The sequence below is a fragment of the Sander lucioperca genome, chromosome 23 (assembly GCF_008315115.2).
Source record: "Sander lucioperca isolate FBNREF2018 chromosome 23, SLUC_FBN_1.2, whole genome shotgun sequence".
Lineage (NCBI taxonomy): Eukaryota > Metazoa > Chordata > Actinopteri > Perciformes > Percidae > Sander > Sander lucioperca.
Genome location: NC_050195.1, coordinates 12,647,570 through 12,915,761, shown reverse-complemented (window position 1 = coordinate 12,915,761; position 268,192 = coordinate 12,647,570). Strand labels below are relative to the sequence as shown.

The 268,192-nt window shown below is 40.9% G+C and overlaps 4 protein-coding genes and 1 long non-coding RNA gene across 8 annotated transcripts in view; 3 read left to right on the top strand and 2 right to left on the bottom strand.

Annotated features, from left to right (window-relative positions):
• The window catches only part of zcchc2 (zinc finger, CCHC domain containing 2), a 49,429-nt gene extending 28,910 nt beyond the window's left edge, over window positions 1-20,519 (bottom strand). For 2 of the 4 annotated variants that reach the window (XM_031300954.2, XM_031300957.2), the window contains exons 1-4: window positions 19,497-20,519; window positions 13,923-14,043; window positions 13,318-13,388; window positions 7,895-7,966 (exon numbers count right to left, since the gene is read on the bottom strand). In XM_031300954.2, coding sequence (XP_031156814.1) covers window positions 7,895-7,966; window positions 13,318-13,388; window positions 13,923-14,043; window positions 19,497-20,294 — 1,062 coding nt within the window. In that variant the 5' untranslated portion in view covers window positions 20,295-20,519. The remainder of the gene's footprint in view (window positions 1-7,894; window positions 7,967-13,317; window positions 13,389-13,922; window positions 14,044-19,496) is intronic. The other 2 variants (XM_031300955.2, XM_031300956.2) reach the window with 2 other exon arrangements.
• A 7,857-nt stretch (window positions 20,520-28,376) lies between these two features.
• si:dkey-225n22.4 (collagen alpha-1(XXI) chain) lies at window positions 28,377-152,529 on the top strand. The gene is made up of 32 exons (XM_031300959.2): window positions 28,377-28,559; window positions 60,416-60,537; window positions 67,816-67,952; window positions 68,130-68,249; window positions 71,628-71,744; window positions 73,551-73,737; window positions 74,052-74,217; window positions 74,311-74,536; window positions 78,117-78,290; window positions 85,435-85,512; window positions 85,627-85,638; window positions 86,039-86,128; window positions 88,826-88,879; window positions 89,004-89,057; window positions 90,120-90,173; window positions 90,267-90,320; window positions 91,008-91,061; window positions 91,465-91,518; window positions 106,329-106,382; window positions 113,057-113,101; window positions 113,201-113,254; window positions 118,783-118,836; window positions 122,394-122,447; window positions 131,060-131,131; window positions 131,963-131,998; window positions 133,959-134,003; window positions 143,848-143,880; window positions 145,481-145,627; window positions 145,897-145,951; window positions 147,414-147,608; window positions 151,171-151,248; window positions 151,736-152,529. The coding sequence occupies exons 2-32, from the start codon at window positions 60,459-60,461 to the stop codon at window positions 151,921-151,923; spliced, it is 2,820 nt and encodes a 939-aa protein (XP_031156819.1). The 5' UTR covers window positions 28,377-28,559; window positions 60,416-60,458; the 3' UTR covers window positions 151,924-152,529.
• A 27,557-nt stretch (window positions 152,530-180,086) lies between these two features.
• Window positions 180,087-186,526, top strand: LOC116050736 (probable C-C chemokine receptor type 3). Its single transcript, XM_031300963.2, has 3 exons — window positions 180,087-180,206; window positions 180,470-180,666; window positions 185,629-186,526. Exons 2-3 carry the CDS (start codon window positions 180,497-180,499, stop codon window positions 186,482-186,484), a joined length of 1,026 nt encoding a protein of 341 aa, XP_031156823.1. The 5' UTR covers window positions 180,087-180,206; window positions 180,470-180,496; the 3' UTR covers window positions 186,485-186,526.
• Window positions 186,527-209,986: 23,460 nt separating this feature from the next.
• LOC116050719 lies at window positions 209,987-211,438 on the bottom strand. Its single transcript, XM_035998311.1, has 3 exons — window positions 211,046-211,438; window positions 210,616-210,898; window positions 209,987-210,497 (listed from the first exon to the last, which is right to left on the bottom strand). The coding sequence occupies exons 1-3, from the start codon at window positions 211,399-211,401 to the stop codon at window positions 210,486-210,488; spliced, it is 651 nt and encodes a 216-aa protein (XP_035854204.1). The 5' UTR covers window positions 211,402-211,438; the 3' UTR covers window positions 209,987-210,485.
• Window positions 211,439-242,189: 30,751 nt separating this feature from the next.
• On the top strand, window positions 242,190-245,444 carry LOC116050741. Its single transcript, XR_004105160.2, has 3 exons — window positions 242,190-242,262; window positions 242,405-242,473; window positions 245,292-245,444. It is a non-coding gene; the product is annotated as an uncharacterized LOC116050741 (long non-coding RNA).
• Window positions 245,445-268,192: the final 22,748 nt, after the last annotated feature.

The following is a 268,192-nucleotide window of genomic DNA, read 5'->3' as shown; positions in this document are numbered from 1 at the left end:
GCAACAAGTATATCATTTATCACTTTTGTAGCAGCTGTGATGGTGCTATGTTTTTTCCTGAAGCCGGATTGCAGTTTAGAGAGTAGGTCACTAGAGTACAGGAACTCTTTAAGTTGATCACAAACAAGAGATTCAAGAAGTTTTGACAAAACACACAAGTTTGATATTGGTCTGTAGTTAGTCATAACAGCTGGATCACCTCCTTTTAATAAAGGGGTAACAAAAGCAGACTTCCAAACAAGTGGTATTTCTTTGTTTTGGATTGAAAGATTAAAGAGGACCGTAAGAGGTTGAGCTACATAATCAGCTGCTATTTTCAAGAAGTAGGGCTCTATCAAGTCCGGTCCGTTTGATTTCCTGTGATCTAATGCTTTAAGAGCTTTATGCACTTCCTGCACAGTAAAAGGAACAAAATTAAAATACTCTCCAGAAGACATTTGAGGTTCTGTGCAGGGAGTCACGGGGGCCACTCCTGTGGAGTCAAACAAAGAACCAGAAGCTATGAAATGATTGTTAAAGATATTTAAGACCTCGGTCCTATCGTAGACAGGGACAGAGTCTTTTAAGACATATTTTGGAAGAGCCTGAGGTCTTCTATTTACAGATAGAGACTTTATCACTTTCCAAAATTTCTGTGGATTGTTGAGGTTTTCTGTTGTGACAGATAAGTAATAATCTGATTTAGCCTTCTTAATAAGAGAAGTACATTTATTTCTTAAATGCCTAAAAGTAGACCAATCAGAGGGAGAATTGCCTTTTCTGGCTTTGGCCCATACCACATTGCGCTGATGGATGGACTCTGACAATTCTGGAGAAAACCAAGGGTTCTCTCGACCCTTGACTCTAAATTTCCTAATAGGAGCATGTTTATTTACAATCTTCATAAAACTCTCCTTGAAATAGGCCCAAGCCAGTTCCACATCTGGCAACAAACTCAAATGCCCCCAATTAACCAAAGCTAGGTCATGATGATAGGCTTGCTCGTTAAATATTTTTAAATTTCTCTTGCAAATAATACGGGGATTGCATTTGGGGATTTTAGTGTTCCTGCATGTAGCAACAACACAATGATCACTCAAATCATTGCAGAACACACCCACTGATGAGAACTTATGAGGGACATTTGTTAGGATTAAGTCAATCAAGGTAGACTTATTTGGACTCTTTACATGTGGCCTTGTAGGTAGGTTGACCAACTGGCTTAGATTAATAGAGTCACAGAAGGATTTAAATTCACCAGAAACTGCATTTAGCCAATCCCAATTAAAATCTCCAGCCAATAAGAGTTCCTTGTAATTTAATTTTGACAAAAGATACTGTAAGGATGGTAATGCTTCCTTGATGGCAGATGGAGGCCTGTAACACCCCGCAACAGTTATAGACAGGGACTTAACTATTTCTACGTTCAAAGCCAAAAACTCCATTTGTTTAGAAATAGATTCAGATAGAACAATTGATACACCAAATCTTGATTTTACATAAATGGCTACGCCACCACCTTTTTTGGGCCTATCTGTACGATGAACGTTGTATCCAAGTATGGCGATGTCATCATTAGAAATAGATTTGGATAACCAGGTTTCAGAAATGATCACAATATCTGCATCTGTCGATTTCACCCAAATTCTGACCATGTCCATCTTGGGTAATAAACTGCGCACATTAAGATGAACAAATTTTAACCCAGGCATTGATTTGAAATCAGCAGGGGTCTGGGCGCATTTCAGCTCAGGTCCAGGATTTGGTTGCACATTTCCAGATATAAGTAAAAGTAGAACAATCATCAATCTTCGTTTCACACTACATTTTGGAACAGACTCACGCGTGTCAAATGTTGAAGCCAAGCATTGCTTTTCATCAAGTGAAAGAGAAAGATTGTACAAGGCAAGGAAGGCCTGAAGTTTAGGTACAACCACAGGCAGCTTGAAGTTGAGGACCAGAACCAAATGAGACAGTGGAGGGTCAGGGTGCCCTGCTGCACCAGATTTAGTGCCACTATAGGAGATACCACACATGCTCTGCTTATTATTAGCAGTACTTACCCAAGGAGCACTACTTAGTCCCAAGTCCCAAAGGGTCATCACACATAATAAAACTATTAAAAGTGCCATAATCTTCATGTTAAAAAACATCAGCAGAAACAGTTTGTGAGTAGCACAACCGTAGCTATTTTCCAGGAGGTGAATGTGACAGGCTCGGGCCTGTTAGCCCAGACCCCAGGTGGAGGTGGATGAAACAGGCTCAGGCCAGATAACCCAGGCTCCGGGTGGAGGTGGATATGGCAAGCTTCGGGCCTGTTAATCCAGGCTCCAGATGAAGGTGGATGTAGCAGACTCGGGCCTGTTAGCCCAGGCTCCAGGCGAAAGGTGAATGTTGCAGGCTCCGGCCTATTGGCCCAGGCTCCAGATGGAAATGGATGAGGCAGGCTCAAGCCTGTTAACCCAGCCTCCAGGCGTAGGTAAATGTGCCTCAGGCTTATTAGCCCAGGCTCCAGATGGAGATGGATGAGGCAGGCTCAGGCCTGTTAGCCCAGGCTCTAGATGGAGGAGGATGAGGCAGGCTCAGGCCTATTGGCCCAGGCTCCAGATGGAAATGGATGAGGCAGGCTCAAGCCTGTTAACCCAGCCTCCAGGCGGAAGTAAATGTGGCTCAGGCTTATTAGCCCAGGCTCCAGATGTATATATATATATACACACACATATATATATACATACATATATACATACATACACACACACACACACACACACATATACATATATATATATATATATATATATATATATACAGTGCTGCTCATAAGTATTCATACCCATGCTAAAGTTGACTAAAAAAAGGAATAAATAAGCTAACTGAGATAAGATCCATATCAATGCAAATCAAACCAGCTATTAGGCTAACTGAAATAAAACCATGCCAATCTCTAGGTATGGTGAAGGGTATGTGACGATGTGGGGCTATTTTAATTCCAAAGGCCAAGGGAACTTTATCATTCTGATATCCATAGTATCCTGGATCCATGAAATAACTGGCCTTTCAAAATAAATATCTGCCTTCCTCTATGGGAATTTAACATAGGGGTATGTATAATTATGGCCCCTGTATTTTAAGGAAGAACATTTATTTATTTACAATACATTATTAATTCACAAAAAAAATTGGTGTCCTTAAAAGGTCGGATTTTTCCTCATTTTTTTAATTAAGGCATTAAGATCAATTTCCAAAAGATGATTTTTTTATTCCTCTTTTTAGTCAACTTGACCATGGGTATGAATACTTATGAGCAGCACTGTATATACACATACATATACCGGTCAAAAGTTTGGGGTCACTTAGAAATTTCCATTCCACTCCATTATAGACAGAATACCAGCTGAAATCAGTTGCATTGTTTTTTTAACCAGGGCAGCAGTTTTCAGATTACATTATGTACTTACATAATTGCAAAAGGGTTCTCCACTGTTGTAGAAAGAGGTGGCTGATCTTTAATGCAATATCTGCATTGCCCATTATCAGCAACCATTCATCCAATGTTCCAAAGGCACATTCTGTTTACTAATCTAATATTATTTTAAAAGGCTAACTGAGAAAACATTGGAGAACCCTTTTGCAATTATGTAAGCACATAATGTAATCTGAAAACTGCTGCCTTGGTTAAAAAAAAACAATGCAACTGATCTCAGCTGGTATTCTGTCTGTAATGGAGTGGAATGGAAATGTCTAAGTGACCCCAAACCTTTGACCGGTAGTGTATATAATCGCCAAATGGGCTTTTTTCCAGCATACAGCAGACATTTTACCTTGGAAAAGCACAGGTGTTGTGTTCCATAAAAAGGCCTAACAGGTTCACACTCTGACATTGCTATGATACTGCCCATGGCACTAATACACTCGTCCTAGGGCTGGGCAATATATCAATATTATATCAATATTGCGATTTGAGACTAGATATCGTCTTAGATTTTGGATATCGTAATATCGTAATATGGCATAAGTGTTGTCTTTTCCTGGTTTTAAAGTAGGGGTGGAACGGTACACTGAAGTCACGGTTCGGTTCATACTTCGGTTCAGACATCACGGTTCGGTTCAATGGAGGGAAAAGCAAAACAAAAATGCAGAAGGCAATTTTTTTTATTGTGCATGTCTCAGGCTGCAACAGCCTGAAGTGTATAAAATAAGATGTAAACAGTAAACAATAAGTAGGCTACCCCACATCATCTCCAGACTCCATCTGGAACTTGTAAACAAAATAAGACAATCAGCTAGTAGTGTGATATGGGAGACAAGCGCTGCTCTCATATGTGAATGCACAGAGCAGGGGAGTTAAAAGAGCAGCTTCGGTTACACAGAGCAGTTGGCGAATTGTGGCGTTAGCTTCACACGCTAACAGCAGAGCTAGCAGCAAACAGCGAAGCTAACGGCGGAGGTAACAGCTAACGGCGGAGCTAAAAGCGGAGCTAACAGCGGAGCTAACAGTGAAGCAAATGGGACTGGAAGCCTTTTTTGGTCGAGGCGAGAAGGGATCCAGCTACAGTACGTCCGTGTTTGGTTGTATATGGAAGGAACTATTTTGCTTCGTGTGGACTCACTGGACCGACTGACTCGACGTGTAGGCGGAGCTCAGGAGCTTCAGAGCTAAGGCGGGGCTACAGATTAGGTGTCCTTAAGAAACGCGTATGTAATAGTAGTTCCACATTACATTAATTCATTTGCACACAAGTTTTATTTATTTTAATACCGTGTATTCTCCGTGTAAATTCATGTACCGAACCGAGATGCCCGTACTGTTTCGGTTCAATACGAATACATCTACCATTCCACCCCTATTTTAAAGGCTGCATTACAGTAAAGTGATGTCATTTTCTGAACTTACCAGACTGTTGTAACTGTTCTATTATTTGCCTTTACCCACTTAGTCATTATAGCCACATTACTGATGATTATTTATCTAAAATCTCATTGTGTAAATATTTTGTGAAAGCACCAATAGTCAACCCTACAATTAACACATCACCATTTGTTTAAAAATCTTATGTAAGATTAAATTCAAAGGAAATACAAACTGAACAATCGTGACATCTCGCTAACACAAAGTGTTGTAAATACTCCCGTGTTGACAAATGGCAGTTGATTTGAATTGTGGAGTTTTGGGTGATTTAATTTTTTTTTTTGTCTGTAGCCCAACAGGTAAATTAGATCTCCACCCTAACATTAGTGGAAGTGTTGAAACATGAAAGCATCAAAATGTCATTCTAGATGTGTGAGTATCCAAGTGTTCCTTGTCCCCCGTTTGTTCAGAGCCATTAAATTGTAAGCAAGGGTTTTCTAACAGGAAGTTATTGTAAACAAATATTGTGATTGGGTCTACAGTAAAATGATTTTCTAGACTTGTTGGCATGCAGTCACATTATTTGCCTTGGTCATTTTCATAAATGAAGATGCAGCTTTGTAACTATGGAGCCCCCAGAGTGTTCATGTACCAAATAAATAAATAATAAATTGTGAAATAATCACATAAATTGTGTAAAATATACAGTATAAATGAAACAATATTTTTTTGAAATAATTTAAGAAATTATTAAAACTCAACTCATTACTGTGGAATACTATTTCATTATTCATTTTCATAATAATCTAAGCCCACATTCTGACCTAGCTAGTTAGCCAGATAGGTAGGAGCATGTTAAACTTATGGTGTTTTTCCACTACATGGTGCCTGCTTGACTCACCTCGACTCTACTCGTCTTTTTTGGTTTTCCAATATGAAAGAAGTCCCGGGTACCTGCTAACAGGTACAGGTACTTTATTTAGTATCACCTCCGTCTAGGTTCCAAGCGAGCTGAGGCGATACCAAAAGGTGACGTGAAAACCTGCAGACTCCTGATTGGTCGGAGAGAATCGTCACTAATCACTGCGTCATCGTTGCTATAGCGACAGACGGGGGTGTCCTGAACAAACCCGCCATTTTTTAATCGTTTTTTCTGCCTCCGGCTTCTTTAGAAACTAAATGTGTCTTCTGGCAAACAGCCACATGATATATATATTAGGGCTGTCAAAATAACGTGTTAATTTCGATTAATGAATCTGAGAAAAAATAACGCGTTAAAAAAAATAACGCAGATTAATCCAATCCATATTGACGTTTGACCCGGAGCCGTTCTAGCCACCATTGGACTGTAAAATGAAGGAGGGAGACGAGAATGTGCTGCCTGGATCATTAACTGGAACATTTACTTGTAAAAATCTTCTTCCTGCCAACCCTGGCTACCGAAATCTGGTGCCACTGATATGTCTGCTCTTCTCTCTGGTGCTCTGAAGACGATACAGGCAACACAAACACTGCTGCACGGGACGTTAGTTAACACTATACTCGACAGCAGCTAACGTTAGCCTACCGCTAGCTAGTTAACACTATACTCAACAGCAGCTAACGTTAGCCTACCGCTAGCTAGTTAACACTATACTCGACAGCAGCTAACGTTAGCCTACCGCTAGCTAGTTAACACTATACTCGACAGCAGCTAACGTTAGCCTACCGCTAGCTAGTAGCTGGATTAAACACGGTTACAATGCTGACAGCTAACGCTGAACGGTGTAAAGTGTGACTGTGTTTTACTGTAGAGGACTGTGACTCAACAGCGGGATGTAACAATCTGCAGCTGCCGAGCTGCCGTCGGAAAAACAACACAGACGGTGCGTTCAATTAAACTGGTAAACTACAGCTTCGTGGTGCATTTGAAGTTATTGTAAATGTCCTTGGTGGTTGTTTTTGTCGTTCAACAGCAATTTACTAGTGAAATAAGTTATTGTTATTGTTATACATTATTATTAAATCATTTAATTTTGACCATATGGCCTTAGCAATAAACAAGCCGTTCTTTAATGTCACCAACTGTTGTTTAGTACCCTTTGTTTTCTTTTCTTTTTTTACTTTCTTAAAAAGTATTGGTTCAGGCACCGTTAATTATGTATGCGATTAATTTAGATTAATTAATCACAGCGTCTGTAATTAATTAGATTAATTTTTTTAATCGATTGACAGCCCTAATATATATATTTATATATACATATTTTTACGCTTCAAGCCTATTTATTTTTTCCAGTGTACGCTTGTGACTACAGTGATTGTGTGTTGGGCTCTGAGTGAAAGGTAAAATGAAGGTACAAGTTAAAGACATTATGAAATAATGTGTGGAATTATGAAAAGTGACATCAAATAAAACTTGATGTGAAATAAAAGTTTGAAAAATGTAATTACGGAAAAAAATGACTTTTGAAAAAGGACATGCTGACATTATGTTTATATAAAATAAAATAAAAAAAACTCTTATGGAAATGAACATACCGTATTATTTAAAACAATGCTTTAAAAAAATTACTTTATCATAATGCGCGGAGTTTCAATAATTTCTTTAATTTTTCCCCAATAAAAGTTTATTTATATATTTGACACAATGTATTTTTTATTAATTTAATATTTAACACTTTGGAACTGCAAATGTAACACAACTGCACCATCAATCCTGAATTATTTGTTTTTTAAAGATAATTGTTTTGGCATTTTAGGCCTTTATTTATATACTGTAGGACAGCTGAAGACATGAAAGGGGAGAGAGAGAGGGGGAATGACAGCAAAGGGCCGCAGGGCGGAATGACAGCAAAGGGCCGCAGGGCGGAGTCGAACCTACGGCCACTGCGTCGAGGAGTAAACCTCTATATATGGGCGCCTGCTCTACCAGGTGAGCTACCCAGGAGCCCATGAATCCAGAATTTAAGTCCTAGTTAAAGTGGTAAAGTTGACATGAAAGGAACTGTGTTTTTTCTTCTGTGTGACTGGTTAAATTTGTGTCATTGCACTGGATGGATGAAAAATGACAATAACAAAAGTGGGTACCTTAAGAAGGAAATTCTCCAGTTCCAGATGGGTTTTGGTCACACTACTAGAAGAAGAGTCTGACCATTTCACCTGAAACACAGCAGAGGACATTCTCTATCACTGCACAGACTGAAATGAGAAATCTGACAACAGCAACGCCAAAAAGGAAATGGGGTTATGCTAGAACTGCATGGTACAATGTCGTAAAAGTAAACACACATACACCCAAGTACACACCCAAATAGAGGTGTTGAAATTAATCAAATAATCGATGCATCGAATCGTGGACATGGACGATGCTGCATCGATAATCAATTATTTCTGTTTACAATTTAATGTAGGCCTAACAACCTTTCTGTTTACAGATTCTGTTATGTTTTTCACATTCTGGAAGTCCTGTAGTTTTATGTATCCAATTTATTTAGTATTAGAGCACTGCAGAATGTTTTGTTTTTGAAGCTTGAAAACCTATGAATTAAATATCCTATATGGCTTTAATAGAAAAATGTTTTTGACGCATCGTGATGCATCGAGATATCGAATCGAATCGAATCGGGAGATCAGTGAAGATTCACACCTCTACACCCAAACAGACAAGATTACACCATATTGATTTAGGGGATCTATTTTTGGTGATCAAGTGTTTTTGGTGTTCAAGGACAGGCATGGAAGACAACTGACATTCAACTTACACAGCACCAAAATGACTCAACTAAAATAAAGCCTATGAGAAACGAAAAAAGTAGGAGCAGGTCAAAGTCTACACAAACATGCATCCCTTCTAATCTCTCTCTATAATCATGTAGATATGGCATTATTTATTCCCATTCAGAAGCCACATATGCTTAAGTTATGTAATAGCTGAGACGTTAAAACTTTTTATATTTATTAATAGGCATGTGTCATTTCATCCTAAAGCATAATTTATACACGATATCCATCTATAGATATGAATACTTTCTATTCTGGTCTTTATACGAAATACATGCTATTACACAGAATCTTATTTATTTTGTATCATAAAAATACTATCACTATGACTCAGTCAAAATGCAACTGTGGGGATGCATAACACCAGATGAATTTATAAACACTATCATAAGTGAGATGATGCAGGCTGTATTTATAGCAAAGCTATGCTCAGTTAGGCTTTAGTAAGCACACCGTATCTTATCAAACTGAATTGGTTTTGGCCCTTTTAATGTGGGACTTTGTTACAGTATTAGACTTAGACTAAAGACTAAGTACCGTGTAGCGCAATTACATAGGAAACCATGAATATTGGATCAAGAGTGTCTGGGCGATATGGACAAAAAAAAAAAAAAAAAAAAAAAAAATCACATCTCTGTATTTTTTTCATCTGACAATTCTTATTGTTGGACCCTGTTGTGAGTGAGTGAGGCGGGCAGACCAAGCGAGAGAGAGTGGTGTTACGTGGAGTGTGTGAGAGAGATGCACTGGCACGGTTTTACGGAAGAAATAGGTCAAGTAACGCAACATCAAACTATATCGATATGAATGGAAAATATGTCTTTATACCAGCCAGCCCTAGTTGGCAGACACTGATCACTGGTAGGAGGGGTAAGGGAGTGATGCAGGCATGGCAACGGTCTTCATAGCGTTAAAATCAGAAAACAAATACACCAAAAAAAGTATGAACTAAATACTAAATCTAATGCATGTAGCATATTTGTCATAATTTAAACAAGTCTCCCGAAGAGAAACGTATCTCTCTCTCCCCCGCCTCTGCCTGCTGCGCTGTGGATGTGTGTGTGTGTGTGTGTGTGTGACTGTGTGTGACTGTGTGTGTGTGTGTGATGGCCAGCGAGCCGCAGGACACGCTTGTGGAGTTTAACTCTGAAAAGACCACAGGTTCTCGTTAATCTTATGATGGACATGTGTTGTGATATTTAAACAAACTGTCAAAGGAGAAATAAAAGCCTTTTATTTACGAGAGCGGTCTGAGAGACCTGCAGTTTACAGCGGGGTCTCTGAGCATGACTGGCCGAGCGACAAGCTAGCGGCCGGGGCAGGCGCCTGCTGGCTGTCGCCTGCTGGCTGTCGCCTCACTTCATGGAGCTTCTCAACTCCGAAAACTTTGAAGCAAATTGTCAATTCGGCATCAATTTTCGCAAGACTGCCTATATTCGAAATCTAAACAGCTAATTTCTCGCCTAAAACGTTGTCAGAAGTGAAATTAGTGATGAATAAGATGGCGAAAATTGTTAAAATTGTCCCGTTGTTGGTCTGTCTGTAGCGGAAAACCGACCCTCGTTGACCTGGGTTCATATGCTGAAAAGGGAAAAGAGAAAAGAGCCTAGAGAGAAGTAGGAGCTGAAAGAGTTACAGGAACTGCAGCCAGTGGAACTTAAAAATCCCCAAATTGGTCCAGTTGGAACACGAGAAAAAAAGGGTTCTAGGAATTTTATGTTCTAGGAACTGCAAAAATCCCTCCGATCGGAAAGCGGCTATAGACTCAAATAATAATAATATAAACAATTTAGTTGGTGATCAGTATTGGTCCCAAAATGTCTGACCTGAACATCCCTATAGTAGTGTGAGCAGCAGGAAACAACATTTTAAAGCCATCCATGCACTTAATGGGCACACAAAGACCACAGAGGCATTTACTCCCTCCCAGTAGTACCAGCAGCCTAATTTGGCTGCTATAATCTTTCATAAACAGTATTCATATCTATAGATACTAGGTATCATATATCAATCAGTGTTTCCCACAGGTTGAGAATTTACTTGTGGTGGTGGGTGGCGCAGGATGTGACGGCACAGTGTGTGATGGCTGGGTTCAGTAATAAACTAGTCAAACAAAGGTTGAATGAACTGTTTATTATATAAAATATAATTTAGAAAGAAATAACTATTTACATATTAAACAAACTAGACTAAAAGATGATACAGATACAGATTAAGTGTAGCCTTTGTGTTGTGCTTAGTCAATTAAATCTGGTTGGTTTGTCAAATGTTATGGTTCAGATTGACAACCTTAAAACTATACTATGATCCATACAGAAAGTTATGTTATTATTAATTTCAACATTGTCTCCTCCTAACTCCTGTTAAATCATATAAGACTAACACTATCTAAAGTTCATTCTTGTTCATTTTGTTGGTTAGATCTTTGTTCATTTTTTTAAGTGTTTTAATCTGTGTTTTGGGGATCCTAAACATGCTGTTCTGTACTATACACGTCCTGTTGCAGTCATTAAGATCTCATCTGAACAGATTTCTGTCATTCAAACAACTCTGAGTTGTAGTTTAAAACTTCTACAGCCAACTTAATAAAATTAGGTTTTAGTTGTACTTGAGTCCATAAATACAGTTAATGGATATGGGCACGGAGAACGGGAACTGAAGACTCGGTTAGCAACGATAAGCTCCGGTTAGCTCCCGTCAGCTCTAGTTACCTCCATTATAACGATATGGAGCGGAGCAGACTGCAGCAGAGAGGGGTAACAACCAGACTCTGATAAATGACGTTCAGGGAGCTTTCACAGCGGAGTGGCCGCGGCGTTTCTACGGTTTTATTAGTACAGTTAATCCCACAGCAAGACCACCGGCAGCATGATACTACTAATGACAGCCTCTGAGCCTGAAGTGAATTGTTGACACACGACTTCACGAGGGGGGAGGGGCTGGAGGCCGTTGGTCTGTGTGCGCTGTAGCAAATACATCGTTGATTGGAAAAAATGTATCTACCTGGGTGGGTCTCAATCTACCTGGGCAGGGCGCCCAAGTAGAACCTATGTATGGGAAACACTGTTAATTATGCTTTATGATGAAATGTAACATGCCTATTAAGCTCATGGGTGCAGTATGAATACATGTGTTACTATCTGTGCGTGTCTTTGTGTGTTAACTGGTGGTTTGGTCCAGTATAAACAGATGGAGAGTCGGAGGCTCACTGTTGTGAGTGCTGTTGGCTTGACTGACGAAGCTCAGTCAAGCCAACAGGACAGTCTCTCCTCGCCATCTGTTTTGCTGATTTTTCTTTCTGTAATTGAGCACTAAATACTCCTATTTGTTAATGTGAATCTCTGTTTGGAAAACATTAATTTATTGAAGTGATAAGCATTAGCAATGATAAGCAGCCTCACTCTGACGGACTATGGAATTTGAGTTTGGGATTAGCATAGTGCAATGGTCAACTGGGGCATTTGCCCCAGATTTGCCCATTACAACTAACCCACAGACTCACACTTGCGCCTGTAACAATATGGACACATGTAGAACCTGCAGTTTGGAAAGTCCATGATGCAATTTGATCCGATAGTGAGAGGATGTTGTTTAGTATATAAGCAATCATCACTTGCTCTGTTTAGATGGTAAAAATGGACCGATACCACCAATTTTATAGTAAGGGCAGGAGCAGGTATGGAAATGTCCATCTGTTTGTTGTAAAGAAGGGTCTTTACGTATATAGTTGACCAGTGTGTCTGAACACTAAAAGAGACCATGTGGAAATCCCAATGTCTCCCTGTGTGTCTGTGCCAGAGAGCCATGTTAAAAAGCCACTAATGTGGGTTGTTTGAAAGCAGTTTTTTTCCTGCATAGAGAAAGTTTTGGCGCTCCTCAACGAGGTTTTTAGCTGGCCAAAACGTCTGATTTTCACCAGCCAGCCTCCCTTCCATCCACAGCCGCTATATTTTTTACGCAAGCGGCTGGCGCTGGATCTGACTCCGCTGTGAAGCCAGCGCTAATGGGATCTCCTCTGTCCCCGGGGGACCGGCGGTGCAGCGAGAAGCCGCTGCTGACAGGTCTGTCCGCTCGGCGGGCTGCGCTGCTGTCTCTCAGTATTTAATTGAGACAGTTGCATAACCTGTGAAAACGTCTCGTAGTCGCGTTAAATAGTTGTCCAGTCCCGTGTTTTGGTGCAGTTGGTTTTAACACCTGGTGCGAACCATACAGGAGTACGCATTGCCTCCATGAACAAGCTGCAGAGGCGGCGGCCGTCTCTCAGTTAAACTGTATTTCACACTATGATGGTTCAATCAGCACTTAATCCGCGGTTCACCTGCATGCCGAACAGTAGGGGCAATCCGTTACACTACTGTATATTCAACATCACTGACAATTTATTGATCAATAGAATGCATTTCAAAATAGAAAACATTACACTTCATAACGTTTCGTATTCACAACACTATTGTATTATTGTACAAATTAGCTACAACAGTAATAGCAGTTACCCTATGTAATTCACTCCTACATTTTTCAACTTAGGAGCAAAATGCGCTCCTTGGGAAAAAAGTTACCGTTATGCCCTGTCCATACTAATCAAATGAACTGGACTTTGTGGTCAAGTGTAGTCGAATGACAAAAAGCCCCGTTACTGCATTATATTCAGACACACAGAAGCAGAGCTGTGTGTGTGTGTGTGTGTGTGTGTGTGTGTGTGTGTGTCTGTATGCAGTGTTGTTACCTACCTCAAAGTTGTATTCCTTGTCTATCCTGGTCCGAGAGATGCCCCTGAGCACAATTCCCTCTATATGCACTGCTGCAACAACAGAGAGCAGTAATAAACTATTATGACTCAGTCTCTCCGACAAGTTTAACAAAACAAGAGTAATGTAGCTATTAGGACTTAGGAAATATCAACTTCACAAACACAACAAGCCTATACAATTAGAGTTATCATAGCACTTACTAGGAATCAATTAGTTGTGTGTCCAGACAATTTATCAATTAAAAGATTATTAAGGAAACACTTAAATTGGAGGGGGCTCTATTGTATATGTTGCTGTGGCAACTATCAACATTAAAAAAAGCATAAAAATCATCGAAGGGCCAAGTAAATGAGTAAGAACAAAACAAAACATAAGAATGTAATGTAAAAACAAATTCTAGCTATAGTAACACAACAAGCTTAATGGATGAAACATGTTAGTGTGGCAGGCGTTTTTCCTCTGCAGTGTTTATTCTAAGACTGCTTTGGTGGAGTAAATCAAACAAAGACTGAAGAAATCCCCAAATCAAAATGCTCTACGGTTCCCTGTTGTACCTGCAGCAAATGAATGGTTATTATAATCACCTTCTCTTTGTGTTGCCCAGCGGCTGGAGTGGCGGCTCTGGCAAGGAGAATGGGAGGCTGTACATTCCCCCAAATCCAGTGCTGGGGAAGGCAGGTAATCTGTCTCCTGACCCGTCAGCTCCTGAAGACCAACAATACACTAAGTAAGGTACTGGCTCACACTGGTTCGTTACAATTTTGACCTTCAATTACAGGGTGAATATAATGCATTTCACATGTTTCATACTTATCTAACCATGAAACACACTGATAGAATGCACCATCCCTTTATGTTTTGCAGAATCATACCCGCAGTAACCAAGATATCATGTTTAAGTTGAATTATTTGATGTTTTAATAGTCTATATCCTTGACGTTCCACTTCCGGGACTGCTCCGTTGCCGCCGGATGCACCTCTTTTAAGCCGGATGTCCGGTACCTTCCTCTGTCTCTGTGTTGGCGTTCTAACCTCCGGTGGATTTGTGAGGACTATGGTTAACTGCTCCTCAGATCTCTGCAGGGTAAATCCAGACAGCTAGCAAGACTATCTGTCCAATCTGAGTTTTCTGTTGCACGACTAAAACTACTTTTGAACATACACACGTTGCGCCAAAACAAGTTCCTTCCCGAGGCTATTCTGCAGAGGCGCCGTTGCTCCGTCTGATGCTTAGTGCCGCCCATGACGATTGTGATTGGTGTAAAGAAATGCCAATAACCCAGAGCATGTTTTTCTCCCATCCCGGAATGCTGTGTGGACTAGCCAGACCCTCCTCCGCAGCGCTGTGGAGGAAGGCCTGGCAATGCGAGACTAATGTTTTAATAACAAACCCCTGTTTGATAAGTCAAAAGCGAAGTGCTAATGCTTGAGCACAGCGCAAGCATTAGCATTAGTTTGTTTTGTTGTCTGACAACAACTGAGCTACACCAGTTGTGGTGTGCGATTAGAAGGGATGAAACTAAGATTATGAAACACAAAGAAACACCAGGAACCACTGTTAGTTTTCAACCATGCCCCATTTCACTGTTCCTCTCTCATTTCATTTCATTTATCTGTTTATTTGACAGGGACAGTGCCCATTTATCAACAGCAAAGTAACTGTAATGGCGCTTTTCCATTACACGGTACCTGCTCGACTCGCCTTTTTTGGTTTTCCATTACGAAAAAAAGTACCTGGTACCTGCTAACAGGTACTTTTTTTAGTACCTCCTCAGTCGAGGTTCCAAGCGAGCTGAGGCGAGCCGAAAAGGTGACGTGAAAGCGACAGACGGGGGTGTCCTGAACAAACCCGCTATTTTTAAACAGTTTAGCCAGCTGTGTTTTTGTTGCTGCCTCCAGCTTCTTCTGAAACAAAATGTGTCTTGTGGCTGTGGCAACAACACACCTTCCACGTTCTGTGTTAGGTCACGGCAGTTTACTGCGGCGCCGCTTGTTTCAGTTCTGCGGAGGCTCCAGGCAGAGCTTTCGCTGTATCCTACATACACACACACATGCTGGCTCGACGCACACACCAGCTGACAAATGTATACATCAGGCCACATATTACATAGGCTACGGCGAAAGCTCTGCGTGGAGCCTCCACAGAACTGTAAAACAAGCTCAAGTGGCCTGATGTTTATACTTGTGCGCTGTTGTGTGCGTCGAGCCGGCATACGACCAGCCACGCTGAGGCGGTACTAAAATCTGCAATGGAAAACGGACGCACAGTGTGCCGAGTCGAGTCGAGGCGAGTAGAGTCGAGGCGAGTCGAGCAGGTACCATGTAATGGAAAAACGCCATTAATGAGCCAGAGTTAGCTCAACAGGCTAATTTTCATCCGTCATCCCTGGCCAGTTTGAAATAGTAACCTAAAAAAATGAAATTCAATGAAATTACTTAATGCAGTCAGCACGTAAAAGCACCATACACAGACCCTCCCTCTGTCTTTTACCACATTTGACAGCGCCACAGTGCACAAACAGTACAGCACTCTAAAAATGGCATGTGTGATTTTATTAAGAGCAGTGCATCTTCACCAGGCCAGGCCCTGACTCCCAATGATGTCAACCTCCTGGATTTATTTAGAACAGAGACCGCCTTGCAGAGTGTTGGACCAACTGGATGTCTGTATAAAAAGGTACAAGTACAGTGCCCGTTCAAAATGTGCCTGTTCGGAACGGGCCGATTGTTTGGCCCTTGATGTATGGCTTCTTGTAGCATTCTCCAGAACCAAATTGTTCCCCAAAATTACTTAGAGAAGGACCGCAAAGCTCTTAATATGCATCTCCACTGTAGCCTACTGATTGATTGACTTACAGTGGACTTCAACTTCAGAGGAGGATTCAGAATTTAATTAATAATAATAATAATAATAAATTTTATTTATAATGCCCTTTTCATCAAAAGATCTCAATGTGCTACATTATGTATTTTACAATATCACAATGAAAATGTGGAGTAATCAGACATTTGCCTCATGGAATAATGGCAGTGTGCCATCCATACGGCCCGTTATGAGAGCCAATCAGCAAAAAGCTGCGTTAATCAACCACCAGAACCGGACCGAGTCCAGAGACGGACTCACAGAGACGGACTCACAGAGACGGAACGTGTCCCCAGAGAGAGAGAGAGAGAGAGAGAGAGAGAGAGAGAGAGAGAGAGAGAGAGAGAGAGAGAGAGAAAGGAAAGGTTGAAGGCAATAGAAATAAAGAGAGTTTTTGTTCAACTACGTTTTAGTGTCGTCTTTTTCATCAACGATATTGCATGTTGATATCGCCACAGTCAGCGTTTAATGACAGCGGTCCGGTCTCGTCTCGTCATTATTATCCTTAATGAATAAAACACTTCAGCAGAGGTGTTCACTTCCATGCAGGCTTAGTGGCTTGTCGGTTAAAGTTGAAGCGTGGATTTGAGTTGCCGTTTTTTTTGCCGACGGTAATGTTATTAGTGTTATAAGTTAGCAGCACACTTAACACAACTTTGGTACGCTTTGCAATATGCGATACGGCAGAGCCTATTTCATTCATTCTATAGACAGATCATGCAAACTGTAGCAGCTTGCACTGTTTCCCTCACAGAAATACACTGTGGTCAAGCTTGCTGTCACTCGCATCTCCATGGTCAATCCAGCTGCTGCTAAAGTTGGAGACAGACACCGGCGGAGCATAGCGATGTCTCGGTGAGCAGACGTAGTAACGTCGCCGGCGAAACAATGTCTGTTATTTAAATTAAATGAGCTGGCTTGACCATGGAGATGTGAGAAATATGCAGTACTCCAGAACACAGGACCGTCTTCCTGTGTTTACTTTGCTGCTACCGCCCCAGACACGTCTGACCAATAATCAGAGTGAAGCTTCTTGCGTGGTTTGTAGTGATGCATTTTGGTTTCGCTTGGATTTTTCCCCACATGAAAGCAAACCAAACCATGGGGAAAACGCTCTAAGTTTAAAAAAACATCAGCTGATTCGGACCAGAACAAACAAACTATAGGTGGGAAAGGCCTTTAGAGTATTTTCACACCAGAGCAGTCTGGTCCGTCCGTTTTGAGGCAGTGCGAGAGTCCGGTACAGTAAAGAGTAAACATCACTGTCTCTATTGCTGCTACAGAAAAGTTTGAAAAACGTATAGAGGGTAAAAAACAAAACTGAGCTTTAACTGCCCAGGAGTTTGTGTAACAGCTAGTCTATATCCACGACGTTCCACTTTTGGGATTGTTCAGGTGCCCCCGGAAATTCCAAGGATGTCTTTCATTTAGGCCGGATGTCCGTTACCTTCCTCTTCCTTTGTGTTGGCATTTTAAACTCTGGTGGATTCGTGAGGACTATGGTTAACTGCTCCTCAGATCTCTGCAGGGTAAATCCAGACAGCTAGCTAGACTATCTGTCCAATCTGAGTTTTCTGTTGTACTAAAACTACTTTTGAACGTCCACCAAAACAAGTTCCTTCCCAAGGCTATTTAGCAGCGACGCTGTTGATCCGTGCGGTGACGATTGTGATTGGTTTAAAGAAATGCCAATAACCCAGAGCATGTTTTTCTCCCATCCAGGAATGCCGTGTGGACTAGCCAGACCCTCCTCCGCAGAGCTGTGGAGGAAGTTCTGGCAATGTGAGACTATGTAACAGCTGACTGTTTTCTGCAACAAGCTCCAGCACAAAGCACAATCGCCTGTCTCTTTTCTTTCTCTCTTTCTCCGTGAAATGAAATCGGAAATGTCGACGGAAAGCGAATCGCCTGATCGCTTGATCTGGTTTGAACAGGAGCTAAGGCAGGAAGACACCCACGCAAGTTGAAATTCGTTTTCAGCGGTTGACTCTAAAGGGTGAGGGGGTTTTCATTTGCTGGTAGGAAGCTCTGACACTTGAGAGTCTGCTGCAGAACAGCTTTGCATTCCTAACATGACTTCAGATTAGGTAAGTGATTTTTCCATTTCTATGTGTACATACTAGGGCTGTCAAAATGAACGCGATAATATCGACTTCACTCAAATTCCTTTTCACGCCGCTATTTTTTTTGACACGCGATTTGTAATATAGAGGTACGATTGGAATAATGTTTGCTTGATTGGCAGGTGTCTCCCACTCAACTCGGTTGCCACTTGGTCTGCCTACCCAGGCTTCATCCTCCTTGGCAAAATTTGGATTTTCTGGCTTCAGTAACTGACAAGCATTGCTGCAGGCACTAAACCCAGACTCCCGGGGCCTGTTACACAAACAATGTTTACGGAATTATCTGGAGCTGGAAAGCTGGAACATGGACTGGCTTGGAAAGTGTTGGGAGTTTAGTTATGAAATTCGGTTCATATTTTACAGTAAGCTATCATGTTAAAAAGTTTGCTTCCTAATTTTAACTAACAAAGAGGCTAAACCCATGCTTATCTACAATCTATGTTGTTGTTTTTTTTTACCCAACAGGTTTATACATTCAAACATAAGCTCCAATTTTCAAGCAACTGAAAAGTAACAGGTGCAAAATGTTCCTCCAATGTACCAACATGGTCCACATCTGTGTGGATTTGCAGGCTGTTGAGTAATTAGACAATACTGCCAGAATAGCGCTTGGCAATTCATGGATGTAACGTTAGATTTAATAGGGGCACCGCTTAGAATCCAGTAAGCTTGTTAATGAGTTTCCCTGTACTGAGCATTTAGAAAGATGACGGTAGCCAGTATAGATCCACAGCACCAACAAATAAGACAGTTTGTCATGGAACCAAAGCAACAAGTCATAAATACCCCAAACATTTGAACATTTCTCGTGCAACTGGTTGAAACCACCTAGCTACCGAACTTTAGCTGCTGGCAGATTACCAACTAGCTTAACGTGTTAGCTAACGTTAACTCTGTTAGCGTTAGCTAGTTGTCCTGCCATGGATGACAGCTCATGATAGGGAAATGAAGTTTCCTGCTAGTAACGTTACACAATTGGCCAATGTAACGTTACGTATTATTGTCTTATTACCTATAACGTACCGTTACATATTTTAATTGACTTGTAACTTTAGCCAGCTAACGTTATGCTACAGGCATGAACTCCCTCCTAAAGAACACAAGTTGAAGTTGAGCAAGTTTTGAGCTAGCTTAATATTTAATGGAACTAAGGTTGGTTTATTGCTCATTACCGTTATCTGGGCGTTTATTCTAAGCTGACTTTGACGTCTCTCCTCCTTTATGGCAAGTTCTATTTTGTCAAGCTGCCCCCGGACCATCTCCCGTTGGTGGAAATGGAAAGCTGGGTGGAGAGAGGCCATGGCAAAAAGCAGCGACAACTGCTCCAGAGGTCCTGCCGCTGTTTCGTCAGTGGAGAAGCCGCAGGTCTGCTCAGACCGGCCGTACACATTGTCAGGGCATGGTGGATGAAACGAGTGTTGGTGAGGGTCCATGAATGGAGGAAGGGTGTAATTATATTTTTTGCAGAACAAGGCCGGATCTACATGGCTCAGTATCCGAAATAGTATTCCAGCACATTCCCTGCTTTCAGACCCGAGGAGGGACAGGCAGACCAGGAGTTTGGACCTAACCACTGGATCAATGACGTCCGTTAAAACTCCCAAATCACTCGGACTATTTGCCCGAAACTCAAAGTCTCTTAAAACATGGTAATCTTTCCTAGCGAGATCCTCTAAGTAAGATCCTAAAAAGCGGAGCTCCAGTGGCTGGCACATATGTAACAGCCCGCACATGAACTCAATTCGCTTAGCGGGGTTTAGATGTAGGCCAAACCACTCGAAAACAGTCTCCTTGTCCAGCTGGGATGGATACACACTAGGTGTGGGCGAGTCAGCCAGTCCGCCGAACACTGAAGAAGGAGGTACCACCCGGGGAATATGTTGGTGCTCCGACTGATCCAATGAACCGTCCTCGGCCGTTTCGTCGCCTCCTTCCTCGCCCGTTTTCATCGGTAGCTTCATTTTCAGCATTATCAGCGCTGCGAGAGAGGCTTCAAAGTGTAAATAACGGACAGATATACATTGCTGACAACGTCCACCGTTTCGTAACGCTGAAAAGAGAGATGGACTGTCAGTCGTTTTACAGTGTTTTACTATATTAGCTAATCATCTGACGAGACGATACTACTGTAGCTTTTCTCCCTACGTTACATTCTTCTTCTACGCCGCTTCTTCTTCTTCTTCTTCTCCTGGTTCTATGGCGGGTTGCTTACAGGTGCATACCGCCACCTGCTGTTGTGCCAAGAGAAATCTCAATCATTCCCAATCTAGCAGAGACGGAGAGCGTAGGTATATGTAAGGAGATAACATAGACACAGGCTAATTATTGATCACTAAAATGATAGTTAACATTAGTAATTAAACTTAAACAGCTAATGGAAGTCCAAACTGCCTGAGAGCTTCTCCTGTACTATACGGTAATTCCTCTACTATGCGACAGTAAGTCTCGTGGTTATGACACAATCGTTAGCCTATTTTTATAAAAACGTCTGCTACGGAGCCATAACGTGAGCTACAAGGTAATGGAGCCTTTTATACATTGTCGTGTTTCTTTAGAAATAAAGAATGGACAAATAGAGTCTTTAAACTCTTCAGATGTAAAGTTATTCTCTGTCAAAGTGACGTCAAAATGAATGGCAGTCAATGGGATGCTAACGGGGGGTGATGGCTTTGTAGCATTAAAATGGCGCCATAGGAGGTTCGCGGTCCGAGGAGAGGCTTACCCCCTTGGCGCCATCTACGTCGTCTCAGTTGGAGGCTGCTCAGTAACGCTCAGCCATCATCGGAAAAGAGCTTCTAATATCCTTCACTGGTCTCCGTCCAGAGACACGGGATCTGTTGGTCCATTCTTATATACAGTCTATGTACGGCGCCCCTGCGTATCCATAATGACATTTTTACTAGTCAGAATGTATTTTGGATAGTCAAAATTACAATATAGATATCTGGAATGTTTGTTTCATTTTGGATATCTGTCATTAGAGTTTTGACTAGTAACAGTTGTATTGTAGATATCTAAAATGGGAGTTCTTCCTTTTTTACTGTCTATGGTAATTACCAGCATTATTTGGGTCCATGCCAAGGTAGTATTAACACACTTTTCCAGTTTTTTGGCATTCTTCCATCTTTTTTCCATATCTTATTAAATAGGTGCAATATTAGCCTTCACCTTTTTTCTTTCGTTTGTGGATATCATCTATTCGCAAAGTTTTTTCAAGGCTGTCCTCTGAAAAACAACCCCATAAGTTGTTTGTTCAAGTAGCAATTATGACCCATTTTTTATGTTTATAGTGGTGGCGCCCTCTAGTGGCCGTAGTAATTATGAAGGGAGCAAAGCATGAAGGACATTGTTGGAAAAAGTTGTTGATGTTTCTAAAGTGAAATCATACACATGTGGGGGAGTTTGGGTATCATGGATAATGTTGCCACGGCCAGTTTTGTCACAGGCCACACCAATGTGCTATTTCATTGTAATTAGAGCATGGGTCATGAATGTTCTGTGTTATCAAGCTATAATATTACAAGAGTTGCACTCAAAACGAAAATCAAACAAAACAGCATTTTAAAACTTTTAATTCTATACTTTATTATGTGACAATGATGATGATAATAATAATAATAATAATAATAATAATAATAACTGTAGATTTAAAGCACCCTTTATACACAAAATGAAGTTGAAATTGCTTTACAGTTAAAATGAGAAAAAGTAAAACAGTAATAATGAATATATTTGTATAAATATAACAGCAACACCATGCATTTGCCTTAGTTTTTGGTACAGTTAGAGAAGAGTGTGTAGATCTGAGGGCTCTACCAGGGACATATCTATGCATTATATCAACTTAGAAGTCAGGGCTGTTTCACTGACTTTTATTTAGCCAACACTGCCCTCTAGAGGAAAACGGTGACACTTACAAAGAAAAGGACAGCAGAATTGGTCAAATGTGGCTGCTTGGTGCAGCTTTACTTTCTCTGTGTAGACGTGTTGGTCAGTGGAACTGGCCACTGGCGTGTTTGCATAGTCTCGATCTGAATATTTAAACAACTGCCTCCTTTTTCCTGACTACATTTCCTGCAGCTCGCCAAAAACACGAGGTCAGATATAAGGAGATAAGAAAAGACAATCAGGGTGCTGAGAGACATAAAAGCTGCTATAAATAAACTGTAACCCAAAAGTCATTTATAGACTGGATGGTCATAGAGATCACTTATATATATTTATATGATTTTCATTCATTTGAATGATTCCAGCTAACGCTGTATAGCTAAAAACGTAATAGTTTTAATTGTTTAACTTAATAGTAGCTTTCTTGAAGTCCTTCCAATTTATTTCCTGCATGAAAAGGAGAAAACAACACTGTCCTCGCATCCCAAACTGAACTGTATTGACACTCATCCTCACCTTCCTCTTGGAGCTTATCATAGTCCTGTGTGTTGTCCAGCCTGGTGGTCCAGTTGGAGAGAAAGTGAAGACACTTATTTTTATTTATTTTTTTAAATGCAGTGTTATGGTTTTGCTCTCTTTTTTATTTATTTATTCACAGAGCTCAGACAGGCCTTGTCAACGGCAAAGCCTTAAAGCACAGAGGGAACAGCAACCTTAATCATAAGAGCCTCTGAGAACAACTCCACTCTGCTGCTCCAACAGGGGGCAACGGCAGTTCAGAGTCCCTTGTCCTTGTATGACAGACAGTGCCAGTCTCACTAATGGGCAACTTGGTGGAATGTAATGATATAATGAGTACATTTAAGCTAATATTTGAGGTACTTGTACTTTACATGAGTATTTCCATTTTATACTATTTATACTTCTCTTCACTTCAAGTTAAGAGAATGCATTGTTATAAATTAAACTACAGTATGGAAAATAGTTCAAAATAGCTCCACCTCGACCAACTAAAACAGTGAAATGCTACCCATTAATGCATCAGTAATAATACTCTAATAATATAATAGCATAACAGTCATAGGTGTATTTTTCTGTTCTGAGTTATATTTTGCTGTTAATACTTTTGTACTTTTGCTTCAGTAACATTTTCAATACAGGACTGTTACTTGTAAAGGAGTATTTTGTTACAGTGTGGTAGTGCTACTTTTAATCTGAGTACTTCCTCCACCACTGGTTTTTCAGGGATTGGGTTTTATCTTCTTTGTACATACATAACTGAATTAGCTTGGTTTGAAACAAGCCAGGATGTTTTGCAGTTCTTCAAAGCTTGCTTTAGAGCAACAAGTTTTGCAGCTCCAACCTGGGCAAAATGTCATTACAAGTGCCTACCCATGTGAAGTGATTCCTTCCAAGTGAACACAGTGACTCTGACTGCAGTAGATGTGAAAGAAATGCATGAAAGTTCTGCTAATTCAGCTCTGTTTAGTTCTGGTGTTGAGACAGCCATTGAGTGCTTAGGGACCGTCTACAAACTACAACACCGAAAAGAGATACAACAAACATATGTAGGCTATTCATTTAATGACTAAATAAGGTAGTGTCTCCAAACTTACCTCAATTATAACTTGTCTCCTGCTAGTTGTACTACAGCACTTACTTTTAAAAAATAAGCATATGCCTATTTTTGAAAATATGTTTGCATCTCTTTTCGGTGTTGTAGTTTGTAGACGGTCCTGAAGCACTCATTGTAGTATCAACACCGGAACTAAACAGAGCTGAATTAGCAGAACTTTTATGCATTTCTTTCACATCTACTGCAGTCAGAGTCACTGTGTTCACTCGGAAGGAGTCTCTTTACATGGGTAGGCACTTTTAATGATATTTTGAATATGTTAAGAGGCTAAAAACACATTTAAAACTTGCCCTGTTTAAGCCTGTTGGATGCTATTGCTAGAAGGAGGATAACACGGTGTAGGCAGCACCGATTGGTTTAGTTTTTCTTGCTACTGACAGCACTCCAAATTTACAAACAACAGAGCTACGGGTTGAAATCGACCGGAATTCTCCTTTAAGACTAGGGTTGGGTACCGAAACCTGGTTCCACTATGGAACTGGTTCCTACGCAACCAGTAGGAATCAGACTGGATTAGAACGAAATTTTGGTTCCTCATTTAGTTCTTCCACTTAATGTGTCGACTGAAATATTTTCCCTCTGTCGCTCCAAAACGGACGTAAAAATATCCCCCTTTCTCTGTAGTCTACCGTTAGCTAGCTACCGTAAATGTAGGCTACTTTTAAAACGGACGTAAAAGCATATTACCCATTCACTGCACGTGATCGCTTAGCATACCAACTCAACATTTATTTTGTTGTTACTTGTTAATAGTGTAACTGTTATTTATTGTTACATTATTGTAGTTGTGTGTTAGGTGACTTAGGTTTACTTATTATATATTTAAGTACTTTAAAACGTTAATATATTGTTAAATTTAAATCATTTTCAATTAAAAAAAACTCTATAAAAGAGCCTTTCTTTGATGTCATTTTTCAGTTTTTCAAGAATCGGTTTAGGAATCGGAATCTTTTAAAAGTACCGGTTCGGCATGGGAATCGTAAAAATCCAAACGATACCCAACCCTCCTTAAGACGTACATTTAAAAAAAAAAAAATAGTCACTTTCCAAGTTCAGTAATATCCCAAACTGTTGGGCACTGTAGTTTGTTAGTAAATGTTATTAAAAAAGATGTAAATAGTGCATTTGTTGGGGACTATTTTTAGCGGTGGATTAATACACATTTGCTGTTGTAGTGAGTATTTACAACAGTAGGACAGAGTGTGTGAGTCAACAAGCACGAGCGGCTATCCTACAGCAACACCATTGCAACTCAAATTGTGTTTGTCATACTAACTTATAACACTAGTAACGTTACCTCCGTGGAAAGACTACGTTTTGGTAAGTGGTGAGCATTCGGTTACAGGGTAACCTTGGTTCTCTGAGTGAAGAGCCTATTTCTCCAGAGCAAGGCCGCTCGGATACCGCTCCAATCAATGTTAATCAGGGAACCCATGCACACCTGGGCCTTTTATGCACTGGCATGGGCCACGTAGTGGTGTGTCTTATATTGATATCCACATCAACTGCCCCCAGAGGGTCAGTCCCCGTACATATGGAATATGTAACTGTTGAGAGATATGCTGCATTCCAGACATAATTTTTAGCCCGTAAGTTACGACTTCAAGTCACGACTCATGAATTGGTAGCGTTCCAGGCAAAGTCATGACAAACCCTTCTGCGGCTCTGGTCTGATGATCTTTGCGTCAGCAAGCCAAGCTCTGCTCGCACAAGTGGCTGCTCACTTCACTTGCACTCTAGAAAGCACTAGCTGATACTAGTGATTTCTAGTCAGCGACATATTTTGGGCTTCATTTAATAATCATAACCTGTAGTAGTACACAATCGCATGTGTATTTTTTTATTACAATGTGCGGAATTAATTTAAGTTGCCTATTTATGTTTATTTATTTCTATTTCTCACCATTAACCACCGGCGTCTGTACAGCATCAACAGGGGGTCACCATTGTTGTTTATGTGTTTGTTACGTCAAAAACTGTAACTGGGAGTACAACGATCTGGTACGAGTTCACAGGTAGTAAGTTACGGGGTCGACTGCCGTTCCAGGGCACTTTCATGGGTAGAAGGTTGTGAAAACACGGGCTAAGGGTTACCTGGATTAGCAGCATTAGTCTCGATACAATAGAGGTCTCGCATCTCCCAGCTGACGGAGGAGAGGGGGTAGTCGCGGCAGCCACCACTGCACACACACCTGAGCGTATATATTGGCAGTTTGGAACATTTTAACATATCGCTAAACCCTACCTGTGGTCTCCCTGCAGCTGGCAGACTACTTTGCTGGGAGAAGAGCGGAAGGCAGCTTTTCCGGAGATGGATAAGCTAGGGCTGGCTGGTTAGCTAGCTAGCAAGCTTTTCTGTTTATAAAGCCGGCTTGCCACTGGCCACAGGTCGGCTGTTCGACTCATTTTCTGTTCCCAGTGTAGAATTAAAGCATGGTGGAATTAGCAAGCTAGCTAACTAGCCAGCCATCCATCCGTGATAAACAGTAAATTCACTATTGTTGCGGCTGTTTTTCTGCCACCATAATGCGTGCAGTGACGTAACCGTGACGTCCACCCCAAATTGGTCCATAAGCCGGTTTGGAAAATAATACTGTAGCAAGACTTGGCATCTCTCTGCTGAGTTCTCTCTGCACAAACACAGACACGACAGTCCGCTCACAGACAAAGGCACTTTTTATTCTCACATCTGCTCACACACACACACTTCCAACATGAATACACAGTTTCACCGTACGCCTCTGGTCGCCTGGCTTTTCTGGCGCACGTAGTCCGGCTGCTCTAAAACTCCCGACAGTTCGGTAAACATTTCAACAGTAAACGAAATACAACAGCCAGCGTGGCTATTTGTCTCTGGTGTGTGCCAGACATCCCAGGTTCCAGTATAATTATTCAATGAGCACCAGCTGTGTCAATCATCTCACCTGGCACTGCTCTCATGAGCCATACCCAGACCTCTCTCCCCTGGCGCTCAATGCAAACCATGTCCACATCCACAAACAGCCTAGGCTACCTCTGCTGAGGACTCAGAGTAACTGGAAAGCTCCATTCATAATAATTCAGCCAGGGGTAAAGTTGGCGGAACTGTTCATACGTCAGTGTTTCAATCATGCACCGCCGTTAGTCCATGAAGGAGGCAAATATCTGTCATTAGTTCACATGTCTGTATTACAGCAGAACAGTTGGGTGTCAGTTAGTCTCGCATTGCCAGACCTTCCTCCACAGCTCTGTGGAGGAAGGTCTGGCTAGTCTACTCAGCACAGGATGGGAGAAAAACGTGCTCTGGTTTATTGGCATTTCTTTAAACCAATCACAATCGTTGTGGGCAGCGCTGGGTGCCACACGGAGCCCCGGTGCCGCTGCAAAATAGTCTCGGGAAGGAACTTGTTTTGGTGGAACGTGTGTATGTTCAAAAGTAGTTTTAGTCGTGCAACAGAAAACTCAGATTGGACAGATAGTCTAGCTAGCTGTCTGGATTTACCCTGCAGAGATCTGAGGAGCAGTTAACCATAGTCCTCAGAAATCCACCGGAGTTTAAAACTCCAACACAAAGAAAGAGGAAGGTAACAGACATCTGGCTGAAAAGAAGGACATAACGCGGAATTTCCGGCAGCAATGGAGCAATCCTGGAAGTGGAAGGGCGTGGATATAGACTAGGGGTCTGTTATCTAAACTGCAAAAGTCAGTTGCACAGGTAAAGTGTCAGTAGGCACCTGTGTTTTTCATCAGATAATAAGATATATCAGATAAAATCTTAACTGAAATCACTTTGACTAAAATGATAAAAAAAATAGCTGACAAAATTCAGGGAGAAAATATTTTTAGTAAAAGTAATGACTAACGTAGAAGTACTCAAAACATTTTTTTCTGATGTAACTATTATTTGTAGGCTAAAACTGTTAATACTGCACAGTACACGTCCTGCTTTCAAATGTTTACTAAAAGTGAAGAGTAAAAAAGAGAGACTTTATCAGCACAATGTACATGCATTTACTTGTTTACTGTTGTCTGTTCAAGGAGGAGCTTTCAACTCTTATAAAATGCTGGATGGTTTAATAAATAATAATACATATTTTAATTGTATTTTGTGAGTATAATCTGAATCTGCGACGTAGCCAGTAACATTTCATTTCAGGTAAATGTAGTAGTAGTACAGTGTTTTCCTCTGAAGTAGGAATACACAGTAAGTATAGTATACAGTTGGGTTGCATATTATGTGCTTTGGGGTCCTTCTGTAAGTTATTTTGGGGTAAAATGCTGTACCACAGGCCAAGCAACCAGCCTATTCCAAACAGTTACATGTTGAACAGGCACTGCACTACTATTGAATAAATGGAAGGTGTTAGCTATGATTTAATATGATGATTATTAGACACTTTTACACACAAACACTAATGCATTTTCACACTGTGGTCAGCCTACACATCGGATGTGTGTGTGTGTGTGTGTGTGTGTGTGTGTGTGTGTGTGTGTGTGTGTGTGTGTGTGTGTGTGTAAATCCACATTAGGTCCACATTGGTCTCCATAGTGTCACATTCTGTGGTGAAGTCAGTGAAGCTAGCCAGGATTTATAAAGGCTGCCCTGACACTCCCACCACTCCCTCTGCCAACCAGTGGGAGGACTGTCACTACCAAGTCAGGACTTCACTCTCTTCACTTTCTCCCAGCAAAGTGGCATTCATCATTGCCTACTAGCAGCTGAAAGAGAAAGGTAAGAGCCTGTCATCACTTCTTCACTGCATGTGCTGTTAATGTAGATGGCTAATCAAAATGCCAACTATGTGATATAACTGTTCAGGCTCAGATCATATTTTGTGATGTACATGTATCACAATCAATATCAAAGTAGTGTTAAGTCATAGGGAGAAATGATCTGTGTTCTTGTTGGTGGTTGCTTGTTTCCTTGGTGGTTGTGGATTAATTTACCTCTTAGTCTACACAGCTGTATATATGATATCTATGCATGCTTGTATCATCACTGTTTTTTTTAGTAGCCTTTTCTAAATTTGATGTTACCATGGCATTGGTTTGGTTTGGCCACAAGTGGCCGGCCATCAGGACGAGAAGACAAGCTAAATATACAGTATAACTGCATACATCAACCTCTGTGATTATGGGTCAGCGATGTTGTCTGCCTTAGCGCACGGCACCAGTCTTGTTTCTGTGTGTCTCTTGGCATTTCAAAGTTATGCTGTTAGTTCAGTCTGTAGTCTAACTTGGTCTTCCATCCTAATTACTATATGTTCAACTACTGAATGATTTGGAAAAGATGGAGAAGCTGTAGGATGGTGTTTAAGATAGTCAGGGGATAAGACAGCTATTTTTGGTTTGGGAAACATAGTTTCATCATGTCATGATAATTTCATTGCTAAAAGGCAGAAAAGTATAGACTTCAGAAGTAGTCCCCTGGGGCGGCCTCTATCTCACCCAGTAAGAGTGTGCGCCCCATGTAGGCTGAGTCCTTTGCAGCGGCCCGGGTTAGAATCCGACTTGCTGCCCTTTGCTGCGTTTCATCCCCCATCTCTCTCCCACCTTTCCTGTCTATCCACTGTCACTCTGAAATAAAGGGAAAGAAAGCCCCAAAAACTTATCTTTATATGACAGCTAAAATACTTTAGTCACCGTAGCTGCAGTATTTTTGCTTTGACTGGGAGTTATTCATGCCATTAAAGCAAGACTATGTATGTAGAAAGAGGAATTAACACAACAATTCATAAGCAATAAAACATACACTTGTTTAATTCAGACACAACCTGTCTTGGTCTGGTATGACCAGTAACTTATGGTGTTTAATGTTAGCATAGATATTACTGTGTGTCTTACATTACTGAGTTCTCTGACTTTGACTTTAAAGTGTTTTTTTACCTGTTATTCAGCAGATGACTGCTCTTTTAGGGATCTAAATCACCCCAATAACCTCATAACTTTAAAATGTTTCACCTCCCCTTTGCTCTTCTTCTCTGCTGCACTAGCTATGGCAGGCCAGGCAAGTCTGTAGAAATATTAAAGTGCTCATATCATGCTCATGTTCAGGTTCATAATTGTATTTAGATGTTATATCAGTGAGTGAGGCATCTCACGTCTGTTCCATCTTTGATGGGAGTCGCACATGCGCAGTACCTAGGTCAGCACAAATAATATTCTAAGCCATCAGTCAGAAATGTAGTGGATCATGTCCGGAATATATGGCAGTGCTATGTTCCCTGCAGTCATCTTTATTTTGTAAACCAACCTAAGGCGCTGAGCAATCCCAGCAACATCTGTGCACAAGGAATGCTCTGTATTACTGAAGCCAGCGGGGGCGCTTGATGTGGTTGGTATACTGCACTTCTGGTTTGCCAAATGTAGAGTGAGGTTTGGAGAAATTCCGGTTCACTACCCACCTATCCTCACTGTATGTTTGTAATGACTAGGGAGCTTTGAAATGAAAGAGTGAGGCACAGAGGAGAGGATGTATAGATGGATCCAAGGAAGGGAAGAAATGAAGTGTCTTTTTGAGGATCCTGGCAGAGACACTTTTTGAAATAGTGAAACATTCTCCACTGGCATGCTGTCTCTGTGTTATTCACTGTGGCCTTACAGCCATACGGTTTGGCTCCTGGACCTTCTCCCCATGTTCTCCTGGGGTTTTTCTTGTACTGTGACCTCTGTCCTCAAACAAACACCTGTACACTCGGAGGCACAAGACATTAATGAGTGGACACATATTTTCAGAAGTAGGGATATAGTTTTCCTGGTCTTCATCCGATACCTGAAGATAACTGTACTGGCATAGAGACCTGGCTGGATTGATTTATGACATCCACAGAATTAAATGTAGAGTATGTTTGGAGCTGGCGTAGGGCTGACCATTGGAGACAGTTGGCTAGAAAAAAGTTTGTCTTATGTTTAGTCAAGTTTCAATCCAAATTTAGAGCACATTTTAACTGAATTTTCAGAAGAAGAAAAAAAAGGAATTAATGCGCTTTTTCATTCACTGCTGTTATGTCAATATTAGGAGTTGGACACATGGGTGGAGGTAATTCTCCAGTCAGGTGCCATTAGACCATTGCAGAAGAAGACAGTGCAAGGAGATGATCATTAAAAGTTTTATATCAACAATTTCTTCTAAACTAAAAAACAAAATATTGTATTATATTTTCCTATTAGTTGTATTAATACAGTGCCCGTTCAAAATGTGCCTGTTTGGAACGGACCGATTGCTTGGCCTGTGGTATTGCTGCTTGTAGCATTCTCCAGAACCAAATAATACCCCAAAATGAATTAGAGAAGGACCCCGAACCACTTAATATGCAACTCCACCAGATCGCCTACTACTGACTTACTGTGTACTTCTGCATCAGAGGAAGACATTGTACTGCTATGTTTACCTGACAGAGAACGCTGCAGATTCAGAATTTAATCACAAAATATCAGTTAAAATGTGGAGTAATCAGACATTTGCCTCATGGACTAATGGCAGTGTGCCATCCATACGGCCCGTTATGAGTAGGGTTGGGTACCGTTTGGATTTTTACGATTCTGATGCCAAACCGGTACTTTTAAAACGATTCCGATTCCTAAACCGATTCTTGAAAAACTGAAAAATGACATCAAAGAAAGGCTCTTTTATGGAGTTTTTTTAAATTGAAAATTATTTAAATTTAACAATATATTAACGTTTTAAAGTACTTAAATATATATATAAGTAAACCTAAGTCACCTAATAATAATAATGTATACTTTATTAATCCCACAAGGGGAAATTACAATACCTAACACATAACTACAATAATTTAAGAAATAACAGTTACACTATTAACAAGTAACAATAAAATAAATGTTGTTAAGTTGGTATGCCAAACTTCAAACTTTAGCAGTTCTTTTGCAGAAAAATGACCATATTTGCCTTCTCTGGTAATACTACACCTCTCCTGACTTATGGCATGTCCTGCACAGAAGAAACCACTCAGGTGGTGTCCAAGAGGCCTGTACACACAGGGAGGAGTGTGAAAGGGCAGACAATACCACCAGGCTACAGGGTCTTGTCCTGAACGATAGACTAGCAGAGCGTAATATGTTTACTAGTGATCACGTGCAGTGAATGGTAAATATGCCTTTACGTCCGTTTTGGTGAGCCCAGAGGGAAAATACGGCATTTTAAAAGTAGCCTACATTTACGATAGCTTGCTAACGGTAGACTACAGAGAAAGTGTGATATTTTCACGTCCGTTTCGGAGCGTGTACAAAAAGCCGTCTATCAGCAGTGATAGTAGAGTGCATGTCGGGGGAATAGCGCGGACACGCGCTTCACACCGCGAGCGGGCACGTGCGCCACTCGGCATAAAAGGGAGAAAGAAAAAAGAGTGTGCCGCTGTCTGGAGCGACAGAGAGAAAATATTTCAGTCGGAACCGAAATTTGCGTTCTAATCCAGTCCGAATACTACCGTTTGCGTAGGAACCGTAGTTATAGGTTTTGGTACCCAACCATAGTTATGAGAGCCAATCAGCAAAAAGCTGCGTTAATCAACCACCATAACCTGACCGAGTCCAGAGATGGACTCACAGAGACGGAATGTGAGTGTGTGTGAGAGAGAGAGAGAGAAAGGGGCGCAAGAAAAGGTGGAGGGCAATGCAAATAAAGAGAGTTTTAGTGTTGTCTTTTTCATCAACGATATTGCATGTTGATATCGCCACAGTCAGCGTTTAATGACTGCCGTGGCTTCTCATCTCCAATTATTGTTAACGAATTTCACACTTCAGCAGAGGTGTTCATTTCCAAACATTGCCTGACGAATCGGCACACTGCTGTGAAGGAAGCTCCGAGATTACGTTATATCCTGCCGTTTGTTTAGAAGTGGTGAATTTACAGCTCACAGCATCTTAATATGATATAGTGTCTGGATTTTGTTTGATATTTAGTGTCGGCAAAATGGCTTTTTATTGAGTTTCCTCTTAGCGAAATGCTCAGTGAATTTAAGCTGGGCTTTTATTGGGAAGTGTAGACATGGAAGAGCCAGTTATGGTATCACTGTTACGGAACGGCACAGGAGGTGGAACCCAAAAGCAGACGAGAAGTGTTTTAATGAGTGAAATATATACAATAATTGTGCTGGTGGCAAAAAGGAGGGTTGTGTCGAGGGAATCCAGTGGTGAGTGGTGGGTGCTGTGCGCTCTCCAGAGCGTACCCAGTGAAGTGGTGGCGTTGACCATGTACTAAGGCCTCCTCCAGAGTCCAACAAACAATTGAGTTTGAATCCAATTCTTACAGAGAGAGAGAGGAGCAGGCGGGTTGAACAAGCAGGCAGGCAGGCAGGCAGGCACACGAGCAAGCAAGGCAGGCTGCAACAAGAGATAAACACAGAAAATACTTTAGCTACACAAGCTAAAACACCAGGATAACAGATAACACAGGGAGCCAGGAGTGCACCTATACCACACTGGTAGACGGTACAATCTGACAACGAGTGGATCACAGAGCCAGCCTTAAATACTGCAGGAGGGTGATAAGGGAATGAGCTTCACCTGGAGCCACCTGCCAGCTAAGCCACGCCCACAGCTCACAGTAATCGGCACAGGAGGGAGGAACATGAGGGAAAACAAACAAAAACACACAGAACAAAAAAGAAGCACGGGCTGCCATGATGACATCATGACAATCACCTTTTTTTTCTCAACCTTTTTCAGCACAACAGGTGTGATGTTCCTGTCAGCTATCTGCTCGTGCTCCAGGAAAGTGAAACGTTAGCTTGGTAGCCTATATCCAGCAATCATGTAATGTTGGAAGCAGCAAAAAGTTACCTGGAGCTGCTTTACAGAGCATGTCAACAGCCTGCTGCGTCAGTATATATATATATATATATATATACATATACATATACTAGGGGTGTAACGGTACTCAAAAATCACGGTTCGGTACGTACCTCGGTTTTAAAGTCACGGTTCGGTTCATTTTCGGTACAGTAAGGGAAAGAAATGCAAACATTAAACTGCAGGTTGTTTATTACTATAAACTTTTTTTTAACAATTTGTTTACACTTTTTAAAACACTTTTTAATAAAATATATATAAAATAAAAAAAGAATAAGAAAACTACTGCTGCAAAGTTCTCCACTAAACAAAATACTCTCAGTCTCAAACCAATATCACATAATAAAATATAATGAAAAATATAAATAAATAACTATGGATTACAGTGCAGCATTATCAATCCCAGCTTGTCAATAACCGAGTATGGTCGTAGATCAGCTGCTATAAAAACACCAATTGCTTTCTTTATTGCGTTGGCCCGATCGGAATTACCAGCAAAGGTCTGTTTAAATGCCAATGGGAGCTGCGTTTGAATTACGGTAATTTTTTTCCTTGTAGTAGTGATGTTCACACTCACGTGATGCCTTTTCAAGTGCGTTAACAAGTTTGAAGTGTTGGCAACGTCGGCACACTGCTTTCGTCTTATCGACTAGTCTTTGTCCGTTGACGTATTTCACTGGGAAACCGAAGTGTTCCCAAACAGGAGACCTTAATGATATGGGTGGCTCTTCAAGCTCCGGCTTGTCCATACTGTCTATGGGCTTGTCTGCATTGGCCATGATGCTAGCTAGCGAGAGGCTGGGCTAAAGCATGCCGTGTATGTTGTTGTACAGCACGTGGTGTGTGATTTTAATTTTTTTCCCCAAACCACTTCCCGCCCTGCAGTCGATTTAATTGGTTTAGGTTACAGTGACAGCGGGTAGGTTTAGAGATCAGTGTTTGGTGTAGGCAATCTGTACAGTGATTGACATATTGACATGACCAATGAAAACTTTAGAATCAGCTGCAGGGCGGGATTTGCGCTGAACGCGGAGACTTCCACCACTTAATATGTTCGTGTGGAAACACGAAAATTGACCTATGTTCTGCACACAAAAGATTGCGTTTGTACGGTGGCCCTGAAGTGCAAATCACAACAGCAATAAGAAAAACGCGACGACAAATATGAAAACACGACAGTGAATATGAAAACACGACGGCAAATAGGAAAACACGACGGCAAATAGGAAAACACGACGGCAAATATGAAAACACGACAGCAAATAGGAAAACACGACAGCAAATAGAAAAACACGACAGCAAATAGGAAAACACGACAGCAAATAGGAAAACACGACTGCAAATAGAAAAACACGACTGCAAATAGAAAAACACGACGGCAAATAGGAAAACACGACGGCAAATAGAAAAACACGTCGGCAAATAGGAAAACACGACAGCTAATAGGAAAACACGACGGCAAATATGAAAACACGACGGCAAATAGGAAAACACGACAGCAAATAGAAAACACGACGGCAAATAGGAAAACACGACGGCAAATAGAAAAACACGTCGGCAAATAGGAAAACACGACGGCTAATAGGAAAACACGACGGCGAATATGAAAACACGACGGCAAATAGGAAAACACGACAGCAAATAGGAAAACACGACGGCAAATAGGAAAACACGACGGCAAATAGGAAAACACGACGGCAAATATGAAAACACGACTGCAAATAGAAAAACACGACGACAAATAGGAAAACACGACAGCAAATATGAAAACACGACAGCAAATATGAAAACACAACAGCAAATATGAAAACACGACAGCAAATAGGAAAACACTTCAATAAATCACAAAACACAACGGCATTAACTTCTACCGGAAAGGTAGGGCCTATCTAGTAGTGGACGGACCCTCCTGATTGGACAGACGCACTGTCTGTCTTTCGCGCTCCCAAATCACCCACAATCCTATGAGCGCGGCTTTGCCGGCTCGTTAAAAAAACAACAACAATGGCGGACCTAAGTGGGAGTTGGAGCGGCATCGCTGATGGCACAATTAACATTTAAATGTAAGTATATTTAGTGTTTGCCGTACATTTGTTATCACCGTTAATGTGTTACATCAATGTCAAGTGTTACGCATTAATGCTGGTACAAATTGCTATTATAATTAGGTAGATACACCCGAGCTAACGTTAAGCTAACTGAACCTATCATTTAACATTAGGCTGTTAGCTAGCTAGCTGTGTTGCTGTCTTTTATGCCATTTGTGTTCGTAAAGTTTAATGTCTGGTGGCATTTTCATCTCTTTTTGTAAGCCGTTACTGTATATGTGTAATGTTAGCAGAGATTTAGAAATTGGTGTGTTTATCAGTTGTAGCTGCAGGATTGGAGGTAAAGCTGCACCTTGTTAACTTCACTAGCAACGTTAAATGAAAGCTAAAATTTATGAGTAGTTTCCCATGTAACAAGTATAACATTCCGTTATAGCATTTATAATGGTAAAGATCTTTTTCTTGTGTTTGCTGTCTTTTAACAGGGACTAAGGAACAAATGGAGGCTGCACTACAACGCTGAAGTTGGCATCCGATTCGCAGCTTCCGATTCGGCAGTTAAGGGGAAATTTAAGGGGAACTTAAAACTGTCCGATTCAGCAGGGAAACATAATTTACATCGCTAAGTGACTGATCCTCCGTTTTTTGAACCTCTTACTGTATTGAATGAGTGTTAGTCATTAAGGTAAATTATTAATTATGTCTAAAACACACTTTTAGATTTGTGAAAGCTTTATTGTCTTTATGAGAACACAATAAAGGGAGATTTCACCGTTTTTCTAAACTTGTCAAATCAGGACTAAATTATCCCAGAGAGTCTAAGCAGTCTTAAAAACACAGTTTGAGATTTGTGAAAGCTTTATTCTATTTGTGAAAATGCAATAAAGGGAGATTTTACTGTATTTTTCACATATAGACTACATTGGACCAGGTCCAGATCCAAAACCACAATACTTAAGACTTGTCAAATCAGGACTAAATTATCCCAGAGAGGCTAAATAAACTGTTTTATTTTATTGCCACAGCATGGCCTTTGCTAATTGACATTCAACGTACAAGTCCACGTCTCTCCATGTCATTTCTTATATCCATGAGCAGGTCTTCCTTCTCACTTCAAAAGAAAAGTAGAAAAAGTTATTTTTACCTTTTGGAAATCAATCCAAATATCGTCATAGATTAGCCAGTGGTTTAATTTACTCTTCAAATCCTTCTCCTTCAACATAAGTGTTGTTTTCTCACCTTTCCTCAGAAAAAGAGGCAGGACTGAGTATTTATTAAGATTTTTTTTAATTCATACTTCATAGGCCATTGTCTCAGGTGAGGAGCAACCCCACTTCTGGGGAACGCTGGGTCCCGATCTTCTTGGATGATGAAACCCAGCTGGACAGGATTGTGAAATACATGTCAAACTTCCTCGACAGCTGTGACACACTCTCTGATAAAGTGTGCACCATGGTGTCTTCTGACAGGATCAAATACATCCTAAATGTGTTGCTGTCAGAGATAGGTCCACAGCAGTTCCACATTATATTCATGAAGACATTTTTTTCTATGACTTAAAGTGGCTATATGTAACTTTCAGTTTGTGTTAATTCTAGCGGCCACTTTGGACAAAAGTGGTAATATTTTCACCACACCTGCTGTCGTAAAGGTCTTTTCTTTACGGTGCTGTATTGCCCACTGTAGATTACCAAGTTTGCGTTACCGTGTTTACACAAGTACAGGGGAAGACCTGCTCATGGATATAATAAATGACATCGAGAGAGTGAGTTAATTCTTGTCCAGTTTTGACAAGTTTAGGTATTGTGGTTTTGGATGTGGACTTGGTCCAATGTGGTCTACATATGCAAAAAACAGTAAAATCTCCCTTTATGGCATTTTCACAAATAGAATAAAGCTTTCACAAATCCCAAACTGTGTTTTTAAGACTCCTTAGCCTCTCTGGGATAATGTAGTCCAGATTTGACAAGTCTAGGTGGATCTAGACCTAGTCTAATGTGGTTTATATGTGAAAAAAAACTTATTTTCTCATAAAGACAATAAAGCTTTCACAAATCTAAAAGTGTGTTTTAGACATAATTATAAATTTACCTTAATGACTAACACTCATTCAATACAGTAAGAGGTTAAAAAAACAGTTTTAAGTTCCCCTTAACTGCCAAATCAGAAGCTGCGAATCGGATGCCAACTTCAGCGTCGTGGCTGCACTAGCGTCACCAGAAGGGAGAGATGAGGAGGAGAGGGAAAGCAAAAGACAAGCAGGGAGACAGAGGCCAAAAAGAGATGTTGAATAGATTATTTGCTATATTAGAGATTGCCATTCAAAAAATAAATGCATTAAATTAACTAGTTTGTCTGTGTCTTTTAAGTTTTTGGGTGTGTATATAATATAAACTGTTTTTCAATGTTTATTTTTCCATCAAATTATGACCTGGACACAGGAAACTTCTAACTGAGTAATTATATTCAGATGCTACCTGTTTTAATAACTAGTTAGGTATACAAGCTCTAAAAAGACATTAATGAAACATGTATCTTTATTATAACATTTATTCAAACATTACTATATACTGTACACAAGTATATTCAACATGAAGCGGCGATCAGACTCAGCTCCCGATGATGGTGTTGCTTCCGGACTGCAGACAGAAGGAGAAAGATTAGGTTAGTCCAGTAGTTATCCAACCTGTCCTGGTAAGATTAGGTTAGTCCAGTAGTTATCCAACCTGTCCTGGTAAGATTAGAATTATATCACAAGTATATTTAAGCATACTGAAACATGAAGGTACTTCATGTAACTGTGTAGTGGTGTAGTTTCTTCATCATGGTCTTAACTGACAACTGTTGACCATTTAACACACTTACACCTACCTTTACTGTGTTAGTGGGTGTTTATCAATGGAGGTATTATGACTTTTCATATGTTGGTTGTAGCCTTGTAGCTTGTGTGTTTACAGTACTATTTACCCTTTCTCACTTGCAGTTTAATGCATATCATACTGCCTGTGGTAGCTCATTAGCTGGTAGCGTTTACCTTGTAGTTGCTGATCATATTTTGCACTGCATTTGTCTGAAAGCTAGAAGCTACTGGACAATGAGCTAATGTTGCATACATGCAGTAAACTACAAGCTAATGTAAACAGTTAGCTACTGCAATTCTCCTTACCGGTAAGTGTTATGACTACTGTACAAACATGAACTCCCACGAGTTTTTAATTTATTGACATGGGATAAATAAGACAAAACGACTATTGCTTACATTAAAGCCTATCGGTGTCGGTAACGTTACCTACCTTTGCACGTTGCGAGCAAAGTTCCTGACAGAATATTCTCCTCCTGCAAGCAGACTGACGCCGATTCACCAACAGCACAGTTCATAGTTCCACATCCATTTCGTCCAGTGTTTTGAAATGAGAAACGGCTACTCCGTCTGTTAAAAGCATAGACAGTGAGGCACTTTTATTTTTTCACCTCTCCTTCCTGTCAAAAGACAGACAGTGCGTCTGTCCAATCAGGAGGGTCCGTCCTCTACTAGATAGGCCCTACCTTTTCCGGTAGAAGTTAATGCCGTTGTGTTTTGTGATTTGTTGAAGTGTTTTCATATTTGCTGTCGTGTTTTCATATTTGCTGTCGTGTTTTCCTATTTGCCGTCGTGTTTTCCTATTTGCTGTCGTGTTTTCCTATTTGCTGTCGTGTTTTCATATTTGCTGTCGTGTTTTCCTATTTGCTGTCGTGTTTTCCTATTTGCCGTCGTGTTTTCATATTTTCTGTCGTGTTTTCCTATTTGCTGTCGTGTTTTCCTATTTGCCGTCGTGTTTTCATATTTTCTGTCGTGTTTTCATATTTGCTGTCGTGTTTTCCTATTTGCTGTCGTGTTTTCATATTTGCTGTCGTGTTTTCATATTTGCCGTCGTGTTTTCCTATTTGCCGTCGTGTTTTCATATTTGCTGTCGTGTTTTCCTATTTGCCGTCGTGTTTTCATATTTGCTGTCGTGTTTTCCTATTTGCCGTCGTGTTTTTCTATTTGCCGTCGTGTTTTCCTATTTGCTGTCGTGTTTTCCTATTTGCTGTCGTGTTTTCATATTTGCTGTCGTGTTTTCCTATTTGCTGTCGTGTTTTCATATTTTCTGTCGTGTTTTCCTATTTGCTGTCGTGTTTTCCTATTTGCCGTCGTGTTTTCATATTTTCTGTCGTGTTTTCATATTTGCTGTCGTGTTTTCCTATTTGCTGTCGTGTTTTCATATTTGCTGTCGTGTTTTCATATTTGCCGTTGTGTTTTATGATTTGTTGTTGCGTTTCTCTAATTGCTGTGGTGCTTTGCACTTCAGGGCCACCGTACATTTGGCCGTTCGGTGCACATGTGCACCGTACCGAAAGCCCTGTACCGAAACGGTCCGGTACAAATACACGTACCGTTACACCCCTAACATATACATATATATATTGGGGCTGTCAAAATTTTCGAGTTAACACAAAGTCCTTTTAATGCCACTAATTTGTTTTTAGGCGCGTTCTGTGATTTGGGCCTCGTGCCGCTCCAGTTTGGGAAATCAGGAAGCGATGCAGCACTGCTACACTCACCGGAGACTACAGTTACCTCGCGGTCAAAGCACATTATTTTGACCCACAGTGGGAACTTCGGTCGCATGCTTTGACTTTTATGAAGATAGGGGAGAGGCATTTTGCTGACGTGGGCGCCAAGCACTTTATGCAAGTAACTAAACAGTGGGACGTTGAACATAAAGCCAGCACACAGACCACTTGGCATGGAACATGATTGCAACGGCCAGGCAACTCCCGTTGGAGCATATGCCTTATGTTGCACATAGCCACCGAGCCATCACAGTTTCTCTCACGCTTTAATTATTGTCTGTTTGAATTTATTTTTGTATCAGCCTGTTTTGATCCCACTTAAAAGATGTTTATGTGAGCCTTTTATTTTCCCACATGTGGGGTTAAACACAATTACACTATTACATTACATTGTTACATTTAGCTGGCCAATGTACTTGTACAATGTGTCTGTTGCTGTAAAGCACAAAGTATATTGTTATGTGTTAAACTGCTTAAAAAAAAGGGATGTTTAGTTCACCTTTACAAGTGTAAAATGGGCAGAGATGGGGACTCGAGTCTGAGACTCGGACTTGAGTCGCACTTAAGTCACACAAACAACTGACTTCAGACTTGACTCGGACTCGACCCAAAAGACTTCAGACTTGACTCGGACTCGAGCTTCGAGACTCGTCAACAACCTGTTTTAATGCAATTATTGCTTTTTCAATCTAAATGTATTCATGTATTTCTATTTTCTTTTATTGGCGCATATATGGGGAAACATATGACGAGCTGTATGTCCCCTGCCCTTTGCCATAATGTGCAACATAACGCATGTGCTATGCCTATGTGCGTGCACTCACATATCAAAAAATGCATTGATGATGGCGACACCAAGTCCTCCCGGAGTTGTGCCCTTTGTCATTAGTTTTGCTTTCAATAACTTGGTAAACAGTGGCAGTAAGCCAACAGCTACATGCAAGCTGTGTGACACCAAGATAAATGATGCCATCAACAACGTCAATCTTCATCAGGCATCTCAAAACGCACCAGATAGGTCAGTCACTTGCTAATGTGAAAGAGACGTTACATTTAGCATATATCGTCACAGGTAACAAGCTAACCATCGCAAAGTGTTGTGCTAATGCTGGGAACAGGCAAATTGTATATTTATAGTTGTATCCATATGATGTGACAGACTTAGGTTAATATTTCACCAGGTCCGGGCTAGAGGGATGTGTTAAGTAACAGAAGATTAGACTATACAATGTCCTAAATTGGAGACCCAATGTAAGTTCTGGATTTAACAAAATTAAGCTAGCTCAGATCAGATAGCCAAAGACTTGAGACTTGACTTGGACTTGCCCCTCAAAGACTTGAGACTTGACTTGGACTCAAGCTCAAAGACTTGAGACTTGACTTGGATTCAAGCTCAAAGACTTGAGACTCGACTTGGACTTCCAAAAAATGACTTGTGAACATCTCTGAAAGTGGGACACAATTGTGTTAGTATTACCAAGTAATGATACATTCAGGTCAATATTCCCATCTGTTGTTGCTTGATGGGCTTGAGTTTGCAATATTATGCTTTCAGTTCTTACAAGAAACAACCTGTGTTGCTGGCAGCCCTCTACCACTCTGCAATTGAGAGCATCATAACATACTGCCTCACAGTGTGGTATGCTGGCTTCTCAGCAGCTGACAAAAAAGCACTGCAGAGGGTCATCAACACCGCACAGAAAATCATCGGCTGCCCTCTCCCCTCCCCTCAGGACATTGCACACACCCACTACCTTTCCAGAGCAAAGAACATTGTTAAAGCAACACCAAAGATTCTTTTGTACCTTAAAATAATGTTTCCAAAACCGTTTCAGTGGTTCATCAACTTGTAACAGGGTGAACGGAACGTCTGCATTCGCTTTGCGGCCCTCTATCGGCTATTACCGCACTATGCAAGTTTGCCAGATCGGGTAACGGATATGTAGTTTGAATGAGACATAATGGACGCAATTCCACTTCCAACCTGGAGGGGGACCGAAGAGGAAAAGTGCTTTAGTGTTGCTTTAAATACAGTTCTCACCCATAGACAGTATATAATGGACCAACTGTCTCTGGACGGAGACCAGTGAAGGCCGTTAGAAGCACTTTTCCGGTGAGTGCTGAGCGTTAATGCGCAGCCTCCAACTGAGAGAGACGATGTAAATGTGCCGTGAGCAACCTGTCTGAAAGTCTTCTGGTAGCTGTGCCAAGAGAAATCTCAATCATTCCCAATCTTGCAGAGACGGAGAGCGTAGGTATATGTAAGGAGATAACATAGGCACAGGCTAATTATTGCTAACTAAAATGCTAGTTAACATTAGTAATTAAACTTAAACAGCTAATGGAAGTCCAAACTGCCTGCAAGCTTCTCCTGTACTATACAGTAATTCCTCTACTATGCGTCAGTAAGTCGCGTGGTTATGACCCAATCGTTAGCCTATTTTTACAAAAAACGTATACTACGGAGCCATAACGTGAGGTACAAGGTAATGGAGCCTTTTATACATTGTCGTGTTTCTTTAGAAATAAACAATGGACAAATAGAGTCTTTAAACGCTTCAGATGTAAAGTTATTCTCTGTCAAAGTGACGTTAAAATGAATGGCAGTCAATGGGATGCTAACGGGGGGTGATGGCTTTGTAGCATCAAAATGGCGCCATAGGAGGTTCGAGCTCTGAAGCAAAGCTTACCCCCTTGTTCTCACCCTGGCCACCATTTCTTTGATCTCCTGCCCTCGGGGAGACGCTGCTGGTCAATCAGAACATCAACCATCAGACTAGTAAAAGCTTTCTTTCCAAAAGTCATCCAGACTCTAAATCTACACACATAACGTCTCTGCACCCATATTCACATTTCTTATTAGTGTTTTTACAATCCATTTCATTGATCTGCGCAATATTAAATTATTATTTCTATTAATAATAGAAATAATATACAATATATTTATTATCGCAACTACCTGCCCTTGTTTTATGATGAATTTTGAATGAATGTTGTTGATTGTCTTATGTTATACGTGGATGTGTGCAATATAGTTTTATTTTAAGCACCGCTGGGAGGGGCACTTGTAATTTTGTTGTATTCATTGTAATATAATAACAATAAAGGCTTCCTATCTTTTCTTATCTTTCAGTAAATTTTTTGAGCATACAGTACCTTTGAGGTTATTCTGGGGAATATTTTAGACAATATTTGTCATTGTTTTGGATTGTTGCAATAGTAATAAACATTTTCATAAAGCAAGCATAACATATTTGTTATATTCATATACATATTATATATATATAATAAAGTTAGCTATTGGTCCACTTTAAATCAATGGCTATGAAAACATACCCTTTCAAAAATCTCACTTTTCCTACATTAAACCAAGTAGAGGCCCATACAATCACCCCATGTAACTGAACACATAAGGGTCTTGTATAGTGCATACAGTCCACATTTAGCCCTTGAGGGGCCCTTACAGTTCGCCCATTTCAAGCCCATGTTGCCCACATTCAATTCATATTAGAGCCTGGATCGGGCCGAATTTTTCCGTCCGAACCCGGCCCGAGCCCGTCAGGGATTATGATATTTATGTCCGAGCCCGACACAGTTAAAATCTCGTTGTTTTTTTTTCTCTCATACTAATGACACATGTACGTTTATTTGTGTGGAAAGCTTTTATTAAGCAACTGGGAGGCATTCGGAAATGTCAACAGATGAGCGCATCAGCGCACACGGGGGAACAAGCGCACGTTAATAAGCTGTTTAATTTAAAATGTTCAATGTGTTAACCTTTCCTGCTTGCTTCGATTCCGACTGTGATCAGAAAACCAGGGGAGACTCCAGGGCTGACGTTATATAACGTTGGGGTTAAAATCCCGTTTCTGGTGAGACGATGAATGAACTTGGTTTTCAGTCTGGGGTTTATCTCGGACACCACACACACTGTGTACAAAACTTAAACTTATTCCACCAACTCTGCTCCGGTCGCATCTACACGTCTGCTTCCTCTTTCTCTATCTCTCTTCTGCCCACTTTACACACACACTGAGCTCTCTTAAAGGAGCCGCAGCACCATTTTACAACAAATGCCTTATCACGCTGATGTGACCGAGCCCGTCCCGAACCCGACCATCATTTCTAAATATCTGTCCGAACCCGGCCCGGGTACCGTCGGTACGAGCTAATGGTTGCGGTTAGCCTGCTCGTTTCGGCTTGTGACGTCACAAGCCGTGCCGATTTTGAACAGCTCACCCAGAGACTGAAGGCAGGACACATTCAGAAACTGTATCTCACTCTAAACAGCATGGATGGATTTTTTTCAAAATTTGTATGTGTGTGGAAGCACCAGAGACACAACATAACACCCCAAATCCCAGAAAAAGTGATTTTTTCATAATATGGGCACTTTAATTCATATGGGGGGGGGCACGTGTGCATGTTGACTGGGCATTTATACATTAATGATGACTATATTAGTAAATGTTGTAGATTAATTATTCACATGTAGGCAGCAATGCAAAAATATTAGCTATTAGTTATATAAGTTTTGTTATATTGATATTGATACTTTCTATAAGCTCGGAACTGTACTGAACAGATGAAGTTTTACTGATTTTTTAATCATAGTTTTTGCATAATGCAATGTTAATTTTATACTGTTAAACAATTGTTTCCTGGTTAAAAACTGCAAACTAATTTGAACTCACAAGTGGAAGCACCTTGCCGTAATATCAACATACCTACACGACAGACTTGTTTGCTAATGACTCCAAAGCAACATATATAACCGTTCTGTTAGGATATCAGTTTAGTGTATTTTGATTAATTAGCTGGGTAAATGCTGACATGTGACATGAGGGGGGCGTGTGTGTGTGACGCTGATACCTTAGTCATTGGCAGGTGTGTGGATGAGAGATTGGGAAGATTGTTTCTGGCTGGAAGCAGTGGCAAACACGCTCCAGTGGACTGCCACACACCAGACGCTTGTACACAGAGAACACTACTGAAAACAAAGACGCTGAAAAGACTATTCTTGTTTTCCCACATCACAAACTTTTGTAAATACAACTTTTATAACCTGAACTACAACAACAAGGAAGAGCGGGGCTGGCTTGGCAAAGACGCCGACAGAGCGGACCCGAAGCTACATCATAGTCACTGGAGCAAGCAGCCATCTTTAGACGCGAAAACATGCAGATTCTGGGTGAGTCAGTTTAACACAGCCCAAACCCCTCTAGAAGTAGGAAAGACATGCACTCATCCAGGCAAGTTAGTTTTATTCTCATGTTGAACGCAACACATAGGGAGAACAAGACATGGGGATTGATGTTACCGGCTAGCTTAACCTTTAGCAGCTGTGTTTTATGGTTTAACGAGTCCAGGTTAGCTGTAGCTGTTTGTAACAGTTCTATTTAAAGTGGCTATTTGTACCTTTCAGTTTGTGTTGATTCCAGCGGCCCCTTTGGACAACAGCAGTAGTGTTTTTACCAACCCTGATGTCGTAAAGGTATTTTCTTTACCGTGCTGTACTGCCCACTGTAGATTACTGAGTTATTTTTAACCGTGGTAAAGTTGGTTTTATATTGGACATTGGATAGTCGACACATTCGAAAAATCTATTATGCGGCTTGCCATTTTGACCTATTCATGTCAAAATACTTCTGATGAACTCAGCTAACCCCCCTACACATAACACAAAGCTTATTTTTTCAAAAAAAAAAATCCTTTGATTTTTAAAATGTTTTAATATTAAAAAATGCTATAAATCTATTATGTGGCCTGACCTTTTGACCTGTTCATGTCAAACCACTGTTGATGAACTCAGCTAACTCCCCTACACATAACACAAAGCTTCTTTTCTCAAAAAACCCATCCTTTGATTTTATAAATATTTTTTAATGTAAAAATTTTTTATAAATCTATTATGCGGATTGAGCTTTTGACCTATTCATGTCAAACCACTTTTGGTGAACTCAGCTAACCCCCCTACACATTGCACAAATCTTCTTTTCTCAAAAAACCCATCCTTCAATTTTATAGAATTTTTATTAGACAAAAATTGCGCAAATTATGCACAAACACATTTTTGTAGGTAACTATGAAAACGCCAACTTTGACATATCTCAACCAAAATAAATGCTACCAACACGAAACTTTAGGTCCTAGTTTGCCATGACCCTCTGGGGGTCCCCCACACATTTTAAGAAGATCGGCCATTAAGGGGCGCTGTAGCCAACGTAGACCATTTTCGGCCCTTCTACTCAATCAATGTTAATGGGATATTTGCAACGGCAACGTACCACAGACCTTGCGGCTCACACGACGATATTTACTGACGTTGGCCTCCTCACCGTTACGCTTTGGGTCCCACTTTCGCACGCCCCCCTGGTCGTTGGGGGCTACTCACGACCCTGTCATAACTGCTTGCAGTTCTAGTTATTTATTGTTTTTCACACAGTGTACATTGAAACAATTCTTCTGGAACATGTACCATTCCGGTTGCTGGAGTGCAGAGATCTTGGAACCATCTTCTGCGTGAGTCAAATTGGGTCTACAAAGATAAAATTAAATAATAAAAATAATGAAAAAATATTTAAAAAAATCAAAGGATGTTTTTTTGAGAGAAGCTTTGTGCAATGTGTAGGGGAGTTAGCTGAGTTCACCAAAAGTAGTTTGACATGAATAGGTCAAAAGGTCAAGCTGCATAATAGATTTATAGCATTTATTTACATTAAAAAATATTTTTAAAATGAACGGATGGATTTTTTGAGAAAAGAAGCTTTGTGTTGTGTGTAGGGGGGTTAGCTGAGTTCATCAGAAGTATTTTGACATGAATGGGTCAAAATGGCAAGCCGCATAATAGATTTTTTGAATGTGTCGAATAGCCAATGTCCAATATAAAACCAACTTTACCACGGTTTATTTTTACCGGGAGTAAAAAATATAGTTGCGATGAATATTTTGCTCAGACAGAAAGTCAATAATTTACAATAAGAGAATACGTTACAGATGCATTGTTTTCCGGTGTTACGCCAAAATCTGTGACCCGTCACAATGTGTTACTGTAGCGCCGTCTTCCTGCCGTAAATCATTTTGTGACTTTGCAGGAAAAACCAGACCCGGGCAAAGGCATTAAAAAACTATATAAAAATAGTGTTCGTTTCTAAGAAACCCCAGAAGAATCACAGATAGAAAAAAAAATGATATTGCCACGAGATACAATTTGTTCCCATGTTATAAATAACTCGTGGCCACGAGATACTAATTTGTTTGCACGTTTTATTAACTTGTGGCCACGAGATAAGTGTATAAAAAAGAGCCAGCATGGAAAGCTTTTCTTACCAAAGCATAGTGTGCTCCACCCGCCACCTGCTTAAGGAGCTCCACCTTGGTGATTGACTGATAGATAGATAGATAGATAGATAGGCTACTATTTGATTTTATTTTAAATTAGGGATGAGTTATCAAGACGTAGCCTATATGTAAGCACACATAGGCTACGCCTCCACAATGCATTGGCTCTGTAATCAATACGGGTTCGGAAAGATGTTGTATAACAATTGTTTGCTGAATGGGCCAACGTCCCCCTAAACATGCAGCCGCTCTCTGGGACTCACGTCATGCTGAATTTCTGCAGATGCCAGGCAGATATTTCCATGGATGTATTAGGAGAACGGGATAATCCCGATCGATGTTTGCTACACCTCCTGCAGAAATGCTAATAGACAAGTGCTACGACCCGTATCCGGTGCCATGTCATTTCTCTGACGCTCCATTGTTCCGACCTCTCAATAAACTGAAAAATTCCCTTTGGTCCTACAGCCCACTAGTCCAACATCCCTTTGTTTCGAAAAAAAATAAACCCTCTGCTCCGACTTTCCATTGTTCCGACCATATAGGGTTAGGGCTTTTGTGGATCACCTCCCATAATCATGAGATCAATGAATCAAAAATAACAAGCAAAATTACATTTCTCTAGCTTATTAACACATTTAAATGTTTAGCCTATCTTTGAAACACTGAAATAAAAATGTAGGCTGAATCCAAAGTCCAACAGGGTAAAGTTAGTTTTGGATTGGATATGTATTTATAGTTCCATAAGCCTGTAATGATAATGAATAGGAATGGGGCATATCCTTGCAATAACCAATGTGAAACTAACTTGATCAGTGAGAAGACGCCTCATCTTGGCTGTTTCAAACAGGAAACTTCGGGATTCACGACATGTTAAACAAGGCAAAAATCCTAAAGAGATATTATAAATAATTGTCCCTAACCCTAACCTTAACCATAACCATAACCCTAACCCTAAATGGTCGAAACAATGGGATGTCGGAGTAGAGGGTTTATTTTTTCGAAACAAAGGGACATCGGACTAGTGGGCTGTAGGACCAAAGTGAATTTTTCCGGTTATTGAGAGGTCGGAACAATGGAGCGTCTGAGAAATGGGCAGTCCCCCCATATCCAGAGCCCTGCATTTTGTATGTTGTACCCTTGCAACACAACTTTTCTGGTAACAGTTTTGGTCACTAGGGCTGTCAAGATTACTCCTTTTTGTTGTGCGATATATTGTCCCAAAATTAATTGCGATAAACAATATTATTGTCATTTTAGGACCATTTTATGCCACCGGTTACATAATGAGAATATGACAATATTATAGCATAATAATGCAAGCACACTCTTTCAAAGATCAAAGAGCATTTAATTTCTTAAGAATATTTAGACATTGGAATCGGAATGTCAAAAAATATATCCTAAATAAATCAAACATGAATAAATAATAAATACACCTTTGTTAACAGAAAGTGCTGTAGTGGCAGAGTAAAAGGAGATGTCTTTTATCTCCTTCAGAATGTCATCTTTTACTTTGTTGTACCAAGATGGAATGGCAGTTTGGGAGATGTATGTTTTCTTTGGCAATTCCTACTGTTTTGTCAAAAGTTTGCAGTAAATTCATAAATGCTGGTTTTTCGACCATGTTTAATGGCTGCATGTCTTTACCTATATATGAAGTTACGCAATCTGTGAGCATGCGCCATTTCGTGCTGTTACGTTTATATTTGCATTGCCGGGAAAAAGCATCAGTAACAGATAACTGTCTGGAAGACCCCTCTCCACCTCCAGCTGCGGTTGCTGTTCCCAGGTTGAAAACTGGGTGGGATGGTTATGTTTTAGGTGAGATTTTAGGTTAGTTGTGTTGCCTCTTTTTGCTGCCACATACCGGCTCGTCCACGTTAATTGGCTCTCCTCTCTCATACGGCCTAAAGTCAAAATGTTCCCACACCAGAGCTGAAGATTGTGGCTTTGAAACCAAGTCCATTGGGACTTATTCCTCCTAACTGGCTGTAGATGTCATGAAACATTATAGGGCCTATAAGGCAGTGAGTTCACGTCTTCGCTATCTGCTCTCTCTCTGCTCTCTCTCTGTGTGTGTGTGTGTGTGTGTGTGTGTGTGTGGAGACACTGCCTGAGCCTTGCCTCTGCCTCCGACACAGAAAGCAGATGAGATGACAGAGGCGGCGAGATCAACTAAAATGTTGGTAACATTCATTCGTATATCAAAACGAATATACTCTTTATTTTCAATTATAAAAATTATCAATTGCAATATATTGCGCCACCAACAGCTACCCAGCTCATTTCCATGTATCGTACGCTAAATCCATATATTGACTATCGCCACAGGCCTATTGGTCACGCCAAATTATAGCTTTATATTACTTAAAAGGCTTACATTAGATAGACAATTCATTACACGACTACGTATACATTTAGTTTATAGAGTGCTTTTCATGATACTACTGAAAGACAATTTACACAGGTTCTAATTATTGTAGAAAACAGCACACTATAAGACACATTAAAAGCTATTCTGAAATTAAACTCAATCACGTAGATTTTTAGATAATTAGCCTACCGTGGCACTATAGGCTACTGTACAACCATACTATAGATAAACCAGAGATTTTCAAAGTCTGAGACTGTAGGCCTCCCCTCAGACAAAGCTGGTAAACATGCACCCCCTCACAACTTTACCTCCTGAGTTTTTCTCAATTCTTGGATGCCTATGGGAAAATCATTATTTGAAGTCAGAGACACTCAACAATTGGGCCAAGACAGCCTATTATTGCTGTTTGACACTTGAGACTAGAGCTGAAGATCTTCGGTCGGGTTTGGTCTTAATTTCTATCATTTTACACGGGCTCAGGCCGGGCTTGGGCTTGCGCTCCGGTTGCGCGATAAATGAGTGGTCAGGTGATGCATTTCGATTAGCGCATAAATGGATGCTGAGGAGGTGAAACGGAGTGTGAATGGGCGGGCCAAACCATGACCAATGACAAACAAACTCTCTGCTGAGTTCATTGACACCTCACACAAGACTCTACATCAAATGGGGCAATAGTTGAAATAGAGATAGAGATGAAAAGGGGCATGGCTAACACATAGGGGGCGGGCCAAACCATGACCAATGAAAATGGAACTCTCTGTTGAGTTCAATGATACCTCACACAATGGTGTACAAGAAACGGGTCATTACTTATTAAAGGGGGCGTGGTTTAAGCATATGGAGCGGGGCAAATTGTCACCAATGACAAACGAACTCTGCTGAGTTCAATGATACCTCACACAAGGGTCTAAAACGATTCAAATGTTATGAAAGGGGCGTGGCTAAAGCTTAGGGGGCGGGCCAAACCATCACCAACGAAGAAGGACCTCTGCTGAGTTCAATGACACCTCACACAAGACTCTACCTTAAACGGTTAAAATGGTATGAAAGGGGGCGTGGCCTGAGTAAGTGGGCGTGGTTAAACTTTAGGGGGCGGCTCAGTATCACATGAAGACCACACATTCTAAGTTTCATGTAAATCGGATGATTTCCTGTTGCCAGCGGGCAATGCACATGCATTCATTCTCCCTTGTGGGGGGGAGGGGCTTAGGAGACCGTTTTAGCAGAAAGGGGGGAGGGACTGAGAAGTTGTTGATGTTCAAATTTTTTGGCTAAGTCCTGGATCTTCACAATCCTACCTACAGCACCTGTAAAGGCCGTAAAAGCCCCCAAAAAGAGGAAAATGTGGTTGTTAGAGCAGTACAAGAGAAATAAACTAAAATAGAAACAAGACTTCTATGTGCGTTCATGAATATTGTAAGCAATGCTTTTATTATCTTTACTTCAATGATAATTTAACCAGGTTTCCTTACACTGTCAACATCTCATTGTACATTTACATGGTTACCAGCTTTTAAACTTACCACAGAATATCTGGCAAAGCAGAGACACATTTCCCCATTAAATACATCTCGAGCATCATGGCATTCAAGAGAGTTCTGAAAATTAAAAATATTTAAGTTTAAAAATAAGATAATCCTTTACTAGTCCCACAGTGGGGACATTTTGAGCGATACTGCAGCAAAGGGATAGTGCAATAACAAAAGCATGAGTAAAAATGCAAGATATAATGAATACATAAATTGATAAAAAGAAAAGAAGAAAGGAACATAGCAGTAAAACGGTATCAAAGTAAGCAGTAAACAAGCAAGCTAACAGTTTATTAGGTTAACAGACCGAAAGGTTGGATACACTGGGATATTGAACAGTTAGGTGTGCATTGGTGTTGCACATATGTGGGTTGTCAGTTATGATTGGTGTGGTCTACTCAGAGCAGTGTTGATTATAACTTCTGACAGCAACAGGAAGGTCTTATGGTACCTCTGCTTCACATACTGCACTTAGGGTTAACTAGAGTCAGTACTAGTACAACTTACAAAGGGTTCAACATATTTAATTGGGTGATAGATGGATGTGATTTCATGGGAATATATTTCTGATTAAAAATACAACAAGGCATGGCAAACAAGTTACTTACTCAGGCCTGTTTTTAAACCATGTCCACACACCTCTCCCAGTCTTTTCAAATGGGCTCGCTGAATAGGGGTAAAACACAAAGCATTTAAACAGTCTGTAAGATAAACTCTGCAAGTTTGACACAGTAGCAATGTTTAAAGAACATGTTACTTTTCTCTCATGGGATCATACTTGACCACTTGGGGATCTAGCATTATCTGAAATGTTAATTGTAAACTCAAGATTTTAATGTTTATTCTGTCCGACAACGGATGCAAAGTCCTTCTCCTCACTTACAAATCCCTCCATAACCAGGCCCTCTCCTCATAGGCGCAGGAAGTGGGGGTGGCGAAGCTTTAGAACTGCGATGATCTGATATTCAGGGTCTCATGGCAGAGTTTATCAGCCGAACTCCAGAGCGCAAATCTACGTTTGGTGTACCATAATCGTAAGGTAGAGACACGGTGTCTTACATCTCTGCGTCTTTTTCCTGCCGCCGTGCAGGCCCAGATGGTAGCCTATCTTTAACCTAGTATGATTGTGATTTATGTATGCCTATTATAAAGAACCAAATAGTCTGTAACTTTTTAGAATTTGCTACATACTGTCGGGAAAGAAAGATTTTGCATAGTCTGTTACTTTGTGGCACTTAGGCCTCTTTTTGGCCGTTATGCAGTTTATGAACACTTAATCTACTTGTGGTTGTTTTAAAATAAACATACATTGTCATCTAGAAAACCGATCCTGGTGCGTCAAGCTCCTTGTTTTAACAGACATTTTGATTATGCATGTATTGCTAATATATAATTTACATTGGTTGCACTATATTAATGACATTTTAGTTTATATGCACGTATTCACACAGATATTTAGATAGGCCTACTCTTTTTCTTGCTGGTTTTTGGAGTTTGCTGTGCAGTAGGCCCTATGTTGGGATATAGTTTGTAAGCACCGTCAGCTCAGCTGTACTTCATGGAGGGGAGGGGAAAGTGAGTTTTTAAAAGGAGACAGAGGTAGACAGGTCTGCAGAATACAGAGCCTGTGTAACATAGTATCTTTAGACTCAGGTCTGCAGAATACAGAGCCTGTGTAACATAGTATCTTTAGACTCTACGTGGACCGTGGACCCCCCCAGCACCCCAGCATCCCCTGCCAAAAATATCTTCCCACGCCTCTGCCTCTCCTACCCCACCAACACATGCCCTTCAGCAGCCTCCGCTCTCTGCTGCCAGCCACTCAGCACTCCACTGGCACTAGGGCTGTCAACGAATATTCTAAATTTGAATATATATTTGAATAATTTTTAAAAAACGAATTTCGAAGGTGAAAATTAATATTCAAATTAAAAAAAAAAAAATGTGGAAAAAAACGCTCATGGTAGCAGAGGCTGTCTGGCTGTCTGCTTTGCGAGGGTTCAGGGACAGATCACAGGAGTCGCACTGTCTGGCACAGCGTCACTGCTGAAAGTTGACTTATCTTGCATGGAAGATGGCAGAAAGTGCAGAGCCCAACTTGACCGCATCAGAGAAAGCGATTTTAACCCCCCAAAATCTAAAAAGCCATGTCTGGAAGTACTTTGGATTTTGGTCGGTAGGAGGTAAAATAGTTGAGCTGCGAGATAAAGTTGTATGCAAGCTATGTAAAATACAGTTAGCATACCATTCGACCACTAACAACATGAGGTCACATCTCGAAAATGTGCACCCAAATGAGCATGGCATAATGTGTGGAACTCCAGCTAAACAGTCACGTCTTGACACGTATTTTGCACCGCCTGCCACAAGCTCTTTGTCTGCAACACGACAAGAGGCCATAACGGAGAAATTAATTTTGTTCATTTGTAAGGACATGAGACCAATCAGTGTCGTGGATGGGGCAGGCTTCAGGGAGTTCTGTCAAGCAATGGAACCGAGGTACCGTATCCCTATGCTACGACTGAATAGATATGCATGAATAAAGGTTAAATGCACTGCTTCCACTGGTTTGATTATTTACCGTTTCATGTCAAGGAAAAGCTCCATGTTTACCACAGCACAGCTCGCTCGGAGCGTTCAATGTCGGTTCTATATCGGCTACTGTGAAACTTCAATTAATGTTAATAATATTTGTTTCAATCACTGAATGAAGCCTGCTATATTTGGGACAATAGTTGCGACCTTAAATTGCTTGCACAAAACTCTTGATCAGCACTCAAAATGTGTTTATTGTTGTTCATTTTACACCGTTATGCGCACAGCCGCACATTGGCAGAGAGCGTGAGGGCGAGAGAGAGAAAGTGCTCGAGTGAGCGAGCGAGCGTGAGGTCTGCGGTCTTGGCCATCATTTCATTTACTTGTTTTTGTGTAGGTAATACGTTGTCAGATATGTTTAAACTTAAATAGACTACCTATACAAGTAGTTATGTCTCTTTGTATTAACTTGTCCTGTTATTGACGTAATGCGCGTCATTGACAAAATGCGCATGCGCAACCAGATGTTCGAATAGTTCGAATATTATGTGTTTTTTTAGAGGGAATATTCGAACGTCATTTTTGAGCAATTTTGACAGCCCTAACTGGCACCAAAAACTACTGTTGACACCATCAGTTACCCTAGCTTATTGTTGTAACCCACAATAGAACAATACCACGTGAACTGCCGGGGTTTGCCTAGTTACTAGCTACTCATTTTACAGACTTTACTGATGCTAAATAACCGCTAATGACAGCCGTTACCGTTTAACTAGACTGCTTTTGCTAACACCAATCGCTAATTCCAGCACATAAAGTAACCCTCTTGCAGTAGCGTTGAGGTTAACTCACTTATTTGCCACCCAAGCAAATGTTCACCGTCCTGATGCAAGTATTGTTTTTTACACAATAACTTTTTGCAACGTAAGAAAGCTTTTTTGCACACCTCTTTTGTCGGGCATGTGCGTAGGATATGATCAAAAGTAGCAGATCAAAAGCTTAAATTTACCTGATGAAGGTCTGAGACCGAAACGTTGTATTTTTCTAAATAAATTATTGCTTGCGTAATGGTCAGTGTGCGGGACTGTTCTCTAAGCTACACAATAACTTTTACAGCACTCCTACCTCTCTAAACATGTCACAAAGTATTATTTAATACAATGTATAGTTCATATCATTGTCTGCTATTAGAACTGCTAATGCTACGGGTCCTTGGCGTGGACTGGGAAATAACTTAACTTAGCTAGCTAACGTTAAGCCTAGAATTCCCTCTGCTGACTTTTCGTAGGCTAGCTAGTACGGCCACGGATAGCCTACATGCTTCTGTTACATTCACACTTACCAAATGTATTTCACTTTCTCTTAATTTCGAAACACATCAAGACTTAATAAACCATGTCTTTTAAGATTATTGACCAATTCATGTATTATGTACTTAAATAATGCGATTACACTAGGCTAGTGACCAAAGTTACATTGCTAGCTAATAATAATAATATGAATACACTTGTCCTATACACTGGCCCTTTGTGCTGGCTCTTTTTATATACACTTATCTCGTGGCCACGAGTTAATAAAACATACTAACAAATTAGTATCTTGTGGCCACAAATTAATTATGATGTGCGAACGAATAAGTATCTTGTGGCCGCGAGTTATTTATAACATGGGAATGAATTGTATCTTGTGGCCACGCATTTCATGGCCTCAATATTATTAATTTTTTATTTATTTTTCTCTATCTGTGATCCTTCCGGGGCTCCGTACTTTTCACTGTTAGTCTCGTTTGCTCTTACAGGTCATTTATGATCATAAGATGGAAAATTACAGTTTCAGAAACATTTAAAAGTTACATAACGTTGTGTAACAGTAGCAGTTTTAAACGTGGTTAATGTTGTGATACGGAAACTATTTGATAAAGTTTAGGCAACAAAACTACTTGGTTAGGTTTAGGAAAAGATCATGTTTTGGGTTAAAATGAGTAAGTTTGTTAACAACGCAAGTCTGTGACATAGTTACGTCCATGATGTGGTTACGTTCTAACGTAGTTACGTTCGTTAACTTAAAAAAAAAAATCAACGTTGACTTTTAGTTTTGCATGGGACACAAGCAGCAGATTTTGTTGCTCTTTATACTACGTTACCTGACTTCCTTCTTTTCTACCGCTCAACAACAAACGTAAATATGTGTCCTAATAAGCTGCTTGCACAATCGACCTATACGGACATTTTTTGGTGAGGACAGTCTGTGCAATATGGTTCTATAATAGCAAACAAGTGAGACAGAGAAAAAGACAGAGTTACGGGAGCTGGGAGGAGACTTGTTGAAGAACTATTGTGGTAGCTGTACTCTCTTCAGCTGACTGATCCTCCCATGTCTTTAAACCCTCTGCCAGCACACTGCAGCCCTCTCTGCCATGTTTATATTTCTGTTTTCCCATCCCAGCATAAGGCTCACGTTGTTATTTTCTCCGGCCCAGCCTTGTGGTCGGTGGTACCATGTTTGCGCTGCAAAATGAACACAGGGAGAGCTCCACAGAAAACACACTACTAGACCATATGTTGCATGGCACAACATGAAAACTCACAAAAGCATTTTACAGGAAAGAGGAGGAAAGAAGAACAGTGGGGACAGTAGAGATGTGGTGATTTCACAAGGCAGTCATTTATCAAATATGTGACAACTCCACATTACAACACAGTCTATTCATGGGACTTTTTATGGACTGTTGGAAAGAGTCTTTCAAATTCTTTGAAACACATACACATATACCAGTCCTTCCAGGAAAATGCGTGAGTTTTTTTGTGATTGTTGCGGGCAAAAATCCTTGATTATACGGCATGTTTTCTTAAAAAATGCGATGGAATATGGGGGATATTTATGCAATTTTATGCAATGAAATTGCGGGAACTTGCAAAAATTGCGGGAACTTGCAAAAACTGCGGTTTCATCATGGCTTCATCGCAGGGTTTGCAGCTTTTCGATGATGTTCACGTCGCGTAATTACGTCACTTCATAACGTCACTTCATAACGTCACTTCATAACGTCACTTCATAACGTCACTTCATAACGTCCCCATGTAAACAGGGGAAAATGGCTGCTCTTGTGTGAAGTAAATGCAACATTTTTCAACTTTCTGCTAAGATATATGTGACTTCTATGCAGCGAAAGTGCGGCATATTTGAAAAAATGTGGCCCCCGCATAAATATGCGGACTTTGGCTGATTATGCATTGAATTATGCGATCCCATAATCGCATTTTTCTGGAGGGACTGATATACTACTACTGTATGTATTTTTGGACATGATATGGTTTACCCCTTGTGTTGTCTTCCCCTTGACCATGCAACTTTTAGTTTTTTTGGGTCAAAATTTAAAACTTTTTTTTCAACATTTTGGTCACTTTTCCTGATGTTTTTTTCTGTTTTTTTTTCCTACACTTTTGTTGGACATTTTTGTTCTTTTTTGGTCAATTTTTTTCAACGTTCTTTTACCATTTTTTTTTTCAAATGCTATAAAATTGAATAAAACACTCAAATTCAATGAAATTAGGGAATTGATCATTTGTTTTACTTGTGAAAAGCGTATGGAACCTACGTACGAAATCTACGTTATTTATTTTTTGACAAGTTGGTTGAAAGAAACCCAAATTTGTGATATAGAAACTTTTTGAAAATGGGTCAAATTTGACCCGAGGACAACAGGAGGGTTAACACACACACAAAGACAATTGAACAGTAAACAGTGAGCTACAATGTGACTGCTGTAATTTGTATCTAAGTAAGTCACATTGTTATTGTAACTAAATGTAAAGAGTAAGATAAAGGTTTTCTTTTCAACCTGAGCACTATGTTCCTATGTTTTTGTGTCTAAGTGACTGATGGGAACAACAATCTTTGACATTGGTCCACTATAGGGATGGCCCGATTGATCGACCGCCGAGCATTATCGGTCAAAATTTACCAAAAACAAGTGATTGGGCGCTCGGCATTAATCTCTTCTAACCTCAGATTAACTACTTACTACACACACATGTAGTTAAACACTCCACCAAGAGCAACAACCCCATGTCTGTGACTGCCTGTTCATGTGAAGTCAAGTCCTGCTGCTGCTACCTCCCACCCACCTTATCGGCCAGGAGCTGCACGTGGTCGCTCAAGTGTGCGCACGCTACTACAAACAAAACAATAGTTCTAACAGCTGTTGCTAAAACACGTCGGCAGTGTGGAACTTCTACAAAGTGTGAGACTGATAATACACATGCCATATCGTGACTTTTAAAGACTACAATTTTGCTTAATAGTTTAGCTTCCACTGGGCCATATTGTCTTAATATAATGTGCTCGTTATGGAACCCACTTCTCTGGCATAATTAAGCATACGAAGGATTAAAGGTGCCAGTAATGAGCTGGATGCCTTATAAAACAATTTATTTCCCCTTTCCTGGGTCTGTAAGTATCTCTCCAGTTTTGTTCTTTATTTGGGGTATGGCCTTTGATGCCTGAGACTGTATCAGATGCCTCGCTAATAACTTATGTGGCCTGTCCCCTATTTCAAATAGTCTTTGTTTTGAACTAGCCAATTGGGAACACACACACACACACACACACACACACACACACAGAGCATAGTATTATAGTCATACTTCGCATAATGTTATAGTCATACTTCAATTTAGTGATCTTTCCTAATACATCTATTGTCGGGGAAGACTGGTATGACTGTTCTGCAATTTAGCCTCTATATCCTTAAGGGCTGCCTCTTCTTGTTTACTCTTACCTGATGTGTGAAAAAATATGTTTTCTCCTTTAAGCTTTCCCATAAAACCAAATCATCTACATCACCCTTGTCATTAGATTGAAGAGAAAATGAAATGCGTTCTTCCGTCTGTCTGAAAAAAAAAAAATCTTTCAACCAGGCAGGATCAAAACACCAAGTTCCATGGCCTCTCGTGTCCAAGTTGGCAAATTGCAAGGTTAGTGAGACAGGACTATGGTCTGAAATTAGAATAGGATGATAGACAGCATCTGTCGCTGCAGAGGTTAGTTTAGAATCGAGGAATTAAAGTCAATGCAAGAGTAGGATTTATGTACTAGGAAAAAATAGCAATACTCTCTGCCTGTGGGAAACAACAATCTCTAGATGTCCACAATGGTCTAGTTTTTAAAAAATTGCATTTAGACACTGTCCTGACTTTGATTGCTGCAGTGAGATTACATAATTTTTTATCTAAGCTCGCTTTAAGAACAAAGTTCATATCTCCAGCAATTATGACATTTGTTTGATCTATAATTAAGATTAGAATAGGTTTATTTGGTTACATTTTCAAAAAACATAATATTTTTGTTGTACTGCACATTGCTGCTGTTTTAGCTACAGAGTGAGACATCTCACTTCTGTTCCATCTTTGTTGGGAGTCGCACATGCTCAGTAGCTAGGTAAGGACTACTAGCCAGTCAGAAGCAGAGTATGAGGGCGTGTCCTGACAGTACCTAGGTAAGGACTACTAGCCAGTCAGAAACAGAGTATGAGGGCGTGCCCTGACAGCAGCTAGGTAAGCACTACTAGCCAGTCAGAAGCAGAGTATGAGGGCGTGCCCTGACAGTACCTAGGTAAGGACTACTAGCCAGTCAGAAACAGAGTATGAGGGCGTGCCACGCTAGCAGCTAGGTGAGCATTATAACGTGTGTTCCAAAGTGACCACGTTTGTCTCTGAAGTAAAGGCTGGACTACAATAGAGCTGTTTGGAGCAGTTTGTGAACAGTGTTTTCTGTTGGAGATGGTAAGTCCCTTTGGGGTGGACTTTGGGCTTTTTCACTTTGTAAACCTATAACATGCACAAAAAAGATATATAACACAATAAAGGAAAGGGAAGGGGTGACCTCTAGCTCACCCACTAAGAGCGTTCGCCCCACGTTGACTGAGTCCTGTAGCGGTGCGGGTTCGAATCCGACCTGCTGCCCTTTGCTGCGTGTCATCCCCCATCTCTCTCCCCCTTTCATATCTCTACACAATAAAGGGAAAAGCCCCCCAAAAAAATAAAGGGAAAAAGCCAAACAGCATAATATGAGCACTTTAAGCTAAATAGAGCTGTCTGCTTGTCATTTTTGCATTGTGAACTGCGGTAAACTTTGTCTTATTTACCAGGGTTTGTAGGTGTGACTTTTTGCAGTGGCATCACCATTCATATCTATACAACCAATGTGTTTATGATTAAATTGTTTACTAGGGCACAACACTGTTTACAAAAGCACACAATTCTTCATATATCTAGCCTCCTAATTTTGCTCTCAAAGTGCACAAAATTGATGCATTTAGCTTAAAATGTACAAAATATTCTAATTTGTAATTTAGCCAGGTTGGACTGGACCAAGGTAGACCGCTCTCCTACGGAGCCATGTTGCTGTGGTCATTATGGAGTGCAATATTGCTACTGACCCCCCTGAAGGCTGCAGAAGATGAAGATGTCCGTGCAGGTAGGGATGACTCTTGTTATTTAGACCCCTTTTCTGTTAGTAAACACTTTTAATGTTTTTTGTCGGTAGAGTGTAGGTGGAGGCAAAATTATAGCACATACTGCATTGGCTGCTGCTGTTTTTTGGAGCGATACCTCAAAACGGCATACCATATTGGTACAGGGGAGCCGTGCCTCCTAATGTGTAGGAGGTCTACCTACAATTAAAGGAACATGCCAACTTATTGGGACTTTGTCTTATTCCCCGTATCCCCCAGAGTTAGATAAGTTCATACATACCCTTCTCATCTCCGTGCGTGTTGTAACTCTGTCTGACGCACCCACCGCTAGCCTAGCTTAGCACAGATCCTGGAGGTAACCTGCTCCATTTAGCTTACTGCTCCCAATAAGCAACAAAATAACGCCAACATGTTCCTATTTACATGTTGTGATTTGTATAATCACAGAGTGTACAAATAACAAGATCACATGAGACACAGCCATCTTCTAACCGTATACATACTGGGAACTATCTTCTCAGAAGGCGAAGCACTGCTACTTCTGCTACTTGGGCGGAGTGATTTGCTCGCAGCACCTGAGAAGCCCTGTGGTGAGGAGCAGAGAGTAACAACGGTGCTTTTCAGGTGTTGCGCTAATCACTCCACCCAAGTAGCAGTGCTTTGCCTTTCTGAGAATATAGTTCCCAGTATGTATACAGTTAGAAGATAGCTGTGTCTCATGTGATCTTGTTTTTTGTACACACTGTGACTATACAAATCACAACATGTAAATAGGAAAATGTTGGCATTTGGCACTTATTGGGAGCAGTAGGCTAGATGGAGCCGGTTGCCTCTAAACCTGTTTGAGTCGTGATTCACTCGGATCTTTCACCCGTGTCTTTAAATTAACCCATAAGTCGCGAGCCTCTAGTATCATTAACTCGGATCAGTTGAGTCCTACTACAATTCAATCTAAAATGATAACAGCGCCACACACAAACCTCTTGCAACATTAGCTACTACTAGTCCTAGCCATCTTAGCTGCCAAAAGCTTTATAACTTACAATTTCCTAGGCAACCACAACTCCACAAGTCAACTCAAGCGACTGAGTAAACAGAGACAGTCTGAGACAGGTTATGGGAACTTCCCGACCCGCAGACTCTGAGCCGGAAACATTGAGTGGGACTCACTCGAGAACTCATGAGTCCTCGATGACACATGAGTTGTCGATGACTAATGAGTGAGTCAGTCATTAGCGCGAATCAGCCAGCAATGAGTGGATCTGTAGTAGACGAGCGAGTTTTCCCCTCGAGCTCAGGATAAAGCAAATCAACAACAAAAGTCACGTAGCCATTCTGCACGTAGCCTAGGCCTACTGTAGTATGTTAAAATGCAATTAGGTCGAGCAGACAGTCCGAAACATTGCAAGCTAGCAATACTGACTCAAGTGGCTCGCACAACCCGGATCAGTTTAGTGAGTGAGATGAGAAGGGTATGTATGGACTTATCTAATTCTGGGGGATACGGGGAATAAGCTAAAGTCCCAATAAGTCGGTGTGTTCCTTTAATAGGCAAGGTGGCAAGGCCACTTTATTTGTATAGCACATTTCAGCAACAAGGTAATTTTAAAACATTAAAGAGCAGTTAAAAAACAATTAAAAACATTTTTTTAAGAGAATATAAAAACAGCTACAGGTATGGTAGCTTACTTTATTGTTTTCCATAATCTGAGCCAGTGGAAGTATGCTAAACAGAAGAGGCCCCAGAATGGAGCCTCTGGGAACTCTGCATATCATTTTTATCCACTCAGACATGTGTCCTGTACAGGACCTATAGACACAAAGTAGTCCCTGTTCTTTAAGTAGGATTCAAACCGGTTTAGTACTGTGCCAGAAAGTCCAACCTAGTTTTCCAGTCAGTCTAGTAATATCAGAAACGTGTGTAATATCAACACACTGTTCTGATTCTATTGGCTCACCCCTGCACCAAAGAGCACCTTGTTTTTGTTCACCCACCACCAAAAAGTAGCGCTTCTAATTTATTTCCAGTCTAGTAAGATGTTGTGGTTGACAAATGCAGTACTTAGATCAAGTAATACTAAGGTTGAAATTTTGACACTCTCTGTATTTAAGTGGATGTCATTAAAGACTTTAACAAGAGCTGTCTCAGTGCTGTGGTGTGGTCGAAAAAACCTGACCGGAAGACATCAAAACAGTATAGCGGTTGAAAAAAAAACCTTTTTCAATGATTTTACTTAAAAATGGAAGGTTTGATATGGACCTATAATTGCTTATTAGTGACATGTCTAGATTGTTCTTTTTTTTTACAGTGGCTTGATGACCGCAGTTTTCAGGGCCCATGGAAAGATACCTGAAAGAAGAGACATGTTTTACAATCTGTAGATCTGAAACCAAACATTTTTGAAAAAGCGCTTTGGCAGAATATCAAGGCAACAGGAGGAGGATTTCAGACGTTGTAAAATGCCCTTTAGATTTTTAATGGTTGATCGCATTTAATTGCGTCATGGTATTTTAATTGATTTTACGTGGGCACAGGGACATCACAAATCTTGTACCAGATATGGAGCCAACGACTGCTTGTCTACAGTGTTAGGAACGTTATTTTAAAAAAGTAATTAGTTATAGTTACTCACTACTTGTTCAAAAAAGTATCTGAGTTAGTAACTGAATTACTCTATGATAAAAGTAACTCGTTACCAGGGAAAGTAACTATTTGCGTTACTGTTAAAAAAAAAAGTTGCTATATGTCAAAGAATTTGGATTTTTTTGAGCAGTTTTTTTGTTGTGAGGCAGAAAGATCTAGCGTTTGCTGCTTGGAGGACTTTGCACCGAGTCCTTCTTTGCTAGTGGATGGCGAGCTATCATCTGTGGTGGAGGTATCTGTGTTTTTGGCCACTAGCTTTGTAGATGCGTGTGTCGTTGTGAGATGCTTCATTAAATTAGAGTTGCTTACAACAGATGTTGACAAAGTCTTCGCTCCTGGACATAATGTACACATTACATGCACGTTCTTGCCTTTGACCACAATGAATTTGAAGTAGTGCTTATATCTCCACCTTGAAAATGCCAACTTTTTATTGGATTGCTCCTGACTCGCCATCTCTACTGCTTCTTCGAATCTCTGTTTAGCTGTTGTGTGTGTGTGTGTGTGTGTGTGTGTGTGTGTGTGGCGCGTGTGCTGGCATGTGTGTAAAAACACTGGCTCTGATTGGCTACCATGAAACAACAAGACTCTGCCTTAGCCAATCATAATCGCTTACCTCGTTATTAACCCACCTCCTCACTAGCTGTGAGCCAGGGGTGCGTTCGGATTACACAGTTTATTCAATCAACGCATAGTAACGCACCGCATTTAACGTCCAGTAACGTTAACGGCGTTGTAATGACGGGAAAAGTAATTAGTTAGATTACCCCGTTACTGAAAAAATAACGTTGTTACCTAACGCCGTTCTTTTAAACGGCGTTATTCCAAACACTGCTTGTCTAATTTTCTGAATTTTGTCAGTAAAGAAGGAGGCAAATTCATTGCAGGCCCTAGTGGATAAAAGCTCAGATGCTACTGACACTGGAGGGTTTGTGAACTTATCGACAGAAGCAAACAAGACACGTGCATTATTGTTGTTTTTGGCGATAAGGTCAGAGAACAAGGACCGCCTTGCATTTCTCAGTTACAAATTATAAATACAAACTCTCTTTATAGGTGTCATAATGAACATGGAGAAAAAAAATTCTGCCACCTGCGTTCAGCTTTTCAACACTTTTTTTTTCTGTTCTTACCAGTGTGGCATTTCTCATTAGAGATCTTTTCTTACCGGAGACAGCTTTCACCCTAGTGGGAGCAATGGCATCAAAAACATTTGTTATTTTACTAGTGAACTGATCCACAAGCTCACTGACTGAGAACCAAGAGGGGGCGGGTGTAGAGGAGAAGAGCTGAATGAATGTTTCACTGGTGTTTTCAGTTATATACCATTTCTGATAACCTCTGTTTGAACATTTGGAGATGCACGAAGATCGTGTTGTCAAAGAAAACACAGGAATGATCAGAGAGAGCAACATCAGTCACCATAACCTTGAAAATGTTCAGACCCTTGGAGATAATCAAGTCCAGAGTGTGCGTCTTGTTGTGTGTGTGGGCTCTGTCACATGCTGAGTCAGTCCATAGTTCTCAAAAACACAACATAATTTGCCACATGGGTGGCAGTGAAGGTCAGGGGCCTCGACGGACCAGACCCGGGCAGCAGACGCTGGCTCTGGGGACGTGGAACGTCACCTCTCTGTGGGGGAAGGAGCCGGAACTTGTGCGGGAGGTGGAGCGCTACCAGTTGGATCTGGTGGGGCTTACCTCTACGCACAGTCTCGGTTCTGGAACCATACTCCTGGATAGGGGTTGGACTCTTTTCTTCTCCGGAGTTGCCCAGGGTGTGAGGCGCCGGGCGGGTGTGGGGATACTCACAAGCCCCCGGCTGAGCGCCGCTACGTTGGAGTTTACCCCGGTGGACGAGAGGGTCGCCTCCCTACGCCTGCAGGTTGTGGGGGGGAAAACTCTGACTGTTGTTTGTGCGTATGCACCAAACAAGAGCTCGGAGTATTCGGCCTTCTTGGAGACCTTGAATGGAGTCCTGTATGGGGCTCCAGTGGGGGACTCCATAGTTCTGCTGGGGGACTTCAACGCGCACGTGGGAAATGATGGAGACACATGGAGAGGCGTGATTGGGAGGAACAGCCTCCCTGATCTAAACCAGAGTGGTTGTTTGTTGTTGGACTTCTGTGCTAGTCATGGATTGTCTATAACGAACACCATGTTCGAACATAGGGATGCTCATAAGTGTACTTGGTACCAGAGCACCCTAGGCCAAAGGTCAATGATCGATTTTATAATCGTTTCATCTGATCTGAGGCCGTATGTTTTGGACACTCGGGTGAAGAGAGGGGCAGAACTGTCAACTCATCACCATCTGGTGGTGAGTTGGGTCAGAGGGTGTGGGAAGACTCTGGACAGACCTGGTAAGCCCAAACGGGTAGTGCGGGTAAATTGGGAACGTCTGGAGGAGGCCCCTGTCCGACAGACTTTCAACTCACACCTCCGGCGGAGCTTTTCGTGCATCCCTGTGGAGGCTGGGGGCATTGAACCTGAGTGGACAATGTTCAAAGTTTCCATTGCTGAAGCTGCGGCGGGGAGCTGTGGTCTTAGGGTCTTAGGTGCCTCAAGGGGCGGTAACCCACGAACACCGTGGTGGACACCGGTGGTCAGGGAAGCCGTCCGACTGAAGAAGGAGTCTTTCCGGGATATGTTATCCCAGAGGACTCCGGAGGCAGTTGCAAGGTACCGAAGGGCCCGAAGGGCTGCAGCCTCTGCCGTGAAAGAGGCAAAGCAGCGGGTGTGGGAGAAGTTCGGAGAAGACATGGAGAAGGACTTTCGGTCGGCACCAAGGTGCTTCTGGAAAACCGTTCGCCACCTCAGGAGGGGGAAGCGGGGAATCATCCAAGCTGTGTACAGTAAGGATGGGACGCTGTTGACCTCAACTGAGGAGGTAATAGGGCGGTGGAAGGAGCACTTTGAGGAACTCCTAAATCCGACTAATACGCCCTCTATGGTAGAGGCAGAGCTGGAGGATGATGGGGGATTGTCGTCAATTTCCCTGGTGGAAGTTGCTGAGGTAGTTAAACAACTCCACAGTGGCAAAGCCCCAGGGATTGATGAGATCCGTCCAGAAATGCTTAAAGCTCTGGGTGTGGAGGGGTTGTCTTGGTTGACACGCCTCTTCAACATTGCGTGGAAGTCGGGGACGGTGCCTAAGGAGTGGCAGACCGGGGTGGTGGTTCCCCTTTTCAAAAAGGGGGACCAGAGGGTGTGTGCCAATTACAGGGGTATCACACTTCTCAGCCTCCCCGGTAAAGTCTACTCCAAGGTGCTGGAAAGGAGGGTTCGGTCGATAGTCGAACCTCAGGTTGAAGAGGAACAATGCGGATTCCGTCCTGGTCGTGGAACAACGGACCAGATCTTTACTCTCGCAAGGATCCTGGAGGGAGCCTGGGAGTATGCCCAACCGGTCTACATGTGCTTTGTGGATCTGGAGAAGGCGTATGACCGGGTCCCCCGGGAGATACTGTGGGAGGTACTGCGGGAGTATGGGGTGAGGGGGTCCCTTCTCAGGGCCATCCAATCTCTGTACGACCAAAGCGAGAGCTGTGTCCGGGTTCTCGGCAGTAAGTCGGACTCGTTTCAGGTGAGAGTTGGCCTCCGCCAGGGCTGCGCTTTGTCACCAATCCCGTTTGTAGTATTTATGGACAGGATATCGAGGCGTAGTCGGGGTGGAGAGGGGTTGCAGTTTGATGAGCTGGGGATCTCATCGCTGCTTTTTGCGGATGATGTGGTCCTGATGGCATCGTCGGCCTGTGACCTTCAGCACTCACTGGATCGGTTCGCAGCCGAGTGTGAAGCGGCTGGGATGAGGATCAGCACCTCTAAATCTGAGGCCATGGTTCTCAGCAGGAAACCGATGGAGTGCCTTCTCCAGGTAGGGAATGAGTCTTTACCCCAAGTGAAGGAGTTCAAGTACCTTGGGGTATTGTTCGCGAGTGAGGGGACAATGGAGCGGGAGATTGGTCGGAGAATCGGCGCAGCGGGTGCGGTATTACACTCAATCTATCGCACCGTTGTGACAAAAAGAGAGCTGAGCCAGAAGGCAAAGCTCTCAATCTACCGGTCAGTTTTCGTTCCTACCCTCACCTATGGTCATGAAGGCTGGGTCATGACCAAAAGAACGAGATCAGGGTACAAGCGGCCGAAATGGGTTTCCTCAGGAGGGTGGCTGGCGTCTCCCTTAGAGATAGGGTGAGAAGCTCAGTCATCCGTGAGGAGCTCGGAGTAGAGCCGCTGCTCCTTCGCGTCGAAAGGAGCCAGTTGAGGTGGTTCGGGCATCTGGTAAGGATGCCCCCTGGGCGCCTCCCAAGGGAGGTGTTCCAGGCACGTCCAGCTGGGAGGAGGCCTCGGGGAAGACCCAGGACTAGGTGGAGGGATTATATCTCCAACCTGGCCTGGGAACGCCTTGGGATCCCCCAGTCGGAGCTGGTTAATGTGGCTCGGGAAAGGGAAGTTTGGGGTCCCCTGCTGGAGCTGCTACCCCCGCGACCCGTTACCGGATAAGCGGAAGAAGATGGATGGATGGATGGACAACATAATTTAAATTATAGTGACCTCTTGAGTCTAAAATGTAGATTTTCAGTTTATATGTGATTTGATTACTGTGCGTGTGTGTGTGTATCTATGTGTGTAGGCTGCAGCACAGCTGTAAATGACCTGGTCTATATTGTTGATGGCTCATGGAGTGTTGGCTTCTCTGACTTTGACACGGCCAAGCAGTGGCTTATCAACATCACCAGCCAATTTGACATCAGTTCCCACTACACACAGGTAATATCAACCACATTATATTGTTTGTGCTGAGCATGAATTGAGTTTCTGAGATGTTGTCTCATAACTATCATCTGATTATTTTCTGTCTTCTGTCTTTTTGTGTCAGTTGCCTGCTTTGATAAAACACACATAATTGCACTACACCTACATTGGTTTTGTTTGTACCTGCTGTAGGTGGCTGTGATTCAGTACAGTGACACTCCTCGTCTGGAGATTCCTCTGGGGAAACACCAGGGTGGAGGGGAGCTCATCCAGGCCATACAGAGCATCACCTACCTGGGAGGAAACACACAGGCAGGACAGCATTTTTTCTGTTTACAACTCCAACTATCTGTCCTAATTTGCATGCCTGTATTATGAGAATATGTAATAATTCCAAACTGTTGGTGTGTTGCTTGCCCTGGTCATTGCTCCACCACGAAAATAGAGTCCCTGCTCTGGGAAGAAAGATGTGAGTGATCCCCAATTCATCAATTAAATGAATCAATAAATCACATTAGAAACACACTAGAAATTAAAAAATAAGGAGAAAACAGCGTGGCAGTGTCCTCGGGTTGGAAGCCAATAAAGGTGTATGACCATGGAACCCAAAGCATTCAATATTAAATAAAAAAGTATGAACTAGATAATCATTTGAATAAATTGAGTAAAATATATAAATGAAACAATAATCTGCGAAACAACTTAAGAAATGATTAAAACCCAACTCATAATTCAAATCAATTTCAATTTTATTTATAGTGTCAAATCATAATAGACGTGATCTCAGGACACTTTACAGATAGAATAATGTACAGAGACCTAACAATTCCACCAAGAGCAAGCATTTCGTGCGACAGCGGTGAGGAAAGACTTCCTTATAACGGGCAGAAATCTTGATCAGACCCTGGCTCTAAGTGGGTGGCCATCTGCCTCGACCAGTTGGGGGAAACAGAGAGAGAGAGAGAGAGAATTACGTATTATAGTAACATTAAAGATAATATAACTATGACTAATAATAATAGTAGTAGCAGTGGGCGTCGAGCAGGACGATGGCATCAGTCACAGTCACAATCCAGGGCTGCGGTCGAAAAGTCAAAAAAATACCTCCTAAGTCCTTTTCCTAACCACTTTTCCTTAACCCCAGTGGTAAACGTCATGAGGTCAAGGAAAGGTGTGAAGGAGAATTCAAAAGGAATTAGGATAAGACAACCATGGTGCGAGGAGAATCCGACTGTCCTTACACTCAGCTGTAATCATGTGAGGGCGATGTTATTGACGTGGGTCTGCTGGTGAAACAAGCGCATCTGGAATACTTTGCCCCGAGCGTTCTAAATGTGATGTTTAATGCAGGCTCCATCGATTATTTCATAAGCTAAAAGTCGAGTTATGTTTTCTCTGTCAAGTCTATAACTACAGATTTTAGTTTAGCTGTTTAAATATCCCATGATATCAGCTACAGTGACATTACTGCGCGCATGGAAACATTGACAGTTACTGAAAAACAGCCTTACTCATCACTACAGTAAATCTTTGAAGAAAACACTTATACATCACTACAATGCATCATTTAAAAGCAATAGCCTACAGAGACTGCAGAGAGGGTGCTAATAACTTATTTGGGCTGGTGTGGGTGGGAGATTTCAGGTAATTGATTTGAATGCCATCAATGCCGATCTGCGCATTCTCACATAATATTCCTACTTTTACACATGGTCATAATAATGTAGTCATATCTGTAGTGACTTTTTAACAAAACAGATACATTGAAATAAGCCAGGGGGGGCGAACAGGTGAACTTGTTTCAGACGCTGCACTGAGCTCTAGATAAACCGCTGTCCGGTGCGCTGTGTAACTTTGGATTCAGCGATCCATTCAGTCACAGTTCTGTTAACACCTGCTCACTGTCATGGAAAGGAGAGTAACGTTCTCATATTAACCGGTTTATTAAACCATTCAAACAGTACCATAAAGTTCATTATCATTATTAGGCCTATTAGATGTGTTGCAATGTCTCCGAAAATAAAATGTACGCACGGTGCATACAGGATTACGTTGCTATTGCACACTTTATAGATTATGAACAGCAAATGGTGATGCGTCACTTTAAATTTTGCTGCCGCAAGGACTTGTGGGACGTCATTATCTCCTCGCCTTTCGTAAAGGATGGTCCAATGTATCTTATGCTAAAGGAGGTAACAAAGGAAGCAATGAACCACCTTTCCTTATGACTTACACAATTCCAACGGCTCTTATCATGGCAGCCACTTAACTACGTCCGAGTCATTTCACTCCGTTAGGAACCTTCCTAAGAAAATTTGACTATTTGACCGCAGCCCAGGTGTCACCACAATCAAGCAGGCCGACTAGGTAGGTAACGAGCAGCCTTGTCAAACTGCTGATTGGTAATAGGGTGCTGATAACCCCACTGTCATGAATAACGACAGCATGAAATAAAATGTGGCATTATGAAAAGGTTAGGAATAGGAATTAGGAATAAAACTTGACATAAAATGTTGTGTAATTGAGAGTAATGCAAATATAAGAAACAAAAACAATCTTAAAAAAGGAGCATTTTAATATAAAAATGTCCATCATTAAATGAATATGAAATAAAAATGCAATAATAATGACTTGAGTTGTATTCATATTTTGCCCTATCTATTCATATGATTATTTATATCATAATATATTTTTATTTTAGTATTTAACGCACACAGGTAGATGGACCCACAGAAGCACAACTCTCAGGTGATAAAATCCAAACAGGTTTATTTGGAGTAAAGCAACTCACAAGCAACGGTGTCCAGAGTAAAAAAAAGGTAAACAGAGTAATCCACAAACAGGCAGAGGTCAAAACACAGGAAGTCAGGAAACTAGAAATGCTTGGAATCAGGGATAACACTCAAAAGCTAACACAGAGGAAGGACAATCTCGCAATGAGGTAAGTGACAGGTGGGGTTATATACACAAGGATGGGGGGGATGACGAGACATTGGGGGGGAAGGTAATCCTACACGACGGGAAGGCAGACTAAGACCAGGAAGTAAACAGACCTGACGCGAGACGAGAAGGTGAGAATCAAAATAAAACAGGAAGTGGTAAGAACAAAATGAACTAATAAAACAAATAGAAAACATGAACTTGACACAGGACCTAGGCATGACACTGGTTGCTGCACTAAGGACTCCAACTGGTAGATCAGGGCACCTGCATGCTGAGGAATTAAACAGACCTCACATTTACTATAAAATGGCCTATAAAAATCTTCACTACTTCCAGTACTCCATCCAAAAACGAGAAACTAATAAAGTGGAGCAGGCTGGTTATGGAGAGGCAGACTGCACTTAGGCAGGTCCAAGGGTGCCAACATTCAGTTACCACAGGTGCATCTCCAGCAACATGACCACACAGCACCACAAGCACAAAAATGGTCAATAAACATACAGGCACGCTAGGTTTGGTTGCTTTGATTTGGAAAAAAAAGAAATACATGTTTTAATCAGCTGTTATTTACTTTTGCTGCTTTTTATGTTGTTATATAATTTAATTTGTACTCTTGTACACTGATGTGATCCAGCTGTCGATATCTGGAAGCTGGTGAACATACAAGTTTACATACATGATCCCTCACAGCATCATGGCATGTATCAATGTACTCCAGGTCATCACTGTTTTCTGACTGTCTTGCAGACTGGCAGGGCCATCAAGTTTGCCGTGGACCACGTCTTCTCTTCCTCCCAAAGATCCAGCCAGGTCAAGAACCGCATCGCTGTGGTGGTTACTGATGGCAAATCTCAGGATGACGTGGTAAATGTCACTCTGCCGGGTTCAAGTACTTGGGTTGAAACCAAGTTAATATGTTTATTTGGGTGGCAGACTCATGGGGCTTCAGATGTATTACAGTGGGAAAAAAGAATGACAGGATCTCCCCATCCATAGAACCTCAACAAGGCAACACTATCTTACAAGGGGTTATCCACACTAGAGCTGTCAGTCTTCCTCTATAATAACATTTGAATTTCATTTTTTTTTTTTTTTATATTTGAATAATATTCTAATATTTAATGCTCAAATGCAGCCTGTTATTAATATGTACTACACTACTCAGGCTTATGCATTGTCAATGCCACTATAAGCATGTGGTTGGTGTTACACGTTCTGTCCACTAGAGGGACTTCTAACATTAGCCTGGCCTTGAAGGGGACCTACGTCATGGCGCATTGCATTTCTGGCACGCCGCTCTCTGTTTACATTATTTTCCACCACACACACAGCAACAAACACAAATGAACAGAGAACTATGTAATGAAACATTATCTAACAAGTGTAGTGAAGCAGCTCTGTTGTAAAGGCTAACGTTGCTCGGTTAGCACAATGTCATCATATTAGAAAGCAGAGCCGAAACGATTTGTCAAAAAATAAAGTAACAAGTGTTAGGCATGATGCTAACAGCATTGATAACTAAGCCAAACGGTGCTGTTAGAAGGTAATATATGAAGTCAAAGCTAACTCTGACAGCTGTAGGGCAGCTAACATTAACTTTAGCTTTCTCCATGAAGCTCCCAGCTAAGCTCCTATAACTCGCAACACAGTTAGGAAACCAGAACAAGCTAACTATTGGTAACATAGGCATTTTGGCTCGGTGGATGTCGATTTTAAAGTCATGTTAAAACTATTTTCCACCCTTCTTCCGATTTCCAGCCGCAGCTTGTCACTCCCCCCTGTACTAACGTTACTCGGTACATAACGTTAGCTCCATGATGTTGTACTAACATTACTCGATACGTAACGTTAGCTGACAATGCCTTGTGTTTCTCAGTCCCGTAACTTATAGTTCATCAGACATGAGAAGAGGGAGATTAGCTAACGTTAGCCAACCTATTTATATTTTTAAAAAATCACATTTGAATAGTAATTTCAGCATTCGAATAGTATTGATTTTTTTACTATTCAAATTATATTCGACTTTCAGAATTCGTTCCAACAGCCCTAATCCACACTATAGTCTCGCTTTGCCAGACCCTCCTCCAAAGCGCGCTGGAGGAGAGTCTGGCTACTCCATAGAGCATTCGGGGATGGGAGGAAAACATGCTCTGGTTTATTGGCATTTCTTTAAACCAATCACAATCGTCTTGGACGGTGCTAAGCACCGGAGAAAAGCAGCGGTGCCGCTGCAAAATAGGCTCGGAAGGAACTTGTTTTGGTGGAACATGTACGTTTAAAAGTAGTTTTAGTCGTGCAACAGAAAACTCAGATTGAACAGATAGTCTAGCTAGCTGTCTGGATTTACCCTGCAGAGATCTGAGAAAAGATTAACCATAGTCCTCATATACTGACCAGAGTTTAAAATGCCAACACAAAGGATGCCCAAGGCAACGGATATCTGGCCTAAATGAGTGAAATCTGGTGGATTTTCTGGCGGCAACAGAGCAATCCGGGAAGTGGAACATCAAGGATATAGACTATGTATGACATTTATGTGAAAGCTGTTGGCTGTAATATTGTTAATTGTATTTTTGTCATACTGTTTTTTCATAAACTCCTCTGTCAAGGATCTAAATGGAAAGCCTCTTTGGGGCTAATTTTCACCGGAGAAAGCCTATGTTTCTTTAGGTGGATGCCAGTATGGAGGCACGAGCTCAGGGCATTACAGTATTCGCTGTTGGAGTTGGCAGTGAGATCACCACATCGGAGCTTGTATCCATCGCCAATAGACCATCATCCACCTATGTCCTGTATGCCGAAGATTACACCACCATTGACCGTATTCGAGACTCCATGGAGCAAAAGCTCTGTGAAGGTCAGGATATCTAGTTCATCTATCTCTTTTGGCATGTTTAGAAAACATAGAAACATGACTCTCAACTAGACAGACTTGAAGGAAAAGCAGTGTAACTGCAGACATTACGGCATGTGGTAGTGAAAAAAAGATAGGCGTAATTAATAACATTATTAATGGCTGCATCTGTAGTTTCTCTGTAGTTTTTCATGTTCCAGTGCTTGTTCCATTTTTGCATTATGGGTACACAGTTGACCCAACAATGAATGATTGCATAAATATTTAGAGGTTAGCTGTTATTTAGCTGCCTGAATAAATGACCCTTTTCCTTCTAGAGTCTGTGTGTCCAACACGAATCCCGGTGGCATCTCGTGATGAGAAAGGCTTTGAGCTGATGCTGGGCATGAACATTCAGAAGAAGGCCAAGGAGATCCCTGGCTCTCTGATTTCTGAGGCAGCCTACGCACTGACTGTCTCCACAGACATTACTGAGAATACCAGGTAGAATGTTGTCTAAAGAGTGTAATGTTTTTAAAAAATCTATCATTCATTTCACCGTTTATATTTAGGTATTTCACTTAATCCTTGTACTAGGGATATTTTCCCAGAAGGCCTCCCTCCATCCTATGTGTTCGTAGCAACCCTGCGTCTAAAGGGGTCTTCGAGCATGCTGACTTTTGACCTTTGGAGGGTGCTGTCTAAAGATAAGGAGATCCAGGCTGCAGTGACACTAAATGGGAAGGACAAAACTGTCATCTTCACCACCACCACCAGTATTACAGAAAAGGAGCAGAGAGTCACCTTTAAATCCGGCTTTCAGGTTGGTATTAGTATTGAGTTTCACGTCCTTCCCAGATCAATATGGCTTTTGGCTGGGCTTTGATTTCCAATGATTGACAAATGCTCCTTTCCCAAGATGACCAAGTGTGAAAATGCCTGATAGCTCTCTGTCAACTGGTTGATCCAATTTAGTTCAGACAAAGACTGGCTATTGTATCACTTTAGGTTTAGCTCTGTTGGTCAGCCTTGGTTTGCTGCAGATTCTTGGGTGACTCACAGATTATTACAAATAATAGAAATGGATTTACTTTAAAAATATGGGATAGGTTAAGAAAAGGGTCAAATATATATATATATATATATATATTTATATATATATATATTATTTATATATATATATATTTATATTATTTAATTAATTGAATACTGTGATGATTTGACGCTGTCAAATTTCCATTAAATGGCTTGAAAAAACCCTGAAATATTCTGGTATATACAGTAGATGATCAAACATACTAATATGTTTAAGTTCCCACAAAAGTATTTATTATAATTTCTCAGATATTATACAGTATGTGGTTTGTTTAGGAATTTATGAGTTTTGTAGTAGAAAACCAAAGACTGAATATCACATTTTCAAAATTATTCAATTTGGTTTTATTTACTTTGGACATTTTTTAGTCTTGTTTGAAAATGTATACACAGCATTCTGAATCTGTATACATGTGTAGGGTCTTGTAAAGCGGTATCTTATAGTGAGCATATGATGTCTCAGCTTGTCAATAACAAGTTGGGACAGTTTAACCAGGCTTATTGCAGTGAGAATATAACTCAGTCAATGCAGCTGCTTAAAGTTGCACCATTAATAATATCTTTGCAATGGTAGAAAGAAAGTTGTTTCATAAAGTAAATGAATATGAGGAAAACATAAATGTCACAGTTTATATTGATTAATACAAAGAGTCTACTGTGCGGTTCTACCGTTATTTTCCTGCCCCTGAAAGAACATATTGTGTTATTAGGGTGTATTCGGTCTCTTCCAATGTCGGATTTCCCTTCATGTTGCTTTCTGTGAATGAACCTGACTGGGATGACTTGCAGAGAGCCAAACTAGCAGTTATTTAAACAGCATTCCCTGTTCAGTTCAATACACAGCTGAACTGTTGAAGATGTAATGTGATGGAGTCCATGGATGAGGCTCAAAGAAAACGTTTCCTACTCTGAACCCCCGGATTTCTCCAGTGGAAACTAGTTGGTTGGATGTGTAGTTCTTGGAGCACATGTCTCTGTTTTTATGGCAGCACAAGGTAATAATACATCCTGTTGAACACGCCAGGCTGTTTTTTCCAAAGGGCACCCACTACCCTCCATCCTAACACATAGCATACAGGGTTGTAATTATGTTCAATTTGTGTTTGCACATGTTTGATTTGATGTGGTTTGACGTGGCCCAAGGTAGACGCCTGTGATTTGTCATTTGGAAATGATGGCTGTGGCTCAGTCCCAGTGAAACAATAGCTGCTCTGTTTCTCTCTCTCTATTTCTGGATGGTTTGAGCTTTTAAGAAAAAAAGATTGTGATGGAAAAATTAGTTCTTGGTCTTAATACCTTGCTGGTCTTAACTATTTGTGCAGCATTTAGGGAACACACTTTCTTTTTTTTTGGGGCATTTCCACCTTTAATGGACAGGACAGCTAGGTGAGAAAGGGAAGAGAGAGGGGGAAGACATGCAGGAAATCATCACAGGTCGGATCCGAACCCCGGACCTTCTGCATCGAGGAACAAACTCTATATATGTGCGCCTGCTCTACCAACTGAACCAACCCAGCCACAAGGGAACACACATTTTTGGCCTTCATGACAATATTAGATTAGATGAAACGCATGCACAAATAGGACTACCAACAGAAATGGAAGGCTGAGTGAAATTGTTTTCACATCCAACTTTGCTTGAACAAAGATATGTTTCAGTCTCATAAGGGACCGTTCGGTATTTATGGAATGGACCACCGGAGGAAAATAGGGGAGGGTCATGTCTTTTTATATTTTGCTGAGGGGAGGGTCATCCAACATTTTTTAGTCTGGGTGGGGGGGTCACCCAACTTTTTTATTCATGAAAAGAGCAAAATTTCAAAGTGGCTTGTTTGGTGCATATTTATCCATGTAGCTCTCAGTCTCGGCCCCCTAGCAGATGGTTCTGACCGCATACGCGGAGTTTGCTGGGGGGGCAGGAGGAGCACTGCCCCCCTGGTGACTCAAACGGGTAATTGAATTGTTTAAAAAATTAGTGGAATAATTACATCTGGCATGACCAGATATTTTATAAATATCTTAAATAACACAAAACAACTAAATGGTGATAGGTAATACATCTGATTTCATATACTGCTTTAGTAAAAACAATTATTACCTGGCTGATGATGGGAGCAGCAGGACGCAAAAAACAAAAATTACTGTTGCACTAGTCTGGACATCTTGCCGTGCCAACCTTGCAATAAAGGTTTCCTAAATGCCATGTATATAATAATATAATATAATATAATGTGATGTCAGCTTACTAATTGATTGCGGGTTTTGTGTAGATTTGGACTTTTATACGTTTATTCCACTTTGTTTAAACAGCGAAGTGGAGAGGCCTCGTATGTGACGCTCATATCGGCCTTGCTGGATACACCGTGTAATTTACCTTTTTGTGGATCTACTGATCACTGTGGATTACTTTTTTTTTTGTGTCATTGGATTACGGCAAAATACGGATCTTTTTTCTCAACGTGTCTTAATGTTTTATGGTGTGACTGCGCTTGGTTTCTGCGTTTGGAGAGGCATCTCAACAGACTGGAGGTCCAACACTGATTGTTCACTGTTACATTTTAGTTGAATTTAAGCGTCTGTCTATTGCGTTCCAAAACAGCCGTGCCACGATTGGATTTCATAAGGGCGAATTGTTAAATTGTTACAATGTAACTTAAAAACTTAAAAAATTAAACATATGTGTTTTGGAATATAATGTTCAGCTTCGGCAGCTTTACCTATGTGCTAAAATATACAATGACGATAGTGACAAGTCCATAGCAACCAGTGTTGAATTTGTTATTTCCCAGTGTCCTTTGCTGAATGGTCTCAATGTTTTATTGTTTTATTTCATATGAATACTAGTTTACTAGAGGAGTAACTTAGTATTTGAAGTAATGCAGTAATGCATGAAGTGTGCATTTAGTTTCCATGCTTATTGTGTTTCCACAACAATGTTAGTGAGTAAATCTACTGAAATGGCCCCCACACCATAACAGAGGAGTGGGATGTGTAAGATGTGAATGCAGAGGTTAACTCCTGTACGTCATGGCTGTAAAAATCAAATGGTATCTGTACTTCTTTGCTAAGTGCAAACTTGCACGCAAGGGGAGGGTCATTTTTTTTTTTCAAATCGTTTTGGAGGGTCATAGGAAAAGTATTATTGACAAGGGGAGGGTCACGTCTTTTTAGGTTAGAGGCCACAAAACTCCTCTGGTGGCCCCTTAATTAAATAACAAACAGTCCCTAAATGAACCAATTCTCAGGAAATGTATCTATAACCCCGAAAAACAACGGTATTTATGAAATTCATGTGTTCCTTCTCACAGACTCTGTATGATGGAAAGTGGCATCAGCTCAAACTCCTGGTAAGACCACATCAGGTCTCCAGTTTCCTTGACGATCAGCCTCTCCAGGATATAATGCTGAAACCGGTGGAGCCTATTTACATCAACGGGGAGACACAGGTTGCTAAAAGGCGAGGAACAGACATCACTGTGCCTGTGAGTAATGACACTGAAACTGAGAGGAGGAAAAAAAAGAAATGATTTTAATATATTTTGACACCAAGTGCAGGTGATCTCTTTGTCTGGCTTATGAAGCAACACATTTGAATTGATTTGAGAAACAGTTTTAAAGGCCCAGTGTGTAACATGTTTAGTTGTTCATTATCAAAATCTGTGTTGCCTGTTCACAAACGTGTCCTTTTTCATGAATATTTACCACCACCATCAATTCCAAGTATTCCTATTGGCTTGAAATTTTACATTTGCGTTTGCATGAACTGGGGTAGACGCTCCATATTTATGCTCCATCTTGAAATACGTTAGCCGGTAAGGGACATACAGGACATACTGCTCCACCTTTCACGTTTTCACTGTCACATGATAAAGTCACAGGTGCTGCTAATGCTGCTAATGGATATCGTAGCTTCCCAGCCCCGGCAAGTTTGAAGAAGGAAAGATGGAGGACCACACGTATTCAAAATCCAAATTTGAGGAACAGGAGTCTTCTTCTTCGCCCAGAAAAAGAAAAAGGAGATTGAAAAGAGCAAGAGACCGGCTTTTTGAAGCATGAAGGCTACCGTAGCTGTAATACGTACTTTGAACTGCGTGGCGTGAGAGAGTTGATTGCGATATATGATGTCAACGCTAGATAGGAGAAATTCCTACACATTGGACCTTTAAATGTAGGCTATAGTAAAAGCAGCCACAAATAATGAATGTTTTATTTCCAAATAGGCTTTTGTTCTAACACTTGAAACGTATTGGAAACTAGTATATGTAGCATAAATATGCACAAATGGTAATAAAAAGGAAGTCAAATAATAAACAGTTAAACAAATAATTCCAGTATCTTTCCAAAACCCCATAAACCAGATCCTCATCCTGATATACTTTAGGCAGGACATACAGTGATATATTTGCATTTATTTTAGATATTCATATTTATTTTACTTAATTTCTCTCTTTGTTTCTCTTTATTCTTCGATGTCAACATCACATACTTTTATATGGTATATTTCCATACCAAGGCAATGGCATGTATGGAGACAAATAAAAAAATATAACTTTATAACTGACCTTTGACAGCAGTCAAACAAATGAAAATGCAGTTTTTTTTCAATAGCTCATCATTTCATTTTTCTACTTCTTGTGGGGGGCTTGACACACATTTTAAAGATCCCGTGGCATGACAATTTCACTTTATGAGGTTTTTTAACATTTGATAATATTTAACATTTAAATTAACATTTATTAATATGAGTTCCCCCAGCCTGCCTATGGTCCCTCAGTGGCTAGAAATGGTGATAGGTGTAAACCGAGCCCTGGGTATCCTGCTCTGCCTTTGAGAAAATGAAAGCTCAGATGGGCCGATCTGGAATCTCCTTCTTATGACGTCATAAGGGGAAAGGTTACCTCCCCTTTCTCTGCTTTGCCCGCCCAGAGAATTTGCCCCGCCCATGAGAAGTGCTCCAGTGTTCACAGACATTTTTAACACCTCACTGGAGACATGCCACATGCCATCCTGCTTCAAGACCTCAACCATTATCCCTGTCCCCAAGAAGCCAAGGACCACAGGACTTAATGACTTCAGACCCGTCGCCCTGACCTCTGTGGTTATGAAGTCCTTTGAGCGCCTTGTGCTTTCACACCTCAAAGACATCACCGACCCCCTCCTGGACCCCCTGCAGTTTGCTTACAGAGCCAATAGGTCTGTAGACGATGCAGTCAATTTGGCCCTCCACTACATCCTCCGGCACCTGGACTCCACAGGAACCTATGCCAGGATCCTGTTTGTGGACTTCAGCTCTGCCTTCGAAACCATCATCCCGGCTCTGCTTCAGGAGAAACTCTCCCAGCTTGGTGTGCCTGACTCCACCTGGAGTCAGGCACACTGCCAATGTTCTCCCCCTTCACAAAGGTGGTGATCCTGCAAACATAAATAACTATAGGCCTATTTCTAAATTGTCAGTATTAGCTAAATTAATGGAATCAGTCATCAGCATGCAATTAAAAGACTATTTAATTAATAAAAATATTCTGAATGAATTCCAATCTGGATTTAGGAAACAACATAGTACAATAACAGCTGTTTCAAAAGTTGTAAATGATCTGGTCAAAATCTTAGACAATAAACAGCACTGTGCAGCACTGTTTATTGATTTGTCAAAAGCTTTTGACACAGTGGACCATAAAATACTTCTTCAAAGACTTACCTCTATTGGACTGTCAGAACAAGCAGTAGGATGGTTCAACAGTTATCTATCAGGGAGAACACAATGTGTGCGAGTAGATGGTTTCACTTCTGCCTCCCTAAATATTTCAAAAGGGGTGCCTCAAGACTCAATCCTTGGGCCGCTTCTTTTTAGCATTTATATGAACAACCTCTGCAATAATATAAATAATACAAACTATCATTAATATGCTGATGATACTGTTCTCTACTGTTCTGGGTCCACTTTAGGTCAAGCAATCACAAATTTACAATCCGCTTTTAACATCTTGTAACATAATCTGGCTACTTTAAAACTGGTTCTAAACTCTAAAAAAACTAAAGTCATGACTTTCACTAGGGGAAAATTATCTAAAAACAATGTCCCTTCCATTTGTACACTTTCAGGCACAGAAATCGAAGAAGTGTCACATTACACATACTTGGGCATTATCATTGATCAATCACTGTCTTTTACATTGCATGTCAAAGGTTTGGTTAAAAAACTGAAGTTGAAGTTAGGTTTTTTCTTTAGAATCAAGTCCTGTTGGTCCTTTGAAGCAAAAAAACAACTTGTAAATGCAGCATTCTTGTCTGTTTTGGACTATGGTGACATTTTATATATGTATTCAACCTCCCAGTGTCTTCATGCTTTGGACACGGTGTTTCATGGAACCTTAAGATTCATCACAAACTTAAAATCTCATACTCATCACTGTTTGCTGTACTCTCGGGTCGAGTGGTTCTCCCTCTCAATCAAGCGTTGGATGCACTGGCATCTTTTTATTTATAAAGCAGTATTAGGACTACTTCCGCCTTATCTGAACGCTTACATCCTCCCGAGGTCTGCAGGGACATATCACTTGCGTTCACAGGATCTGTTTTTATTGTCAGTCTCTAAAGCCTGCACTGACTTTGGTAAAAAGGCTTTTAATTCTGCAGCACCATCTGCATGGAATCAGCTTCAGAATGAACTACAGTTGAAAGAGTTAGTCTCATTTTATTCTTTTAAAGGCTTTTTAAAGGATATTGCAGAAAGGCAGTCTGTCTGTCATTGTTTTTAAGTCGATTTAAGACCCAGAATTTTTTTTGATGGCATTGTGGTTTGAATATGATGAGTGAAAGTGTCTATGTTTTTACTTATTGTCTTTGTATTTATTTGAAACCACGCTGCTGCCACTTGCCAGGACACTCTTGTAAAAGAGATTTGTAATCTCAAGGAGTTTTTTATCCTGGTTAAATAAAGGTTTGAATGAATGAATGAACCTGCAGGTGGATCACTGACTTCCTGTCTGACAGGAAGCAGCATGTGAAGCTGGGGAAACACGTCTCTGACTCACAGACCATCAGCACCGGATCGCCCCAGGGCTGTGTTCTTTCTCCTCTGCTCTTCTCCCTGTACACCAACAGCTGCACCTCCAGTCACCAGTCCGTCAAGCTTCTGAAGTTTGCGGACGACACCTCCCTCATCGGACTCATCTCTGATGGTGACGAGTCTGCCTACAGGTGGGAGGCTGACCACATGGTGACCTGGTGCAACCAAAACAATCTAGAGCTCAATGCTCTAAAGACAGTGGAGATGGTTGTGGACTTCAGGAAGAACCCAGCCTCACCTGCCCCCATCACCCTCTGTGGCTCCACAATTGACACTGTGGAGTATTTCCGCTTCCTGGGAACTATCATCTCCCAGGACCTCAAGTGGGAGCTGAACATCAGCTCCCTCGTCAAGAAAGCACAACAGAGGATGTACTTCCTGCGGCAGCTGAAGAAATTCAACCTGCCAAAGACAATGATGGTGCACTTCTACACAGCCATCATTGAGTCCATCCTCACATCCTCCATCACCATCTGGTACGCTGCTAGCACAGCCAAGGACAAGGGCAGGCTGCAGCGTGTCATTCGGTCAGCTGAGAAGGTGATTGGCTGCAATCTGCTGCCGCTCCAGGGAGGAGCTTCTCGCTGCAGTCTGCGGGACATGCTTGACATCAAGCCCCGCCCACATCCAAGTCAGTCATTTTTTTTTTGCCTACGTCGTCTCCCCAAGACGGTAGCAAAGCTGATATCCTCTTGTTTCACATTAGCTAGATGACAGAAACTGATGTAAGCTAAACACAAACGACATTTCATGCAACAACAGTGAACTGTAATTGGGCCCGTGTATTTTTTCGTTCATTTGATTTCCGATTTTGAAACGAAAAGAGTGGTTCGGAAATAATGTAAGACTGCTCCGGTGAAAGCCTTGTTTTCATGAGGTTCTGGGGCTAGCTGCTAGCTAGCTCGGAAGCTACATCTGATGGCAGGCAGGTTGCTAATTAGCCAATGCTAAAAAGTATGGAAGTACAAGTTTCCCTGCTTTCTATCAATATTCCTCAGTATTTGTCTCTTGGTGTAGTTTGCTAACATGCTCATAGACATGTAAATGAACTGTTTGCGTGCTAGCTAAGTCAACGTCAACACCACTTTATATTGTAACGTGAAAGCTCAGGCTGTGTTAGCTTCAGCTAAACCACAGCAGCAACTTGCACTGCCCCGTTAAAATGCAACTTCAACCCTCGGATATAACGGTAATCATGTAGCGATTTTACTGTATCTAAACATCTGTATGTGTGTTCGACCTTTTGAAATACTTAGATTAGGTGTGTTACTGTGCAGGTAATATCCGAGGAGCATCTCACATGATTGTGAATTCTACTGAACCAGACTGAGAGACTATTTAAAGACTCAGGAACCCTTTGCAGGTGTTTTGGATTAATTAGCTGATTAGAGTGGGACACTTTGAGCCTAAAATATTGAACCTTTTCACAATATTCTAATTTTCTGAGGGTTTTCATAAACTGTAAGCCATAGTCATCAAAATTATAACAAATACAGGCTTGAAATATCTCGCTTTACATGTAATAAGTCTATATAATTTGTTTTACATTTTAAGTTGAATTACTGAAATAAATGAACTTTTGCACAATATTCAAATTTTTCGAGTTTCACCTGTATGCTTCTGGTTCACCTGTTAATTGTTAAAGCAAAATCGCCCCTTTGTACATTTGGTTGTAACTGAATTCTTGCTGTTAATATGAAAGTCCATAACGAAACAACACACCATTCTACTTTTGAGGGCTAAATTAAATGAAATATGGCTCGTTTTCCGTTTAAACACATTATCATCAATATTAACAAGGTTTAAAATGACCCATTTTTCAAATTTGGATATCATTTCAAAATCAGAAATCAGTAGTAACTACATGAAAACTTCACTGTTGCATGAAATGTCGTTTGTTTAGCCTACATCATCAGTTTCTATCTAATGTGAATCAAGAGGCTATATCAGCTTCACTACCAGGCTGTCTTTTTTTTTTTTGTCTTCAAAAAACTTTATGATTCGAGTACAGATCCATAAACACATTGAAAACATTAAATGCATACACATGCATGAAATTTACATTAAAGAGGTTGTAAGGCATTGTAAATGTTCAGAGTCGGGATGGCTTTCTTATTTGTTAGTCCTTTTTTAAAGTTTCAAAATATAATTTCATGTCATTTTTAAATTGGTGAACAGCCTATTCGGTTTTCTTTCAGATCATTTACATTTATAGATATAAAATTTTCAAATAAAATTCAAAGATTCAAAATAAAAAACATAGCATTTATCCAAATAATTTTCTTCATAGTAAAAAATTCTACCAGTCTGTCTTGGTCCGTTCAAGCGTATGGGGAGTGACGTAAGCAAAGAAAAATGGCTGACTTGGATGTGGGCGGGGCTTGATGTCAAGACTGCAGCGAGATACACTTGGCTCCAGGACCTTTACGCCACCAGGACTCTGAAGCATGCTGGAAAGATTGTGGCTGACCCCTCCCACCCCGGGCACAAACTCTTTGAGCCATTCCCCTCTGGCAGGAGGCTGAGGTCCATCAGGACCAAAACCTCACGTCACATGAACAGCTTTTTCCCCTCCGCCACTAGCCTTATTAACAAGGCCCGGAAACCACCCTGACTCTCCACCCCTGGCTCTTCATGCCACTGTTCTCTCTCTGCTGTAATGCCACTAAGGTCTATATAAAAGATACTTCAGATACAGTATTAGGGGACCACTAACGCCTATATAAAAGACTTCAGATACAGTATTAGGGGACCACTAAGGCCTATATAAAAGAGACTTCAGATACAGTATCAGGGGACCACTAAGGTCTATATAAAAGATACTTCAGATACAGTATTAGGGGACCACTAAGGCCTATATAAAAGACTTCAGATACAGTATCAGGGGACCACTAAGGTCTATATAAAAGATACTTCAGATACAGTATCAGGGGACCACTAACGCCTCTATAAAAGACTTCAGATACAGTATCAGGGGACCACTAAGGTCTATATAAAAGAGACTTCAGATACAGTATCAGGGGACCACTAACGCCTATATAAAAGATACTTCAGATACAGTATTAGGGGACCACTAAGGCCTATATAAAAGACTTCAGATACAGTATTAGGGGACCACTAAGGCCTATATAAAAGAGACTTCAGATACAGTATTAGGGGACTACTGAGGCCTATATAAAAGACTTCAGATACAGTATTAGGGGACCACTAAGGCCTATATAAAAGAGACTTCAGATACAGTATCAGGGGACCACTAAGGTCTATATAAAAGATACTTCAGATACAGTATTAGGGGACCACTAAGGCCTATATAAAAGACTTCAGATACAGTATTAGGGGACCACTAAGGCCTATATAAAAGAGACTTCAGATACAGTATTAGGGGACTACTGAGGCCTATATAAAAGACTTCAGATACAGTATTATGGGACTACTGAGGCCTATATAAAAGCATCCAAAAAGTAGCACGTCATAGGACCTTTAATAATAATAATCAATCTATTACGTTTTCCCATTTTCCGCACCACTTTTTCATTTTTAATTGTCTTTGTATTCAGGTGGAGATTCAGAAGCTGCGTCTGTACTGTGATCCTCATCAGAGTGAGAGAGAGACAGCTTGTGAGATTTACTCTGTGGTAAGACCTCCTGTTGCCTGTATCTACTGGAAGCTCCACTGCAAAGGTCACATTCTGTACTTGTACGATGATAACCATTGTTTTTTCTTTTGTCCTCTCTCGCTTACGCTACAGGATGATGAAAGGGTAAGTGCGGTCTCTATCCAGTTTTTTTACACGCTTCAAAAGTTTGGCTTTAAAGTATTTACTGATGTAGTGCAAAGGTAATGATATCACACCGAATTAGATATTGCAGAGTCAAAATCACTGGCAATGTTCATAGCTTATGCTAAGAAGTCTTCTATAGGGACTGAAGTTTGCCCTTTCAGAGGAAAGTCTTTTTTTTTTTAAACAGTAACAAAAAAATCCTAGGATTGTAGGAAACATAATATGTTTAAGACACATTAATATAGCTTATATTAATGACAAAATATTTTTTTATCCTTACTGTAATATAGGCTATATCAATGTGTGTTACATCTACCTAATGAGGAAGCTTTGAGTGTGTTATGTATTGCAGACATTTTGTGTGTTTGTGTTTCCTCAGTGTCCTCTGAATCGAACAGCCACAGTGGAGGAAGAAGACTGCAACTGTGCCGTCAGTCCACAAGGGCCGCGCGGCCTGCCAGGACCCATGGTAACACACACACAAACACACACACATGCACACACACACACACACACACACACACACGCAAGCCCACACGCACGCACGCATGCATGCATTGCCTCCTATAAGACTCAAAGGACATTTGATATATGACTCTTGTCCCTCTAGTGGCTTTTACACCATGGCCTTGAAGCACCAATCTATTGGTGTACAGCACCCCGTTGCCCAACTTTGATGTAATTGTGTGTGTGTGTGTGTGTGTGTGTGTGTGTGCGTGTGTTTACGTGTGTGTGGTGTGGGTGATCAAATTAGCTACTTTATTATTTGAGGTGTTCAGAAACAAATTGGGATCTACAAATAGAAGAATATAGAATGCATTGCTTGCTTACATACACATTTTTTTCTTGTATTTTTTCTTGTTGTTCCAATAATAAATGTGCTCCAACTGGAGTCAACACTATACAGTATATTGGATGTTATTACACACACTGGTAGTTATATACACACTGATCCACAGTGATATATGCGTCTGTATTTAGAAAGCGAGGGGCAACTACAACAGGCAAATTGGAAACTAGAAAACTAATTTGTGTGTATTTAATGTGAAATTGTTGCATTTTACCAAAACTATATATTATAGTATATATATATATATATAGTATGTCCTCTACTAATGACCTTGAATGAAATGTAGTTGTAGTGACTCACTTCTAATGATTCACAGTAGTATTTATTTCTTTTACCCAGAGAGGTTTTTAGAATCTCCAAGTTTTGTTTTTGGAGCGCTGCTTAAATATGCAGACTTCTATTGCTCAGTGGTATGTTCTTCAAATTAGTTTGGCTTTGAATAAATGAGCAGTCTTACAGATAATCTTTTACTCATCTGTCCCTGGTAGATGGTTTGGTCTGGTGCTCCATCTGAACTTTTTTGAGTCATAGTTTATAGGCAAGAGTCAAGGCACAGCAGTGCTTTGACCTTTATAATAACTAACATGGTGACATGCTCATGATGACAATGCTGATTTTTTAATATGTTTACATGTTTACCATGTTCACCATCTTAGTTTAGCATGTTAGCATGCTAACATTTAATTATTAGCAGTTAACAGAACGTATAGCTGAAGCTGCTGGAAATTGCATTGCTTTTCAGATATGTGGTCATAAACCAGCATTGGACAAATGCTTGATTTTTTTGATTTGATTGAATTGATCTGACAATCACCAAAATGATAACGTTTATTGTGAAAGTTTCATGGCAGTCCATCCAATCAAATGGAGACATTTCACTTAAAACTTGAAAAAGGTGGAAAAAGGAAAAGTCAGGGCATCTACAAAGTCAATATGATATACCGTCTGGAAATCAAACCCGTTCTCACTCCAAACTCGTAAAATACTGACGCTTGGTCAGTGGCTCTCAACGTCAGATACCAACGCAAAAATCACCCTTTATGGTGTGTGTCCATTTTCAGCGTCATTTCAACGCTTCCCATTCATTTCTATGGGAGCAGCCGTGCAATGCATTCTGGTTGCGTCGCGGGGACTTTGGAGAAGTGGTGCATTAGAGTCACCCACTCCTCATTTGCATAAAGTTGAATCCAACAAACTTTATGCAAATGAGAAGCAGCCAGCTCAGCTCAAGCCCACTTGTGCATGCTGGGAAGCGGGGTGATCCCATCTGTGAAAATAATGCGTATATGGACTGGTATTATTAGCGTCTGTACGGGATGCACCGGGCAGAGCAGCGTTGTAAGATGACGTAGTATTAAGAGTGACAACAGTAGCGAGTAGTATGAAAGACCTAAAATTGCTGGGTTTGTGTCCCGTTCTTGTCCTGCGTGTCATTGAAATGTACATTTTGTAACCCCACCCATGATTTTTTCATAAACCTAACTGTCCCGTTCTCGTGCTGCATGTCAGTTAAACGTATGTCCTGACCCAGAGCATCACAAAGTGCACCAAAATGTCGACCAAACGTATCTAAATATGATGCCGAAGGGCTTGACGCGAGTCCTGAGAGCAACAAAAAGTGACGCCAAGAGTCCTGACCAAGCGCGTCTCAATATGATGCTAAAGGAGACGTTTTGCTTCATTAACAAACACCAAAGGCACCTGACCAAGCATCGCGTTTTGACGCGATGGGAGTGAGAATGTGTTGCAATCGGAAACCATGACTTTCATGGTAATAGTTGTTTTTTGTCTGGACCAAAGTGTTGGACTGAACAACAGACATACATACAGTATATATAATCAGCAGCACATCACCCCAACCCTCATCCACCTTCACTGGCTTCCAATTAAGTCCCGCATCACATATAAAATCCTCCTTCTCACACTACAAATCCCTCCATGCCCTGGCCCCACAGTACCTCTCCGACCTCCTCCATCCATACACACCACCCCGAAACCTGCGGTCCTCAGACGCTGGCCTGCTCTCCATTCCCCACATCAGACTCTGTACCCTCGGAGACAGAGCCTTTAGTGTTGCAGCCCCATCCCTCTGGAACACCCTCCCTGCAGATATCCGCAATGCTACATCCCTGGACATTTTAAAAACAACCTCCCTTAGCTTAGCCACAGTAATTCTGTAAAGTGTCCTTGGGTTTCATGAAAGGCGCTATATAAATACAAGTTATTATTATTATCATTAATTATTAACATTGCCAGCCATAGCAGGGCTAAAATAATGTGCATTTATTAAAGTCTTTGTATGTGTTAATACTACAGGGTTTCCGAGGCGAGAAAGGGATGGAAGGACCACCGGGACCTGATGGTAAGCCTGTAAGTGCTAATCAGTTTCTCCATCAGTTTCTTTCTTATCACCACTTCATACTGTGGTCACCAGTCTTTAGGATACATGTTGTCTGCAAATGCTAGATTCAGCCTATGTTGTCTCTGTCCCCAGGGTAAAGATGGGAAACCTGGGGAATCTGGCCCTCCTGGATTACCAGGGATGAAGGTAAAGCATCTGTTGCATTATAACGTCTTCGAAGAGGATTAGGGCCACATGTAAAAAATTTTATTGAGTTCGGAGTTTTAAGTCAGAAATCAGAGAATAAAGTCAGAATCTCAGAATTCTGAATTTATTCTCAGAATTCTGACTTCTTTTTTTAAAACTTAAAAACAATTTTTTTTTAGACTTCAAAAAAAGTCAGAATTCTGAGATTAAAGTGAGAATGCTGGGATTAAGCTCAGAAACTCAGAACCCAAATACATTTTTCACATGTCGCCCCAATCCTCTTCCGTACAAATCGCCACAATGCAAGTCACAATTTTTACTTTGATTTTACTGCACTGCTGCTACACCAAAGAAATGTCAACTCCAGTCAAGACCCAGAACTACAGGTCCATCTCTACGTTTCTTTTCATTTCTAAAGTCTAGAAAAAGTTGAATGCAACCAACATTTGGAATTTTTAGCAGAAAAAGTATTTGATAAATGCTGTCTGTTTCCCTTAAAGTGACAGCACACAGACAGTTCTCCATAGTGTCACAAATTATATCAAGTTGCAGTCTGATCATGGTAGAAATACAATTTTAGTTCTTGATTTATGCACAGGTTTTTTTTTGGGCTTTTCTGCCTTTAATTTGGACAGGACAGCTAGGTGAGAGAGGGGGAGAAGGAGAAGACATGCAGGAAATTGTCACAGGTCAGACTCGAACCCTGGACCTCTGCGTCGAGGCATAAACCTCTATGTATATGTGCGCCTGCTCTACCCACTGAGCCAACCCGGCAATGTTATGCACAGCTTTTAATACCATCAACCATAATATTTTATTAAATCAGCCGAGGACCAACATATTCTTACTCCCAAGTCATCACATATGGCAGGTTCAGGTCACCTTGGTGTCACATTTTTAACGCTCCCCCATTTTAGGTCTCCCTCTCGGAGTTTGGTCAACAAATGACAATACTCTATAGATCATAATGGACTTTTAAAATGTATGATAACATTTATTCATTAAATTACTTTCATACTTTGATTACATGCTCTTACCTTCTGTTTTCCCTTGGCTGGGCAGGGTGAAGGTGGCCCCGAAGGACTAAGAGGGGAGCCCGGTCTAAAAGGTAACAAGGTAAGTCTTTAAAGAAGCAGTTGTATCAGTGTTGTGGCTTTTTTTTAATCCGCTGCCAGTACTAATAGTTCCTGATTCTGCTGACACGTCCAGGGAGACAGAGGGGAACCAGGCTTATCAGGAGAACCAGGACCCCCAGGACCCAAGGTGAGACTATCTTAATAAAGCCATGTTTAAAGTTTAGCGCGTAACTATTTTATATTAATGAACGTCCGTTACATTCAAGCTGTTGCCAAATGAGTTGCTACAAAGCTAATTAAGACAATCAGCTCCACACAACTCTCTCTGGATTTCTCAGTATGACTATGTTCAGAAGATTGTGGCGTCCGGTGACTTTCCCGCGCAGAAACTTGAGTGAAGATAATGACCTCTTCTGAAGAGTCCATCATGTTTTTTTAATCCTCCATGTCCTCCTTGGCTACTAGCAACTGCGTGGAGGAGGGGTGGGGGGGGGTGCACGATCACGGAAGGCTTGTATCAAAAAGTGTTTCTGAACATCAATGACATTCAAAACTGTGATAACTGAAACAGATATACAACACACCATGCAGTGTGTATACAAATATTTATTGCAAACAGACCTAAGTATGTATGATGAGATAACCAAGTGGCGTCTCATTTCATAGGGGTATGTTTTCACCCCTACCCCTTACCACTCGGTTTCGAGGGACAAGGGCTAGGGGTAAGATGAGAAATGAGATTCAGCCTTAGTGTCCTGATGAATTAAAAGGATAAAAACATAAATAAACAATGAATTAGATATAAAAAAGAGAGATTTTGAACGTATTAAATGTCACTACAAAATACAGTATAAGCAGATTTCTTTGTATACAGGGTCTTCCTGGTGAGAGAGGCGAGCTAGGGCCTCCAGGACAAGCTGGACCAATGGTAAGATCCTGTTCTGTTCAACAGTCATGTGTCCACAACATGAATTAAGCCAGCGTACCTGACCATTCCAGGATGTGAAAGCATGAAATCTGAGGTGTCAGTTCATGAAAATAAAATATTATTATTATTATTATATATAAATGTAACAACCTAACCACTTCAAGCCAGATGCACAGTAAGTAACCCTACTATAAATATAAGGAAAGAGAACCGTTCTCTTATTCTGGAGGTTTGGCTTCCTCTGTGCATGGGTGTGTGTGTTTAGGATTTCCTCCTGTCACAGCAGTCTCTGCAGTCGTACCAGCGCAGTGTTTGAAGTGGGACAGATAATTACTGTAATAGTGTTGAATTTAGCTGCTGCTGCTCCACTTTGCCTCTCAGATTATGTTTATTGTCCAACCAGGGGGAGCCAGGACTACCAGGCACCGGCGGACAAATTGGGCCACCAGGACCAAAGGTCAGTGCAGACTGTAGCTACTCGCAGATCAGGTGGGAGACACATAGACACACTACATTGCCTAAAATATGTGGAGATCCAGACATGACACTCCTTGACTGTTGAACATCTCATTCCAAAACCGTAGGGATTGTTACTATATGCTGCTACAACAGCCTCCACTCCTCTGTGAAAACCTCCAACCAGATGTTGGAACCTGGCTGCAGGGATTTGCTCCCTTTCAGCCACAAGAACATTAGTAAGGTCCTACACTGACGTTTGGTGATAAAGCTTGGAAGCACACTATTGTCTAAAGGTGTGTTCAGACAGAAGTTTTTTATCGAACAAATTTGACTGCTGGACTAGGGATGTGCATCTCTAGTCTCAGGCCGATGCGATAAACATCTTGGTGCATTGCCAATGATCCGATACATTAAAGGTCCCATGGCATGAAAATTTCACTTTATGAGGTTTTTTAACATTAATATGAGTTCCCCCAGTCTGCCTATGGTCCCCCAGTGGCTAGAAATGGTGATAGGTGTAAACCGAGCCCTGGGTATCCTGCTCTGCCTTTGAGAAAATGAAAGTTCAGATGGGCCGATCTGGAATCTTGCTCCTTATGAGGTCATAAGGAGGAGGGTTACCTCCCCTTTCTCTGCTTTGCCCACCCAGAGAATTTGGCCCACCCATGAGAAAGAGAGAGACATCATGGCTTTCAAACGAGCAAAGTGGCAGTTGGTCAAGGCCACACCCCACCCTCCACCTTGCAAAATGATTTGATGATACGCAATTTAATATGGTACAGAGAGTTTGATTTTATTTCTTTGGTTCCTTTTAAACAAACAACAAATTGTGTTGGAAAGCAGCCTGCATAGTGTTTTTACAGTTTTTTCATAGAGCTACTTTAACTTCCATTATCAGAATCCTTTCAACTTTTACTTGAGTTTGTTTCTTAAATGGTACTCTCCTAACCACTGCATATAGGCTGTCTCACTTTGACTCAGGCTCATGCATTGCCAAAAGTGGACCTTCCCTTAGTTGTCCTTCTAATAAAGACTTTCATCAGGATGACAACCAAATTGTCACTGTAACCTGAGCAGCACTTCGTCTCAGTCTGTCCCGCTCCATCTCCCTCTCCTCTCTCGCCGTGCGCACGCATGCCAAATGAATTGGCGTTGGCAGGTCAGACTCATTTTGTCGTAAATGTGAACGTGCGATGGCAACCCAGTCTCACGGCAGGTGGTGAAATGGTCATGTTATGTAATATATTGATTCGTGTACAGGACACGATTATGTCGTTTTTTTCTTGGTGGTGAGCACGAATTTTAATGTAATGTATTTAAATGGGATGCATATTTCGTTATCACAGCACGACTACGGTAGGGAGTAGTTTGAAAAGCTGAAAAACCGCGTAGGGAGGTTGGTCGCGGTGGTGGATGGGTCAAACAATACAGGACTTTCACCCCGGAGACTGGGGATGCGTGTGGCTTTTTATTTCCCCGTTGTTGACGGTTGATGGTTCCTTTCCCCGTTCTTCTTTTCATAAGCACAACTGTCCCGTTGTTGTTGCGTGTCCCCCAGAGACGCGGGTCGTGTCCCGGCATGTGACGTGTCCTTTCCCCGTTCTTCTAAACCCAACCTCCGTATAGATGCTTCCCATTATGCTTCCCATTCTCATTTCATGCTGAGCACCACGAAAAAAACAACATAATCGTGTCCGGTACACGAATCAATAGATTAAAAAAAAGTGACCATTTCACGAACTGCCGTGAGACTGGGCTGGCGATGGTCAGTAAATGGTCTACAACATGTGAATGTCATGTTATAGAACTTTTTGACAACATTTTGACTTGTCATATCAGGAAAAGCACAGGTGAAACAAATTTCATAAATGATGGCTCAGTTCCATCAAGTGTCCCAGTCTTACTTCTTACAGTGTACTTATACCATTGCTTTTCCTGCTATGACAAGCCCAAATGTCTGCTTTGAAAAAGGTCTATTGGCCTTTATAACTTAAGCTTTTTGTCTTGTGACATGTCTGAATTTAAATGTGTGCATTCAAGACAATAAAACAATGAAATGCCACAAATTATTCGAAATGATGGAACAGGTTCTGGCCTCGATGCAGCAACATCTCATTGCCTGGCTTTACTGTATAATGTAGCCTTTAAACCAGGGGTCACCAACACGGTGCCCGCGGGCACCAGGTAGCCCCCAAGGACCACATGAGTAGCCCTCAGGCCTGTTCTAAAAATGAAAATTGAATATTGATATTATCTGTTTCCCACCTTGTTAAGTCATTGTTGATAATTATTGATAATGAGAAATCATTAACGTGATCAGTGTCTTCACATAAATGACTATCATTAATCATTAATAATAATATATAACTAAAGGCAAACTGAGAAAATTTGTTATTTTAGAAGAGTATCAAACTGGTAGCCCTTCCTATGACTCAGTACCCATGAAGTAGCTCTTAGTTTCAAAAAGGTTGGTGACCCCTGCTTTAAACCTTTTCTGTAGCCACACTGAACTATCTTAAAGTCATAGTGCTAAGTACAAACTGTAACACATTGAGTAACTGTGATATCCAACTTTTTATTCTTTTTTTTTTACCTCAAAGGAAAAGCAAGTAGCTTCCTTTGTGAAAGTAAAACAAACAATCTCTCAGTCACATCTTTTCCCATGTTGGGCTTAAAATCATTATGTAGCAACAGAGAGATTATCAAACAGACTTACATGCATCCATGTAAAGTCATACAGTAAATCTGAAAACACTCTCCACTTCCCTCAGTCATTGAAATTAACACCACTGCAGGAGTGCAGGCTACATTCATATTGTAAATGGGATGTTCCCTTGTGGTTACTTAAACAGAACAAGTGGCTAAATGAAAGAGCACATGCACACATCTGCAAGCATGTGAGCACACCCACCAGCTACAAGTGTGCAATGCTATTTTGAGTCTTCTCTGAACTCCTCTGGTTGTTCTACCAGTTTGACTTGCAGCCACCCTGCTCAGTAATTTGGGACTCTTCCTGTTATCATAATAAACTACTTTCCCCCCCAAGAATCTGGAAGTGCTTTACACCAACTGAAGGGTGGTGGTACACAGGGAGCTGAAAACAGCAGTTTTCCACACAGTGCCCATGTGTGTGTGTTGGGGGGGGGGGGGGGGGTAAATGTGTTTAGGAAAGACTAAACTGTTGAGTTACTTTTGAAGAACACAAACTCCATCCAACTGCTAACCAATGGGTTCTCTGTGTTTCCCATTCAACCAATCCTCCTAAGAATTACTTTGCATTGGCTGTATACATTTTAGGGAAAACTTAATGGCGCCCATATTGTACATATTTAACATATCTACAAATCTTTATTTTGAACATATCTGCAGTAGGTTCACCGTGTATGTTTGTTTTTGTGATCAATTGTTTATTTAGATAATGCAATAAAAAAAATTGTAGATCACCAAGCACGTATGGAACTCCACTCAAAAGTTAGTAGCAGAGATGAAAAAGTTAAATTAAAAATAAAATATAGTAATGATAACTATAAATAAATAAATACAGAATGCAAGAAAAAAGGAAATTATAATACACAAATAAATAAAACCAATAATAGGTCAATAAACAAAACACACATACAGCCTAAATAGTACTTGTATAGGATATGTGTACATACATGTACATGAGCATGTCATAACTAATTGAATAATGACTCAGCACCATCTGTATTAGAGAAAAGAATCACGTCATCTGATGTGAATAAAATAGCCTTGTTGGATTGCATTTCATTATGCAATTCTGTCATCGGACTTGATTCTGGAAAAAGATGGCTCGCTAGTGCGCAAACGTCAGAAACAAACATCTATGATCCAATATCTTTTTGATAATCTACACGTTTTTCTTGCGGTGGCCTAAGCTGTGGTAAAAGTTACTATAATCCGTTCAAGGAGTTGATAAGCAGACAGGATAACCTAGTTGATAAGTTGTCAACTTCCACTTTATAAACAGAGTTACGTTCCGGAGCTGTCGGCTACTTTAGCGATGTTTAGCTACATAAAGTTAGCAATATATATTGTGTAGAATCCAGGACCGGCAGAGCAGAGGGAATTGTCAGGGAGCAGAGTAAAAGTATTTAAATGAAATGAGCTGTTTGGCCACAAAGATGGGAGATATGGTTAGCTTGACCACAGTTGTTAGTTGCATTAGTGTCAGTTGTCAGTGTAACGTTAATGTTAGTCCACTAGTGCGGCACGTATAAATTGTACAAATCCACAACATCCACCTCTCTGTGTTTTTGTTCTGAGATGTGATTTTGTAGAAACACAACCCAGGCTTGTCTGTCTTTGGTTTGTGCGTCCAATTGAACAACTATCTGATATTTTGGCTACAGTGTGGTAAAAGTTGAGCTGACTCATCACGGTCAGTGGAGGGCATCTTCTTTTTGCCCTCCAGGTGGGCGTTCTTATAGTGCTGTGACGTCACGTGAAAACTATGAATTGCACCATACACTATAGTATTGACCCTCATACTGAAATAAGTCAGCTAGTACAAGTTTGTACATGTACAACTATATGTGGTCAACATTTGACCACCAAAGGTTTGGTTCAGTGTTGATATCATGTTTACAGTAGGCTGTTTCTAGATCATTGCTTCTATTGCATCTTCTTTCATGAATGCATTATGTTAAGATAAAATACGTAAGACATCCATTAGACTACATAAGACTGGCTAGACTGCCAGATGGTTAACTTATCACACATTCCTGGAACAAGCTAGTCTTGACCTGACCTGGGTTCCATAAAACAGGCCACAAGACTAACAAACAGACAGAATTTCTTCCTGCAACGTCAGGGAACATTGAGCGCCCTAATGATCAACAGGAAACAGCCTGCCTTTAAGAACACAGCAATGTGTGCTGTAAAGAGGACTAATTGCTTGTTGAGTGTAATTTTGCGGTTAAAAGGTCAGAGTTTAAATGCAGACCTCAGATTATCTGTGAGATGAAGTGGCTCTAACTTCCAGCTAATAGAGAATACTGGGTTTATGTGTCCAAGTGTGTTGTTATTGACTGAGATTTAGTTTTAGATTAACAGCAGACACTTCATAACATGTTGGATGAGACATTAAAATCAGTGATATATTTATTCTCGCACTGATCACTCTCATGCTTTTCCCGTTATGACACAACGCAAATCATATGGCACGAGATCCAATATGTTTGAATGAATCAAATTTCCCCCTGTTTTGACCAAACTGGCCAGTTATGAATCACTGAAGTAAACATATAAGGTATTTTGGCTGCACTTATTTGAAGTACTTTGGGTGCACATGTTAGCTTTTCTCTAATATTTGTTGAAGACTGACAAGGACATTTATTTTGGAGCAGTCTGAATATAAATACTCCACAGCTGAGCTGAGAGCGTCACAGGTCTAACAAGGTTTCGATTCAGCTCGAGCACAAGAAATCATGTTGAGTAATTACGTCTTCCTGAAGTCACAGTGAGGTACATTTGGAGTCTTTTAGGCTGATTTCACAGAGGCAGAAACTCATCATCACAGGGCTCGATCAAAGAGCAACATGCCGAACAATTAGCTGCGGTAAAAGACTTCCACAGCTGTGTTAGTAAATAAATGTGAGTATGTGTCTGTTGATGATGCTGATCTGGCTCCGGGCTGGACATGGATTTCTTTGACTGTTCTCAGTATTGACTTTTTTAAACAACAGGGTCCCACAAAAGTGAATTCAGGTTTGTGTTGCCCTCTGTTAATTGCCCATTAGAATTATTTCAGCTTATAACAGTCCCATGTAAAATTAATTTGTTTTGTGTTGCAACTGATTTCTGTTTTTTTACTGTTTTTTGTAAGTTTAAAGGCACTTGAACAAGTTTTTTTATCAATATAAATCTAAAACCACTTGATACTTTCAGGGCCAATACTAAGATTTTGTAGATACTTAGGTCTATGTCCCTTTAATAAAAAAATATTGTGTTTTCACATTTTTTATTATCAAACTGTTAAATGACATTGTCTATAAACTTTAAACACTATTTCTAAGTGTGACATGGTCTTTTATAGTCTTTATCATGGAATGAATGGAGCTGCATACAACCACTTGTTGTCAAGTGACTTAAGTTTCACGCTAAGATCACATGACAACAAGTACTTTCCCTACCAGGTCGATGTTGTTTCTATATCCACGACGTTCTACTTCCGCGATTGCTCAGTTGCAACTGGAAATTCCGACGGATGTCCTTTTCAGCCGGATGTCCTTTTCAGCCGGATGTCCTTTTCAGCCGGATGTCCGTTACCTTCCTCTTTCTTTGTGTTGGAATTTTAACCCCCGGTGGATTTCTGAGGACTATGGTTAACTTTTATTTATTTATTTATTTATTTGACAGGGACAATGCAAACAGACATAGTGACAAAAACAAAGCTTGTCACTGAAGTGCTGCATAAAAAGTTTATAGCAAATGCTAATTTTCAACTCCAGTCCCTGGTTGGGCTTTTATACAAAATAAAATTTACATACTTAACTATTTCAATTCAAAAAATCAAAACATGATATAAAAACAACTCCAGTCCTAATAAATAGAATAATAAACATAGTATTAAAACATGCATCTCAAATACAAATCTGACCTACTTACAATAATTAAAAATGAGTACACTTTTGGTTTGTTTTTAACCAGTTTTTGAGCCTGAAGGTAAACACTCTAAAGTCAGTTATAGTCTTGATGTCAGATGGTAATGAGTTCCAGAGTTTAGCGCTCTTCACAGAGAAGGTAGTCTGACCTAAGCTGGTCCTGCAGTATGGTATTTTGCAGTCATGATTTGAGGAACTTCTAGTGACTCTGGTGCTGCTCAGTCTCTCAACAAATGAACTTAGTGGCTTAGGTGCTAAATAATTAATGCACAAAATTGCTAAAGCTCTCAAAATTCATTAAATTATATTTCTTAATGATGATACAATAATGGTAATGTGTTGGTTTTTTATCCATGATTTTTATAGCTCTGTTGTATACGGAACCTATGCATTTGGTTGCAGTGGGAGCAGCTTGTGCCCATGCTGTCATGCAGTACGATACATGAGTAAAGATCATAGCATGCATGTATAGCAGGGCTGCCTGTTTTGGGATGTAGCTTCTAATTAGTTTGAAACAGTTGAGATTACTTTTTATTGTTTTTAAGATTTTCTTTATGTGCTTGTCAAATTTTAGTTGAGGATCTAGAACCAATCCTAGATATTTAAATTCTGTAACTGGATGAATTTCTTTATTTTGTATATTAATATTAAATCTACCTTTCAAATCAAGTTTTTTAATGGAAAAGCACATGGAAACTGTTTTTGAGAGATTTAGAACTAACTGATTTTGAATGAGCCATTGTTGGATGTCAGACATAGTAGTTCTGACATCCAACTGCTCCTCAGATCTCTGCAGAGTAAATCCAGACAGCTAGCTAGACTATCTGTCCAATCTGAGTTTTCTGTTGCACCACTAAAACTACTTTTGAACGTACACGTTCCACCAAAACAAGTTCCTTCCCGAGGCTATATTGAAGCGGCACCGGGGCTCCGTCCGGCACTTAGCACCACCCATGACGATTGTGATTGGTTTAAAGATGCCAATAATTCTCCCATCCCGGAATGCTGTGTGGACTAGCCAGACCCTCCTTTGCAGCGCTGTGGTGGAAGGTCTGGCAATGCGAGACTAATGTTTTGATAAAACCACAGGTTTTATTGGCATGAAGTCCAATGTGACATCAAAAGTCTCATGTTTTCCATATTATTTTACGACAATAAGGTTTAAATGCTGTTGCAAAGCCTTCCCTCTCCAGCCAAGGAAACAGTTACGGTCTTTATTCATATATTAATTGTTGGCTTAAAAGAAATTAGAATTTAGGTCATGTCCTCAGTATTGTTTTTGGGAATTTGGGGATTTTAATGACCTGAGGAGGAGTTTACATTATCCAGTCACCACATAATGGATTTTTTAAAGGCTGATTATTTGAAACAGCATTTAGACCACCATGCAGGGATAGAGAATATAATCGGAAAATTCTATGAATTAATTTCTCAGAGAAAAGTTTTTTGGTGTCTAGTCAAACATTTTTTAGGGAGGATTTGGACTCAACTTCAGTATTTGCAAAATCCTGGCTACAGCAGTGCCATTAATGCGTTATTTTTAATATCACAGATGTCTTGTGACAGTATTGTAAAAGTGTCACATTGGAATATGGCTTGTAAATACTGCTGTGTAAGCCCAGCATTAAGCCAGTTCCCATACAACTGCCAGGTGGAGAACACCCTTTCATAGTAAGGTACAGAGGGGGAAAATCCAGATGTTATCCGCGGAGAACCAAATTAGCTCGCAGTGTGGTCACCGCCTGAGGAAACATCTTTCATGGACTGTAAATAATTTATGTCCACCCATCCACGACAGCTCCATTGAACGTTAATGAGGCCTAAACTTAGATATACTGTATAAGGCTTAAGGCTGTCAGCATGGTCTTTAATCACACACTCCCACACACATAAAGTTTTCTTTCAGCAACATACTATACATCAACTTTCAGTTTCAATTTTGGATTTGATGTTTCACACTCAAGTGAAACAAGTTGAAGATGATCAGCCTTGTGGTAGGTGTAGGTCTCTTATTATCATGCACTGAGTTTTCTACACCCAAAATTATGGATTTTCAGATGCAGCTGTGTGAGGTTTCAATGTCACAGAGGGATACAGATATTCCTTCCCTTTAATTACTAGTAGTATAACTGTTACCTGTAACAAGACCTTTGGAAAGATGTTTTAGTGTTTAAAATGGGAATATTATACAAATCATAGGGCAGCCACTGTGTTTATTTTTAACCCTGTGCTTGTAATTTAGTTAAGTTTCGAGACCTCCTAACTACATATGTAAGGTACAGCTCTCCAGCCTGCAGGCTGTTAGAACCCCAAATCATCAGTTGTACAGAACAAATACAGATGTACCCCTGGGGGTCACAGGGTTAGAGAAAAATACTGATTTGGTAAACAGGTCAATAAACAGACGCTCACTTTAGCAACAGATGAGAACATTGTGAGGTAAAAACATTAATTTGTGAGGATGGAGCACTTAGTCAATATGCGTTTTTTTAAATTTATAAGATCTACAATCAATCAATAAAATAATTTAATTTGTATTTAATGATTACAAATGAAAGCAAAAGATTGACTTGAAAAATAAGACGATTTTCCATCAATCCATCCATCCATCGTCATTCGCTTATCCGGGGTCGGGTCGCGGGGGCAGCAGCTCCAGCAGGGGAGGCACTCAGATGCCCAAACCACCTCAACTGGCTCCTTTCAACGCAAAGGAGCAGCAGCTCTACTCCAAGCCCCTCACGGATGACTGAGCTTCTCACCCTATCTCTAAGGGAGACGCCAGCCACCCTCCTGAGGAAACCCATTTTGGCCGCTTGTACCCTGGATCTCGTTCTTTTAGGAATGACCCAGCCTTCATGACCATAGGTGATCGGTTGATCGAGAGCTTTGCCTTCTGGCTCAGCTCTCTTTTCATCACAATAGTGCGATAAAGTGAATGAAATACCGCCCCCGCTGTGTTGATTCTCTGGCCAATCTGCCACCCCATTGTCCCATCACTCGCGAACAAGACCCCAAGGTACTTGGACTCCTTCACTTGGGGTAAAGACTCATTCCCTACCTGGAGTAGGCACTATTTTGGTTTCCTGCTGAGAACCATGGCCTCAGATTTAGGGGTGCTGATCCTCATCCCAGCTGCTTCACACTCGGCTGCGAACCGATCCAGTGAGTGCTGAAGGTCACAGGCCGATGATGCCATCAGGACCACATCATCTGCAAAAAGCAGCGATGAGATCCCCAGCCCACAGCAGAGTCCGACTTACTGACGAGAACCCGGACACAGCTTTCACTTTAGGCCCTGAGAAGGGACCCCCTCACCCCATACTCCCGCAGCACCTCCCACAGTATGACCAAAATAAAATCTATTTCCAGAACAATACATTATACTGAAGACATGTAATAGCTGTACCATCACCCATCAGGCTATTTAATGAGGTGATTAATCATAGTGATAAGGAGGTGCTGTGCTACTTATGTACTGTAAACTGTAAATGTGTAGAGTGAGGGAAATGAGGCACATCCCACCACACATACCGACCCCCTACCCCTAAACACACACACACACACACACACACACACACACACACACACACACACACACACACACTCTCACACACACACACACACAGGATACATTATTTATAATGGCAGAGTGCACAGACATGCTTTCTGAGGTAGTGACATAATGTCAGGTTAGAATTAATCAGCCTAGCTGCCAGTCTGCTTTTTTTTGTTATGGAGGGTGGACAGTCGGACCTGTAGCAGTTGGCAGGTCTTCTAAAGGTTCTATAGGACAGTAAAGAAGCATGGTATAACAAGTATGGGGGTAAGAAATATATGGTCTATATAATCGGTTGATATTTGCTTTTATCATCAACAAATTGATTGCAAATGGTTATATAGTTATCTAGATTTGGTGGAGGAGGCTCTGGTCTTTGAGCAGTTATTAGTTAAATTAACAATACCAAAAGATTAGCACACAAGGAGGTAGGGGTGGTGGAGGAAGCTGCAGAAGGCTGTGTAATTTGTGGTTGTGGTTTTCCTAAAGATGATTTTCTGGTCAGACAGTGCATTGTTACCAACAAAAGGTTTGAGACCAAGGATTTTAGGTAGAAACTTGACAATTTTCTCAGTGCCACATTTGTCAGTCATGGGTACCTGGTACCCTGTATGCACACAACCCTACACATGTACAATAAATATCACTATGTTTGAAGAGGGACACATTTCTCAGAAACATCTCCCAAGCCACAGCTTCCAGCTCTTCCAGGACCCAGAACCCAAGGTGTTCCCAGGTCAGATGGGAAAGGTAATCCCTACTGAGCATGTTCTAAGTCTGCCCTGGGGTCTCATACCAATTGGACGCCTGTAAAAACCTCTTAAGAGGGGTGGCCTGGTTGCTCGCCCGGTAGCATATGACCCCATGTACTAAGGCTCTCTCCTTACCACAGTGGCCCAGGGTTCCAACTTTACTAAAAAAATTATCTTTAAAAAAAACAATCTCTAAAGGGAGGTGTCCTGGAGGAATTCTTGTCAGATGCTACCTCAGCTGTATTCTTTTTGTCTCTTTCTTTCCTTGTTTCCTCTCTGTCTTTATATCTCTATTCCTGCTAATGCTGCGCCAATTGAACCTATCGATTTTGTGTTCCATCGTACGCTCACTCGTGAACAATCCCCCTGACATACTTGAACTACTTTACTTGGGGCAGTAACTGAGCAATTGACACTGTTTAGTTTGATCCTCTGTTATAAAGAATATACTCTATTTTGATATTGTATTGTTCTGCTAGCTGTCTTTATATTTTATTGACTTTTCTTTTAGATCCCCTACCAGAATTCATTCAAGTATAGTTAAGCTCAGAGATGTCAAGCAGTCTCTTTAGTCTTTAACAATATGTGGCAGAGGGAAGTAGCAGGTTAGTCTGCTCACAGAATCAACTGATCTCTGTGCACTTGTCTATTTTCTCTTGTTCTAGGCATCCAGAAATGTATGTCATCTTGTCATTTATTGGGACGCGGTGGGCGTCTTGGCTGTGTAATTATGAGGTCTATGGGTTTATGTGCGTAGTGCGGCGAGACACTTCAAAAGAAAACAGACGCAGTGGAGAGCTAATTCAGTTGTTTCCTTACTGCCAACATGCAGACCTATGCACTTAAAATATATGTTGGTGGGATCGGGTAACCTCTGTGTCTGCAGAGAACACAAAGAAAGTGCTTTAAACCTCATGGTGTCATATTAGAAGGCCTGCAGAGCACTGACGTTTGTTTTAGATTAACCAATTAAAAAACATTTCAAGACTATACACGCAGACAAAGGCAGATCTTAGTTATTTTGCCTACTTGTCTAAAAATGTTTGGACATGGTCATGTTTTTATCCATACTGGGAATTTTCAGGATTGTTTTTAATTAAATAATCAAGTTTAATTTAATTCAATTGTAAGTGGCCCCCAGTGGTTAGAAAGCATGTCTATCATAATGTTGAAGCAAATTAACATCTGGCGCTCTATTTTCCGAATCAAGGACAGATCACAGTCATGTGCAATCTGCCCAGTGTGTCGGGGCCAGTGCCAAATACACTTTTGGTAGTTTCATGGCCAGGCACCTGTGGTGCACTTGGATGGGGTGGTATCAAAAAGAATACTACTACTATACTACTATATACTATACAATAATAGCTGGCTGTGCTAGAGGCTTTGACTATCATTTCCAGTCACATTCACTACATTTGTTCTCTCTCCGTCATAATGCACAATGACAGTTTGGGAATCCTGTGGAGAGTTTTCCTCAGAGGAGACTTATGGTTGTGTGGGACCTGCAGAGTTTCACATAAGAACATACATAAATATACATGACTACATTTAAGTTGAATTCACAAGATGTTTTCTGTGCTGTCTGTTTCATTACCATGAACACACACACTGTAGTTTATTTTGACTCAATCCCACATGCACCGTCCCGCTGCCAGAAATACTCAAATGAGCACCAATAGGAACCAGTAGAGTAGTATCATTAGGAGCCAGTAGGCTTGGGGGTTATTGGGGCAATAAAAAAATATTATGCATATTATAAGAGCTATTTGCGATCATTAATTCCATTTTTCAATAACCAAATTGTATTTTAAATGCATCAATAAAGTCCCCACCTGGTTAGGAATGTGTCTCACGAACCAGGTGTGTGGTGTAACATGTAACAAAATGTCAGCAGGTACTGAGGTCTAGGATGAGTCATGGTTTGGCATCACTTATACCATGCATACAAGTGTGAATCATAGCCATTTAAAAAAGGCCACGAGTCCAAGTCAAGTCTCAAGTCTCTGGCCGTCTGATCTGTCCCTAACACTGTATTGTTAAATCTTATTAATTCAAAGCATGTCCTGTAGCTACCATCCATACAGTACAGTATCAAAATCAGTTGTAGGATAACTTTATGGGGTCTACTTAACACATCCCTCTAGCCGTGACCTGGTGAAATATTAACCCTGTCCAATGTTTTCTCAGTTAGCCTTTTAAAATGATATCAGATTAGTAAACAGAATGTGCCTTTGGAACATAGGATGAATGGTTGCTGATAATGGGCAATGCAGATATTGCATTAAAGATCAGCCACTTCTTTCTACAACAGTCGAGAACCCTTTTGCAATTATGTAAGTACATAATGTAATCTGAAAACTGCTGCCCTTGTTAAAAAAACAATGCAACTGATCTCAGCTGGTATTCTGTCTGGAATGGAGTGGAATGGAAATTTCTAAGTAACCCCAAACTTTTGACCGGTAGTGTGTGTGTGTGTGTGTATATATATATATATATATATACTGGGAATATCATGTAACTTAACAAATGAATGGCTTGCAGTACCAGAATATATTTTACAGCTTGTTATACATGTTCATCGCCAGTGGCAGTGTATTACTGCGGTACACACTGGAACATGTTCACATACCACTTGCGTCATAATTCTTTCAACAAACATAGATAACCAGTAAAGAGAGGTCTTAGAGGAAAACCAAGCAGTGGATTTTGGTGTCTTGTGTGTTGTGTTGTGGCTTAAAATGTGTTTGTTTGCTGCTGTTCATTTTTGATTTAACAAGCTCCCGCCTCACTGCAAGATCTCTGACCACAGGCCTCGCCTGGTGTTCATGCGTCAGTATCACTGCCACAGATAAACTCAAGACACGCCATATCCAAACAATTCCCTTATATGCTAGTAGCACAGATAAATTAAGTTTTCCTGTGCGACTTACATACAGTATGATAACGATAAGAAGGATTTCCAGGTAAACGAGCAAAAGTACCAAACTTTGTAATAAAGTGTATGAATCCAAACCATTACAGTCCACTGTACAAGTATGTTTTTGCATAGTGTACACTTGTTAAAACCACCGCCTTTAACAATAGTAAAGACAAATATTGCATTATGTTTTAAATTTAAAATTAGTCTGTCTCTGTTGAGCAATGTTCACAATTAGAGACTGCAGACGCTTCAAAAAGCTGGTAATTGGAGCCATCCCAGGTGTCCCTCACATGATCTTTACTGACCCAATGTCTATAAAAAATGGTTGCCCATATTTCAAATTTGCAAATGCAAAATAATCAAATTAACAATTATGTTCTCTCATTGCAACTGACTGACTTTTGTTTATATTACATCAGATTAGCTACCCCTATTGATTAATGATACAAGCTTTTTCACAGATGTGAGTTAAACTGGACGTTCATTAAGTTTTACACAATTTATAAAAGTAGGCAAAAACTAACACTTTTAGTTACTTGTATTTTTCATGGTGTCCCTGTAACTTTGGGGGGGGAGGGGGGGGGGGGGGGTGGGTGCTACATCTATGATTTATGGGCCATTCCAAATGTTTTGCAACTAAAGAAAAGACTAACTTTTTTAATTTCAATGATTACACGTGTTTTTCACTATGTACAAAATATGATTATCATAGAAACTTATATTATACAGATCATAAATAAATACTGGCTTATCAGTTGGTTATCGGTATTGGCTGACATTTTCATATCGGTGCATCCCTAGTTTTAATCTTATGCTCTATTCAGTTGTGTCTTCTTTCACAGGAATATGTGAATAAGTGATAATGATCAGATACTGTTAGACCAACGCTATCCTGCGGAACTCATCACAACACCACTTGTAAGGTAAAGGGTACCCACATGTGTTTTGTGTCCTCAGGGGGAGAAAGGATTCAGTGGTACTGCTGGAGCTGCTGGAGCTCAAGGCGCCCCGGTGAGTTGATACTGATTACAGAATGCTGCATGAAGTGATTTTACAATGTAAACGTGTGATATCTGTCAATTATTGAAGGCTTCAGTTTTTCGATATATTGAAGCTAAAACACTTCTGTGTAATGAATATGCAGCGATTACAAGTCAGAAACAAATTGTGATGACAGATCAATGTATTAATATAGGCTGTTAGAGCATAATTCACAAAGTGCTCAGTGTTATAGCTCCTGATGAATGCAGAGGCAGACTGCTTACAAGACACAATTCCTGTTAACTCAGCATTCTGTAGATATAACAAGCAACTCGTTTTTAAATGGTCCCATAAAGATTTCAAGGACAGAGTAATCAGGACGTAAACATGAGAGCTCGGATTCATTGTCACTTTTACACAGTGTTGTGTGCTAGTAAACTCACTGCCCACACACACACACACACACACACACACACACACACACACATGCAAGGGCAACGAGCAGTCAGGCTCGATTAACTGCTGAAAGAAATTAATTAATGTATGGCAAAATGTTCTATTTTTTGCAGTCCATGCTTTCTTACTAGGTCGTTATGACTAACTAACTATCCATACTGGAAGCAGAATGGTTTGCAAAAAAATCAGTTAAACCTAACAGAAAAAAATCTTTGACCTTATTTTTTCATAGAACAAGAACGTATCTGGATATCCTGTGATGTTTGTTTTAAAATCCACATGTATCATAACTGTGGCCATGAGAGGCCATTGGAAATGCTGTCATATTAAAGGGGCTGTACAACTATTTTAAATCATAACTGAATGAATGTTATGCCATGTTTATGTACTCTAAATGTTCACACTTTTACATGCTGTGTCTGTAAGTGTCAGACTGGTTAACTCATTGCTGTCGCACACCCCAACCACACACTTTATAGGAGGTAGTGTCTCAAGCAAAGCACACGTACAGATGTGCATAAACACACAAACTAGGGGACTTGTTTTTTCTGTCTTTTCTAATTACACAGCTTTCAGTACTGATATCCAAACACCCAGTTTGTCTGGATGTAGGTTGCACACGCTGTACAAAATACAGTGGACACCCATGTTTACATGTGCATGTGAACACACACAGACCTTCATAGGTCCACAGTAGCAGACAGCATCGCGTGCAGAGCAGCTCCCCACTGCATCCCAAAACCCAACCCTCCCTTCCCAATCAAGCTGATGTTTGCATGGAATGCTGGGAAACAAAAGCTGTGAATGCAGGTTTTATGATTGTAAATAGTTTTACTATATGACATTGTCCCACTTGTTATTGCCTTGCAACAGAGGCTGCATTAAACTGTCTCTATGTACAGTGTGTTTGATCATCAAACGTAGACACAACCAGGCAAACAATGCCTTTATGTATGTAGTCACAAATGCATCCCTGAATGAAGGATGATGAGCAAAGCTGAAATCATCTAAACAAATGTTGTAATACTATATTATAATATGGATTTGTTGCCTCTCTACAAGCTAGGTTAGAGCTGACGTCCCTAAGTATCTGAGGATGGCCAGACACATTTAATGTCTGGTATACTATATGGAATGATATGATGGCAAGGGATGCTCAGATGTTTTGTACCTATACCAATCACACATTTTAAAAACAAAACTTTTTTAGAAACAAAACTAGGGGCTTTTTGTGTGCTACATTTTGTGCTAAACTAGGCTTAACATGTTCTGGTCCTGTCTTTGTCCTTAATGCACAGAGAAATTGATAGATGACAGCTATAAGCCCAGTCATCCCTCATTGTGCCAGGCTGAGGGAGGAACAAAGCAGCAATATAGGCACAAGAGCTCCAGTGCACACCTGTAATGTCCAGATTGATTCAATCTTGTTCTTCTTTGGGCAAACAAGGTGTGCCCCGCCGCTACGGGTCTTCTAATCTGATTTTGGATTAGATGAAAAAAAGGTGCAGGCAATTTATTGAAACGTCAGACTAGAGGCCCAGTCACATTAGCATTTAACAGTCGCTGTGTTTGAAATCACTCCCTTGTTCACTCATTCACTCCCTATAAGTTAGACAATCAAAAGTTTACTTTAAATCCAGCAGTGCATTGAGGGCACTACTTTTTTCATTCCATTTGGGTGTTTTTTGAAGACACTATATACAGTAGCCTTCAAAAATCCACACTCAGAATTCATACATTAAAATAAAATGCTGTCCAGTAAAAACAATGCACTATATAATAAATAGGGAGTGGCTTCATCACTGTGACACTGTAAGTGAAGGTTTGAGACAATATTCATTAATTTTGATAGCATCGTGAAAATCTGTGGATCCGCTCGTAGAGGTGAAGTAAACGTACATTGCCCAATTTCAAACTGTCTTGACAGTGCTGCCCTTTGAAGGAATAAGACCGACAGTGGTGGAAGAAGTATTCAGATCTTTTACTTAAGTAAAAGTAACAATACTTACAATACACTGTGAAAAAAATACTCTGTTACAAGTAAGTCCTGCATTCAAAGTTATACTGAAGTAAAAGTACAAAAGTGTTGGCATCAAAATATACTCAAAGTACCGAAAATAAAAGTACTCATAATGCAGAATGGCCCATTGCACAATCATGTAGGTCTATATTATATTACTAAATTATAATTATTGATGCATTTATGTTTTCATCACTTTAATGGTGTAGCTGATATAGGTGGGACTTATTTGTTTATGTACTTTTTTGTTTTATGTAGCTTAATCTATAATATTACATCATAATGTATTAGTTGGCTTATATTTTGTATTAATATTCTACTTTATAAATCTACAAAGTAACTAGAGCTGTCAACGTGGAGTAGAGTAAAAAGTACAATATTTGTCTCTGAGATGATGTCAAGTAGAATTATAAAGTAGCATAAAATAGAAATACTCTAATATAGTAAATGTACTTAGTTACATTCCACCACTAGAGACCCAGACAGTCCCAATAGAAGGAAGATATATTGATTTTATACAACCCAGCAGTTGATACAACTGGTAAACTTACTCTCTGGTTAGCGACAGCTACCTCATCTGTCGTCCTACCCTCTCCTGTTCTGCCCTCTGCTCACCTCAGGGTGAAGGTATGACGCTGTCTCGATAACCGGGATCTGCTAAAGACAGATCATATATCCCCATCCATCCACAGACTTGCGGGTATGCTGATGAGAGACGGATGAGTAAGATGAATGTTACGATGCAGGGCCAACGTCACTCTAATGTGAATTATTTGCTATCACCCTGATCGGTGCTCATGTTTTCTCCAGAGAAACGGATGCATCTCATATTTCAATCTCTATCACCATCACCACTAGGGCTGAACGATTTTTGAAAATAATCTAATTGCGATTTTTTTCCCAAATATTGCGATTGCGATTCGATATTCGATTATTTTTTTAAGCTCTTTGTCTTCTGTATTATTCAACAAAGACAAACAATAAATCATTTTATAGTATGAACAACACACAATTACACACTAGACAGTTAAATAAGTAAAAAAAAAAAAAAAAAAAATAAATAAATAAATATATATATATATATATATATATATATGCACAGAGAGGAGCTGCCTCCAGCCCCTCCCCCTCGTGAAGTTGCGTGCCGTGTGCATGACACCGAACGTTGCACTTGTTCAGAGAGGCTATCGTTACGTTGGCATGTTGCTGGTGTTCTTGCCGTGGGATTAACTGTACTAATAAAACTGTTGAAACACCGCGGCCACGCTGCTGTGAAAGCTCCCCGAACGTCATTTATCAGTCTGATTGTTACCCCTCTCAGTAGCAGCTCCTCCACTCATATCTTTATATGCTAACCGCTAACCGGAGCTAACCGCTAATCAGAGCTAATCGTTGCCAACCGAGCCTTCAGTTCTGCGTGCCTGTATCCATTAACTGCATGTATGGACTCAAGCCCGAATAAAACCCTTCATTTTATTAAAATGGCTGTAAAAGTTTTAAACTACAACTCAGAGTTGTTTGAATGACAGAAATCAGCTCAAGGTACGGCGTAGCATTAGCGTGCTAGGTTATGCTTTTTCTGCGGAGTGCAGACTGATTAGCTCTTGCAAGTCACGTGACCAAATCGCAGCCTTTGCGATTAGGAAATCGCGTTTTAACATATCGCGATATTATCGCAGATGCAATTAATCGTTCAGCCCTAATCACCACCAAATACCTTCTCTTTGGAACCTAAAAAGCCACAGAACTTGAATCAGTGTTAATAGTTTAGTTTGAATCCCAGTCAATCCACCATGATCTGACAAACCATTTGGATTGAATTAAAATTGTCTATTTGGCTTTTCTGAGATTAAAATGTGACATTGACTGATATCTTTGACAAACAGACACAGAGAGGAAGACAGAGTACACAGGAAGTTGTCGTGATGTTGTTACTGAGGTAAAGCCACCATGTCAGACACCCACTGATATCCAGATCTATCAGACTACTTTAAACCCAGAGCATATCACTTATTTTACTTTATCGCACATACCCACACAGCAAGCTTATCTGTAGTGGAATCATCAGTGCAGGTTCACATAGTCTGAACCCAAAGCACTTTGATCCTCCAGTAGGATCCATTTGGATTTGTATGACAGGGAGGGAGACTTTAACAGAGCCACTTTTCCAAAGCCTTTAACTGTTCCTAGATCATAGTCTAACATCTGTTAACTGATGCATTACATGACAGGACATGGCATAATGTAACCCCTATTCATATTTACTTAATTCACTTATATCAGTATTATTTCCTGTGTTTAAAGACAGTTTCCAAATTGTGGGGATCTACTTGCCAAGACACCAAAATAGTAACGGACACTTCTCTTACATTAGTGCACATAATTGGATATTTCCATCAATCTGTTTGAGGAGGATTTCAAATTTGAAAAGAAATATATTAAAAGAAACACCAGCAATTTAAAAAAAGCATTTAGATATTTTAATCATTAAAAAGCACATGCAATAAACAGTGACATAAACTGTTTTTTCTTCAAATTTCAAATAAATGAATTGTGGAACCTGCTTTTCATCCATTATATCCTGCAGCAGAAAGCACAAAAACCTGTACTGCCACACAACGCCACACTGTATGCTTCCATGTCTGTCTATCAGCCTTGTTTTACAGCCCACTCAGTTGCCTTTAGTTTTCAGCAGTGTGTAACCTCTAATAGCATGTCTTGAAATAGGGCATGTGCATATCAATTGTCTGTTGGCTAGACAATGGTAACTGTAAGACGATGGACCTTTAACTGACAGTTAATTCTTTGGCTAGTTGATATGCCAAACGTGTTAGCAAACAGCTTATTTACACATACAAAAGACACAGAGCAACATTAGTATTCATTTGGAGTCGTGTTTCCGGCCACCTGGCAAATACAACGGCCAACAATATTCAACCTCCTTTTTTGCTCGGTTTTGGGTTCCACCAACTCCTGAGGGAAATATCTGTCTCTTTAGCTGCTAAACGCTCCGCTATGTTCACCAGCTAGTCTAGCGCTCTTTAATTGAAAACAGCTGCAGTTTAGTTTAATGAGAGAATAGATAACAGTAGAGTCTTCATTAGTAAGTCGATCTTGAGGTGAGATTGTTTTGTCTGCTGTTTCCGAGGTTAAAGTGGCTATTTGTAACTTTCAATTTGTGTTGATTCCAGCGGCTCCTTTGGACAACCACATTGCGCAATCTGAAGTTAGTTTATGAATGAAATAGACATATTACATACCTGAGGGCCAATTCAGAGTCGGTGTTAAATCATTTACAATCCCATAATTGTCTCCATGTGTTGAAAGCCCAACCGAGTGTGACACGGGTTTTGCCAGTCGTCTTTCATTTTTAGCTTTTAGTTGTTCTTCGTTTATTTCCTTTTTTTGTGATGGTCCTGCCCCAGTATCAGCCATAACTACAACAGATAACTTCTAAAATTAAATTAAAATACAATTAGGTCTATATAAAGAAATCTCCTGCTACCTTTTACCTGCATACTCATTAACACAGGCTTTTCCGGTGTTAAGCCGAAATCTGTGACCCATCAGAATGTGTGCTCTGTAGCGCCATCTACCTGCTGAAAATCATTTTGTGACTTCGCAGGAAAAATCAGACCTGGGCAGAGGCATTAATAAAAACTATATAAAACTAGCGTTCCTTTCACTGTTAGTCTCGTTTGCTGTTACAGGTCATTTATGATGATCGGATGGAACATTACACAGTTTCAGAAACATTTAAAAGTTACATATAGTCAGTTTAAGAATAAGATGGCAAGCTTACTTAAGGCCAGCATTGATGAAAAGACCAAAAAGAGGTCAGCATAATGAAAAGTTTGTAAATCTACAGTACAGTTTCAAGGCAACTGAGCAAACATGATTATGAAGACTGTGTTAAATGTTTGAACGCTCCAGAACAGGGACCTTGGTGGACCTTGGGTATGATGGCAATCATAGCTATATGCTTCCAGTGTAGACACAGTGTGCATCCAGCAGAGGTTCAATGACTGGACTTAGGTGTGAACACACATGGTCACAGAGACCACTGAATATTTAATGGTCTATCAATGTTGTATTCGAATGAGGAATGTTGCATACCACAGCATTTTACAGCATCTTACAGTGCATTCAAATATTCAGAATAAAGATAAAATACATCAATTATGCTATACATATAATTTTTGTCAAACCCTCACTGTGTCGTCCACAGGGTGTCCAGGGACCTCCTGGCGAAGCTGGCCCAAAGGGACATCAGGTAAAATGTGATCTGACTGAAAATAATTTGTCAGAATCGTTGGTGAATTAAATTCATTCCCTTCAGTTGTTTATTTTCTGTTCTTGAATGTATTTTTAGGGAGAGAGAGGCTTGCCTGGGCCACAAGGACCACCTGGACTAAATGGAACTCTGGTTGGTACAACATCATCACTCTTCAGTTTTTTTCAACATGCTGAAATGATTCAGTGATGATTCCCAGTATTGGTACCTCATTTGTTTCAGCAAACAATTGCTGCATGGGTTCACGTCACCTGTTACTGCACTAGTGAGTGTCGAGGCACTTTAGGGACAGCATGTACATTCCATGCATTAAGGTCTCAGTATGCTTCAAACAAAGTGCTTTTCAGATCATCAAGCAGCATCTGAAGGAGGAATACATAGTTTTTGTAACTCTATGAAAGTCCACTTAGTGCAGCAAGTGGCCATGTGTGCAAAGGTCTTAAAATGAAGCACGGCTTGAACTTTTCTTTCAATGTCTCTCTTTAAAAAAAAAATTGTACGGTTACTTCCGTCACATTTTGTGTATACAACCAAATGAACACCTTGAAATAGGGAAAAGTTGTCAGAAAGTTTTTGCCATTATCTCCATTTGCACAATTCTTTGTTTAACACTAAAAATATGTAGATGTGTGCAAGACACAGAACGCTTGAAAAGAGAGATTGGGGAGGCAGTGGAATGCAGTCAGAAGAAGGCTATGATGGCAGGCTTTTTGCCTCACCTTCACGTGTGAGCATTTGGAACAGCTATCAACACTTTGGCTCTTGGACACGGCCTATTAAGTCTATTAAGGACATCCTACGACCTAATTTGTTGGAAGCATATTGAGGCCTTTACTCCTGCACAGTAAAGCTCTTTGCTGGAAGGTGAAAAGAAGCAGCTGGCCACATGGAGGTAGCACATGTCTCTCAGTAGTGCAGTACATAGGGAATTTGGTATTCCAAATTGGGAGAAAACCGTAAAGGAATCCCCTGCCCAAAACAAATCTTGAGTAATTAAAGGCTATTGACTATTGTCCCAATTGGCAGTGGAAGAGGGACATTTGGTCAAATGTTACCTTGTCCAAGAAATCTAGAAGGGGCTCATACAGTCAGCTCACAAAGGCTTGCCACGACTGATCATGGTACTGATCCTGCATGCCTACTTGGCCCACATTTAATCCTTATGGGAGTGAAACATATAAAGCATATTCCAAATTGTCACCTATAAGTAAGTAACAGGGTCCACCTGTTTTCACATTTGTCTTTGAGCAATGTAGTCTTATCTCCAAGTCTACAATTCACATTACTGTCTCTGCAGTGGGCTCATAATGAGATCATTAATTCAGCCCAGACGCCATATGAGTCCATTTGATTTACTTTGCAATGCCATTAAGGCGGTGAGTGGCTGTTAATTTAGAACTAGAAGTCAGATGAGTGTGTGTGGTTTTACGGCTGTACACACAGTCAGGGCACCCCCCTCTGGTAAACAAGATTACACACAGCCAGATGCAATTACAGCCGAGCACTGTGAATACACAGACCTCCATGGTGATCATTGGACAATATGTCTGTATCTCTGCCGCCCTCTCGTGGTCAAAGTGTGACATTACAGAGAGATGAGAGGACACTGAATAGAAAGGCATTTACTTTAACATACGTAAAGGAAACATTTGGATGACCATGGATCACCATGTAAAACAGAAACTGATTTTGTATATTTTCTGTATCCTGATTCAACACGAATATGATCCTTATTTGGATTGATAAGGGACCGTTCGGTATTTATGGAATGGACCACCGGAGGAAAATAAGGGAGGGTCATGTCTTTTTATTCTTTGTTGAGGGGAGGGTCACCCAACAATTTCAAAGTGGCTTGTTTGGTGCATATTTTTCCATGTAGCTCTTAGTCTCGGCCCTCCTTCGCTACCAGATAGGTCTGACCCATGAGTTTGCTGGGGGGGCAGGGGAAGCACTGGTGCCACCCTGGTGGCTGAAACAGGTAATTGCATTGTTTAATATATGAGAATAATTACGTCTGGCATGATGAGATATTTTATAAATATCTTAAATGACACAACTAAATGGTGGTAGGTAATGCATCAGATTTCATATACTGCTTTAGTAAAAAAAAAATATTACCTGGCTGACGATGGGAGCAGCAGGACACAAAAAACGAAAATAACTGTTGCACTAGTCTGGACATCTTACCGTGCCAACCTTACAATAAAGGTTTCCTAAATGCCATGTATATAATAATATAATATAATATAATGTGATGTCAGCTTACTAATTGATTGTGGGTTTTGTGTAGATTTGGACTTTTATACGTTTATTCCACTTTGTTTAAACGGCGAAGTGGAGAGGCCTCGTTCACCTGTTTGGAGCTGGCTGGTGAATGTGACGCTCCTATAGGCCTTGCTGGATACACCGTGTCATTTACCTTTTTGTGGCTCTCCTGAATGCTGTGGATTACTTTTTTTTCGTGTCATTGGATTACGGCAAAATACAGATCTTTTTTCTCAACGTGTCTTAACGTTTTATGGTGTGACTGCGCTTTGTTTCTGCGTTTGGAGAGGCATCTCAACAGAATGTAGGTCCAACACTGATTGTTCACTGTTACATTTTAGTTGAATTTAAGTGTCGGGGCATTCCGCCACCGTCTGTCTATTGCGATTGGATTTCATAAGGGCGAATTGTTAAATTGTTACAATGTAATTTAAAATCTGCTTTAAAAATAAACGTATATGTTTTGGAATATAATGTTCAGCTTCGGCAGCTTTACCTATGTGCTAAAATATACAGTGACTGAGGAAGCCTAGTGAGTCCATAGCAGCCAGTGTTGAATTGGTTATATCCCAGTGTCCTTTGCTGAATGGTCTCAATGTTTTATTGTTTTATTTCATATGAATACTAGTTGACTAGAGGAGTAACTTAGTATTTGAAGTAATGCAGTAATGCATGAAGTGTGCAATTAGTTTCCATGCTTATTGTGTTTCCACAACAATGTTAGTGAGTAAATCTACTGAAATGGCCCCCACACCATAACAGAGGAGTGTGATGTGTAAGATGAGAATGCAGAGGTTAACTCATCTACATCATGGCTGTAAAACAATCAAAGGGCATCAGGGGGAGGGTCATGCCTCTTTTTCAAATCATTTTGGAGGGTCATAGAAAAATTATTACTGGCGAGGGGAGGGTCAAGTCTTTTTAGCCTAAAGGTCCCAAAACTCCTCCGGTGGCCCCTGAAATAAATAACGAACAGTCCCTAATTGGTTCAAATTTGATATTTTTTAGAGTGCAATTGGCTCATACTTTCTGTGCATTTGGCACATAAAGCCTTGATAAAAAAACAGCTAAAAGCTGGTGTAGCCTGCTGCAAAAATCTAAGTGCACAGAGGACACCTTTCCACTAGTCTATATCCTTCGCGTTCCACTTCCAGGATTGCTCCGGTGCTGCAGGAAATTCCACCGGATGCATGTATTTTCTGTTTCCTTCCGCTTTCTTTGTGTTGGAATTTTAAACTCCAGTGGATTCATGAGGACTATGGTTAACTGCTCCTCAGATCTCTGCAGGGTAAATCCAGACAGCTAGCTAGACTATCTGTCCAATCTGAGTTTTTGCAGCGGCTCTGTGCGGAGTTTATCACTGCCCATGACAATTCTGATTGGTTTAAAGAAATGCCATTAAACCAGAGCACGTTTTCCTCCCATCCCCGAATGCTATGTGGAGTAGCCAGACCCTCCTTCAGCGCGCTTTGGAGAAGGGTCTGGCAAAGTGAGACTACCTTTCCACAACCACAAGCTTCATATTTTTGTCTTGAACCCTCTCTTTCTATTCCTGTCATTAGAACAGAACACAGCTATGACATTATGCCTGCAGTGGGTGGGTCTCGGACTTATCTGACACCCATAAGACACAGACACATATAGAGTCAGGAGGAGGAAGTAGGATGAGTCACCCCTTGTATCTAGGCAACCACAATTAATAACCATACATAGATGTCAAAGTAATTGTTAGCTGACCCAGCCAACACCAATCAAATTTGTACATACTCATGGTTAACAGACATTACATTGTATTGTATGTATTGTAAATTGTTTCTTATTGCTTTAACTTGTGTATTTTATTTCCCTGTATTGTTACAATCACTGTGTTTCCACAGCAAACTATTAAGTTTAAAAATGGATTGTGTTAACGTACAAACTGAAAGGGCGTAAAATGTTCAGATGCAAATGTCTACGCATATATTTCAACCCTTAATCTTTGAAGCCTTTCATGTCTAACTTATATATGTACTATTAAATATGTAACATGTGACCAAGAAGGTCTATATACACCTGGTTCGACCCAATTGTGAACCCCAGGTTGAGCCATCATTTACGTCAACGTGTACAAATTATTTACAATATTTACAACACAAACCTCCATATCAATTCGATATCAGTTACATGTACATCAATAGAGTGCAATCAAATACCTCAAAGAAACAAGACCCTCTGAATACATTGATCACAGGAAAAACCATAGCAAAATACTATGAACCCATATTTCAAATGATAAAGTAGCAAATAAACAAACATTACACTAAAATTAAGGATTAAGCAGACACAAAACATTTTTTTTGTAATTTTGGGAACAGGGCCTACTGAAAAGGGAGAAAGGCAGCCTTTTCACAAGTGGTTATCCAATCTTAGCATAGCAACCGTACCTTGACACAGCACTCCTGTCAGGCTTTCGACTTCTCCACGTTGAATCTGTGTACATGTGGATTAGGGTAAGAGAGATACTCTGTATCCAAAGAGAACAAAGGGCGATGCCTTTTTTTGCCTTTGAAAATTACTAAGAACTTGGAGTGTTACATTTGCCACCTTTATAATGTGGTCATGTGGTGTGGCATGTGAGAATGGAAAGCCTGACAGGTTCAGCTAATGGTAGGTTGATGAAAGGCCTTCAGCTGAGATTCACACGTGGTTTAAATTAGGTGAAGTCTATATAAAGAAGACCTCTATTCAGTGTGTGGGTGCCTTTTTTTTGCCAAGGTTTTGCAGACGATCCTGATATAATATTGGGATGTGCATACACCTACACTACTCAAATAAATATTTTTGTATGTGAAATTTAGAATTGGGATTGATTGGTATTCATATTACGTGCATTCTAGGAGCTGAATCAACAAAACAAACAACAAATATACCGATTTGGGCAACAATAATGCATTGATAATGATACTCAGATTTTTATGGTTTGGCTTTTTTTATTGAAAATAGGGTCATGTTACCTTTTTTCTTTCACAGTCAAACAGATTACTGGAAAGTATATTTATTTGTGTGTGTGTTTCTCTGGTGAAGGCATGTGGGAAGATAGAGCTGGGCTCTTGATACAGCAGAATGCACTGTTGAATATGCAAACTGGTGTGTGTTTGCGCGCACAAAGTGTGGATGTGCATGAATTTGTATATGTGTGTGTGTGTGTGTGTGTGTGTGTGTGTGCCTGAGCCATCTCATTTCTCCCTCAGTGCCTCCTGACTAAGCCGTCACGCACTCTGTCACATTCAGCCCAAAGCACCGTTCCTGTCTCTTTCATCTCATTCTCTCTCTCCCTCTCATTCCTCTCCTCCCTTGTCCCTTTCCTGCCCTCCCTCTCCTTTCCCTTCTCTCCCCCAATATCTCTCTCCATCCAGGGAATCCAGGGCCCCCGGGGGCCGCCCGGAGAGATTGGCCAAGATGGTCCCAAGGTCTGTGCGTTGAACGTTATAATTAGTTATTATGCTAATGGCCTGCTGCTCCCCAGCCGCTCGGCTGTTCTCAGCCTGTTCTAACGCTTACCCTCCCTCCCTGTTATGTTGATGTTCCCGTAGAGAAAACTGCATTTTGCTGAGAGGGAGGCAAATTGTAGGTGTTTCTAAATACGTGATATATGCTATTATGCCAAGGACGGTTCATATTTGGACTGTTGATGTGTGTACACTTGTATTTCTCTCGTTCAAAGAACAAGTTTAAGTTTTACTCTTTTAGACATTTATGCAAAATGAGGTTAACAGTATTTTACATAATTAGGGGGTTAGTTAGAGATTTAAAGGGTATTCCAATGATTCGTTATTGCCATCTTTTGTAAAGTTGGGGGATTTGCAAGAGACAAGTGAACAAGAATGGTCAAAATCAAAGAAGCAGAGACTGTAATATCCTGACTTTTAGCCCCCGAAACTGCAAAAATACCAAGTAAACTAATCCTTATCTGTAAAGTCAGTGGAGTGCCCCTTTTTGCAAAGACTAGCACAAGGGACATTTTCATATTTCCCTGACCTTGAAATGCAGATTTCCTGTCCCTTTGGAATTTGTATAATCAGGGCACAGCATGCACGACATGCAGATGGCAGGAGAGTGAGTGAATGATCAGAGTTTCATGCATATAAAGGTGAACATGTGGTCTTTGAGGAAATGGCACCTGACAATTCAGTAAATCGATCAAAGCAAACATAAATAGATAAATAAACATACAACCTAAATAAACACTTCTGATTTTACACACCCTAACACATGTTTGGGAACCTCCCTATCAGGCAGTGCCTAAAGCTCATATTATGCTTTTTGGCTTTTTCACTTTCTTTTATTGTGTTATAAATCTTTTTGTGCATGTTATTAAGGTTTAAAAAGTGAAAAAGCCCAAAGTCCACCCCAAAGGGACTTACCATCTCCAACAGAAAACACTGTTCACAAACTGCTCCAAACAGCTCTATTGTAGTCCAGCCTTTACTTCAGAGACAAACGTGGTCACTTTGGAACACACGTTATAATGCTCACCTAGCTGCTAGCATGGCACGCCCTCATACTCTGCTTCTGACTGGCTAGTAGTCCTTACCTAGGTACTGAGCATGTGTGACTCCCAACAAAGATGGAACAGAAGTGAGATGTCTCACCGGCAATTTCCACTGGATACGGAACGTCTGAGGAACGTCTGAGGAACGTCTGCGGAACATCTGCGGAACGTCGACAGAGTCATTAGGTTTCCATTAAAGTCAATGTGTGTATTTCCACTGACTGCAGAACGTCTGCGTCCCGACTCCGTCCCAGTTCCGTCAGTCCGCAGCCCTCCGGAGCAGATACGCAGAGCTTCTCCGCAGAGCTTCTCCGCAGCAATTCAGCACAATTCAGATTGTGCGGGACAGGAAGTCGAGCACAAAAACAAAATAAAACATCCGGTTACTTTTTAACATAAAATACACCGTGCTCACGGCAGGTCATATTTCCCTGCACTACACCTTGAAAACACAGCTCAGAGTAGTTTCCCCTCTACTCCTCTGGATGGAAACAAACTGTTGTTGGTTTTGTGGTTCTGTTTATAGAAACTACATCCTGTTATATCGCGCAAACATACGTGAATTCGCGAGATCTCGTGGTTGGCTGGCCACAGCCGTTAGGCAACAAATCCGGACCTGGTGGGTATTGACGGACGGCGGAGCACGCAGACGTTACGCAGCGGAGCCGTTCCGCATCCTGTGGAAATCCACGGTAACTCTGTAGCTAAAACAGAGAGCTCAACACACAGGGTGAAAAGAGGAGCTTCAGCAATGTGCAGTACAACAAAAATATGGTGTTTTTTGTATTTTGTATGTTTATATTTTTGTCTCGTACATTTGTGCTTTGTCTTGGCCAGGTCATCGTTGCAAATGACAATTTGTTCTCAATCGGACTTACCTGGTTAAATAAAGGTGTAATACTAAATAAATAAATAAGTAACAATTTTGCTTTATCAATGGTGCGATTGATTGATTTTGCGAGTGCTATTGAAGGCGCACACTAGCCTGGGAACCAGACGAATCTGTAAGCTCATGTTTTATTTGTTCTGGCAGATACGTCAGGTCCCCCTCTCGTTCAGACAGATTTTGAGCCAGCCAGGCCCTGGTGACGATGACTGTCAACTTGCAGAGCCTTCTAGACTGGGTAAACCCAGCCCGATCCGCCGGCAATTTGATTTCTCCCTGCAGCTCAGGCTGGAAACCTGTACGTTTATCTATCCTGCTTCCGTTACAATTTTTGCGGGGACCAATCACAAACTGGCTTATCCACCTGGCGCGCTATTGGCGGGTTTAACACGATGACGATAGAGAAGCGACCAAGCAGCTTGTGGTTTACATTCAACATGGCAGCCACCGAAGCGCAGCAATCCGTTGATGCCGCTGTCGCTGCTAAATCAGGATTACAACAACCGGTGACAACCGGATCGTTGGTCTGATTGGTTGAAGGACTATCCCATTGTGTACAGAGTCATTTGAACTATGCCCGTTGATCACGCCTCTTGTGCAATAGAAAATACAGAGTAGACTCCCCAGACTAATGTTCAATCTTAAAAGCTTGAACTTGGTCTGGTGATAGCCAGACTAAGAGCCTTCGCTACCTAAGCTAAATTTGTGATGACATGATTTTTGCCAGGGACACTATGGCGAGCATTAACCTAGTTTTGTAAAGAGGAGATCGCCGTTGAGGCATTTCCGAAAACAACCAAGATAGCTGCAGCTGATGTAAAACTTTCTGTTTATCATTTTTAAATTCTGACTGCGAAAAACGGCAACACTCGTTTAAAGACATATTGAAGCTACATTATCACAGCTCATGTCTGCACGCTGTAGTCTGTTTACATCATAAATTGTTTCGTTGCTCGGAGGAAGACTACACTGCAACCCTTTAAAAAAAAAAATCTAAAACGGGGTCAGCTGCGTTTACAAACATCTTCATTTTAGGAGCTCTGAAACGCCGGAGTAGTGTGGATGCGAGACATAAACCTTAGAAAAAGATATGCGTTTTGAAACGAAAACATAGTAGTGTGGATGCAGCCTGACTGCACATCACAACTATTTTTGCATGATTTACATAAAAACAAATGCAAATAACGAAATTCTGCTTTTATAATGCCCTTTTGAACCTCTCTGTCTGAATCGCCACAGCAGATCATTTCCATTTTCATGATGCACCACTGTCATACCTTGTGTGATTGGCACAACTGTTTAACAAGGAAGAGACCAGTAATGTGACTGGCTAAGAGCATAGTGATTAATCACCACATGCTGTGATTTATATTCCACTTCAAACATTTTGTGCATGCTGCCCTCTGCACAGCATGCAACCACACTCTGATATGCTCTCACTGATCTGTGTGCTGGTCTTTGTAATGGTTAAAATAGAGCCATATGATTTGTGTTTAGGAATGAGGGTATTTAACAGAAGGCCCTCAGAAGTATTGTCAGACAAATGTGGTGTGTGTGTGTTTTTGTGTCTGTGTGTGTGTTTTATTTAGGGGAAGTGTGGAGACCCAGGGGTCACTGGTCCTATTGGTCCACCAGGCCAGAAGGTGAGTAGAGCCTGAGATTATTGACCAGATTACATTGTTTCCTTTAACCTCCGTCTTCAGTTCAATTTTATTTATAGTATCACATCATAACAAGAGTTATCTCAAGACACTTTACTTTTTAGTAGGTCCAGACCACACTCTATAATTTACAAAGACCCAACAATTCCAGTAATTCCCTGTCTTCACTGCTTTCTAACACAGCATCCTCCTTTGTCTTTCTATCTGCATCTGTAGGCTGTATTGTGTGTAATGCATATTTTATTTATTCTACATTAGATACAGTCATGGCACCCCTGAAATTTTTCCAGAAAATCAAGTATTTCTCACAGAAAAGTATTGCATTAACACATGTTTTGCTATACACATGTTTATTCCCTTTGTGTGTATTGGAACAAAACAAAAAAAAGAAGGAAAAAAAGCAAATTGGACATAAGTGCACACAAAACTCCAAAAATGGGCTGGACAAAATTATTGGCACCCTTTCAAAATTGTGGATAAATAAGATTGTTTCAAGCATGTGATGCTCCTTTAAACTCACCTGGGGCAAGTAACAGGTGTGGGCAATATAAAAATCACCAGTGTTGGGAGTAACACGTTACAAAAGTAACGTAATTACAGTAATGTATTCCTTTTTGCTGTAACGCAGTAATATAACGCATTACTAATTACATTTCGGTAATATTATACTCGTTACAATCTCAGTAACGCGAGTTACAACGCATTTTAACGCAACATTTAGTGGTGCATTGTTTTTTTAAGAATTCACCAACACCGCGACACATTTCTTCACAGGAAAAAAAAAAGCCGTATTATTTTCCTGTCGCTGTATTCGATGGTTGAGATGACTGCAGAGACAGATACATTTGCGAGATGGATATTATTTTCAGGAGTTATTACGCTGCGTTGAAGTGAGCTGTCCTGTTTCTGATCCCGTGGTCAGAACCAGAGACGGTACGGACAGCATGTATGTCCCAACAGGTGACGGTACGTCAGCGGCTGACAGATACAAACATGTCGGGAATTAATGTTGAGGCTTGCTACACGTAAATATCATTGCATTTTATCAGCCGTAGAGAGTAACTATGCCTGTAGTGGAATGGCTTCGAATGACGACCAAAAACGCTTGTCTTTTACTGTGACCATTTACTGTTCAATATGTTGCAGTTTTACAAACAAGAAAGTGAACAACTGGAGCCTGACGGACATGTTGCATCTCAGTAAGCTAGCAAGAGTAGGCTACACAACAGACAACTTCCGTGTAGCATACTTCAAAATAAAAGCACTTCCTGTGACGGTTCGCAGTAAAACTAAATTACTGTTAAATAAGGTTGTGTAGGCTACCTTTTCACAAATCAGCTGTAAATCAAGTACTGTAAATAATGTAAATAGTGAGTTTTAATCACACTATAATTGAACATTTCCTTTAGAGTGTTTTAACCTAAACAACATGAATTTCTTATTCAAGTGCTATAAACAAACATTTTACAACAATGCCGTACTTTTAATTGAGTATTTTCATTTTCTCCTACTTGCCTATTATACGTTTTACTTATCTATTTTGTATAGCTTTAGTTACTTTGCATATTTATATTAATTATACAAAATATGAATAATCTATGATGTATTAAAGTGATCCGGTGGTGAAATTCACAAGCTAGCTGCCAAATCAAACTTCCCCTGTTATTTTGGTGAAAGTAACTCAAAAGTAATGCAAAAGTAGTGTAACGCATTACAATTCAGAGACAGTAATATTGTAATATAACTAATTACTCTCAAATGACAGTAACTAGTAATCTATAATGCATTACATTTTGGAAGTAACTTGCCCAACACTGAAAATCACACCTGAAAGCAGATTAAAAAGGAGACTTAGTCTGTGCATTGTGTGTCTGTGTGTACCACACTAAGCATGGACAACAGAAAGAGGAGAAGAGAACTGTCTGAGGACTTGAGAACCAGAATTGTGGAAAAATATCAACAATCTCAAGGTTACAAGTCCATCTCCAGAGATCTAGATGTTCCTTTGTCCACAGTGCGCAGCATTATCAAGAAGTTTGCAACCCATGGCACTGTAGCTAATCTCCCTGGATGTGGACGGAAGACAAAAATTGAGGAAAGGTTGCAACGCAGGATAGTCCGGATGGTGGATAAGCAGCCCCAAACAAGTTCCAAAGAAATTCAAGCTGTCCTGCAGGCTCAGGGTACATCAGTGTCAGCCCGAACTATCTGTCGATATTTGAATGAAATGGAACGCTATGGCAAGAGACCCAGGAGGACCCCACTGCTGACACAGAGACATAAAAAAGCAAGACTACAGTTTGCCAAAATGTACTTGAGTAAGCCAAAATCCTTCTGGGAAAACATCTTGTGGACAGATGAGACCAAGATAGAGCTTTTTGGTAAAGCACATCATTCTACTGTTTACCGAAAACGGAATGAGGCCTACAAAGAAAAGAACACAGTACCTACAGTCAAATATGGTGGAGGTTCAAAGATGTTTTGGGGTTGTTTTGCTGCCTCTGGCACTGGGTGCCCTGACTGTGTGCAAGGCATCATGAAATCTGAGGATTACCAAAGGATTTTGGGTCGCAATGTAGGGCCCAGTGTCAAAAAGCTGGGTTTGCGTCCGAGATCGTGGGTCTTCCAGCAGGACAATGACCCCAAACATACTTCAAAAAGCACACAGAAATGGATGGCAACAAAGCGCTGGAGAGTTCTGAAGTGGCCAGCAATGAGTCCAGATCTAAATCCCATTGAACACCTGTGGAGAGATCTTAAAATTGCTGTTGGGAAAAGGCGCCCTTCCAATATGAGAGACCTGGAGCAGTTTGCAAAGGAAGAGTGGTCCAAAATTCCGGGTGAGAGGTGTAAGAAGCTTATTGATGGTTATAGGAAGCGATTGATTTCAATTATTTTTTCCAAAGGGTGTGCAACCAAATATTAAGTTATGGGTGCCAATAATTTTGTCCAGCCCATTTTTGGAGTTTTGTGTGCAATTATGTCCAATTTGTTTTTTTTCCTTCTTTTTTTGTTTTGTTCCAATACACACAAAGGGAATAAACATGTGTATAGCAAAACATGTGTTAATGCAATACTTTTCTGTGAGAAATACTTCATTTTCTGGAAAAATTTCAGGGGTGCCAACACTTTTGGCCATGACTGTAATTATAGGCATTTACATCATACCTAGTGTCGCTAGATGATTGTTTTTTGACCAGAATGTCTGGTTTTAAGAGTTAGATTGGGGACAAACAGTAATTAGCCTAGCTACCTAGAAGGGGGAAACGGCTAGCTTGGCTCCATCCAAAGTGAACAAAATCCATCTACAGACACTTCTATAGCTCACTAATTAACTGACACGTATCTGAGAAACAGGGAGGGAGAGCCAGGGTGTCTATTATTATTGTCCACAGTTCCATCCTTCCATCTTCGTCCGCTTATCCGGTCTCGGGTCGCGGGGGTAGCAGCTCCAGCAGGGGACCCCAAACTTCCCTTTCCCGAGCCACATTAACCAGCTCCGACTGGGGGATCCCGAGGCGTTCCCAGGCCAGGTTGGAGATATAATCCCTCCACCTAGTCCTGGGTCTTCCCGATCGGTTTCCTGCTGAGAACCATAGCCTCCGATTTAGAGGTGCTGATCCTCATCCCAGCCGCTTCACACTCGGCTGCGAACCGATCCAGTGAGTGCTGAAGGTCACAGGCCGATGATGCCATCAGGACAACATCATCTGCAAAAAGCAGCGATGAGATCCCCAGCTCACCAAACTGCAACCCCTCTCCACCTCGACTACGCCTCGATATCCTGTCCATAAATACTACAAACAGGATTGGTGACAAAGCGCAGCCCTGGCTCTGGATGAGAGTGGCACTCTCATCCACTCAACTCTCAAAACTCTGTATCGTTCCTCTTCAACCTGAGGTTCGACTATCGACCGAACCCTCCTTTCTAGCACCTTGGAGTAGACTTTACCAGGGAGGCTGAGAAGTGTGATACCCCTATAATTGGCACACACCCTCTGGTCCCCCTTTTTGAAAAGGGGAACCACCACCTCGGTCTGCCACTCCTTAGGCACCGTCCCCGACTTACACGCAATGTTGAAGAGGTGCGTCAACCAAGACAACCCCTCCACACCCAGAGCTTTAAGCATTTCTGGCGGATCTCATCAATCCCTGGGGCTTTGCCACTGTGGAGTTGTTGAACTACCTCAGCAACTTCCACCAGGGAAATTGACGACAATCCCCCATCATCCTCCAGCTCTGCCTCTACCATTGAGGGCGTATTAGTCGGATTTAGGAGTTCCTCAAAGTGCTCCTTCCACCACCCTATTACCTCCTCAGTTGAGGTCAACAGCGTCCCATCCTTACTGTACAAAGCTTGGATGGTTCCCCACTTCCCCCTCCTGAGGTGGCGAACGGTTTTCCAGAAGCACCTTGGTGCCGACCAAAAGTCCTTCTCCATGTCTTCTCCGAACTGCTCCAACACCCGCTGCTTTGCCTCTTTCACGGCAGAGGCTGCAGCCCTTCGGGCCCTTCGGTACCTTGCAACTGCCTCCGGAGTCCTCTGGGATAACATATCCCGGAAAGACTCCTTCTTCAGTCGAACGGCTTCCCTGACCACGGTGTCCACCACGGTGTTCGTGGGTTACCGCCCCTTGAGGCACCTAAGACCACAGCTCCTTGCCGCAGCTTCAGCAATGGAAACTTTGAACATTGTCCACTCGGGTGCAAGTCTGTCGGACAGGGGCCTCCTCCAGAGCCTCACCCGCACTACCCGTTTGGGCTTACCAGGTCTGTCCAGAGTCTTCCCCCACCCCCTGACCCAACTCACCACCAGATGGTGATCGGTTGACAGCTCCGCCCCTCTCTTCACCCGAGTGTCCAAAACGTACGGCCTCAGATCAGATGAAACGATTATAAAATCGATCATTGACCTTTGGCCTAGGGTGCTCTGGTACCAAGTACACTTATGAGCATCCCTATGTTCGAACATGGTGTTCGTTATAGATAATCCATGACTAGCACAGAAGTCCAACAACAAACAACCACTCTGGTTTAGATCAGGGAGGCCGTTCCTCCCAATCACGCCTCTCCATGTGTCTCCATCATTGCCCACGTGCGCGTTGAAGTCCCCCAGCAGAACTATGGAGTCCCCTACTGGAGCCCCATACAGACTCCACTCAAGGTCCCCAAGAAGGCCGAATACTCCGAACTCTTGTTTGGTGCATATGCAAAAACAACAGTCAGAGTTTTCCCCCCCACAACCCGCAGGCGTAGGGAGGCGACCCTCTTGTCCACCGGGGTAAACTCCAACGTAGCGGCGCTCAGCCGGGGACTTGTGAGTATCCCCACACCCGCCCGGCGTCTCACACCCTGGGCAACTCCGGAGAAGAAAAGAGTCCAACCCCTATCCAGGAGTATGGTTCCAGAACCGAGACTGTGCGTAGAGGTAAGCCCCACCAGATCTAACCCCCACCAGATCTAACCGGTAGCGCTCCACCTCCCGCACCAGTTCCGGCTCCTTCCCCCACAGAGAGGTGACATTCCACGTCCCCAGAGCCAGCGTCTGCTGCCCGGGTCTGGTCCGTCGAGGCCCCTGACCTTCACTGCCACCCGTGTGGCAGCGCACCCGACCCCAGCGGTTCCTCCCACAGGTGGTGGGCCCATGGGATGGAGAGATGGATCTCATGTAGCTCCGTGGCAAACCCGGCCACCAGACGCTCGCTGATGAGCCCTCCATCTGGGCCTGGCTCCAGACGGGGGCCCCGGGCTTCCTCCGGGCAGGGTCACTCCATCTCTTCCTCGGTCACTCATAGGGTTTTTGAACCATTCTTTGTCTGGCCCCTCACCTGAGACCACTTTGCCTTGAGAGACCCTACCAGGAGCACAAAGCTCCAGACAACACAGCCCTCAGGTTCATAGGGACACACAAACCTCTCCACCACGATAAGGTGAATGTTCCCGGAGAGGTTGTCCACAGTTAATATAATTAATTACATGCTTTGTAAATAATGAATTTAAATGAATCGCATACATCAATATTTGCCATGAGAACCATTTCAAAATATTCAAATGGATTTTCGTAGATGAGTGAACCAACAATAGACATAGGGCTGAATATCAGCTCAGTGTGAGAGTCTTTGTGTGAGAGTCTGCATTTTGCTGTCATTGTCGGGTTTCTCTGCTTTCCTTTGATTTCTGATCTCTCTCTCTCTCTCACACACACACGCACACACACACACACACACACACACACACACACACAACTCGGCAGTCCGCAAACTTGTCTCACTGCCATGCACTGCATTAGCTGCTCTGTTTCAACAAGTTTAAGCTGAAAAAATGTGCATGCAGACTGAAATTCAGCGTGGTGTTCTGTCTGGATTAGGCTATCCATCTCAGCCGAGAACGAAGAAATGTTGAGTTTTAACCAAGCGTCTGATGTGTCTAGAGGTCTGTATGGCTATTGTAAGAGCTAATTAGTTCCCTTGGTATAAAGGGGAAGCAATCTTTGGTTCCTCGGGTACAACCCGGAAGCACATACAGACTTTAAATGTTGAGGCTAAGCCCAAGCTTTAAGCCCCTGAGGTGCTGTTCCACGGGTAGAGTAATTGACGCACTTTTGACCTTTTTGATCAGTGAAAGTCCAAGTCATATTTGCAGTTAAAACCTTTGGTTCATTTATTTTCATTAGATCTTAGTTGGGTTTCCAGACAAATCACTGCTTGTATGTATGCCATTGTGGTGTTGGTGTGCATGTGTGCGTGTGGTCAAATACTTTATGTGCTTCCGGGTTGCACCCGAGGAACCAAAGATTGGTTCCCATTTATACCAAGGGTACTGATTGGCTCTTACAGCTATACTGTAGCAGCCTGCTGTCACTGGCTGAGTCCTTCCCATGTCATGCTTGCAGTGAATGAATGAGCAACAGTTTTGTCATCTGTTTCCATCATGTTTACAGTGCTATGTACGTACGTGCGGACGGTTGTGTATTCAGTGATATATGGGGTCAAGGGGCATCATAGAGCGTGATTAATCTGCGTTTTTTTTTGTGTTACTTTGACAACAACAAAAGTTTATGATACTTGGAGATTTTGTTTGGCAAGTTAATCTCCACAAAGGAACACCACAGAAGTAAAAAGCAAACGTTTGCGACAGATTTTGCGTGTTTGGCGTAATGTCGTCCCATTTAGCAAGTTGTTAGCAGCCGCCATTTTTTTTTAGTTTTTTTAGTATTTTATGTTGGGAACAAAATGTGGAAATCGCTTAAGCTTGAGTTAACCACAGACTTTATTTCAGGCACCTGACAACAACAACAAAAAACATTCAAAAACACATTGACTTTGAGACGAGGGAACCAGAAGGGCAAAAATGCTAATTCACTTCTGGGTTTTAGGACTGATTCCTGCAGCACTCTATAAGACTTTAGAAATAGTTTCAGCATGTAACTCCACCATCAATTTTAGACCAGTGTTGTAATGTAATAAAGTACAAATACTTTGTTACTGTACTTAAGTAGGATTTTCAAGTATCTGTACTTTACTTTTACTCCACTACATTTCCTAAATAAATTGTATACTTTTACTCCACTACATTTCCCCTAAGCATATTAGTTACTTGTTTCTACAAAATAACATCACAAGAAATGTGTTACAATGGAAAAAAGCAGGTTTGGCGATTCATTGCAACTAGATTGCAAGTTAATGCATGCTCCATTCCAGTTGGTGACCTAATGCCTGTCTGTTGCCAAGCGGCAAAAAAAAAAAAAAAAAAAACATAGGCCAAAACTAAAGAAGAAGAGGAGGAAGCATAATGACTGATAGTGTTATGGAAGCACCTGCTGTAACAGATGACAGTGGTGATGAAGATAACGTTCTACCCCTTTGGCCATAAAGTTCATAACCAAAGTTTTTTTTTACTTTTACTTCTAATAATTAAGTACTATCTAATCTAATGTCAGAAAATTACTTTTGATACTTAATAAAGTAAATATCAGTAGATACTTGTACTTTTACTCAAGTATTGCTTTCAAGTACTTTATACAAAACTGCTTTAGACAAAGCCAGGCTAGTGGTTGCCTCGTCTTTCTGGTCTTTATGCTAAGCTAGTCTAATCGTAGTTGTGCTCTAGCTCCGTAGCTGATGCGCATTGGTTTAAATCTTATTTATCTCTCAGCAAGAAAGCACATAAGTTTCAGTCCCAGTCAGAAACACTCCAGAAACTCCTGAGTCACTTCAGAACAAAGTATAAGGTGTAGGGACCAGTACAGGTTCTCTTTTTTCCTCTCTCTAGCTGTGTCCCCACGTTGCTGTATTTGACACTCCACATCCACTCTCGGCTACCATTGTCTGTTTGTTCTCATTCTACCAACCAGTTCTACTACTACTACCACTACTACCACTACTAGCTACACTTTTGTGTTTGCTAAGTGACAGTGTTAAGTTTTATAAATCCTTTTTCTCTGCTCCCTTGTTGGATTACAAACCAAGACTTTTTTCTAGAGTGAAATAAATGGCCAGTTTTAAGGGAATATTACAACACACTGTATGAACCTTGTCATTTTCTTAAATGCCAGCCATTGATTTCCAGACAACAATAATATTTCACCTCTGCAGGGCTCAGGAGGGGAGTCAGGTTTTCCAGGGCTGCCGGGTGCCATGGGGATGCCGGGGTTCAAAGGTCACAAGGTGAGAGTCAATTCATATAATAGCTTACATGAACCAATTAAAAAAAATGACCTGGATGGTTTTGTTTGGACTTAATGAAGTCTACAATTGGCAACAGAGGCGACGCTTTATGAATGATTTATAGCTTTGGCTGTCAGGATCACATTTACATGTACTAGAAATGTTGACAGCTTAACATAATGCATACATATTAATGTATTATTCATTTTATGATTTTTAGATGACATCATTAACTTGCTAAAGGTTGTCCTTCACACTTCAAAAGCAGCATGCCCATGCTCAGGAATGTAACTAGTACATTTATTCCAGTACTGTACTTAAGTACAAATGTTGAGGTACTTGTACTTTACAAGTGGCATGTCTTTTCTTTTCATGCCACTTTCTACTTCTACTCCGCTACATTTCAGAGAGAAATATTGTACTTTTTACTCCACTACATTCATCTGACAGCTTTAGTTACTAGTTACTGTACAAATCAAACACACAAAATGCATTTGATTTACAAATACAATGTTTTATTCTACATGAAACTACCCAACAATATAAAGGACTACAAGTCCAGCTGAAGTAATTAGACCATTAAACACTTAGTTGATTGACAGAACTGTTTGGATCGTTTCCAGTCTCTAAAATGTGAGTTTTTTTCTGCATTGAGTACTTAACATGCTGCATTTGATTTTCTTTTGTACAGCAGGTCTACTGTATGTTATCAACAGGACAGCGATGCTCATGATGGCTTTTTTGTCATGATGAGGGCAGCATTACTTTTGTCAGAACATAAACCTGACATTACAGTACGTTGTAATGTTCTAATGTTCTGTGTATGTTTAGGGGGAGAGAGGTGAGACGGGCTCTAAAGGACACCAGGTATTGTACTTTTTCTTCACACTATTACTGGAAAGTCATATGCACAGGCAATAGTTAAGTCACACGATACCTGTTTTAAAGATAATTTTTTGGGGGGTTTCAGCCTTTAACAGACAGGACAGCTAGGTGAGAAAGGGGAGAGAGAGGGGGAAGACATGCAGGAAATCATCACAGGTCGGAGTCGAACCCTGGACCTCTGCATCGAGGCATAAACATCTAAATATATGTGCGCCTGCTCTACCTACTGAGCCAACCCAGCCACATGATTCCTGTTTTAAAAGTTAGAAATAGGTCCTTTTTTTAGTAACACTTAATAATAATGGTACATGAATTATCATGATTCCATGCATGACTTTAATCATATCAATGTTGAAGATGGAGCAGGTCAGCACTTTATTTGAAGGGCCACAAACATGATGAAGTAATAAATAAGTTATGTGTAGTTAACAATGATTATAACACTACAATTCTTTTGAATGAAGGTACACTGCTGTGACTGGTCAGCTTTGTGAAGAAGACATGAACATCATTAGTGAATCAGAAATCATGATGATTGAAATACCTTAATTGATGCATTCATTAACGCATTGTTCCTGCATTAAGTCATGCATGATATACTATTAATCCTTGTACATTACTGATAGTTCATGAAGTACTACATGCATGAATTCATGATAATCCATGTACCATTTTAAAAAAAGTCCTATTTTTGAAGCTTTGTCTTTTCTATCTTGGCTGCCTCTTTAAATTTACCCTTCTTAAACCCACTTTTGTGCTTGTATTCCATTCCAATTCCATTGTTCCATTCGCTGTCTTGAAGCCCAGTGTCAATTACAATAAACCAATGGGCCGATCTACCTGTTTTATGGGCCGGTCACACTGGGTTTGGCCCGCTGCGACCCTCCGTTCCTGAGACACATCCATTTTTCCTGTTTTCGTCTTCTATGTCGACACAAAAGACCGTAGCGACTCAAAACCAACGTCCATCTGGGGGGTTTTGGGGACAGTGAACACGCCAGTCTTGGCCCCGTATCGCTATGACCGTCCGTTATATCTTGTAAAACATAGAAAATCCTGCATCAACTTTTCGAATAGTAGGAAAGGAAAGGTCAAGTATGAATTTAGTAAAAAGGTCAACCTGCAAGTTGCTCTTTAAGTAGCACTGATTTACATCATCCTCTGAGTTGGTAATTAGGGTACTTGGCATGTTTGAGTAGGCTCCAATATCTTCTACTAGTGTGAGTGTAAGAAGCCAAACTAATGCAATAATTAATATCAGTGTTAATACAGTCACATATACACAGTTTTTTTTTTATATTTTCTTTTTATTATATGTCTTCTTATTAGCTATACCTGGTGTTTCACTGTCACAAAGGGCTGGGGCCTATTCCAGCATTAACAGCTCAACATTGTAGCAGCAAGAAGACGTCCTGTTGTACTTCTACCACTGTAAACAGTCATCAGTCACAAATTGATAAATGAAAGCGTGTGATTGAGTTGCTTCCCTTTATGTGCACTAATGAAAAAGAGTGTAAGAGCCTAGAGGAGCAGAGTACGGAGAGCACAGCCACACATGAGATAAAAAGTCAGGTTTGTAAAAGGTCACCACTAGCCAATTCCTATCCCCTCTCTCCGTGGGTTTCTCTTATTGGCTGCTAGTGGTAATCATGACCTTTTCTCCACTGTCTCTCTCTCACGCACACACACACAGAGAAACAGAATGAAGACATGGACCAGCACACAGTAACACATACACACACACGCACCTAAATCGCCACACCCGTTGTTGCACACACGTTGTTGCACACACATTTAATCTTACCCTTGGGTGCACGCCTGCACACACACACACACACACACACACACACACACACACACACACACCGCACAAAGTCATACCAGCAGGTATGTAAACGGACTCACACAAACATTCAGTTAATCATGATGTATCTCTTTGCAGGGGGAGCCAGGCAGAGATGGAGATCCAGGGACTCCTGGTGTACCTGTGAGTGAAGGGTCATACTGCTTCCACTGGGTGGCAGTGACGCTTATGTTTCTATAGGTTTAATGGGGATTCTGGGTTTTAATAATGTGTGTTTGTGTGTATGTGTGCAGTTACAAGGAACAAATGTCCCCGCAAGGACACAAGGATAAGGAAGAATATGGTGGCCAGTCCTCACTTACAATGAGCTAATTTGTGGTTAGAACTTGAGTTTTAATTTTTTGTAAAGTCTGTCCGTAGTTAATATCATAAATCCCCTGATACAAGTCACCACAAAGATTTTATCACAAAATAAATATGATAATAATGAACTCTGCCAATATAACACCTCTCTAAAAGTGACTTTACAAGGTACTTCACACGATTAAAATCCGGCAGCATATAAAACACATAAAAATGCAATAAAAGACTGAACAGAAAACAGTGCAAGCAAACAGCAGAGCAGAATTCAATACAATACTAAAACTGACTAAATGAGAAGAGACAAACTAAAAAATGAGGGAATAAAGTATAGCAAGGAAGCTCCAGACAGTAATGTAAAATCATAAAATCAAGTACAGTTATTCTGATCAAGTATACTTGTATTTACTGACTAAACTGAGCTAATCTGTTTAGGAGAGTTGTTCCAGAGTCTCTCTGCCCTCATGGCAAAGCTTCAGCTCGCTTTGGTGTTTAGACTCAACTTCTCAACTACCATATGAGGATCATAGTGTCACAGTACAGATTCTTGGCTCAATGCAAAGACTAGTGGTGTAACGGACCACAGTTGACACTCGCAGTTTGGAAAGCATGTGAACCGCGGATCAATTGCAAAGTTTAACCATAATAAAAGTGTGAAATACCTTTTTACTGATGCTGTTACTTAACGTAGGCTGATAAATCTCTCTCTCTCTCTCTCACCGGTGCCTACACGACCGGTACTTAAATGCCTGCGCTGCTCTCTGATGCTCCGAAACAGACGTTAGAGGCAACAGAAGCATCGCTGCATGTCACGCTAGTTAACACTAACAGTACATTTGGCAGCAGGTAACGTTGATGTAACGTTACCGTTAGCTAATAGCTGGATTAAACACGGTTAAAATGCTGACAGCTAAACGGTGTAAAAGTGTGACAGTATTTCACTGTAGAGGATCCCAACAGCGGGACGTACAACAGTCTGTCGCTAAAGCTATGAGCTAAAAGACACAAACTAGCACTCTGGTCACTGATGTTGTTGGAAAAACAACACAGACGTGAATGTTGCGTTTACTTGAAACTGATAAAACTCGTTTAAAGTTATTGTAAAATACCCTTTTCTCATCTGTTTTTGTCATTTAACAGCAATTTACTGATGAAAGAAGTTATTATTGTTAAAGGTTATTGTTCCATTTTTAATAAACCATTTAAATTCCCCCCTTTTTTGTACTGATCCGAAAATTGATCCGATCCGTGACTCAAACCCGTGAACCGATCCGAACCGTGAGTTTTTTTTATCCATTGCACCCCTGTCAAAGACCCAATGTAAACACTCAGGCATGGCAGGTGGAATTACAGGCATTTAACTAACAATCAATGGTCAGTTTACAGACTTACAGTTGGCAATTATAACATTCTAAATGGGCAAACAAATTTGACAAAGTGAAGGCATAAGGGCAGGTCAGAGACAGGCAGCAGGTCTAAGACTTGTGAAGAATGAAAGGGAATTTCAAAGGAATCACCACTTACCTTTGCCAGAGTATAAACTGCTCTACAAAAGAGCCATGGTTGTTAGATAGTTATTACACAGGTACAAATACATATCTCTCTAATAAATGTGTGAACTTACTGTCCAGTTAGTGACTGTGCTAACATGCTTGATAACTGATAGTTAATGGTGGCTAATAGTTAGCGATATGGCAAGTTCAGAGAGCTATTGTTACCATTTTGTCACAGCTGAGACACAGTAGGAAAAGCACATATGCTATTTATAACATTAACAATGACTCTGTTCTATTCAAATGTCCCAGTAAGCCATGACAGTGTGACGGTTAGCCAGCTTGAACAATACCAGGACCCTGAAACTGAAGCAGCTAAATGGAATTCATCATTGATTTTATTATTTAAATGTGTGCTTTTCCTACTGTGACATTTCAAAATGTTTTCTGACTGACTAGCGCTAGCATGTTCCCAGCTAGTGTTAGAGGGGTAAACTTATAAAAAGATGAAAAAGAAAAATTCTTCATGAATAATTTCACAAGGTTAATAAGGCTTCATAAGGAGAGAGAAGCAGAATTGCAGAATTGATTCAACCTGTTCATCCACGTTGAGATTATCATCCTCATCAATAATTGGTAATGAGCAAACATAATGGCATGAATCGATCTGTGATCTGCAATTTCCAGCTTTCAAGCCAAGCTTTGTAATTTACACGTTTCAATAGGAATGATGCCAAATGAGTAGCATTTAAGAATTGATCAGTAAGTATCGATTACTGAGGCATCGATCTTCACGTCTCTAGATGGGGTTTAGACAATAAATCCAGTGAGGTGTGGGTGTGTGTGTGTGTGTGTGTGTGTGTGTGTGTGTTTGTGTTTTCACACAGCAGTAGCAATATTGCATCATGTGGAGACAGAGTTGTGTAGTCCTGTCTGTGACACTTGAGACAGATAAAACGATTGTATGTCTCAGTATGCAGCTTAATGTTCACACTGTTATTCCATAGGGTTGAGAGCAGCCCATCCTCCTTGTGACACACTCTTAAGGCTAAATACATCAGTGAATCACAAGTTTGTCACTGCTGAAATGTATAAGACATATGTTTGCCTTTAGACAGACTTCCCAATACTTACTGGGAAAAATATATATGACTACACTGCAGTTCAGGAGAGGGTGTGTTCTGTTTTCCTGGTTTCTTTTCTCATTACCACTTGTCTTCTACTGGAAAGTAAAGTGGCGTTCGGATTACAGTGCAGAACTCTGTTTTTTGCAAAGGCCCGTAGGCTACAATGTGAGTGTTGCTTGGAGATAATTACAGATTGAAACAACATTTTTGTAACAAACTTGTTAGCTGCATCTGAGGGCTCATATTTTGCAAAGCAAATGTTAGATGAAAATACAATCTCATCAGCAGATTGAGTTTGCTCAGTTGCAATGGAACTGAAGATATTAGTATTCAAACATATTTCATTACATGGTGGTGGCACGGAATGTGTGAAAAATCTGTGTGGCCACCATGGAAAACAATGCCAATGTAAAGTCAATGAGAAGATGACGTAGCATTAAGAGCGACTACGGTAGCGAGTACTATGTAAGGCCGAAATTCCGTGTAAGGAGGTTAGTTGGGGGGGTGGTTGGGTCAAACACAGGACTTTCACCCAGGAGCACGGGGTTCGTGTCCCGCATGTCAAGTTTCCTAAAGGCACTTTCTTCTTTTCCGTCCTGTTCTTCTCGCGTGTAACGGAACCGTAAGCCCACCCACGACCTTTTCCTCAACCCAACCGTCCCGTTCTTCCCGCATGTCACGGAACCGTAAGCCCACCCATAACTTAAGGGGCCGTGTTTATTTAACGGAATTCTTCCATGGGCCCATCACAGAATTTTTGGCGATCCTTGTTCATTTCACAGAATTCTTCCGTGGGCCCATCACGGAATGTTTTGCGATTCTGTGAAACTGCCACAGATTTTGAGTTAAGGGGCCGTGTTCATTTCATGGAATTCTGGGAGATCAGGTTGGAGCATCTCTAGGATTTATAATTCATGCTGTCAAGTAATGGTTGACAGTTCATTCATCACATACATACTAACATGCATCCTGTGTAGACGGGGGATCGCAGATAGTCACAGGAAAGTGTAACTGAAGGGAGTGTTACTTCTTGAAAATAGTATGACAGAGAAACTAAGGGACTGTTCGTTATTTATTTAAGGGGCCACCGGAGGAGTTTTGGGATCTTTAGTCAAAATAGACATGACCCTCCCCTCGCCAGTATTAATTTTTCTATGACCCTCCAAAACGATTTGGAAAAAAGGCATGACCCTCCCCCTACAATTTATCAATGCCTTCTGTACTGGTTTGCGCTTGGCAAAGATATACAGATTCCCTTTGTTTTTTTACAGCCATGACATACGTGTCTAAACCTCTGCATTCTCATCTTACGCATCGCACTCCTCTGTTATGGTGTGGTGGCCATTTCAGTAGATTTACTCACTAACACTGTTGTGGAAACACAATAAGCATGGAAACTAAATGCACAATTCCTGCATTACTGCATTACTTCAAATACTAAGTTACTCCTCTAGTAAACTAGTATTCATATGAAATAAAACATTGAGACCATTCAACAAAGCACACTAGGTAATAACTGGTTGCTATGGACTCATCACTAGGCTTCCTCCACTTCGCCGTTTAAACAAAGTGGAATAAACGTAAGTCCAAATCTACACAAAACTATTAATTAGTAAGCTGACATCAAATTATATATTATATTATTATATACATGGCATTTAGGAAACCTTTATTGCAATGTTGGCACGGCAAGATGTCCAGACTAGTGCAACAGTAATTTTCGTTTTTTTGCGTCCTGCTGCTCCCATCGTCAGCCAGGTAATATTTTTTTTATTAAAGCAGCATATGAAATCAGATGTATTACCTACCACCATTTAGTTGTTTTGTGTTATTTAAGATATTTATAAAATATCTGGTCATGCCAGACGTAATTATTCCCCTCATTTTTTAAACAATGCAATTATCCGTTTCAGCCACCAGGGGGCAGTGCTCCCCCTGCCCCCCAGCAAACTCATGGGTCAGACCCATCTGGTAGCGAAGAAGGGCCGAGACTGAGAGCTACATGGAAAAATATGCACCAAACAAGCCACTTTGAAATTTTGCTGTTTTCATGAATACAAAAGTTGGGTTACCAACTAGCCCTTTTGTGCTAAAGGCACAAAAGTGGGAATTGGGCCAACAAAGAGATATAAGGCCTCTGGGAACACTTAGGCACTGAAATTGGCTACAATTGCTGCTGTTGGTGATCAGTTTGGATATTCAACTTCACAGTGTGGGTACATGTGACCCAAAGAGGCAGGCCATCTCATCTCTCAAGAGCCTAAAGGCCCTGACACACCAACCCGATTATCAGCCGTCGGACAGTCTGGCGAGGTCGGTGGCTCAAGTCTGTTCAGTGTGTTCCGTGCCGTCGTCAGCTGGAGGAGCCGGCGGCCTTCATTTGAGCCGATTTGACATGTTGAATCGGAAGGCGGGCAGTCGGACTCAATGACCAATATGATTGGTGGAGTGCTAACCTGGAAATGACGAGCGGGATGAGCCTGACGAACGGCTCTCAAAATCTGACAAAAATCTTTTAAACTGACCTTTGTCGATCTGAAATGAAGACAGATTCAGCAACTGCATGACCTATTTCTCGCTTAAAATATTTTCAGAAACACGTTTCAGTGAACTATCTTCGTAAAATATGAGATCGTATTCCGAAAGAGCTGCCATTATGGTGGCCAGACCCAAGTGACGCGTTCGTCCAATCAGCTGCCGGTTTTTTATTTTTTGGGCCACAATACAGATTAGCGCCGCCTGCTGTTATGGAGACGTATTACGTCTCGCACACATGCAACGTGCGAACGTACTCTCAAATCGGTGTCACTTCGGTGTGTTCCAAAGCACTTTTTGGACCAACTCGGGGAGGCAATCCATCCGACTGCCTTTTCTGCCAACGGTCGGCCGTCAGGTTGGTGTGTCAGAGCCTTAAAGCTTGGGAACCTGTTTATGTGGAGCATTGTAGCATGAATAGCTTTAAATGATGTTTGGTGAGTTTCTTAAAGGGGTGGTTCAGAATTTTGGACATAGGACCTCATTTCCAAGTTAGTCAGTATGTTATTTATCAGTGGAGACCGTTTTCAACACTTTTCATCCAGTCCTTCTAGTTGCAGAGTTCGCTGATGCTAGGCTAGAAGAGGACAAGGGATTGTCCGATGGGTGTGGCAGTTGGTATCCATGCAGGTCAGCAGGACCGAGTACGACACGCAGGATGAAGTAAAAGAGAAGAAGAAGAAAGAGCATGCAAGTCTGCTGTCATCTTTTACTTAAAGGTCTTGGTCCGAAGACAGTGTCAAAGATGACCCTGGCCACTCCCTCGTCCTAAATTTTCCTGGCATTCATTTTAAACTAATCATTACCTTTTTGACATTAAATATCCCTAGTTTCAATACCTAACTCTCCCATAATTTAAACCTAGAGATATTTAGCTGCATGTAGAATACAAATATAGCTAACATTATTATTTAGCATTAAAACATAATACAATAGTGTAAACATCAAACCACTTGAAAAGCAATCACATTATCAAGGATGCGGTCACATAAAGCATCAAAGCATTCTTATATGTGTTGGAGCACCCTCTTCTCACAGCAGGATATTGGTGAGACTCTTCTTTCCTGTTGTTTCAGTATCCTTTGATCAGTGTCTTTAGTTGAAGATTAGAATCTCTAGTTGTGTCCACTGGTGCAGTTCCTGACTCTCCAGGACTGTGCCAGTATTAGCAGTCATGAAGTGTAATTCCTGTCCTGGGGTTTCAACTAATGTCAATTAGGAGTCTTACCAGAGTCCAGTTGTGGATGAGTTAAAGGGGTAGTTCAGAATTTTGGACATAGGACCTCATTTTCAAGTTAGCCAGTATGTTATTTATCAGTTGAGACCGTTTTCAACACTTTTCATCCAGTCCTTCTAGTTGCAGAGTTCGCTGGTGCTAGGCTAGCGCAAGTCAACAGTATCTGCTAGCCTGCCACTAAAAACCCACTCCACAGTACACCCGAGGCAAATAAATTATAACGCCAGACTATCGATGTAAATGTCTGTGTTGATAGAATAATGTTAGAAATAAAACTACCCTTGCATCGCATTGCAATAGTTATACTTATTTTTACCTAGGCTACCGAGGAAGCCGGTTTCCATGACAATCACCATCACGCAAGTTTATTTACCTGCTGCTGCAATTTGCATGTAATCTGTCCGAGCTTACATGACTTTTCTGTCAGCAATTATCTAAAGTTAGCGGTCAGCCCAGCCAGGTATCTACCAAGAGTCTAGCTATACCTTTAGCTAACGTTGTCACTCTCCACAATGCATTGAACTGTAACGTTATCTCCACTAACGTTGTCAGTCTCAATCTATCAGTAGCAGCTAGGCTAACATTATGAAAGGGCTTTATTAGCTAGAGTAGCCAACCAAAAGTTATTACCTGTTCACCAGTAGCTGTTGGTGCATCTGGAAAGACGGATGGAACCGCATTCATTGTCCGTGACTTGTGGTCCTTTAGATTTTTCTTTCTTTAGGGTTTTTCAAAGTCGCCTGGTCTAAAATGATCACTACACAATCGCCACTTGAGTAGAGTCTCCACCGGTGTCTTGATGTCCAAGCCAGCAGGAAGCCACAGTTGGTTCCTTTCTGGATCTCCCAATGGAAATTTGTGGAAACTTTGTGGTGCCCATCTGTTTTTTTTGTTGTTTTTTTTACAATTTCTAAATGCACACTGAATCACCATGTTGCCTAGTCCTTAGTTTCCAATCCAATGCTTCAATACCAATGTAGGCTACTAGGTGTCCCGACTGTAGTGCGCTTCTCTGTTTACTTTTCGGCGCAGTACTACTAACAAAGTAAAATTCCGCTGCTGCTGAGAAACTAGTCCCTCAAAATGTAATGCATTATTCTATCAACACAGACATTTACATCGATAGTCTGGCGTTATAATTTATTTGCCTCGGGTGAACTGTGGAGTGGGTAAGACTGTTTTTAGTGGCAGGCTAGCAGATACTGTTGACTTGCGCTAGCCTAGCACCAGCGAACTCTGCAACTAGAAGGACTGGATGAAAAGTGTTGAAAACGGTCTCAACTGATAAATAACATACTGGCTAACTTGAAAATGAGGTCCTATGTCCAAAATTCTGAACTACCCCTTTAACTTATCCACAACTGGACTCTGGTAAGACTCCTAATTGACATTAGTTGAAACCCCAGGACAGGAATTACACTTCATGACTGCTAATACTGGCACAGTCCTGGAGAGTCAGGAACTGCACCAGTGGACACAACTAGAGATTCTAATCTTCAACTAAAGACACTGATCAAAGGATACTGAAACAACAGGAAAGAAGAGTCTCACCAATATCCTGCTGTGAGAAGAGGGTGCTCCAACACATATAAGAATGCTTTGATGCTTTATGTGACCGCATCCTTGATAATGTGATTGCTTTTCAAGTGGTTTGATGTTTACACTATTGTATTATGTTTTAATGCTAAATAATAATGTTAGCTATATTTGTATTCTACATGCAGCTAAATATCTCTAGGTTTAAATTATGGGAGAGTTAGGTATTGAAACTAGGGATATTTAATGTCAAAAAGGTAATGATTAGTTTAAAATGAATGCCAGGAAAATTTAGGACGAGGGAGTGGCCAGGGTCATCTTTGACACTGTCTTCGGACCAAGACCTTTAAGTAAAAGATGACAGCAGACTTGCATGCTCTTTCTTCTTCTTCTCTTTTACTTCATCCTGCGTGTCGTACTCGGTCCTGCTGACCTGCATGGATACCAACTGCCACACCCATCGGACAATCCCTTGTCCTCTTCGTTCTTCTCTAACGCAAGCTGCCCATGGGCCCATGTTAGAACGAACTTAGACCGATCCCTAAGTTTGAAAGAAGCCCTGAAGAAGCTTGCAAAGAACTTGAAAAACTGCTCCAGTTCAACAAAAATCATCTTCTCCATCTCTGTGTTCCGACTCGCCAAAAAAAACAGTTGGTGACCCAAAGTTTCACCTGCTGCTGCAGGAAACGGTCCAGCGGAGCCGCTCTGAGGGAACTAGCCAGATGGGGAAAGCGAGATTCCCTCAAGAACCGCCGCCGCAGCCTCCCACCGTCATCCTCCCGCATGCAGTCTCCATCCATCGCCAAACTTATTCTCTTTTGAATATTGAACAGATTATTGCTGATAGCCAAAATAGAGTTCAAGCATTCTACGATAACTAAATATACATTAATTAACCACCCACCATGTAATTTACCTACTGAGCTCCAAAGGGCCAGTTAGTGTGTGATGTTGCCACTATAGTAGTTTTTCCGTGCGTCGCTTTTGTCATTCAAGCCCTAGTAGCTCCTTAAAATCCTTAGAGAACTTGGAAGCTGATGCCCAAGAAAATCTGCTTTTTTCCCCCTAGCTTTTTCTTTTTGTTTGAACTTCCTTTGCGTAGTTGGATGAAGTAGAAAACTGTGTGCTTCATAGGAAAGTTGCATTACACTGAATGTTTAACTTCCTTGTGTTGCACCGCAAAGCATCTTTTGCATTTTTGACTAGTAATGTGTTGTCAATCATGTTTCAATTCATAATAAATGGCATCGTTTTGTATCTCCAGTGTTTGAGTCTGTATGTGCAATTGGGGCTTTTAAGCATGCTATGGGCAGAGCAGCATGCTGTGGGCATTAACATGCTTTGAAAGTACTCCCAATGATCATGTGTTTCCTTGACAAAACTTCCTTGAAGCAGAATGAGGGAACACTGGTTATTTGTTGCTAAAATAACATACCAGTAAAGAGGAACGTGTGGATGAAAAAGAGGAAGAATTTAAAGGGAAGCAGAACACAGCCAACGCCTTTTTAGCACTTTAGGGAATGCATTACAATAACCAATCTAAAATGTTTTGTAAGCCACCGGTTTTGACAGAAAAGAGAATAGTTCTGCATCAGCAATGCAGAGCAGCAAGCATAGCTCCTCTGACATACTAACTCAGCCTTTGATATGTAAGCTGAAGTTTGTAACTGTATCTCTCTATTTCCCCCTCTTCTCTTTTCCTCCCCACCCTTCCCGTTCTCTTTTCTTTCTTCCATCAGGGTGAAGTGGGACCCATGGGAAGAAAAGGAGAGGTTTGTCGAATTAGACTTGTGTGGTATTAGATATAATCCATTCTGTCTTATTCTGCACCACAGTGAGAAGCCCTGTCAAGCCTGCATGGCTGCTATAGAAAACTTACAGAGCCAATACCTCCAGGCCTGGCCCCCTGGGCAAAAATATACATAACAAAAGCCCTCTTTTCTAAAGGCGCACACATCTGAAATATCAAACACTTACAGTACTGTCTGCAGAATCACAATTCATGGAGATATAGCCTTCCTCAGTTGTGCAAATGCTTTACCATTTGTAGGATATCATTTGACACAAGTTCACACTGTATTAGCATGATTTTTGATCAGTAACAAAAAAAAAACTATGACAGACTACAAAACTTTGGAATGCTGTGTATAGATTTAATTGGTATAATTATATAAATTGATAGTACACCTGTCAACCTAACCATTCTCGCATGGCACGTGCAGTTTGCAAAGATCAGGTGGAAGGTTTACCACTTAAAATACTCAATTTTTAAACAATGGGTGCTTGTTTTTTAGACAGAGGTAGAGAAAGGCAGCTTTTCATTTCTAGCTGGAGACCGTTGATCTTTGCTAACTAAAATGACGACTGCCGCAGGCAGATATTGTCAGCTATAGCTATCTAGCTAATTAAGCTAACTTAGCTTCACACTGTGTTTCAATGTTTCTAGCTGACTTGAAACGAGACCCCTGTAATATGAGTCTTAAACATGCATTTGGTTACCACGGGTACTGTGCTAACAGACTGAGGCTAAAGCTACATGTCTCATACATAAACTCATGAGGATCCATGTAGAAGACATGGAAATAAAGAAACAGCATTTATCTGAACATCATTCTGTGTTGCAGAAGACTTAAAACTAGTGATTGAGACCATAAACTCATTATGAAAATGTTTACTGAGGTAATAAATCAAGTGAGAAGTGGGTCACTTTCTCATAGACTTCTACAGAAACCAAACTCCTTTTGCAACCGCACGTGTCTCCCCCTGCTGGAATTCAGATAGAATGCAGGTTTAAGGCACTTGCGCATTTGCAGCACTTTGCTGAACCGGATGCTTTGTCCATTAATATTATACAGTCTATGACAGAGCCACTAACATTAGCTAACTCTGTTAGCTTGTTGTGAACAATTATTTTTTTCAACACAACCTATAACCCCACTACCTAATGTAAATTACTTATTAATTTGCTCTATGGTAGTAACACAGACCGTAACATTAGCCTACTTCACTGTAGGTACTAAGCTAGTAGCTAGTCATGCTAATGATTGCAATTTACATTGGAGCGGACAAACACACTGCTTCATTCATTCCTTACACTTTTACTCTTGGTTTTGGGAAGTTAAAAAAAGAAGACACAACCCTCTGAACTGTTTAAATACTGAATATTTCTTACTACAGCAAAACTTAACACACCAGCATAGTTATGGTTGGTAAGCAAGTTTGGGCAATGCTGAGGGGCATTGTTCAGAGAACAGTCAATTAATTCTTATGTATGAGATAACATAATGTAGTCAATTATTACAAAATAAGCCTTAATTTCACCTTTTTTCTTTTGTAACCTAATATTTTCTGTCCTCCCTCCTGCTTCTTCAGACAGGAGTGACAGGTGACGTAGGCCACAGGGGGCCTGAAGGAAAGAAAGGGGACATGGGCCACATGGGTGCTGTTGGCCCCAGGGGATTTCCTGGTCATGATGGGATTCCGGGCCAACCAGGCCAACCAGGATATCCTGGGAAACCCGTGAGTGAACCTCCTCCTGACCCTCTCCTCTGGGATATAAAAAAAAAGAAGAAAAAAAAAAGAAATATGGGCTGAAAGAAACAGTCAGTGATTTCCTGCCTGGATTGGGGGAGTTATGTTTGGGAGTAATGGGAGTGTTGCTGTCAGTGTGTGTGGTCTATGTGAAGACAGAGAGTGGAGCGTTGAGAAGGTCCTGGAAATCTCCAGGCACACTCAATCACAGTCCCACAGTGGATTCGGCTGAATCAAAGTGTAATTGTGTGTTGCAGGGCAAGCCTCCCTCAGATGAACATCTTCTAAAGCTCTGCACTGATGTTCTGCGTAGTAAGTATCTGTTTGTTTTTATGTCACTTTGTGAAAACCAGAGTCTGGGATATGAAAGCCCAAAATTCACTCCCAGCACACACCAAATGCTGCACACACCAACAGTTATCTCAGACGTAGAGTTGCACATTTTACATTGATTTGAACTGATTATAACACACTGGGTCAAACTGCGGTATTTGGTGAACAATTTAATTTATTATTCTCTCAGTAAAAAGTAGCACAATGTTAAATACCCAACGTATAATGGGTATTATTATTTTTTACCTTTATTGACAAGAAAGTGAAAGTCATTAAGTGGGTACATTCCACAGTCTTTGACCTCAGCCCAAAACGAATCAAGCAAAGCTATGGGTGCTTTCCATTTCAACATGCCTCCTTGCTTCACTCACCTTTATCCATTAATCATAGCTCCTTCCAACAGTAGCTGCATTTACATAGACCCTAATATTCCACTAATAATCAGAATAATAGCCCACTCAGAATAAAAATGCCTCATGTAACCACTTCAATCGGAAGAGACTGGCCTGATCAGGCCCAATCGAAAAGACTTTTCAAACGTGTTGACAGGGGTGGTGTAAACCTTTGATAATCTGTTCAATAGGAAAATATGAATGCCTAATCATTCTGCGCATGTTTGTCCCACATAGGGGTAACATTAGCTACGTTGCTTCCGGGAAGGACTAAAACTTGGCGGTAGCAAAACAAAATGAGTCTGTGGCTGATGTAACTTTTTGTTGGAGACCCTAATTAAAAAATTTAATTTAAAAACCCTGATTAAATGCTTTGGGGCATGTAAACGCACATCTTATCACTTTATTTAGGGTCCATATAATCAGTTAAGTTGGAATTTATAGTTAGGATGATCTCAATTGGGTTTAAGAAATATCATAGACATTATGATGCAAGAGGCTGGATGGAGCCCACTGGCTGCCCGCTGCTAGTATGCATAGGATGGGTTAAGGATTAGGATAGGATTCTTGTTGTTTGTAAGGTACAAACTTGGTTTAAAGACATGCCAATATACCAGAGCACGTTTTTCTCCCATCCCGGAAGGCTATGTGGAATAGCCAGACCCTCCTCCGTTCTGCAGCGCATGGATGGTCTGGCAAAGTGAGACTAGGTTTACAGTAGTCTCACATTGCCAGACCTCCACAGCGCTGTGTCAGCGTTGAAGTAACGTCAGGCTACACTGCCTATTTATTCATGGATAGGGAAAAAAAAAAAATTCTGGCTTGTTTGTATTTCTGTAAACCAATCCTAACCGTCCTGGGGTGGCGCTAAGCCCAGATAGCGGAGATAACAAGAGGGGAGGGAACAGATATCAGGCTTTATTTCAGCAATGTACATCCGTTGAGCCAGACTAGGCCTACAGTATTATGTGGTCAGACTCTTTTATGAATCAGTTTTGACATAATATTTAATATCCAAATGCTCAGCACGTTCTGGCTGTGCCCTGCAGATCAACTCCCAGCACTGCTCCAGACCCTGGCCCCCCCAGCTAGGTGTGAACCATGCCAGAGCATGAAGGGACCCGCGGGCGAGCCAGGAGCCCCAGGACCCAAAGGCTCCATGGGCACTCCAGGCTACCCTGGCAGGAGTGGCACTCCCGGTTACCCAGGACCTTCTGGAATGCAGGGCCCTGCAGGCCTCAAAGGTGATATGACCCATCCTTTTTTAAGGGAATAATCAACACGTTATGTTATCGGTATTCAGGGTTGGGTCAGATTACTTTGAAATGTAATCCATTACTGACTACAAATTACATAGCAATTTTTGTAATCAGTAACGTAATCAGTTGGATTACCCAAAACATTTAACGTAATCTGATTACTTTAGGATTACTTTTAGTCACTTCAATAAATATGCACCTTAAGTAAAAGACACCGCCACAGAATTGATCAATGAATTCTCATTTTATTTTTCTCTTTATTATTTCATTACATCTAAGAATCTTTTTGCTCTATTAAAGCATTCCTGTGTGAACTAACTAAAAACATTATTAACTAAAAACGTTATATTTATTACTTATATATTATTACTTTCCTTACTCTGTATATGTATATCAGTACATAGCCTCATATCAATCTGTTTAACTCTTTTCTCACATCATATTGAATGTTTAAAACTAAAAACATTCCTAAAACATTTTTTTCATATTTCTCTCTCTGAACATTTCTCATAACATATCCACAACATATCTTTCAAAATCTCAAAATAAATGTATACATATCTTAGAACAGTCTAAAAAGTGAACATGTTCTTTTTCAACATATTAGCATTTTTTTATTATTATTTCCTCAACACATCTAATTTTTCAAAGCACATTAATCAAAGGCCACAGAAACAAGTTTTCTGTTGTATCGCAAAAAGTTGCATTGTTTGCATGATAACATGTAATCAGATAAACCTCAACAATGTAACTGTAATCTGATTACACATTTTTGTATTGTAATCTGGGCTGATTATAGTTACTTGATTTTTGTAATCTTGAGTACCTAATCCAGATTACATGTAATCCGTTACTACCCAACCCTGTCGGTATTCAATGCTCCTTCTTAAACCAGTGGTGTCTGATCCACTGTCTATAGTGGTGACAAATATCTTTCAATCAGTCTCTTTACCCTGATGAAAACAAGGCAATAAATAACAACACAACTTCATGAAGAAGAGCTAGGACAAAATTGACTGTTGCTTTCATCAACGATTAAAATCAAAACAGTGTCAACAACTAACAAATTGGATATGTTGATGTTCACTGTACCCCATAAAACAAGATCATTAAAACAAGCGAACATCAGTGAAAGTCAGCAGAGCAAAAGACAACAAATACTGAATGCAAACCCATCTCAATGAGCTGTCTTTGATGTATTACCCCTTCAAGATGAAGTGGCTAATCAGCTGTGAAAGATGCCAAACTGTACCACTCCACTGCTGTGTACTATTTCCACAGCAACTTCAGGTTCCAGGCTTGGCTGAAAACACTGAGGGATGAGACTGAAAGCTGGACTTGGAGACAAGAGTTTTATTAGAATTCATTTAATCTGATTTTGCAAGTCACCAACTGTATGGAAGTACAACACTAGACCCCGTTAAACTCTTCAGTGCGGTTTGGTTCTTTATGAGCCACTCAGTAAACAAATTTAGTTTCTAGTTTTTGGTTGGCCAACCCCCTAGAAGATAAACCCTACTGACTTTGGTAATCCCCTGATTTTTCCTGTAGTGCCACCAGCAGATCAAGGTTTTCACTTATTCAGTAATATATATCAGCATCTAGTAGATGGATTGGCACACCTTTGTACAAACATGCATGGTTCCCAGATGATGAATCCTTATGACTTTAGGAATCCTCTGACTTTTCATCCAGCACCACAAGGAGGTTGACATTTTCTCATTTTCTGGAATGAACCGTAGTAAGACATCCTCAGCAGGTGGAGTACAGTTTGCTTCAAGTCCACGTTGCGGTTCTATTCATCTGTGCATTGTGAACACAACCCGCTTCAGGTTCGTTTAGCCTTTTGCGTTTGTATTTTAGCCCTGAGGCCCCATCAGAGCTGAAGTAGACCAGAAACCGAACTGATTAATTGTGAGTCCCTTTTCTGTTCGTCCACGTTTTGGTCCACTTTAAGAGGACTGAGTTTGGTTCGTTTAAAGAGGACTAAGGGCCCTATCTTGCACCCGGCGCAATTGACTTTGTACACCAACGCATGTATCATTCCTATTTTGCACCCGACGCACAGCGGACTTTTCCCTCCACAGACTCACGTCGGTAAATTAGGGAATGAACTTGCGCTTCCAGGGGCGGTTCAGCAGAAAAAGGAGCCGTGTTCCAGCGCAAACGTTCCCTAGTGCTATTTTGCAGTTTCAGAAAACAGTTCCGCCACAGACCAGGAAAAACCTAGTCTAATGTCAGTGGTGCGTTATTCAGATGCTATTTTAAGGGAGCATGCTTGGCCGTAATGTAGAGTGTGCACACTGTGCATACACTTTGCTTTTCTCATCTCACGGACCCAGCAGTTCCCATTTTTGCAAAAAATATGACCTTGTTTTACACAACATTTCCATGAATCATGGATGTGTTGAAGACATAAATGAGGAAATATTAGAGGACTTAAGGAGATGTGATGTTGAACTGCATGCGCCGATGCCACTTAACCCAAATGCCCCTGCAGCAGCAGCACGGGAGAGGAGAGACAGAAGAGCTGCATCGTCTATAGTGAGGTCATCTCGGTCTAATGTTAATGTCTAATGTTGAAAGCCTGCATTGCAAAAATATCGCCACGCGTTCATAACCTCGTGATTCAGTGAGAGCGAGCTCAAAACATCGGAAAGTATGTTTTTGTGACATTTCTTTATTTACATTTTGACAAAAAGAAAAATCAATAGCAAACGTTGGTCTCCTCGGCTGTGAACCGCTCCTGGCGTGCGCCCATGGATGTATTAAAGAGCGTGCGCCTAGCAAATCCACCATTATAATAGCAATCCGCCATGGAACAAGCGCGCCTGCTTTTAAAGGGAATGTTAGATAACGCTCTGGCTGATTGGTTTATTGCACGTTACGCCCAAACCACACCTACGAGTAATGTAGCTACTTCAGACCAACCCATTTTAGATTTGCGTCGGCCGCAAGAGTCATTTATCCCGCCGGTATAATAGCAACAGCACCCGAGATCCGCCCACAAAGCTACTTGGGTTTGGCGTTTGATACTTGCGTTTCAGACCGTTAAAATAGGGCCCAAAATGTGAAAACACCCTTAGTCTTTTTACTATATGTCCTGCAGAGAATGTTGTGCCATTTATGGTTTCACACTTCTTAAATCTGCAGCAAAGACTCCCAAAGCTGTAGTTTCATTTAAATGATTTAGATAGCGATGTTAAACTGAACCTGTTGAAATCCTGTCTAATGGTTCATGTATGGACTCTGCACTGAAGCTACTGTGTCCATAATGGATGTAAATGTTACCCAAAACGTCATGCCAGTGCTTTAATTAATATAATTAAATAAATCCAGATTGTCAAAAAAGAAAGATCAGAATTAGCGAGATAAATAGCTGTAGAGTTGCCTTGCAATGAAAGCCTGCGGCCTGTTCAACAGCACAAGACTGGACACAGGTGCTTTAGAGGGAACATAGCCTTTCGGTCCCTGCAGCTCTAAATCCGACAGCTCATTTGTAGAAGCTCTAATGCTATTTTTTAAAGCAGACATATTATGTCCCCAGGTGACACAGGACCGAGAGGGCTCAAAGGCAGCAAAGGAGAAGGTTACCGTGGACCTCCTGGAACCCCTGGACAGCCAGGTATGTAAAAAGCCTATCTATCAGCCTGTTTTTTTTTTGTTTTTTTTTAAATGTCTTCACCCATTAAGCTATTTCAGCACCTAACCACAGTATTCTGACATCGGGCCTTTCAGATCTGTGCATTTTTAACGAAAATGCATCAAGGCTGCTTGTAGTGTTACATTTTTAACAAAAAATATGTGGGTGGACCCTGTTTGTACTTAATTTTCAACGAGTACTTTCAGTGACAGCTCGGTCCGTGGGGTGAGGGAGATGTAAGGGCAAGTAACAGACAGTGAGTGCTGTATTTCTCTGGAAGCTATAATAGCTCATTAATTCATGAGAAGATGTAATTTATGATCCTGCATGTGCTATTTATAGTCCATAGAACAAGAACTATGATCAAATTTAATGGAACATTCTTGCCATAAATGATGCAGAAATACCAGTAACAGCTGTGTTCTAACTTATTTTATTATAATTATTTTGTCTTTCCTTATCACTGCAGGGATTCAGGGTCCTCGTGGCTTCGATGGAATCGGCCATCCAGGAAACCAGGGAATTCCTGGAAAACCAGGACCACCAGGAGATCCTGGTAAACGGGGCAACCCAGGGCTTCCAGGGGTTTGTGATATTTCCATGTGTTATCAGACGTACAACGTCAGGGAACATTACAGCAAAGGACCCAACGTCTGATGACACAGCAGTGTGGGAGAGGCTGCTGTTGAACACCCCAAAGTGTTTTAAGGAAATTTACTGTATCACTGATATACAGAGATGTGTGACTGTTGACTCCTTTATGACAAAGTGTGTGTGGGAACAGCTGCAATGGAGGCAGAAATAACCCTGTTAGTTGAGTTAAATTGAAATAAGTGAAATAGGCAGGGCATTGATTTATGATTATGGATGGATTCATAATCAAAGGCGGTCAGCAGGCTAGTGACCTAGTTTACTAAGATATCAGGCTAACATGGCTACTTTACACTTTAAACTGAGTTGTGTTGTTTTTTGTGGAAATAGCAAGACAACTAGGATTTGAAATAACATAAAAAGAAATAGCTACCTCCTCCTTTACCTGAGCTACTCTATGTTTGAGTCAATATTACTGAAGGCTTTGCTAACAAGACAGGATGTTTACCGGCTAACATCACCAGCAGTCCCATCACATTTTTAACACAACACGCATGGACAGAAAACAGACATATCTTCTCAAGAAAATGAATAAAATATAAATGAATAAAAAAAAGAAGAGGTCTTAATGCATTTCAAAAAGCCTAATAAGACCTCCTATGTGGGCTAATGTGGCAAAAAAGAAATGAGATCTCCTACTGACAACTTCTTTAATTAATTAATACCTATTCATGCGTGATCACGGAACGCTGTATCATGTGGATGCGCAGACAGTGTTGTTGTCATTACTTAGAATTCCTCATGGGGGAGACAGAAACTACACACTATAGCTTTAAGTAAAAGTACTAATACCACACTGTAGAAATACTCTGTTAGAAGTAAAAGTCCTGCATTGAAATTGTTACTTAAGTAAAAGTACTGTATGTAAGTATCATCAGGAAAATGTACTTAAAGTATTAAAAGTAAAAGTACTCAATGCAGAAAAAATCTCACATTTTAGGGACTGGAACCGATCCAAACAGTTCTGTCAATCAACTAAGTGTTTAATGGTCTAATCATTTCAGCTGGACTTGTAGGCCATTATATCGTTGGCTAGTTTAATTTATAATAAATCTTATTTTATAAACTACATGTGTTTTGTGTAAAAAAATCTTAATGTGTAAAGTACCTAGTAACTAAAGCTGTCAGTATATTGCAGTGGAGTAAAAAGTACAATACTCTCTTATTATTTTTATTAAAGCCTCCTTCCACGTAGGGAGGGTGGTTGGGTCAAACAACACAGGACTTTCACCCCGGAGACAGGGGTTCGTGTCCCGCGTGTCACGTTTCCTAAACCCAACCGTCCTGTTGTTCTTTTCCTAAACTCAACCGTCCCGTTCTTCTTTACTTAAACTCAACTGTGCCGTTCTTCTTTACTTAAACCTAACTGCGTCAAAAGTGATGGCAATAGTCCCGACAAAGTGTGCTTACATAAAGCGCGTTTAGATCTGACACTAGAGGAGACTTTTAGTGTCAATAACAACGGCAAAGGCACCTGACCAAGCGTCCGTATTTTACGTCATGGGAGTGAGAATGTGTTGGTAGTGAAGATCTGCCTGAGACAAAGTATTGTGTATACAAATGAAAAACAAACAAACAAAAGTGCAGTACACTCCTTGACAATGAATGGGAATGTGTCACAATAAAAGAACCAGACACACCATTTTCACATGATTATCTTGTGAAAGGTTAGCTAACAGCTAGGTAGGCTGTTTGGTCAAAGATAAGAACCTAAAAAGTTGAATAAATGAGAGAACTCACGGTTAAAATCACTCCAACCACATTGTTAGTTTGCAGTACATTATTTCACTGTCAGTCTGCTTCTAGTGCATCCTACATGTAATCCCTTCTGGTGGGAAAATATATTCTTTCACCTATTGTGTTTGGAGCGCCAGGGGTTATGCTAATCCATCACTGTGGCACCAGGGTTGTAGGAATCCTGTCACTGTCTATTTTCAACCTCATACCATCATATTTGTTTTCTTGTTTGCCAATATTATATAGATTTATTCTGCATTGCTTTTCTGTGTGTGGATTACAGGTAATGCTCAAATAGTGGTCTTTATTTACCTCAACTGCATATTTGAGCAGGCTTATATTATCGACAGGCCTTTATTTCTAGTTTTGTAAGTTTGTCTTAAATTATTTCAGTAAGGAGCTTCCCTGTTTATTAATATGCTTAAATTTTATTTGCTCAAACTCAATATTTTATCCATGTCTACTCTGTCTTGATAAATTCAGTGTAATTAAATTTTACAGCATTAAGTACATCAGTACAACAACACTCACCACACTGCTGTCTCTCCTTTCTAACAAAAAATACTTTTATGCATCAATTATTAGGGATGTCCCGATCAGGTTTTTTCGCGCTCCAAAAATGTTAGATTTCTTGATGTAGTTGGCTTATTCAGTTAAGCAACTGCTTTCCCTACTTGTTTTTTTGTTGGACGCACTGTTTGACTGTTTGTCTGACCATGTTTACTTTTCTGAAGTTTTACACTAGGCCCACAATGTGACTAGATGGATTCATTTTTGCAAATATCTGTCAATGCTTTTAAATGACTCCTGCAGAGCTCATGTTAGCATTTTGATGTTATCATGTTTTAATCTGGTTGATAATTAAAAGTATGGTCTCCATTATATGGTCCATCTGAAGTCAATTTACTCAGCAAAAGGAATCCAGATGAGCCGTGTGTGCAGTCACATCCGTGGAAACAGGTCTATGGAGCCAAATAGATCCAGATCCAGATTTAGCAACAATAAGCTGCTATAGGCATTCACCTACATGAATAAGCAGTGAAACAACGTGTTTGCAAGGAGCACAAAAAGATATGTTTATTTTTTATTTACACAAATGTTTTTCCATCACGTTATGGGAAAATTTTCTTGTCCCAGTTTCCCAGGACAAGAGACTTAACATTCCATGTATGGTTAGGAATGATAAGGCAAACATGTCAAATATTTGGTACTCTCCAAATGCCTTGTAGAGTCATAAATGGTCATAGGTTCCAGACTGTTGTTTGTAGCTCTGACTGTAAATTTGGACTTGTCAAATTAAGCTTGGCTCTCTGCTGTAAAAGTAGCAAATGATGGTGTATGAAGTCATTCAAGTAGGAGTAGGAAGAATTCAGGTGTGCATCAAGAGTGACAGAGAACAGTCCTGCTGGAAGGGTAGGGTTTAGAGTGACTATCCTACTATTTATTATAATTGTAATTTTTGCAGTGCATTTTATTTTAAATCAAATTTATGATAAAATTATGATTTCACTGTATAAAGATATCACACAGGAGTTTTTTCATCTGACTGCTCCTCTCCCCTACTGCCACGGCTCTTTTTGTTTTGTTGTGATGTTGAGAAGCAACATTCATTTCTACATTTCTACATTTCTGGAGCATTTATTCAGAGACAAACGGAAACCTACACTGTACATTTACTACCACTTAACAAGTAAACTGCTGATGTATTCTCAGCTCTGACAGCCGACAGCTGTCTGCTCTGAGCACATTCACCGTCACACTCTCTCATGTAGTCTACACACTAAGCACCGAGCTATTCCTTAAAGGAGCTTCCCCGGTCTTGTAACACGAGGAGAGACTGCCAGAGCTTCTTGTATTTGGTCTGAAAGTCTGTACCATCCAAAAAATGCTTTCACACTATAAACGAACCGGAACATGGTTCAGTTTGGTCCAGACCGAGACCACCTCTTTTTATCGGACCAAAATTTGGTCTTCTGATCCGGACCATGGTCCGGGGGAGGTTTCACACCTGTAATTTTGGTTAGGATCAAACTGAATAGTCTGAAATTCCGGACCAAACAAGGTAGGTGTGAAAATGCCCTAAAGCTATAGCCAGCAGCACAGAGAGGCTGCATTGTTTATCACATCCCACAGTACTAAATAGTTTGATGAAACATTTCATGATTGTGCTATTCGTAGATACTTTCCAGTAGTCTAAATGTGCCCTAGATGCTAGCGTAAAGGCATGGAGTCATCAATACAATAAAGGTTCATCCTCTGGGGACCATGAATGTGCTTAAGAAATGTGATTGCAATATGTATATTATATTGTAACTTATCTTGTTTACAAAGTTGATATTTTGGCCTGAGGGTGGTGGTAGAGAATTTCATGGAGAATGAAATGGGTTGATCCGCAGAGGAGCATGAATTTCATGACAACCTGCCAGTTAGATTTTAGATAATGTTTATGTTAAAATGGAAACAGTGGCCTAGTGGAAATGTTAGCAGGCAACCCTGTCCTAAATAAACCAATGTTCATATACAACTAATTTGCATTGGCATATATACCTGTATAGTAGATTTGCAGGGCGCTCAGGTCACTGTAAAAGTATTTCATTTGTTTTTCCTGTAATAGCTGAAGTATGATTAATGTTTTTTATGGTTATGTTCAGGCAAACTCAAAGAACTTGGCTATGATTATGGACATTTTAGATATTTTTTTAAGTTACGTTTGGTGACATTCAATCCATGCTTTTAAGGATTAATACACATATTTTAAACATACAGTTTTATTTATTCATCACAAGGAGTAATAGTCTGTGAAAGCAGTTGTATAATGTATTTTGTGATGATGTCATTAGGGTTATCTTGACCTTGGTTATAGACTTGACAGAAAGCTTGTGTGAAAAACTGGAGGTGGGCACTTTAAAAGGAGTGAGCATTCAGGAGGCAAAAAGGGTCTAATGAGATGTATTATGGAAAATGTAGGATCCAGCTGGAGCTTGACCTATACCATATCTCAACTTGAAGTAGGAGAATTTATTGCGGAAAACTAGGGGCATGGTGTTTGATAGATGTGAGAGTTTACCAGGTAAGGGTCTAATGAAAGATGTTTTTATGTGGCTCTATGGGAAATCCAGCATTTTTTAAACTTGACCCATACTAGAAGACTAAAAGTCAAGATATGTTGACCATTCTATTTTTAACCGATCTTTTGTGAGTTCCCCAAGTTTATGGAAATATGATACTAAATTGCTAAAATAGCCTTTCAACCCAAATGTTTTACTAGCCTTAAAAACACAGGGGAAACACTGGTGCGAAAATACTAGGATTAAAGCGTGATTTATGCTTCTGTGTTAAATCTACGCCGTGGTTTTGTACATAGGTACGTGGAGGCACGGACAACTACTACTTAGCCCTAGCCTGACCTGCACCTCTCGAAAAATTTAACTACGTGGCTCGGCCGTGGCTTGGTAGCATTTCCCCCGACTCATTTCCTGGTCCTCATTCTCCATAAACAACATGAGATCAAGGAGAGGATTAACTTTTCCTGCTCCAGATTTCCCACCGTGGTCAGAAAGAACAGAAGAGACACTTTGTTTCTCTCAGTATGACTCTAGAGTCGCTACTCACTCTGAAAATAATCACTCTCTCACTCACTATACCACACATTTCCCACGTGCACACACATGCCGGCCCTGCTATTCTCTTAAAATCGGTCGACGCACACACCAATGCACAAGTATAAACTTCAGGCCACTTACGTAGGCTGCAGCGAAAGCTCTGCATGGAGCCTCCGCAGGACCATAAATCACGCTTTAGGCTGAGTAAACCCTGACTGTTGGTAGGAGACAGGACAAGGTCCACAACATCAAAGTCACATGTTTTTTACACCCATCCACCCACTCCACCCTCTGTCTTAAGGCTATTTGCAGCACTATGTCAATGTCGTGCTACTTCTGCTTCTGAGTAAGCTCCAGTTTTTCTGCCGAGTACAGCTTCACATTTAATGCTGTGACTGAGTCTGAAAAGTGTAGCTGTGGTTGGTTTTAACACAGTATCACGGTATCTTGAAAAAGCATTCTGTGTATGATCTGTCTTTCTAAATACTGACCCCTACCACAAAAGGTGTTAGCATACTGTATCGGCAACAATCTTCGCTGCAGAAGTAGTACAGGCTGTGTGAAAGCTGATTTTTTAGTACAGATGGTGACATGATTTGTCACCTTTAGCCTTTTGACTTAAGTGTTATTGTTATTCATTTTATTTAAGATTAAAGTGGTTAAAGGTCTAATGTGTAGGATTTAGGGCGACCTATTGGCAAAAATGTATTACAATATTAATAACTTATGTTTTTATTAGTGTATAATCAATTGAAAATATGAATTGTCATGTCTACATACAAAGTGGGTACTCCGCATCGGCCACCGTAGTTCTCTACTTGCACACAGGAGAAGTTTCAGTTGATTGCAACCTGCAACCTCACCGCAGGATGCCACTAAATCCTACACACGGGTACTTTAAACAAAGACCACTTCATGACTTTGTCTATCCTCTGTATTTGTAATATATTCCAAAATGCATCAATTAATCACCTTTTCAAAGTTACCATTATTTCTAATATCCATAAATGCTGGAAACATGCTTGTTTGAAATGGTATTTTTATACATATATTTTGTACAATTTGCAAATACATTCCATTATTAGTTTGGTGTAAAATTATGTTACAATAAAATCAAACTTAATTATGTAACACTGACCTTTTCTTGTTTGCAGTTTTCATTAATAATATCTGTACATGATTTGGATGGAACATAGGCTACAGCTTTATCCAATGGGAACTCAAATCTCATACAAATCTACCCTTTATTAAATTAATAATAATATATTATATATATTATAATATAAATTATTGATAGTTTCCACGCAGCGCGTCTGCGCCAGAAAAGAGAAGGCATGGAGTTTAATTGCAGGAGTGCTTGGAGTGGAATGTAGATACTAGCTTAATAAACATATGATTGTTCTTTCAAGTACTGCCTCTCAAAAGCTGACGAAAATCTTTTAAACTGACCTTTGTCGATCTGAAATGAAGACAGATTCAGCAACTGCACGGCCTATTTCTCGCTTAAAATGTTTTCAGAAACACGTTTCGCTGAACTATTTTTGTAAAATACGAGATCGTATTCCGAACGAGCCGCCATTATGGTTGGTTTTGAAATTCGGGAGCAGCCAGCCCCATGTGACGCGTTCATCCAATCAGCTGCAGCTATCGCGGTTGTAGGAGGGTGGAGCCTGTTTTTTTTGCTTGTCAGTGGTCAGTGAAGAGAAACTAGTGGCAAGCTCACTAGCGTGCAATGATGGGAAGCGGGGCGATCCCATCCGTGAAAACAACACGTATATGGACATGTACCATCACGTCAGGCTGGAACGCAGCACAGACGCACGCGCCCAGTGGATAACTCACTGACTTTGTGTTCTTTGATCCTGTCAGCATACACACCATAAAGGTTCTGTGCTCTCAAACATAAAAGGTCCATTTGCGTACGCTTTGTTTGGGCTGGTGCAATAAACAACCAGACAGAGACCTTCCAAGCAGACACTGGTGCGGTTTATTTGTGGTCTCAAAAAGCAAACGGATGGATTTCATGATAGTAGATAATGTGATTTTAGAATGAATTCAAAAGATAAACTCATATTTACACACTTGTAAATATAATAAATGGTAGAGACTTCAGCAGGTACCTTCAGGTAACTTTATTCAATTAAGGCGACCGGATCAACAACTGCCTGTCATATGTGTTACTGTATATATGTAATAGGTGTCTATACTGATGTAATTATTAATATTAAACACAATCTGTTTGTGAACTGTTCAGGAAATGATCTTATAATTAATTAGAGTTAATTAGGGTAAAGCACTTTTGCCGAGTACGAGTATTATACGAGTAATACGAGTCAATATCTGTGCTCGGATTGAATAAAAATCCTCATTGGGTAGTTGACTGTGTCTGCGTTCTGTGATAGGCTAGTCGTCACAGCGCCCCTCCCCTACACACATACAGATTTATTGTGTTGCTGTGTCCCGCTCTGCTCACTCACACAGAACAACTCTCTCTCTGTCTCTCCCTCAGTCACTCAGGTTCGCCGGTCTTTTCCGTTAACGTTTAGGTTTTTTCAGCTTCAGGTTTGTTTTTTACTTCGGTTTGTAGTACTTACTTATTAACCAGTAGAGTTCTGGTAAACGTGGGGTTTGTTCAGACGTGGTGCTTGGTAGAATGCGACTCGCGTTGCGTCTCTGCCTGTCGGAGATTTTTTTTCTTTTTTAAACCGTCAGCTGGCTCTAAACAGATCTGAAAAACAGCGTCGGACTATTTGATCCGTAGAACACAGTCCCCCCCGCCCCCCTCTCTCTCTTTCTCTCTCTCTGTCTCTCTGTTACACACACACACACACACACACACACACACACGGTGTGGAAATAAAAAAAATAAAAAAGAACCAAAAAAATAAAAAATCACACTGATCATAAAAAAATTAAAAGTTAAAAAAAGAAAGTTATGTTGAGTATGAAAACTCTTGTTCATTACAATGTACTTCATAATTGCAACCGCATGTGTTGTATTCATTGTTCTTGTTCTGTATATAGTTTGTTATTGTGATCAAAACCATTGATCTGAAGCTCAATGCTGATGCTGTCATGTAAATAGTTTTCTAATCAGCAATAAATATAACAATTTCTGATCAACCCATATCAATTGCATGCTTAAAATAACATACCGGTTAAAGCCCTGCCCATTTCAAGACAAACCGACCCACTTCCGGGTTAAATCCCGCCCACTTCCGGGTTAGGCCCCGCCCAGTCCGAGTACAGATACAGATAGATAATTCATATGGTTAACAGATACAGATACAGATAATGCTGTACTCGCTCATCCCTATAATTAATATATTTAAGTGATTTATATATTTATGCATATCAGTAAATGAATGGTCACACCTATAACTGTCAGCATGTGAGTGCAGAGATTTGATAAATCAAACACAGATCTGGTGCTCTTATCCTACTCTGTGCACTTCATTATGTATCCTACTCTGTGCTCTTCATAAATGTGTGTTCACATGTAAAAAGTCTATATCATGAAAAACTCACAAACTGGGCAATGTGCAAAGGTGCCCTTGTGAGCAATTCATTCAATTCAATAATCTTTTTTGCAATCATTTCATTTTTCTCATTTAGTTATACAGTACACAATTGTATTTGCACGTTCAGTGACACAAATAATCACAAGCCTGCTGTATCATTTCTATAACAAATATTTTTTTAAAGCAAAAAGTAGGCAAAAAAAGATCAGCACATTATTGAATAAAAATGTGGTTTGCATCTTTCCAACATGGTCACCCAATGAGTGTTTACACTATTTTCTAAAAATAGGCCATTCAAATATGTGTTCTTTACTGTTAGGTAAACAGGATATGCTGTAAACTGCGCACAGACACGCATCAATCCACTTTGGAACAGGCAGTAGCCACTTTTTAAAATACTGCTCCCCTTCATTGTGGGACAGTAATGTTGATGAACATGTCATTCAAGAAATTGAACTGTGCATACTGGCATTTTAAAATATACTATATTTTGCCATTTTACACACACACACACACACACACACACACACACACACACACACACACACACACACACACACACACACACACACATGCACACACGCACAAATGCATGCACACAAACACACACACACACACACACACACACAAAAGGGGATGGTATTAAGGCATGGATACCCAACCCGGGCCGAGTTCGGACAGATATTTAGAAATTATGGTCGGGTTCGGGTCGGGCTCGGTCACATCAGCGCAATAAGGCATCTGTTGTAAAATGGTGCTGCGGCTCCTTTAAGAGAGCTCAGTGTCTGTGGAAAGTGGGCAGAAGAGAGATAGAGAAAGAGGAAGCAGACGTGTAGATGCGACCAAGGGGGTAAGCTTCTCCTCGGACCGCGAACCTCCTATGGCGCCATTTTAATGCTACAAAGCGATCACCTCCCGTTAGCATCCCATTGACTGCCATTCATTTTGACGTCACTTTGACAGAGAATAACTTTACATCTGAAGAGTTTAAAGACTCTATTTGTCCATTGTTTATTTCTAAAGAAACACGACAATGTATAAAAGGCTCCATTACCTTGTACCTCACGTTATGGCTCCGTAGCAGACGTTTTTATAAAAATAGGCTAACGATTGGGTCATAACCACGAGACTTACTGTCTCATAGTAGAGGAATTACCGTATAGTACAGGAGAAACGCGCAGGCAGTTTCGTCTCACATTAGCTGTTTAAGTGTAATTACTAATGTTAACTATCATTTTAGTTAGGAAAAATTAGCCTGTGTCTATGTTATCTCCTTACATATACCTACACTCTCCATCTCTGCAAGATTGGGAATGATTGAGATTTCTCTTGGCACAGCTACCAGAAGACTTACAACTTTCAGACACGTTGCTCACAGCACATTTACGTCGTCTCTCTCAGTTGGAGGCTGCGCAGTAACGCTCAGCGCTCACCGGAAAAGTGCTTCTAAAGGCCTTCACTGGTCTCCGTCCAGAGCAATGGGATCTGTTGGTCCATTCTTATATACAGTCTATGGATGCGACTGGAGCAGAGTTGGTGGAATATGTTTAAGTTTTGTACACAGTGTGTGCGGTGTCCGAGATAAACTCCAGACAGAAAGCCAAGTTCATTCATCTGCTCACCAGAAACAGGATTTTAACCCCAACGTTATATAACGTTATCCCTGGAGGTAACGAGTCTCCCCTGGTTTTCTGACCGCAGTCGGAATCGAAGCAAGCAGACATTGAACATCTTAACAGCTTATTAACGTGCACTTGTTGCCCCGTGTGCGCTGATGCGCTCATTAGTATGAGAAAAAAATTTGATTTTAACTGTCGGGCTATGGTCGGGCTCGGACACAAATATCTTAATGCCTGTCGAGCTCGAGCTGGGTTCGGTTACTGCTCTGTCGGATGCGGGTCGGGCTCGGACAGAAAAATTCGGACCGATCCGGACTCTAGATGGTATACGTATTGCAGGGCAGATGAGGGAAAGTGGAAACTGTTGGCCGGTAAGGTTTAGGTGATGGAAAAGGTGGGAAAAGGGTTACTGCAGGGCTGATTGGTGAACATGGAAACATGAGCAGGTGACTGGGAGTCAGGAGAATGGATCTTTTGGGAAGGTCTGAGGGCATCTGGTGGAGAATGGCAGGAGTCCTCAGGCTTGTGACCCAGAAATTGATCTCAGCGTTCCATCTTGAAGGACGTCCCAAGGAGGAGGAGCGAGGAGGCTTTGCTGGAAGAGCTGTAATCGAGGATACCCCGATGTATCCTTTGCGGAAGTCTTCACCCGTAACACTTAAAAGAGGCATTACACAGAAATAGCGAGAGAAAAAGGGGAAAAAACAATATACAGTAGATATACTTTGTATAGATAATAGTAATGCATTAAATCAACGGATCAGGTAGGTTGGGTCATAAAAATTAAGATTCTGATCTGATTAATAGCGGATGGGTTTCAGTGGGGTGAAATAATACATCATTAACGAAAATATTAATAACATTCTCTAAAATGGGTACATGGCAGAGCTGAGCTGCAGAAGCAGCAACTTGAATTGTTCTTAAAATAGCTGTAGTGGAAAAAGGCAAGTTGTATCACTGATCATTGATGCCTCAGTGTTCTAGTATTGACTGAATTCATAAATTACACTACGGATAGTTCTTAATATAACTAATCATTATTATTAGTATTATTATTTTTTACTAGAGAACCGTATGTGAATTAATCCACAGCCTAAAATAACAACAACAAATGCAACATAATTTCCTTCTGTTAGTGTCCAGGAGCCTCATGTATAAAAGATTGCACAGTAGTGGTGTGCGATACTGTCAGGGTTTTGGTATTTTGTGGTGTGTCTTATTTTTGTAGTTTGTTTCTGTTCTGTATTTTGCTTGTTTCCTGTTTTACTTTGATAATCTGTTCTCTGTCTTGTCTTGTCTTGTTTTACTATCGGTTTTCCCGCTCTTGTGATTACCTGATGTTTTCCACCTGTTTCCCAGCCCTTGTGTCACCTGCCTCTTGTTTCCTCGTTACCCTGTGTATTTAGTCTTTGTCTTCCCCTTGTCATTTGTTGGATCATTGTTTGATGTTGCGTGTTTTGTGTCTGTTCCTGTCAGCACGTCGAAGCCTGTTCAGTTAATTCTGCCTGCTCCATTTTTGGACCGCCTTTTGTTTGTTCTGTTTTTGTGTTAAATAAATCCTCGTGCTCATTACTCCTTGCCTGCTCTCTGCACTTGGGTCCACCATTCTCTCTCTACACGTGACAGAATGATCCAACCACCATGGACCCAGCAGAGAGGCGACTCTTCGAAGCAAAAGTAGCGGAGTTCGAGCACACGGTGGAAAGCCTGTTGAAGTCGAGACCCGGTCAGCGTGCTTACGTCTTGGAGAGGATCGCCGCCCAGCAGCGTTGGTTTAAGGAAAGGCCGTGGGTGAGTCATTTTGTTCCCCACCTGGATGACATCAAGAAGAGGCTTGAGTGTTTTCGTCAAAGTCATCTCAACGACTCACCCACCAGCCTGCCTATTCCCCAGCCAGCTAACACCGTGGCTATTGGGGCAGTGTTTGTCGCCCCGTCTGCCTCCTTGCCTGCTTCTCAGAGTCGAGCCACAGCTCCACCCAGAGAGGAGCCTAGGCCCTGCACATCGTTGTTTGGACAGTTTTATTTGTGGCTTGAACGGACTGGGAGAGTCGAGGGAGCCAACCTCCAGGCTGCTATTCGGAGGCCCAGTACATCCACTAGCAGCTCCTCGGATGCAGCCCGGCCAGCGTGCGCCCCCGCCCGCCAACAGTCCTATGAAGGAACCCGCCTGGCTGTGTTTTCTGGGACTCGTGGAGGCCGAAGATGGAGGAGGGGAAGACATGGCTCCCAGCGCCATGCCCTGCATCAACCTCTTGTCGAGCCTAACCTGTGTACCTGAGCCTGAGCTAACCTGTGTACCTGAGCTAACCTGTGTACCTGAGCCTGAGCTGACCTGTGTTCCTGAGCCTGAGCTAACCTGTGTACCTGAGCCTGAGCTAACCTGTGTACCTGAGCTGACCTGTGTACCTGAGCCTGAGCTAACCTGTGTACCTGAGCTAACCTGTGTATCTGAGCCTGAGCTGACCGGTGTCCCCGAGCTGACGTGCAACCCTTCTGTCCCCGAGCTGACGTGCAACCCTTCTGTCCCCGAGCTGACGTGCAACCCTTCTGTCCCCGAGCTGACGTGCAACCCTTCTGTCCCCGAGCTGACGTGCAACCCTTCTGTCCCCGAGCTGACGTGCAACCCTCCTGACCCTGGGTTGACGTGCAGCTCTCCTGACCCTGGGCTGACGTGCAGCTCTCCTGACTCTGGGCTAGCTAGCAACTTTCCTGATTCCTGGCTAGCTAGCAACTTCCCTGAACCCCGGCTAGCTAACAACTTCCCTGAGCCCCGGCTAGCTAGTAGCCTTCCTGAGCCACAGCTAGGTAGCAGCTCCCCTGATAGCTAGCATCTCCCCTGAATCCAGGCTAGCTAGCAGCCTTCCTGAGCCCCGGCTAGCTAGTAGCCTTCCTGAGCCACAGCTAGTGAGCAACTCCCCTGATTCCCTGATAGCTAGCATCTCCCCTGAATCCAGGCTAGCTAGTAGCCTTCCTGAGCCCCGGCTAGCTAGTAGCCTTCCTGAGCCACGGCTAGCTAGTAGCCTTCCTGAGCCACAGCTAGTTAGCAACTCCCCTGATTCTCTGCTAACTAGCATCTCCCTTGAATCCAGGCTAGCTAGTAGCCTTCCTGAGCCCCGGCTAGCTAGCAGCCTTCCTGAATTTAGGATGGCTAGAATCCTCCCTAGTGTCCCCGAGCTCCCTAGTGTCCCCGAGCTCCCTAGTGTCCCCGAGCTGCCCAGTGTCCCTACACTACCCAGCTTCCCCGAGCTTCCTAGTATCCCCGAGCTTCCTAGTATCCCGGAGCTGCCTAGTGTCCCAGCGCTGTCCAGCTTCCCCGAGCTCCCTAGTGTCCCCGAGCTTTTCCCCGAGTTTCCTAGAGTCCCCGAGTTTCCTAGAGTCCCCGAGTTCCCTAGTGTCCCAAGGCGGTCTTTTATCCGGGATCCCCGGCTGGCTAGCAGTAGCCTCCCTGAATCCGAGCTAGCTAACAACCCACCCGAGCCTAGGTTAGCTAGCAGCCTCCCTAGTTCCTGGCTGGTGTCCAGCCCCCCTGAACTGGCTATAGCGGCCCCTGAGACTCCTGCCCCTCGTGCCCTGTTGGCACTCCAGTCAACCCCTGCCCTGGTTGCCGGCCGCCTGACCCCGGCCCAGCTGACCCGTCGCCTGACTCCGGCCCAGCTGACCCGCCGCCTGACTCCGGCCCAGATGCCCCTTCACCTGCGCAGCCTCCCAAGGGGCTCCGCCTCGGCCGACCTGCAAGGCCCCCGGAGGGGCGCTGCCCTCGACGTCCAGTACGGCCACCTGAAAGATTCTGCCTTCGTCGCCGGTGGCCAGAGGGATTCCGCCTTCGTCGCCGGTGGCCAGAAGGTTTCTGCCTCCGCCGCAGGCCGCCAGAGGGATTCTGCCTTCGTCGCCAGTGGCCAGAGGGATTCTGCCTTCGTCGCAGGCCGCCTGAAGGTTTCTGCCTTCGTTGCGCCTCTCAGTTCCCTGTTGCCGAGGCCTCTCAGTTCCCTGTTGCCGAGGCCTCTCAGTTCCCTGTTGCCGAGGCCTCCCAGTGACTCTGTTCCCTGTGCCCCAGAGACGCTCTGTGTTTCCCCCGAGTGGCCCCGCTCTGTGTTTCCCCCTAGTGGCCCCGCTCTGTGTTTCCCCCTAGTGGCCCCTTCTGTTCCCTGTCCTGAGTGGCCCCTTCTGTTCCCTGTCCTGAGTGGCCTCTCCATTCCCTAGCCCCACTTGACTTGGTTGCTGACCTGTTTGGCCCTCCTCCGGTCCCCCTCCGCCCTCCCTGGGTTGTCTTTTTGTTCTGTTTTTGGGACATCTGGGATCTGTCCCTTGTACTGTCAGGGTTTCGGTATTTTGTGGTGTGTCTTATTTTTGTAGTTTGTTTCTGTTCTGTATTTTGCTTGTTTCCTGTTTTACTTTGATAATCTGTTCTCTGTCTTGTCTTGTTTTACTATCGGTTTTCCCGCTCTTGTGATTACCTGATGTTTTCCACCTGTTTCCCAGCCCTTGTGTCACCTGCCTCTTGTTTCCTCGTTACCCTGTGTATTTAGTCTTTGTCTTCCCCTTGTCATTTGTTGGATCATTGTTTGATGTTGTGTCTGGTGTTTGTTCCTGTCAGCACGTCGAAGCCTGTTCAGTTAATTCTGCCTGCTCCATTTTTGGACCGCCTTTTGTTTGTTCTGTTTTTGTGTTAAATCCTCGTGCTCATTACTCCTTGCCTGCTCTCTGCATTTGGGTACACCATTCTCTCTACACGTGACAGATACTGCAAAATTTGGTATCGATCCGATATCAAGTAAATGTCTTTTTATAGACGACGTCACAGACGTATGCCAGTAACTGAATTGGAAACTTTATTTTGTAATGTTTGAGTTTCGCCACGTTACAGGGCCAGACAAGACTTTGCGGACGGCCCGCACATTCTCACGGCTGCTCCAGAGTTCTCGGAATTCTCACGTCAAGTTCATTTTTATACATCAGACTGTGTACGTGAAAACCAGCGTATGCAAGCTTTTCGTGCGTACGCAACGTTTTACAATGTATTTGTGTAGGAACCAGTGAGCTTGGATTGGAGAACGACAGACAAGGTTGGGAGGTCAAAAAGTATAGAGAAAAGAAGAAACATATTGGTTTTGGTCTTATGGAATTTGACAATATTAGAAATACAGAATTACACCTTTTCCTGTAAGTTTCTCTTGCAGAACATGCACTTCTTCTTTCATGTGTAAGCTAACGTTCATCCTGAGTTGGGGTGAAGAATGGAGACGGGTTGTTGTCAAAATCCCCTGACAGAGATCTGAGTGGGATTTAGTGAGTGAGCATTGTATCCTTTCTCCGTGTTACCGTGGACTGTGGACCGTCTGCGGACCAGCTCCGCTGCGGAACGTCTGCGTGCTCCGCCGTCCGTCAATACCCACCAGGTCCGGATTTGTTGCTTAACGGCTGTGGCCAGCCGACCACGAGATCTCGCGAATTCACGTATGTTCGTGCGATATAACAGGATGTAGTTTCTATAAACAGAACCACAAAACCAACAACAGTTTGTTTCCATTCAGAGGAGTAGAGGGGAAACAACTCTGTGCTGTGTTTTCAAGGTGTAGTGCAGGGAAATATGATCCGCCGTGAGCACGGTGTATTTTATTTTGAAAATTAACCGGATGTTTTTTGTTTCTGTGCTCGACTTCCTGTCCCGCACTATCTGAATTGTGCTGAATTGCTGCAGAGCTCTCCGTCGTCCGGCAAAAATAGAAGCTCTGCGTATCTGCTCCGGAGGGCTGCGGACTGACGGAACTGGGACGGAGTAGGGACGCAGACGTTCTGCAGTCAGTGGAAATACACACATTGACTTTAATGGAAACCTAATGACTCCGTCGACATTCCGGAGACGTTCTGCAGACGTTCTGCATCCAGTGGAAATTGCTGGTTAACGTGCCAAATCCCCCATCAGCTCACTTCATGCATCTGAACTTACTGAACCTGCTACACACACTCAAACACATGCAATCACTGGCTACTGATATCAGTGTATTTTTAAAGGTGCAGTAAGCGATGCTGCGCACAGATTGTTCACATTTGAACTCAACTGTCAAACAAATACAACCCCCCCACCTTCAGAAGCTCCGCTCCCCAGATTCACAGACAGATACTCGCCACCGGCACATTCACATGCCTCCCCCCCTCCCCCCATACCATCAACTGACTCCACCTATTGCTGATTGCCTGAAATAGTGCTTTGTGGCTCGTGCGGTCCTTTGTTTGTTTTCCATTTACACAGGATTTTTTTTAAGCGCCCACAGAAAATAGAGAGCTAAGTGACCGTGAGGATATATTCACTGAATTTGACAAAAAGTGCATTGGATTAACATCACTTACTATACCTTTAAGGAATCTGGCTGTTGAACGGAATGTTAATAATACTCCCTGCGGAGGCATTAAGGTTTTTCTTCTTTGCTTTTAAACATGATTGTACCCTCTGTGGGAACAAATCATTATCATGTTTTTCTTGACAATGATAGGCTCTGTACACACAATAAATAGTACATTTTCCAAGATGCTCCTCCATCATGTAAAGTGAAACTTAATCAGCTGGATTTATTCACCCACTTTAAAAAAAGATTTATTTAAAGCTTCTTTCTTTTCACATTTATGTTGATATTTATATAATAGGCTGTATGTTAACTTATTGGGAGGAAACAAGTAGTTCTATGTAAAATAAGATATTGATCACCCCCATATAGCCAAAATGGCATGATCCTTGTTTCACCTCTGCGAATATTCGACGGTAAGATTAGCAGTCGAATCAGACTCCTTCGACCGAAGCATTGAATAGTCAACTACTCATGGTCACCCCTAGTATGTTTGTTTTAAATTCATCAAAAAGGACACAAATCTGGCAGATTTAGCTAACCCTAATTAGCTGAAATAAGGTCAGACTCTGAGGGAGTATAAATTGTATTATCAACTCAACTCAATGACAAAAATTCAAGATGAATATAAGGTTGAACAAAAGAAAGTCGTCCGAGTTTTATTGACTACAAACATAACAAGACACTTATATCTCCTAAGTTTTGAGCAAGGTTACTGTAAGTCAAAACGTTTCAAACGTTGTAGCTGCAGTGTCTTCACATCCTGTGGAGTCAACGAGCGGAAATACGGACAGCGCCACTATGCCACTGCAACCCACTTAGTAGTTGGAGGGGGTATTATTCCTAAAAATCCTGTCAATCATGCTGTCCATAGGAATCAAGCGTTTTGCTGCCACCTACCGTCTACAGTTATCAAGTGCAGCCCACACTTAAGCCCCAGCCTACTACCACGGCTTTTAAAGCAACACTTAAGACCTTTTCCCACTTTGGTCCCCCTACAGGTTGGAAGCGGAATTGTCCATTACATTACATTGTCCAATCCATTCGAACTTCAGATCCGCTACCCGATCTGGCAAACTTGCATAATGTAATGTAATGGACAATTCCAACCTGTAGGGGGACCGAAGCGGGAAAAGTTCTCTAGTGTTGCTTTAAGTGGCAGAAGGCACATCAAATGGAACCCGTAACTTCTGTAGTTAGCATCTATTATTTGTTTATGTTGTTTGGCAGTGGCAGATACAGTTAAGGTGCCAGTGTGTTTTTGCTCTCTGTACTGACAAGTCTGCTCTGAGCCAAAAATTTCAGGTTTCTTTTCTGGCTTTTGCATATTAGATGGTGATTGGCTTTCGAAACTGTGACCTACTAAATCTAGCAAATCTTGAAGTGAACCATGGGTGTATAAAAAAAACATGATACAACGTTCCAGCTAGGGATGGGCGATATGGCCTAAAATCCATATTGCGATATACATTGCAGCCTCTTGTGATAACGATATATATCACGATATATAAATTATAATAGAACCATTTCAGAATAGGTTACATAGACCCTAAGGAAAGCCAAACTGCTAAATGTATTTTTTTTTTTAAAGAGAAAGAAACGTAGTATGTAGTTTTGAGAACATTTATTGTGCAAAACTGTAATTATACAAGATAATGTTGCAGATAAATAAAATTCAAGTACACTAGTTGCATAGACTTTAACAAAGAAAAAGCTTAAAGTATTGGGTTTCTTTCCTGTAGTGCAAACCATTCTAAAAGGCACTACACTTAATTTAAGTCCTTGGTTCTTAAATGCCACCTAAGATGCCGAGAACAGGAAAAACTGGTGTCTTTTTAGTTAAGGAACAGACACTGTACTGAAAATACTTTCAGTATTAGGCAAAGAAAATGATTTTCTGTAATACACAGATACTTTAAATAAAAACATATTTCAAATATAAAGTTTCTTACCTGCAGCCTAATGTAACGCATTTGGTTTTAAACATTTTCGGGGAAGTACGACGTCTGCAAACACTGGCTGCCAAAATTCCAATCGTCCGTTATATAGTGAATGGTCAGGCTGATGGTACGGCTCGACCACAGGTCCGTTGTAGTGGCAAAGTATTTCAAGTCACACAGCTCTTTTTCAACCTTTTCGCGGAGCTCGGCATACAATTTTGGCATCTCTGTTTCTGTAAAGTATTTGCGGCTTGGCACCTCGTACCATGGATCAATAGCTCTGATCTGATTTTCAAACAGTAGTGAAAGACTACTGTTTGAAAAGGGTCCGTGTCCTTACACAAGAAAACAATTATGGCCCTGGTAATTTCAATCCATCGCGGGTTCTTCCTACTGCAAGGAGTACCTTTTGAAAATGACTGTTGGATGGTAGTCTGGATCAGTTCCTGTTTTTTCTGTCCTGCGTTCTTTGGACTGGATCTTGGGGTTGGCTGCATTGCCTGGCAATGCTGGTATTCAGTGACATGTTTCGTTTTGAGGTGGTAGAACAGATTAGTCGTGTTACCTCTCTTAGCCGGAGCTATTGCCCCACACAGTATAGTTTGCTGCTGCTCGTCGGACGGCTTACATCCGAACCAAGTCCAAATAATGGATGTTGCACCGGTCTTTTTCACCAGCTCCTCCGTTTCACTTTCAGCCATGTTTACTCAAGATGACGATGATGCGTTGCAGTTCGTGGCTCTAAATTTCGCGGGTAGATGCATTAGTGCAATATAATTAAAATCTCTATCGTAGGCCAATTTTGTATCGTTTATATTGCATATTGTTTCTATCGCCCATTACTAGTTCCAGCCGGAGCCCCATTCATTCCTATGAGAGTTGGTCAGTGGCGCATGAAGCCATCATGGGGCCAAAAAATTACCCAGATGATCGACACTACTTCTGCACTGTGCGGCCCATTGAGCAGACAAACTAGAGACCGAACCGACTACTACTGCTTTAGCGCTCCACTACTTTGAATGGGGATTAAATGATTTAATCGTGCGGCTCTTCTAGACTTTCCAAATGTTATCGTAACGAATGGAACACATTCTGATAGTGAAACGAGTCATTTCGCTGGGGTTGTGACAAAACATTATCCACTGATTTACAGACGTGTCTTTCGCCCTTTTTGGGCCAGAGGGCATCACGTGACAGCCCGGGAGTTGCAATTCCAGTGTTTGGCCACTATATTCAATTTGCTTCAAAGCCTGGTGCACTTCCTGGGGGCCTGAAGTGCACAGACACAACCCCCTCCCCCTTTTATGTAGAGGAATGTGAAAACACCTCCCTAGTGACACACTTTGCACAGATACAAGTCAATATAGTCAAGATCAGACACTTTAGGGGACATAAACATAGGGATAACACATTGGAGTGGATCTTTAATTACTGTTTCCCCAAGGTCATCCCCGTAACTGCAGGTTAATGATGTCTTAGAGTCTATATGTGCTCTCGTCTTATCTCGTGAGAGATGGAGGGTCAAAATCTATTTATGAAGGGTGCAGGGTAGTTCACTTGGTAGAGCGTGCGCCCCACATACTAAAGGTTGAATCCTTACTCCACTAGCCCAGGTTCGATTCCAACCCAACCAAATAAATATATATATATATATATATATTCTATTGTGCTGAACACTAAGGGGCTAAGAAAACTGAGAGTGGCTAGGTTGGCTCAGTGGGTAGAGTAGGCGCACATATTAAGATGTTTATGCCTCGACGCAGAGGTCCAGGGTTTGACTCTGACCTGTGACGATTTCCTGCATGTCTTCCCCCTCTCTCTCACTTTTCTCACCTGTCCTGTCCATTAAAGGCAGAAAAAGCCCCAAAAAATAATCTTTAAAAAATAAAATAAAAAAAGAACAACTGAGAGATGAACCTGACTTTTCCTCAACTGTTATAGAGACAGCTAACACTAGCTAGTAAACATCCGCTCCTTTCTATAATGCAGGATGAACACAACACAAAGGGCTTTATCTGACACCCGATGAAAAGTGCCACACAACTGTCATTGCTAGTTTCAGACAGACACAGTTGTTATTTTTAAGCCTATCTTTATGTCCATGGGCATGTTCGTCTTAAAATGAGATGTGGTCAGGCACATTGCTATCTTGAGGCAGTTAAAAGCGATTGCGCCGTTGACCAACAAAAACCTGGTCTAAAGTCAATGGTGCTACATTTTCCTGCTATTTAAAGGAGGCATTATTCGAATAGTAGAATTTGCCTACATAGTTCACAATGTGCGTACACTTTGCTTGTTACATACTGTACACAGGGCAGCGCTCCTCTTCCTCCTAAGTTAAATAGGTTATTGGTGCATTTGCTAATATGCAACCCTTAAAGGGTGGCTGTTGGGGGACAATGGCTTTCCATTACAGAAATGGATAATTAGGTGTTTGGTGTTTTAAGCCCCCAACGTCGTCTTCCAGGCAGCGCTGCCTGGAAGGCACTTGGTTTAGGCAATGGTTAGGGTTAGGTGCCTTGAAGTCGACGGTCGCAGCACTGCCTTGAAGTCGACGTTGGGGGCTTAAAACACCATTGAGCGGAAAATTACACCAATCCACATATATCATGCCAACATCTGTGTGTAATATTTAGTTTAATCAAAAACACAAAAGCACGTGCTGTAATAGACAGAATGTTTGGAGTGTTGAAAATGCGATGATCATAGGATAGGTCAGGTGGAATATTACAATACAGCCCTCAGAAGGTCAGAGCATTCTTTGTGGCATGTTGTGTGTTACATAACATAACATTGCCATGCGTCATGGATGTCTCTTGGACATAAATGAGGACACATTACAGGACTTAGGAAGGCGTGATGCTGAACTGCATGTGCCGATGCCAATGAACACAAACATGCATGCTTTTACATGGCGCACTAGCACATCCGTTTCCTCAGCAGAAAACCACTCGCTTCTCCAATGTGCTGAATTAACTATTTAAATAGCAATGCACCAGGTGCACAGGAATGGGAGATGACATTCTGATTGGTTTAATTCATGTTACCCCCTAATTAAGACACTAAATACATCCCCTTTGCCCCTTGCGGCATACTTTACAGCCAGATTATGCGCCATTTATCTAGTAACTAAAAGTGTAGTTGTACATTAGACCATGCACTATAGATCATTTAAATAGGTCTAGATGCAGGTGACTCCGCAGGCGTTGAAATAAATGAGAAGTTGAAATTGGTGCTAAATAGGGTAACGGTACACAGAAGTCCCGGTTTGGTTCATAACCTTGTTTAGGAGTCTCAGGTCAGGGGAGTTCAGTACAGCTGAAAAAAAAACAAATGCATAAGGAAACGTTTCTTTTCATTATTTTAAACAGATAGTAGTGCAAGCGTAGCCTGAACCAGACAAATCTGTCAGCTGGTGTTTCATGTGCTCGGGCAGATCGGGCAGCAAATGTCAGAGACAGACAAAATCCTCTTGCTGGGGACTTCGATAGCATTTTGCCATCTTGCAACTTTGGTAAACTATTGTCATTATAAAAATAAGTATCATTTTAAACATTTCTGTATTAAACTGATAGCTTTTTCCTCATCCCAGTGATTGGCTCATCTGGGTGATGCCATAGATGTGCGTAGCATCTTTGAACCATTTACACACTACAGTGGAGCAACACCGACACATTGTTTTCATCTTATACACAACTCTCTCTCTCTCTCTCTCTCTCGCTGTTGCTGTTGTATCTGAACGGGAGCCCGCAGGCAGGTCTTCCAGCTCCGTCGTTTCATTTGCGCTCACCATAGTGTACCTGACTCACAGACCAATCAGCTTGTTGTGCTAACCTCATAACAGCGTACGGTTAAATGTTTCCAGGCAGAACTTGCACTTGTAAAATATACAATATATATATATATAAAATATATATATTTACTCCTCGACGCAGTGGGCCCGGGTTCGACTCTGACCTGCAGGCCTTTGCTGCATGTGTATATATATATATATATATATATATATATATATATATGGTTCGGTATTAATACAAAGTATGTATTCTGCACGCAGCTGTGTGCACTGGACCCTGACCCCTGTACCATGACATAGCTCTAGTACGCGCTAAAAGTTTCCGTGTGGAAAATGCACTTTTGAAATCTGGTTCCGCATTACATGCATTGATCTACATACCGTGTATTCTGCGCACAGCTGCGTGCACCAGACCGTGAATCCTGTATCGAGACCCCCGTACCGTGACGGTTTGGTACAAATACATAAACAGTTACAGCCTTAGTGCTTTCTCTACCAGCGGTAACTTGCCTGCAGAATGCTTTCACCTGCAGTGAATCACATCAGCAGAGGGAGGACAGGATAAATGACTGATACTGTCAGATGTCTGTGTTCTTCATTCTTTCTAAACTTCCCTCAGTATTTTGATGTCAGGAATATTATTGCTTATATTATTATACATATATATTATATGCTTTATTGACATTTAAAATTTGTTTCCAGTAAGATATTATTGAGTTATATGATGACTTTGCTGTTGTAAACTTTACTGTTGCTCCTCTAAAAAACATTTTGTCATATATAAAATATGAATAAATTCAAATGCTGCTCTGAATGTTTCTTTTTTTAAATAATATTTTTTAAAAGCAATTATTCAGTAATGAAAAAGAACCGATAAGAGTATCGATACAGAACCGAACCGATAAGATGTATCAATGAAAATGTCTGAGCTCCCTGCACTGCAGCCACGGAGAGAAGCCACACACGTTCATCTAAACACACTGCCATGACACGGAGCAGGATTTAATTCAGCAAAATATTTCTTCAAGGGTGGGCCACTTTGAGTGAAAGGTGGATGCCGCCACAGGGGCTGTAGGTTTCATTCGGCCGGCCTCAGCTCCATCCACGCTCCACCTCTTTGCCCATTTTTGGAATAGCAGGTAGTTAGGCAACGTCAGGCACTGCCAATATGGCAACAGCTGGAGCCACCGGGAGCCGCCCACTTTAGACTTAATTTTGGTTCTTCAAAAATCTATGGGTGACGTCATGAGACTGCATCCATATTTTATACAGTCTATGGTGTAAACATGATATGACTAAAGAAAACCATCCCACAGGGGACAATACTGTAACAGTGCAGCATGGAACTAACCAAATACCCAGTAAACACTGCAACATGCATGCTATGTAATGTCACTGTGGTTGTTTTGAACAAATGATGAATATTCAGAATTAGCTTTAATTACCACGTAGGTGTGTACACAATGAATTTGACTCCCACTTTTTGTTGCTCTCAATGTACATGCACAGAAAGACATACGTACATACATACATACAACCCTGACGAACTTCCGGCAAATTTGAGATCTGCTCTGCAAGTCAGTCTGGCCAAGAGCCCATTCAAGCCCATTTCCAACGTCTCCAAATGGAGGCACCAATCACAACCGTTGAGGTGGGCTTTACACGATGACGATAGCGCAGTGACGGCAAGCAGCTTTTTGTTTACATTCAACATGAACGGCCACCGAAGCGCAGCAACCCGTTCTCTTAATACATCCATGGCAGCAACCCGTTGATGCCGCTGTCGCTGCTTCATCACCCGGATCGTTGGTCTGATTGGTTGAAGGACTATCCAATTGCGCCCAGAGGCATTTGAGTGGCGTCCGTTGGTGACGCCCCTATGGAAATGAGCTGTGAATGAACCTTGCCCAGACACACTCTCAGGGCATTTTCACACCGACAGATTTTAGTTCGGTTGAATCGAACTAGAGTTCGTTTGCCCCGCTGGTGCGGTTCGTTTGGGCAGGTGAGAACGCGGCAATCGAACTCTGGTGCGCACTAAAAGCGGACCAAACAAGCGTACCGAGACCTGCTTGAAGAGGTGGTCTCGGTGCGCTTTCAATCGAACTCTGGAGCGGTTCGTTTGTGGTGAGAACGTGATCCGAACTCGAACCGCACCAACTATATGTACTCCGCAAGTCTGAGCTAATGTCTCCTGTAGTCAGGAGTGTTTAGCAATCTGCGATGCAGCAGAGCAGCAAACTGTAGCAGCTTGCAGTGTTTCTATCACAGAAATAGACTGCGGTCAAGCTTGCCGTCCATCACTCATATCCTCGTGGTCAAACCAGCTGCCGCTAAAATTGGAGACATACACCGGCAGAGCAGAGCAAAGTCTCGGTGACCAGAGCAGACGTAGTAACGTCTCTTGCGAAACAATGTCTGATAATTTTAATGAAATATTTACACAACAGTATAGACAAAAACCTGTCGATTTTAACTTATTCAGGCTAAGATATGTTTGCACTGGCAGAACCAGCAGCATTGGCTCTGTACAGCACTGTTATAAAATTTACCATTTTATTGCACAAAGTGGCAACTAAACATGAACCCAAACAGCAGAGAAGGTGTTTACATAGACATAGAATAGCCTACATCAGGCATAAATCACACATGTAACATATCCTTTGTGCATTCATAACAGCATTGTTGCTTCAGGACTATGGTCAGATCATGAGCAGCAATTGTGCTACCAGCAGTAAAAGAAAATCAAAGAATGAAAACTTCCAGCCAAGCATTGTTTGAATTATGAAAGACAGCCATTGTTGTCGCGGTAACTTTTAACAGTACATTGCTTAACACATCCATGGTACATTGTGTAAGGGCGTTTTCACACATGAAAGTCCGAACCAAGGTCCGGACCAAGGTTCATATTTTTGTTACATTGTAACATTTGATCCGGTAAGTTTTGGTTTCACACTGCAGTTATGCAAGCGCACTAAAGATCTCATCTCATCACATACGTGAGCTGTGTCTCCTGATACTTATAATTGATTGGTTTGTAGACGGGCTTCAATCCTCTCGTATCATCTCTCTGTGTCGGAGTTTTTTCAACTGACTGCTGCTCTCTCCTACTGACTGCTGCTCTCTCCTACTGACTGCTGCTCTCCCCTACTGACTGCTGCTCTCTCCTATTGACTGCTGCTCTCCCCTACTGACTGCTTCTCTCCTACTGACTGCTTCTCTCCTACTGACTGCTGCTCTCTCCTACTGACCGCTGCTCTCTCCTACTGACTGCTGCTCTCCCCTACTGACTGCTGCTCTCCTACTGACTGCTTCTCTCCTACTGACTGCTTCTCTCCTACTGACTGCTGCTCTCCCCTACTGACTGCTTCTCTCCTACTGACTGCTGCTCTCTCCTATTGACTGCTGCTCTCCCCTACTGACTGCTTCTCTCCTACTGACTGCTTCTCTCTCCTACTGACTGCTTCTCTCTCCTACTGACTGCTTCTCTCCTACTGACTGCTTCTCTCCTACTGACTGCTGCTCTCCCCTACTGACTGCTGCTCTCCCCTACTGACTGCTGCTCTCTCCTACTGACTGCTGCTCTCCCCTACTGACTGCTGCTCTCTCCTATTGACTGCTGCTCTCCCCTACTGACTGCTTCTCTCCTACTGACTGCTTCTCTCCTACTGACCGCTGCTCTCTCCTACTGACTGCTTCTCTCCTACTGACTGCTTCTCTCCTACTGACTGCTGCTCTCCCCTACTGACTGCTGCTCTCCCCTACTGACTGCTGCTCTCTCCTACTGACTGCTGCTCTCCCCTACTGACTGCTGCTCTCTCCTATTGACTGCTGCTCTCCCCTACTGACTGCTTCTCTCCTACTGACTGCTTCTCTCCTACTGACTGCTGCTCTCTCCTACTGACCGCTGCTCTCCTACTGACTGCTGCTCTCTCCTACTGACCGCTGCTCTCCCCTACTGACTGCTGCTCTCTCCTACTGACTGCTGCTCTCTCCTAATGACTGCTGCTCTCTCCTACTGACTGCTGCTCTCTCCTACTGACTGCTGCTCTCTCCTACTGACTGCTACTCTCTCCTACTGACCGCTGTTCTCCCCTACTGACTGCTGCTCTCTCCTAATGACTGCTGCTCTCTCCTACTGACTGCTGCTCTCTCCTACTGCCGTGGCTCTTTTTGTTTTGTTGTGATGTTGAGAAGCGAGACACGGAAACTTTCTTTCTGGAGAATTTATTCAGAGACAAACGGAAACCTAAACTGTACATTTACTACCACTTAAATAAACTGCTGATGTATTCTCAGCTCTGACAGCCGACAGCTGTCTGCTCTGAGCACATTCACCGTCACTCTCTCATGTAGCCTCCACACTAAGCACCGAGCTATTCCTTAAAGGAGCTTCCCCGGTCTTGTAACACAAGGAGACCCTGCCAGAGCTCCTTGTATTGGATCCGAAAGTCCGAACCATCCAAAAAATGCTTTCACACTATAAACGAACCGGACCATGGTTCAGTTTGGTCCGGACCGAGACCACCTCTTTTTATCGGACCAAAATTTGGTCTTTTGATCCGGACCGTGGTTTGGGGGAGGTTTCACACCTGTAATTTTGGTTAGGGTCAAACTAAAAAGTCCGAAAGTCCGGACCAAATAAGTTATGTGTGAAAACGCCCTAAAAAGCCAGCTAGCTAATGTTAGCTGCTGAAAGCTGCCCGGAGAGTCTGCCTGTTGTTACCATAGCAACCAACTACATTCCGAAGGCTTCCTAATTGTTTGATCCTTATTCTATGGTTTAAACAGTTTTGTTTTAATCAGAAGAGAAGACACATTAAACACACACAACTAGTTTTGTTTACATACATTTGAATATTTTTCACAACAAAACGTATTTTGATCAAACTTGGCTGGACAGGCTAGTGAGTAAAGTGGTCGGGCCAGTGCCACCCTGGCCCATTACTGACTACGCGCCTGATTCAGCAACAAGCTGACAAATGATTCCCAGAGTTGTAAAACCATGTCTCAGAGTATTATAAACTGCTGTACAGTGTCTTGGCCTAAAATGTAACACATCTATTACTTAAACTGGACTTCCTGGATCTTATTCCACCATCTCACTGGTACCTGAAGTATCACCCCCTTACCAACCTAGCCCTTTGTGGGGTTTTTTAAATGCTGTTTTTGGTCTAAACACCTGATTAGGCAAAGTGTAAACTATATGATGGAACTAATTCCAGGTGCATTGCAGAGAGCTTTGAGAATGTTAGCAGGAGTCTCTTCAGCACTCTGCTGGGTTCCCAAAGTCACAACATTGTCTGGGACCCACTAAGTCTTGTCTTTATCAAACAAGCTGAGAAGTTTGTCTGTGGTCTTCTGCAGTATTTTGCTACTTCTTGGCACTGACTCCTCTGACTCCGACACTATTCCAACATCAAGATGGTCATTACAGTAATTTGACATATTAACATGTGATGTGGACAGATGCAATTGCCCTGTCTGTGTGAACACAGCTTTAGAGTCTCAATGAACAGTCCAGGGAGGAGACTGTGACTCAGAGGGTGTGTTGATACAGTATGATGTGCTTTCAGGCCATTCCTCCCCCTTATAAACACACACACACACACACACACACACACTTCCGAAGTACTTCCTTCCCCTAGCTGGCTGACTTATCATGGAGTGACTTCAACTCAGTCAGACAGTTGTGGCCTAGACAACAAGCCGAAGCTTTTCTGCTGGCCGGGCGGTAAGTCATCTCAGCTTAGCATGATCCTTATTCCCGCACACATTTGCTTTTTTTTGCTTTTTATTTATATGCTCCTCGCAGGTTGTCAGTTAAAGGCATTGCTTTCTAGCTCTGCCTATTTGCATGCCTCAAAGGAGCTCACATGCATCATGTCATAGCTCTTACACCTTAAAGCATTTATAATGGATTGATTATTTCACATTTATACTGACTGCATCATGTTGTAAATATTATGTTTGAGGCTGCATTTTTGTTTCTGACAGATTTCCCCGCTAACATTTAAGGTGAAGATGGAATCCACAACATATGATTATGACTACGACAATGAATCGATCACACCGGTCTCACCATGTAGTTGGGACAGTGTCAACTATCTGGGAGCTTGGCTATCCATCCTCTTTTACTTTATGTTTGTCTTCAGTCTCTTTGGCAATGGGCTGGTCCTGGTCATCATCCATCGGTGAGTGGACCAACAAGCAAAAACTCTAAGCATAAATGAAAACACTGAGAACATACTTCAGAAGAAATTTAAAGAGACACATGGTGGTTTGGTTTTGCAGTTTAAAGCATTTATATATATATATATATATATATATTTAGGGCTGTCAAACGATTCTTTTAATCGCGATTAATCGCATATTTTATCACATGATTAAAATTCTATTATTTTGCATTTCAGAACAGTTTTTAAGTACATATTAACAATCGAAAGCAATTTTTACCAGTGTATCTTGATTGGGAATCAAATGAATGCAAAGAAAGTTACTTTATGAACTTGATTTTAAGATTTGTAATTATTTATTTACTGTAAACAAAAGAAAAATGTGTGAATTTGTCATTATTGCACAATTCCTCCAAGTACCTAACTAAAAAACTAAAAATCCCTATCCTTACCAGAGTCAATATAGTGTTTAGTAACTCCTAAATAATGTTGATTACTCACTGACGTCCAGTGATCACCGGTTAATGAGACAGCGTTTGCAGCACCTTGCAGCTGTCCAGTGTGGCTGCTTTCTCTGTGTCATACAGGCTGTGTGTGGGGCTGCTGTCTCCCTCGAAGGCAACGAGACAGGTCAACCGTAGTACGTCTTTAAGACCCGAGTCCTCTACGATGCTGACAGGTCTGCAGTTAGTTGCCACCCGTTTAGCCCGGGTAGCATGCTAGCGGGTAGCATCACGTTAACTGTACTACTATGCTTAGCTCCGTAGGTGGTAGCTCAAGCTTGACGTGCTTCGGTGATATTTTAATTCGGCTTTACACAACGTGCATATGGCTTTCGACTTGTCTACGAGCTGTCCGGGAGTTTTGGAAAATAAAAAGCTCCATTCAGAGTTATTGCTGCTGTGTTTCTCCATCATGCTGCAGCCTGCAGCAGCAGGATGTGTTACGAGGAAGTGGCAGCTTGATAAGTAACGGTGCTGCAAAGGGTCAAAATAGTAGCCTGTTAGGCTAGTGTAGTGTAAAATAAATTAATAAATGCCGGCATGCGATTAATGCAATTAAAAAAAATTAATCACATAGTGTCGGCCCTTAGTCGCATCGCGATTAACGCGTTAACACTGACAGCCCTAATATATATATATATATATATATATATATATATATATATATATATATATATATATATATATATATATATATATTAGGGCTGTCAAAATAACTAATAATTAATTAATTTCGATTAATTAATCTGAGAAAAAATAACGCGTTAAAAAAAATAACGCAGATTAATCCATTCCATATTGAGGTTTGACCCGGAGCCGTTCTAGCCACCATTGGACAGTAAAATGAAGGAGGGAGACGATAATGTGCTGCCTGGATCATTAACTGGAACATTTACTTGTAAAAATCTTCTTCCTGCCAACCCTGGCTACCGAAATCTGGTGCCACTGATATGTCTGCTCTTCTCTCTGGTGCTCTGAAGACGATACAGGCAACACAAACACTGCTGCATGTGACGCTAGTTAACACTATACTCGACAGCAGCTAACGTTAGCCTACCGCTAGCTAGTTAACACTATACTCGACAGCAGCTAACGTTAGCCTACCGCTAGCTAGTTAACACTATACTCGACAGCAGCTAACGTTAGCCTACCGCTAGCTAGTTAACACTATACTCGACAGCAGCTAACGTTAGCCTACCGCTAGCTAGTAGCTGGATTAAACACGGTTACATTGCTGACAGCTAACGCTGAACGGTGTAAAGTTTGACTGTGTTTTACTGTAGAGGACTGTGACTCAACAGCGGGATGTAACAATCTGCAGCTGCCGAGCTGCCGTCGGAAAAACAACACAGACGGTGCGTTCAATTAAACTGGTAAACTACAGCTTCGTGGTGCATTTGAGTTATTGTAAATGTCCTTGGTGGTTGTTTTTGTCGTTCAACAGCAATTTACTAGTGAAATAAGTTATTGTCATTGTTATACATTATTATTAAATCATTTAATTTTGACCATATGGCCTTAGCAATAAACAAGCCGTTCTTTAATGTCACCAACTGTTGTTTAGTACATTTTGTTTTCTTTTCTTTTTTTACTTTCTTAAAAAGTATTGGTTCAGGCACCATTAATTATGTATGCGATTCATTTCGATTAATTAATCACAGAGTCTGTAATTAATTAGATTAATTGTTTTAATCGATTGACAGCCCTAATATATATATATATATATATATATATATATATATATATATATATATATATATATATATATATATATATATATATATATATATATATATATATATATATATAAATAACCCACTGATGAAAAATGCCAAATGTTTTGTAGACACATTTTTGATTGTGGTCAGCGGAAAAACTCAAGGAAAAAATACATTGTGTTTCCTGTGGCTGCTTCACAATAAACAACCTGGACCCTATGTTCCTATGTTTTTATGTCTAAGTGACTGATGGGAACAACAATCTTTGACATTGGTCCAGTATTAAGAGAGATCGCTGCAGTCTGCAGCGGAGAAACAAGCTACAATGTAAGTTAATAGGGCAATTGTCCAGCTTGTATTTACATTTCACAAAAGTGCTTGTTTTGCCGCTGACAGGCTCAGATTAATATTCTAAATGTTTGACAACATTATGGAAAGGATCCCTACAGAGATAGACCTTTAAAAACCTCTTTGAGACCTTTCTGTTTAACCAGAAACAGCTCTGAAGTCGCTAGCGCCAAACCCACCAGACTCCATTTAAAAAAACAATACTTTTGTATTGTTTGTAGTTTGTAGTTGTTTATTTCCTTTAATAATATAAAAATAAAACATTTGATCACAAAAAAAACAAACAATACTTTTATATAGAGCCAACATATTTTCACATGTAAATCAGTAAACTATGTGTTTATTTCAACCAAAACTAGAGTTGTGATGGTTGGAAAAGTGGAAAGACGACCCAAAACGGCTTTTCATAGTTTTATTTAGTTTCTGTCGATTTTGAATGAAGTGTATTTTACGATGTTACTGTTTATTTACATGGAGTCTGGTGAGTTTAGCGAATGTAATTTTGCGGATGTTTTTATGTTTAAAAAAAGGACTTACTCTTTAATATAAAGACTTTTAGACTTTTTTGAAGCTGGATATATCATTTGTTTCGTCTAAATATGAATGTGGAGAACATTAGTGATAGTGACATGCTTGCTACAGTTGCATTTCTAGAGATTTCTCTGATTCACGGCTTTGTTCTAACGCCGCTGGGCGCTCCTTCTCTTCAGTCTCTCTCTATCTCTCTCCACCATATAACATTACCGTGCTTTCTGGCCGTTGTTGAGGCTCTGCCCCGTTTAAAACTCTGCCATTTCGTAAAGCTGTTTGTAACGTAGAAATAAAATGGATTATTGATAATTTAATTTCTATAGTTTTTAGCTGACTTTACCAGCTGACTTCTCTATTGGCCGTTGAAAAAGGTGAAGTCTCTTACGTTCTAAAACCAGCCTCTGTGACTTGAACAGCTGAGTCACAGCGACACCATCAGCTGTGTGTGTGTGTGTGTGTGTGTGTGTGTGTGTGTGAGAGAGAGACGTTACTGTTCGTTACTGTATCTGTCCATCATCATATAAAGCCCGCCCTCACAATTTGATTGGTCCGAACAGCTCTTGTTCGAGCATCGGCTAAAGCAGAGCAGACCGAACTTCCCGACCTCGAATGTTGTGGGCGGGGCTAAGTTTGGCTGGCATCCAGGCTAGCGGACCGCCACTAGCAATGAAAACTATAGAGTTAAAGAATGTAAATACACTGAATGGCTATTAGTGAAAAAAATGCAGACCATTAAAAGCATCAAAATCTTAAGGATTATACTTTAAATGTAAATCATTCTTCAAATAAATTGATGATAATGATACTTTTCCCACATCATTAATTTCTAAGTCTGTGGCATAGGGCGGGTGTTTTTTTGATTCTGTATTTTTAACTAGAAAAAAATGAAAATGAAAAATGATATTTCTATCTATGATATTTATGCATAGGATATTTCATCTGTATTGTTCACTCTTACAGCTAGAATCCAAAGTTTTAAAGATTTTAGTCTTGCCTTATGCGATTCTGACATCATTTGGGAGCCAGAATGGACAGAGCCGTTGAATGACAGACTTCAGTTCTAGACCATTTATGGAGCAAAGACACCCACTGGGAGAGTATAAGTCATACTAGGTGTTTCTTATTCTTGTATGCACAGAGAGAGTAATACAGTAGCTATCCAGTAGGTAAAGTTCTTCTCTCTAAGCCCCCTGAGTTACCTCCACTCTGTCACTGTTTGCCAAGTCTCCTTGTGAGCAAACAAATATTTCTGGTGGTCATGGAAACACAAAACTACATTGTCAGAGATAAGCTCAGCAAACTCTCCCTGGGCCTCGAACCGAAAGAGTGCTTTTATTGCAGTATATTTTAGAGGGTTAAAGAGATGCTTTGTCAGCTGCATGCTGAAAGGGTGACAGCTCAGGGAAAGTAAAGACCAATTTCTATGGTACCATTAAAAAGAAATTGAGGCCAGTTTTCAGTTGTAATTTCTACAACTGAAAACAACTTCCTTTTTTCACATTTAAAAGGCAAATGAACAAAAATCTATACTTTTTTCAGTACTGTTTTTGCAACTGTAGGCAAGACTGAAATTATATTCAATCATATCATTATTATTCCCTGAAGCATTGACCTCTGAGAATTGGACTTATGATTCACTAAAGCCATAAAAGTTTGCTGACTGAAATGTTTGTTGGCTTTCATATCAGGTCTTAAATTTGCAGCATGATCTTTAGCCAATTTGCCATTTTCTCCTGGACAATTGTACATCTTCAGCAGGTTTTTAAAGTATGAAGAAACCACCTAAAGTCAGTGTGATACATCAGTGTCAAAAATGCTTATATGACCCATAGGCATTTAGTATTTCCCTCCATCTAACTGTTGAAATGACCACCTCCTAGGTTTGAGAAGCTGACCACTGTGACCAACATATTGCTGCTGAACCTGGTGGTGTCCTCCCTGATCTTCATGAGCAGCCTTCCCTTCCTGGGAGTCTACTCGCAGCTCTCCTACTGGATCTTCGGCAAGGTCATGTGCAAGATTGTTGGCACCGTCTACTATCTGGGCTTCTACAGTTCTGTCCTCTTTCTAACTCTTTTGACCTTTGACAGACACCTTGCAGTTGTGTACTCCTTGGGTGCGCCGCGAATGAGGAATCAAAAATATGCAGTATTCTCCTGTGCTGTAGTGTGGCTGGTCAGCGGCCTGGCGTGCATCAGGCCGATGATTCTCCACACCACTTTCGTATATATGGGAAACATAACATACTGTCAGGACTTTCCTGGTGACTTCAATTCTTGGAATGTAAAGCAGCTGAGAACATCTGGTTTTTACCTTCAGCTTATCCTTTTCTTGATCTTTCCTCTGGCTGTTATTATCTACTGCTACATTAGGATTGCTATCACTGTCATGTCATCCAGGATAGTTGCCAAGTTCAAGACAGTCAGGTTAATATTTTTCATTGTCCTGATGTTTTTTATGTGCTGGACCCCATTCAACATTGTATTTCTAATGCATGAAAAAGCCAATACCTCAGGAAACTGTCAGGAATCACAGAAATTGGCTTATGCTCTTCAAGTCACTCGTATCTTTGCCTACGTTTACTTTTGCATCAGTCCAATCTTCTACACATTTGTTGGAAAAAAGTTCCAGAACTATTTCAGACAGATGCTGGTGAAACGTTTTCCGGGGTTAAATAAGCATGTTTCGGTCAGTCAACAAAGCAGAACCACAAGAAGTACACCCAATGAGTTGTAAGAATGGGAAGCCCTTTGTTTCCCAGGCCTGCCATGTGTTCAACAAACAAAGGAAGTGCTGTTAGAGTTTTTGTTGTTTTTGGATTGTCAAGGTGGAGGGTACTGAAATACGTAAGTAGGGATTTAGTCTTGCCTATTAAATCTGAAATAACTGATTTTTGTGTTCCATCCTATTGAGAAACAAATGTGTAAGGGATAATGTAGAACGAGGCGGTTATTATAGCGAATACAACCCCGACAGGGTGATCAGGTCTTGAATCAGCCTGAAGGGGTTGTATTCGCTATAACAATCGCCTCGCTCTACATTATCCCGCTTATTACATGGCTACTTACCAAATAAATCATTCATTTGACACAAAATATTGATTTAAAAAGGAATTTATTGATTTAAATATGATTGTATTGCTTCAGCTAAAGAAAATAGTCCGTTCTGTCTCTACGGTTGGAATCCTGCGTCCATAGCAACGTGAACTCTGTATCTGTTTAATGCAAAACCTTAGTCTATTACTCAACACCACAGTATCTCCCCCTCCTGTAGCGAATACATTTCTGGCAAAAGCCACCAGTCCGGGCACGCATTTTATCCCCCTTACGGGCTGTTGCAGTAGCCATATATTTTAAGAGTCGGGCTGTTACGGGGTGCTGCCATGCTATCGCTAGCTATAGGTGGACAAATGACCCAGCTGCTGTTTTAATCACTGCAGGAATTGACACGACATTAGCTGAAGCGTTGTAGTGAGCTAGCAGGCTATCGGCTGCTCTAATTCACATTAAACTGAACATTTCGTTGACGGTGAAGTGAGACACTTTTATTATTTATTTATGTTGACTTTTATGACATTTTATGTCCTCATTCATCTTGTTTCCTCTTTGCACAGCCGCTGCAGTTGACCCACCTGTAACGTTAAACATGTTGCAATGTAAGCTAACTAATTAGTTGTCCCTATGGCTAAAGTTACTGCGTAGCAATCATAGACCGTATATAAAGATGTAGCGATCATAGACCGTATATAAAGATGTAGCGATCATAGACCGTATATAAAGATGTAGCAATGGCGCTCACCAGATCTGCTGTCATTGCTTGAATTTGAGGACAGAAGTTGATCAACGTTTCCCCACTTTTCGCCACAGCTGATAAATTATCCGGACTTCTTTCAGCAGATTGATATAGCTGTCCTCCAGAGTGAACAGAACTGCGTCCATGGCAACGCTCTGCTATGCATGGCAACGGTGTGTTATCCTTAGCTACGGTCTGTTATCAGACCGTAGTTAAAGATAACACACCGTTATCCTGCATAGCAGAGCGTTGCCATGGACGCAGTTCAGTTCTGCAGAATGCCTTAGAATTCAACCAAGCCATGTAATAAGTGCTGTATAACAATTTCTCGGGGACATACTGATTCATATTTTCTTAGTGGTGTTGCTTATTTCACCGTTCTCAAGCTATTGACATGTTTTGAAAGTTAGTCGTCAAAGTCCTGTCCAAATTGAAGCTCCTGTCACCTCTTTAAAGGGCAACTGGTATATAGCATTTTTAGGTTAATACTAGCGTTTTGTGTTGTTTGTACTAGAACATGTTTACATGCTTTAATGTTCAAAAAACACTTCATTTTTCTCATACTGCCCATGGCTGCTGCACCTGTATTCACCCTCTGTGTGAGACGCTCTGTTGGAGCGCCTGTCTCTTTAAGCCCCCCTGTTTCCTGGAATCTGTGCTTCGCTCCGCAGCCTACACTGTTGTTTCACTAGTAGCAGCTGGAGCTACTGCAACGGAGCATATAGCAGGACTTTGTTCGGTGAAAAATCACGAATAAAGGCTTCTAAATCAAATACTACACAAATGGACATGTCCCAGCAGTAATGTTACCCAAAATTGGGGAGAAATTACCAATATTGGCTGCCAAGATTAGCTATAGCTATGTGGCGTTAGCATGCAGCTACTTATACTTACTTATTTAGCAGTAGGCTAACGTTAGATTACGAAATCCGACATTATAACATTGTAGAAAAGCATAATTTGTCTTCTTTAACTAACCCATGTTAATGTAGACTAGTTAGGCAAGTTTAGCTGAGCTGTCGGGAAAAAGATGGTTCTCTACAGAAAAACGCACCACTCCTGCTCTGTGTATACAAATCTTTTTGCTTTTCTTTTTGACTTCTTGTTTGTCTCACGAGTCTGGGTTGTGGTTGGTGTAACGGTAGAGATCCATTTGACCGAAACGACTGAAGCGTGGTGTCGCGACGTCATACATCCATGGTTGATGCGCCACGCCCTTGACCGGCAGCTGATTGGACGAACGCCTGACGTGGGTTTGGGTTCTCGAGAATTTCAACAGAGTGTCATGGCGGCTCGTTGAGAATACGATCTAGTATTTTACAAAAATAGTTCACCGAAACGTGTTTCTGAAAACATTTTAAGCAAGAAATAGGCCATTCAGTTGCTGAATCTGTCTTCATTCCAGATCAACAAAGGTCAGTTTAGAAGATTTCCGTCTACTTCTACTGGATAGTCGCGTCGCGTTCAACGGATTCATTTGCATAAAGATGGGCATGGGCAAGCTTTTGGACCATGTTTTGGATGCACAGCATTTTTTCAAATGCAGCGCCGCCTTCCTGGAATGCTTTGCGTGTACGTTGAAGGTGCTTAACGTCACCCATAGGAATAGAGTGGAGCGCGGCGCGACAGAAGCGTCGCACGGTCAAATGGATCTCTACCGTAAGAACTTGAGTTACAATATAGCAGCATTAACTGTGGCCAACTGACTCTGTTGAACATCTGACAGTAGAGTATCTCATAGACAATCCATATATAGTAAGCTTCTCTAGAACAATGAATCAAGTGTGTACACTCATTGTCCAGTCATTTTCCATATTGCTGGCTTGTGACTATTTGTTTGATTTTGTCCATGTAGTGTCTTATGTGCAAAATGTTCTTTATAAAATTGCTTTTAAAATAATGTAAAAAGACAGTTGATTATGAAGTATTGTGGTGATTGATTTATTGTCCAAAGCACATTTAGATAAGATCTGCACCAAAAAAGGGAGTTAAACGCTTCATGATTGGTTGGTTTTTGATTGAGTTGGCTCTTGCATTTCCCGGTGTAAATCTAAGCTGCTTGATTAAATCAAACCTTTGAATCAGTATGCTACATGTTTTTGTTTTTCACATCCCTTTAACTTGTTTTCTGAGTTTTGGACAGCACTGGGTAAGGGAGGTTCAATATCATGTTTTTCTTGTCCTCTTCTTTCTTAAGAAGAGGACAATACCTGGTTGCATTACTGATATGGACAGTTCACATAACCACATAACCAAGATATGCCCCCCCCCCCCCACACACACACACACACACACACAAAACCTGCTAACAATATTTTCTGTTGTGAGTTTAAAACGTCAGTTCACCCAATCCAAAAAAATAGATGGAGTGGCATCTAGCAGATAGTTTGGGCCGTAAATTTGAAATATTTGTGGGAATGCTGATTCAGCAGCATTCACAGTATTGTTATCCAATTCTTCATTCTTCAACTTTCTTTGGTCGCCTCTAACTTCTGCATATGTTCAGCTACAAAAACATTTGAACATCAACATGTTCAGCTCTTTAAGCACATGATGGGACTTGTTCAACATTTGTTCTGCTATTTATACTTTTTAAAATATTAAGCGTTTATTTTATTTTTTATTTTTACAATAAAGTAAATGAGAGCAGGCTTCAAATCCTCTTCTACTTCAAAATCTATTTCCTACCTCATACTTTCACCTACAGACAGCAATCAAACTTTAAACCATTCACAAAAACTTCAGCTATTAGGCTCTATCTCAGCAGTTTGATATCTTTAACAGTTTTTGTGAAAATTAAGTTTAAGTTTAGTGCTCCTTTCAGGAAGTTTATAATGGGTGTGACTTACAGTGTGATGTCATCAGGGGCGGTTCTACATTGAATTACACCCAGGGCGAGACCCCCTTCGAGCGCCCCCCCCCAAGATATATTAATTAAAACAATTATCACTTTTCCACATTTCCTACAACTTCACCTACTTCTTACACATTTTAATCAGCAATCCAGTTTAGCTTTAGCATTAGCTATTATAGTATTCCACATCTTTTTTACATTAGTGGTGTTATTCAACTTGTCAATGGAATTCATACAAATTAAAACAACTGCCACTTTTCCCCACTATTCTCACTACTTCAACTTCTTACAGATTTAACACTAGGAATGCCGGAATTCCATAACTACTAGAATTGCCGTGAGCGGTCACTTTGACAGCCAGATTACAAACTCTATAATCGCTCATGATAAATACCTAAATGTGATATTAATGCATTTATTGTGTTAGGATATCTTTAGAAAAATGAAATAACACCAAAATGTACATTTTAACGAGTTTAATTATACATTTTAGTAGTAGGCAATCAGGCACGAATTTAGAATGCAGAGTCCCCTGGACACAAAATCCTGGAGCAACCCCCCCTCCCAGGACTCGTGGCCCAAACTCACACACATGGGTTTTCCTTTAGTTTAAAACAAAACCACTTTCTCCAACTCCATTTCTTGTGATGTTAACTGTGACAGCAGAGGAGATCTATAAACAGGGTTCGAATTACGTGGGAGCTGAGCTCCCATAGAGAGAGGATGAGCTCCCATGAAAGCAGTAAAATCATACACCTGTGGGGGTCTCTAAAAATCATCAGCACCATTATTTAAATCACAAATAAAGCACTTTTCCCAAACACACGGAGCTCTGAGGCAGACCTGTGCGTCTCTTAGTGTCCACTCTCGCTGTAACAATAGAGATGAGCAGCGCGCCTTCTGTCCGTAGTCTGTGCAGCTTCAGGTTTATAATGGTCTCTGCTGTCGACATGCTGTGGCAGATGTGTCACGTTTGTGCTCAGTGTATTTCTGTCGTAGTTTAGGTTTCCCACCTCCGATGTAGAGCAGTGTACAGCCACTTCCCTAAAGTTTGTCTCATTCAGAGACCAGAGTCTCAAACGTGGCTCTGTGTCTGTCAGGAGGTCTGAGATCTACCGTATCAGCAGAGCAATCACGTAATGCACAGCAGACTATGGTGCAGGTAGATTATTTTCTGAAATATAGTGACTTTATTCTTGTAATAGCCTATTATCACTTTATTTTTCTCAAAATAACAGGACTCCTCCAAATCACAGAGGGCACAGATGGGATAAATTTTGAATGTGCACACAGTTTTGAACATGAGCAGTAATCCTGCTCAAACACATCTGAAATATTACAGTCCAGGGCTTTATTAATCCATTAAAATGAATTCATGTATCATTGAGGTGAATAATTGTCATATGCACATTTAAGGTTACTTTCTCAACAAAAGACGCAAAAGAGGAGGGAGGAGTAGGTTAAATGATGCTATGCTACATGTGTGCTGACTCAGATATAATTAGAAAAGTCAATCTACAGGAGAATAAATAGATGAAAGCAATACAGAATGCCTGAGAGCCTTATTGTAATATATTCCATTATGTTTTTATATTTGGATTGTAATCTGTTTCCCTTTACATAAAGATATTTCCAGCATACATTGATTCAGAAAAAGGTTCAAATGTGCATAAAAAGGTGCATAAAAATTCATCAGAATGCAGGAAATGTTTAATGCTTTATGTTTAATGCTCAAAATTTGCTGCTAATAGAGTACTTTTATTTTTTATTTTTAAAGAGACCCCACAAAGATGAAATCATAATTCGAACCCTGTCTATAAATATCTATAAAAAAAGACAAAATGGAAACTATCACATAACAAAATCAGCAGAATTTATTGTAATAAAGCAGATTAAAATCTATGAAAATACAGCCTAATAACATAACTAAGAATAACTATAGTCATGTCTGTACAGTCTGTCAAAATCGAACTAGCTTCCCACAATAGCACAACATCAATGCTACAACATCTCAACAGAAAACATCCAGTGTTATGGAACGGCACAGGAGGTGGAACCCAAAAGCAGACGAAAAACACAATAATCAAGATTAAGTGTTTAATGAGTGAAATATATACAATAATTGTGCTGGTGGCAAAAAGGAGGGTTGTGTCGAGGGAATCCAGTGGTGAGTGGTGGGTGCAGTGCGCTCTCCAGAGCGTACCCAGTGAAGTGGTGGCGTTGACCATGTACTAAGGCCTCCTCCAGAGTCCAACAGACAATTGAGTTTGAGTCCAATCCTTACAGAGAGAGAGAGGAGCAGGCGGGATGAGCAAGCAGGCAGGCAGGCAGGCAGGAGTACGAGCAAGCAAGGCAGGCTGCAACAAGAGATAAACAGAAAATATTTTAGCTACATAAGCTAAAACACCAGGTAAACAGATAACACAGGGAGCCAGGAGTGCAACTATACCACACTGGTAGACGGTACAATCTGGCGATACTGCAGGAGGGTGATTAGGGAATGAGCTTCACCTGGAGCCACCTGCCAGCTAAGCCACGCCCACAGCTCAGTCATCGGCACAGGAGGGAGGAACATGAGGGAAAACAAACAAAAAACCACACAGAACAAAAAGAAGCACGGGCTGCCATGATGACATCATGACATCCAGTCTACTCATCCATTCCACAGAGCCAACCCGAGTAACCAAGTAAATTGCACCAAAAACAAAGGTGAGAAAAAAACGTAGTGGTGACCACAATTTTATCTAAAGAGCTGATTTCGGAAAAACAGCTGATTGTTGAGCACCTCTTTTACTCTCTCTCACTGTCTCTCCCCTTCATCAACGATCTACTAGCCTAAAGTGTAACAGAGCTGTGTTTGTAACATTGTAATCAAATATATAAATGAAAATAGGTTGAGTATAACTTATACAGTATACGTATAGGCCTACTGTATATATACAAATCACTATCAGCGTGAAATGTAGTTCTCAAAGTTAAGATGCACAACTTAATGGCAATGGTTATGTATTATTATTTTAATGCATGCCTTAGTTTGAGTTCAAGCAGCCGCTTTGGGAAGTCTCCCATTCAGGTGGAGGATGGCACTGAGGTTCATCAGAGCAGCTGGGTACTAGGAGACGGCGAGGACAGTGAGGAAAGGGGGCAGAGTGGTACATAATTACAATGAGTTGTCAGGACTTACAGGGAAAGCTGTACTTGTGGTAACTATTTTATTCTATGTCATAATTTCCAGAAATGTAATGACACCTGACAATGTAACGCCGTCGCCGATGTTGTTCAGCTCTACATCTCAACCAAATCCATCACCACGGCAACTCACTCCACTCCACTTGACCACTGGCCTCAGTGAAATTAAATCATGGATGCAAACCAACTTTCTCAAACTTAACTGTGACAAATCAGACACAATCATCATCGGTCCCAAATTCCTCCTCAAAACCATGCACAACTTTTGCTTCACCATCTATAACTCCACTCTGTCTCCCTGCTCACACATCCACAACATCAGGAGTTATTTTTGACAGCAACCTCTTCTTCGAAAAGCATGTCATCAAAATCACCAGAACTGCCTTCTTCCACCTTCAAATCTGTATCACTATCAGTATTATCTTATGATTAAAATCTTTGTATATTTGCACACTTTACATTTTCGAGAAAGAAGTATAGCCTACTTTTTACTACTTGTATTACATTATCTGCCAAAACTATTATATATGGTGGTGTTAAATATGTACAGTGAAGCGATTTTGGCGTTGCAGAGATGCCTGCTTGCTGTCTGATATGAATGACCGCATTGCAAAGATACATGCGCTTAGTGTTCTGTCTTACACAACAAACTAATACTTCACTGGTAAGACCAACATAATAACATTAAAAAAAGTAATTTAATCAGCGGAAGGTTCTAAAAATATTAAAAACAACAAAGCTATACTTTACCAATTCTCTGCAGTGAACTGACGGAAAAAAACAAAAGCTACTTTTAAAATATTATGGGACATATTACGTGAAAGTACCCTCAACTAGAGAATGACTCCCACATATTATGCATTGATAAGCGTATCTGGTCATAAAAAATGAACAGTCAACATTAATACAACAACGTTACATGACTTAAAAAGCAACATATCATACGGGGACAGAGGGGTGGTGAAATGCGGATGCTGGGCTCTAGTTAAATCAGAAAAAATAGTTATTTAGGTGGGTCAGTGTAGGATTGTATTTCTTTATTCAGCAAAGTTATTACACATATACATTTAAAAATGGTCAAAATGACAGTCATGGCTGTTTTAGTGTTAAGCTATTAATCCTGTTTAGCTTTAGCAATTTAACTATTTAGCATTCACACGCATTTTCTGCAGGAAATGCATTTTCTAGTAGTTCTAGTCTCTAGAATTTCTGCCTCCACCCTCTTTACAGTTTAGAATTTGTTAAGGTTTATGACCTAAAACCTGCAAAACTACTGACATTCCCATCAGCCTTAGCTGTACTTTGTGGTGCCAATCAGCAAATGTTGTTCTTATTTCCGAATGTACGTATCAGTGTAGACCCGTACCATGCAAAAATAATCTGTAGTAATAATCAGTTTATTTCTGGCCACCATTAGTTAAGAAAACTGATAATACAATCTGCATCTTAAATGAATTTATTTTTAGCATTTAGCTCAAAGCATAGATGTGCCTACGTACAGCTTCACAGAGCTACTAGCATGGCTGTAGACCATCTTAATTGTCATTTCTAGTTAGTGCGGCCAATGAAACTATAGTCACTTACAACGTATTGTGTGTGTGTGGACACACATTGGCACAAATTAGATACCATTAGAAGAAAGTGAGAAAGTATTTGTTTTACTTTATCTAAATTGCCCAAAACGTGTACATTTTCTGTATATTGGATCTGCTCTTAATTGTTAGCAATAGCCTGCACGTGAAAATAATGAGACCAATTTTTAAGTTAGCTTATCATTTCACCACCAATGGTTGTAAGAACCATTATTGATCATGTATTAGATTCTCTAAGTTTGGTTCTAGCATGGGTTCTGTTTTAAAGCTCTGGCACATCACCTTTCAAACTCCCCTCCTGCCTTAGTGCCTCATTTTTCCTTCTCTGGCACTGCTGGATTTCAACCTCTGCGCTGCTCTATGATAAATTGTAACACAGGCTTAATTTTCTGCCATTCTTTCCACTGGAGGAGAGAGGGAGAAAAAAAAAATATTAAGCTGTCAAGAATGAATAGGGGCGTTAGTAGAAAGTAATGTTTTCAGATAAGAAGTATTTCTCTCCAATTTTCTCTGGTATTTCATGAAGGCCGGGGGAGGTTAGAAGACTGACATTATCGACTGAAGATTATCAGATTAAACATGTTTTGCAAACAGGAGGAAAGAGGAAACAAAGTCTTGTGCAACAGAAATTCAGTAGAAGCTGGGGGAGGTGAGTGATATTTGTAAGTGAGGACAGTTTGAATTTCCCCTTGGGGATCAATAAAGTATCTATCTATAATATCTATCTATGTTGACACATACACCACCATGTTGTAGAATTCACCTGTGTTATTGAAAATAACGGGTCAGCTACTGAGTGTGTCCTGCATGTTAACAACAAGCTACCGGCTCACTGTTCCAGCAGCTTCTCACTAGCTGCTAGGGAGGTGACTCATATGATTCATGATATAAAACAAACACGGATCCAGAAGCATTGCTATAGTAACACACACACACACACACACACACACACACACACACACACACACACACTATAAAAGACAGAGACAATATCTTGTAAGTAAAAGTGCAAAAGGTATTATGAAGAAAATGTATGCAAGTATCACAAGTAAAAGTACTCAATGCAGAGAAATGGTTCCTGGGCAGGTTGTACTGTTATATATTATACCATTTGAATATTATTACTTTTGCATTTCTATTTACATTTTTTTTTTTCAATTGCTAACAAGTGTTTACCTATACTTATATAAACACAGCAACACATCTACCTCACACTATTTGCCAAATAGTACATTTCCTGCTCAAAACCACATATTGTATATTTTTCGATTGCTAAGCAACAGTGTGCACAACTGGAGACACATGCAAAACTCTAACTACAGTCTGCACAGCAGCAGTTCATGAGGACCAAACTCTAGTTTGTTTTTCATTGTTTTAACACAGTTTTCAAAACTATACACACGTATCTCATAGCTTTACATTTACCACAACGTGCACAACACTGTTAATTTACAGCACTTTGTTTAAATGCTAGCACACTGCTGTCAAGACTGTTAACCACAACAAATGGATTTCAGCATTTCAAACACTGCTGATTGCAATTTTAGCTGAAAGCCTAAGCAGGGGTCCGTTTCAGAAAGCAGGTTTAGTTTGTTAACCCTGAGATGAGGGAAACTCTGGGTTTTCTGTTTCAGAAAGAGAGGTAACTTCACCTCAGAGTCAGTTACTATGGTAACTGAGTCTGTGAACCTAACCTGGTCGGGAGCAGGTTTTCTTCAAGAAACCTCGAGTTTGTCTCAATCAGAGACTGAGACAAACTCGAGGTTTCTTCTCTCTCATTTCCTCATTCATTCATTCAGTCTGTATCAGGCGCATTTTAATGCAGTTTGTTATCTGCATGAATAAAAAAAATTATTGGTTTATGTTAGGCAGATTATAAAACGTTTTTTTCTCAAACATGTCATGTCCTTTTGTCGACAATCCCGTCGTTGAAAAAGCTGTATTAATTCACAGAGAGTTTACGTCGGGAGATGATATTGAGTCCCGACTAGATGTATTTTCATTTCCACATAACCGATTTGAGAGGTATTTTTTTAATAGTCCATTAGATAGGCCTATGTAGATACTTTATCCGTCCTTATATCACTAACATCAACCATCGTGGACATGCTTAACATCCCAGCTGATTCTTTGTGTCGCATTACGTTTTTTGCAAACGGCATTTATCTTACTGTAATAGTAAAGCCACTGTAGCCGTCAGAAAAGTGTGACTCGCTCTGAAGCGTTTTTTAAACATTTTTTGTAGTGTTCCCTGGACACAAACCAGTGAGAGCAATTAAAAAGAAATAAATGATTATAAATTATATTTCTGTTAATGATCATGGTGCTGCAGCCTCAGAATGGGATTAGTAGTTTACTTTTTCGCCCGCAGGATTGCACCCAAATGAAATTATAGGAGTAATACAATTCCAGTTTTCACCAGTAATATTATAAGTTAACTGTGATTATATGAAATGAATGCATTGTCAATGCTTATGCATTGACTCGAGCAGCAATTTTCTCCCACACCAATTCTCTCTCTGTTGCAGCAGCAGCCGCTGTCTTGCTTTTTTAACGAAATACATGTTCAAACTCGCTGTATGTGCGCATGAGTATTTTCGCCGACCAGTTTGTTTGTGGTTGTTGCCATGGTGATTTGTAGTATCATGGCTCCATTCATGCTGCCTTTTTATTGTGGTGGTGCACGCGCGTGAACATACTCGGAGTTGATTGAATCAACTCATATCAGCTGTTCTGGAACCAAAAACTCAGAGTTTCCATCTCAGGGTAAATCAACTCAGACATCAGGGTTAGACTCAGAGTTTGGTAAACCTTCTACCTGAAACGGACCCCAGGTGTCTTGTCTGACTTGTTAGTGAACACATATTATATATAGGTAAAGCTTTTTTTTTTTAAATAAAAAAACACCAAGTAAGAATGAAACAGTTATACATTGTACTGTCCAAGAGAAACAGTGAACAGGTAAAAGAGCAAAGATACCAATATGTCCAGGTAAGATGTCTTAAGTTACATACACAGCTATAAAAAATCTGAAAAACACTAGCTTTACTAAAGTAAAACGTAAAAGGTGGAAGCAATGGAAGCACCACATTCATTTGTATTCATAGATAATGCCAGGACATCCAATGTGATGATAAAAGCATGTGGCCTGATGCTGGAGAGAGGCCACATTCTCACTCCCATCTCATAAAATACGGACGCTTGGTCAGGTGCCTTTGTCGTTGTTATTGACGCTAAAAGTCTCCCTTAGCGTCATATAACGCGCTTTAACTAAACGCGCTTGGTCGGGACTATTGGCTCGTGGGTGGGCTTACGTTTCCGTGGCTCGCAGGAACAGGATGGTTGGGTTTAGGAAAAAGTTGTGGGGGGTGCTTACGTTTCTGTGACTCGTGGGAATAACGGGACGGTTAAAGAAGAAACCAGCTTCCGTGACACGCGGCAATAACGGGACGGTTAAAGACACACGGGGGACACGATTCCCAGTCTCCCGGGTGAAAGTCCTGTGTTTGACCCATCCACCACCCCAACCAACCTCCCTACGTGGAATTTCCCCCTTACATACTACTCGCTAAACCCACTGTCAGCCACTGTCCAAACGTCCATTTGTCTACTGAAGCAAACTGGTGATTTTCATTCCTTCTTGTGTACCTAAAAAACTAGTATGTTATAAAATAATATCAATTCATGTAAAATAATTTTACTCTTTTCTTTAAAGAACATATTGATTTGTGTGAAATCACTCAACTGATTGAAAGTATAAAGATGAAAAGTTTGTATTTTCTGTATTGGTGTTTGATGTTAGTGTTTTTACTCTGTGTGTTCTGAGTGACAGTGTGTGTTGTGTCGATAAGGATTGTTCGGTGTGTTTGGTTGCACTGAGACTGTTTGAGACATGACGTTAGAAGAGTTGTGTTGTTAGGAATGTCAGTTTTGCAGGTGATGTGAACTGTTTAGCTCTGGGTCCGTTTCAGGAAGGAGGTTTAACAAACTGAGTCTAACCCTGAACTCTGAGTTGATTTACCCTGAGATGGGAAACTCTCAGTTTTCAGTTCCAGAAAAGCTGATTTGAGTTCAATCAACTCGGAGTAGGTTCACTCAGAGTTAAGCACGTGCACCACCACAATAAAAAGGCAGCATGAATGGAGCCATGATACTACGATTCACCATGGTAACAACCACAAACAAACTGGTCGGCGGAAATACTCATGCGCACATACAGCGAGTTTGAATATATCAACAGTCAAAGAATCAGGTAAAACCAATAAGAAGTTTATTTTGCATTATATGAACATCTAGAAAGGAGAAATGCAATACATTTTTAATTCCAAAACTATATTTAGCAATTATTTAGTGAACGTTTTTTCCTCATCACAAACATTTCTTTTCATGGAACTTCTCTTCACATTTCCATTACTCTCCACATTATGGGAATAATGTAACTGTCTGCTTTCTGCAGATGTAATTCTTGCATTTCACATGAGGTGCTTGTTTTACACTTGCATATTCCATGCATAGCTAATTTAGATTTGGCAACACAGGATGCCCATATTTTGATGCCATACTTGGCAGGCTTGTTGGGAATGTACTGTCGGAAGGGACAGCTCCCCCTGAATTGAACAAGGCTTTCGTCTACAGTGACATGGGGACCAGGATTGGTACAGACAGATTTTGACCCATTTATCCCATACATCTCTGATTGCAGCTAGTTTGTCTCTTTCACGTCGACCACCTCTGGCGTTGTGAACACCCGAGATATCACGTGAAATGACTCCAGAGACATTGTTGCTTGAAAGATTGGCCTTCCACTCTCTTCATTCCACAGACTAGTAGTTGTTTCTCCCTTTGACTTGTACACTCCAGGTAATACCAGGATTCCAATATATGCATATCAGTCAATCTGATCAAGTGGCTTCCATTTCTCTTGAAATACACACCTCCCGACTTCCGGTATGGCGTTGTGGGGGTGAGCCACGCAGTACGGAGCTCCCAATTAACTTGTGAAATTATACTGTTTTAACATCGCCCTGGGCTTCAATTTGTGTTTTTGTGGAATCATACATTTGCGAGATAACGTCTACTACACTTTGTGTTACTGCTGGAATGAGTGGCAAACCGAAATCCTCGCAGCAAACACTGTTGACACGGCAGGCTAGTTTTGCTAGCAAACTTTCAGCTATGGCGGAGGACAGGGCTGGTGGCAAGATGGAAGGTGCTGTATCCATGCCTCAACTTGTGACTGAACTAGCTAAGCAGAGATCTGTTGATTCAGGGGTCACTAAAACCACTCCAGACTGCTGTGGATGCTATACGAGACACCATCAACTCGTTCCAAACCAGACTAGCATCAACGGAGGCTATAGCTGGTGAGAACTTTGAGCGCTTGAATACTGCTGAAGCAACGATAAACACGTTGAAAGTAGCAAATCAGGAATTGTTAGACCGGGTGGATGATCTCGAGAACAGATCACGCAGGTCAAATCTGCGAATTGTGAACATTCCGGAGGATAGCGAGAATGGCAAAGATCCAGTTAAATTCATGGAAAAGCTACTTATGGACTGTCTGGGATCGTGTGTTTTTGCTGAACCACCTGAATTGGAGAGAGCACATAGATCCTTGGCTCCTAGACCAGCACACGGGAAGCCTGCTAGAGCATTTGTGGTGTGTTTTCGAAGTTTTCAACAAAAAGAAGCAGCGCTGCGTTGGGCAAGGAGCCATGAGGTTAAGTTCCAAGATGCTAGCCTTCGGTTCTATCCCGACCTGAGTGCTACCTTGGCGAAAAAACGCAGGGCTTTCAATGGAATTAAACAAGCGTTGTATGAGAAGGGAGTGAAATTCCGCCTGGTGTATCCAGCCCGCCTGAGAGTGATTCTGGGGGAAGAGACGCTCACATTTGATTCACCGGACGAAGCACAGGAATTCTAAAACAGTGCATTCGGTCCATTGAATGAAGGGAGGTGATGGACTTAATACGAGCTTGGAGGAATCAACCTAGACAGCATGATAACTGGGTACGCTGTTAATTGATAAAAGCACACTCGCCTTATTTAGCTTGTAAAATGTATGGCACTTTCATACTGATGTAAATTGACAAACGTTGGGACTCTTGTAGATAACATAGTATTTAAAGGTTGTAAGGCATCTTTAGCGAGCCTGCAGTTTATCCAAATTTGGGATCTAGACATAGGCAGTTCACGTGCTATGGGTTTCAGTTTGTTATGTTTTTGTTGTGTGGGGGGTTTCAGGGTAGGGGGAGGTGCGTCATGTGTTTTCACTGTGAGTCAATTTTGTGAAATATTTGTAGCCTACCAGTTTTGAGGTTGTCATGAATAAAGGTAGGCTTAATCAAGACTTGGGTGAAGCTGTCAGGTTTATAAGCTGGAATGTCAAGGGGGTGAATGGTCCTGTGAAACGAGCAAGAATATTTGCACATTTGAAATTTTTAAAATGTGAAATTGCTTTTTTGCAAGAAACTCATTTATTGGTGAAAGCTCAGATTAAGGAAAACATGGGTGGGTCAATTATTTCATTCAGGATTTACTCATAGGTCTAGGGGGGTGGCTATCCTGATACATAAAAAAGTTCCTTTTAACCCAATTAAGGTAATAGAGGATTCACAAGGTCTATATGTCATTGTATTAGGGTCTTTATATTTTTTTTTTATATAGTCATACTGGTGAATGTATATGCTCCTAATTGGGACGATGAGAGATTTATAGAATGAGTGTTAGCATCCATTCCAAGTCTCAATTCCCACTCTCTAATTTTTGGAGGAGATCTAAATTGTACAATTACTCCGTCTCTGGATCGTTCTAATCCAAAATCTAACTCTCCCTCCAAAATGGCAAAGAGATTGTCAATGTTCATGGATCAGGTAGGCTGTATCGACCAATGGCGTTTCTGTTTCCCACTGAGCAAAACGTATTACTTATTTTGTAACTTAGTTCTCCCATGTACATCATACGTATAGTAGAATTGATTATTTCTTCACTGATAGATCATTGCTGTCTTTGGTTAAAAAAATTGAATATTCATCTATAATTGAATCGGATCATGCCCCGTTAATTTTAGACCTTTCGTTATTACACAAAAGTGCAGAGTATACTCCATGGAGATTGGACACTTCTTTATTGAAAGAGAAGGGATTTTGCCAAATGATCTCATCAGCCATTGATGAGTTTCTTGATTTTAATAGAGGTGATGGTGTATCTCCAACTATTTTGTGGGAGAAACTCAAGGTTGTTATTAGGGTGAATATTATCTCATATAAATCCATGCTAAATAAATGCACATGTTTAGAGTAAGAAAGATTAATCAAAGCTTTACAGGTGATAGATAGCCAATATTCAGCTTCCCCATGCCCAGAACTTTATAAAGAAAAAGTAGAACTTCAGGCTAAGTATGAGTTGTTGGCATCAGAAAAAACTGAAAGGATGTTGTTGAAATCACGGGGCATTATGTATGAACATGGGGAAAAGTCGGGTCGTCTTTTAACCCACCAGTTGAAAAGTAGAGCATCTGAGCAACACATCTCGTGTATTATGAAAGATAATAGGGAACTTATAGTTGATCCTGTAGAAATTAATGATACATTTCAGGCATTTTATTCAAATTTGTATTCAAAGACAATACAGTTATGGATAATTTTTTCAGCAATTTAAATATGACCACAATTAGTGCAATCAGTAGAGGCAAGGCAAGGCAAGGCAAGGCAGCTTTATTTGTATAGCACATTTCAGCAACAGGGCAATTCAAAGTGCTTTACATGAAAACAGAATAAAAATTTAAAACAGTTAAAATACAAGAATAAAAGTTACAGTGCAGTATAAGAAATGAAACATTAAAGAGCAATTAAAACAGTTAAATATATAAAAGCAGATAAAATAGGAATTTCTCTTTATATGCTTATATAGATTGTTATACAGTGTCAACAATGCAACTTCAGTCTTTGTTTGTACTTAGTGTTCCATTTTTACCAATATGACAAACATCTCAAGCAGTCAGGTCCATATTTTTCCAACCATCTCACCCACAATGGGCCCAGATGCTTCGCACGGCTTTGAGCTTTCATTTCTCATAATAACAGAAGCTAGTATACTTTTTCCTTACAATGTGATCGTCACCACAAGGCTCGGTTCTTTTTCGGCAAACCTTGTAAAAACCCGGTACAGCCCTGCAGACAAAAACCTTTCAGTAGTCAAGAACTTGTTCTTAAACTATCTTATTTCCTTCTGCAGTCTGTCTCTAAATAGACAGGGACCCCCTTGGAGTATGTTAGTCTATTTGTATTTAGGCCTTCTGCCTAATTTTAGTTAGTTTTCTTCTTCTAACTCTTGATCAGCCCGACGTCTGACTCTTCTGTTATTCCCTTGCCATGCTGTGTCAGAGAATTAATAGAGCAGAATTAAAGCTCCCTATTTCGCACACCGAAATTGCAGATGCAATTAGGACCATGCAAAATGTAAAGGCACTGGGCCCAGATGGGTACCCAGTTGAATTCTTTAAGAAATTTGCTGGGCAACTAATTCCACTTTTACTTGATATGTTTAATGACTCGAAAGCTAATGGTACTTTGCCCAGGACATTGACTGAAGCTTCCATAATTTTACTCTTAAAACCAGGGAAAGATGGAAAGGAATGTGGGTCATATCGCCCTATTTCCCTCCTTAATTGTGATATCAAAATATTGGCAAAAGCACTTGCACGCCGTTTGGAAAAAGTTATGTCAGAGGTGATCTCCCCGGACCAAACAGGTTTTATGACGGGACGGCACTCTTTTTCGAATGTACGTCACCTTCTAAATGTCTTATACTCACCAGCGTTCAGTGCGGTGGCTGAAGTGGTCGTTTCTCTGGACGTTGAAAAAGCGTTTGATAGGGTGGAGTGGAGTTTTTTGTTTGAGTGTTTGAATAGATTTGGTTTTGGCTCCAACTTTAGATCTTGGATTGAGCTTTTATACTTCAGTCCAAAGGCATCAGTAGTTACCAATGGGTATCATTCCAAATTATTTTCCCTGACAAGAGGAACACGTCAGGGATCGCCAATAAGTCCATAATAAGTTATTGAACCTCTCTCTATTGTGTTCAAGTCAAAGTCCGAAATATGTGGAATTCATAGATGGGGATTGACCCATAAGTTATCTTTGTATGCGGATGATTTATTGTTGTACCTATCAGATCCTATACATTGTATTCCCCATGTTTTGAATATATTACAAACATTCAGTATTTTCTCTGGTTATAAACTTAACCTAACTAAAAGTGAGTGCTTTCCTATTAATGCCTTGGCCCGGTCTCTTCAGGACTCAGATTTACCCTTTTGTATGTCCAGAGATGGGTTTAAGTATTTAGGTATTAATCTGACTCGAACCTTTCCTGAGCTATACCATAAAAACTTTACTCCATTAGTAGACAAATTAAAATCTGATTTTCAGCGGTGGAATGCCATCAATTTGTCATTGGTTGGTAGGATTAACTGTATTAAAATGAATGCTCTCCCTAGATTTCTTTATCTTTTTCAGTGCCTTCCAATTTATCTGCCTAAATCATTCTTTCAATCTCTTGATAGGTATATAACATCATTTATTGGGCAGGTAAAGCTCCTAGACTTCAAAAGAGAGTCCTTCAAAGACATCGTTCCAACGGAGGCTTGGGTTTGCCAAATTTACAGTTTTACTATTGGGCGGCTAACTGCCAGAAAATTTATTGGTGTCAGTCATCAGATATGGTCTGGTGTGAATCTGAGAATAATTTGTGTCTTTCAACATCACTCTCAGCTTTAGTAACTTCTAAAATCCCTCTGGCTATTTCAACACATACTTCAAATCCAACGGTCAGTAATACATTACATATTTGGCAACAATTTAGAAAACAATTGGATCTTCCTAATTTTTCCATTCAAGCCCCAATTTGCCATAATCATTTATTTATTCCAGCTAGAATAGATGCAACCTTCTTGGAGTGGAACAGGCAAGGCCTTGTCAGATTTAAAGATTTTTATAAGGATGGAAAATTTGATCTCTCCTGCTCAAATCATTTTAGATATCTACAGATTCGCCACTTTATTCGTAGTAATACGACAGATTTTCCAAATGTACCAGAGCCATCCGGTTTGAAGGATATCTTGGAAGTGTCTTCTAAATTAAAGGGACTTTATAACATCATCACTTCCCATAGCGACAATACTCTGGATAAGATTAGAGCGAAGTGGGATGATGAACTAGGAGAGACGATATCAGATAGTACATGAAGCTGTGCGTAGGGTCAATGGGACTACATCCTGTGCTCGTCTAAGCTTAATCCAGTTTAAAGTTTTACATAGGACACATTTTTCTTTTTGCTAAACTGGCAAAAATATTTTTAGGCAAAAAAAAAAAAAAAGAAATACACACCTCCCCTGCAAGTTGGGCATGTCCAGTATGATGCTCCGTATTGGTTGGGATATGAAGAGATGAAATGCTGATTCAATATCATCAACTAGTGTGGCAGAAAATATTGTAGGTCTGGAGTCATTTTGATGACATTGGAAGATAACAGTCTGCCTTGGCTTCGGTGTGGTGATGTTGACCATTTTATGTTACCATCTTTAGATGTCCAGGTCCCCTCTGTTGAAGATGATTGCTGCCCATTGTTTTCAGCTGATGTAGAGACTACAGCAGACTGGTCCTCTGAATCCTCTTCATCATAGAAAAATTCACAATCCAACAATAGCATTGTGCTCGGTCTCTGAAAGATCCTTTGACTCTGAAACCTCTTCCTCTACACCACATTACCATCAAAAATCTGTGCTAAAACTTTTTCAGTTGCAAATCTTCTGGAGCTCATTTTGTAGTGTGCGTGTCAAAGAGATGACATTACAACAGTGAAGAGGACAAGTGTGAGAAAGCTCCTCCTTTACACACACACACCTGGTTCTAAACGGGTGTTGAAAGCCAGTCAAATTGTAAATAAATGCAATCAAAATGAAGGGCATCAAAGAGAGATATTCATTTTGGGTCTTAACAACTACCTACCCACATCAGAGTCTCTGGGTCAAAATGACCCGCAACATCATCTTTGTATACAAACTCTGAACAGACATTCCACTACACATCAGTGTGCTCTGATTTAACAGACAAGTTCATGACCCTAAATGAGGAAATGTCTTAAAATTTCAGGAAGAAAAAGATAGGTTAACCAGTATTTTGGCCAACACAAAAACAGAAATGGGTCACATTGACCCATACGAGGGTTAAATGCTGTGGCAAGCAACAATTTGCTGTTAAGATATAAATAATTCCTCAAGAAAAAAATCCCGAAACACGTGTAATGTTTTGAATCTGCAGAAAGTTTTGAATAATACAGCAGATTAATTAAATAATAATAATAATACCATTTACATAAATAAAGACATATGCATGCAGAAAAGGCAAAAAAATCACCAGATTGCAGGAAATGAATTGTTTGGCGCTCAAACTTTCCTGGGAGACAACCTGGTTATAATTTGTCCCGCCTTATGTTGAAACAAATGCTTTCGCTAGATAGGTGGAACCCAAAGTTACACCCTTGGCTGCAACTACTGATTATTTTTTGATCAATACATTAGTTGTTGTGTTTGGAAAACTGTCTGTAGCTGTGTATGTAAGCTAATAAGTTACTAGATACAACTTACAAGTAATGTTATTCCCATTAATCAAATCTTCCTGAGAGAGAAAGAAAGAGCAAAGCACAGAGAGAAAACCACTTAAACTGGGACTCCCACCACTAGGCTATCCTCGTTGGAGTCACTCAACAAGCTAGCTAGTACCGTACCAACGAGTACAGACAGGCTGTGTACAGTAATCAAGTTTACTGACCAGAAATGTGACACCACTCTTGCTGCGTCTACATGTTTTATAGGGCCAAACCAACCATGGACAAAATAAAAAAAAAAAAAATTCAAATTTTGGGTGAAGGGGGTGATACTGACGTTAGTGGGGCAGGTGGAGCATTTGAAGGGGAATTGTTTAATTAATAATAATAATAACAATAATAATAATAATAATGCATTTTATTTATGGGCCCCTTTTTTATGACACTCAAGGACACCTTACATGTACAGATAATAAAAGATAAAAACAGATTTACAACAATAAACAGATAACGCAGAAATACAAAGCAATAAAAAAACAACAGACTAATAGAAGAAAGGGGAACACCACCTAAATTAAACAGAAACCAGAGACGTAAGTCTCAAACTCGTGATGCCATCAAGTATAAAGGCTGGAGCTTCTCTATAGACATTGGCCCTCATTTATGAAACGTGTTTACGACATAAAACAGGCGTAGGACGGGGGTACGCCGATTCCTACGCAAAGCAAGGGATTTATCAATTTGAACGTGAGCATAGGCTGCGATAAAATCTCACGTCTGGTCTGAACTCGTGTACACAAGTTTTCGAGTCAGTGTGGACTTGCGGTGCAGCATATAAAAAGTTTAACAGGAGAAGGAGAAGTCATCAGTTGATCACTTATCAGCAATGGCAGATCTGGCTCTCGGAGGACACACGCTCTCCCTCACAGTTCTGACTCATGAAACAAACACAAGTAAAATAAAAGACACTGCATAAACTCCGCTACTGTGTGTTTATTTAAATATACGTAAACCATGTAGGCCTAAGAGATTGCAATATAAGCCTGTGGGGACTATAGCATATGTCAAGGATGTATAAATTAAATAAACTTCAGCTGGAGTCTGATTTACCACGGCAACACTGTTTACTGCATCAGTGATCTCTTTCCATTCCACATTCTTTCTACAGCCTTTAATACCAGTTTTCAGGCTGACAAATCTACAGACATAAATGCAAATGAACCTGAGATATCAGGGTTTCAATCTCCACCTCTGAAAAGTGTCTCTTCTCAGCCGGATTACGTCTCGCTATGTCGTAAATTGTAGGGGCGAGGCCTCAAAACCCAGAATATATTGGGGCGTGATATTTGAATTACGATCGTTTCCAGCCGCTGCATTTATCAATGTACGACCATTCTTACGCTCTGATTGGTGTGATACGAACGTTTCGTGAATCACACGTGAAGCCTGTCGTAAGAGGATATCTGCGCTGGTTTCTACGTTAGGTTGATAAATGAGGGCCAATGAATGGGAGACAGATTTTGTGGACCCACAGAATGTTTGTTTTCTTTTTTATACCCAAATGAACTTCATTTTATTGTAGTGTTCTCAGTTCTGAAACAGAAAATGTGCTTATATGCATTCCCCTGGGTGCTCTCAGTGTCATCTATAACATCGTTCCCAATTCATTGTCCATGGAGCAGTTCCAGACTATATATGTGATGACATTCACACATTTGAGTTTAAGCACTCTAACTTTTGGATTTGGGAGAGTTGATCAGCCTGTTTTTGGACTGTCCAATGGAATAACATGAAAATGGGCATCCCCTTTAATTCAAGTGAAATCTCTTTTAAAGTGCTCATATTATGCTCATTTTCAGGTTCATAATTGTATTTAGAGGTTGTACCAGAATAGGTTTACATGGTTTAATTTTCAGAAAACACCATATTTTTGTTGTACTGCACATTGCTGCAGCTCCTCTTTTCACCCTGTGTGTTGAGCGCTCTGTTTTAGCTACAGAGTGAGACATCACACTTCTGTTCCATCTTTGTTGGGAGTCGCACATGCGCAGTAGCTAGGTAAGGACTACTAGCCAGTCAGAAGCAGAGTATGAAGGCATGCCCTGACAGTAGCTAGGTAAGACTACTAGCCAGTCAGAAGCAGAGTATGAGGGCATGCCCTGACAGTAGCTAGGTAAGACTACTAGCCAGTCAGAAGCAGAGTATGAGGGCGTGCCCTGACAGTATCTAGGTAAGGACTACTAGCCAGTCAGAAGCAGAGTATGAGGGCGTGCCCTGACAGTACCTAGGTAAGGACTACTAGCCAGTCAGAAGCAGAGTATGAGGGCGTGCCATGCTAGCAGCTAGGTGAGCATTATAACGTGTGTTCCAAAGTGACCACGTTTGTCTCTGAAGTAAAGGCTGGACTACAATAGAGCTGTTTGGAGCAGTTTGTGAACAGTGTTTTCTGTTGGAGATGGTAAGTCCCTTTGGGGTGGACTTTGGGCTTTTTCACTTTGTAAACCTATAACATGCACAAAAAAGATATATAACACAATAAAGGAAAGGGAAAAAGTCAAAAAGCATAATATGAGCACTTTAAGATAACTTTTGTTCTATCTATCTACAGTTTTTTTGAATTGCTTAAGCACGATTTTCAAAACACTACACACAATTAGCACAACCACACACCCAATTAGCAAAACACTACAGATCCTTTGCATAATTAAACACTCTTGTAAAAACTATACACTTCTGTTTAAAAACCACACTTTGTTACCATATGAAACACACGTTTCACATTACTATACTCTGTTTGCACGAGTTACACTCTGCTGTGATAAACCTAAAACACTTTTAGCACTTCTACTTCCCTATGATTAGAGTAGGCTACCATCAACAAAGTACAAATATAATGTAAATTCACCAAACACACAAGACCAATGTTGCAGACTGAAGAAACTCATTTATTTCTCAACACGTCCAAAATGTTGACATGGAGATTCATAATACTGTAACAAAATGTCACTTTACGTATTGTACTGTAAGTTTACTGTAAAAAAAGAAAAGAAAAAAAAGAAAAAAAGAACTAGACATTGTCTCTTCACCTAGCTGGATCTGGCCAGAGAATTTCATCAACATCGCAGGCAATGTTGTCATTAGCAAGACACCTTGGAAAGAAACGTCTTGAATGACGAATCCATCCTTGCATTGCTGCTGCCTCCATCTGGTCACAGGCCTCCTCCATGGCTTGGATGAGGGGTACCTCAGCCTGGAGACGGAGATCATATACCTTCCACCGCCATGCCGAGAAAAACTCTTCTATAGGGTTGAGGAATGGAGAGTATGGTGGAAGATATAGGACGGTGAAATGTGGATGTTGCTGAAACCAGTTCTGAACCAGAGCAGAGCGCTGGAAAGACACATTGTCCCAGACAACAATGTATTGCATATGATCGATTTGATTTACTGCTGTTATGTTGTGCAATTGGTCCAAGAATGTAAGTATGAGTGCTGTGTTGTAAGGGCCCATATGGGCATGGCGGTGGAGGACTCCATTCTGTGTAATGGCTGCACAGAGTGTTATATTACCCCCACGTTGCCCTGGGACATTGACTATAGCCCTGTGGCCAATGATGTTTCTTCCCCTCCTTCGTGTTCTCGTCAGGTTGAACCCAGCCTCATCTACGTAAATGAACTCATGCTGGATCTCCTCTCCATCCATTCATAAAACTCTCTGAAGAACAGTGTCAGGCAAAATTGTGTAGTTCAGTGTAGATGTAGTATACATATTACAGTACAGTAAAAGATTATGAGACAGTATGCAAGATCACACTGCTAAAGTGAATACATACCTCTGCATAATCATGCCGCAGTCGCTTCACCCTTTTGGAATTGCGCTCGAAAGGCACTCGATAAATTTGCTTCATTTGAATATGTTTTTTTTTTAGGATGCGTGCCAGTGTTGATGTTGAGACCTGATGGATATCGTTGAAACTGGCGTGGTTATTGACAATGTTAGTTTGGAGCTGATTGAGTGTTATAGCATTGTTGGCCAAAACCATGTTTACTATCTCCCTCTCTTGCTGTTCTGTGAACATAGGAGGCCTTCCCCCTTGTCGTTCCTGACCCTCAATCCTATGTAGAAAAAAAAAACAGTATACAATAGTACAGTAATTTCACAGGAAAAGGTAACAGACGTGCTGATAGTGCATAGAATACAGTACTGTAAGCAGTTACTGAAACCGTGCAGATGTTTTTGATATGATGATATTTTTACAATACCTATTTTCCAGTCGAAATGTTCTTATCACACTTCCCACTGTGTATCGGCTTAGATTTGGCTGTACTCGCAGTCCAGCCTCCCTCAGCGTCAGGCCGTGGTTGACAACGTGGTCAACCAGTGTTGTGCAGATCTCATTTGTCAGATTCGGTCCTCTTTGAGCACCTTCTTGTCTTCCTCTTCCTCTTCCTCTACCTCTACCTCTACCTCTACCTCTACCTCCAGCATGGCCTCCATCTCTTCCTCTGTTGATTCCTCCTCTGTTGATTCCTCTTCCTCCCCTTCCTCTTCCTCCTTGTCCTCCTCCTCGTTCTCCTCGTTCTCCTCCTCGTCTTACTCTTTCTCTGACTCTTTCCATTGTGCTTGAAGACCGATGAACTCACCTGCTGCTTTTTATAGTGCTCATACACCTGATTGGTGTGTCTACAATTAAGCAAACAAGTGTTTGCACACCTGATGACTGTGTTGAACCAATTGGTTGGACGGTGCGGTAATTTGACAGTCAGTGCTTTGGTATTGCAAGGAAGTGACTTCATGATAGATTTTTGTGTGTGATGTATGTTAAGTCTGTTTAGTGTTTTGCAAATCACTGTGTGTAGTGTTTTGTAACAAGTGTGAGGTTGACAATGTGCTTATAGTTGTGCAAATATGGGCTGATGTTTTGCTTCTTGAGTGTAAGGTTTTGCTAATAGTGTACTACTTTTAATTTTAGTGTGTAAGCAATCCAAAAAAACTGTAAGTACTGACCAAAACATACGCAAAGTGGGGTTTATCTGACTACCGCCTTTTTAATGATAATTGCTTGAAATGTTGACTTGGTGCATATTTCAGCCAATTATTTTGACATTTGCTCTGTGCGTGTTTCCTGAACATCAGAGTGTGTGTGTGTGTGTGTGTGTGTGTGTGTGTTCAGGTATTGTAGCATTATTGACAAGGAGACATATTAAACAGAATTGCACCTTCTTGGTTATTTTCCTGGTACTGTACAAAATGTATCGTGTTATGACTAGTTCACCCTCTTTTCCTACATGAGAAAAGTTATTTGCCAAAAATGTTGTAAAACTTTGCTCTCCGAGGAGATAGGCAGAAGAAAGAGATCTCTCTTGCTTCACCTTCATGCTGTGTTTCATTTTTACTTTTTAATAGAAGTGTCAAGAAGCTCTCAGGGGTCCACCACTTGTGGGGAATGAGAATTAATTGGAGGATTAGAGCTACATGCACCCGCTACCCTGTCTTGACTTATAACATGGCTTCAGGGTTTGCAGTCCTGCTTCTCCTGACTGCTGACTGTGTGTGTGTGTGTGTGTGTGTGTGTGTGTGTGTGTGTGTGTGCACATTCATGAGGTAAGAGAGAAGGAAAAAAGGTGTAATTTATTAGTCCCTACATATTTGTGAGATTGATTAGGTATTACTTTTACTGTATTCACATTACTGTTGTATGTCTACGTGTATTTTTCTTTTTTTTAAAGATTTTTTCCGCCTTTAATGAACAGGACAGTGAGAAAGGGGGGAGAGAGAGAGAGAGAGAGAGAGAGAGAGAGAGGGGGAAGACATGCAGGAAATCGTCACAGGTCGGACTCAAACCCTGGACCTCTGCTTCGAGGCATAAACCTCTAAATATATGTCCGCCTGCTCTACCAACTGAGCCAACCCGGCCACTGTCTATGTGTATTTATTCCAGTGATAACATTGTCACCTACTGGTGCCAGCTACTTTTAAAGTGCTCATATTATGCTTTTTGGCTTTTCCCCTTTCCTTTATTGTGTTAAATATCTTTTGTGTGCATGTTATAGGTTTACAAAGTGAAAAAGCCCAAAGTCCACCCCAAAGGGACTTACCATCTCCAACAGAAAACACTGTTCACAAACTGCTCCAAACAGCTCTATTGTAGTCCAGCTTTTACTTCAGAGACAAACGTGGTCACTTTGTAACACACGTTATAATGCTCACCTAGCTGCTAGCATGGCACGCCCTCATACTCTGCTTCTGACTGGCTAGTAGTCCTCACCTAGGTACTGTCAGGGCACACCCTCATAGTCTGCTTCTGACTGGCTAGTAGTCCTTACCTAGGTACTGTCAGGGCACGCCCTCATACTCTGCTTCTGACTGGCTAGTAGTCCTCACCTAGGTACTGTCAGGGCACACCCTCATAGTCTGCTTCTGACTGGCTAGTAGTCCTTACCTAGGTACTGTCAGGGCACGCCCTCATATTCTGCTTCTGACTGGCTAGTAGTCCTTACCTAGGTACTGTCAGGGCACACCTTCATACTCTGCTTCTGACTGGCTAGTAGTCCTTACCTAGGTACTGTCAGGGCACGCCCTCATATTCTGCTTCTGACTGGCTAGTAGTCCTTACCTAGGTACTGAGCATGTGTGACTCCCAACAAAGATGGAACAGAAGTGAGATGTCTCACTCTGTAGCTAAAACAGAGAGCTCAACACACAGGGTGAAAAGAGGAGCTGCAGCAATGTGCAGTACAACAAATTGATGGTGTTTTTTGAAAATTAAACCATGTAAACCTATTCTGGTACAACCTCTAAATACAATTATGAACCTGAAAATGAGCAGCACTTTATTAATGTAAAGCAAGTAGGGTGTTGGCCTCAATGACTGCAAGCCAGATATTGGCCGGGGGTTGAAGTGACACATTCCATTTACTCTCATTACTGTCAGAAAGTACTTGTTTGTGTCAAAAATAATAAAGACATCTTTTTACTTATTAGTATTTTGTATCTCAAGTATTGTACTTGACTACATTTCAAGTTGCATTCCCTTACAGAGTAAAAACAAGTCACATGAAAAAGTCCTCATAAGCTGTGTGAGGGTGGAACAAAAGAAAGGAGCCAAAATCAGCAGCTGCAGCAGAGAAGAAGCTGGTGTGTCTGCGGAGCTCCAAGTCCAGAGATGTGATGCATTCTGTAAAATGTATCAACATGGAAGAATAAACATCTTAATCCCTTTATAACAAGCTTGTTGTATACGCAGCTAAAACTGGTGACGACAGCTCACAATTGCTGGTTGTCATAGTAATGCTCTTTCAGGCAATTTTTTCCTTGTGACTACATTTAGTTTTAAGCCTGTCTTCATTAGCCTATTAAATATATAACAGTTACCGTGAATCACATGGTAACTAGAGTTCTGATGTTCTTTAGATATTTCCAGCCAATACCTTCCCTCTGTTGTACGTAGGGCTGCAACCAAGATGGCGAAGGCCAAAATACCAAACTCAAGCTTCAAAACAGTAGTCCACAAACCAATGGGTGATGTCATGGTGGCTACGTCCACTTTATTTGTACAAGTCTGTTTGTAAAACACATGCACGCCTATCGCAAGTTATGCAATACACTTCCTGCAACTGGTTTTCACACTATACCACGGATCTACAAGTAAACACGGATGTAAACAATGCTGGACGATAAATTGGTTCAATCAAAATGGAATGCAATCATCAAATATGTTAGACCTCAAGGATAAACACAATGCATTTTGGGGAGAAACACTCAATGTACTGAATGCTTCAGGGAGGGGGATCAGAGATGCTATGTCACACAGCAAAAGCTCCATATTTAATGAGGTAATTGCTAATGATGTCATCTAGTGACTACATTAATCAAGACATGAGATATACATGCCTAGCAGGTGACAATGACTGATTGGTGGATCCCACAGAAGACAATGACTGTGTGGTGATTACTCAGAGCAGCACTTTGTAATGTGGTGAAAAAAGAGTTTTTACAAGTTGGTAAAAGTTGGATAAGTCAGTCACAATCGTGGGCATGTGAAAGGAACAATTGAAGCACAAGAAGAGAAGCGCAGACAGCTGCAGGTCAGACGCCAGGCTGAAGTTAGTTTGATAATCACCATCTGTACACACGTTTTACCCAACAGCCTGCAATGAGCTTCATCATATTTTTTCGTCCGTGTTTATTTTTGCTGTAACATTTGGAGCAGTCGGAGTTGGATCATTGTCTGCTTGTCTTTTTAACAAACCTGGCTGTGCTTTGCTCACAGTGCATCACAGGGGCATTTGCTGAAATGACTGATGCTGGCGTCCTGGCGTTCTTTTTTGGAGGACTGTCACATGCACCCTCAGTGAGAAAATTACAAGCTTATAGTGCCTCTATTTAAGCCTACAGGGAATTCATAGTTTGATAGACCAAAAGAAAATAGTATTGTAGATATCACTTAGTTTGTGTGTTTCAGTGACTCGACAGCGGAAAATACATTCCCTCATCAGCCTCATTTACTATTCATCCATCTCACAATTATTCAGCTCATAGAAGCAGGCATATATTATGATTAAAGCAGGGGAAATTCTTGGAATAGTAAGTCCCGACAAAGCATCGCTGTTGGAAGAGCTGGCAGGCAGTTTAGAGTCTCCAGGTCACTGCATGTCTTATAAAATTTAAGAAAACCCTGACCATATATATATATATATATATATATATATATATATATATATATATATATATATATATATATATATTAGGGCTATCAATCGATAATAATAAATAAAAAAGATTAAAAAATTAATCTAATTAATTACAGACTCTGTGATTAATTAATCGAAATTAATCGCATACATAATTAACGGTGCCTGAACCGATACTGACATTAAAGAACGGCTTGTTTATTGCTAAGGCCATATGGTCAAAATTAAATGATTTAATAATAATGTATAACAATAACAATAACTTATTTCACTAGTAAATTGCTGAACGACAAAAACAACCACCAAGGACATTTACAATAACTTCAAATGCACCACGAAGCTGTAGTTTACCAGTTTAATTGAACGCACCGTCTGTGTTGTTTTTCCGACGGCAGCTCGGCAGCTGCAGATTGTTACATCCCGCTGTTGAGTCACAGTCCTCTACAGTAAAACACAGTCAAACTTTACACCGTTCAATAGCTGTCAGCATTGTAACCGTGTTTAATCCAGCTACTAGCTAGCGGTAGGCTAACGTTAGCTGCTGTCGAGTATAGTGTTAACTAGCTAGCGGTAGGCTAACGTTAGCTGCTGTCGAGTATAGTGTTAACTAGCTAGCGGTAGGCTAACGTTAGCTGCTGTCGAGTATAGTGTTAACTAGCTAGCGGTAGGCTAACGTTAGCTGCTGTCGAGTATAGTGTTAACTAGTGTTTGTGTTGCCTGTATCGTCTTCAGAGCACCAGAGAGAAGAGCAGACATATCAGTGGCACCAGATTTCGGTAGCCAGGGTTGGCAGGAAGAAGATTTTTACAAGTAAATGTTCCAGTTAATGATCCAGGCAGCACATTCTCGTCTCCCTCCTTCATTTTACTGTCCAATGGTGGCTAGAACGGCTCCGGGTCAAACCTCAATATGGAATGGATTAATCTGCGTTAATCTGCGTTATTTTTTTTAACGCGTTATTTTTTCTCAGAGTAATTCATCGAAATTAACGCGTTATTTTGACAGCCCTAATATATATATATATATATATATATATATATATATATATATATATATATATATATGCTATATATTTATAATATAAAATCCAGTTAGCTCAGTGGTAAGAGATTTCCTGTAGAAACAAGTTAACTGGAAACCTATTTTGATTTGTAGTTTATTTTTACCTATCACTGTATGAAATGTTTCATATGGTTTAGTTCCATTTTGCTGATTACAATTGATGAAATTACTTTATAATTCATTTAATTTATTTATAATTAATTTATACTCTTTATTGATCCCCAATGGGGAAATTACAATGGGCTGGTGATGGTGCAGTGGATATGACACATGCCTTTGGTGTCATATTACACGGGTTCTAATCCCACTGTGATACATCAACCAATGTGTCCCTGAGGCACTTAACCCCTAGTTGCTCCAGAGGTGTGCAACCTCTGATATATAGCAATTGTAAGTCGCTTTGGATAAAAGCGTCAGCTTAATGACATGTAATGTAATGTACAACTTACTATTCATTTTACATTGGCTGTGAAGACGTAATTTCAGTGCTTTTCAGTAACATTTGCTGCCATTTTTCATTAGCCTCAGATAGCAATTTGTGCAGATCGGTGAGATACTCCTGCTATGTGGCTTGATCATCTCTGTATGAACATGTTGACAGATAAACAATCATTCCCACTGCTGTGCTGCGTCCCATTTCGTGGGCCACCTCCCTTGAAGTCTTCGTTTCAAGACCAAATAAATCACAATGAGTCGACGAGGCTGTTTAATTCCAAAGGCTGCATCACATGCACCAAGAAATGCAGAATTGTTTTGCCCAGACACAAATGGCTTATGCTTGGCAGCCTTCAGTCATCATAAAGTCAATTGTGGATTGGGGGGGGGAAGAAAGTATATTTTGGTCATAACGGTCTGGGATTGGTTTAAAATAAATAAATGGTGATTTCAAATGTATCCACATTTTTTAGAGAATTTTCAGAAAATTCTCAAATGAAAATGTGAATACATTTATTTTTTATTTATTTTTATTAACCTTTATTTTACCAGGAAATAATCCCATTGAGATTCAGGATCTCTTTTTCAAGGGAGTCCTGGCCAAGACAGCAGTATAATAGTTCCATATTTAAAATATACAGTAAAAAAACAGACAACATAAAACAGAAAAAGACAGTTGGCAATATAACATCACCTCAACATAATCACCAGCAGCGCTCAGTAACAGCACATGTGCATTTAGTACTCATATAGTCCTTGATCCTAATTTTAAACTGTCATTGTTGGTAGGTAGTCTAATTTAAGATGATTCTGCAATTTATACCAGGATGAGGGTGCAAAAACTTTAAAGGCACTTTCACCAAAGACAGTTCGTCACATCGTCTGTGTTCCTTGATTTAGAGAAGCACATCATTTTAGTTTTGTCAGAGTTTAGTACAAGTCTCAATTTATGGAGATTCTTCTGAATAATATTAAAACCGACTGCAGATATTACACCCCTCCATATGAATATAATTATCAGGAGTGGATCTATCCAGCCATGTCTCAGATAACACCATAATAGGAGAGGCTGCCATCTTGGCAATGCATATACTGTAGCTCAACAATTGGTAGTGCTTATTCAGCACAAACAGGATACAACACTATGATGTAATTAAAAGAGCACCAGTCTAACCTAAAACAAATGAAAACAGTAAAACACGATAGAAATATGACATTTCTGTTTGTTTCATGTATTAATGTGAGGAAGGTTACAGTCTCCTCATTGCTCTACACAGATCTCATGTTTTTGCACGAAAGCAGGTGGATGGAAATGCACTTGTCACAATGAATATTTGAACGATTTGGAATTTCCAAATTGATTTGTAATTTTCCACCTCTAAAGACAACAGCACTAAAATCTGTTTCATGGTTGCAAATTTCTAAAAGAGGGGGCAGGGAAGCAAAAAGTATTAAATGAATGTAAATTAAGTATATGCTAGTGTCATGTGTGGGCTCCATACTTCTCCCAGCATGCATTGCATGGTGACCTCAAGCTTTGGACTTTCTGCAGACTTACAGAGTCTGGATAGTCCTTCCTTCCTTTAAAAGCTTCTCAGAGGAGACTAGGAGTGAGGAGGAGACGAGGAGGCTCCTGGAGAAGCAACATTTTTTTTTTTACAGATGCCCTTCGATTGGAATCTGTTTTTTGATTGGTCTGCTGATCTGAAAGGACAGTAAAAGGAGCCGCTGGGTAGCTTTACTAGAATACTAATAAAGCATGCTTTTTAATGCTAATGCTGCTCCAACTACCTGTGGAAACAGGAATAACAGGAATAACACTTTAACTTATCATTGCACTTACAATAACGATCGTAGCTGTCCTCAATTTAGGTCATCCTGTACGTCTCATCCCCTGTTTTTCCTGCATCCACCGTGTGTGATTGTGTGTGTTTGTTGTTGCGGTTGGAACTGAGCAGCAGCCCCGCCCGCTGCAGAGAGCTGACAGGATTGAAACAGCAGCAGCTTTCAGCGACTTTAGAGTGAAAAACCGTTACAGCGTACATGGATGTTAAAATGTATACAGGTTGGCAGGACGGTCTGAAATATTTTGCACGGTCTTTCGCTGTACGTTTTGTTGGTAAATGTGAGATGTTCGAGTCACACATGTCTCGTCTTCATATCAGAAACAAGGAAGTTACGTCAACCCCTTCTCACTCCCGCTTGGTCAGTGGCTCTCATTGTCACAAACTGACTAGTGGTGCGTGGATCGATCCAAATATCGATAATATCGATACCAACATTGGTATTGATATGGATCAATACCAGTGTAATGAGATTGATACTTTAGTTTTAGTTTCTCTCCAGTATGCACCGCTGCGGTTTCATCAAAGAGGCGACCTGGCTGTCTGTGTCTGGGTAAGTGCCGCTGCTTTCAAGTGCCGCTCCTGTCACAGCGCGGTGCAGGCACACTTTGTTCCTCCTCCCCAGTCTTGTGATTTGATGTTGTACCGTCACATGACTCAGCGGCGCCGGGCAAACAACCAAGCAAGCAGCCAGGCCCGGCAGTGGCCAGCAGCACACACACACAAGCAGGACAGAGACGGAGCAGAAGAATGGCAGAGAGGAAGAGGAGCGCTGTGTGGCTATATTTTCAGGCCAAAAATGAAACAACGGCAAGCTATAATTTGTAAAAAGGTTGTAAGATACAGTACAACAGTATACCAAACTTATACAAGCATATGAAAATTATGTCCTGGGTTTTAACTTAATATAATAATCCAAAGGAAAAATCACAAAACCATTTAAAGGTCATGAGAAGTCATTCAGATGTAGCTATTTGATGATGCATCCACCTTAATTATTAAAAAGTATCGGTATCGTATCGGCGATACTGGCCCTGTATTAACTTGGTATCGGATTGATACCGAATATTGCAGTATCGCACACCACTAATACTGATGCTAAGTCTGGCACGTGGGACTGCTGTGATTGCTTGAAGTCGCGGGAAACTCCGGTTATTGGTCAAAACAGCAGCAGCTTTCAGCGACTTTAAAGTGAGAAATCGTTATAGCGTACATTGATGTTAAAATGTATACAGGTTGGCTTTCACTTTGCGGTTTTTTAACATTAATATGAGTTCCCCCAGCCTGCCTATGGTCCCCCAGTGGCTAGACATGGCGATAGGTCTAAACCGAGCCCTGGGTATCCTGCTCTGCCTTACTACCTGCAGCCACACATTATTGGTGTGCAGTACCACAGCTTAGCTCTTCATGAGTTTGTGGTGACGTTTTCCAACAAGCAGAGGTTATCACAACTGTCCAAAGAAAGCCCGTAGAGATTGTTGAGGAATATAAACTACTTGAGCACAATCCTCGATAGCCTCCAACATAGAGGAGATCCTCAGGAAATGCCAGCAGCCGCAGTATCTCCTAAAGAAGCTAAACTCCTCAGCAAGGACATTCGCACATTTTACTACTCCCATGACATTCTCATTCACCTTCTGGTTCCGCTCCGTCAGCCCTCAGAACAGAAACTGCTCTCAAATTCTGCTTCAAAATAATTGGATTCCATGTCACGCTCCCATGATTGAACACACGCACCCACATACAGTATAGGCGGTTTAGAGTCTCCTGTAAAGTATTCTTATCTACTTCTTATCTACTAAGTCAATACTGAAGATCCAAGAAAGCTAGTTCCATGATTAATAAAGTGAGTAAATAATGACCCTGTCACCTTCTGTCCAGAAAAGGTTGTGTAATGACAACAGCTGAAATTGTCTGACTGGGTTTGACTGTTTCTTTGTCTTTGGTGTAACACCCTTGCAGAAGGAAAGATTTGTCATCTTTTGAAATGAGTTTCTGTTGACTTACTCCTCCACTTCTCCTCTATTACTCTCGGTGCATAAACTGCAGGTATTCTGTCATTTGTGTACCTTGAAAATGAAATGGAAAACACTTTATGTTCATTCTGAATTTATTTCAGGCCTTGTCCGTTCTTCTGTTGACTCTGTGAAGTAAATAGTCCCATTTTCTCACTTCTCTATTTTATGGAAGTTACCTTGAAATCCTGTTCTTTCTAATGAGTGACTTCATAGAATATGGAGGGTACATGTTAAACACTTGACTGGATCTTGCATAGAACTGTAAAGCACTTGCATTTATATAGCATCATAAAAACCAAGACACCAAAATCATTTTTTTTTTGTGTGTGTGCCACAGCTACTGTTTGTTCCAGAAGAAATACTGATGCTTTTCATGTGTAGAATTCAATAGGAAGAATTAAAAACTCTTGTATAAGCTTTCCAGTGTTGAATTATCAATTGTCATACTTTTAAACAAGCCTGTGTTACTTCTGCTGTTGCAATCACAGGATAATGGTAAATGCTATAACATACTGTAACTGTTACCATATTTTCAGAGGAGTCACCCAGTCAGTAAACTCCCCAGTAAGTTATACAGCAATATATGGGCTATCTACAGTTTGCTAACACTAGCTTATGTTAGCAGCAACCATATGCTACTGACATAGAAGAACAAGTGATTTTATTTACCTAAGCTTGTTATTTTAATTGTGTCACATTGCTAACATTTCATCTATTGTAAAGGTCCATTGTGTAACGTGTTTAGTTGTTCATCATCAAAATCTGTGTTGCCTGTTCACAAACGTGTCCTTTTTCATGAATATTTACCACCACCATCAATTCCAAGTATTCCTTTTGGCTTGAAATTTTACATTTGCATTTGCATGAACTGGGGTAAATGCTCAATATTTATGCTCCATCTTGAAATACGTTAGCCGGTAAGGGACATACAGGACATACTGCTCCACCTTTCACGTTTTCACTGTCACATGATAAACTCACAGGTGCTGCTAATGCTGCTAATGGGTATCGTAGCTTCCCAAGTTTGAAGAAGGAAACATGGAGGACCACACATATTCAAAATCCAAATTTCAGGAACAGGAGTCTTTTTCTTCGCCCAGAAAAAGATAAAGGATATTAAGAAGAGCAAGAGACCGGCTTTTTGAAGCGTGAAGGCTACCGTAGCTGTAATATGTACTTTGAACTGCTTGGTGCGAGAGAGTTGATTACGATATATGATCTCAACGCTAGATAGGAGAAATTCCCACACACTGGACATTTAAGCTACAATCCACTCTTATTTTAGCTAAGTGATGATGAGATTAAAAGGTAGGTGGATAGCAGCCTGTACCATGCAGCCATCAATTGCGGCGGTGGAGTTGCAACCGGTTGCTGCCATTTAACCCTTGTGTTGTCCTCCCGGGTCAAAATTAACTACTTTTTTAGAAACTGGTTTGACATTTCTGTCATTTTTTTTCCCACGTTTTGCTTGCTTTTTTGGCACTTCTTTTCCCCATTACCACCACTATATTCACAACTAGAACCAACTTGATACCACTAGCTTACACTTATTTTTGGAATTCATGGTCAATAAACCTCATTTATATGAAATTATACAACATTTTTGTTAGAAAAAAGCAGAAATCATGAATGATTTTGACTAAAAGTTAAGATCAGAGTAATGGAACGGTAATGGAAAATCACAGATATGTCAAAGTTTAGTCAGGATAATGCTATAAAATTGAATAAAACACCCAAAATTCAATGAAAGTAGAGATCTAATCCTTAATTTCACTTGTGAAATGTGTTGAATGGAACCATCCGTGTTATTTTGGGGCAGTTTGGTTGAAAGAAACCCAAATGTCTGATATAAAAACTTTGAAAACGGATACAATTTGACCAGAGTACAACAGGAGGATTACAGTTTTTTTGGATTGCTTACACACTAAAATTAAAAGTAGTACACTATTAGCAAAACCTTACGATCAAGAAGCAAAACATCAGCCCATATTTGCACAACTATAAGCACATTGTCAACCTCACACTTGTTACAAAACACTAAACACACTTAACATACATTACACACAAATATTTATCATGAAGTCACTTCCTTGCAATACCAAAGCACTGACTGTCAAATTACCACACTGTGTATGAGCACTATAAAAAGCAGCAGGTGAGTTCATCGGTCTTCAAGCACAATGGAAAGAGTCAGAGAAAGAGTAAGACGAGGAGGAGAACGAGGAGAACGAGGAGGAGGACAAGGAGGAAGAGGAAGAGGAATCAACAGAGGAAGAGGAAGAGATGGAGGCCATGCTGGAGGTAGAGGTAGAGGTAGAGGAAGAGGAAGAGGAAGAGGAAGACAAGAAGGTGCTCAAAGAGGACCCAATCTGACAAATGAGATCTGCACAACACTGGTTGACCACGTTGTCAACCACGGCCTGACGCTGAGGGAGGCTGGACTGCGAGTACAGCCAAATCTAAGCCGATACACAGTGGGAAGTGTGATAAGAACATTTCGACTGGAAAATAGGTATTGTAAAAATATCATCATATCAAAAACATCTGCACGGTTTCAGTAACTGCTTACAGTACTGTATTCTATGCACTATCAGCACGTCTGTTACCTTTTCCTGTGAAATTACTGTACTATTGTATACTGTTTTTTTTTCTACATAGGATTGAGGGTCAGGAACGACAAGGGGGAAGGCCTCCTATGTTCACAGAACAGCAAGAGAGGGAGATAGTAAACATGGTTTTGGCCAACAATGCTATAACACTCAATCAGCTCCAAACTAACATTGTCAATAACCACGCCAGTTTCAACGATATCCATCAGGTCTCAACATCAACACTGGCACGCATCCTAAAAAAAAAACATATTCAAATGAAGCAAATTTATCGAGTGCCTTTCGAGCGCAATTCCAAAAGGGTGAAGCGACTGCGGCATGATTATGCAGAGGTATGTATTCACTTTAGCAGTGTGATCTTGCATACTGTCTCATAATCTTTTACTGTACTGTAATATGTATACTACATCTACACTGAACTACACAATTTTGCCTGCCACTGTTCTTCAGAGAGTTTTATGAATGGATGGAGAGGAGATCCAGCATGAGTTCATTTACGTAGATGAGGCTGGGTTCAACCTGACGAGAACACGAAGGAGGGGAAGAAACATCATTGGCCACAGGGCTATAGTCAATGTCCCAGGGCAACGTGGGGGTAATATAACACTCTGTGCAGCCATTACACAGAATGGAGTCCTCCACTGCCATGCCCATATGGGCCCTTACAACACAGCACTCATACTTACATTCTTGGACCAATTGCACAACATAACAGCAGTAAATCAAATCGATCATATGCAATACATTGTTGTCTGGGACAATGTGTCTTTCCAGCGCTCTGCTCTGGTTAAGAACTGGTTTCAGCAACATCCACATTTCACCGTCCTATATCTTCCACCATACTCTCCATTCCTCAACCCTATAGAAGAGTTTTTCTCGGCATGGCGGTGGAAGGTATATGATCTCCGTCTCCAGGCTGAGGTACCCCTCATCCAAGCCATGGAGGAGGCCTGTGACCAGATGGAGGCAGCAGCAATGCAAGGATGGATTCGTCATTCAAGACGTTTCTTTCCAAGGTGTCTTGCTAATGACAATATTGCCTGCGATGTTGATGAAATTCTCTGGCCAGATCCAGCTAGGTGAAGAGACAATGTCTAGTTCTTTTTTTATTTTTTATTTTTTTTTACAGTAAACTTACAGTACAATATGTAAAGTGACATTTTGTTACAGTTTTATGAATCTCCATGTCAACATTTTGGGCGTGTTGAGAAATAAATGAGTTTCTTCAGTCTGCAACATTGGTCTTGTGTGTTTGGTGAATTTACATTATATTTGTACTTTGTTGATGGTAGCCTACTCTAATCATAGGGAAGTAGAAGTGCTAAAAGTGTTTTAGGTTTATCACAGCAGAGTGTAACTCGTGCAAACAGAGTATAGTAATGTGAAACGTGTGTTTCATATGGTAACAAAGTGTGGTTTTTAAACAGAAGTGTATAGTTTTTACAAGAGTGTTTAATTATGCAAAGGATCTGTAGTGTTTTGCTAATTGGGTGTGTGGTTGTGCTAATTGTGTGTAGTGTTTTGAAAACACGGGCCCTGTTTTGAAAATCGTGCTTAAGCAATCCAAAAAAACTGTAAAGTACAGAGCATAGATGTGGCAAATGCAGTGATAAGGCTGTAGTGGTACTGAATAGAGCAAGGCTGCATTGTATTTCTGATTAATTCAACTTTCATTTGTAAGAGCTGAATGTGCTTTTTTTTGTTCGAAAGTTATAGTGTTTCTTCAAATGTAGCTAGTTACTTGCTGAATTCTTGAGGTATGTCACCTCGGTGCTGAATATTTCATGGAGCTTTGACAACAGTGACAGTCTTCAGAGGCCACATGAGGTCAGACTGAAAACCAATACCCCAGCATAAACCTTGTTGGACACATTAACATTGCTTTTTTTTAAAAACTAAAACCAACAATAAAACCCAGCTAACCTCTTTTTTAAAAATGTCAAATAAAATATACCTTACAGCTCATTAAAATGCACATATGATTATATGTTTCCTACACTTTAATTGAGCCAATGCATTGTCCATTTAGATTACTGGCTCATTAGTAATCAGCCAACAATAAATAATAATAACATATTATAAATATTATTATACATTTGTACCAGATGATTGGATTGTCATCTGAGCTTGTTTGTAGCATTACTATTTACATCATAACAGGCAAAAATAGCCTGGCTATGTATAATCACATTATAGCTCAACATGCTACATTACAAAACAGAGGCCTCTGACTGAAAGGGATTATATAATAATTAGAACTAATACATCTTTATCGTTTTCCCATGCAAAAAGCTGTCCACTAATTCAAATGTTAATAATTTTCTCAAATGGCCAATTAGTGATGGAGTTGTAGGATGTTAATTTCAGCATGATGTGCCATGAACACTAGAACCCATCCACTAGTTGAATACACCTACTTGACTTGTTTGCTTGATTCCATTTTACCACAAAACCTGAAATGTAAACATGACAATAAAACTTTTGCTAACACTTTCTATGAAGCCCATGTCTATAACGCATTGAAAACACACATACTGCATTATAATCTGCTTATAGGGCTATATAAGTATAGTTATGAGCACTCATGAATATTCATAATGCTTCACAAAAATGATCATAACACATTATAAAGCATGTTATAATTACTTATAAAGGTCAGGTATCATAATACTTCATAATTGCTGGTCACTCACTGACATTTTTTTGCAAGGATCATAATCAAAATTCTCATAGTTGTAAAACATTCAGAATCTGTCATGGACAGCTGTCCTGGGAGTGTTTGTTTTGTCTGTTTTTCCCTCTCCCCTTCTTGTTTTTTCTCTGTTTGTGTGTCTGTCTGGATGAGGAGCGGAATCTGGGTCTAGGGGCGTGGCCGGGCGAGCGACCTACCTGCACGGCTGCTGGCTGTTCTCCATCGCCGCCGCTCGGCTGTGACGGATTGACTTGATTGCGGCTGCAGCTTTTTATTCCGGTTGGAATCTGCATTCGGCGCCAGATCGTTTCGTTTACCAAAGTGGTAACTTGGCTGTCAGCAATCTCCTCGTGTTATTCTAATGTGCAATCTTAGCCTGTGTTTGTTCCTCGAGCTCTGTACTCACCTGCTCCCTTTGTTCAACTCCAGATTGCAGCAACTCCTGCTCGCCGTTTGCCGCAGCCCTCGCCTCGCAGCCGTGCCACCATTCTCCTGGATTCCCGTGAGCCTGCTACAGCTCCTTGCCCCTCTGCAGTGCTACCCTGAGCCTGGATCCCTGTGAACATTCGGACACGACATCCTTCTTCGTCCGCTGCTATCCGGACCTCATCGCCAGCCCAGCTAGCTGACCTTCCTTTGTTGTCCTGTTATCTCAGATTAAATCTCTATAAACTTTCCACTTGAGTTCGTGTTTGTGTGCCTCTGTGTTCTGGGTCTCAGACAAAGCCATAACAGAATCAGAAGAATCAGAATCAGAAAGGGCTTTATTGCCAAGTACGTTGCACATACGAGGAATTTGTCATGGTGTTGTTGGAGCATGTCACACATACAAATATAAGAAGGATAAAAAGAATATAAACAATATAAGTATAAACATATACACACAGTACGTATTAATAACGATAAAATAAATTTAAATAAATAGTAAAATAAGTTAAACAGTAGTAAAAAGGAACGCTACAGCAGAGTAGGTACAGTGGCATGAGGAGCCAGAGGTGGGGTGTGGAGAGAGTCAGGATGGATTCCGAGCCTTGTTTAGAAGGCTAGTGGCGGAGGGGAAAAAACTGTTTATGTGGCGTGAGGTTTTGGTCCTAATGGACCTCATCCTCCTGCCAGAGGGGAGTGGCTCAAAGCGCTTGTGTCCGGGGTGGGAGGGGTCAGCCACAATCTTTCCAGCACGCTTCAGAGTCCTCGTGGCGTATAGGTCCTGGAGCGGCAGCAGATTGCAGCCAATCACCTTCTCAGCTGACCGAATGACACGCTGCAGCCCGCCCTTGTCCTTGGCAGTGGCAGCAGCGTACCAGATGGTGATGGAGGATGTGAGGATGGACTCAATGATGGCTGTGTAGAAGTGCACCATCATTGTCTTTGGCAGGTTGAATTTCTTCAGCTGCCGCAGGAAGTACATCCTCTGTTGTGCTTTCTTGACGAGGGAGCTGATGTTCAGCTCCCACTTGAGGTCCTGGGAGATGGTAGTTCCCAGGAAGCATAAAGACTCCACAGTGTCAATTGTGGAGCCACAGAGGGTGATGGGGGCAGGTGGGGCTGGGTTCTTTCTGAAGTCCACAACCATCTCCACTGTCTTTAGAGCGTTGAGCTCTAGATTGTTTTGGTTGCACCAGGTCACCAGGTGGTCAGCCTCCCACCTGTAGGCGGACTCGTCACCATCAGAGATGAGTCCGATGAGGGAGGTGTCGTCCGCAAACTTCAGAAGCTTGACAGACTGGTGACTGGAGGTGCAGCTGTTGGTGTACAGGGAGAAGAGCAGAGGAGAAAGAACGCAGCCCTGGGGGGATCCGGTGCTGATGGTCTGTGAGTCGGAGACGTGTTTCCCCAGCTTCACATGCTGCTTCCTGTCAGACAGGAAGTCAGTGATCCACCTGCAGGTGGAGTCAGGCACACCAAGCTGGGAGAGTTTCTCCTGAAGCAGAGCCGGGATGATGGTGTTGAAGGCAGAGCTGAAGTCCACAAACAGGATCCTGGCGTAGGTTCCTGCGGAGTCCAGGTGCCGGAGGATGTAGTGGAGGGCCAGGTTGACTGCATCATCTACAGACCTATTGGCTCTGTAGGCAAACTGCAGGGGGTCCAGGAGGGGGTCGGTGCTTTGAGGTGTGAAAGCACAAGGCGCTCAAAGGACTTCATAACCACAGAGGTCAGGGCGACGGGTCTGAAGTCATTAAGTCCTGTGGTCCTTGGCTTCTTGGGGACAGGGATTATGGTTGAGGTCTTGAAGCAGGCTGGCACGTGACATGTCTCCAGTGAGGTGTTAAAAATGTCTGTGAACACTGGAGACAGCTGGTCAGCGCAGTGCTTCAAGCTGGATGGGGAGACAGCATCCGGTCCAGCAGCTTTCCTGGGATTCTGTCTCCTGAACAGTCTGTTGACGTCCCTCTCGTGAATGGAGAGAGTCATCACTGAGGTGGGAGGGGGGGTGGAGGTGGAGGGGACCTTTAAGGAGGGCCCAGGACCCTGCTGAGGTGGGCGAGGTGGAGGTGATGCACAGTGGCTGTAGCTGTAGGGAGGTGTCGTGGGGGATGGTGTCAGGACTGTCCTTTTGTCTTTCAAATCGACAGTAGAACTCGTTCAGGTCGTTGGCTAGGTGTCGGTCATTGAATTGTAGCCTATTATCTAAAATCAATTTGGTGTAACCTAGTGACAAAAAAGAGTTAATATGTATTTATGTATTGCTTTGTTTATCTGAAAGGGTGGAGAGGCATCAGCCACTCAGAGAGATACGCCCGGTGACTGTCTGGTGTGGGTGTGACTATGTTTTTGTTTTATATCCTCATTTTGTTGTGCCGGTGTGCCAGTTTAGCTGGTGATCATGTTAACTCAATCAATCAATCAATCAAACTTTATTTATATAGCACTTTACAGCAACCAGCAGGTATCCAAAGTGCTTAACATCGAAACCAAGAATAAAAACACATATCATACAATATAAAGAAAGAACATGTAAAATCAGAAATAGTTACAGAGAAACAGAAGAATGAAATCGTCACACCACTGCTACATATTAAAAGCCTGACTGAACAGATGCGTTTTAAGTTTGGACCTAAAAAGAGCTACATCTGTAATAGTGCGGATATCAGGGGGTAACTTGTTCCAGAGTCTCGGGGCAGCAACTGCAAAAGCCTGGTCACCCCACCGTTTATATCTAGACCTTGGCACTTCTAAAAGTCGCTGGTTTGAAGACCGCAATGACCGGTTGTGCTCCCGCAAAGTTAAAATTTCGGACAAATACTCCGGGGCCAGACCATTTAAGGCCTTGAAAGCAAACAATAAAATCTTAAAATCGATTCTAAAACGCACAGGGAGCCAATGAAGAGTGTAGAGAACAGGAGTGATATGTGCACGTCTAGATGTGTTTGTTAAAAAGCGAGCAGCTGCATTTTGCACAAGTTGAAGATGTGCGATGGAGGTCTGATTCAGACCAACGTACAGAGCTAACTGGTGATATTTGTATGAAATCAGTGAATATTCAACAAGGCTCTGCCCTGCGTTCTGCTCTGCCTCCCCCCCTCGAGTGCCAGAGGCTCACATTTTCATGAAGTGTTTGCAAGTGAGACAAAATAATGGATATTGCTGAAAACATCACCAGTTTATGTGTAATACATGTCAGTTTAAGCATTATCCACACAAATACGACACATACTGTATGAACGAAGAAAAACCCCCCCGAAACAACGCACTAGAGATCTAGCTGGGATTCCAACCTTGGATGTCATGGACAAAAAAAAGTTAACAGACTAGCCTCTACATTGTCTACACTACTACACTACACACCACTGAAATAATTTAGTGATTTCTATCTATATATTGGACTTTTAGTCTAAGTTAACACAAGTTAACATATGAGAGAAATATTAGGAATCTGAAACAGCAACATATCTGAATGTTATCAAACTCTCTCAGTACATCAACGTTTTGTAATCATATAATAATGACCATTTTGTTTCGTCAAAGTAGGCCAACAAATGATGTGTGGGATAAATAAAAGTCAAACTCGGAGAAAATAAGCTTCATATGTTCTTCACTTCAAATCACTGCAACTCACTTCATAACTTAACCGAGACTAAGATAACACTAATATGGCCATAACAATAGTGTATCTATGGCTACCATAAGACAAAAATCGCGATTCTGGGTCAACACAGACATACCCTAATATGGGTCTAATGAAATTAAACACAACTATAATCAGTTGACTTGTGGCACAGGTTGAAAGAGACTGTTTGTGCTGAGATAGGCCTACACATTCTTCGTATGAGATGGCCCACAACAACAATGATAAATGTTTTTGTGCACATAACTGACGTGTTTAATTTTTATATGGTATTTACGTCCAAAACGGAATAAAGTGTTAAGTGGGGTCATGCCTGTTTGTTGAACATCAGTTAGGTTTTGGTATGTGAGGCAAAGATGAACCTACTTCACTGTTTCCAGGCTTGCATTTGCCCATGTTAAATTGTGATATCACCAGTTAACATGGGTGTATATTTCTCGCATATGTTAACCTGTGTTAACTTAGACTAAAAGTCCAATATATACCTAGAAATCCCAAACTCTTTGCATTGGTCTGTAGTGTAGTTGTATAGATGACGTAGAAGCTAGTCTGTCACCTTTTTTTTGTCCATGACATTTGTAACCCTGTACATTTTGCCCCAATAAAGCCCTGAAATTATCTTTAATGCAAACGCTTAAACCTAGAATAAAGTGCAATATCTAGTTCGCCACTAGGTGGCAGTGCACAATGAAACGTTCTTTTTCTGCTGTTTCCTGGCATTCGTTCTTCTTCTGCTGTTCCTGGCATTCGTTTTTGCCTTAAAAAAAAGCCTGAAAAACGGGAGCTCGAGCGGAAGTAACTATTACAATTAAAATTGATCTAGAAGCTGAAATATATCCTCGAGGTTGAACTACATTGAACATTACACGACATCTGTTGTAAACAAAGTTATCTCGGTGAGTGAAACTATTATTTTGTGTCGATTAGCTTGAAGCTAAAATAGTGAAATGACGAGAAATACTCACCCTAAGAAACTCCTGCCAGCTCAACCTTACCACGGACCCAGCCATCTCAACTACCAGTCTCCAGTCAGCTATGGACCCGGTTACCTTCGTCACCTCAACTGCCAGTCTCCAGCCAGCTTCGGACCCAGTTTCCCCACTGTCAACTCTCTCACTCAGTACCTAATAAACAGACAGTTTCTGTCCCCACCCTGACACTGCCTCTAGCTGCATTTGATTGACCGATCAGGACGCACCTGCATGATTGCGTAAGAGGACATGTGCATTGGTATTTGCATTGGTAAAATGTAATCAAACTATTAAAAGCAGAAGGGAACTAAAGAAGAAGCAACCAGGATCTTTCCTCTTACATCTATCTTGGTAAGCTTGCAGTATGATGCTAATGTTGGTGTGTGCAGAATTATGTTGCCTGCATGTTTGAGTTGGAAATGTTGTGGCCTAGCACTGTAGTTTTTTTGTTTTTTTTTAAACATATTTTTATTGTTTTTTGTTTTAGTACATCACCATCCAACACTTGCAACATCATGAACATATGGCAGAAGAGAAAACAATAATTAAAACAATAATAATACAGAAAGGACCAAAATAAGTGAACAAATAAATAAATATAGATAGTATAAAATAAATAAATATTAAAGAAAATAAAAATAAATTAAATCTTGATGTAGATTACAGCGTACATTCCCAACACACATCAGACATATTTCAGTATCCTATTCTCCCACTGCCTCCCCCATGTTTCCACTCCTTAATAGTTCCAGAAATAACTTCCAAATGTTCAGAAGCCCTCTTTCTAACAACATAGGTCAATTTCTCAAGAGCCAAACTCAATGTTAAGTTATTTAACCAGTGGTTAAAAGAAGGGCACCCAACATTCTTCCAACATAAGGCTTAACAACGTTTGGCCTGTAGTAAACAAAGGTCAACCATTTTTCTTTCTTTACAAGATAAAGTACAGTCACCTGGATAAATGCCTAAAATACATAACTTAGGGCAAAAAGGTACAGGGGAAGTAGTGATCTGAGATATATACTTTAACACTGAGCCCCAAAATGTTTGAATCTCTTCACATGTCCATAAGCAGTGATATAATGTACCCTGGTGAGTATTACACTTATAGCATAGATCAAATATATTAGGATCAAATTTATTTAATTGTACAGGAGAGATGTATGTCCGCATTGTCCAATTAAATTGTATCATTCTCAATCGAGTGTTGATGGTTTGAGTGTGTGTTTTCAAGCATATTCTACTCCATTCAATAAGTGAAATATCTTCTTGTAAGTCACGTATCCACTCCTGTCTTTTACTATCAGAGTTTTCCTTATGGTTTTCAACTAACATGTTATAGAACTGGGAGACCAGTCTTTTACCAAAAACGTTTTTTGTAACATACGTTTCTAGCACTGTAGTTTATTGTAAACGGTGGAGTAAAGCGATAAGTAAGTAGAGCAAATGCTACTGAGATACCATGTTGTTCAGTATCATTGTATAATTTTCAAAGAGATTAATGTTAAACTACTAAAAATATTCTGCTGTGGGGAATGTAATAGTTTATTTACCTAATGTCATCTGTACTTTAAATAGAGTGTGCATTGCAAAAATTAGCAGGGCAATATGCATACATACAAAGCTTTCTCATTTTGGATTAAAGTAAAGCGAGACGCTTTTGTCATAATGGATGTTATCAGTTGTTTAGTGTTGTCAGTAGGTACAATGATGTATGTTGGTAATGATACGGATAGCGTAGACTGACTGGATTCTGGAAACTTCCAGCACAAAGCACAGTAAAAAGTCCAATAAGAGATCAATGTGTGGAAAAATAATCCTGATGGGTTTATCTGTTCACATAAAAGGGGCGGTGTTTGCACCGTATGTCCAATCGCAAACATGGACAAGACTACCAGAGCCGCATATTTTACGTAAGAAGAGCAGACTATAATCCTACAAAAATATGAGGAACACAACCCATAATTCAGGCAAAAAGTAACAGTCACTGCTGCAAAATCAAGGAGGGAAAGCTGGCAGAAAATGGCAGACGATGTAAATGCGTAAGTTACAAGACATCGATATCACTGCCCCAGGCACAAGATCTGACCATAATTACACTTGTGCATTCCATAACGTTAAACTTTTGTTGCTGTATTATTTCAGTTGCAACCCTGGCAGTGGTAAAAGATCGTGGGAGCAAATAAAAAATACATATGAAAACATAATTCAAACCGGTAAGTAGTAGTAGGCAATACTTGCACATATTTTAAGGCCAACAAGTACAAGGCTGAATTGCCTGAGTTTGTCCCTTTTGTAGGATATTGGTATACAAAGGGCCTATAGAACAATGAAATTGCTTGCAGCCAACAGGAAGAAAAATGAGGCGAGGAAGACTGCAGGGGGCCCTCCTCCACAGGATTACACTCCTGCTGAGGAGCTGGCCCTCTCCAGTAATCAGGGTCACCCCTTGATGGAAGGAGTGGAAGGGGGCATTTCTTCAGACCCTGGTGGCAGCAGCTCGGAAACCCAGGCATATATACAGGGTATGTTTCAAGTAATCTGTGTGACCATACTAGGTTCATTCAACAATTATATATGAATAGTGTAGGAGTGAAATGTATTACTGTTTTCTACAGTGACAGGAGATACAGTGGTGTTGCTACCACCAGCCACTGTCGTCCCACTATGCCATACAGAGGTAACAGTGAAACTAATAGTCATACACCAGTATGTTTGCCATATGTGGTTGCTGAACATGGATTAAATAGGCCATTTACTTTCTCAGGTGGAGGTCCTAGATGATCAGGACACTGGGCCTCATTCACCAAACGTTCTTAGGAACAAATGTGTTCTTAAACCCCACTTATGCAGTTTTCACAAAGATTCTGGCATTCACCAATGTTTTCTTATTTGGGATTTGTTCTTAAGTAAGAACAGAATCTTACTTAAGGTACAGAATCTATACCGTTTTCCCCGTTCTAATTTAAAATTTAACATTTCTCTCCATTTTGTTACTAATTATTTTCATTATTTTACACATTATATGTTGGAACCAAACACTGGCCCTCATTTATGAAACATGCGTACGACCTAAAACAGGCGTAGGCCGGGCGTACACCGATTCCTACGCAAAGCAAGGCATTTATCAATTTGAACGTGAGCGTAGGCTGCGATACAATCTCACGTCTGGTCTGAACTCGTGTACGCAAGTTTTTGAGTCAGTGTGGACTTGCGGTGCAGCATATAATCAGTTTAACAGGAGAAGGAGAAGTCATCAGTTGATCACTTATCAGCAATGGCAGATCTGGCTCTTTTATAAGACCTCTATTTGCCGGTACAACAGTGCACACATACGCGCACGGGCCACGGTGGAGCGTCCCATCGGACTGATTAAGGGCAGATGGCTCATGGTCTTGCATCAGCGGGGGGACCCTACTATAGGCTACATGCCAGAAAAATTCTGCAACATTGTTTTAGCCTGTGGGGTTCTGGAGCCAGATGACCCGATACCCAGAGAGCAGTGTCCAGCACAGCCCCAACTGGGGGCTATACGAATGAGACAGGATATTATTCCTCGCTTTTAAAAGGTATAGTATTATGTTTGGCAATGATAGCCTACTCAATACAGGAAACATGACGATGCACAACATTTTTATTTATTCTTCAGGTTTTCGTTTCTCTTTTTAAAGTGTCGTTAATGGCCACAAGTGAACAATTTATTTCTGCCATTGACCAATATATTCCGGCTTGTTTTACCAGCCCCTCTGCTGTCAGGAGTCAGGGTCGGGATGGTGGTCCAGCACGGGGGGGCGGAGGACACACGCTCTCCCTCACAGCTGTTGCCTCGTTCTGACTCATGAAACAAACACGAGTAAAATAAAAGACACTGCATAAACTCCGCTACTGTGTGTTTATTTAAATATACGTAAACCATGTAGGCCTAAGAGATTGCAATATAAGCCTGTATATTACTATTAGGACTATAGCATACATATGTCAAGGATGTATAAATTAAATAAACTTCAGCTGGAGTCTGATTTACCACGGCAACACTGTTGACTGCATCAGTGATCTCTTTCCATTCCACATTCTTCCTACAGCCTTTAATACCAGTTTTCAGGCTGACAAAACTACAATCGTTAGTGCAAATGAACCTGAGATATCAGGGTTTCAATCTCCACCTCTGAAAAGTGTCTCTTCTCAGCCGGATTACGTCTCGTTATGTCGTAAATTGTAGGGGCGAGGCCTCAAAACCAAGAATATATTGGGGCGTGATATTTAAATTACGATCGTTTCCAGCCGCTGCATTTATCAATGTACGACCATTCTTACGCTCTGATTGGTGTGATACGAACGTTTCATGAATCACACGTGAAGCCTGTCGTAAGAGGATTTCTGCGCTCATATCTGTGCTGGTTTCTACGTTAGGTTGGTAAATGAGGGCCAGTGTGCTTAAACTGATCTTGAGCAGAGAGCCTGTGACCCCAAGACAAACGGGGCACAGTAGGCCACCACATGGCTTCTCAGACAAAGGGATGGCTCTCAGTCAAACCAGAAGCCTAAAAAGTCGCACCTCGACGTGAAAAAGGTTTCTAAAATGGAGAAAGTCCATTCAACACGAGGAGAAACATGGTCAGGCTGGTGGAAGGTCTAAGAACTGCAAGCCGCGGCTTCACATCGTCAGGAGTTTCCTGGCATTCCATTGGCTGAGGCGACCTGAACGCACCATGCTCACTGCTGAACGAGGAGGATATAAGCGAATAGAGCCCGACAAACACGGCCTTCCCCTCGGTGATTCGTTACTGAACAGGAGATACGTCGGTAGCGCTGCCGAAAAGTCAACAGCATCATTTCGCAAGCCGAAAGTGAGCTGCATAGTATCTGGGTGATACTACAAAAAGGGGGTCTCTCTCACCAAATCTGCAGAGGGTGAATTACCCTGTTTTTCCAAGTCGACTCTGACAGAGCTCAGAATCCAACTGCCGGAAGGAGCTTTTCTGTTTGGTTAAATCACGGGCCCGTGTTTTAACTTGCTTTCTGTTCATCGCGGAAGGATCCGCCGAACAAACTAAGTGAACTACACATCCAAAGTAAGATTCCAGATTAGAACAGGGTGTATTATTAATGAGTAATTTGATATTGTTGCTATTTGTGTTGCCATTAATGTAATCTGATTAGGGTGACCAGATGTCCCGGTTTGACCGGGACAGTCCCGATTTTTAGTCGGGACGCTAAAATGTCCCAGTTTACACCAACCACTATGACATATTCCCGGTTGTCAGCAATTACATAGCCGACGTGGTCTTATTATAGCCCGATCATTAACTAAACCCATGTAGAAAGACTAATAAAGCGTCCAGCGTATGATTTTAACGTGTGTGTGTGTGTGTGTGTGTGTGTGTGTGTCAGTCAATCGTAGCGGTCTGCGTCTGCATAGGCTGTGTGCAGCCAGCGTTACAATGTATATTTGTAAACATTGTTGCAATGCCTCTTTCTTTTTTCTCGTTTTAACGGTTAGGCTATATCGATGGCAAGCTAGGCTACACTATGAAATGCCGAAGAGAAAGTCAGCATTCACTAAATATTTACAAAGGGCTTACCCCTTCCTCCAAGTCCAGGGCGATGATTATGCAGCGTTCTGCACACACTGCAAAACCTCATTTTCTGTAAGCCACGGTGGTAGCATAGATGTGAAAGATCATGTTAAAACAGTAAAACAAACGGTGGTGCTGTTAGTGCTGGAAGTTAGTGCTGAGCTCAAGCGGGGCTGCTGAGGAGGGGACGTTTGCGTATCATCTGGTGAACCACAACCAAAGCTTCAGGTCCATGGACTGCACCGCGGGTCTGATAAGAACATTTTATGATGAGTGCTTCACTTTTGCACGAACGAAGGCTGAAGCAATCGTGACCAATGTCATCGCATCCCATGCCATGGATCTGGTAAAGGCTGACCTAGTAGCAGTTCAGCATGTATCTGTGGCTGTTGATGCTTCCAACCACAAGGCTGTGAAGCTGATTCCCATTGTGATCCACTACTTCAAGGATACAGAGGGGGTACAGGTGAAAATCCTGGATTTCACATCCATTCCAGGTGAGACGTCTGATATTTTAGTTGGAGAAGTCAGTCGCAGCCTCCGATTGTTCAATTTGATGGACAAAGTAGTTGGGTTTTGTGCTGACAACACCAACACCAACTTTGGTGGAAGAGCAAGGGTAGGGGTGAACGTCTTCTACAAGTTAAATCAGGCCACTGCCAATGACCTGGTGGGAGTAAGCTGCGCTGCACACATCGCTCACAACGCTCTCCAAACTGCCGCAGATACCCACCTTGCGACATTGATAGCTTTATTGTGAAAGTGTTCGGACATTTCCACATCTTTACTGTCTGCACTGAGCAGCTGAAAGAGTTCTGCGACTTTGTCGAACTCCAGTATGCCACTCTCCTGGGGACAAGTAAGACACGATGGCTGTCACTAGGCCCGGCTGTCGAGAGGGTGCTGAAACTGTACCCAGCCTTACAGTCCTACTTCAGCTCTCAGGACAAGCCTCCTACCGCAATCATCAAATTCCTCGACGATCCGGTGTGTGAAGCATGGATGTGGTTCCTGCACAACCAGCTGTCACTATTCAATGGCACAATCAAAATGATGGAGAAGCAGATGAACTTTCAGCTCATTCAGCCTGCCACCTTCGCACTCTCGAAGCATCGTTTAAGGAGATGGAGATTCTCTCCTGGACCCTGCTCAACAGAGTCCCTGAATGGGATGAGGTTGAATCGTCCCTGCAGTATGTGTCATCAAAATTAAACCAATGCAACATCGACGAGAGCCAGCTGTTTGACGAGACCTCATCAGTGAGGGCATACGCAACTGGGATGGTCGCTCAGAGGAACGCCGACAGCAAGTCAGCGGACAAGCGCTGGGTGGAAATGTTCGCATTTTAAAAGCAGGGAGATTCCGTTAAAAAATGTAGGTCTCCTTTATCAGTTCACCATGTGTCTACCGGGCACAAATGCTCCCGTTGAGCGTATCTTTTCGCTCATGAACAACACATGGACTGACGAGAGGAACCGCATGACCATTCCCACCTTAAAGACGCAACTCGTCACACGGGCCAATTTTGCTGACACCTGTGCACAATTTCACAGTAGCCTAGGCTTTCAGCCAACAAATTGATTCTTGAGCAAATTCACTCCTCTAACAAATATATGGAATTAATGTTATCAATAGGGAAGCTATCTGCTCTATCAAATGAGATTACATTTGTGTGTGTGTGTGTTGTTGGTAAGAATAACACTGGTAACACTTTACGGTAAGGGTACATGAATTATCATGAATTCATGCATGAATTAATTGATGTATGTATTATTTATTATGCATAATAATGATGTATGTATTACTGCATTCCTTAATATCCCATGAACAAATGATGAATTAATTCATGCATGAATTCATAATTCCGTTATGAACCTTACCGTAAAGTGTTACCATAACTTTAGTTCAAGCCTGTGGCAGCAGTTCCAAATAATTTGTTTAGTGCCATGCAATGAAAAATACCCTTTCACAAAGTTTTTCACAAGTTCAGTGGGTGCTTTTTCCAAAAGAATGCTTTAATTCTGAAAAATAAAGTTGGTCCCACACGAAACTCACTCAATGTCTTTTAATATTATTTCTTAGATATGTAGGCTACATACCAAGAAAGTTCATGAATATTATCTGAGATACCCCATTATGTTGTGAGCAGTAGGCCTATGTACGCTGTTGGCAAAATTAGGTCTAATCTGTCTGTGTCTATGTCTGTCCTGGACTGGCACATGTTCACGTTAAGAAGTAACGAGCACTATGGTCACGCGCAAAGTGTCCTAGTTTTAGGTCTAGGAAATCTGAAATTCCTCTAGAAAATACCAGATAAATTAACCAAATTAATTAAGATCTGTATTTTAAAGGGAACACCACCTAAATGAGACTGTTTCACAGTTTGATTATTGGTCCCTGTTTCCAGGGTGGTGCCCCGTTATGTACGAGTTATTAATACACATATTTATAACTTTACTAATATTGATAAAACATCTTTGATAATTTGCCAATAATTGAATCTGTATCCTACCGATTCCCAACATATACGTTTGTTTTAATAAATACTACTGTTCATTTGTAAAGCACTTTGAATTGCCATTGTGTATGAATTGTGCTAGGCATATGTAAATAAACTTGCCTTGCTTTGCCTTCAATTTACATCATTTATATTAACGGGGAACCCTGCCATCCAATAATAAGTGATTGATCACGCTATTTATATGCCAAGAGTATCTTCTATGCTTTGAAGTAATTTTTTTTGCCTCAGATTTCAGATCAAACCATTTCTTTTCTACTTCATCGGTTCTGCGCCCTTCTCCGGATACAGCGTTCACTGCATGAGTAATTGCATTCCATGCATCAGTTTTATTTGCTGCTTAGTATGCACTGCTGACGCTACTAAATATGATGTCTCTTGCAACAGTACCTACACTTCAGAATTACTAAAGTTTTTCTTTCTTTTGGAGTCGAGGCCTCCACCGTCTTTGCCACGTCTTTTGGACATTTCTCTAAGTGTGCACACGACCCTGCCATCTCATGCCCTTTTATGGGCATTAACGGGGCGTTTACCTATGCTAAATAGGAGCAACGGGCACAAGCTTTCAATTTACAAAGACATTGGGTTCATCATTCTAAGAACACACCTGCGAACAATTCTGCTGTTTAAGAACACATGAATCAGACGTAGACTTTTCTTAGGGACTTTCTTAAGAACATATTTAAGAGAAAACTTAGGAAGATATTGGATGTTTCTCAATCTTAAGAATGCAAAGAACGGACTTGTGTTCCTGGGGAGAACGTTCTTGCTGGTTGTTCTTGGAAGAATTAACCCGCAAGTTCACAAGCACAGAAAACGCTGTTAACAGTTTGAGATGATGCGTTCTTCCTGTTATTGCTCAACAGCCCCAGCACAGAGGCTACCTGCAGGGCTCCTGCAATAACATTGAAAAATAAAATTTATTGAACTTTCATTTTATTGTTTATGGTTTAGCTCAAACACCCCTTACTTATTCAAAAGAGTGGAATGCGATCCCTACTATTATTAGTGTATTTAGTTTTAGTTTAAGTCAGTTTAAATTAAAAAAAATAAGTACGTCTATGCACTGGTGTGTCCTATGTGTTCCTATTAGTGTTATGTGGAATTATCATTTCTATATTATTGTAGTGCACTGTATATACCCAGGGACAACAGATGGAAATTAGCTATTAAAATTATAAAGGTTGGTGTCTCCCCTTTAATCTACATAACATGTCATAGCATGTTACCACTTTATGTACAACTGTTCATTTATCATACAGACTGAAACTCAACTTCTAATAAATCAGAAAACAAATACACCAAAAAAGTATGAACTAAATACTAAATCTAATGTATAGCCTATGGCATAATTTAAACAAGCCTCCCGAAGAGAAACGGGTATATCTCTCTCCCCCTCCCCCTGTGTGTGTGTGTGTGTGTGTGTGTGTGTGTGTGTGTGTGTGTGTGTGTGTGTGCTTGTGGAGTTTAACTCCGAAAAGACAGTTAACCACAGGTTCCCGTTAATCCTATGATGGACATGTGTTGTGATATTTAAACAAACGAACCGTCAACGGCAAAATAAAAGCCTCTTATTTACGAGAGCAGTCTGAGAGACCTCCAGCTTACAGCGGGATCTCCGAGCCTGACCGTCCGAGCGATGAGCTAACGGCCCCGGCAGGCGCAAGCTGGCTGCTGCGTCACTTTATGGAGCTTCTTAACTCCGAAAACTTTGGAGCAAATTGTCAATTCGGCAACGATTTACGCAAGACTGCCTATATTCGAAATCTAAACCGTTCATTTCTCGCCTAAAATGTTCTCAGAAGTGAATTTAGTGATGAATAAGATTTTGGTCTGTCTATGTACCGGAACCCCGACCCTCACTGTATGCCGAAATGAATGTTGGGATACGGGTGCTGCCAAGTTCATACAAGTTACCAACCAATGCATCCTCGGTAAAATGGGCGTGTCAAGAACATTTCCGGGAATCTTAACTGTTCTTGGTGAAATGCGAACTTGTATATTGGGACAGTACTTTACTAGTACCGTATTGTCCTACTAGAGCACTGCGCTCCCAGAATGCAGAGTTACTTGTGGTTCCCAGAGTCTCTAAAAGTACGATGGGAGCCAGAGCCTTCAGCTATCAGGCTCCTCTTCTGTGGAACCAGCTCCCAGTCTGGGTTCGGGGGGCAGACACTGTCACCACATTTAAGAATAAACTGAAAACACTCCTCTTTGATAAAGCATATAGTTAGGGAGTGAGGAGATCCAGAAATGCTTGTTACTAACCTAGCTCTGGGGAGTTTACTCCCCAGAGTCCTTATGTTCCTTTTCCCAGCGTTTTTCGTTGGATCTGGATGGCACCTAGACCTTGGTTTCAGCTGTCGCCGTGGTCCTGCTTCAGTTCACCCTGCTACGCTCCACGGTGCCCTGCTGCATCCTGCTGAACCTGCTACATCCAGCCATGCCCTGCTGTGCCACGCTACATACTGCAACGCCCTGCAGTGCCCTACTATGACATGAACTACTATGACTACTATTTCTTAGTCACTGTTCCATTATCTTCATTGTAACTATTATTTCCACTGTTCAGCACATCCCCAACCGGCATCGTCAGACACCGCCTACCAAGAGCCTGGGTCTGGCCGAGGTTTATTCCTAAAAGAAGTTTTTCTCATTACTGAGGTTTCTTCCTAAAAGGGAGTTTTTCCTCGCCACTGTCGCACTGAATGCTTGCTCTTGGGGGAACTACTTGAATTGTTGGGGCTTTATAAATTATAGAGTGTGGTCTAGATCTACTCTATCTGTAAAGTGTCTCGAGATAACTCTTGTTATGATTTGATACTATAAATACAATTGAATTGAATTACTTTGGCAACACGAGATGACGTTTCACAGGGACACAAGAACATAAGTCAATAGAAGAACAGATTGAGAAACGCCCATTGTGTCTGCCTGCTCAGAGAGCGCTTTGGGAGTACACTTTAGAGTTTTCTTACCACTTGTAACACAGATGGTGAGAGTGTGAACGTGTGGCTGTACTTGAAGTGTCTGTAATGACTTGCTAATGGTGGTGGTCTGAACATGAGACACCAGTCCTGAAGGTGCTCATTTCAAATATGACTCAATTGATTAAATTGCCATGGTGTTAAACTCAGCAGGAAGAGGAACTTCTTCCTCCCCCTGAGCCTAGGGCCTCCACTTCAAGGCCAACACAAAGACACGTGGTAAGCAATGAACCTTCATTCAAACACAGTAGTCAAATGGACACCTGCAACTTTCTCCAAGAGTGCCTTGCAAAGGGATAATGGGCCTCATTCACCAATATCTTCCCTTTGTTCTTAATGAACTTCCTAAGAAAAGTCTACATTGAATTCATGACATGTTCTTAAACAACAGAATTGGTCACACCTGTGTTCTTAGGATTGATGAATCCCACGTCTTCGTAATTGAAAGTGCATGCTAGTTTTTCCTAATTTGCATAAGAAAACGCCCCGCAAATTCCCATATAAGGACATAACACTTCAGGGCCGTGTGCAAGAAAAGTTGGAGAATGTCCAAAAGACGCACAGATGGTGGAGGTCCACCGATCACCAAACGAAAAAAGAACTTCAGTAATTCTGAAATAGAAATTCTACTGCAACAGGTAAATGCCAAACGAGGCATAATATTTAGTAGTGTTTCCAGTGGTTTTAAAGCCACCAACATGGAGGCATGGAAGGAGATCACAGATTCCGTGAACTCTGTTTCTGGACAACGTCGCTCAATTGAAGATGTAAAAAAGAAATGGTTTGACTTAAAATCAGAGACCAAAAAATCCATTGCCAAACATAAGAGACATATGCTGACCACTGGAGGGGGGCATGAAGGCCCTGAGTTATCTGAGATTGACCAGCGCATCGGTGCCGTAATTGGTGAGACGGCACTTGCAGGTGTGCCATCAGCGTAGCAGCTGGACACTGACCAGGGCCCTATATCAACACCTTCATATCCTCCAAGGCCATCTCCCACCAGTGAATCAGATGGTAAGCAGGTTTTTCTGAATTTTTACAATGTTATGCCATAATTTAACTGAAAGCAATGGTGAAACCATTGGAAAGGAATTTTACACCAGTTTGTCAAACCAAATGTGGGCCTATGTGATTGCGAATGAGTCCTCACCTGAATTCCTAATTTATTCAGTTTTAAATCCTATTGCTTTTGCAGTAGACCTATATTGAACAAACTGAAACATCTAAAAAAAAAAATAAAGATATCAGTGCACTGTGACTGTTTTACTTTTAGTATCGTTTTTTACAGATCTCCAATCCAGGCAACCCCTCTGTGAAGAGGAACCTGACCCCATCCGGCCTTCCTGCAGTAGGCCTGCCTCTGTACGTGCCCCCGGTCCCGTCCAACTGCACGTGTCATCTCCAATGCAGTCTTGGATAACCAGGTGCCGATTGCGCAAAGTCTCTGTGAAATTGCTTCTACTTTGGCCACAATATCAGAAACACTCAAAGACATAAACACACATTTAAAAAAAATAAAGAATGTGCACTGAAACCTGTGTCATTTCATGGTATTTAAAGGACAAAACAAATCAAAAACGAGAAATTATTTGTTGTCTGACTTCCACGCCAAGTCAGTTGTCTGGTCCCAGCAATGTGTCAGGACACACATCTTGGTGTGGTGGCTGAAGTGGAACACCACGCTTCATAGCGATGTTGTGTAACACACAACAGGTCATGATTATTCTGCAAACCTAAAAACGGTGAAAAGATGATGAAAAGCTAGAAAAACTAAATAAAATAAATTGTTGGAATTAGATTATTTTACAACATTTTCTCCATTTTTCCAACCTAAATATAACACGAGTAGTCCTACTCCCCTTATCTGGCTTGTAAAACACATCCAGCGTCCCTTTAGAATACCGATGGTTCGCTCAATGGTGGAGTGGGTGCGCTCAATGGTGGAGCGGGTGCGTGCGCGCCTCTGGTTATAAGAGGCCTCTGGTTATAAGAGGCCTCTGGTTATAAGAGGGTTTGTTAGTGGCGTCTTTAGCCAAGGCGCAAGATCATACCCCCGATCTCCTAATGAAACAAGTCATTAATGAAGAAACCCACTTTTTGAAACCAAAAATTGGAATTTGAAATTACTCAATGTTTACCAATGAGCCATGCGTCTCCAGCAGCTCCTTGTTCCAGGCGTATTCCCACAGAACTGTTCTGCAAAATATAAGAGTCATGTGCATCTCTGGGGAGGCGGGAGACCACGTTCAAGAGATGATTACGTTGTGCAGACCCGCAATAGAGTAGGACCCTCTCTTGACTGGCAGCTGTTGTTGCGCTGTGTAGGGGAAGAAAATATATTGTGTGGCCAGTTGATGTATTCCATCCACAACACGTGGGGGAGCGCGGCTGATGGATGGCTGTGATATGACCACCTGGTCTGCTAACTCCCGCTGAACTGTCCCAGTGGCTAAAAATCCCAAGGTGGAGAGTACCTGCACATGGGGTGGTTCGGGATTGGACCGTTGGGTATGGCTTCACAGCGCTGGCTCCAAAGTATAACACAGCTCCATTAAAATGTGTCTTGGAAGCCTAAACCATCCGATCAAGTACTCGTCAGTCTCCGCAAACAAATCAATGTGATCCTCAAAGATGTGTTCCCTTCTCAGAGCACGCTCGGCAATGTTGTCAAGCAACAATAGATATGCCATTTTGATAGCATGCTTGATGTGTAGAAACAGGCCCATTTTGGCCCTATAAATAGCGTGATCAATCACCAAATAACGAAGGATTTAATCAGCTTAATTGCTGATGTAAATTGCAGTGTTAGTGTTTCTTTCCATACTATTAGTAAATTGCATTATTTATGCTCTGTAGCACTTTGAGATTGCTGAAATGTAAAGTGCAATACAAATAAAATGCATTATTATTATTATTACTATGATTTTTTTTTTTCAACAAATGATCAGAATCTGTGCGTAAGTGGGGTTAAAAGAACACATTTCTTTGTAAGAACGGTTGGTGAATGAGGCCCAATGTTCTTTATTTGTTTCAGGTTGGAGCAGACAATGTGAGGACCCTGTATAAAAGAACCCTGGAGCTGGATATTGAATATAAGAAGCTTTTAATAAAGAAGGCTGGAGATAGAAAAGCTTGAGTTTGAAAAGAAGGGAGTACATGACTTAATGTATATGAATGTATGAATGAATGACACTAAACTGTTACACTGACATTCTTTTTCTGTGTTTTAAAAAATTTCAACATTTTGGTCTTTTTCTAAGTTTTTGTGGCTTTTCCCAATCATTTTTTGTTGTGCCTTTGAACGTTTTGTGGGGATTTTCAACAATTTGTTTTCAATTTCCTTTATTTGTTTTTATAAATGCTATAGAACTGATTATTTTTTGGGGGCTTTTCCCTTTATTGTGTAGAGACAGTGGATAGACATGAAAGGGGGAGAGAGATGGGGGATGACACGCAGCAAAGGGCAGGAGGTCGGATTTGAACCCGCGCCGCTGCAGGACTCAGCCAACATGGGGCAAACGCTCTTACTGGGTGAGCTAGAGGCCACCCCACAATGTCCAAATTTAATTAAAGTAAAATTTCATTTACTTAAGATGATCATTATAAATGATCAATGATCATCACAATAAATGATCATTTATTTAAGAGCATTGTAGGGTACCATCCACGTTGCTTTTTTTGGTTTGAAATTGTTTGGTTGAAAGAAATTTCTGATATAGAAACCATTTGAAAATGGGTCCAATCGACCCGAGGACAACAGAAGGGGTTAAGGGGAGACACCCCAGTGTATAGGGATAACATATCAATATGAAACCTCCCCAGTTGATAACTAATATGAAGTCAAATATTATTTGTATTACAAGTTTCCTGTAAATGTATGTTTAAATGAGCAAATTATGTATTAAGTTGTAAAATATGATTTAATTTGCATACATTTCCAGAACGGAAATCAGAACATTGGATTAAGACAGAAAATCCTTGTTTCATTTTGTTAACATATTAGAGTCCAATGTTTTTACAGAGGGCATTTTGGATATCTCTTTTTTATCACTCCATTAATCAAAATATGGTGGCAACAGCCATTAAAGAAAATCCATATAACACAAATGCTACGGAACCAAAATATCCCAAAAAATTATGCTTTAGACTGTCTCTCCTTAAACAAAGAACTGCTGGTTATAGCCTCTCTCGAGGCCCTGCCAGTAGGGTAGTCACGACACAGGCTGTCACTTTTTGACAAGCCCGGTCTGGGGCCACTCGGAGGCCACGCAGGCAGTTAAAGCGGGCTTTAAGTATGCCAAAAGTCATCTCCATCCTGACTTGTTTTGGTAAGGGCCACATTGAAGGCATTCTGTGGCCCTGTGTTTGGGGTCAGGATAGGGGGGTCATCAAAAAGGGCTGGCAGGCGTACCCTCGGTCCCCTGCCAGAAATCCACTGAAGAGCCCTGAAGATGAAAAGTAATATTAGCATAATCAGTATTGCAAAATGCAATATCAAATGTGACTTAAAGTTGCCATACCTTGCTCGAATCTATGGCACAGTGCAGACTCCCTAAAGATCCGGGAGTCATGGACTGAGCCAGGCCACTTGCATCAATGCTGGTGACCATGCATTGATGGTCACAAGTCATCTGCAAAAGCATCTTGTGTTAAAAATTAGCATTAACGTGAGGGAAACATCAATGTGCATTTGAAGGACTCCTTTACCAGTATGACCAAACGTGTATCCTTTATGCTTTACCTGAACGTTGATGAATGGAATGACTTGGGATTAATGATTAGGAGTATAATGATTAGGAGTATGATGAATTTCATACTTAACAGTGAGCATCATGGGGCCTAAATTATTTATAGATGAAGTATATATTTACCTGCTATTTCATAAAAGCCCTCTTTGATGGAGTGCGTGGGCAAGTTCCCTGGGAACAAAATAATATATTCAGTAGTGCTGTTAGAGCAAGGACCACCTTGCGAATTACGCGGCAGACCGTGTTCTTACTCAGGTTCTCCGCATCACCCACAGCACCATAACAGTACCCGTAGCAAAATACCGCAACACTATGCATACAGTCTGTGGGACAGTGAGCGCACGGCTTTGATATGTCGCATTGGCAACATACGGCTCAAGAAGCTGACCTGGGTTGAACCTTAAGTTACCTCGTTAACGCCAAATCTTGCTTCGTAGGATTTGGTAGGGTGGTGCCAGTCACCAGGACGACTAAACTAAACTTATTTTAAAAGGCCATTTTTATTTTCATTCATTGGTTATTCAAAATTTTGAGTTATTACCTGCAATTTTACCTTGCCGTTTGTGTACTTTTATTTATGGTTATTACTAATTACTATTACATTCCGAACTCCGTCTCTGGCTCAACCTCCTCCCTAACTGGAACAGGATCATCTTCTTTTACGACGATCTTTTACGACGATCAAATAACACACCCACAGATGCTGCTCCATCTGTCGGTTTTGGTTTTTTTTTACGACGGAAGGTTGTTTGCAGCATAATGTCCCTCAGAGTTCATAAGCAAATGCCAAGTTGCTTCCTCTGCACTATTCGAAATCTACCCCATAGAAGCCGCCGCCATACTATGGGGCCATGAATGGTCCTGAAAGTCCATTCTCATTTACTACAACCTGGTAGTCGTTGAAATAATCAACAAAGGGCGCTCCAACGCCCCATCCATCATGCCGTTTATGCTCTGCCTGACTTGGCATTCTGATACACACCAGTACATTCTCCGCGCAGCTCACAGTTCAGGCCATTCCAACACCATCGCTGACACTGAATTCAGAAGCTTGGCCCCTCTTGCAGACACCTCTCCAACATCAGTTTCTCTATATTTATCGCTGACGTTCAATTTGTAAATCCGGCTCTAAAGCTAATAATCGCCGACTCCCAGAACTCTATCATCAATTGCCTTTTATCACCCGCATCCCTCTCGTCCTACTGGTCTGCTTGACCACATAATTGCTAGTCTAGGATGACTTACTGAAGAAAAACTGAAAAAGAAACTGCATAAAAAAAATAAAAAAAAACGAGCATTAAAACTTAAAATAAAAACTAAAATTTACTGGAAGCCAGTGTAACAACCTCAGCACAGGTGTCATACGACATTTTTACTTTTTCTAGTTAAAACTCTAGCAGCTGCGTTCTAGAGTAGTTGTTAGGTTTTACTAGAAGATGGACCTCAAAGCAGAAGACTGGAACAGGTTGATAGGTGTAAAAAGAGTCTATATTCAATGTTTTTTTCCGCTGTATGCATCACATTGACTGCTGTTAAGAATGTGGCTGGCCGCGTAGGGAGGGGCCGGGGTGGATGGGTGGGCGTTAAAAGAAACACAGGACTTTCATGCCAGGGAGTGGATTTTGCTTCCCGTTGAAGTGCGTGTTTCTTGGGAGTGTTTTAATCCATACCACAATCTTTTTCCTAAACTAGTCGTTTTGGTGCCTAAACTTAACTTTCGTTGCCGCATAACGCTCACCTTTTGTGGCCTAAACTTAACCGTAATGTCGGCCAAAACGACGGCAGCTCGCGGTGCTCTGTACTGGGCTCAAAGTCACCATATTTTTGAGGAACTGAACCACCAACTACCGCTGATACAATGGAGCACCATGCTGAGCACCACGCGGACTGTAGCAGGCGTCGCAAAGTTCTGTAGTGGTTAAACACATCTACTTACTGCCGCTGATACGGCCGATTTGTGACGGAGGTCTGTAGCCGGCGTCACGAAGCTCTGTAACAACTAGCAACTGCTGCTTGGTGTCATGGAACTCGTGGCCAGCCACTGTAGCCGGCGTCACGTGACCAGCCGGTGGTCTCCTAGTTTCGTACGATATTTCACGTTTTGGTGTACATACATTTACGTACGATATCATACGAACCCGTTCATGAGAATGCGTTGGACGAGTAGATCTCTGCACACAAGAAAACCACAGAGGTTAAAGTACAAAAAAATGGATGTCTAAAGCAAAATAAGTACGCAGATTTACAGTAACACGAAGGCAAGGAAACCACAGCGCACTACCGAAACATGACAGAATTATCTGGCTGAGTAGTGGTGTGAGGACCAGGCATATTTGGAGCAGGTGATGAGGTGAGTGGAAGCAGGTGTGCCTCGTCTGCTGCCTGGAGAAGCCAGCCCTCCCCCTGCCACACACATGCCCTGCAGAGAGGAGAGGAGGGGAGAGAGAACACACCACAAAACAATAAATGCGTGGACGAGGTTTTCAGCATCCTCCTGGGATAAAAAGCTCCTAGAAGACAACTAGATATTTTTCACAGTGAGTTTATTTTAAAGTACTAATTGACCAAACAATGCCAGGCTTTGAAAGCGCTATATTCTCTATTTATACACAAGCAGACCTTCCAAACTTGAAAAACTTTTTTGAGTAGCAACTTACTGATTTATTGTCGAAGTTCTGTTTCATGAACACGCGGAAAAAATGTGCCATTAGTCTTTGATGTCATTTTGGCTTGTTGGGCATCAGTATAGTGTGTCGTTTAGTTCACATGCTTACCAATCACTTCACCTGGTCCTAGGACGTAGTCATTAGTCATAGCCCAGGTTACTTATGATCTCTATAATAACCTTACCCTCCATAATGTTCCTACAGTAGCCTACAGTCTTATAATAGTCTCCAAAATACTGTAATACTTTTATAGTATGTCCCAAAATACTAGGCCTATAGTAGCCTATTTCTATAAGATTACTATAATATTGTTCCAAAATTGGCCTACTATACAATTCCTATAATTCTTTTTCGTGATGGTTTGTACAGCCTAGGCTACAATGAAAAAGTCACATTTAGCAAACAAACACGAACAATATACAGGGTACCCCCAGGATCCTCCAACTTAAATTCAAGGCTTTTTAAGACCTTTTTAATACCATTTCAAATGAAATTCAATGCCAACTTCATAGCCATTCCGACAGAAGTATGAGAGGAAAATGTCAAATCTGTATACATTTTAAACCCTAGAAAATAGTTCTGTACAAGTAGGCTATTTGATTTAAATAAAACATTTTATTTAAATTATCAGTCATATTTAATACAATTTATTGGATCATAATATAATCCAATAAAATAAGATATATTACACTGCATAATAGGCACTTTTACTTTTGTACTTAAGTATATTTTGATAATACTTTTGTACTATTACTTAAGGAAGATGTTGAATGCCGGTCACATCGTCTCTAAACAGTCCGCTCACAGTGAAGTCCTGCACGGATCAACAGATGTTAGGCGGCTGCTCGCTCTGTTTGTTAAGAGACGCACACCGAGCAGATTAATGCACTCACAGATCCAATCTTTGCAGATAATAAGCCGTTAGCCTGTTAGCTTGAGCTTTGTCTGAAGGCGCCAAGCGGCCAGCCAGGTTCCGACACACACCGACACATTCCGCACATCCTTCGCTCAGTTTAACCGCTAACCCCCCCGGTACCGGTCAGAGAGGCGTGTTTACTTTGTGTCTCGGTCCTTCGGTGCGTCCAGCGATGGGCTCCGGTCAGTTTTTAATTAGCCTACATTAGTAACAGTTAATTTTGTTATGGTATGAACTTAATCCTAGGAAAGGCAAAAAAAATACAAGACCTTTGTAACAAAATCCAAAACTGAGACGGCTACTGCACGTCAACCATCAACGACTGAACTCAAAGCAGTCACCTGATTTTCACATAGTTTAAAGTGGCAAATCGTATCACCATTTTGATGTCAAAATGCGTATCTACTACGCAAAATGCGTACAGGTTGGCAGGTCTGCACAAGCTGTAGAATATGGCAGCATGGGCATCATACACAAATCTACTCCTTACTCAGCAGAGGAGACTGCTGAGCTTTATAACCTGGCACTACAACAAAACCACGATACAGATAAATTCATCATTAACATAACTACTCAGGAGATTGGGTTACTTACAGCTTGAATACTGAGTTACTGTAGACCCCTGTGAAACCTCAGAAGATGCAGTATGCATGAAATAAAGCAACATTTGCTTAAGTAACTGTGAGCCAGTGTTCATTGGTATTCATTTATGTTGCAATGGAAAAGAAATATGATTGGAAATCAAAGCGTATAGTTTGTAAAGAGGTGAAATGTAAAACCAGAAGTGACATCTCAGGGGCACAGCACTGGATCATGGATGGATAATATTTGAAGAGCTTAGCCCCTCAAACTCTAATCCTCCCTCTGAGGGATACATATGCCTGCAGGAGAAAATGACAATTTTAAGTACAGGAAGATAACTAAATTATACTGATGCATGTGATTTTCAATGCATGGGAGTATGCTTGATGTACTACATATGAAATATTCTCTTATATTCCACATCAGTTGGACGGTCAGACTAGTGTGGATCATGTTGCAATTAACTTGACAATTAACAAGCTTTTTCTGGAACTTTAAAATTTAAAATGAGCTTGAAAGCATTCTGTCTGCACACCTTTATTTCATGTATCTGTTAGGTAAAGCAGTCCTTTCACCCCAGTCAACCCAAGCACAGGGAGATGTGGTTTTTATTGGCATCAGACTTTCTGTCTGACCATCGGTTAGTTAGTTTGTCCACTACTTTGGTCCAGATGAAATAGCTCATCTACCACTGATGTGACATTCAGCGGGGTACAGAGGTGTAAAGTGTCACCATGAACTGGGGAACTCTTAATCCTGCTGAGAGCACTTCCCTGGCTTTGCAGTAGCCAGAAGTAGGTTCTATTTGGACTCAAATAGCTTGAATGTCTTCTTATTGAGACATATCAATGTGGGCAACAACATTTATCTCAAAATACATTTGTCTGAAAAATGATCCAGCTGTCTCAAAGCCATGTGCTGTGTTCCAGCTATATTTGTCTTTCTTAATTAGTCTTCTAAGTGCTCCTGCGTCCTCTCCTGTCTGCAAGTTGGAGCTGAGGTTCTCAAGTGGCTCAGAGACTGACTAAATCAGCATTAAGCTAAAAAGAAACCTATAGAGTGGGCTTCATACAGTCCATCTGCCTCCATTGCAGCATCAAAGCCAGAGCTGCTTAGTTGCTCTGTAGTGTCACTGTACAGTAATGCCTTAACAGCTTTCACACATCCTGCCTACAAAGCTGTGTTCAGTTAGGCTTTCCAGTCTTAGTGGGGGAAGCCTCTTTAACCCTGAGACATGAACTCCTGCCAAGCTTGAGTCAATGGATCATCTCCTTACACTGTTGCTGTCATAAATCCACTTACTTCCATTGTGTACTTAGTGGCATCCACTGAGATCGACACACTTAACAGAATATTTAAGCTGCGTCCCAATTCAGGGGCTGCAGCCTTCAGAGGTCGCAGCCTTCGAAGCCCACGAAGGCTGAACCGAGTGGTCTCCGAAATGAGTTTCTAGTTTACATTCATTTCCTGTTCATGTCAACGGATGGTTACACCTTACCCTTGCGCCACAAAGCGCCGCTCCTGTCGCCTAGCAACCTTGACAGCTACAGCTGATCACCAAGGCCAAACAGCGCTGAAATGGAGCCAAAAGTTATACTTTTTGTTTTTTATTTTCATTTTTTTTGGCTTGAAGGGGGGGTCACCTTTCCCTGCAGGCCCATTTTTTTTTTTCCAGAATTGTACTAATCACAGAGAAAAGGAAAGACAAGAAAATCAGTTATCACACATGAATGCAAAGCAAATGGGTATATTGCCCCATCTACTGGTTGTCTTATTATTGTGGGCTTTGTATAGGGTGAGGGCTAATTTAACTGTAACCTTAAGGGCAAGATGATCAAAATAAGATTTTACAAATGGGGTACTGCTACCTCATTTTTATAAATTGAGCAGTACGCTGCTTGCTCCCTAAAACAAAACAACAAATTCAGTTTTGTTTTGGCACCACTAACGCAAACAAAAGCAGCTTAGCGAAATAACACAGTTCAGGTTAGCCATGTAACATTTAAATTTAATCAAAAACTAAAGGGAGTTCTTCCTCGCCACTGTCGCACTAAATGCTTGGGGGAATTACTGGAATTGTTGGGTCTTTGTAAATGTGTGGTCTAGACCTACTCTATCTGTAAAGTGTCCTGAGATATCTCTTGTTATGATTTGATACTATAAATCCAATTTAATTGAATAGCTACAAATTGTCATTTAAACGTGTATTCCTCCTCTGGTACAGACGGGCTGGGGGGAAGCCATAATTTGAACTGCAACTGTTTATTAAAGAAACCGATGAATAAGCCTTTGTCTCCAATAACATTATCACTTTATGTAAAGTTACAACTGTTGATTCATCTGCTATACAGAAACTAAAATATGTATTTCTGTAACGATAAGGAAAAGTAAATAACGTTAACCGGGGCAAACTTTCAATTCGCCATCAATTTTCATAACGCTGCCTATATTCGACATCTATACAATTAATTTCTCGCCTAATACATTCTCAGATGTGAATTTAATGATGAAATGAGACGGCGGTCTATTTAAGCTGCACAATTTCCCCATCTCTGCCTTACCAATGCTGCTGCTGCCCTGCACCTGTATCGCTGCTTGCTGTTAGCCCCACCACCACAAAAGCGTCCACCTGCAGGCTCCGGCCAGAGGGAAGCTACTTTATCATCACTCTCCAATATCTCATGTAAACCCATATTGTGGGGAGTGATGAGGTCAGAATCTGGCCACCAAACACAATGTTCTGCTGTTATAATAACATTTCAAACGTAAGTTGTCTGACTGAACTTACGGTCGATGGCCGTTTGTCAGCTGCCTTTCTGCTGAATGCCGCAATGAATGCTGGGAATCCTGAGACTTGGAAGGAAACACCAGTTGGATCCTCTGAATTCTGTAAAAGGAGGCCGCATTTGTTGATCACATTTGAAAGAGCCTTCGAAATTAAATGAAATGGGACAGCCTTTGTCGCGCCGGTGTAACGCAATCGGGCTACGAACGCAGCCTCCGAAGGCTGCAGCCCCTGAATTGGGACACAGCTTAAATGTTAAATCTAAAGAATGTTCTGTACTAGCTGGAACAGAATGAAAGTATCAACAATTGTTGCCCCAATCTACCACTTAGCCATGTCATAAATATTGAGCATCCAGATTATGTCCAGATATCAATCATGCACTTAAAAGGGCAGAATAAATGCCCTTAACATGGTTCAGAAGAAGAGAAATTAAATAGAATATATGAATATGAAATATTACCCAGATCTTAAAAAACATAATTGTATCCTTTCATGTGTACACATTCTTAATATTGCCATCCATGACCACGTAGCCCAGATATATATGGATACATTAAATAAAATAACTTGTTCAGCTTTCTGGCCACAAGCTGAACTGTATTTCTGCTTGAGTATTTAATATCCACTGAAAATAATTGTGACAGAAAAGTTTATTGAGATAGTTGTCTTGGAAACAACTACCCCTCCTGGGGTCCATTTGAAGAAAGTACATATAATCAACAATGTTTGCACTTACATACAGCAAACAATATAGTTACAACATAACAGCTGCATTTAACAATAAAGTTTAAAAAAATATACATTAAGCCACAGGGCCAGCTAAACTGAGAATTGGACAGCTACAGAAGTCTACTATTAATTCCGTAAATGGAGATTATTATTATGTTCTGGTGCGTAAAAGGATGTATTCACCTGAAGAAGTGATCCATAGCAGCTTTAAGTTCAATGGAATTGCCTCCCCCATATGGCTGCCAGTAGTCTCCTGCATTGTAATGTAGGGGTGTAAATGGAATGTGCTTCTTGAATAGCAGCAAATACCATGGGGAAATCCTGTATCCTTTTATTAAAGGCCTCTGTACTCATTTTTACTCATATTGTCAGCAGATATAATGCTTTTCCACATGCTTTTGGTCAATTGTGAGCATCGAGTTTGAATATTAGTAAGCCAGTTGTCATGTCAACCATGTCTGTGTCACAAAGGCATCAAATAGGCTACTATCCAGCAAACATCAGCTTCTGTATTGCTGCAACCACTGTATTTGATGTATCTAATCATATATATATATAGTGATCGAAACAATTAAGGGAACAATTAAGTCTACAGTATAACACAAAGTCAGCTGAACTTCAGTGATATCAATATGTCCACTTAGAAAGCCCAAGTAATTGTAAATAAATTGTACCTGCAAAAGCAAAAGCAAGACAACTCCCAAAAATGGAATAGTGTTGCATGTGGTGGCCACAGGAAATTGCTCTCTTCTTATCCTTCCTGACTGATTCTTCTTCCAGCATCGCACGTCCATACGTTCGCTCGCAAGAAGGTTTGCTGTGTGTTCACAGTTTCAAGAGTGGAGTCTCCTGGAGGAGATACCAGGAGACTGGCCGTCGAACAAGGAGAGCAAGGAGAGCTGGCCCAGTGTCCTCTGGTGGGACTTGTGCTTACAGCCCAGCACTGTGCATTTTGATTGGTTTTTGCAAGACAAGTGTCATTTGTCTCACCCTAACAGGTGCAACAAAGCTAACAGGAGAATCAGGAAGATGTCAACCAATCAGTCTATACACAACCACAGTCCTGGGAAGAGGTCTAATTAGCCAGATGTGGTGTCTTAAATAGTAATGCTGTGATGCTGTATGAAGAGGAATCCGCCGACACTGTTCTTGATTATAAAAAGGTTTATTACAAGCAAAGATTCAGCATCAATTTTACAAACTCCTGCAGAGAGCTTGGAGAACGACCAACCCAAATTCTTCCAAAAAGTCGTTCTGCCTTTTCTTTGTGTGAACAACGTATATATCCTATGCATTGTATCAACATAGGACGTAATTTTGTAAGTATATCATTGGATCAGGTAACTAGCCAATCAATGCCTGTTATCTGGCACAACTCCAAAAAAGGTCTCTTCTGTCTTGGGGGGACCTCTGCTCATGTTAACAATTTCCAGATGTTCTCAGTGAATGTAGAGTAAAGTTCATGCATCCTCCTTATACCAACTCTTAAGTCAAAGTATATAGAATGTTATAGAATGTCAATATACCACATTTCCCCCCTTCGAGACTTAATAAAGTCTCGAAAAACAAGAAGAGTAGGAATAACATTTCTCATTATAACATGTTCCTTATAATATAACTTTCGGGGTGTAAACAAACTTATAGAGTGTAACAAAATGAAATCGTTGGAGTGTGAGAGCGAAAAACCCATCTGGCAGCTTCCTTTCCAAATAACCATCAATCAATCAAGATAGGAAAACTCTCTCACGGTCCCTCTGCCTTAGGTGACCACCTTAGTACTCCAGATCAATTAGAAAATATATCTTTAGCAATTTATGTAGAATTATGGTTTAAGCAAATACATGTGAAAACCTCAGAAAATGAAATAAAATCAAAACAATGTCCAAATTCAGGCAGGTCGACCCTTCGGATCTGAAAAAAGGACTTCTATTTCCTGCCTAGACCTCATTTCCCTAAGCGTCAAAAAAAAGAAAAACATCTGAGATCTCCATATATTCACTTCATGACAAAAAACATCATTCTTCAAACAATCAATGCAAGAATATTATGATACACAGTATGTATTACTCTACAAACATGTATATATATCAGACAAACACAGGAATGTAGTCCACTACATTGCAGCTTCTCAGCAATGTTGATGTGGTGAAATCTGAACAGATCCACACCGTCCTAGTTCAGAAGTCTCCTAGGTCCTTCATATTGTCCATATTTGTATCTGAATCTCCCTCTGCACATTACCCCATATGCTCTGGAAGAAAAGAAAACACTGACCAGTATCATTTGCAAAACAACACATGAAAATTAAAAACATCAAATAAGAATAAAAATTAATATCAAAAATAATATATGATAATATGAATCACATTCCATTTCCCCCCTTCGAGTAATAAGAAGACACTAAATATCACTACAATATTCAAAGAAATGTGAAAAAGCATACAGTAAGCCAAACCCTTATTAATAAACAAAATTTAGCCAATCATTTTGTAGCATGTAATTACTTGCTTTTTACAAAGTACCACACAAAAGTCTCTCTTCACTGTTTGGTTACCAGATAGTGGGTGTAATAAATCTCCTCATGTCCAACTCTGTCAACCTCATCTATGTGACATTCCTGTTTAAATTAGACAAAGGCTGAAAAGTAACATGACACAGCAATATACTAGCATAAAGCAATGCAGCCACTTTGCCACATTGTAAAATTATAACCATGCATGTGTTAGTCAATACTGCATTCTCAATTGCCCAAAGCAAGCATTCGTCGAAATTCAGACTGATACTTAAACTAAAATCTCAACACATCAGTGTAGCCATCTTAAACTATGAAAATTATCCTAAACTCTTCAAATTTAACATCTTTACATTTTCATTCTGAACACAAGACAAACCAAGTCTGCTTGCTAATCTCCTGTGCAGAATAATCGTTCCTCTCCATTAAATTGTTTCATTAATTAATAAGCCAAAATCGTAATCAATATCAAAATTCAATGAATTGCACAGCTTCACTTTGGAGTCTTTGTAAGTTATTTTACCTTTTAACTCTACAGACTTCATTAACACCACTGCAACTTATGCAGACTAGTGAAATTCAAATCAGATTTCTAAACCTCTACATAAATGACAAAAGATGCTGATCCATTATTGGGCTATAATAACTGATTTCCATTCGCAAATCTTAGAGAGAAGTCATGAACAAATGACTGGTACACTATAAACAACAAATTAACCAATGCAAACAACTTTTAATTTGACTAAAATATATCTGTGATTGGGAGTTGATGTCAGGCTATTTAGCTTACAATCACACAATTATTCTAAGCTTATTTTTAACCAAATTCTGAGAACAGCACTCTCAATCTGCTGTTTGTAACAACTTTACATCAATCCAATCCAAATTCATACATGAGATCACTTCCCAATAAATTATCTGGGCAACATTCAAATAATAGAAACATCTCCAAAAGTTGCCTATGTCATTGGACCACAAAAATAAAACAGTGAAATGTTCTTTTAACATTTCCTGACACAGCAACCAAAGTACCATATTTGTCACTAGTCTTATTAGAAGCTGTCACAGGAAAGTCATTACAAATTTAACAGAATAGATTTCACCAGATACTGACAAAATTTAAGGTTTTCATACCAAGTTGCTTAATTTAGAGGTATGGCTTAACCCTTCATATAGGTGTATTCACATAGGAGTAACTCTATTTTAAAAGCAAAAATAATTACTTCTTTAGAGCAATTGTATTTTCAAATTGTGTGTTTGTCGGTGCATTACCTCCTTTTTATGTGTTGGTGCGTCAATGCGTCAATGCGTCGATGCGTCAGAGCAAATCCGATCTCTCTCACTCCTCCCTCTTTCTCTGGTCAGTCTGCTGATGTCAACGCTCATCTGTGCAGATCTGTACCAGCTTGTGACTGTCCTGATCCTCAATTGTTGGATCTCTTTCCGGCCCTGATGACACCAGCTGACACCCCCTCTCAGATCTTCTAGGTATCTCGAATCTTGGTTCCAGGCTCCTGTATCCTCCTCTGTAATTTCCTCTGGAGTTTCTTCCTGGTCTATTACACTCACGGGCAAAGTGTCCATCCTGTCCACAATTAAAACACGCTTGTGGAGATTGCATAGAGTATGAATCAAATCTTCTTCCTCTTCCTCTGCCTAAGCTTCCTCGTCCTCTTCCTCTCCAGTTCTGTATCTGTCCAAAAACTGCCTGTGGATATAAAACAACTGGAACCACGAATGGTGGTTGGAGCAACTGGCTTGACTGGAATTGTGGCGGTGATTGTTGATTTGGTGGGCATTGATTCTGCACAACCAAACCCTGCTTCTTGTCCTTCTTATTCTCCACCAGCTGCATTTGATTGAGTTTTCTGAGAGTTTCTCGGTCCTGTTCTTTCACTTTTCGGGACCCTTTTTTCAGCAATTTGTCCCTCTGTATCTTCAGCTTCTCCAAGTATGACACACATCGCTCCATGTCTCTTTCAATCTCTTCTATGCTAGACGCTGCAGGATGAAATCCTGTAGCTCCTCTGCTCTCCAAATCTTCATCGCTGTCTCCATCTTCACTTTCATAACACTCTTCTGAATCACTCTGATCATCATCATCATCATCATCCTTTGTCTTGCTAAACCTCAGTCTGTCCTTAGTTTCCAGATGTTTCATTTTCTTCTTACTTTTGGAGCTTGGATTCATCTTTATGGTTGTTTCAGCTTGTCAATTATTAGTTCATCTGTGAATGTTTCACCAAAGTACTTCGTAGGCATGTGTGACGTTACTTCTTTAATGTCAGTCTCTGGTCATGCCCTGAGAGCCATCTGGGTGTCCAATTCAGTCACTTAACCATGGACAGTTGCAAATCTGTCGCCCCTCCTTCTCTGCTGCTCCAGCTCCAGATGCAGTTTCTGGTGCAAGTATGTGGGGATGGGGCCAAAGTTGACTACCAAATCAGCTTGTAGAGGAGTGAGACAGGTCTGCTCTGACATCCATCGAGGCACACTGAATAAACACAAAACACAACACCTCCGAGAAGCATTACTTATACTTTTAATCATACTCATTTTAGTTTTCTTGCTTCTAACCTATGACATCATTGATTCAAAATGTTGCTACAAAAATATTACCTAAGTAAGAAAAGTATCATAACATATGTACTTAAAGTATCAAAAGTAACAACACAGAAAATATTCCACATTTTTAAACTGGAAATGATCACAATAGTCCTGTCAACTAACTAAGCATTTAAACAGCTAATCATTCCAACTGGACTTATAGACCTATGTGTTTGTTGAACAGTCTAACAACAATAAAACATCATATTTATAAACATATGTTTGTTCTACACAAATCCTAATTCATTTTTTATGATATGTCAGATTACAATAATATCCAAAAGCAATTTGTCTTGAAAATTACCACTAGTCATTCCTGAAAATTACATAATTTATCTCTTTTTCCCTAAGTTTTTGGTGCTTGTGGTATAGCAGTTTTTACTATTTTCATCTAAACATTTACCCTCCTGTAGATTGTAACCCCAATGCTACAGTTGTCTCTGTAACAACATTAGTATGAACTCCAGTATCCTAATTCAAAAGTACATTTATCTCTTTCTTTGTCTTTCTGTCACTTTCACAACACTCTCTTTCTGTCTTTAACCACCTTAGTACCTTATTGTACCCTTAACTTTCCCTTAAAGTCATGCCTTTTTTTCCCTTGTCCCATAAAACTTTCTTTTCCCTTTCTACAGCATACACTTAACATCTTCTCTCAGCTTTCCTGACCATCTTTTGTAACAATAGTTACCCATTATTAACTCAGTCTGTTGTTTCATTAGGATTGAATTGACTCGCTGTTTCTTCACAGGAATCAGATTCATTAATTCTGTTTTCCACCTTCACAAATGTCACTCATTTCCTTGGTGCAATGACATAACCACATGTGACAGTGGGGAACTTTAGCAAAATCAAAAACCTTATAGAATTATCAAATTTTGAATTGTTTTATTCAAAGTAAAATCATTTTAGATGCCTCGCCACTCAAAACAAGTGATCCAACATTTTAAAATGGCAGAGGTGACAATCCTGAAGCCCATCAATCAGTCCTCTCATCTCTTACTTTCAATAGAGGTATAGAGTTCCAGCAAATCACCTATGCCAGCTATTAATCTCTCTTTTTTCCTTTTTCTTTCAGGCCTGAGCCTTATTTATCCTACTTTTATTCTCAAATCTTTCTCCCAATTTTTCTTTTCATGCTTCAGAAGCAAGCATAGTTAAGGCTTCCTAATTAGAAGGACATTTCAAATTCTTATGCCATTTCTCTAGGTGTTTGACATTTTCTCTTTTTTTTTTTTTTTTTTAATCCATCAACATAACTCTCATTTATAAATTTGATGGATCCCTATCAAATAGTTACATAGTCAAGCAACAGCCACTTTAATGTTTTACTGAGCTGCACTCTACCCCCCTTCTCCTTTAGCCGCTCCGTCTCTGCCCTTAAGTGCAGGTAAGGAGTGGCCTAAACTTTCTGTGAAAACTTGAATTCCTAGCATTCTTGGACATGCGCAGATCAGTCAGCAGTGTGAGTTCACAGTGAGAGGAACTCCAGAGCACCCAAGCTCATACTCAACCAAGAAGAATAACTAAAGAATCACTCAGCTTACTTCAACATAGAATTTCTTAATCTCACTAGTTTCAAAGCGGCAGATAACGCAAATAGCAATATGCTATCACAAAGCAGTTTAAACGATCTCAAAGAAATCAGAGAAAACTTAATGATTCTTACAAATTCTCTCAACAGACAGACCTATTGTCTCTTCATTTTTCCCTTCAACAGAGCACATTAAAACAACAATGACACAGGACAAAACAAACCAACACAAAACATAAAGCACAAATACTACTTTTGAAGCTTCTTATTTTTACTATAGTCTAGGCTATTTTCACACCCTCCAAAAGGGGCTCATAAGTTTTTATGTTTTTGAAAACGTTCTCCTTCGAAGAAGACTCATAAGATTATTAAACAAAAGTCCTCCCAAAGAAGGCTCATACATTTTAACACTTTAGAAAACGTTCTCTTCAAAAAGAGACTCATATTTTAGCCATAATGAACAGAATATTTTTCCTTACAGATAACTAAGACTCCTGTTCTCAACCAAAACATATATGTATATATATATCTATCTATCTAATATAGGATCCTTATGACGCATGCACAGCCTATCACACACAGCAGAAACACCACTGTTCACACACACTCTCTCTCATACACACAAAAGTCGACATCATTCATGCATGTAATTCCTAAAAAGAGCCTGCTTTCCGCCGTATTGTTCTTTTCTTTTCTTTTTTTTTTTCTTGTTTCTTTTTCCTTATTATTTTGCTACCTAGGTACAGAAGTCCAATGGGAGGTCTGCGTCGGACATTATTCGTCAGCAATGAATCGATTGGGAAACCTACCATTGAACTGTTAGTCTACACCTCAGTTCTCAGAACTGGCTCAAACTTTTCATCTAATAAAAGTTCAAGACTACGGCCCATCCTAAGATCGCCTTTTTTCAAAGGGCTTTTTATCAGATTAACGGCGTTATCCTTTATTCTTTATTCCTGTTATTTTCTCTTTATTCTTCCTGTTATTTTCTGTATTCCTTTTATTTTCTCTTATTTCCTTTTATTTTCTCTTCATTACTTCTTGTTTTTATTTACTCTTGTTTCCTTTTTCTTTATGTTGTTTAAGCCAAATTGCCCTGGCCAGGGTTATCAACTATTTTCTTTAATCCAATTTGCCTATTCCTTAAAATCGTTTCACATTATCTATGTGAATATTTCTTAATCCCTTACTTTTTCTCCCTTTTCTCTATTTCTTCACTTAAATTTCCTTTTCCTCTGTTTCTCTAACTTTTGTTTTCCTCTTATTTCTCATATGTTAACTCACACTTCCCCCTGTCTGCGTTGATTTTAACGCAAATAAATGTAAAACGGAACCTCCCCCTTACACAGCAAACACTACACAAAACACACACAGGTTCGACACGGTGCAATCCCTCAACGCACACACAGAGTCACACAAGAACTGACCAGCGCCCAAAGCTGTGAGAAAGCTCACCTCATAGTCGACCAATGAAGCGGGAGTCAGTCCCTGGGTGCCCATGATGAAACGATGACCTGGGAGATGCAACCGATCCCATCCTCGTCGCCAAGATTGTGGTGTCTTAAATAGTAATGCTGTGATGCTGTATGAAGAGGAATCCGCCGACACTGATCTTGAGTATAAAAAGGTTTATTACAAGCAAAGATTCAGCATCAATTTTACAAATATCATTGGATCAGGTAACTAGCCAATCAATTCCTGTTATCTGGCACAACTCCAAAAAAGGTCTCTTCTGTCTTGGGGGGACCTCTGCTCATGTTCAGTTGTACAATTTCCAGATGTTCTCAGTGAATGTAGAGTAAAGTTCATGCATCCTCCTTATACCAACTCTTAAGTCAAAGTGTATAGAATGTTATAGGATGTCAATATACCACACAGATTAATTGAAAACCCCTGTGTGGGTAATCAGGGCCTCTAAAATGCCTGTAACATCATCCAGCATGACCGGTTTGGCGGTTGGTCAGTGATGGTTTGGGGAGAATATCCTTGGAGGGTCGCGCAGACCTCAATGTCACAGCAAGCGGTACCCTGATTGCTGACAGACCTGATTGTCAGACCTTATACTGGTGCAGTGGGCTCTGGGCTTCTCCTGGTGTAGAACTATTTCTGGGCCCCTGTGACCAGAGTGTGTAGGCAGTTCCTGGAAGACGAAGGTATTGATGCATTTGACTGGCCCTCTAGTTGCCCTGACCATAATCCAATTGAAAACCTATGTTATGTATCGGTGCATCAGATGCCACCCTGATCCAGGTGTGGGAGGAGATCCCCCAGGACACCATGTAACAACTAAAGGCGTTAAATTGAGATTTGGCAGGTAGGGGAAACCTAAGGTCTGGGGGTGGGACCTAGGATCTGGGAGTGGGACCTCAGGTCCTTTACGGGCGTCCAGGGCCATGCTTGGCCAGGGGAATTTTGTACATTTTAAAGTTAAATGCACTTTGAAGGCGTGAGCAGCTTTCCACGCTTACTATCCCCTGAGCTTCCACAAAACTAGCAAAAGAGAGGAGTTTGGAGACTTGATCCAATTCTTAACAGTACATTTGCTCTTCTCTGCTTTCTGCATCACTTTGCAAATTGCTCTCTTTCTCTCATCCCAAGCTGGATACTTTTAGCCAAATGCAGTGTGCTTGTTCTTTCACTATTACTTTCTTTGTTGTTTGCTAACTTCTGGCCTCAGATGAAAGCAAATCAATCCATCTACACACTGTTGAATTCTCCATTGTCCATCTAAGGCTTTTCTTTTTTTTGACTTGTAATCCATAGCTAGTATATGGGAACTCAAGAACGCTATTGAGGTTCAGCAAAATTTTGTGGATAAGGCACTGGGCTTTAGACATATGTAGGCTATGACGCACATTTTAGTTGACTGTAATGTTATGTAGCCAAAATGGAGAATGTGAGAACGTGAATGGAGAAGAATAAGTTAGGCCTACAATAATAATACATTTAATTTAAAATTTAAAAAGAAAAATCATTATTCACACTCCTAAAATCCAGGTTGATTTTAACTATACCGTTTAACTGGTTAAAAGGATTTAGTAATTGCCTGGACGTGGATTTTAAGTTGTATCCAAGAACTGTTCGCAGTGGGACAATGCAACTTGGCTCTCGGCCGCTCCAGCCGGCCTGTATTCACTAAAACAGTAGTAACTTTACATACATTGGATTATCGAAAAACCTGGTCGTAGACACAACCCCCAGCTGCAAGCACAGAAGGCACTCCAACAAATTCCATGTTCTGGCTGTCCACTTTTCCCTGTTAACCCCAACTGAGATGGGTGTCCTCCCGCCTCATTGACTGTTTCCCCCGGTTCGCCTGCAAGTGTCTTAAACATCCAGGAAGACCAAAAGTTCCCCCCTCTAACAGGCTCCTCTCGTCCTCCATCTGCCCTGTCACCTGTCTCGCAGTTGCCTCCTAAAAGGTGCTCTACATCGACCACAGCTTCATCATCAGCAAAATCATCGCATAACAGCGCAATGCACGGCTGCTGATCATCCTCTCTACTACGCTGATAGTTGAAGATTCCATAGTCAGAAATATCTGCTTCATTAATGCAGTCACACACTGTCTCCTGGAGCCACGACCCACCAACATGATTGAAAAGCTCCTTGGTCTTTTGGTTTCACTCCCTACAACTATTAAGAGAATAATAGTCAGCGCCAATGATACTGCACGTCAACACTCCGAGCTGATGCAAGCCGTCTTCATCTGCCTCTTTGACCTACTTAAAAGTAGTAACAATTCTGTTTTTAGATATAGTAGGCTATCGCCCTATTTCAACATTTTTATGATCTCCTCAGTACCTTGTGAGTGTGGCCTACCAATTGCACAGGCCTGTACTATGGTGACTGGAAATGTGGAACTTAGTGAATGTGGAAGTTAATGGACCATGTGGAAATGACACCACTTTACCATGGACCCAAAACAATGGACAAAACACAACTGTGCTTTTACACGGAGTCCGGTTTTACCAATGAATCTGTACTCCAGCACAAAAAAAATGGTAAATGTAGGAGAACATAGGATAACTGTATTATTTATTAAAATGTATTATTTTTTTGTATTTAATTTTACTTAATAATGTAAAGTTTACTTGATTTTTTTTATATATATATACATATGTATATGTGTGTGTGTGTGTGTGTGTGTGTGTGTGTGTGTGTATATATATATATATATATATATATATATATATATATATATATATATATATATATTATTTTGTGTAAAAGTAAATCTTCCTAGGAAATGGGACGAGTAACAGGCAAAGCACAGTGCTCTGAGATTTGTGATATTCATTATCATCCAGGCTGCGCCTCTTCAAACCCTGAAATTAAAAGGACACACTAACTAACACACTAGACTGATTGGAAAACTGGGTTAGACTTTCTGGCACATTACTTAACTGGTTTGAATCCTACTTAAAGAACAGGGACTACTTTGTGTCTGTATTCCACAACTGAGCAGACAAATATGACATGCAGAGTTCCCTGAGGCCCTATTCTGGGCCTCTTCTGTTTACCATCTACATGCTTCCATTGGCGCAGATTATGGAAAAAAATAAATTAAGTTAACATAGTTATGCAGACAACGGGTTTTCAAACGATCCAATCCACGATTGGAAGTGCTAGAACTAGAATTAGCTAGACAAAACTGAGGTAGTTGTTTTTGGAGCCAAAGAGAAACAATTAAAAGTCAGCGCTCTGCAATGTTAACAATAACAGACAAAGCCAAAAAACTTGTTGTAGTCATGAACTCTTTCATGACTACAACATGAAAAATTTCAAAATAACTTTAAGTTTAATCCAGGCCTCAGTATATTACTTCTGATTCTTTGGAAGGGCTGGATATATTATATATATTATATTATAGTCCTAAATCACTAAATGTTTTTAGGCAATTAAAGTGTTCATCTGCCCTTGGTTGTTGTCCACTGTTGTTTATATACATACTTCCTCTTACCTATATTATTCAGAGCCACAGTGTCTTCCATCATTGTCATGTGGATGACAAACAGTTCATGTCCCTCTCCAGTCAAGTAACTCCAGCAGCTTAGATAACCTCTTTGCATGCCTCAATGAATTGCTGGATGTCACAAAACGTTTTAAAATGTAATAATGATCAAACAGAGATTATAGTCACTGGTCCAATAAACTCTACCAGCCTAGTTCACAGCAAGCTTGGGTCCCTCACAAAAAGTGACTGCTAAAAATAATGGCGAAATATTTGATGCAGATCTGTTTTGATGCTCAAGCAAAGATTGTTGTTTAGTTATGCTTCTTTCAGATAAATTTTTTTTGAAAATCGAATCTTTACAGTCTCCTGATTTACTTATACCCTTTCTCGCCTGGTATGAAGAACTTCACGTTGGTATCTGCCAGAGCTCCCTTCGCCGACTCCAACTGGTGCAAAACACTGCCGCCCAATTTTAACCTTTTAACATAAGGCATCAAGAAATACAAACACATTACTTCTGTGCTAGACAACAATGGCTCCATCATGTTCTGTATTGTTTTAAAATTTCAACAATCACTTTTAAAGCATTAAATGGCTTTGCTCCAAATTATATCAATGATTAATTGAACCCCCTATATGCCTGGACACTCCCTTAGATCAGTAGATGCAGCTCTACTGGTTGTTTCACGATCCCGGCTTGTGACCAGAGGTGACTGGGCCTTTGCTGTCAGAGCCTTGATGAGACTTGATGAAAATTGCGGTCTGATATGGGTCTTGTGCTTGGGCGAAGCAAATTGGCTTGATAGCGCCCCCTAACAATTTTCAAAGTTAAAGTCCCTCCTTTCACTGCATGGAACTTGGTAGGCATTTGTATCATATCCAGAAATACAAAAAAAATGTTTTGGTCGTTTTCAGGGATTGTACTTTAACAAACTCCTCCTACAGATTTAACCCAATTGACTTCAAAATTGGTCAGTATAGTTTAAAAACCATCGCAAAGCTAAATTGGGAAGCTTATTTTTATTTTTTTAGGGCCTGTACAATGTCCAATCTGCCCCAAACTGCTCAGGCTTTATAAGGGTCCTGGCCTGAAGACATGTACATATAAATATTGGGATAAAGTCAAAGGCCCCCTACTGGCAACAGGAAGTTACAGTTGTTACATATTGATGTCCTTTAACCAGTTGGTTGACCAGATACACCTCAAAAGTGTTCAGAAAAGCCTTAAGATCTTGATGATGCTTCATTTTGAAGATTGTGATTAATGTTGAAGGGCGTTGTTGTGGTGGCATGGTGAACTTCGATGTTACATCATGAAAGTTGTGGTAACTTGAATGTACATTGTCCGTTCTGCCCCACATCGTTCATGCAGGCCTAAAGACATCTACATGGGTCTCAGGCTTAGGTGTGGGAAATTGGCTTAATAGCGTCCCCTACTAAAATTCAAATAAGTAGTCCCTTCAGTGCGTTTCACCAACATGTATGACATTTGGTAAGCTTATGTATCATGTGCAGACTTACAAAGAAGCCTCCTGGAGCTATACCCTAAACCCAGCAGGACGTCAGCTATATTGAAATGAATGTGCAAATTGTGGATGATTTTGACACTTTGTACGCTAACTCCTAACTTACTCCTCCTACAGATTTAACCCGATCAACTTCAAAATTGGTCAGTGCGATCTAAAGACCTTGGCAAAGCTAAATTGCAAAGCTCTTGCGCTTATGTCCATCGGTGTGAGCGTGGCTAGGTGTCAAATTACCATGTAATGACGCAAAAAGGGTAGTGGTTTATAACTCAAGTGTGCATTGTCCAACCTACTCCAAATTCTTATGCTTAATTAGAGACCAGGCCTGAGGACATTTACAAGTCAATAATGAGTTATAGGCCTGGTAAGA

Excerpts from the sequence above, each read along its gene's own strand:
- si:dkey-225n22.4 (XM_031300959.2), top strand. The coding sequence starts at position 60,459 with ATGTTGCTGTGGTCATTATGGAGTGCAATATTGCTACTGACCCCCCTG. Across the intron at positions 91,519-106,328 it reads TTGGGCCACCAGGACCAAAG|GGGGAGAAAGGATTCAGTGG; the intron begins GTCAGTGCAGAC and ends TTGTGTCCTCAG. Across the intron at positions 106,383-113,056 it reads CTGGAGCTCAAGGCGCCCCG|GGTGTCCAGGGACCTCCTGG; the intron begins GTGAGTTGATAC and ends TGTCGTCCACAG.
- LOC116050736 (XM_031300963.2), top strand. The coding sequence starts at position 180,497 with ATGGAATCCACAACATATGATTATGACTACGACAATGAATCGATCACA. Across the intron at positions 180,667-185,628 it reads GTCCTGGTCATCATCCATCG|GTTTGAGAAGCTGACCACTG; the intron begins GTGAGTGGACCA and ends ACCACCTCCTAG.
- LOC116050719 (XM_035998311.1), bottom strand. The coding sequence starts at position 211,401 with ATGGAAAGAGTCAGAGAAAGAGTAAGACGAGGAGGAGAACGAGGAGAA. Across the intron at positions 210,899-211,045 it reads ACATTTCGACTGGAAAATAG|GATTGAGGGTCAGGAACGAC; the intron begins GTATTGTAAAAA and ends TTTTCTACATAG.